General features: G+C 44.0%; 15 protein-coding genes and 1 long non-coding RNA gene across 41 annotated transcripts in view; 7 read left to right on the plus strand and 9 right to left on the minus strand.

The window, feature by feature from the left end:
* Window positions 1-3,047: 3,047 nt before the first annotated feature.
* Window positions 3,048-28,680, minus strand: LOC310679475 (potassium voltage-gated channel subfamily A member 3-like). 5 transcript variants are annotated; one of them, XM_083444680.1, is made up of 4 exons: window positions 26,205-28,680; window positions 24,671-25,733; window positions 21,593-21,676; window positions 21,148-21,213 (listed from the first exon to the last, which is right to left on the minus strand). In XM_083444680.1, exon 1 carries the CDS (start codon window positions 28,195-28,197, stop codon window positions 26,353-26,355), a length of 1,845 nt encoding a protein of 614 aa, XP_083300806.1. In that variant the 5' UTR covers window positions 28,198-28,680; the 3' UTR covers window positions 21,148-21,213; window positions 21,593-21,676; window positions 24,671-25,733; window positions 26,205-26,352. The 5 variants fall into 5 exon arrangements, with proteins under 5 accessions (XP_083300808.1, XP_083300807.1, XP_083300809.1 ...); XM_083444679.1 differs by having other exon boundaries at window positions 21,148-21,218; XM_083444682.1 differs by lacking the exons at window positions 21,148-21,213; window positions 21,593-21,676 and adding an exon at window positions 3,048-5,965.
* Window positions 28,681-54,833: 26,153 nt separating this feature from the next.
* LOC310679880 (uncharacterized protein) lies at window positions 54,834-63,334 on the minus strand. Of its 3 annotated transcripts, XM_083445775.1 has the most exons (10): window positions 63,139-63,334; window positions 62,044-62,124; window positions 61,414-61,527; window positions 60,261-60,398; window positions 59,687-59,899; window positions 59,126-59,226; window positions 58,565-58,739; window positions 57,524-57,694; window positions 56,465-56,543; window positions 54,834-55,369 (listed from the first exon to the last, which is right to left on the minus strand). In XM_083445775.1, the coding sequence occupies exons 1-10, from the start codon at window positions 63,230-63,232 to the stop codon at window positions 54,862-54,864; spliced, it is 1,674 nt and encodes a 557-aa protein (XP_083301901.1). In that variant the 5' UTR covers window positions 63,233-63,334; the 3' UTR covers window positions 54,834-54,861. The 3 variants fall into 3 exon arrangements, with proteins under 3 accessions (XP_083301901.1, XP_083301902.1, XP_083301903.1); XM_083445776.1 differs by lacking the exon at window positions 60,261-60,398; XM_083445777.1 differs by lacking the exon at window positions 56,465-56,543.
* A 79-nt stretch (window positions 63,335-63,413) lies between these two features.
* SNAPC2 (small nuclear RNA activating complex polypeptide 2) lies at window positions 63,414-67,479 on the plus strand. Of its 4 annotated transcripts, none has more exons than XM_083445907.1 (6): window positions 63,414-63,515; window positions 63,669-63,849; window positions 64,215-64,328; window positions 64,424-64,492; window positions 64,735-65,005; window positions 65,883-67,479. In XM_083445907.1, exons 2-6 carry the CDS (start codon window positions 63,673-63,675, stop codon window positions 66,245-66,247), a joined length of 996 nt encoding a protein of 331 aa, XP_083302033.1. In that variant the 5' UTR covers window positions 63,414-63,515; window positions 63,669-63,672; the 3' UTR covers window positions 66,248-67,479. The 4 variants fall into 4 exon arrangements, with proteins under 4 accessions (XP_083302033.1, XP_083302032.1, XP_083302035.1 ...); XM_083445906.1 differs by having other exon boundaries at window positions 63,415-63,565; XM_083445909.1 differs by having other exon boundaries at window positions 63,415-63,565; window positions 64,735-64,918.
* PIF1 (PIF1 5'-to-3' DNA helicase) lies at window positions 66,637-75,623 on the minus strand. The gene is made up of 12 exons (XM_083445752.1): window positions 74,831-75,623; window positions 73,960-74,086; window positions 73,461-73,586; window positions 73,219-73,372; window positions 72,448-72,562; window positions 72,261-72,367; window positions 71,655-71,794; window positions 71,045-71,151; window positions 69,821-69,908; window positions 69,343-69,488; window positions 68,640-68,831; window positions 66,637-67,865 (listed from the first exon to the last, which is right to left on the minus strand). The coding sequence occupies exons 1-12, from the start codon at window positions 75,395-75,397 to the stop codon at window positions 67,812-67,814; spliced, it is 1,923 nt and encodes a 640-aa protein (XP_083301878.1). The 5' UTR covers window positions 75,398-75,623; the 3' UTR covers window positions 66,637-67,811.
* Window positions 75,624-75,705: 82 nt separating this feature from the next.
* On the plus strand, window positions 75,706-80,281 carry CFAP144 (cilia and flagella associated protein 144). The gene is made up of 4 exons (XM_083445982.1): window positions 75,706-75,945; window positions 77,546-77,605; window positions 79,613-79,716; window positions 79,973-80,281. Exons 1-4 carry the CDS (start codon window positions 75,810-75,812, stop codon window positions 80,084-80,086), a joined length of 414 nt encoding a protein of 137 aa, XP_083302108.1. The 5' UTR covers window positions 75,706-75,809; the 3' UTR covers window positions 80,087-80,281.
* A 360-nt stretch (window positions 80,282-80,641) lies between these two features.
* On the minus strand, window positions 80,642-86,959 carry EBNA1BP2 (EBNA1 binding protein 2). Its single transcript, XM_083445914.1, has 9 exons — window positions 86,826-86,959; window positions 85,984-86,067; window positions 85,151-85,317; window positions 84,828-84,951; window positions 83,809-83,898; window positions 83,491-83,566; window positions 82,629-82,722; window positions 81,595-81,757; window positions 80,642-80,953 (listed from the first exon to the last, which is right to left on the minus strand). Exons 1-9 carry the CDS (start codon window positions 86,895-86,897, stop codon window positions 80,903-80,905), a joined length of 921 nt encoding a protein of 306 aa, XP_083302040.1. The 5' UTR covers window positions 86,898-86,959; the 3' UTR covers window positions 80,642-80,902.
* A 765-nt stretch (window positions 86,960-87,724) lies between these two features.
* On the plus strand, window positions 87,725-108,046 carry CFAP57 (cilia and flagella associated protein 57; the record flags this gene model as incomplete). The annotated part of the gene is made up of 22 exons (XM_083445616.1): window positions 87,725-87,881; window positions 89,170-89,486; window positions 90,815-91,101; window positions 92,094-92,301; window positions 93,845-93,997; window positions 94,784-94,923; window positions 95,592-95,757; window positions 96,751-96,864; window positions 98,444-98,656; window positions 99,264-99,437; window positions 100,284-100,445; window positions 101,113-101,268; window positions 101,399-101,492; window positions 102,294-102,484; window positions 104,062-104,235; window positions 104,979-105,137; window positions 105,436-105,579; window positions 105,697-105,813; window positions 106,316-106,450; window positions 106,527-106,670; window positions 107,145-107,277; window positions 107,688-108,046. 22 exons carry the CDS (start codon window positions 87,725-87,727, stop codon window positions 107,894-107,896), a joined length of 3,747 nt encoding a protein of 1,248 aa, XP_083301742.1. The 3' UTR covers window positions 107,897-108,046.
* Window positions 108,047-109,753: 1,707 nt separating this feature from the next.
* On the plus strand, window positions 109,754-122,721 carry TMEM125 (transmembrane protein 125). Of its 8 annotated transcripts, none has more exons than XM_083445931.1 (2): window positions 109,754-109,873; window positions 121,209-122,721. In XM_083445931.1, exon 2 carries the CDS (start codon window positions 121,510-121,512, stop codon window positions 122,179-122,181), a length of 672 nt encoding a protein of 223 aa, XP_083302057.1. In that variant the 5' UTR covers window positions 109,754-109,873; window positions 121,209-121,509; the 3' UTR covers window positions 122,182-122,721. The 8 variants fall into 8 exon arrangements, with proteins under 8 accessions (XP_083302057.1, XP_083302053.1, XP_083302054.1 ...); XM_083445927.1 differs by having other exon boundaries at window positions 109,824-109,972; XM_083445928.1 differs by lacking the exon at window positions 109,754-109,873 and adding an exon at window positions 112,749-112,959.
* Window positions 122,722-124,665: 1,944 nt separating this feature from the next.
* Window positions 124,666-130,220, minus strand: LOC310679862 (E3 ubiquitin-protein ligase TRIM56-like). Its single transcript, XM_083445712.1, has 2 exons — window positions 130,112-130,220; window positions 124,666-128,720 (listed from the first exon to the last, which is right to left on the minus strand). Exons 1-2 carry the CDS (start codon window positions 130,143-130,145, stop codon window positions 126,652-126,654), a joined length of 2,103 nt encoding a protein of 700 aa, XP_083301838.1. The 5' UTR covers window positions 130,146-130,220; the 3' UTR covers window positions 124,666-126,651.
* A 1,623-nt stretch (window positions 130,221-131,843) lies between these two features.
* LOC310679914 (type III endosome membrane protein TEMP) lies at window positions 131,844-139,556 on the minus strand. Its single transcript, XM_083445862.1, has 5 exons — window positions 139,462-139,556; window positions 138,046-138,553; window positions 136,423-136,566; window positions 133,978-134,842; window positions 131,844-133,607 (listed from the first exon to the last, which is right to left on the minus strand). The coding sequence occupies exons 1-4, from the start codon at window positions 139,546-139,548 to the stop codon at window positions 134,454-134,456; spliced, it is 1,128 nt and encodes a 375-aa protein (XP_083301988.1). The 5' UTR covers window positions 139,549-139,556; the 3' UTR covers window positions 131,844-133,607; window positions 133,978-134,453.
* On the plus strand, window positions 139,481-185,281 carry TIE1 (tyrosine kinase with immunoglobulin like and EGF like domains 1). Of its 4 annotated transcripts, XM_083445657.1 has the most exons (25): window positions 139,481-139,630; window positions 149,303-149,478; window positions 149,669-149,772; window positions 158,332-158,616; window positions 161,281-161,391; window positions 161,745-161,900; window positions 162,414-162,545; window positions 163,544-163,684; window positions 171,290-171,418; window positions 171,650-171,795; window positions 172,333-172,477; window positions 172,933-173,091; window positions 174,147-174,284; window positions 175,229-175,519; window positions 176,055-176,345; window positions 176,681-176,874; window positions 177,033-177,243; window positions 178,045-178,155; window positions 179,503-179,693; window positions 180,212-180,325; window positions 180,477-180,547; window positions 181,122-181,162; window positions 181,938-182,034; window positions 182,264-182,363; window positions 182,781-185,281. In XM_083445657.1, the coding sequence occupies exons 4-25, from the start codon at window positions 158,340-158,342 to the stop codon at window positions 182,850-182,852; spliced, it is 3,318 nt and encodes a 1,105-aa protein (XP_083301783.1). In that variant the 5' UTR covers window positions 139,481-139,630; window positions 149,303-149,478; window positions 149,669-149,772; window positions 158,332-158,339; the 3' UTR covers window positions 182,853-185,281. The 4 variants fall into 4 exon arrangements, with proteins under 4 accessions (XP_083301783.1, XP_083301785.1, XP_083301782.1 ...); XM_083445659.1 differs by lacking the exon at window positions 176,055-176,345 and having other exon boundaries at window positions 139,527-139,630; window positions 149,312-149,478; XM_083445656.1 differs by lacking the exons at window positions 139,481-139,630; window positions 149,303-149,478; window positions 149,669-149,772 and adding an exon at window positions 154,251-154,888.
* A 3,438-nt stretch (window positions 185,282-188,719) lies between these two features.
* Window positions 188,720-204,972, plus strand: MPL (MPL proto-oncogene, thrombopoietin receptor). 2 transcript variants are annotated; one of them, XM_083445723.1, is made up of 12 exons: window positions 188,720-189,484; window positions 193,541-193,673; window positions 193,791-193,972; window positions 195,078-195,232; window positions 195,785-195,941; window positions 198,248-198,377; window positions 198,973-199,154; window positions 199,343-199,485; window positions 201,309-201,465; window positions 201,710-201,797; window positions 202,846-202,930; window positions 203,614-204,972. In XM_083445723.1, the coding sequence occupies exons 1-12, from the start codon at window positions 189,283-189,285 to the stop codon at window positions 204,049-204,051; spliced, it is 2,052 nt and encodes a 683-aa protein (XP_083301849.1). In that variant the 5' UTR covers window positions 188,720-189,282; the 3' UTR covers window positions 204,052-204,972. The 2 variants fall into 2 exon arrangements, with proteins under 2 accessions (XP_083301849.1, XP_083301850.1); XM_083445724.1 differs by having other exon boundaries at window positions 188,722-189,484; window positions 202,849-202,930.
* Window positions 193,864-204,175, minus strand: LOC310679983. 3 transcript variants are annotated; one of them, XR_014512584.1, is made up of 6 exons: window positions 204,037-204,175; window positions 200,122-200,328; window positions 198,895-198,981; window positions 196,310-196,427; window positions 194,664-194,832; window positions 193,864-193,982 (listed from the first exon to the last, which is right to left on the minus strand). It is a non-coding gene; the product is annotated as an uncharacterized lncRNA (long non-coding RNA). The 3 variants fall into 3 exon arrangements; XR_014512583.1 differs by lacking the exon at window positions 196,310-196,427 and having other exon boundaries at window positions 194,664-194,855; XR_014512585.1 differs by lacking the exons at window positions 196,310-196,427; window positions 204,037-204,175 and adding an exon at window positions 203,536-203,646 and having other exon boundaries at window positions 194,664-194,855.
* A 1,571-nt stretch (window positions 204,973-206,543) lies between the features above and the next one.
* CDC20 (cell division cycle 20) lies at window positions 206,544-213,630 on the plus strand. The gene is made up of 11 exons (XM_083445778.1): window positions 206,544-206,925; window positions 207,626-207,845; window positions 208,087-208,229; window positions 209,257-209,353; window positions 210,716-210,844; window positions 211,067-211,263; window positions 211,714-211,808; window positions 212,411-212,642; window positions 212,722-212,847; window positions 212,982-213,099; window positions 213,262-213,630. The coding sequence occupies exons 1-11, from the start codon at window positions 206,881-206,883 to the stop codon at window positions 213,432-213,434; spliced, it is 1,575 nt and encodes a 524-aa protein (XP_083301904.1). The 5' UTR covers window positions 206,544-206,880; the 3' UTR covers window positions 213,435-213,630.
* Window positions 213,631-217,679: 4,049 nt separating this feature from the next.
* On the minus strand, window positions 217,680-243,399 carry ELOVL1 (ELOVL fatty acid elongase 1). 4 transcript variants are annotated; one of them, XM_083445918.1, is made up of 9 exons: window positions 243,359-243,399; window positions 242,496-242,602; window positions 222,813-222,879; window positions 222,380-222,570; window positions 220,567-220,647; window positions 220,274-220,330; window positions 219,792-219,897; window positions 219,043-219,179; window positions 217,680-218,765 (listed from the first exon to the last, which is right to left on the minus strand). In XM_083445918.1, exons 3-9 carry the CDS (start codon window positions 222,856-222,858, stop codon window positions 218,520-218,522), a joined length of 864 nt encoding a protein of 287 aa, XP_083302044.1. In that variant the 5' UTR covers window positions 222,859-222,879; window positions 242,496-242,602; window positions 243,359-243,399; the 3' UTR covers window positions 217,680-218,519. The 4 variants fall into 4 exon arrangements, with proteins under 4 accessions (XP_083302044.1, XP_083302043.1, XP_083302046.1 ...); XM_083445917.1 differs by lacking the exons at window positions 242,496-242,602; window positions 243,359-243,399 and adding an exon at window positions 238,206-238,693; XM_083445920.1 differs by lacking the exons at window positions 242,496-242,602; window positions 243,359-243,399 and adding an exon at window positions 238,206-238,352 and having other exon boundaries at window positions 222,813-222,874.
* A 16,580-nt stretch (window positions 243,400-259,979) lies between these two features.
* MED8 (mediator complex subunit 8) overlaps window positions 259,980-283,689 on the minus strand; it is a 23,996-nt gene continuing 286 nt past the window's right edge. The window contains exons 2-7 of the mRNA XM_083446139.1: window positions 277,742-277,860; window positions 267,512-267,656; window positions 266,106-266,246; window positions 264,491-264,572; window positions 264,090-264,338; window positions 259,980-260,443 (exon numbers count right to left, since the gene is read on the minus strand). Of these exons, the coding sequence (XP_083302265.1) occupies window positions 260,379-260,443; window positions 264,090-264,338; window positions 264,491-264,572; window positions 266,106-266,246; window positions 267,512-267,656; window positions 277,742-277,860 (801 nt within the window). The 3' untranslated portion in view covers window positions 259,980-260,378. The remainder of the gene's footprint in view (window positions 260,444-264,089; window positions 264,339-264,490; window positions 264,573-266,105; window positions 266,247-267,511; window positions 267,657-277,741; window positions 277,861-283,689) is intronic.

Here is a 283,689-nt window from a genome sequence, read left to right on the forward strand (position 1 = left end):
TAGGTTAAGGCAGCTTCCTATATTCCTTGGTTCAAAGGGCAGCATGGAAACTTCTATATGTGTACCTTCCAAGCCCAGCACCCCCTTCTTACTGCAGCTTGCTGAAAAGCTGTTCCCAAAAGCTGGGGGGGGGGGCTCAGAAGTGGCCTTGAAAATAAGGAGCCTGCAGTTATACCAGAAAATCCTGGGGTTTGGCTACTAGGCATGCCCTATGTTGCTGTTGCTTTAGTAGTTGGCTGCAGTGTCTTCTTTCTATGGGCATACATGTAAACTGCAACGTATTGGTTGCAATGTATTCCTGCCTTGTATACAAGCATGTATTTCTCTTCCACACCACTTCCTCTCAGCTTTCAGAAACAGGCCTCTGACCCAGCATACAGCTCACACCCACAGATTTTCTCAGCTTCTTGAACGTGCCAGTCCCACCCAAACAAGTCCGCCCACTGACATTGTCACGAGGCCCTGCCTATTTTCAGCTTTGAGGCTCATTCTCTTTAAAAAGCCCCCCAGTCGGTTATGTTCTCTTGGGCAGTCCCTGTCTCCAAATGCCAGCGTTCTCCAAACTACACAGGTGGCATTTGGTCTGTAGAGAACAGGACACTTATTTTGCCAGGGAAAACTTAGCAATTCAGGGAGGAGGAGGAACAGAGATAGTGAGACCTGAGATGCCATTTGGATGAATACATTAAGAAGTCTGAAAAGACTGGCTGTTAAGCAAGTTGTTCAATTGTTATCGGACCCCGCAGTTATATATCTGACTGTTTTTATAAGATTTTTGACAATGGACACAAAGGTGCTTCAACATGCTTAAATAATAGCAACCCCTTGCAATTACAACCCAGAAGATTAAAAAAAAATCATGTATGTAAAGTAGGGGTGTGGTCCTCCAGAAGTTATTGGAATACAACTCCCATCAGTCCCAGTTAGCATGGCTAATGGTCAGGGGTGATGGTAGCTGCAGTTCAACGTCTTCTGAAGGACACAAAGTTGGAGAAGTCCAGATGTTATTATCACCTTCATGTTCATTAATTACATTTACATCCCACCTTTCTTCCAATGAACTAAAGGCAGTGTATATGGCTCTCTCCCTCCCCATTTTATCCTCACAGCATCTTGAGGCAGCTTAGGCTGAGAGACAGTAACAGGCACAAGGTCACCCACTGAGCTGCATGGCTGAGTGTTCCTCCATAGTTTCTGTTCTTTTCATTGAGGCTGCAAAATACAGTACAACGTCCCAATGGACTGTGTCTTTAGGCCACTGCTCGCAAATCCACCAAGACAGAACACTTTGATTTAAGCAGATTTACTGCCATTAACTCAATGGGATTAGCCTGTAGTTGAATTTCTGAATTGCCTTTCGTGATACTCTCAACATCACCCCCCATTCCCAGCTTTGTTTACCATCTAGGTTGATGAAGAGTTCTACAGAAGTTAAAAACCTGCACACTGCCGTGTGGCATTTTGGTTGGCCTCATTAAGATATTGCCCTTATTTTTCTTAAAATATACTGTGTTCTTTGTAGCCTGCTATGCTGTGCTTTGAAATTACCTGATAAAGTGGATGTACAGTCTGTGAAGCCTTAGCTCTAAGCAGAAAAGCTGATTATTTCCTGTTCTCCTGACGTACAATATGTCAAAATAGGGACAAAATAGTTCTTTATTGAAAACAGAATAGCCCCTAACCTGCCCTCCACAAAAACAGTGTGTTGTCTCTACAAAAGAAAAGTTTTCTGCTTGCTGTGCTGCTATAGACACTGCTCAGGTATAACTTTTGCTTCTAGAAGTGGTTGGCAAATGCAATCTACACTGAACCTCTGCAAAAACAGCTGATATGGCAGGAGTAAAAACTGATGTAAAGCTTTTAAAGTAATGCAATGCGCAACTTCAGGAGACTCAGAATCAGATCCCATCTGTATCCAATGCCAGAGAAGACAAGATGCTTCCTAACAGCATTTCAAGGGCACCTTGGGGAGTGCAATAGTATCTTGGTTAACACAAAAAAGGTTGGATTATACAGCACGATCCTATGCATGTTTACTCAAAATAAGATCCCATTGAGTTCAATGGGGACTTACTCCTAGGGAAGTGTTTACCCCATTGCAACATGGTGTAAGAGAAGAAAGACTTAACACATGTTGTGATCATGTAAAGCATGAAGTAGGGGAAATAAGATTCCATATGATGACTCTCCCTTCATGTATCTGCTCAGCATAAGAACCAGTGTTGTGTCATGGTTAGGGCACTCGACTAGGACTAGGCAGACCTGGGTCAGATACCTACTCAGCTATGAAGCTCACTGGATGACGTTGGACTAGTGTCTCCTACCTCCTATTATGATGATCAAATGGAGGTGAGGGAGGTTGAGCATGTAGTTCTTGGAGGAAGGACATGATAAAAAGGAATGCATAAATAATCTGTGCACAGTACACTTCCCCGCTGTGGAAGGATGTGTGGATCCAGAATTGGCCTCCATAGTCACTTATGGACTCACTGTTAAGACCGTGTTCATGGAAGACAATCTTGCTTGGCCATGGGTGAAAGAAGGAGGAGGAGGAGGAGGAGACACATCTAGGCTCTGTAAGCATGATCAACGGATTTGCTCCTGATCACTCATGCTATTTGAATGTGCATAGATATTTTGCTGAACATGCATAGGGAAGATGGCAGAGCCATGAGCTGTGAACTTGTCCTCCTTCTATTCATTTTTATTGTAAATGGCTTTAATATCCACACAGATCAACTATGCACCTGGAATAACCAACTACAAACTTGAGAAAACACAGCTCGGCAGTTTTCTTCATTGCATATTGACTTTGCATAAGGCCTTTAATAAAAAGGGCAGAGCAAATGTTCAGGTCAATGCAAGAAACAGGAAAAGGCATAGAAAATGAACACCCTCAAGTCACCCCCATGACCAAAAGTAGAATTTCATAGTAGCTGGTATTTCAACAAGCACTGGAAATGTTTTTTGCAAGAACTCATCCAATTAACAATTTTCTGATTTTTATCTGCACAGTGAAACACATCAGACAATCTACAGAGTACATATTTCTTGATGCATTGATGTTTATTAACAGTGTTGATTCTCTTATATTTAGCACATGGTTAAAAAGCTTAGTACAGAATCCATCAAGCTCAATGGAAGTTTTGCACTGACTACAAAGATGTCGTCTGTCATTTAACTACCACTTCTTATGCTGCAATTCAAATATTGGTGGTTTAGGAGAACAAATACCAATTTCAAAAGTCAAATACCAATTTCAAATCCTTCAGCTGGCATTGAACTTTGGCAAAGAAATTCAAAGCTACGCATTTTAATTCTGAATATCTAACCTTGGAACTAGCTTTAGCATATTCCAAAAGGAACATTGTTTACCTGAGCCCGTGTACCATTTCATCCTCTTGTTCCCAGGGAACCCTTCCAGAAATTTTGCACAAAGAATACACAATTGGGCTGCCCATCAACTGGAGGAATCTAGATTATTATTTTCAGTGAACACATTTTCCTAGAAAATAACTTTTCCCTGCATTCAGATGGCAGTATTGAGCTGTTGAGAAAATGCAGTGCAGGCACAACCATGTGCTGGAGGAGTGGAAACCCTTGCCAGGTCTAAAAACACATGCAAAAGTGCCCCATTATTGAGTCTTTATTTGGGAAAATGATAGAACTAATGTCTTTTTAGCTCTGGTGCTTATTTAATCACCATATTCATCTTGGTAATTTTGGCACTTCCAAAACCTGCTGTGCTTTAAATTTCTAGCATATCACTAATGGCAAAATGAATTGTGCTGCAGTTTTAGAAGTCATAATCTTCAAAGAGAGAGCATGGGGTTGAGGATCTTTGAGATCTGTCTACTAAATAACAAATTTGTTGTGGCAGGAGGGCTAATTCTGAGACTGTTCACTCCTTTGGGAATCATTTCATTTTCTCTAACTAGGCACTGGTTGTCAACAATTTTTGATAAAGTTCCTCCTTTCTTCTTTCTCTTTCCTCAAATTTGTCATCTTCAGGTCAGGGGGCACTGGGTGGGGGGTCTGTTTGCCTAAGAAATGTTGAACCTATCATTTGCTACTAATGATGCTTCAGTGATTTGTGTCACTCTCCTGTCAAAACATAATAAAATGTTAATATAAAAACATATGGGCTTAGGTGTTGTGTGTTAATGTTGTGAGCACCTGCCAGGTGCCTCCTCTGACGTCCCATTGGAGAGACTTTCCCTCCCACTGCCAAGCACTACTGTGCTCATCTCTCTTAATATGTGCAGATTTTGGCTATCCTTTCCTGCAGCAAGGCAACTCTAACCCTCCCAGTACAAAAGGGCAAGAACAAACCCAAACTGGAACTAGGTGGGGCAACAGCTACAAGATTATCCTTGTGCAAACAAAACATCTTCTGGAAAGGTCCACCGATAGAAGGTTATCACTGGAACAAAGAAATACACTTTGTTTCACTAGTGCTGCATACTAAGGTACCCATTTTGGTCCCTTTAGAGCAGCTTGGGTGTGAAATGCATGCCTGTTGCACTCCCTGTTGCTTCTGTTCATAATTTAACATTGCTGGCTATACATTAGCAACTAGCTGTTAGGGCTGGGCGATATCTACATCAATACATCACCAGCTAAACATAGCCATATACCGATATACTGATATAATGTCTGAAATAAGGATGGAGTTATGTAGAGGTATTGGCTGGCTTCAAGCTTCTTCCCACGTTGTGATTTTTGCATAGCGCATGCACGCACATGATAGTCATGATATGGACTTCAAACCAGTTTTAGGCGATCTATCGATATTATCACCCAGCCCTACTAGCTGTAAAAGACTGGAACCCTATATAAACAATTCTCTATTGCTCCCCTCAGCTGTAATGGCACTACGCCCTACTTGTTTTCAAGCGAGCTTGCACTAGAGCAGAGCTCAGCTGACCATAATGATATGTGCTCATTGACAACACTTGGTAATTACCCATGGAGCTCACTATCATGACCACAACCAGTAAGACTCTGTATGACCCTCAAAGTGGCTCTAGAGACTTGTGCTATGCTTTAACCAGATGCTCTTTATCCTTCCCAACTTGGTGATAAGCCTGTGGTTGTTAAGCAATCTGTCCATATCTCTTTTATTATACCTTTATACATGAATATTAATGAAATACAGGCTGCAGTCCAATACACATTTACTGGAAATCCCACTGAATTCAATGGGACTAACCTCTGAGTAAACATGCAAAGAATTGCACTTAGAATTTAAGAGGAGATATGTATTTCTTTGCTAACAAACACATATGCCTTTCAGTATCCTTACTTAAATAAATGCTTCAAAACAAGGCACAAAATTTAAACTTAACAGTTCAGAAAATCCTTTGAGGATTCGTTTAAATCAGCATCACTTCTCCTCGTACACAAAGGCTAAAATAAGTAGGAAAGCTTTTTGTAACAAAGGTACCACTTTATAAATAACACTGAACGGGGGGGGGGGGGGACTCATTTAAAAAAAACACAGAACGATGATTCATTTCTCATCACGGCCCAAAATAAAACTGTACAAAACAGATGAATATTTTACAATCAACACATTTGGAATGTTTATTAGCAGCTCATTTGAAGTTTGTTCTTAGTCACTGAAGCTTGCATGAGATTTTATAAAGGCAGAAATAACATCCACATAATTGTGCCCCTTTCCCCCAGCTTTGATCTTTCTTTTAATATTGCGTTTGGTTTTATCTTACAACATGAAAGATGTTCATTTCTACATAATGCACTTGTCAGAAAACACAGAGAGATAGAACTTGTTATACAACTACAAGTTAAAATACTGAGACACAAGAGGGCAGACCATCCTTCAGTTCGGTGCACGATGCTATAGTATAATTAGTGACTTCTTCCTGGTGTCTGTGGTTCTTTTTAGTAAGTATTTAAGAGGTTGGTGGCATTCTGTTGCACTTATTGAGACATCTTCTGTTATCTGTTGAGCAGAATAAATGAAAGCATTCAGTGTACATTCAAGCACGGAATGGTGTCACATTTTTAAAGGCAGAATCAAATCCTTCTTGTACAGCGTTTGCATTTCAGAAAATTTGCAATTTCATGCCCTAAAAATAAAAGTAAGAAGCAGGATAGCTAAATTCAGCACTCCACATGACTCCCGGCAAATTCTGAGTGTACCTTTGGTTTGTTATTTGGGGGAGAAGGAGAGGAATTTGTCCAAAGACCTCCTATGCCAGCAGAACTTGAGCTACACTGCCACCTTGAAATGTACACTGTCAGAACACGCCAGATTTTCAAGCAGAACGCTAGCAGCTGGCTGAGCTGTCCACTGGTGAAAATATGCCAGTGCAACAGCCAAAATGGGGTACGGTTGTAGGCAGGACAATCCACAGCTATGCCCCGCACTAACAGCACAGTTGTATACCAGCCCCAGAGCTGGAACTAGGAATTTCCCTCTGACTGGCTTTTCCGGCTCTTTTCAGAGAAACAGATGCACTTCGCACAAAACAGAATGCACAAAGTCGAACTTGAACATACTGAAAGTACTAGTCTGTTTAGAACCCCAACAGGAACCTCATCTTGGGACCCCAGACATGAACACCCAACTCCATTACAAGAAAGCACTCCACACAGGTAAGCTATGGAAGGGGGACACACGCCCTGAAATGGACAACTGTGTTTCCCATGCCTCCTCCTCCCACACCTTTTGCTATATGCGTCATGCCCAACTGTGTTGCTCTAACACTTTCCCCACCCCTAACAGTGGAGAGCAGGGTCTCCCACGCAGAGAGGAGGCATGCGAGTTTTGCAGTACGCTTCTCCAAGTTTCTAGTGCTGTAATATGAAACCACCTGGGTGAGGGGGTTTTCTGGACGAGACCCAAGACAACGCTTGAAGGAAGATAGGCAGGTCATTTGGTGATGCTCACTCTGTCTTTAGGCCAGGAGGAAAGAGGATGGAGAGGAGAGGAGCAAAACAGAGCTGCATGAGAAAGCAGCATGCTTTATAGTTCCCATGGGAGGGACCCTTGGGAACCCAACTGCTGATGGAAACTGATTGTTGCTGTATGGATACTTCAGCTTTCATATTCAGTAAGGGATGGTGCTGCCTAGTCACTCGTAAGATAAAACAATGTATTATATGACAGAGCAGGGTTGCCTATGGAGTACATATTATTGACTTTTGCCTCACTGTTGTCTCAGGTGAGACGGGTTTTCCAAGACTCTAGTACAAAAACTGGCTGAACTTAGATTAGTATGAAATGGGAGACTCAGTCAATTTCAGTTTCTCATTTTCTCCAATCTTAAATTCAATCCTCCATATTTCCACATCAGTTTGCCATTTTTTAAAGTCTTCGTGAAAATTCATAAGCTTCACAGTGGGAATTTCACCAGACACATTTCTATGCAAATTTTCTTAATACTGTATACACATTTTTTTTTCCAAAGCAACTTTCCCTAATACACGTTTGTATGTTATTTTCACTGATACATTCATTTTATGCACATTTTACTGCACTGTATGCATTTTCATGCACATTACCTGTCTGGAAAACTGCACTGCAAAATTCAGGAAAGTGCAAAGCAATGGATAGCTGTGTTTCATTTGCGTCTTATTTCAGAAACTGTGGATTAGGGATGTTCATCTTGAAATGCAAACTGAATCAGATTTTCACCCCATCCCTAGGTTAGTGAACACACAAGTAGTGATTCTTCTTTCAAACGACCTTCAACACTTGGGTAGTTGCCATTCACTGCATTCGGACAGTCACTGTAAGAAGGAAGCTTGGTCCTCTCCTGGCTACTATCCACCCTACTCTAGGGAGGCCCATCTCACACTTTCAGAACCGCTAAAACAATTCATTTAGCACAGCGGTTCTCAACCTGTGGGTCCCCAGATGTTGTTGGACTACAACTCCCATCGTCCCTGAGCTCTGGCCTTGCTAGCTAGGGGTGATGGGAGTTGTAGTTGAACAACATCTGGGGACCCACAGGTTGAGAAAGGCTGATTTAGCCACTTAGGATCAAATATTCATTTCAGGTACTAATAGACTCTCCTTCCATATAACCTGGGGACGCGGTTGGAGCTGTGGGTTAAACCACAGAGCCTAAGACTTGCCGATCAGAAGGTTGGCGGTTCGAATCCCCACGACGGGGTGAGCTCCCATTGCTCAGTCCCTGCTCCTGCCAACCTAGCTGTTTGAAAGCGTGTCAAAGTGCAAGTAGATAAATAGGTACCTTCTGGCAGGGAGGTAAACGGCGTTTCTGTGTGCAGCTCTGGTTCGCCAGAAGCAGCTTAGCCATGCTGGCCACATGACCCGGAAGCTGTACACCAGCTCCCTTGGCCAATAAAGTGAGATGAGCGCCACAACCCCAGAGTCAGTCACGACTGGACCTAATGATCAGGGGTCCCTTTACCTTTACCTTTGCATATAACACTACACCCCCCTCTTTCTGTTGCAACTGTTCTTTTTGAACAAGTTATGCAGTTGGGTGGGGCAGAGCCACAGAACAGTCCTGCCACCACTGGCATCGCTACAGTTTATATGGATGTGGCTGGGACAGGGCGGCAACAAGGCTAGGGCTATGTGGACACACTGGCAGGAATGCCAGATTAGCTCCTCCAGAACATCCGCAAAGTTCCAACCTGACCACCACCCCTGCCCTGCCCCAGCTGCAGCGATGTTGGGGAGAGCAGTTCCACCACTCTGCACCATCACACCAGCCACTATCTTTTTTTTAAAAAAAATGTACAAGTTGTAGTGGCAGGGAACTCTAAATGCACTTCTAGTTCTTTCCTTTCTTCCTTTGCAGCTGCCCAGCTTGAGTTCAAGCCAAACTGCAAAGGAAGATCCATGCTAAAAACAGGGATTGGCTGCAGGAGGAAGTTCCCAATTAGCAATTCCCTCCTGCAGCCAATCCCTTTGGGCTTGCTGTCAGCACCACTCACTAGCCAAATGACACATTATTATTCTTGTTCCTTCTTCCTCCTCTTCTTCTTTTAATGCACTTGGTTAGATTGTTGGGCTACAATCATATAGACTAGGGTTCAAATATCTGCTCAACCCAAGGTAACCTTGGGCCAGTCACAATCTCTCTGCCTAACCTACCTCACAAGTTTGTTGTGAGGATAAAATGAGGAGGAACAGAACCATGTACACTACCTTGAGCTACTTGGAGGAAAGATGAAATAGAAGTGAATGCAATAAATATAAACAAATATAAACAACAACAGGCCCTGATCCAGAATATGTATCTGATCTGAATCAGGAGCATGGGGCCCTGCAGCTGCTTTTTCTCCAAAATAAACATGGTCAGATTAAGTACTTTAAGCACATCTGCTACGCCGGCTGAGACCCTACCTGCCCACAGACCATCTCGCCAGAGTGGTACATGCTCTGGTTGTCTCCTGCTTGGATTACTGCAATGAGCTTTACGTGGGGCTATCTTTGAAGGTGACTCAGAAACTACAACTAATACAAAATGCGGCAGCTAGACTGGTGACTGGGAGTGGCCACCAAGACCATATAACACTGGTCCTAAAGGATCTTCACTGTTTCCCAGTACAGTGGTACCTTGGTTCTCAAACGCCTTGGTACTCAAACAACTTGAAACCCAAAAACTGCAAACCCGGAAGGAAGTGTTCCAGTTTGCGAACTTTTTTGGAAGACAAACATGCTCCGTTTTGAGTGCCACATTTCCGTTTTGAGTGCCATACTTCAATTTTGAGTGTTACGCTGAGGTCTGTCTGTTTTTGCTATTTATTTTGCATTTTTGTTTTTGTGGCTCTTTTTGTTTTTTTTTGTTTTGTTTTTGTGACTGTGTGGAACCAAGTTCAGCTACTGATTGATTTATTGTGTGACTGCAGTATAATTGTTCATTGCTTTCTCGTTAGATAGTAAAATTCATGTTAAATTGCTGTTTTAGCAGTTGTTTTTAAAACTCTGGAACGAATTAATCTATTTTGCATTACTTTCTATGGGAAAGTGTGCCTTGGTTTTGGAACGCTTTGGTTTTGGAACAGACTTCCGGAACGGATTAAGTTTGAGAACCAAGGTACCACTGTACATTTCTGAGCACAATTCAAAGTGTTGGTTCTGACCTTTAAAGCCCTAAATGGCCTCGGCCCAGTATACCTGAAGGAGCATCTCCACCCCTATTATTCAGTATGGACACTGAGGTCCACTTCCGAGGGCCTTCTGGTGGTTCCGTCACTGCGAGAAGTAAAGTTACAGGGAACCAGGCAGAGGGTCTTCTTGGCAGTGGTGCCCTTCCCTGTGGAACGCCCTCCCATCAGATGTCAGTGAGATAAAGAATTACACAAGTTTTAGAAAGCATCTGAAGGCAGCCCTGTTCAGTTTTTAATGTCTGACATTATATATATATTTATATATATATATATTGCTGGAAGCCACCCAGAGTGGCTAGGGAAACCCAGCCAGATGGGCAGGATATGAACAATAAAATTATTATTATTATTATTTACATTTTTTTAAAAAAAAAGTATGACTAACACCATGTGCACATGTAGACAATACTGAACTAGATGGAACACTGGTCTGACTGGATACAAAGCAGCCTTCTATGGCACATATGTCTAAAAACTAAATACTATTTTCTTCGCTAGAACACTGCACTTGCCAGCTCCTCTTCATCTATCAATGTAGGCTATTTAAAACAAAAAAACCTTAACTTTTTTATTTTTTTAAAGAAGTGCCAGACTGACAGTTCTAGGAGGTGAGGAAATGCACATGTGAGTACAAGATAGACAAGTCAGGAAGATGTGATGATATCTCCTTCAACCCTAGTCTGATATTCTGGGATTTTAACATATGATGAGAACTCCAAAGTTAGACTTCAGGTGCACAGAGAAGATGACAGAAAGTGTAACTGATCAGAGTGAGGGGGGGAGCAGAGACTTGTAGCCAACCAAATCATTGCGTAAAGACACACACACCCTGCACGCACAAAACCACACTGCTCCACCCTAAGATCTTGCTCTGGAGGGTAAGGAGAATCTCTAGAGCAGATGTGGGGGTGCAAAGTGCCTGAAAAGGGAGGGGAGGGGAGGTTCCATTGCACAAGAGAAAGTTTTTTCCACTCATGCAGTGACTTAGGCTGTGCACACATTACCAGCTAAGAACGCAGCTAGGTTGTTCTTTTCCACAGTTTGGATTGAAGCTGGTTTGGAGGGAAGCACAGCTAAACACAGTATTTCATAAGAGACAACAGGACAGATACAGGATAAATATGGATTGTGGCTGAGGTTATGCGTAGACTGTTTCCCAAACCAGCACTGGGAGCAAACGGAATGAAGAGTAAACAGCAGTGTGTACCCAGCTGTCATTTTAAAATATTAAGTGGTTTATAAATGCTTTAAATAAATAGTTGGATACAACGCAGAGAGATTCTTTTTGAAATGTGGGGTAGAGAAGCTCTCAAGGGAAGAGCTGTAAGTAAATAGAATCTAAGTAGAAGAGGGGAAACGACGCAGCAAAGCAGGGGAACGTTCAAATGTGTGGCTGTCCATTTCTCCGCTACTACACACCAGTGTTCCTGGAACTACAGATGTCTGTAGGAGCCAAGGACCTGTCCAAGTGAAATACAGCTGGCCTTAATAAACTCTCAAGGCTCTTCAATTTTATTTTAAGAAGGCAGAAGGACATAGGTTCTAAGCTGTAAAGTCAAGATGACAGCATGTTCCACAAGTGCCACACCTGAAGTCTGCTTCCCTTCAAATATCTAAGCGTTCTCCCCCAAAAGCTATTATCATACTATACACTGGGAGATTATGGTTCTGAGCTAAGTAGCATGTAAAAATGGTGTCATTACATATTCATAAGCATATTTTAGAGGGGTTAATTGTAAAGCCAGATGTTTCCATTTTTATTTAGAGATGACAGCAGAGGGCTAATAAAGATCAATTACCCATCTGTCCACAATTCCAAAACAGTCAACCATGTATTATTATTTAAAAAAAAATAAAAAAGAGCTGAAAGCGCCTTCAGGCTCTCCAGTTATCTGAATCAAGTATTTGCTATTAACAGTGAAATCAACAGGTTTTATTAATTCATGTAGAGCAAATTCAAATTTGAGCTTTCAGCCCAGGAATGGAACACTACTATTTTTGACTCTCCATTTTTTAACTTCCTCAGAACCTTACATTAGTTTTTTGGAAAGCAATGCTGGATGGAGAAGCTGGCTTTGCGATTCCTATTAATTTCATCAATCAGACTGAAAGAGAACCTATTCCACCACTACTTTAAGATTGTGAAACTTGCCTATTTCAACAAAGTCTCTTTAACAAAATCCTTCCTCAAAAAAAGATTATGAGATCCAACCAGGCTAGCAACAAACCAAATCTCAGATCAGGCAAGAAATCCTATCCAAAGTAACAGCAGGAATACAGTACAGAGCAACCTGTAACAGAACTCACTGCCACTGTCCCCAACATTCTGGTAGTTTTGGTGCTGAATGCCAAGTTGGTCTTTAATAAAACCATGCTGATTCATGGATGAATGGGCCACCCTGGGGTATATCACTGAGACCACTGTGAGGGAGGTGGGTCAGAACTGATGCAGCTCTACCTACCCAGGTACTCAGTTTGACATCAGCCCAGACTGGGAGCAGCAGGGAGGTGTTGCTGTACACAGGAGTTCACTTCCCCTGAGTGGAGGGGGACGGAAGGATCTGCAGGTTTGGGATACTGTTGGTGTGCCACCCATCCTGCTGCTCAGCAGCCTCCCTGACTGAACTTGTCTTGGGTGCAGTGTGGAACCAAGAATGAACTTGTCTTGGGTGTGGAACCCAGAATGGTGATTTTGGGTGACTTCAACATCCAAGCTGAGGAAACCTCAAGTCCAGTTTTGGTGTTCATGGCCTCCATGGTAACTATGGGCCTGTCTCAGATGAACATCAGTGCAACACACGGAGCAGGATATACCCTTGATTTTGTATTTGAGCCATGTGGAGAGCAGGGCGGTCTGGACATAGATCACATGGATATCACCCCATTGTTATGGTCAGGCCACTTCCTGGTGAAGTTTCTGAGTAGCTGTGGTCAATGTATAGAGATAGACCAGGTGAAGGCTGGAGCGTAAGTGGCGTTAATCTCACTCCGGAGCCAACCAAGCACATGTTCAGACTCATAATCAGGCCTACCACATGACTGTGGAGACAGTGAAGAGATCCTACTTCACTGCCTTCATTGCATCTGTTCTTACCTTCAGGGACATGTTCAGAAAGCAGCACTAATAATAGAAATAAAAATCCAAAATCTTCAGTTCTGCACTTCAATAGATCATTAGCATGATAATCAGAAGTTGAACAGAAAGTAGGAAGTACTTTCTGATTTTGCAATGTCAACTATACATTGGCTCAGCATAATGATGAGAAAGCACAGCATTATGCTTATTATATATTGAGAAACGCAATTTAACTGCAAAATCAGCCATGTGTGATCATTTGGGGGAGGGGAATCAATGCAGTTCTCTGTACCTGATCCTCTACTATGGCTCTACAAATGTTGGACTCCAACTCTCTCATCAGCCCCAGCCAGCATAGCCAATGAATGAAAGGAGCTGTAATCCAACAACTGGAGAGTCACAGCTTCTCCACCCCAATCTACTGTTTCCTGATAGCATCTTCAGAAAACACATTTTCTATTACAGAGATTAGTCATGTCAGTAAAGCAAGTCAGTGTGATGTGCAATGACCTCACAATAAGAAACCACCACAAGCATCAGCTTCCCTATAAATATATAATAGAAGGTGAAAAAGATACTTACAGCAACACATTTTAGGGTACACACTTTTCCTATCCCACCCTGAAGCAGGATAGCCCAAGTCCAAATCCACACAGCATAAATAAAGATCATTAAGGGCTAGCCACCATCTCTCTGTATAACTATTGGGCAGTTATGTGTGATTTCACTTTCAATACAATTGACACCTGCAGAAGTTTTGGGGTGTGACATATTGCTTCATTTCCAATCAGTGCATGTCTCATAACTTCCTGTTGAAATCCTGTAACTGTTTATACCACAAATAGACGGGTGTTCCACTTTTCTTGCAAGAGTGTCCCTCCAGACTGCAATAATGCAACAGCATTGGGGAAGTATCACAGAACAACTATTAAAGTGGAATGATGTCCAGACACTACAGTATAAATGCACCACTAATGCACTATTATTGCGTCAGGTCACTTCCAAACAACTTGTCTAATGAGCATTTGTTCTGATTTGTTTGTGGGGATATTACATGAAGTTCCATCAAGCAGGCATTGTTCTACACTTTCTGTGCATTTTCCCATCACTTTCCTTACTGCAAAAAAAAATCCTATATTTTGTGGAAGCAGGTTTGTTTCACAAGAGCTCCAAATCTACTTTAATAGTGCAGGCTGGGATAGGACTGAATCCCACCCAAAAACATTGATAGTCTGGAAATGGTCCTCCCTAGCTACATGGGACAGACATGTTACTGAATGCACTCACAAGTAATCACAAGTTTACAGATGCACCTAGCACAGAAAATCCACTTTAACAAAGAAACAAACTTTTCAGAGTTAGGAAAGTGATTGGAAATACACTGAAAAATGTGGAATGAATGGTCAACGGGAAGACATATAAACACCCCTTAAACAAATCAGGCTAACACCCCAGAGGACAGGATCACACTTCAAAACGACCTTGACAGATTAGAGAACTGGGCCCAAACAAACAAGATGAATTTTAACAGGGAGAAATGTAAAGTATTGCACTTGGGCAAAAAAAATGAGAGGCACAAATACAAGATGGGTGACACCTGGCTTGAGAGCAGTACATGTGAAAAGGATCTAGGAGTCTTGGTTGACCACAAACTTGACATGAGCCAACAGTGTGACGCGGCAGCTAAAAAAGCCAATGCAATTCTGGGCTGCATCAATAGGAGTATAGCATCTAGAGCAAGGGAAGTAATAGTGCCACTGTATTCTGCTCTGGTCAGATCTCACCTGGAGTACTGTGTCCAGTTCTGGGCAACACAGTTCAAGAAGGACACTGACAAACTGGAACGTGTCCAGAGGAGGGCAACCAAAATGGTCAAAGGCCTGGAAACGATGCCTTCTGAGGAACGGCTAAGGGAGCTGGGCATGTTTAGCCTGGAGAAGAGGAGGTTAGGGGGTGATATGATAGCCATGTTCAAATATATAAAAGGATGTCACATAGAGGAGGGAGAAAGGTTGTTTTCTGCTGCTCCAGAGAAGCGGACACGGAGCAATGGATCCAAACTACAAGAAAGAAGATTCCACCTAAACATTAGGAAGAACTTCCTGGCAGTAAGAGCTGTTTGACAGTGGAATTTGCTGCCAAGGAGTGTGGTAGAGTCTCCATCTTTGGAGGTCTTTAAGCAGAGGCTTGACAACCATATGTCAGGAGTGCTCTGATGGTGTTTCCTGCTTGGCAGGGGGTTGGACTCGATGGCCCTTGTGGTCTCTTCCAACTCTATGATTCTATGATTCTATGAATGCTCATTGTCATATAACTACCATGCAAACAAACAGAATGACCACATAATCTAACCTTCACACAAGCTTTGTGAAAGTAAATCAGGATGAATGCTCAATAAATAGGTAATATGGAGGAACCCTCAGAGAGATATGTCAATACTGAGTGTGTTTTAATTTCAAGATAGTTTAGACATGAGTTTTGCTAGATAGTTAAGAGTCAGGACATGTAAATGTATGTATCTGTATGAAATTCGCATAAACAAATGTATAGTGCAAATTTAGGTCTTTAAGTCAGTTCACACTGGTTGTAACATTGTGTTTTGCTGCATCCTCCACTGCCCTGTAAGCAATGTGGTCCTTAATAAATACAAATTCAAAAAGGAGGTCAAGAGATAGGAGATCTGGAGCACTGTGGGACTCATGGTTAAGTTAGTCTCTGGCCCCTTCAGTGTCTCTATCTCTTGACCTCCTTTTACAGCAGGGTTCAGTCAGGATCCCACCCAGGGCAGGTAGAAACAGGTCAGCAAAGCAGGGGGCAGATCTTGTAGGACTTTATGCATTTTGCTCTTATATCGACTGGCAAGCTGAACACAAAAGCTTTCCACAGTTCAGTCTGTTACAAGACAACTTACATTTACTTGAGCATGTATCTCGATTCATAAAACAAAGATGAAATGAGAAAGACTAGAGGGGTATTTTCATGCATGAATGTTTGGCAGTGTGTTACTACAGGGCTTACTGGAACCCAAAATCCAAGGATTGTGCATAAATATCCATCACAGTAGGACTGGTAAAATTAGTGGCAAAGCAGCATTAAGCTCACAGAAGTCTAACCAAATAGTCACATAAGAAATAAGGGGTGTTTTTTTAAAGAGCCACAATCCATTGCACAGTTTCCCCTTTTGCTATCAGTATAACACTTTGTGCAGACCAAGTCTGTGCACATTTACTCAGAAGTAAGACCCACTGAAGTCTCAGGGGCCAACTCCCAAATATATGTGCACAGGATTACAGACAGAGAAAAGCAACAGTATTAGCCAGCTGGCGGTTTATACTTGAAATGGAAATGTTTTTACTTTTGCCTGAGGCAAAATCATGATGCATATTCATCTCTCAAGACCGCCACTTCATTGCACCATGGAAGAAAAGGTGGAACACCAAATGGAAATGTTTTAGGGTTGCTGGCAGCGCAACGCTTTGGAAGAGGGACTGATTTGCATTCAGTTCTCATCCAATTCTGAAATCTAAACGTATTTTCACCACCGTGTGCAGCCTGCCAAACAGGAGCCATGCTTAAGGTACCTGTTTTAACCTCTTTTTTGCACTTTCAATTTAACAGCACTAGCAACAAGCTGGAGATGTGTGAAGCTGCCAGCAGGATGTATGGCGAAAGGTGAGCAAGATGACTCAAGGGATGAATCTGCACTGACATTGTCCTCATATGATCTCAATGAAAACAAGCAGGTTACAATTTATTTGATTATCTAGTCATACAGACCTTGCAGATCTACCATTTTTTATTAAATATCTGCAGAGAGAAAAATACCAAAGGTCAAAAGAGCAAGAGGAAGAATCTGAAGATGTCTAAAGAGGGCCTCATACTGATCCCCAAAGGAGTCATTAGCAGAAATCTTACAACTAGAGACAGAAACGAGTTATGCTACACTTCATTATCTCTTTTCATATGTAATAACCTAGCCACGTCTGAGTGCACTGGCTCCCAATCTATGAAGCCTTTACTATGAATATATGTAGATTTAACTACAGAGTCTGAACACTGGCAAAGGTGGGGAGTGACCAACTTGATAGCCTTAATGGTATAGGTAGGCATATTCAGGGTAGGTAATTCTGAATGGAATTTACATATTATGTATCCAAAGCTCACCCTAGTCCATTGGATTTTGATTGGTATCAGTTGGCTTCACCCAGAGATGTGCAGGGAATCTAAAAGTACGGTATGTAGGTTACCACCTGTGACCTGGGTATATGCCCTAGTATCCTGCCTAGTAGAAACTGCCTGGGTATATTAATACATCTTTCAGGGAGGGAAGGACGCCAGGTGCCTGTAGTTGTCTGTCTCCTACTCAGTAAACGAAACTGAAATGCAAATTTCCCCAGCCAGTTACTGCCTCATTTTTAACCTTCCCCTTTTGTAGAATAATGTCAAGTGAACAATTAGTTTTCAACTTCATCTTTTTCTGGATACAGTGGTACCTCGGGTTACATACGCTTCAGGTTACATACGCTTCAGGTTACAGACTCCGCTAACCCAGAAACAGTGCTTCAGGTTAAGAACTTTGCTTGAGGTTGAGAACAGAAATCGTGCTCCGGCAGAGCGGCGGCAGCGGGAGACCCCTTTAGCTAAAGTGGTGCTTCAGGTTAAGAACAGTTTCAGGTTATGTACAGACCTCCAGAATGAATTAAGTACTTAACCTGAGGTACCACTGTACTATCAGATTTCTCGATTGTTTAGCTTGGACTAGGGCATTTGCAGCCTTGCTCAGCAAGCAATCTTTATCTATTGTTTGATACAGGTAACAGTAGAACTCTATTCATCCTGTGATATTTTCCTGCTATCTTCATATTATTCAACACAGGATACTGGACAACTACAATATCTGGTGCAGGGGTGGGGAATCTGTGGCCCTCCTGATGTTGTTGGACTCCAACTCCCATCAGCACCAGCCAGCATAGCCAATATCAGGAATGATGGTTGTGGTAGTCTAACAATATGTGGAGGAACACAGACATCCCACACCTGATATAGTGAGACCATCCTTGACTGGTTCTACTTGTTCTTCTCAACAAGGTCCCAGCAGGTGATTATGGGGATTTCCCTTATCACTTCCCTCTGGCGACACAAGATTGATCTTGACCCTTCCTGCTCATACACATATGTAAAGCCACTTGGCACCATCATGTGAAGACTTGGGTTGCTTCCAGATGACCCTAAACATTCATCCTGATTTGTTTGCACAAAGTTTAAATGGCATCATCTATTTACTGATCAATCATTCTGATTTGTTTGTAAGGTTGTTCAGACAGCATTGCATCAATCAAATGCATCAAGCTTTCCAGCAATTTCACCTGGCAAGAAGGTTGTGAACCTTTCTATGAGATGTTGACTTGGCACTCATCAACAATTAGCCATGCTTCTGTAACCTCAAACAAAGGCTCTGTAACGTTATCTATGATGGGCTGCCCCTTATGACTATGAAAAATTCAGCTAGAGCAGGATATACTAAAATGCAACATTGGGTTGTGTCAATGTCTCAGCACCTACAATGGCTTTCTATTGTTTTTCAGGTACCACTCAAATTGCAAGTTTTCTATAAAAAAATTCTAAACAGGCTGGACCAAACACACCCTAAGAACCACCACCCATTCCTTTTCTTCACCAGTTTCCAATATCAATTGCCTCTTGGTAGCACCATATATGCACTACATCAGACACATACACCAAATCTAGAGACTCCATCCATCTGGGGACTATAACACATGAGCATCTTTTGAAAGTTCTGTCAGAACCCTTAATCTGAGCTAATGGAAAGTTGCATAGTTCCTTGCATAGATAGAAAGCATCAGCAAGGACAACAGTGTAGCCTTCCCCAACATGGTACCTTCCACATATCCTTGATACCTAACAACTTCCATCAGTCCCAGCCAGCATGCCTAATGGTCAGGGGTCACAAGGGTTGTGGAGGTACAACATTTGGAGGGAACAAAGAGAGAGAAGCCTAGCTGTCATTATCATCTTCAGAGTCCTTTAAGTGCCTCCTGAAATTAGGCCAGGTTTCGTAAACTGAAGGGCAGCATGTATCTACAATAAATGAATAAATGAGCAAATGACCTCATTATGTCACCTAAGCCAGTATGCACACAGCTTTTGCACTGCTCAGTATCAGCCATAAAAAGCAGACCACAGTGACTCCTCCTGCGTAAGCTGTCATGGCACTCTGCATAGGAGACCTGCATGAAGAAGCCAGAGGAGATCTCAGGAGGAAGGTTTCAGTCTCAATGGAGAGGATCAATGCCTCCATTCAAGACAAAGTGTGTTTGCATTGCTGTGAATGTGAGGAGAGACAGCATTTTTCAGGGGAAAGTGGGGAGAGGCACATGGACAAAGGAAAATGAATGCTACAACAGTAGACCCATGGCAGAAAGTATAGTGAGCTGCTTAGCAGGTCATTGGGAAGGAGCAAAACAGAGGGGGAAACAAAATGAGATCTCAAACAAAAATCCAGAGAGATGTGAATATGATCTTTACCAGGCACAGCCTACATTTTATGTGTCTAGCCAGCAGACAGGGGGAAACAACAAGACCAGAACCCAAAGCTACACTTTGACCACCAAGCACAGAATAACTTATGAAGGGCCCTTTGTAGTCTCCTATGACATGCCACTTACTCCTCTCAAGCACCCCAATGCACACGAAGGCTCCTAGTCATGTGGACCAAAGGAGCACTATGTGCATCCATAACCCAATGGAAAAGCACAGATGCAGCATGCCAAACCTTCAGAGTCACTACTAGCTACAGAATCCCAGGAGAAATGGTTGGGAAGAACCACAGACAAACCAAGACAGAGCAATGAGATATCCAGTTAATGTCATTTGCACAGACCAATCATTTCTCTCTCAGTTTCATTCATACTCCAGAACACTTCTCATTTTGCCAGGCCTATTTCATCCCATTCAGAAATATACTCATTTTGACAACTGCTGCATGTGTCGGTTAGTGTTCCATGCGACCTTGTGATCAGTTTGACCCACAGCCAACCTTGCATTCCCTCTCTCCATGCAGCCCAGTTGGTAGGTTTTTCATCACAGAGAAAGTCAGGTAGAGGAGGCAACCCATTCGTCATTACTAGTACTTCTATTTCAAAGCTATAGGCAAGATGCTGATCCACAGTCCTACTGTGTTGTTGTAGCAAGGAACTCACTGTTCCCTTGCCTAGTTCGTGTGCCTCTCTTGGGAGACAACTGAACAGAGCAAAAATTGGAGGGTGATGGTTCCCTACCTGCCAACCGTCATGAGAAAACAGACAAAGCTGAAACACAGCTTCACAACATCCCAGCTTTTATTAAACCATATCAGTGGCAGGTATAAGTTCTGACAGCAACACAGAAGAATCAAGGCTGTTGTCTTTGCATTCTTGCAGGATTTCTGTATGCTTGAAAACTGCAAGAGAAAGAAGAGTAATAGATGCAGGTTTCCTTATCACGATTCATGCTGGCCACCCCTGTTTACATTATGGGCTATCACACCTGATGGAAAAGCTGTAGGCACCAAGACAGCAGCCCAACAAAGGCATATCTGCCTTCAACTGGTTATTGCTGCTTGCTGCAGGTGCCGTTTGTGGTCTGCATGATACCAGGGATGGGAATCATCCTTGCCTCTCAGAATATGGAATGGCTGCCTTGTTGCCTACAGGGAGACAAGTATGGGATGGTAATGAATAACGGGGATCAGCAGCAACTGAAACATCCAGTGACTAAGTGACATTATGGGTAGGTGAGTGAGCAGAAGCAACAAAGGATGCTATCACTAGGTGCTATTTCACCCTGTATGCCTCACCTCAGCTTCCCACTCTCCCACTGGCAGGCCACTCTCCCACTCTATGTTTGGAAGCTTCTCCTGGAGGGGAAGACAATGCAATCATTGCAAGAACACTCAGCTGTCCATTGTAGGGACTGGAAGGTTTGTCTGCAGTTTGCAGCTTCTTTTGTTCCGTATGCTCTGGCTGTACTGGAGTGGAGAAAATACATCATGAGTGTTTTGCCAGCTGTAGCAATAGACAGAGCTAAGTGCCTAGCGTTCAGTAGCAAAGGTGGCTGTTATTCACTGCACTCATTGGTGCTTTGTGGAAGCTCACCAACATCTGGAATAAACAGAAGTCCCCTTTCTACACTGTGTATATTTATCCTGTGTCCCACAGCTGTCTGCTGTGAAGGGAAGCTTGTAAAGTTAAAAGTTTCCCAGGGATTGACGGGAGACACACTTGAGGCCATGGGTGGCCATCACTTTTATTGGGAGGGTTGGAGAAGAAGTGTAGGCATCATATGATGAGCCATAATGCCCCCCTCCCTGGTGACCCCCAACAACCACCTGACCTTGCCTACCTCTTGTGGGGTGCTTTTTCCTTGCAGCTCTGGTTGCAGGCTTAGAGTTGAAGTTTGCATCTGGAGTCCCAAGGCAGAGGAATTCTGAGAAGACAAGTGTTGCTCATCAGTCCTTCATATCTTCTTTGTTATCCTTGACTTTGGGGTGTGCGTTGTTTGTGAACAGTGCTCATTTCGTGCCATTCATTTCATTCATTAGATCATTTATTTACTGCTTTTTGGCCCCCAAAGGAGCCCCTGGATTGACTTACAACAAAAACTATTAAGACACAGTGATATGTCCCCACCTGTTGGTCCCTAGTTTGCTAGACAGTGATGGAGATCCATGCTATAGTTTTGATACATGAGATCTGTGTTCAGTGGCTGGGGCAAAAGGCCAAACTGTGCATTATGTGGGAGGACCATGATTCGATCTGATTTTTGTTCTTACTGAAATGCAGCCATGTAGAGTGGGGAGCTGCAAATTTCTTTGCAGGAACATAGGGAAGGATGGAATATTAAACTATTTCCCCCATACTCTTTTCCTAATCAAAACTGCCCCCTGGCTCTCTTCCCAGGGAAACAGTAACCTAGGAAAGGAGGTTATGGCTATAAAAATGGGGCACCAGTTTCAGTATCTTTTTGCCTTTGCCACTACTGTGATACCCTCTGTGCTGAGAATGCAGGGTATATATTTAATCGTAAAATCAACATTAAACAAACAGGAAAATAACAGACCAACTGGCTTGAAAATATTGGTCTTTGTAATACAGTACTTTGCAGGTATGCTACTAAAGAGGAAGAAACAGCCACTTAGGTGGCACTATTTTAAAAAGATCCCTCCTTTCATTTGGGAATAGGGCCATCATTGACAGTGATACTCTGTCACCATTGGGCTGACTTTTTGATGTCCACCAGAAACAATAGCTTGGAATTTCTCACCCTGATAATCACGAACAGTTTAAAAAAACCCAACACAAACATGCAAAGGATCTCCTTTTGAAGTAAGAGCCTTCTCTATGCTTACAATATGTATGGCTTCTGTGTAATAGATATTTCCTTTGGAATACATGGATTCATATGTTCTGGGTGCAAGTAAAAAAAAACTGAAGCAATGTCATCTTCTCAAAGTCCTCATTCTCACCTTGTGGGTGAAGTAAAAACCCTGAACATAAAATGAGAATAATGCACATCACTTATTCCTAGAGCTGGGAGTTCCTATTCATCTTAATGGCCTAGATCCAAAGAACAATGCAATTAGTTCTCCCAATCATATCTCCCCATGCTGCGTGGCCTCTTTTGGAACCAAGGAGAAATTTCCAAAGTAGTTTGGGGCGCATGGGACTTGCAACGAAATGTTGCACCATGGAGAGCTCCTGTTCACTGTTCCAGCCCTACCTTCCTCCATGATTTTCCATTTCTCCCTCACCTCATCCCTACTGACCAGGCACAGGCAAACTCGGTTCTCCACATGATTTGGGACCACAATTCCCATTATCCCTGACCACTGATCCTGTTAGCTAGGGATAATGGGAGTTGCAGTCCCAAAACATCTGAAGGGCTGAGTTTGCCTATGCCTACTGACAGTCAACAATCTATGGACACTGCACAGTTTTAGTCCTTGGAAGGTTTTGGATATTCTCACCACCACCTTTGCAGCTTTTTCTCAAAAACAAAATTTGGGTTGTATCCAACATAGGATTTCTGCTCATGCAACAAAACATTCCCCCATCTCCATCCCCAGATGTGTTCTCGAGGTTCCCTCAACCCTGCCCCAGAGATCTGGGAGGGGTGGGAAGCTCTGTTGCACAAGCACAAATCATTGCACTAATGGAATGATTGGACTGGATACCACCCACTGTACTTTTGTAAACCTTTGGGTTCCCCTAAGTGCCATAATAGCTCCTGCGTTTTCATGGATGGTGCCATTTTGGCTACATAAAGCAATGGCACTCACGCCTAAACATCTGAAATAGAGGGAACGATATGGGGTGGGGAGAGAGAGAGAGAGAGACTGCTGCTCAGAGAAAATCTCACAGTCCCATTAGGCATGCCTAAGCCCTAGGATGCACCCAAAGTGACTCTCTGGATCCTGGCCAAAGAGTTCTTGCTTTGTGATAATATTCCACACACATCAAAATTAGGATTTAACCATTTCAACCAATAAGCAACAGAAGAAAGCAATATTCCTATAGTGCTCCCCCTTCCCTCTTATCCTTTCTCTCCAGACAAACTTGCAAGCTGAAATTCACACAGACAACACTATTATGACCGATTCCGCTGGCACAGCTCTACACCCGACGCTAATTAGCCCAGTTCTCAGCTGGTGGAAATTACAAGGCTCAATTGCAGCTCCATATAGTGCCACAAATAACTGTGGGCTTGGCCAATAAATTTATTATAGTGTGCTGAATTTAGTGACTGAAAATAATAGTAGACGGGAATGTTGAATGGGATCAAGTAAGATCGCCACACACAGATCATAGTTTCATACAAAAAGCATAAAATTGTATGCTAGTAGAGCTCTGAATCTCATGAAATGTACACACATACCACAAATAGAAGTATCCCCATTCAATTGCTACTATATTTGCTGAAAACAATTTTTAAAAAATTTAATTGGCTGAATGTCTGGTGTCTGTAGGCATTATCTACCACACATTTTGCTTTACCAAGGTTTAAGGTGGCTTGAAAGTCACTGAATCAGGACCTCACAGCTGGCATGATTAACTAACTTGCAGCTCTATAGATTCATTTTGAGAAGTGGAATCAAGTTACAAAAAAGCAATGCACTAGTGGATAATATTGCAACACATTCTGAATTTCAATAGCTATACAGATATATCCTGATATTTACTCTGGAAGTCACTTGGATTGAAATCAATAGAAATGTTTTGGAGCAGGTAGCTTTACTGCAATTCTAAAAATGCAGGAAACAAAACTCTTTCAGAATTTAAGCATTTTAAAAATAAAATAATAGGAAGTAAAATGAGACTTTATCTTAAAACTAAGGGGTTAGAAATGTCTGATTATTCAAAGATGGTATATTTTATACACCATAAGCAAGAATAACACTTCTTGCAGCAGCAAACAGCTCACCTGTGTCTGTCTGATATTCCACAGCCCCAGTTGTGTGTATACGAGTAAACATTCCCCAGAGGATTTGAATATTTCTCAGCCCAACACTTTTGGGTTCATCTGCATCTATTTCCCCAGATTTTCATCCTTCTGTAATAAATGCTTTTGGTCTTGTTCTTCAGTGCCATACGTGCTTTGAAAGTGGAGCTGCCATTTGTGTCAGGAGGGGTGTTTTGCATAAAACTAGGTCATGCGCCATGATTTAATGTATCATTTCATCAAAAGAAGCAGAGATGGTGTCATCTTTATAAATCTTCTATGCAGCTTTGTAGGTAGCATATATAGACTTAATTTCCATTTTCAATTATCAGGCACCAAATTGTAAGGGAGGGTTTGAAGCTTGCTTTTATATGGAGCAGATGTTATGATTCTTTTAGGCTGTGCAGAACAACAAAAACTATTCCATATCATCCTTTTTCCCCTTCTTCTATAGGTTCCAGAACTTTTAGAATTCTGCACATCTAAAAATGGTGCATATAGAATAATGCCTAGTTTCCACACCTAAATCTCTCTGGGATTAATGGTGTGTGTGTGTGATCAGAGCAGCGGCTTTTCTGCGGAACCACAGAAGTTCGAACCATCTGGAAGGGTTACTATGGAAACAGCAAAGGACTGGGGGAGGGAGGGAATGGATGCCATGACAACCTTTGGGAGTTTCCCAGGAAACCAAAGTTGCTATGGAAACTGCATCACTCAGGTCCAAATTAGTAACTTCCGCTGCAAGGCGTGTTTGCCACTTTAATCTTCTTGTGATAGATGCAACCGCTTATCTTAAATGCATTGGCAATAGATGGAAATGCCCCCTTTGTTTCTAAGGTTTGGGTGGGTTTCAACTGAGGCTACAGTCACTGTGAAAAGCCCATCAGTGACTTACCAGAAGCCTAAAACTTCATGATATGCAGAAAGCCAAACACTCAGGATATGATCCAGTTAGACAATTGTTCAACCTTGTGATGTAGGAAGAAGTATTTTCCACTATACTGTGCAGGTAGAATTTTGAATTCAAGGAAGCAATTCTGTTGTTCTGTGGATCAAAGAAATCCAGACTTACAATGAAGACTTTCCCCTCGCTATATCAAAAACTATTTTACGTATGCCTAGGGCAGATTCGGACTGCACACAGACTTTAACCTGGCATTAACAAAAGCAAAACTGTACCCTCGTATGACACACATTAGATGATGTGCGCATCATTTTGCAGCGTGATGGCAGAGATGCTTTGTGAAATTTCAGTGCCTATATTTTCTACTCACTGCAACACACTTGCATCCGCGTTTCTTTCACTTTGTAACTTTCATTCCAACAAGTGCACACATTCAAAGAAAGGCAAATCAACAAATGAGCTGCGCTTTGCTAGATTTCCCAGAAAAACCCCAAAGCCCTGCAACAAACAGCACAGAACAAAAACCTGTTTTTAGAAGAAACAGCCCAGACTTCTTTGTACCCTCTTATCTATCTGCTTTCTTAACATCTGCTTAGTTGTTTGGTTTTTTACCTTCTAAAAATGCCCATCTTCAGAAAGAAGGATCAGAAAAGTACATGTATTAAACAAGAGCACAAAGAATGACGATGGTGCATGTTCCTCACAATACTGATTACGGAGACCTTCTGTAATATTTTTATATATCCTTGAAAGGTGTCTTTTAAACATCCGTAAAGATCTTTTTAATATTCACACAGTTTGGATTGTTTGTGGCTGTACAGTTGCCTGTTTTGAAGGCAGCCTGTTTGAATGCACTGTTGCTGATGCCTCCCTCTTCTATCACCATGTACTCTGACTTGCTGAGAGTGGAATTGCTCCGAGCTTTCCTCAGCTCCTCAGTGGAGGAGAGATGCTGGCAGCTTCCTACATGCATATACTGGGCTTGTTCTTCACCTTCCGTTTCTCGGTGATAAAAGTAGTTAAAGTTGGAGACTATCACGGGCACAGGCAAGGCAATGGTCAGCACCCCAGCTATGGCACAGAGAGACCCTACTATTTTGCCCCCAATAGTGACTGGGTGCATGTCACCATAACCCACTGTAGTCATGGTCACTACAGCCCACCAAAAGGCATCAGGGATACTGCTGAAGCTGGACGTGGGGTCATCAGCTTCTGCAAAGTAGACAGCACTGGAAAAGAGGATAACTCCAATGAAGAGGAAGAAAATGAGCAAGCCCAGCTCCCTCATGCTGGCCTTGAGGGTCTGCCCCAAGATCTGCAACCCCTTGGAGTGCCGAGAGAGCTTGAATATACGGAAGACTCTGACTAACCGGATGACCCTGAGAATGGCCAGAGACATCGCTTGTTGACCATTGCCCTGCCTCTCGGCCAGCTCAGTGCCCAAGGTGATGAAATAAGGAATAATAGCCACAATGTCAATTATGTTCATAATGTTCTTGGAGAAGGTGGGTTTGCTGGGACAAGCAAAGAAACGGACAAGCAGCTCAAAGGAGAACCAGATAATGCACAGAGTCTCCACCACAAAAAAAGGATCAGTGAAAGAGGACACCATGGAGGTTGCTGGAGAAGAGGAATTTAGGAAGATATCTGCCACAAAAGGTCCACCACTGGTCCCAAATGTCCCTGTAGTGCTGTCATAGTCACGGTCATCTCTGAACTCAGGCAAGGTTTCCAGGCAGAAAATGACAATGGAGATGAGGATAACTAAGACTGAGACAATCGCAATGCCCCGAGCTGGTCCAGAGCTCTCCGGGTACTCAAAGAGGAGCCACACCTGGCGCTGGAACTCCTTCTCGGGCAGAGGTCTCTGCTCTTCACGGATGAAACCTTCATCTTCTCGGAATTTCTCCATGGCCTCCTCGCCCAACTGGTAGAAACGGATTTCTTCCGAGAAGATGTCAATGGGGACGTTGACAGGGCGCCGGATGCGGCCTCCAGACTGGTAGTAGTATAGGATGGCATCGAAGCTGGGTCGGTTGCGGTCAAAGAAATACTCATTGCGGAGGGGGTCAAAGTAGCGCATCCTCTTGCGGGGGTCCCCCAGCAGGGTCTCGGGGAACTGGGCGAGCGTCTTGAGCTGGGTCTCGAAGCGCAGACCAGAGATGTTGATCACCACCCGCTCACAACACTCGTGCTCCCCGGCGTCCCCCCCACTGCCCACCTGGTGATGGCCAGGGGGAGGCAGGGTGTGGGCCATCGAGGGGTGGTCGTAGCGCTCCCCTCCCAGCAGGGCATGGGCGTGCTGGGTCTCCTCGAGCAGAGGGTCCTCTCCCCCCACCACGGTCATGCCCCCCTCCAGCTCCCCGTCGCCCACGTCCTCCCCGACGCCCTCCTCGTCGCCTTCCTGCCCTTCCCCGGGCCCCGAGAGCGCGCCTTCGGGGAAGAACTGCTCACTGTAGCCCAAGTTGTGGTGGCTGCTGCCCACGGCGACGACGCCCGCGACGACGACGCCAGCGCCGCCGCCGCCGCCGCTGCTGCCGCCCCTCGGGTGCCTGCCGGAGGACAGGGCGGCCGGCGAGCGCAGCAGGCTCAGGTGCTCGTCCATGGAGGTGGCGGCAGAGCCGAGGGGAGGCTGCCTCCCCGGCCGACCAAGCGACACCTCAGGCAGAGCGCCAGAGTGACCCTCCTGGCTGCACCCGCCGCCGCCGCTCTGAGGTACCGGCCCGACGCGGCTCAAAAAATCCGCCCCCAGCCCGGACGCCGCCTCTCGCCCTCCTCAGTCACTCGCTCCGCGCCGTCGCCGCCCACGCCGTCGCCCCCCCGCCAGAGCGCCGAGAAGGAGGGCGAGGGGAGCGGACGCTTCTGGAACGAGGGAGGGGTCTCCCCGCTTCCCCCACCTGTGAGAGCCCAGAGCTGCTGCTGCAGCAGCAACAACAACAGCGAGAGCGAGACAGCGCGCACTCGGCTGCTGGACGCTGCCAGCGAGCAACACGTTACGCGCGGGGGGAAGTTTGCAAGAGCGCCTCGTCCTCCCCGCGGCTGCAAAGCCGCTGCATCGCGCGCTTAACCTTGGAGTAAGTCCCCGTCAGCGCTACGAGGCTTACTTTCAAGAGGCAGGTTCCCGCGCATCGGCCTCCTCAGGAGCATATCCCCCAAAAAACACACGCGCACATACGCCTGGGCTCTGAAATAACGTCAAGGTTTAGTGCTGGAACATAGAGAATAATGGCTTTCTCGTAACGTGAGTGGCAGGGGCTCGGGCGTGCGTTTGGCTGTGTTGTTGACGCCAGCCAGTTTGCTGCCCCGGGGTTGGTGTTGCAGCGAGCAACCCTGTGGTGCTCAGGATCCCGCCGGCCACTGTGCAAGCTTGGTGAGAGATGCGGCTCCTCCTGGTGTAGGGCGCGTCTTCTGCAGTGATGCGAGGGGCTCAGTTCCAGGGCCACAAGGAGCCGCGCTCTCTGGACCCCTTGCTCAAAGCACTCTGGGCTCACATCCACACCGCGCATTTAAAGTACATGGCTTCCCCCAAACGAATCTGGGGGTGGCATTCCACCCCTTGCAGAGCTATAATTCCCATCGCCCTTGACAAACTACACTTTGGGCGAAGCCACGTGGTGCAGAGCTGACCTGGTTCTCCTTCTACTGCTTGCCTTCACTTGACAAATGCTTATCCATTCCCTTTGTCATTGTCCCCACAATAAGCAATGTCCGGTGTTGTTTGTGCAGTGAGGCTGGTCCTGTCTGCATGCTGCTATCCCAGATACATTTATTCGTTTACATAAGAAGAGACCCTCTAGTTCAGACCAAAGGCCCACATAGTCCAGCATCCTGTTCTCACAGCAACCAGTCAGATACCTGTTGGAAGCACACAAGCAAGAGCTTACTGCAATAGCACTCTCCACACTTGGTATTTCTAGCAACTGGGATTCAGAGGCATACTGCTTCCAACAGTGGAAATAGAAGGTAACCAAAATGACTAGTGGGAATGAGTGCCATGGTTTAACCAGATGTTGTGTGAAGCACCGTATTTTTCACTCTATAAGACGCACCAGACCGCAAGACGCGGAGAAGGAAAACAAGAAAAAAATATTCTGAATCTCAAAAGCCAGAACAGCAAGAGGGATCGCTGTGCAGTGAAAGCAGCAATCCCTCTTGCTGTTCTGGCTTCTGTGATAACTGCGCAGCCTGCATTCGCTCCATAAGACGCACACACATTTCCCCTTACTTTTTAGGAGGGAAAAAGTGAGTCTTATAGAGCCAAAAATATGATACTTTCTTTTGCCTAGCCTGAATCTTCCAACATTCGGCTTCATTTGATGGTCCCAGGTTCTAGTATGAGAGGGTGAGAAAGATTTCTCCTTTTCCACACGATGCATAACCTTGTACACCTCTATCATATGACCTCTTACATTTTCTTTAAACTAAAAAGCCAGAAATGTAACCTTTCCTCATAGAGGAGTTGCTCCAGTCGCTGGATCATTTTGGTCGTCCTTTTCTGAAACTTTTCCAGAGCTACAATACCCATTTTGAGGTACGGCAACCAGAGCTGTACACAGTATTCAGAGTGTGTTCACACCATAGATTTGTATGATATTGACAGTTCTATTTTAATTCCCTTTCCTAATGATCCCTGCTAACATGGAATCTACTTTTTTCACAGCTTAGGAGAAGGAAAACTCTGATCCTAAACCTCCTCTGCCTTGCGGGACATCTTTGAGAGAAGAAAAGGCTAAGGAGTAAACCCTACACAAATCTGGAGTGGAGGCCCTAAGATGGTTGGATGGTGCCTTGTACATTTCCCTCCAGCAACTCCTTCAGCCAAGCTCGTGCCAAATGTCTCGTTCTGCTTTCCTTTGGGCCAGAGGGAAGTCTTGTTATCTGGGCAGCCCAGGACCTCCACACACACTGCTCCAGGAAGGTCACTTGAGGGCTGCAAACACAGCAGTTTGAGTTCGCGCCCTGAGGCACATGTCATTGTCTTTTGCGATGTCAACAACAACAACAACAACACATGGGTCAGCATCTTCTTTGAGCTATCCACTATGGCCCCACAATCTTATTCCTGAGAATGAGACTTACTAGCATATATGTGAAATTAAGATATTTTGACCGAGCGTGCATCACTTTACACTTGCATACATCAAATTACATTTGCCATTTTAATTCCCATTCAGCCAATTTAGCTGGATCTCCTTGCACTTTTTATTTTGAACAATTTGCTATCATCACCAAATCTGGCTATCTCGCCACTCACCCCTAACAGTAAATCATTTATGACTGCTCTGTATTGTTGTTCTAGGTTTTTTTATTCATATTTCAAAACTGAAATAAAAGGTTTTTTTATTTAAAAAAAATCTAGAGCATTTATAAACTAATTAAAAAGCACAGCCTCCAGTACCAATCCCCCAATACCACTTTCAACATCCCTCCATTGGAAGAATGTCTGATCATTCCTCCTCTCATTCCTGTTCCATAACCAGCTACAGAAACATAAATGGATCTCTCCTCTTATCCTATAGCTGCTAAACTTACTCACTAGACCTTGCTGGAATTCCAAATCTTCAAAGACGTATCAGCCACTGAAATTGGGTTTGAATAATACAATGACGGTTAAATCTGTGACCTCAGAGACCATCTTGGCCACCTCTCTCAAAGTAAGAAATCTGCAGGATAGATGGTCATAAATCTCTACTTTAAAATCTCTAATGAAGGAAAGTTATTAACCAAGTACAGTCACACCTTTCCTCTGTTCGTAGGGATGTAAATGTTGGCACTCCCTATGTAAATGGCCAGTACAGAAATTAAAATTAAGGTTTTAACCACTTCCTGCTGAACATTAGCTGTGCAGTCGAGCTGTCTGTGCTATTTAATATATAGATTCAAAGTGTATGCATTAATTCAGTTGTGTACACTATTATATTTTTGTTCTGAGAACTGCCCTGAGACCACCAGGTATAGGGCAGTATATAAATTCAATAAATAATAATAATAATTGGCTTGGAACGTGTGAGGGAAGGGCAATAGCTCAGTGATAGGCTGCATGCTTTGCGTGCAAAAAGTCCAAGGTTCAATCTCTGGCAGATTACTTTCTGAAACCCTGGAGAGTTGAAGCCAGTGAGGGTAGACTGCACTGAGCAAGTGGACTAATAGTCTGCATTGGTATACTGCAGCTTCTTATATTCCGCCTCATGCATACATGGAGCAGTAAGGTGCAGTTGGTCATGCCTACCTGATGCAATACACATACATGTCATCATGTAACATGCACATTTAGTCATTTCAGTTGTACCAATGTAGTCTTACACAAATAAATTGCTGCTACTACTACTGTTACTGCTACTGTTACTAATACTACTACACCATAGGAACCAGCCCTTAGAACTAAGTGACTTTGGTGTTGTCTCAGCTTCTGCCAACCTAGCAGTTCAAAAGCACACCAGTGCAAGTAGATAAATAGGTACTGCTGCGGCGGGAAGGTAAACGGTGTTTCCGTGCGCTCTGGTTTCTGTCACAGTGTTGCATTGTGCCAGAAGCAGTTTAGTCATGCTGGCCACATGATCTGGAAAGCTGTCTGTGGACAAACGGCCGCTTCCTCAGCCTGAAGTGAGATGAGCGCTGCAACCCCATACAGTGGTACCTCGGGTTACAGATGCTTCGGGTTACAAACTCCGCTAACCAGGAAGTGGCTGCTCCAGGTTAAGAACTTTGCCCCAGGATAAGAACGGAAATTGCGTGCCAGCGGCAGTGAGAGGCCCCATTAGCGAAAGCACGCCTCAGGTTAAGAACAGCTTCAGGTTAAGAATGGACCTCCAGAACAATTAAGTTCTTAACCCAAAGTACCACTGTAGTCAGATTTGACTGGACTTAACTGTCCAGGGCTCCTTTACCTTTACCTTTTTCTTCACTACCTAATGTTATACAGTATAATTCATTTCCCCCATCTTCTGTGTGGTGAATTATTTTCCCAAGCAGTCACTCTACACCTCGTACCTTTTTCTCTCTCAATGTGCTTCACACATTTTTTTTTCTCTGCATACAAAGATGCCAGGGGTGGCCACAGGACGCTCAGTGGGTGATGAGGTAGGGGGGAAAGTTCATTTCTGTAAGTGCAAGTTTTGTCCCATGTATTAGACTTTTAAATGAAAAGGGAAAGAATCTGGTAGGGGCTGGTGGGGGTGTAAGACCAGAACAGCATGTGGATATTTATACATATTTATATAGCCAACAAATTTGTTTTCTGGGTATAGAAAAAATCAAGGGGACTCGAAATTATGAGAACGTGGAATCATGAGGCTTTATCACGGGATTCATTGCTACAAGCAGCAGAATAAGCAAGCGCTTAGCACACAGAGAATGCTTGGGCAAGATTTTTAAATAGAAAGTTGATGAACATGAACAAATGTCTAGCAATGAAGAACCCAGGGTCAAGACAGGTAATAATTTTAGGGAACCAAATTTGCTTAGCTGTCTGGAACAGCAAGGTAAAGAATGGAACGAGGTTATTACCAAGGGGAAGACTAAAATATTTAGGAAACCAGTCAGAAGGAGACACCCCAATTTGAATGGTGACAGAAAAAGGAAATAAAAGACTATGGTTGGGTGGAGACAGACAGGAGGCACTAGAGGAAGAAGGAAATGCATAAGTGCAGGGGTGGGGAGGGGAGAAGACCTGGGATGGAGGAACTAATGAGAGAGAACCTAAGCAGGCACAGGAGAAAGGATAGATGAGAAGGACAAAACTCAGCAAGATGGGATGAGTAAGCTGGCAAAAATGGGCTTTATATGCGTTCATAATTGTGTATTTTTATGTTTCCTTTGTACAGTATTTCTGATTCTTTGGTCTGTTGTAGCTCTAGATTAATGAAACTTTCAACTATTTTGAACTTGTCTGATCTATCACTGCATGGGTCAGATGATCAGAAAACCACAATGGACTCCTGGTTCACAGTGGGATCTCTGCTGGAAAGTGTTGGGGTCACAATGTAAAATATCTCACAAAAAGTCCTACAGGGGGCAGGCAGTTAGTTGCCTGGGGGTTGCTTGTCCCCCCACCTCTTCTGGTGCCACATATGAAGAAACTCCCAGGTGGACATGCCCTCAGTTGATAATCATCCCTTGGAGAGATGGTCCGTCCATCTTGACAACAGTAGAAATCAGGTCCCAGTGAAGTCAGACCGGAACGTAGAAGGCCCCATTCTTCTCGCTCCCCATTAAGATGGAAGGCAATATGTGCTCACACAGTGGTTTCCTGGCTAATGCAAAGACGCAGCTTCATGCACTTAGTCACTGAATAAGAGGCTTAATCTCTTCCTTAATTTGTGTGTCCTAGTTTCTTATACTGAATATGAATATTGCATTATTGCGTTTTTTCAGTCTTGTTTCTGTTTCTCTCTATGCAGGAGTAGTCATTTTCTGGGCTAGTCAAATGGAAACTCTTTAAACTACAATCCTATAAACACTTACTTGGAAGTAAGTCCAATTGAGCAAAGTCAGACATACACTCAAGTGTGAATGTATAGCAGGGATGGCCAACATGTCGATCGTGATCTACTGGTCGATCCCTGCAAGGTTTTGGTAGATTGCGGTTGATTGCTGACCCCCTTCCGGCTCCGACCCCTCTCCCTGTGCCGCTGGTGTTGAGCACACAAAAGCAACTATATACATTATGTAGCAAAGCAGAATGAGCAAAATGTAACTGTCAGTGTATGTTGCTGGAGGCATAAATTACAAAATAAATAATTCCAAAGCACTATGAAAAATAGCTTTTCTGTATGCTCAATAATATAGACAATTTTAAAAACTAGATGTTTCCAACCTTTTATCTAGTCTAAGAGGGAGATCATCCTAAGGCTATAACAGTAACCGTAATACTTTACCCCTGAACAATGAGATTTGTTGACTGAACAATATCAGCTTCTCCCCCCCTCTCAAATTACACAGTGTTATTTAGCTAGATGACTCCATTGACATTGATGGGAGCAGCCTAGCTAAATCCCATTCATCTCTTTAGATATATAGAAAGTTACAACTCAGAGTACAAGGAGATCCATTTTAATATTCTAAAAGTATGATTACAGTATGGGATTATGCTGGGCAAACAATGTTAATTCATATTTCCACATAATGGAGATCATATTAAAGGACTATTACAATAGCAACAAAGGATATGCAGTAAGTCTGCAGAGCTCCTGTTACATGTCATTATTTTATCATAAGATACAAGATCATGTTTGCAAAGCAAAGGGAATCTCTAATCCGCAGCTTTGCACTAGTTGAAAGGTTCGTACAAATGTGGAACACCTCACATAAAGCTGAAATACATTATGCTGAACTTGAAGCAATGGTCACACAAATCTTTTGAAATATTATTACACTGCTGCTTGGACCACAATATCAGTGCACATTCAAAAAGGACATTGTTCAGGAATCATTTTTTATGCCCAAATGAAAAGGTGACAGAATTCTTTTGTAAATGACAGGTAAGATGGGCAACAAATTCAGTAGATAAATTGTGTCATTATTTTCACATTTTTTCTCTGTGTAGTGGGTGTGAATCTACTCAGTTCTGGAGAAAGCTACAGCCACAAAGTAAGGGTCTAATTTTAAACAGACTGTGGGGGATCTCTCACAGGGGCAGGATAATTCTCCAGTGAAGCTTGCTTTAAACACCTTATTGCATGCATAGTCAAGGAAAGTATGAGCGGTACACATATGTAAGAATGGTGTATAAGGGAAAGGGAAAGGGGGGATTTTGCTTGTTCTTCTCATAGACTTTCTTGTTGGGCATTGATTCCAGAGATGGGCTACCAGGAACTCAAGAAATTTGAAACAGCAGCTGCAGGATTGCACATCAAGCTTCCTCTTTTGCTGCGGCTGCTTTGCAAGAGCAGTTGTATGCTTCAGTTTCTTGTATAAAGCACCAACCTGCTATCATCATTAGACAGGCATGCCTAACAGCAGATGATTCAGTGTGCCTTCAACATCTTTCATGTCATTATCAAGGACATTCAGATGGCACATGAGAATAGACTGTGGCTTTGAAATAAAATTATTCTCTTCTTAGTAAAAGGCAAGGAGAATATGGGCTTTGTCTCTTAGAACAATTTTATCCATTATTCAAAAATCTTTGCAACCTTTAATTTATTAGATCAATGAGCATCATAATAGAGATGTGTATCATCCAGTCTTGGTTTGCAGAAGCCTGATGAGAAAGCTCTAGAGAGCAACTGATTAAAAAGAATGTACTGGGGGGTGTTTAAGACATTTTTAGTGATAATAAGAAGCAGAATTGCAGCCAAGAAATAATGCAATTCTGTCCTCAGTTTACACTAATTGAACAAGACAGAATTGTGATTGTCACTAAATCCCCTATGCCAGAGCAACTCCTAAGTTACATGACATAGTAATGACTGAGGATGGATTCAGTTTACATTTATGTTGATGTGCTAAGATTCAAACTAGAAATTGGAGAGATCAATTATGTTCCATGGAAGTGATGTTCTGGAACATCCCTTGAAAACTGAGAGGTTTCAGTCGTATTTAAGATTTCACTATGAACAACTATCTGGTCATAGCAGCCTTTACATATTAGGGTATTATAGGTTTTGGGGATAGCCAGGGAAACCGATTATAGAAATAAATGTGTCCTGGCTCATACATTTAAAAATCTGAGTCTCATGGAATCAACAAGTTTACTTAAAATGTGGACAGAAACCATAAGAAGTGGTTTTTTAAAAATTGCCTCTGCAAAGAGAAACAAAGTCTAATTAGGCACAAGTAACAAAACAAAAAAAGAAAGCCAAAAACTTTAATGCCCAGATGACTCAAAAATAATGAAAACAACGATCAAAATCAAGTCTATATCCATATATTAAAGGTAAAGGGTAAAGGGACCCCTGACCGTTAGGTCCAGCCACGGACGACTCTGGGGTTGGGGCGCTCATCGCGCTTTATTGGCCAAGGGAGCATACATTAAAGAGCAGTAAACCCTAAGCAGGCCAAAGTGGGTTAATTTGTTGGCTAAACCTTTGTCGTTAATGAATCAATTGATCTAGTTGACAGTCTGCCCTAGCTTTTTATAACCTTCAGGGCTGCAAACATTAGTCAATTAATTCGGTGGATCACATTATTATTAGCAGATTTTGAATGTGAATTTTAATTGAATCTTAATCAGTGCTGCTTCATAAACGTGTTCCATGCGGCTGATGTTGTAAACAATGTGGATAGTTTGTTTCAGGCTACACGTTGAAGATGATTTTCCAAATTGTAATAGATTTGCCTGTATTATTTAGCAAAATTAAACTTATCATCTGTAACAAGACAGTATAGAGATTTTAACCCATTAACAAACCAATTGAAAGCATCACAACTAACAGGAAAGGTAATCCTATGGTCCTGCCACAATGGGAGGGGGTAGTATGTGAGGATAAATCGTCAGGCCTCGTATCACATCCATGGCTGAAGATGATATGTGCTGGGGCCCATCACCAAGGATGACACCTCCCAGGGCTGCTGCTCTGCGTCAGGTTCTAAAGTAATTGGACCAGCCTTAGGCATTGTGCATTTTGGCTGGAGTGGGTGGAGCAAGGGAGTCACATTTGCTGCTCCACCTCAGGCTGCAAAGTATATTGGACTGGTCCTGCCTTTCATTACCTCCTCACCTCCACAAAATGTCTAGCCTCTAGGGAGGCTATCCTGAACTTATACAATGGGTTGGGGGGGGGATGTAAACAATATAGGGTGGGGCACTGGGGATGCTGAAACAGAGGATCACTCAAAATCTGGTGGGATTCCACACAAGATTTGACAATTTTCCCTTCCCCATTCAAGCTTCCTGCCTGCCCCCACCCCAGAGTTGCATCCTCAGGGTAGCTGAAGCTAGATCATACTAGGGGGTAGGCAAAGATCTGTTGGTACATCTTAGGCATTCAGTTGACATACCTGCCTTGGTGAGCAGATGGTTTTTCAGTTTCAACAGGGGCTCATGGTTCTCTTCACCATATATCCAGACCATAATTCAACCCATTTTTATTGTGCCATACTGCCAGCTCACTTCTGGAAACTTTGCAGCATGTGAAATACAGATTGCACTGCATTATGCATGTGATCTTCCCTCATGAGAGCCAGTGTGGTGTAGTGGTTAAGAGCGGTAGTCTCGTAATCTGGGGAACCGGGTTCACGTCTCCGCTCCTCCACATGCAGCTGCTGGGTGACCTTGGGCCAGTCACACTTCTTTGAAGTCTCTCAGCCCCACTCACCTCACAGAGTGTTTGTTGTGGGGGAGGAAGGGAAAGGAGAATGTTAGCCGCTTTGAGACTCCTTAAAGGGAGTGAGAGGCGGGATATCAAATCCAAACTCCTCCTCCTCCTCCTCCTCCTCCTCCTCCTCCTCTTCTTCTTCTTCTTCTTCTTCTTCTTCTTCTTCATGCTGGCCCTCAGTGCAGAAACCAAGCTTTCTCCCAGCACAGATAAAGCCATCGGTCAGTTGGGCCAAACAATCACTGATCCAAATTTCAACCCTTTGTACCCTGTACTATTCATTTTCCCATAGTCTTTTCAACAACCTCAGAGGGTATGATGATTGATGTCATTACTAAGAAGTGCCAGAAACATTCCTTCTCATCGCATTATCAGAAACTTATCACTTTCAAAGAAACCATCAGACTGAGGAAAATGTAATGGGGAAGGTCATAAATATTTATTTTGCCAGGATATTATTTTCCTATATTGGCAGGAAAGAATTACACCTAGATTGTCAACCAAAAATGTGGCCTTAATTGTAGAACTTAATTTCCAAGAGTCATGCATGCATTAACCAATTAAGGAAGGAAGAAGCAGGGAAACAGATCAAACTTCAGTAATGAATTTGGAATAATGACACAAACATTTTTATTTAACCATTTTCTCTGGGAATTAAAGCCATATTAGGAGGTCATACACAATCCAGACTATTCTTCCTTCCCCAGATCTTGCATTAGACCTCCTGTGCTGCTTTCCACAATCATTTGTTCAGTGTTTAATGTTTTGAGGCCACTCGTTTCCTTCCTATGCCTGAGTTGTTATCAAAGACAGACATCCCCTATTTTATGTTTCTTCTTCTGGAAATCCTATTAGTCATATATCACCAAACATTGGATTGATTTGACACAGTAGTATATCTGAAAATAATGATGCTGTCTGTTTTAGTCCTCTTGTTCCCATTCTGCTTTCTGAAAACTGCATTGTTTCAAATTTTTACACTCATGATCTAAATATATCCTCTCTTTGTGCAGATGTGATGTGACCCTGTCCCAGTATTGTATGCAGAGGAGAGTGTGAGATGCAGGCTGTGGCCATTCCTAAGCCTAGGAGACAAGCTGAGATGTTGATGTAATTGCATATCCTAATGTCTTTGGTTAAAAGCAGGTACAGTAAGGAGAATTTGGTTTGGTACCATGGTATTGGGGGAAGAAGAGGTAACCCTGCCTGGTCTTTCTCCATACTGTTTTTTATTATTTAGATCATTCCTCTCTCCAAGAGACAGCTATCATACAAGTCCCTGTCTTTCTCCGCCACCATGGTTAATAGCAGCTTTGAGTGTGATTTAAACTGAGGACAAGACACTGGAGGCAGAGTGTTAAAATTTATATCCAAGCACCGCAGGCCCAGTTTAAATTGCCCATCCTCACACAAAAATGTTGGGAGATCTGATCATGGAGCAGAGGATCTCCCATATTAATTGTGTTGCGGTAAAGAATCCTTACTCCCACTTAAGTATCTTCCACCGGAAGAAGACTTCCTGGAGCTTGAGAGAGAGAAAACACATCAAATCCTCCCAGTTGACTTCATTCTTGCCTTCTTCTTGTAACTATTGCCCCCTGGGAATTGGCAGAGAAAAAGAAATTCAGATTTATGTAGCTGGTATGGTGAAATATGTATGCAGATCAAAGACAATAAAGACTGAAATAATACAAAAACAGCACTCACAGCATATGGGAGAGAAAGTTGAGTGAAGAAATGAGCTGTTAGTCCTCTCCCCTCAAGTCTGGTGGCCTGTCCTCCTTTCAAAAAGCTAATAATAACAAAGTTAGTGACTGCCTACAAAATCCTGGTGAGCATGATGCTTTCTCATTCCTTCATGTTGCATTTACCCAGGTTGCAGTTAGGTTTGCATCTGCATGGGAAGAGCATGACTTCTGCACTGCCTGTCTATGGCAGTGTGCCTCTTTAAATGCCACACATTATTAAGACAGACAGATCCAGCCCCTAACACAGGCTCCACTGCCCAGCCAAATGCCAATATGTTGCAACCATACATCAGTTCTAAGTACTATCTCTCTAACGTGGCATCAGCTTGTATGTATGAAAGAGCCTGAGCTGGATGTGTCAATTTTGAATATGGACAAGGTGCTTAATCAGTCGAGGAACCCAAATCCCCTTTGCCACAGCCAGAGGCACTGGGGCTTGGACTGGGCAGAGGTACCCTCCACACAGCCCTGCCAGCCCCCAGCAGGCTTCTGCCAACCACTGCCTGCAGAGGGATGCTGCCATCACTCTGCTGCTGCTGAACTGCTTTGACTGGAAGTGCAGTGTGGGGATTTGCATTGGTGACGGCCAGTAAAAAACAACGGGGGCATGGCATAGCACAAAATGGCTGCCACATCCAAAACAGCTGAAAAGGAAATTACACACACACCACATCAGCCACACCACCAGTTGGGAAAAGGCCTGCTTCAGCCACTGCCATGCTACCTCTTTGCACCTCTCCTCTGTTCAGAATCAATGGGAGAGTGGTTATCCAATGAAACACTGGTCTGAAGGAGAGACTGAGCCAGTGCAAACAGGAACTGAGTGAGGTGAGTAAACAGTCTCTTGTGGGATGTGGATAGAGATGGAGGTAGAATTCAGTTTAGTTTCCCTTTGAGCCTATGCAATTCACACTTTGGAAACAATGCACAAACCAAAACACAGCAGTCCTTCAAAATTCATAGTTCTCAGAATTTTTCAATGCCGTTCCCCTGTCAAATAATCCATACAAAAAAAGGCATATTATATGGTAAAGTGTAAACAGAAATGCATATATCAGTGAACATAACATTCCAAACTGTATTGTGTAGGGCAAAACTGCATGCAAAAATGTGTACATTAGAATAAATTCATAACATTGATTAAAAGAAAACAATTGCAATCAAATATGGAAATGTGGGGAGAGAGTTTAAGACTAGAAAAATGAGGGGGGAAGTTAAGTTTGTTGCTTTGTGTCCTTCTCTCACTGGATTTATTTAGCCTTCTCCCCTGAGCCAACCTTCAAATTTGTCTTATTAATTGCCTTAACCTAACTGAACACATATAGGTCAATTGCATAGACAGGTAGTCACAACCATTCACCTGCAGCTACCACACCTGTCAAGTGTTCAGTTGCTTCAGCGGCTGCAGTTTCCATCTCTTTTGTTCTTGTCTCTTCTTTCAATTCCACCTGATGTTTTCAGCTTCAGAATTGAAAGAGAGGTGGAATGTTTTCTAGTCTATCAATGATGAGACATCATGAATAAACCAAGTATAGAACTGAGTGAAGAACTGTCTAAGAATGAAAGTATCACAAAGGGAAGACCAGTAACTTGCCAACTTTAAATTGAGGATAACACCTCCTTGGAGTATGTGTGTCCTACATATTTCTTAAAACAGCAGGAGAGTCATGTGACAACCTATAAACTTGCTCTTGTTCTGTTTTCTGTATGCCTTGCAGCAACCGAAATGTCAAAGGAGTCACTTACAGATATCTGCTGTTCAAAACAAAGAGGGCCATATCCCAAGATGGTATCTATTTGTGTCACTTCACTGAAATCAGCTGAGCGATGCTGATTCACACCAGCTCAAGAAATCATTCAGAAGACTCTCTGCCATGTTAGGTGACAAAAAAGAGATCCTTACATAGCCACACAGAAGCACTGTGCCAAAAATTACTTACATCCCCTTCTTCATCCATTGTGCCAATCCATGTGCTCCAGTTCTACGGTGAGATAGAGAAGGCATACCAAGCCATAGCTTTCTGTATGAAGTCGTCATACCACTGTACACATTGTTGTGAGTCTCTGGAGTGGTACAGGACATGGTTCATGGGCCAGATCTGGCAGGTCACATCCTTTTGTTAGATTGACTACAATCAATATGTTGCCATGGAAACGAAATGTTTCGCCAGCTACTTCTTGAAGTAGGATCCTTTTAGAAATGTTCTGAGTAGGAAAAACTGAGACGAGAAGGGGGCAGGTCTTCCTCTTTGTCATGCCTGACTCAGGTCTGAGCCAGGACAACTTCTCCTCTAATGAAGACCCCATGACACAAAATCTGAAGAGCCTGTGGAGGCTCCTGACTCTAGCACTACACCAGCCACTTCCAGTATCTCTAGAGAAACAAATCAAGGCAGGGCACTCCTTCCCAGCAAAGGGCACAGTAATCCAGGTGCCTGTCTATACAGGACAGACAGAAATTTGAGTTGGAAATAAGTGAAGGGACAGAGAGCTGAGTTTAATATCTGTATGGATCACAGGTTTCTGGCAGTCTCCACAGAGATCTTGTATAGGACCAGTGGACTTCAAGCCTATCTGTTCTGAATGTTTAAGCTGCATCTCTCCAACTCTGCTCAACTTGTACATTTGTAAACACTGTAAATGTAAATATTTTATCTCTGGTGTCTTCCAAAAGAAAACTAAACCTGGGTTAGCAGCACCCCTAAAACTTCACACTACTCATTAAAGTGGAGTTTTCCCAGGATGAGGCTCATCCGTTGCACTCTGGGTGCACTGACCCCTGCAAGTTCCCCAAATGTGGGAAACTTGACTGAGTAATTTATGATTAGAATAGTTTGCTGGCTTGACATTTCTACTGCACATCTTCAGCATCCCCTTTTCAACTTGTCTAAAAGTTGTTTGGAGCCAATAACGGCCTCCTGTGAGTATTATGTTCTGTGATAGCAGATGCTGACATAAAAGCAAATCAGATTAGAAGAGATTTGTTCCTCAGAACCACACATTTGTAAGATGAATTAAAAATAATTCAGTTTATAGAGGAATCTTCTAGAGAAGGATTCTATCTTAAGCAGAAGTCCCATGATAGAAAGTGCTAGAACAGCTCATAAAAACATTTGATGTTCATGGTATATAGTGAAGGAACTGGGTTCAGAAGTTTGCTCACTGCTGAAGTTTAATGGCACTTTTGCCCACAAGTATTTCACATCATTACAGTTAGTACAGAAACGCCGGCTGATTAGGAATAAGAATAACCTTTCTTCATTATTCCTAATCATCAAAGGACAGAAAGAACAATTAGGTTAATGCCATATTCATATGCAAGATTAAGTGGTTTTATTAAAAATGGATAGGCAGCTTATTCCTGTTTTGCTCCCTCTGAATAGCAGACTGGGGGTCTGTCCAATAATTGTTTGGCTACAGAAATGGTCATAGTAACAAATAATTTCCCATGGAGCCTGGGAAAGTTCCTATGGGCTGGTGCTAAAGCCGGAGCACTTGAACTCAAAATTAGAATAATATGGATTCACATATTACTGTAGTGTAGCAAGTATTAAGAGAGAATGGTTTTTGAAGGAAAATTATAATATATGTGTGTGTTGTGTGATGGGCTTGCTTTTATGTTTGTGTGTATGATCTGAGCAGTTGTTTCATTGTTTGCTATACTAATATAGCAGGTTTGGGGTACTAATAAAAATATTTAAAATACAACTATAAGACATAAAAAAGCAAAAAAAAAAAAACAGCATAAAAATTCCAGCAGCAGAGAGTAAAAGCAGTATAATGTTTTGGGTTCTCTTATTTTTTAGAAGTGGTAATGGTGCCTGAAATCTGCCAACCTAGCAGTTTGAAAGCACACCAAAAAGTGCAAGTAGATAAATAGGTACCGCTCCAGCAGGAAGGTAAACGGCGTTTCCGTGCACTGCTCTGGTTTCGGTGTTCTGTTGTGCCAGAAGCGGTTTAGTCATGCTGGCCACATGACCCGGAAAAACTGTCTGCGGACAAACGCCGGCTCTCTCGGCCAGTAAAGCAAGATGAGCGTGCAAATCCCAGAGTCATCTGCAACTGGACTTAACTCTCAGGGGTCCTTTACCTTTACCTTTTTAAGAATATAAGAATAACTTGTTGGACCAACCCAGTGGTCCGTCCAGTCCAGCATTCTGTTTTCACAGTGGCCAACCAGATGCCAATCAGAAGCCCACAAGCAGGACCTGAGGATCTGAGGTACTCTCTCCTGCTGCAGTTTCCAGCAAGTTGTATTCAGGAGTATACTGCCCGCAACAGTGGAATTAGAACATAGCAAGTGGGTTATCAGCATACTCATCCACTATCAGCAGCCTTGGATCAGAAAAGGTTAAGTTGAGAATGGAAAATGACTCCTCCATCGCTTGAGCATTCATATTGGTGTAAAAGCAGGTTTCTGAGTTCAACTTCCAATCTTGATATATGCCATTTAATTGTCTGATAGCTGGATAGGGACTTAGTGTACTCAGAACCATCCCTGTATTGATGTACCTTCAAACCATCACTAACCTCAGTTTCTTTGCTGATAGGTCTTATCTGTGGGGCTACAGTCAGAATTTCTGTCTCCACTATCCTGACCAGTGTACCAGTTATGCCATTCAAATCCAAAACTTCCTTTTCCAGTGTGTTAATTCTGCTAAAGATTCCCTTTGCTGTTTGTCTAGACAGGAGACATTGGTCGCGTAAAAGTTCCCATAGTGAATAAGTTTCAGTCTGTGTTGTGGCTGAGTGTATCACACCAAGATTGCTATTACACCTAGCTGAGGTTTCATTATATGGAAGAAGATGAGATTGCCTTGGAGCATATCTATCAGTGCCTAACATGTCCAGTTAGCTAAGCTTTCATTGGCCAGTTAGCTAAGCTTTCATTAGAGGAATATGTAGCAAAACCTCTCACTTTGGTTAAGGCTTTTCCAGGCCCATTACTTGCACTCTCACAATGTAAAGGACCAGGCTTGTCCATATTGTTGTTGTTGTTTAGTCGTTTAGTCGTGTCTGACTCTTCGTGACCCCGTGTACCAGAGTACCCCAGGCACTCCTGTCTTCCACTGCCTCCCGCAGTTTGGTCAAACTCATGCTGGTAGCTTTGAGAACACTGTCCAATCATCTCCTCCTCTGTTGTCCCCTTCTCCTCGTGCCCTCCAACATCAGGGTCTTTTCCAGGGAGTCTTCTCTTCTCATGAGGTGGCCAAAGTATTGGAGCCTCAGCTTCAGGATCTGTCCTTTCAGTGAGCACTCAGGGCTGATTTCCTTAAGAATGGATAGGTTTGATCTTCTTGCAGTCCTCTTGAGTCTCCTCCAGCACCATAATTCAAAAGCATCAATTCTTCGGCGATCAGCCTTCTTTAAGGTCCAGCTCTCACTTCCATACATCACTACTGGGAAAACCATGGCTTTAACTATATGGACCTTTGTTGGCAAGGTGATGTCTCTGCTTTTTAAGATGCTGTCTAGGTTTGTCATTGTTTTTACCTCTGCCTCCCTTGCCGAGTCACAATAGCCCAGCATAGATTTTTGGACTAAATTTGGAAATGGAGTTCTGAAGTACTGCAGGTCTGTGCTCTTGTAATAACCATGTTAAGAACTGTTAAATGTGCTGAGTATCCTTTGGTCGATATGGTCTTCTAAGTGTTTCTTTTCAGTTAAAAACACTGAGCCAAAACAGCTGCTCTTCCAGCTCCTGTCCTCCAATGAAAATATATGGCTTTTAAGCCCACATAGAAGTAAAACAGATAAAACAGATACAGTGGTACCTCTGGTTACGAACTTAATTTGTTCCAGAGGTCCGTTCTTAACCTGAAACCATTCTTAACCTGAGCTACCACTTTAGCTAAAGGGGCCTCCCACAGCCACACGATTTCTGTTCTCATCCTGAGGTAAAGTTCTTAACCCGAGATACTACTTCCGGGTCAGCGGAGTCTGTAACCCGAAGTCTTTGTAACCCGAGGTGTTTGTGACCCCAAGTGTATGCACCTTGCCTACATGAAACAATTAGCATTAATTGCTGAGCCAACTGACTTTAAACATTTAAAACTGTTCAAGAGAAAAACAAATTAAACTAGAACAGACCACAACACTCAAGGGCAAGCAGTCTTATTTGTCACCATTTTCACTCAGAAGTCAAAGTGTGAAATCACTTCTTTTGTTCAAAGCACATGAGCTGTCACCTGACCAGAAGGGGCAGGGAACCCAAAACAGACTAGCCTGCTCTGCTTTCTTTAAAAGCATCTTGCTCTGTGGAAATCAACTGAAGAAAGATAAGCTGGCTCTCATTTTCAGTGTGGCTAAGCCAGGATTTCACATTGTGAAAGGCCATGTATTTGACACTTGGTTTTGTGTGTGTGCGTATTTTGTCAAACCCTGTTTACTGTTACCAGTGATCCCCATGACACATCAACCCCTCAACCAGAGGTAGCTTAGACTTGTGTACATATGTGGTGCCTGTCAAAATGAAATAGAATGGAAAGATAGCAGTGTGGCAGCAGAAACCATTATCTAAAGACCCCACCACCTTTCCTGATGGACTTACCTCTGGTGCAAGCAAATTGTAGTGATCTGTAGGCACATTTAGAGATTTGTTGCTACTTCCCAGCCATCTGGGTTAGGCTTTTCTAAATGAGAATGGAATTCCTTTCCCATTGATGCTGTCTGTATTCCTGATGAAATTTATCAGCCATAGACTTAAAAAAAATAGCAACATATTAGAAGGCTCAAACAGAAAAATAGTTGGTATATCCCGACTGAGAGTAGAACACCACCTGGTGGATAGATAATGTCATATCTAAGATCATTGCAATTACCTCCGATCTCATTTAATCCTTCCATTTGCTGTACAGTTTCTCTTTAAGGTAATGTTAATATCATTTGACAATAAACTAGCAGGATAAAAACTCCTGTGCAGGAGTAAGGAATGCTGGCATTTCTTGGCAAGAGCTTATTATCAACTAACTCTGCTCTAGCTCTTCTCTAGAATGTGGTTGCCAACTCTTTCTGGCAGGGCTCCTATGCCATTAATATATGCATAAAAATCAGGAATTCAACAGGTAAAGCTTTTTTTAGCATGCAGGTGCAGTGATAGAGAGAGTGAAAAGTTGCCACATCCTTGCCCAAAGGTTGTGCTCATATTTTATTGTGTGTACTCTGAGGAAGGGGGTGGAAGGCAATAGCACCCCTCTTCTGTACACAGCAGATGGCGCAGTGGTCTAAACCACTGAGCCTCTTGGGTTCACCAATCGGAAGGTTGGCTGTTCGAATCCCTGCGACAGGCTGAGCTCCCATTGCTCTGTCCCAGCTTCTGCCAACCTAGCAGTTCGAAAGCATACTAGTGCAAGTAAATAAATGGGTACCACTGTGACAGGAAGGTAAATGGTGTTTCTGTGCACTCTGGTCACAGTGTCCCCTTGCACCAAAAGTGGTTTAGTCATGCTGGCCACATGACCCGGAAAGCTGTCTGTGGACAAATGCTGGCTCCCTCAGCCTGAAAAGCAAGATGAGCACCGCACCCTATAGTCACCTTTGCCTGGTCTTAATTGTCCATGGGTCCTTGACCTTGACCTTATAAACATAATCTGCACAAACCCTCTGGGTGGTATGCTGCCATTCCATTCATGTAGCAGACATCCATTTGCACAACAGAACAACCCTCTCTTCTTCTCTGCACCCCCTATTCACCCTTCCAAATCTACTCTAGAACACTGAGGGACCCTGCAGAGCAGATTTGAGCCCCACTACAGAAACATAACTCTGCTCACAGTGGCAGATAAAAACTTGTCTGTGTACAAACTGTCCATATATAGGCTTGTCCACATCATGATCTGAAAAGCGCACTCTGCTGAGCTTACTTCTGTATGGGAGCTCTCCAGCTATGAGAAAAGTAAATGGGATGATGGACTGTAGGGAGACAAGACATGGGCGAGGGAGGATGGTGGTCATGTGCTCTACTTCTTTTTTGAAAGACTTTTACTCCTTCAATTCTGTTTTAAAGAGCCACAAGAAGGACTCCTGAGAAGTCCTTGAAATTGCCCATCAACATTAGCACCTGAACAAGTGACTGAGCAGGCACACAGGTCACTTGGTCGCAGTCTTCCCCTCCATGTTGAGATTTCTGTTTCAATTACTGTAACTATCTAAGCTTGCATCTATAGCTATACATAAACCTATGCAAATTTCACAGAAAAATCTGTCCTCTTTTTTTTTTGCATTTCCTCTTTTCCACTGATGCATACATGGCCACTCTATTCTTAATATATATATATATAAGCCTATTTTGCTTTTTAAAACCACATCCTTTGCCACCCTTATTTCTATAATGTGAGGGTCAGGTGGTGGTTCCTGATTAAACACACCACTACAGCCAGACCGGTCCAGACTGTCAGCTGCTGATTGATTGTGAACCTTCATCACTGCAGGTACGTTTCATAAAAAGTCCTGCTGACTGACTTGTTTCGCAGCTGATAAAGACATAGGAATTACCACAGAAAGAGTTGTTGACCCTGCTTGGAGCTGGTTGAGTTTGAATGCCAAAGTTTGACCCACATTTGAGGATGACGCTACATGTTAACACAGGCTAGATCTCCCAAAGTTTTTATTTTCACTTAAAAGTAGTTGCAGGAGGAAAATACTGAGTGGACCAAAGCTCAGTGGCAGAGCACCTGTTTTGTCTTCAAACAGTCTGAGATTTAATCTCTGGCATTTTCAGCCCTGGTAGGACTGGGAGAGATCCCTGTCTGAAACTCTGGAGAGCTTTTGCCCATCAGTATAAATACTACTGATCTAGATGAGCCAATGGTCTGCCATGGTATAGGGCAGCTTCCTATGATGAGAGCAGGAGGGACTTAACCCTTTCCAGCAACACCATTTCCCACTATCTGAACGTCCCCCCTCACTCCTTAGGCTGCTATTTGCCTTGCAGGGAATCTACATAGGTTCAAAAGTGGCAAATAGCAACTGGGGGTGGGATTTAGATCAGGAAAATGGCACTGGGGGGAATGTTCACCTCTCTTCCCCCAATCCACTGCTCTCATGCAGTTCAGACCACCACCACCCCATACCCTGCAGCTGTTTTTTTAGCACTGCAAAACACTGAGAGAGCTTATCTCCTCCTACATAATGTGTGCAGTTTGACCCTAAGCAGGAAATGTGGATTGGACAACTGCTGATAAGTCAGGATTCTTTATCGCATGGGTCATGTTAATAATAATAAATCTGGCCTCTAGCACAGTTTGCACTGATAGATCCTGAAGCTTAAAGACGTGAGATTCTAAAAATAACAAGTCTACTTCCAAGCCTTCCACCCCCTTCTTTCTGAGCCTTCCTTAACCTTGCACACCCTTGGTTAAGACAGAAATCTATTCTTGCCTCACCTCGGGCCTTGTGAAAAATAGCATTACTGTCATATGCATATAAATGGCTTTCTTTGCTGCTGTGTTTCATGCTGTAAAGTATTTGTTTTCACAACTGGCATCGCTTTTAGCAACAAAAATGAGGCTATGAGCTTGCAACCCAACCATTACATCATCCAGCAGCTACATTTTAAAGTCCCGCTGATTTCAGTGGAAGAGATTTGTAATGGAAGATATTTTAAGCACACGCTTACCATTCCTGTTGAACTAAATGAGACTTTAACTGAGCAATCCTATACACCATTTTGGGGGGCAGGGAGATGCTGCTGCTACACCTACACAAACAGTTGTGAAAGCCCACTCTTGCCCAGTTCAGAAGCAAAGTCCTATCATAACCAACACTTCAACATGGTGATATAAGCTGGGTGGTTGGCAGGTTGGAGAGGATTTCATGGTTTTTTGGTGTTTTTCCTGCCTTGCATAAACAGAAGTGTTTTCTATTACCGCAAAACTGCCATTGAATTCAACCTACTATTAGACATGCATGGTCCAGCTCAATCTGATCCAGACTGTATTTTAACATAGTCATTACCAGGGGCCTTGGTTACTTCACATGCATATTTCTCCAGTGAGCTACTGTAACAATCCCAGCAACTCAGGGGGTTTTTTTGCCAGCCTCGGTGCAACATGGGATCTGTCTTGCTGTGCTGAAATCAACAGCAACTTCTCCATGGAGCTGTAAGTACTTCACCACTTTCCTTTGGGGGACATCACGGATGATTCCGCTCAGGCCTTCAATGAGCCGCTCTCCAATACTGAGGGTGCTGATTGGGTTGCCAGCTGGCCAGATAAAACAGCTTTGCTTGCTCGTGTGCTTTTGACAGCCACTTGATCTGCAGAAATCAGCAGGGAAGGCTTTCATTGGGAGAAAGAAATCAATAGTACCTGCTGCTATCTGCACATCAAACTGCTGTCAAAGGAGGGATGGAGAACCTGTGGCCCTCTGGATGTTGTTGGACTCCAACTTCCTTCAGTCCCAGCCATCATAGTTACCAGGAATGCTGAGGTTTGGTGGGAGTTGGGCCAAAGGTGGCCCATCCCTGTGTTAGGGAGACAGCAGCCCATCAAAGAAGTTGGCAAACTTAAAAGCTGAATCTCGGGGATCTGTGATTTCAATTATGAAATTGTCATCTACTGAGCCCTCTGCATCCCTGTTGTTGGCCAATGCCCGGGTCATCATCATATTACCAAAACTTAGAATTTTGTTTAACATTTAAGCACCGGCTGCAATCAGAACAACAAACAGTGGTGCAAAACACTACTGCTGCTTGATTGTCTGCCAGCAATGCACTCAGTTAACCTGCCTCCCTTCTTATCCTTGTTGACAAGATTAATATCGGGCATTTTGTCTGAAATGGAGCCTCAGTTCAGGCCCATTTATCCTCTTTCCCATTAGCAAGACATTCTGTGAGCTCTTTATCAGGAGCTGGCAGATGGGGGCTGTATTTATCATGGCTGCCCAGAAACTCAGTCAGCTTTGGGGGAAATAGCAGAGCCTGTCAGATTCAGCCTAACTACAGGTGTGCTCGGTTTCTTCTCCTAGAAAAGTAAAATGCACACACATGCAAAAAAAGAAAAGAAAACCCCATAGTGGTACTTGAGTCAACCAAGCACCCAAAGTCAAACATTTGGTGAGTAGGCTGAACAAATGATCAGTGGGAGCAAGCAACTGGCACTGAGCCTGACTTGGGGTGGGGTGTTAGGCTCTTCCCAACGCAGCAAGCATAGGGCTGGCAACACCCCTTGCGCAGTGATTCCCAAGCACCCAACATCCCACCCATCAACCATGTGATGCCATTATGACACCATGCAACTGACAGATGAGTTGTTAACCTGTCCTGCTCAAGGCCAAACAGTTCCCCCACCTCTTTGTAAGAGGGTAGGACAGTGGGCCTGAACCCCAGTTCTACATATATATAACTTTGCTTACACTAAAGCACAGTACTCATCATCTTAATTTGCCCAGTAGTGTCTATACATATAAATTAACATGTGAATGTTATTTTTTTAAAAAATGTGTCTTGGGCCTGTGCCCCAAGTCCTTTAAGTAGCTTCTAGCAATGTCCCTGGAGCCAGGGCCCTATCCCTGGAATGAAGAGGAGCCCAAGGCTGTGAGATGGCAGAGTAGACTGTGCAGCATGAATGCAGAATGTCCTCCAATTGCCCCTCTTCTGTCTGGGCAGCTGCCTTTTTCCGATCCCTTCTTTGTTGGAAATCCCATGGCCCTATCATCTCAATTTTTAGGAAGAAACTAACTGCATTCCCTCCCCACTTCTTATTTATTTAGGAATACAGCAGCTGATACCCAACATAGGCATCACATATCAAACACCTACACAAGTTAGATAAATATATATATGCATACACCCCTGCGTTGTTATTATTTTTACACCCAATAACTTAACGATGATGCCAAAAATGATACCTTTCGAGACAAAGAAACTGGCATGAAATGTATTCTTTTAAAGGTACTTGCTGATTTCCCCACCCGCACCCCAAACTTTCCTCCCCTAAGCATGCATCTCTCTGTGTGTACATATAATTTATGGAGCTGAATGTGCAGCTGGCTTTTTTTCTGACTCACCAAAAGAGAGGTGGGGCAGGGAGCTGTATGCTATTCGGAATAGGATACAGCACAGCTCCTGCTTTGTCTCTGCCTGTGTCTACATGTGAAGAGCAGTAAGGAAACTGATAGGAATGAAACATGTTGTTGGAGGGGTAGACTACTCCTGCAAAGGGAGGCTCTGTTGATAAGGTTATGCTGCAAGGAAAGAGATGTGAGCTCCCTCCCTCCCTCTCTCTCTCTCTCTCTCTCTCTCTCTGTGTGTGTGTGTGTGTGTGTTATGCCAGTTATGCACACACACATGCACAGGAAACAGCTGTAAATAAATAAATGAATGGGTAGGAGTCTAGCATGGAGTCCAGAGTCTTCTCATGAAAAGGATTTGAGTCCTGTTGTTGAAGCAATGTCTCCAGGGAGACAAACCTCCATTAATACTGCCTATGTACAACACATATGCACTGCTATCTCTGCAATGTCAATCTGCATTTTGCAGCGGAGAACAGGCACGGTCAGCCCCAATACTGTGGTTGTCCTGCGTATGGAGAGACAACAGAATTAACTTCATCCATTCCGTTCACAAAGGGCAATCTTCCGCAGTGAACTATGTACCAAACCAAGGTCAGACTTGAATGGTCACAGCCACAAGATGTCACTGTTGCCTTACCTGTGTGAATCCACTTGGGCGTGAAGCACAATTACCTGCTTGGTGGGCTTCATCCTATGCCACTCCAGGGCCATTTTGAACTAGAATTTGGAACCAGGTGGGCAGGCCCATTGGGACACCTTTGCACTTAAAAACAGCCGTCTTCCCAAGCTATAGTAAGCCTGAATTGGGCTTTATTCAAGCCACACAAAAGGAAAGAGCAGTTTACATTTGTCATGGATGTAACATTGAAAACAGCCTCTCTGGAGTGATTGCTCCCCAGCCAAGTCAACCATATCTTTCAGATGTACAGCTTATAAGTATTGAGGCTGTCACATTGTGAGTCTCCCCCACTGTCCACTGTGGCCACAAGACAGATCTTTTACATAAGCCTTTAGAAAACAGAACTGACTTGTGTTAGCTTGATATTGATGGCATGGATTATTATTTTTAAACTTACTCCCTAATGGAAAGCACTAATGAGTCCTTGCTTTGAAACATTAATATGTTTTAAATTAATAATCTCTTACCGCAATGGATTGCACAATTGCTTTCATTTCATTTTCAAATGATCTAAGGCAGAGGTGGAAACCTGTGGGCCATTTATTACCCCCCTCCCCCAGTAGTTTTTTTACCTCCAAGATTCCCATCCCCAAATGACTTCCTCCAAAGAATTCTAGAAACTGTAGTTTACGTCTCAAAGAGCTACAATTTGCAGCACCCTTGAACTACTGTTCCCAGGACTCTTTGGGGGAGGAAGGGGAGAGATGTGCTTCAAATTATTGCTGCCATAAAAAATAAAAATATTGTTGCCAACAAAAGGACAAAGGGGCAGGAGACCTCCAAGGTGCCCTGAGGATAATTTCTGTATTAAGACAGTGAGCCCCACAAAAACTCTGGAGCACACTTTTGAGCAATCTGATTAGCGATGATACAAGTGTAAAAGAGTGCTCTTAAAACTCCAGTTCACATGTACATGTCTACCTTCAATGTGACTTTTCTCATTTGTAAGCACCCAATGGGGCTGTGTTGGGTAACGCCTTAACTGCCTGGAGTGTGTGCACCATTAATGCCAAGTACCATTCAGTCGAGTAGCATTTCAGATTGCTTGATGCATTCACCTGAAGATGTGTTCATGTCACTTGATGAGGAGTACAGTATCTCTCCATCTTGAGGCTTGGCATTTTCTCTTGATTTGCTTTGCCGGTGCCTGAAATTGATTACCTCAGCTAAACCCACATATGTCACAGTACATAATGTGCAAGGCTTTGAACTCCTTTGATCTGAGATTATGTTTTACATCAACCAATATAACACGGAACTGCTTTGTTTATGCTGAACAAATACAAAAACATAGGGATGAGCCCAGAGAGCATATCCAGATCATAGTGAAAACTACTAACAGGGGAGCTAGAATGATAACAGGTATTTGCTAAGGAATACAAGTGGGGAGGAGATACCTAGAGTTGGGGTTACAAGGCTCTGGGAAATCAGGGCCCTCACAAAACATTGGAAAAACAGCAGCAATTTTCAGGCTTTGCTTTTGTTTTGTATTTTGCATTGCAACTGATTTCTTCTGCGTGTGACCTACAGAAAATGAATTGACTTGACATCTGCTTAATCAGATTGCATTAAGTAGATGTATTTGACTTTAAGCCAATTTACCCATTCCGTGGGAGCTCTAAATATCTGAAAACTTATGGGCACTCTGAGATGTTCTTATAAAAGGTAGAAACCCCACCACACAGTTGAACAGTTGTAAAAGTTAGAACCAAGAGTCGGTGTTTTGGAGCCTGAGGGATACTGTTAAGGTAGCCCTGGAGCCTGCATGGCTGCTGTCCCTGTAGCCAGGCAATCCCCGATCCTAAATCTGTTATTTAACTACAGGAGGGAATGACAAGGGAAATGCTCTACAATATTTCAAAGAGCACTCTTCCACATAGGAGCTCCCTCACCTATTAAGATGATCAGGAAAGTCCCCCTGCCCCCGGTATATCATATGCTCAACAGGACTCTCCATGGAATGGAGCAGGGCCTTCTTAGTAGTGGCCCTGAGGCTTTTGAATTGTCTCCAAATTCACCTCCATAAATAATAAAGGAGCCGTGTATCTGTTCAGGCCTTTGGTAGCTAGGAGGAGAGGAGTTTGCTGTTTTTGACGTTTTAGTCAAAATGAACTGGCTTGGTTTTTCAACTTCCATTCATAAAGGTCAGCCCACAGTGCTGCCACCACATATTGACATCTTCTCGGTTGGGTAATAGCCAGAAGCACAAAACAATCACTGCAGCATTTGCTGCTTCATTTGTGGTACTGTTAGGTTAGAGCCTTCAGCCGCTTCACTGCAGTTGCTTGCCCAGTCTGAGCATAACCCATGATGCCCTCTAGAAATTAAAGATTAGCTCAGTTTCCTTTCAGGCTGCTCACTTCCAACACTGGTTTTGTTAGGAGACTGGGTTATGGCTAGTGATGAAGAAGTTTTCAGTTTTCCCATGATCTTCTAGATGCAGAACCCAATCAAGAAAATAGGAGGCCTTGTAGGGCCCAGACCTTGAGCAAGGGAACAAGTGGTTAGTATTATCAGCAAGCTTTAAGAACATGTGAAGCAGGTCTGTTTGTTGGACATGAATTTACTGGGAGTCATGTACTTTCAAAATCTGAGATAGGCGAGGATGATGGGAACACAACATTTTCAATAACAGGCTGCTCTTCTAGCTCAAAAAGGGGTGGCAAAACAGCCCCATCTGGCTCTTCCTCTGGATTGGGAGGAGTTGGAAACATAACCCCTTCTTGGTCAGGATTCTCAAAAGTGAGAGAAGGCAACAGGGGAGAATCATCTTTTTCAGCATTCTCCAAAGTAGGATAAGGCAACAGGGGAGAATCATCTTTTTCAGCATTCTCCAAAGTGGGAGAAGGCAACAGGGGAGAGTGGTCTTTTTCAGCATTCTCCAAAGTGGAAGAAGGCAAGAAGGGAGAGTCATCTTTTTCTGCATTCTCCAAAGTGATAGAAGGCAACAGGGGAGAGTCATCTTTTGGGGAGTCCGGAACAGCAAGGACTGTGACTTCTTTTTCCTGCTTGGTCTCAACATCGCCTTTAGGAAAAGAATCCTGTTTCTTCTTCCTTCTACGGCGGAAGTACCAGAAGCAGCTGCACAGAGACAGGGAATCTTTATTACCATAAGGCATGTGGCTCTTAGTAGGCACCCCTCCCATACAGCTCTGGTTGCCCAGAACCCCATGATCAAAATACAGGGAGGGACACATATAAGGAATATGGAAGCCAGATTCATAGCAAAGTGGTAACATCCCCCTTGCCCAAGAACTCTGTTGGGTTAGGGCAGGGGTAGGCAACCTAAGGCCCGTGGGCCAGATGCGGCCCAATCGCCTTCTCATGGACGGTCTGGGAATCAGCGTGTTTTTACACGAGTAGAATGTGTCCTTTTATTTTCAATGCATATCTGGGTTATTAGTGGGGCCTGCCTGGTGTTTTTATATGAGTGGAATGTGTGCTTTTATTTAAAATGCATCTCTGAGTTATTTGTGGGGCATAGGAATTCATTCATTATTATTTTTTTCAAAATATAGTCCGGCCAACCACATGGTCTGAGGGACGGTGATCCGGCCCATGGCTGAAAAAGGTTGCTGACCCCTGGGTTAGGGTATGCTGGTTGGGGTATCTTGGCCAGGATCAGGTGGTGGTTACTGAAAAGTGATAATAATCAAATTGTAGAAGGCATGTGGGGAAACCATGCAAGGGAGCTGTATTCAGAGGAAGGGCAAAGGTGGAATGAAAGCAATACCTGTTTGGTGCACTCTAGTCCCAGAAGCCAGGGAAAAATAATAATAATAATAATAATAATAATAATAATAATAATAATAATGTATTATTTTTACCCCGCCCATCTAGCTGGGTTTCCCCAGCCACTCTGGGCGGCTTCCAACAAAACACTAAAATACAATAACCAATTAAATATTAAAAGCTTCCCTAAACAGGGCTTCAGATGTCTTCTAAAAGTTTGGTAGTTGCACTGCACTGGTGGTGCAGATATATGATCCCGTAGTGGAGGCATTCCCTGGGCACCCCCACCCCCAATTATCTGTGATAACTGGTTGCACAGCCACTGTCATTTCTCAGGATCTCTTGGGACCCTGCCCTCACTTAATGACCAGCCACACATCTCTTTGGCCCACCAAATTTTACAGAAGTGGGCTTAGACAGGAAAGAAGAAAACCCAGAACTCACAGCACAATGATACAGAGGCAAGTAAGCAGCAGGACGAGAAAGATCACCAACAGAGCAGGAAATCCATGTGTTGGAGGGACTGCGTGGAAAGAGACACAGATCACTCAAGAGTGCCAGTTCTCCTCAGCACCCAGAGCCAAGCTGCCTATCCAGCAGTAGCACCTGCCTCTATTAAGTTAAACAGCAGGTGAGCTTAAGTATCACAGTGGAAAGAAAGGCCAAAGGGAAATAGGCAGCCAGTATAAGCAAACACTGTTTGGACCAAATTCACACATGCACAGAACTGTTCCCTCACTAGATGCTCATATATATGGTTGCAGTCAAGGAGCTCTGTTTCTTAGGTACCTAAGAACACAAGAAAAGCCTTGCTAGATCAGGCCAAAGGACCACCTCCTTCAGCATCTTGTTCTCACTGAGGTCTGCAGGAAGCCTGCAAGCAGGACATGAGTGCAACAGTAATAACTTGTAATTCTGAGTAACTTCAGAGGCACACTGCCGCCAATAGTGGAGGTGGAACATAGCCATCTGAAGTTAAATCTGTCTTTGGATTTAACATACAGGTTTGAGGGAGCATTAAGTATACAGAGCATCACCTTAGGGAAGAGGGATAATTAACACGATCACAGGAGGTGAAATTTAACTCTCCTGTTGTGAGTCTTGTGGTAAGAATTTACTTCTACATCACTCTGTCTGTTACCAAGATGAGGGGCCACCTTTTAAATAAAATACAGAACCAAGGAAACTAATTCAAGTCCAGCATCCAGGACTGAAGTAAATCCTCCTCTGGAGCTAGTATTTCTATTGGGAAGAAATTCCCCATTGCAGCAAATCTTCCCAACTTCAGAGGAGGGATTTTTCTCAGGACTGTGGCAAGGAAAGAGTTAAAATCCCCTCCCCCTTCACCCCCTACAATCATGATACTTCTCAGCCCCAGCCACACAGTTGATGCTATGTTGTGTCTAGCTTGACTCTCAGTATGCTAAGTCCAAGAAACAGTGCTGGAAAATCCAGAGAGGTCTCTCAGGAAGCCCTTCCTCATGTCACCCACCTGATACATACCTTCTGGGCTCATGCATTCCGCAGCTGTTCTGGCAGCAGGGTGCAAGGTTGACCCGTTGTGGTAGCACTGAATGCACACAGTTGTCCCATAGCGCAGGCTATATGTTCCGTATGGGCAGGGAACGCAATTTCCAGATGCAGCCACACTATATGTTCCAGGAGGGCACGCAGCTGTCAAGCAAAATGGCAGATAAAGGCATGGAGGGGGGAGCGAAAGGAGCAGAGCCTGAAATACAGACAGCACACAGGTTTCATTCCTCCATCAGCTAAGCTGGAGGGGTGGGGAGGAATTAGGGAGAGAGGGATTTCAAGCTGGCCGCATACCGTGTGAGCCCTACCCAAGGGGCATCCTTTTTCAATCATCCTCCTCAAAGGAGTTGTGGAGAGGGTGTCTCTTCCTGGAATCAAGGGAGTCATGCTTAGCGCAATGTGCTAAACAGGTGGACAAAATAGCTCTGACTGAATGGAATTAAAGATCGGATCCAAGGGCTGTGTACACACCATGCATTTAAAGCATGTGACTTCCCCCCCCCCAAAAAAAATTGGGAACTGTAGTTTATTAAGGGTGCTGAGAAATATAGCTCCACGAGGGGTGAAAACTAAAGTGTACACAGCCCAAGGGCACCTGGCAGAGCTACAGTGAAACTCTAGAACAGTCTTTCCCAACCTTGGGTCTCCAGCTGTTTTCAGACGACAGTTCCCATCATCCCTGACCAGTGGTCTTGCTAGCTAGGGATGATGGGAGTTGTAGTCCAAAAACAGCTGGAGACCCAAGGTTGGGAAACACTGCTCTAGAGGAAGGGAAGGTAGAGAGAAGAGAGCCATTACAAACCCAGTGCTCTCCAGATGTTTTGGGGCTGGTGGGAGTTGTGTTCCAAAACATCTGGAAGGCACTGGGTTTGCAAAGGCTGGGGTGACAGCTAAGAACAAATGTGGCGAGAGGCTTCCCAGTGACGTGAACAAACACTGCAGCCTATGGGACCAGAGGCAGCGTCTGAGGAGGGATGAGGCAGCAGCTCATGGATCACCTGCTCCACTCACTACAGCAGTCGGGACAGCGTGCCTGTAGCTCCGAGGTCTGTCCATAACCTTCCAGGCATGTTCCACCCTCCAGGAAGTTGACAAAGGTGTTGACGAAGGAGGTGCGGGAGGTGGGCACCTCTCCCAAGGGGAAACGTTTGTTGTTCTCCATGAATATGGTTATTGCTTCCTCGGCCTGTAGGGAGATGCATAGGGTGGTTCAAGAGTGGGGGAAGGAAGACTGGGAGGTCTGCTTTTTGTTATTGATCTGTTTTTCTGAAAAAGGAAGGTAAACAGGATTGCAGGGAAAACTGAGAAGGATAAGAATCTGATGACAGGGTCATCACAAGAGTGAGTGAACAAAATGTGGCAATTCCATAGTAAATGCCTAGAATGCAAGCATCCATCCTTTCTTTGAAATATGCATAACCATGGGGTTCTTGCTTTTATTGCCTCAAAGTAAATAGCCCCAGCGATTCCATGTGCAGCAATGCACATTAGCCTTGTTCCAGAACGTATGTAGGTACAAAACCCCAGCAAACTTATTTCCTGGTAGGGGAGAGATGAAGTTTGGTGACGTACCTGCTGCAGATTGCTCAAGACAGCTCCATTATAACAATCAAATTCCAGTGCATCAGCCTTGGGGGAGCAGAACTTATCCCAGCCCTTCCCAAAAGGAGATACTAGAAAACAATGACAAATATGTTACGGTCCCTTTGCCGATAGGCTCGCTCTTCCATCAGTGCACACAGAGTCCAAACCCTCATTCCAGGATATGGCAAAATAGATCCAATATAATGCTTGCCTGAATGCAGTTAAGTAAATTATGTTAATTCAACTTAGCGCAACCCTCCAGATCATGATACATATCCATTGCCACCCTTGCTGCTTAAGAAATGTTCCTCCGGCAATCCAAGGGAATGTACCTTTACCCAAAATCTGTCTGTTCTCAGCAAAGACACACACTGAGGCTACACTTACTTCTGGTGTTTTCAGTAGGCAGTCCTAGCTGGTGAAATCCTGCCTTTCTGCACGAGCCTCTCCTGCTCCAAACTTCACTTCCTCCCCAAACTGTGACTGAACCCAGCCAACCTGAGTTCCTCTGCCATCCTCTAGAAACACCCTGAATTTCTTGGCTCTGACCTTCAAGCTCTACCTGGAAGTTGAACTCATCCAAGGGTTTCTCCATGGTGGGGAAGCAGCTGATGGCGCCAAGCAGAAGTTCACAGTGGAGGTGGTGCACCACCTCGCTCAGGTGCTCTCGCAGGGTCTTCAGGAACCCATGCGTCAATTCCTCATCGCAAGAGTTGCACTGAAAAAGGAGTAGGACGTGCAGCTCTGCACGTATGTGGTAGCCTGGGGAAAGAGGCAGAGGAAGGGGAATCTGGAAGGCAACTTCTCCTACAAAAACAGGAGCTCAAAAGACAGCAAAAGTCACATCTTCCACATCATGTCCACTATGAAGAAGTTCAAGAAGACGGAAAGAAATTGTAAACACCTAAGAAAGACTGTGGATCCTCAGGAGAACAGAGAGAAACTACCTATGTTTGGCCACAGTGTCTGGCCACAGGCCAAAACTTCTCCCACATTTCTCCCAATATATGTCCGTCCATCCCCCACCACTAGCTTCCTCCTGGTTCCAGCCAATCACCCATCTAGTCAAATAGTTCAGTCCCCTTTGTTTCACTATCCTTCAAGACATCTGGAATCCACTCACCCACCACTGTGTGATAGAAAGTTTTAGTATGGAGCTGGCCATCCGTGGTGTAGGAGACTGTGCAGACATACAGTCCACTGTCATCAGTATGAAAATCATGCAGAGTCAGGGAAGCATCACCACTGAGGGGATGGGTTCCTGAAAGTAGAGGGCAGAATCAGCCTAAGAAGAACAATGTTCTGTTACAACCAGCTTAGGCACCAATACTGAGGTCAAGAGAAACCCCCGGTCCTTTAATACTTCTATAGCTTCATGTGGCTCTTGGCTCATTGGTACATGGATGCATCGAGAGAGTCTAATTATTTTCTGCTGCCCTTATGCCATGAATGCCCATACAAAATACCTTTCTTGAATCCCGACATTCTACACCATATTTTCTTATTATAGGAACCATGCACTGGGTAGCTGAGATTGGCAGGTACAGTTAGTCAATATTTTGTGACATGCTGATACTATTTTACAACCAAGTTTTGGGTTTGGAAAAGCAAGTTGTCTCGCAGCTTGCTTCAGTTATAACTTTTAAGTAACAGGAACCTTTAAAAGCTGAGCTCTGAGTCTATTTCACTTCCAGTAGTTCTGATGTTTTTGCCAATATGCCTGTTGTGAAGAATAATCTGTTGAGCTCTCCAGACTTTAATTTGGGCAGGCAATTTCAGGCCAACTTGGTTTCACATCTGGGAAGCTTAACAGATGCATCAATGTGTTTGCGAGTTACCTTTTCATGCATCTTCAGGCCTCACCCCAAGCAGTGATTGAACTGGTATAAGAAGTAAAGATGGGCTCCTTAATGAAATCCACAGGGCCCAATACCCACTCACTCCAATTTTAGCCACATAATGGCCTCTCTGTAGCATTAGGAGGAAGAGTGACATAACATTGGCTCTTGCCCAAGGCACAAGGACACAGAGGGCATAGGCAAGCCTAAACTTATTCTCAACATAAAATGCTTGGGAAATATTATCTTGGGTGCTAAAGTTCAAATCAGTCTGAGGAGCAAAAAAATCTCTGTTGCTGATCATTCTAGAAAAAACATTGGCAGCCCTGGGACACCAACAGGTGCCTTTTCCCAAGTAATCCAAACTCTTCTTTCCCTCACACATCTGTCCCTGACATCTACTGAAAGATCCTAGAGTCCCAAGCAATAAGGCCTAACCTTCATTTTCCAGGCTCCAGTTGTAGGTGGGATTCATACCAATCACAACATCCATCTCTGAAGACTTGCAGGGGATAGTAAATTCCTTGGCACCAATGTGGACAAAGATGGTGTCTGAAAAAATAGGCAGGTATTGTGGTTAGCATGTCTGACTAGAACCAGGAAGACCCGGGTTCAAATCCTCCCTTGGCCATGAAGCTCCCTAGATGACCTTGAGCCAGCCACTACCTCTCAGCCTAATCTAGCTCATAGGGTTGCTGTGAAGATAAATGGAAGGTGGAAGAGCTGTGTACTCTGGCTTGGGCTTTCTGGAGGAAAGACAGGGTTCAAATTTAGTAAAAAATGAATAAATCAGAAGAATCAATTTGGCATTGGTGACAGGGCAATGGGAAAACAAGGTTCTTGGTTGGGCTTTGTGTTAATGGGCACAAATCATCTAATGATCATCTATCGCTTGGCTAGCTCAGGTGGCCAGATTGAAGTGCCAAGGCCATGGATTCAAGGCACAGATCAGATGGCCACTGAAGATGGATGAAACGAGGCTGCAGTGATGATGTCCCCATTTATTGCTTGTTTATTTTACTTAGTGCAGTGTCAGCTAAATGGAACTGATCTTCATTACAGTCTCACCCAGCTCTCCAGCTGTCTTTCTAACACGTGCCAGTCCTGCAGGAGTTCCATTGTCAGACAAGTCAAGGTGAAGTCCACAGCCTGAAAAGGAGCAAAGACCTCCTTCTGTAAAGTATCATACTGTAAAGTATCATTACAGACTTAACTGCTGTATCTGTGTATTCATAAAGCAATGGTTCCCAGCTTCATGGTACATTGTGCAGTCTGAAACTCACCCCGGAGCTCCCATGTTTTGACCAGGGAGAGTCGGAGGTTAAATTGGGATATACTGGCAAATCCCCAGATGACACAGTATTTCCACAGCAGCAAGTAAAACTGATATATATCTGCCATTGCTGACTTTGTAGAAACCACTTATTTCTCAGCCTCAGTGTTCCTCACCTGGAAGGTAGGCAGCAATCTTAACACCATACCCAAAAGGAAGCCCTATTAAATTCAACAGGACTTCCTTCTGAGTACACATGGGATTGCATTATTGGCTGCCACTGGCCAGTTTTAGAGTTCTGTGTTAAAATCCCTAAACTGCAGTAACTCAGATGTTGAATTATTTATTATATATTTATTTTTTTGATGTAGTTATTGTTACAATACATTTTCATTTGTGTATGTAGTTTATTCCAGTGTATGGTTTGTGGGGTGGAACAGGTAATTCTTCCTGCTGAACCCCCCTTTTCCATGGGGTGCCAATCCTGTTCCCACCGCCACCTTTGTACAATGTGGCTCTGTACTGTCCACCCACCCCAGCCAGGATCTTGCTCCTGACACCATCTGGTAGACCTCAGGATGACAGCAATATACAAAGCCGGTTTCAAAAGTCTCAAATTGAACTTCACTCCAACTCTCTCTAGCTCCATGCAAGGAGCCATTTCGGTCCAGAATATTGTGTTTTTGAGCTGCATGCGAGGCGATTCCATCCGTTTTTGTGGACAGATTCGAATGTTAATTGAATTAATAAACTCGTATAACAGGCAGGCGTTTAGGAGACCGTGCCCTTGGCTCTTTCCACAAGCAACTGCAGCTCTGATGTGCTACCACCACATCCTCGAGGAGACACCCGGCTGCAGCCGAGCCCCTCGATAGCACCCTTCTCCGTACCGGGCCCATCGCACAGCAATAGGACTAGGATCCCCAAAGCGACGCCAGCCGACCAGCAAGACATGTAGCCAGACTTAAGGGCGATCTGTCCCATTCTAGAGCCCCCCGTGAGAACGGAGAGGTCTCCGGAATCCCTGCAAGAGCCATGCGGTTGCTACGCAACCTAGAGCTCCTTCGTGACGTCGAGGCGTTCTAGAACCCATCTCCGCCACCGTCCCAGCGGAAGACGCCGCTAAGGTTGCTTACGCCTCTGATTATTTCTGGTCCTCGGCTGCCCCCGTCCGCGCGCTTTTTACGTCATCCGATTGCGACAACCTGGAAGCAACGGTTTTTCGCAAACCAGGCGGCGTTGTGTTCGAGGTGAGGACTACCGGAAGGTAACGAGCAGCGTTGTGTCGCCTTAGAAGCCAGGAACGGGTGACTAGAGGTGAGGGGCTAAAGAGAATAGGTGCTGCGCGGGAGGCAATTGACACCCTTGGGCGTGTTTTCTCCTCCTAGGTTCTTAGCTTTTTATTGTTTTCTCTTTTCAGCGCCATGAAGCCGCCCTCCAGGCAGCGTTCAGCCCCTGCTCGCTACAGGACGGCCCCCACGAGCCAGGCTTGGACGGACCCAGAAAAGCGACGCCTTCTTCGGGCCTTGAGAGCTCACGGCCAGGGTCCGCTGCGGCCCGAGCTGTTGAAGAAGTACCTGCCTTCGAGGGATGAAGAAGAGGTGGGTGGCCACGTGGTGGAGGGCAGGATTCGAACTTGGCCGGGCTGTGAGCTTCCTAACAACCCCACGAGTTGGCGGACTGATGGCCAGCATGCAGGGTTTGGAGACGAGGACTCCATCTCTGGTCAGCCACGAGAGCTAGGTGGCCTTGGCAGATAAATCGTAAGGGACGACTGGGGAGGATGAATTGGGAGAGACTCCTTTTTTAATCCTTCTACACATTCATACTGGCAAATCCTAGTTAAAGGGGAGTAATTGCAAACTTTCTGCCTTGAAGAAATACTCCATTTTTATGTTTTCAGAAAGTAGAATACTGTCTCCCAAAACATTCCATGTATGTCCCCTAAGTTGTGCTGCTCTTGCAGATCATGGCATTTGTGGAGCACCTGAAAGAGCGTGTGGCAAAGGAAGCAGTCAAGGAACAATATCAGTATCGCCAGCGTAAACAGAAGGATGCTCCTATTCCAGCACCTATTGAGGTATGAGAGTTTTAAAAGTGTAGGTAATGTGATATGGCACAACATAAGCTAAGGGCTATTCACACAACTGACACTTCCTTTTTTTGTTTTTTTAGATATGGACAGAGTTAGCTGAGAAATTGACAGGTCCCCTTGAGGATGCTATTGCAACTGCTTTTTCCCAGGTAACCTTTTCCATGATCTTAATAAGATAGGTATTGTTCTTGGTGTAGTAATTTAAGATATCTGTATGTCTCCATCTGACAAAATGTCTCTGAAATACATGGCTCTGTCCTGGTTCTTTTGGTTCTTTTATAACTTTTCAGACAGATTTAATGCTGGGAAATGTATTTGGTTTACTAGAGAATCCCTGACTGCTTGGCATACAAAGTCCATACTTGATTGTGACTTTTTCTCTACTCATTAGGTTTGGACAATTGCATCTACTGAGCCACTCACCTTGCTCCATTCCGTGCCTCCAAAGTCAGTGGTGATAAAGAATTCTCAATGTTCATCCCAAAATCTTCATTGTGAGAGTAGGAAATCCAACGAAGAATCTCATGAACCAACTGTATCATCAGATGTAGAGGAAACAGCCCCTGCAGAAAACAGTAGGTTCCATGTGGACTTTGAAAAGATCTACAAGTACCTTTCTGTGATCTCACGTGGCTGTAAGGCACCTGAACTCCCACCAGGTGGTAAGTCGGTGTTTGTCTTGGACCAAGATGAATTTAAATAACAGGCAGCTACTGGAAGAAATGTTTCTGCACTGGAATGTGACTCCAGGTAACCAAGACATCTACTACAGCATGCCTACTATATTCTTGGTGCCAGGCAAAAACATTTCTCCTTATGGAAGCTGCCTTATTGAGTTTTATTTGCAATCATTCCATCCCTTCCTTTTTATTCTGTTGCTTTTTCTGTATTGTGCCATTTTTTCATCTGCTGTGGAGTTCTATTTCAGCTGAAGGGCTGGACACTAAATCTTAAAAATGCTTCCCATAAATGGAGCATCCCCTAGAACTGGAAACACTATGTGTCCTGTCAAAAACTGTACTCCTTCTGCCAAAACTTCCAACATATTTAGTGCTACTAAAAGCAACAACCACCTTGCTGGGCATAGTTGGGTAACCTTTGAGGTTACTGTTGTGGATGATGGGTGGGATTTGGGGGACTAAGGAAAACATTTCAGAAGGGAATTGTTTGTTTCTCCCCACTCCCCAGTGAAAATATGAGTGGCCCATGAGCGTGGAGACAGGGAGAGTTTTCCTAGGTGAGAGGAAGCAGCAACCTGTCATATAATGTAAAACAGATAAAAGGTTCTCATCAGATTTCCAGTCTTTAAAATAAAATTTCTTATATAGAAAGTTATCCTTAACCTCTAAGACGTAATTTTTAAAAATCTAAAATAGCTTAGCTGTTAATGTGAGAAAATTTACTCCTTCATTTGTTACACATGTTGGAGGCAGGGTGAAGTTTCAGAATCTGTAACTGGAGAGCAGGAGATAAAAAACCTATGTTTCTGCCAAAGTGAGTGTAGCCACTCTCCTCATACATTTTGCTTGCTTTCTGCAGAGTCAGCTGTGGTCCTAGATTTGCTACTGTCACTGCCAGAAGAGCTGGGCTTTCTAGACTTCAAGAAGCTGAAGAGTCACATGCACAAATGTTACACAGAGTTGAACACCCACTACACAGGTGAAAGAAGCAGAATGAAAGAGGGCAACCAGCCTGTAAGCAATAATGGGGAGCTATTTCCACATGTGCAGCCAGCTACTACTGGCTTACCACAACAGGAGGAGAGTAGTAGTTCTCCTACCACCTCCAAAGATGATGCAAGTTCTGCCTCTGCCATGGACTGGAAGACTCTGGGTATCTGCCCTTTGAATCCATTCTTGTTTCCTTTAGCTATCCTTGCACGTAAAGAAGAAAGCTTTGACTGAGGGAACTGGATTCTGTGCTGCCCAGTAATGAACTATGTCCTCTCATAACATGTGAGGGAAGACTAAACAAGCTTGCTGAGCTTTCCTTAGCCATGATCCCCCTCATCGTAGCATGGGGGTTAAGCAGCCTGACCTGCTCTTTTACACCTTGGCTCATGAGTATACTTGTTTTGTATTAATATTATATGTACACTGAAGTCTGGTCTTACTACTCCATGACAGCCGCTAGATCTTATTTGGCCAGTTGCTGTGTAGCAGCTCAGAGATGGCCTTGAGTGTTAATCTTGACCTTGTTCTACAGATCATTGTGGTTAGTATAATAAGTGATGTTGGATATCATTCCTGAGTCACAGAGTAGTCAAATTATTTTGTAATAACCGTTTTTAAAAAAAAAAAAATATGGACCTGAAAAGTATCAGTTGCAAAGCTGTAATAATCTCATATTACTTGCCAAGTGCCTTTTGCCTTCTACCTGTAACATGCTCACCAGGGGTTACCATCAGTACATTTTGAGGAGTTATAGAAGCCATGAAGGCTTTAACTGAAATAAACTAGGCAAAGTTAACTTATAACATGCTTAGGAATGTTACTGTTAAGCAATGCTTGGTGATGCAGTATATCTTCTTGGAAGAAATGCCCCCCATCTACCACTAACACAATACTGAACTGTTATAGTGGTAGGCACTGAAGAATGCAAAGATGAAGTTACTATGTTATGGCATAGAAGCATAAATGCTACAGCAGCCTGTGTCAAAACCTAAACCCTCCATGTAGCATTAGTACTTCTTTTATTAAGGAGATATTAGCATGGATATACTTGGACTCATAACAGCTCATAGCAGTATTTGCCATAAACTGGTGGAACTGGGGAAAGAAACATAACATAACTAGCACCTTAAGTAATTATTACTTCAAACATAGACTCAATGCACTTCTCAAAATCTGAATTTTAACTGAACCATGTTAACTTGGGAAGAAGTTTTTAGCTCCTAAATTGGCAACATGCATATATAGTTTAACAAATTGTTACAATTTAGCATCTTTGCTTTATTTATTTTATTTGAAGAGGCCTCCTGTAGAGAATGTAAGTAACAGGCAGGTCCTAGAAGACTAGTGTGCCATCTTTGTAAACTCAAGACTCTTGGCATGTCATACACCCATTATGTGCTGCACTGAGAGCAACAATTTCGTTCACTTTTATGTCCTTTAAAAATAAAGTGCATTCTTTATTATTCAGTGTGTCAAACTCTTGCCATAGGTACAATACTGTCAATGCAGATGTTTGAATTAAAAGACTTACTAAAGGTATGATAGCAGAACATCTTACTGCCATTCTAATAACAATTTTTGGTAAAAAAATGACATTTAGGTTCATCTCTTGAACTATGATAGTCTATGGAAAATGTTTCCAGGATGTTGTTCTACTGCTAGAAAACCGAGTGATCCTGGAAGTATCAGGAGCTGCAGTGCAGAAAATCCATGAGCTGATTCTCCATGGAAGAAGTTTCCCACTTAGTGGTGTAGATTCAATAAAAGTACAAGGAGCAATAAAAGTATGTCAAGTTCAGGCAGCTTCTTCATTTTCTTTATTAGCTTGAATAGAGGAGTGTAGCAAAGCCTAAAGAACAAAAGTAACAAGTTATACACAGCTACTCACATTTTGTATGATCCCCCAGGGGTGGAGGAAGAAGGGGTGGGCCGCCCCAGGTGTTGCCACTGAGGGGGGTGACAAAATGCAGGGCGGCACTCACCACAGGGCCCGCATCGCGCCTGAGCCACGCGTCTCTCCTGGGAGTAACACAATGGCTTGGGTAGGGCAGGCTCCACACTGCCCCAAACGGTCCACTCGACGCCTCTCCCTCAGCTGTAGGGCGGCTGAGTGGGAGGTGGCAGGCAGACTCCTCGGAGGCCCCACAGAACGTCCTGCCCCGGCTTGGGTGGCCCCCGCCCCTGGGCACAGGGCATGTGTGCCTCCCCAGGTGCCCAATCAGCTTGCTCCGCCACTGTGATCCCGGGGGGCGGGGGACATTTCTGCCATATGGAAGGAAGGGGCAAGGATTCACTATGACCTTCCACTACTTTTTTCTTTAATAAAGTGTGGGCTTGTAACAGTATATTCTTCTTCGGAGAGGGAAATGTAGGGAAGATACATTTTGCAATTAGGGCTGCAGACAGATAATCACTCAAGAGCATTGTGTCTATTTCAGGGTTACAGAGGAATGGTGGCCAGATATCCCTAATTCACAAAGCCCTTAGTCACCTGTGGCCCTTGTTCCAGGCTCCTATATTGCCCTTTCTCCCACCCTCCTCCCTTTGCAGTTTATACAACACAAAATCAGAATATCTACGTTGCAGATGGTTATGGTAGCCTAGTGGCAGATTATCACTTTACCTGGGTTAGAAATTTGTCTCTCTTCAAGTGTCTGTAGAACTGCAACACGTATGGATTGGCTCTCACTACCTTGGGATCAAAATCCAGAACACGAAGACCTGCAAGGCTACGTGCTCGAGAAAGTGCTACATAAGCCTGGCCAAATTCAAAAACACGAGCCAAGGAAATCTCAACGCAGTCCAGAGACATACCCTAGTAAAAGAGAGAAAGTCAGGAAGCAGATACTCCCTAGTTACGGTATTCTGATAAGTATGTGCACCCCCAGTACAGTAAAGTACCTATATTTTTTATGTATGATGTTTGATTGCACAAAATGGGTACCAGGCAAATAGGAAGAATTAACACTGCTGAACGACATTTCCACAGTTCCCTCACCCTTTATAATTTTGTTTGCAGGGTAGTGTGATTTTCGATATTTTCTAGAACAGCCACATGTTGCAAGGAAAACAGCTTGAGTTTGATTGGTGTACAGGATTGGTCTGCCTAGATTCCACTGACTTATAATTAATTGGGGCAAAAGAAGACAAGCAGATTCTTACAGATTCTGCATAGATGTGGGGTCCAACTGGTAACATCCAACATTTGGTGGGAGCTTTAGTACAGATAAACCTAGATAAACACAAGTTCCTTAAAGACGTCCCATTATGGACCATTTTTACTGTCTTGAGTTCTTGTACAGAATATCACACAATGTATCACTAACCTGGCTCTTGTGGATGGAAATGGCCCAGGCAAGTTTCAGCGGCAGCTGCTGGCGACTCAGATAAATTCCTGCTGGTCCCTTAAAAACCCATCGTTCCAACCCAACAACATTAGTGACACCACACAGAAATCTCACTTTCGGTAGCCCTGTAGAAAGAGAGCCAAGTCAGAACTTTGATCTCCTATGCCCAGGAGTCAAGGGGCAGGTAACCTCCCAAATATCTATTGTCTTTAAGGAGATACTGCAAGGCAGCCTAGAACTCATCCACTTGAGTTCTTGCAAATGGGACGCCAATAGAATAGCAGCTCATGTACAAAAAACTGGATGGCAAAGAACAGCAACTATGTCTCAAAAAATCCTCCACCTCTGGCACAGTGCAGAGGCACCCACCAAAGTTTCATTGTGAATCTAGAAGAGTTCAGACACAGTCCGAAGAACACCCAGTCATGGGTGATAAGTGCATCTGTCAGAAACTAACCTTTTCCTTCTGTTTCAAATCCAATCACAACTCCACGAGCCCCATTCACAAGACCTTGGGACACATCAAGATTCTTAGTAAGCATCACCTAGTGAAAGAATGTAAAAATTACTAATGAAGAAAAACATCCTAGCTTTCACCTCTCCAGTCAGTCGACTTTTTTGTACATAGTCAGCATTAACAGTAGAGTCTCAAGAACTGCCACTGAAAACAAGAATGTCCCCACCCTGTTCCTTGGGTAGAGAAAGCCTCATACTTGTTTGGATGTTATTCATTGTATACACTTATCCTGCTTTTCAAGAAGGCAGCACACAAGGTAGATAACCAAACGAACAGTCAAATATTAAATACATACATATGAGACCAGAAAAAACCCAGTAATCCATCTAATAAAGTGAATAATGCGTTGAAAATGGTAACTGGTCTCAGTTAAACTTTAATACTACAATACAATCACAGTTAAACAGCATCACAGATTTGCCACCCATATTTAATAGCTGGGTGCAGCTCTTAAAAGTCAAGGACTCTGTGGCATTTGGCATGGCCTGACTTCCCAGTTTTAAGGTTTAAAAGTTATCGAAAGCAGTGCACAACCAGCTCAAATAAAGCAAATGGCAGCCACTAGGGTCCATAAGAGTATCATTTCACTCAGCTGATACTCTAGGTTCTGTCATGTAAAGATCTGTCCAACCTAGCCATGGCAGTGCAGGTAACAATTCCTGAGAAGCTATAATCAGTGCTAGCCAGCCACGCATTTGTAAGAGAGAAATCAGTATTAATAGAATGCAAGGAGTAATTGAATTGCTCAGCAGGTGAAATACTGAGCACATATAAATAGTTTGCAGATGTGCCCAAGCCTATAGCTCTGACATTCCAAGCTACAGTCAACAATTACCTGTAAGTGCCACCATGACACCCTCAGACAAACTATATAATAGATATTTGTTATAGAAACCATTCATTTTACAATTACTCTGCTTGCCTGCTCCTGTAAGATCCAGCCAGCATTTGCCTGTAACACTTTATGCTGTCATATTCTGCATCAAGAGGACTCCAGTATCCTAGGGTTGGGGACCCCTTTTGTGAGACCCCATGGGAAAGGTAAAGAATACAGGACTGTGGTGCTAGTGTGAGAAGCAGATAACATAAAAACCTTTCCCCCCACAAAAAAAGCAAAATTCCATTGCCTACTAAAGAACCGCCTCTCGCTTGGGCAATGCTCACCTGGGCACCTTGCTTAAGTTCAATGTTGCTGCTTACTGGACACTGTGCATCAAGAGTTTTCACCAGTACAGGGTCACTATCCGCTGCCTTGAAGGACCTTCGTTCTCCTAGAAGACAGACAAGATGTAAAAAACTTGCATCCCTCCTGCCTGATGTGTTTTGAAAGGGTTACTCCCCAATAGCTGAGCTGCATGTAGGGGGCTCTGTTTCATCCTTCCACAGCCCCAGGTGTTGTGAGCTCCAAGTATTAGGCTCTGCACACTATTCTGAAAGCATAATTCTGTAAAATTCCAGAATTCCATACAATACATATCATAACATGTTTCCCACTTCTGCAGATATCAGCAACAGAAGAAAATATTATAAAATAAATAAATGTGTCCTTGTATTCACCTATCAAAAAGCGGTGCAAGAATATCAGGACTGGAAAACTTAACTATTGGTGTCAGTAGGATGTATTGCCTAATTTTATAATGGTCTTGTGTTGTTTTATTCAGAAAGAAGAGGGGAAGGCCAGTTCCCAAGGGTTGGTTCCCAGCTCTTAGCTGAAAGTCTGTCTCTAAAAGGAAAGGGCTACTTGTCACAGTTGGAGTCATTGCAGCATTCTCACCAGGCAACTCATCCAGCCTTCTAGCATTTGTGAGCTCCACATCATCCTTGTGCGTACACAACCGGGTAGCCAAGATTCCATCTTTCTCCACCCGATGGGTAGCTGTTAGAGTTAGCTGTCTGGTAACCTCCTCTGTGCATCTGAATGGGGACAATTAAAATTAAGAAGACATTTGTATCTGATGAGAAACATTGAAGACCAAGAAGAACTATCAGGCTTGCTACTGCGCCCATTCAAATTACTTTCCATGAGAACATGAGGCTGTAACCAGCACCAAAACATGGAGATCAACTCTGCATCGCTAGTATATGAGCAAGGATGCTTGCAGGTGAAGGAATACCCCAGCAAGCACAGTACCTCTAAATTCCCCATTCCTCCAAACCCAGTGTCTCCCAGCATTTCTCCATGGTTCCTCAAAGAGTACTGGACCCAAATTTCAAACAGTGCAATGAGTTTAAATGAAGAATTGGAGCAGGCCAGCCAACTTGACAGAAGCAGCTATATCAGCATTCAAATGTTTGGTGATGTCTCTCTAGACATAGGACTTCCACCCCAAGAGATTAGAATCTCCCCAGCCCATTCTGCTGGGGGACGATGGCATCTCACCTGCCCAGGCGGACAGTATGCAGAAGAGAAATGAAGTCCCTGTCAGTCTGCCTCCGCACCTCTGTCAGCTCCATGTTCAGGTGGATACACCTGCGCCAGCTCTTTGCCTGTGAAGGAAACCCTTTGATCAAACTATAGCTCGGCCTGTGACAAGAGCATGCAGTGACAAAGAGCAACAGCAGCACACCTGGAAACAGAACCTGGGCTGCTCGGAGGATTTGCTGACAGGAGGCAGCTGCAAGAAGTCTCCACATACGATGAGTTGGATTCCTCCAAATGGGTCCTCACATTTCCTGACCGCTCTACCAAAAGAGAATGGAGACACCTTCAGGGAGCTGATTTTATTCTGGTCCAAGAGAAAAGAAATGCAATACCCTAGGCCAAGGATGGGAAGCCTGTGGCCCTCCAGATGTTGTTCTACTGCAGTTCCCATGATGCCTAGCTGTTGGTCATGCTGCTTGGGACTGATGGGAATTGTAATCCAATTGCATCTGGAAGATTCCCTGTTCCTGTTTCCCTTGCAACACTTACACATGCTCTGCATACGCTAAGACAGAGTAACAAATATAATTCAGTTCTGCTTCTCTCTGTGGCTGCAAACCCCCCTTCTAGGACCACATTATACTTAAGGAGTCATTTTAGAACTATTGTGCATGGACAGGAGCATGGGAAACAGACAGGACTGAAGCACAGAGATGGCAATGCTGACTGGTGGCTCTGGGTGGACACTGGCCACAGCGTTCCCAAAACTAGATGTGGGACTGAAGAGAATACACGGGCAAAGCTGTGAGTGTGAGACTGTTTGCTGCAGAATTGCATCAAGTGCCTGCTTAGGCAAAACTTTAGAACAACTATGCAGTGTTTTGTCTTCTGCCCTATTAATACCCTCCCCAAAGCCATGTACACACAGGATTAATGCAAGTGCAGCAATATCCCCCAAAAGGAAGACTCCACCCACCTAGCTACTGCCTCCAGTTTATCAAAGAAATCCCCCTCCACCATAGAGATTTCATCTATGATCAGATGGCGGCTGTTCAGCCATTGCTGCCGAATTCCGGGTCTCTGAGCCAGCTCAATGCACTGATGTAGGGAGGCCTTTCCTGACCCGATACCTATCAAAGGAGCGGGGAAAGAGTATGTCAGCAGTAACCCATCACTAGGCTCTTTTCCGCTTCCCTCCTTTCCCAGGATCCCAGTTACCTGCAAAGGCATGGAGAGTAGTGCCACCGATCTGACATGCTGCCACCCCTGTGCTGGCTGTGGCGTAAGTGCTGTTTGGAGGCAGCGAGGCTATGATCTTTTTCAGCAGGTAGGATTTCCCAGTCCCTACAGAGAGAGCCCTTGTATTTAGAGGCACACAATCTAAATTTCAGTTTTACAATTACTCCAGCACCATTCATACTTCCCTTCAAAGCGGAACCATTTAAATGGCAAGAGGCAGATGCAAAACTTGATCAGTTTTAGAAGTGACACCTAGATTGTAAATCAAAGTCGACTCAATGGTATCTGCCTCTCATAAATCTCCATCTGCCCCATGCCACTACCCCAAAAAGGAGAGACATCAGAATCACCAACTTTACATACCTTAAATCCCAGGTTTATTCAGTGGAAGGAATGCAAGATTCCCACTATAGTAGATGAAGCCACTACAACCTTTAACCTGCAAACGCACAGACCCTCCTTGACCCTCTTCTCTCACCAGCACTGCCTGTGAAGAAAACATTCTTCCCACTCAGCACTGCATTCAACACCATTGACTGTTCCTGGGAGAGTTTTGCTCGGGAGCACATGGACCAAGTCTTCTTCACCTGCTGCTTTTCAGCCACCTGAAAAGAGCACAGAAACCTGCCTTATGCTGAGTCAGACCAGTGGCTCATCTTGTTCAGTACTGTATCCACTGACTGGGAGCAGCTTCAGACAGGGGTGTTTTTAGCCCCACCTGGAGATTATGTGGGTTGAGCCTATGACATTCTGCCTGCATAACAGAACTTAATACATTCCCCAAAAGGCAAACTCCTCTGAATCCAAAGTGCTCATGAGAATTTTCCATCCCATCTCTCTTGATTACAGCAGCCAGAAAGGAGAATGCCTCTCTTACCCAGTGGGATAGTTCTTTGAATTTCAATTGGACCAAAGAAGCCTTACGTTCAAATAAAATAATAATTTGACCTTGCCCATACTACTACGGAAGTTCTGCTCAGGTATCCGCCAGTAAGACCAGCATGCATTGGAGAAAGGGCCTACTCTGTGGTGGTCTCAGTTATGGAACTTGCTAAGTGAGTTTCTGAAGTGCTTAAGGAGTGCATGAATCTGTCACTCTGCATAACCACAACTTCAGCATATGGGATTAGCAGGTGAGTATGTCCACTTTTCAGAAACTAGCCACCACTCTTATGCCAAGGATGGGGAACCTCCGGGTATCCTTGGACTCCAACTCCCAGCAGTCCCAGCCAGCACTGCCAGACCATGGGTGATGGGGGTTGGAGTCCAACAATACCTGGACGGCCAGAGATCCTTTTGTTATGGGCAGCTCCCGGCTAGATCATGCTTTCCGGCAGAAGCTGGCTCACCTGTTTCCCATCGATGGACTCACTTCGGATCCGCTTCCGAGACGCGCAGCGTAAGGGCTGACCTTTCCGCGGGGTGCTTGTCACGTCAGTCAGAGCCTGCCGGGCGCTCGCCTGCTGCAAGTCGCGAGTCTGCACCGGGCTCACCGTGTCGAACGTCCGCGGTAGGCCAGCGAGAAGCCGCGTTCGCTCGGCCACAGGCTTGGTCCCCCTCTGGGCGGCTGCGTGCTTGATGCGCAGCGTGTGGACGAAGCGGCGCAGCCGATCCGGAGGACAATTAGAGAGCAGCAGCTGCACGTGATTGTGGTTTGCACCGAGCTGCACTGAGCTCTTCCCCTCCTTCACGAAGCGTGTGAACAGCCGCACTTCACCCCGCCGCAAGGGGAAATCCTGGGGGCGCCCCGGACCGGCGGCGCTGGCCACTTGCAGAACCAGCTCCTGGAACTCGTCCCGGCCCAGTGTGACCCAAGCATCGCGGAGAAGCACACGATTCGGGGCTGCTGCAGCACCCAGGTACTCGATCGCTACAGTGCAACGAACCCGACCGTCCACTTCGGAGCCTGGTTGCATTCCGTCCGACTGAAAACAAGGAGGCAACGCAGAAGTCTAGACCAGCTAAAATGTCTGTATTGAAAAGACGCCGACTTCTTGCTGCCTTTCCCTTTCGCGTTGATTTCGGCAGCCACTTATTTCTCCCATGTGCCTAAATAACTCTTCCAGCCGTGCCTTCGCTTCTCCCGCAAGCGGATTCAAACCTTTAACGGGGTCGCAGCAGCCAATCAGCGCTGCGGGAGATTTAACTCCTCGGCCAATGAAAAAGAGAAGGGGCGCGGTCAGAATCCCGGCGCAACTTTCGGCTGCGACGTTCCGCTCGGTTGCTAGGATACGAAAAGGTGGGGAAACGCCGCCCGCAACATACACGAAGGGCATTTCGGGGCGCTCCGGGCACGTTCTAAATAGCCTCCCCCGCAGATAGCGGCACATGGCAGGAGTCGCGCGGGTCCCAAAGGAACCGTTGGACCCAGTAAGCCAGAACAAGATCTTCTGTGAGACGGTCCGGAAGGAGCTACGATGCCAGCGCCTGCAGACGGAATACGCGATGAACCCCCTGATGACGGGTACGGGGGTACCGGGAGAGACTTCCCCCCTTCTCATGGGCAGACGGAGCTTCCCAGTTAGGTCTAAGGGGGTCCTCTGGCTCTTGACTCCAGCTGGCTCTAGTTTCCCTCTTTCCACGAATGAACGGTGTTTGGGTGCAAACAAAACTTGCTGCAAACTAAAACAAAGAACCCCAACCACTACCACCACCAGAGGGGTTTGTGGCACTTTAAAGAGTGTGATCCACTGGTCTGTGGTACACACACACCTATGTAAAGGAAGGAAAGTTTTAGGTTGGAAACAAGGAACAAAGGAATGCAAAAGCAGTATTTGTAGTTGAATTAGAGCTTAAAGGTATGCAGACTGACCCTCACACCAATAGCAATTTGTGTTATCACATAAAGTGCACCTTAAATGCCCAAGCTGCAATATGAGTGGTTAGATCTCCATAGGATCAGAGCCGTTTAGAGGTGCAATAACTAAAGGGGAGGAGCTGTAGCTCAGTGCATGTGGAAGATCTCAAGTTCAGCCCTCAGCATCTCTAGGTGAGGCTGGGAGAAAATCCTGCCTGAAATCCTGGAGAGCTGTTGCCAGCTGGTGTGGACAATACTGTGTTACATGGACCAATAGTCTCACTCGGTATAAGCTTCCTATATTCCTAAACCACATTCTCAGTGCCAAACTGAATTCAGGAGGGATTCATAGAATAGAGCCATTTGTTGGAAACAACTATGCAGTTTTCTGTGTACCTGGATTTGCAATCCTAAAACTCAATCAAGAAGACTTACGAAGAGCCATTTCATAAACACATCAAAAAAGCTTGTTACAATATCCTTTTGCCTCCACATACTAAGGATATGTTCACATTACTGCTTTCTCCCCAATCCAGGGCACCCACTACTTTTTGAAGCTGCATTCACACGATGTTAGCCAATCCATACTGATCTTGTACTTTGACAAATACTATTGTTTGATGCATTTCCCAGCCCCCCTCCCAAATTAGCTTTAATCTGGCTGGAAAACTGAATGGGGAGTAAACAGCAATGTGAACATTTGAGACAGCTATCTCACATGCCCAGGTGAGCATACTTATACAGATGACAGCTTCATGAATAGGAGTTGGAAGGTGGGGATTGCAGGGGCAAGGAATCAAAAAGATCTCACATGCGGGAAGACAACCCCGCCCTGTCTCCGATGTGAACACTGCTGTGCAAATGCAGATTGAACCACAGCAGCAGGGGCAATGGCCTTGCTACATTTTAAGCCACTAACGTAAACATACACTAACAGGCCTACCCCTCTGGAAACTAACATATTACACAAATCTCTCTCCAATAGTTTTGATCCCAAGTGCCAGTCTTTTCCTCTAAAATGATGCATTGGCTTTGTAGTGTCTCCCATGCCTATCTGTGGGACCCCCAAAAGTTATGGAACAGTTGTCCCCCAAATATCCTAGTGGTTCTTTGAAAACCTGCATTTAAGAAAAAGGCCTAAATTCCTGCCAAAGACGGGTGGTGTGGGGAAAGAAGAATGATAAATTTCTAAGCTTTGTTAGTTTTCCTCTGCCCTTGCTTAAGGTTATTTAGTGATTAATTTGCCTTATTTTGCTTTTACCTTTAGTTTACACCATAACTCGAAAGCCTACCTCTTGGCATGATAACTTAGAAGAACCTGCAGATGGTAAGCACATGCTTTTAAACAGTTACATTTAAGTTAGTGAAACAGAGAGGAGTCATTTATGAAATGTTTTCCAGCATGAATCAAAGCAGGCAAAGTATGTAGCACCATACTGAAGTCTAAACGTCAAACTTCACTCTTTCTCCCTCTGTAAACCAAAAAGCATTATACTATACAATCTGCAGTGAAATGTGGCAAGAGACAGCTGATAGCTCCAATTTTTGTATTTCTTGGATCTTTTATTGGATCAATTCCTTTCCATGTATGTTGGAGTGCTGAAACTTTCAAGTTAAGAAAAAAGTCACTGCCATTATGTTTTCTTCTTAATGATATATTTTTGCAAATAAATATTTAAAAGCACAAGCTTCAATATTCAAAGCAACAAACCCCAACTTACCTAGCCACACAGTGATACTATCAAATTTGACTTCCAACTTAATATTATTTCACTAGATTAGTTCCCATTTCATCTTTTTAATTCTTTACCTTTCTAAGGGTTCTGAGAGACCTAAATGGTGCTTGTTATGTTGAAATGCCTTTATCCAGGATATTGGTTTCAGGATGGACACTGGTTTGTGGCCTTTTTGTAACTTGAATTCTTGCCAGCAAATACTGTTCTAATATAGTTAAGCCTTTTGGGACAACAATGAAGTTAACCTAAGGCCAGTGACAGCTAACCTTTTTGGAAGGGTAAAATGTAGAGCAGCCAAGAGGACATGTCTTTGGGAACTGAGATTTTCTGAAACTTCTATTAAATTATACAAAATACTGTAGTCATCTCATTTTACCAGAACAATGCAGGCCTCCTGTCTGCCTTAGAGAAGATGTGAACTTCACTGAAAATCTTTTCCAAGCTTCATTCTCCTGTCATGCATCTACAGAGCGAGAGCATGGCAGCATAGGCATCAGCATGCAGTTGCTATACTCTGTGCAGAAGAGCAGTGCCTGGAAATCTAGAATTAGGGCAAGGGTACAAGACGTACTGGAAATACAGTGGTACCTTGGGTTAAGTACTTAATTCGTTCCGGAGGTCTGTTCTTAACCTGAAACTGTTCTTAACCTGAAGTACCACTTTAGCTAATGGGGCCTGCTACTGCTGCCGCGCCGCTGGAGCACGATTTCTGTTCTCATCCTGAAGCAAAGTTATTAACCCGAGGTACTATTTCTGGGTTAGCGGAGTCTGTAACCTGAAGCGTATGTGACATGAAGCGTATGTAACCCGAGGTACCACTGTGTTAGGAAACAAGTTTCGTTACGTAAATTAGGCCCGAGTGAAATTGAAAGAAACAAGACAAAGCCATAACACAAGCTAAGAGTGTGTTCTTCAGAAGGATTTAGTACCTGCTATCCCAGCCTTCACAAAGCTCATGCCCTCTAGCTGTTTTGAATGACAACTCTTCATCAGCTCGAACCAGGACAATTGTACTGGCTGGGGCTGATGGAAGTTGTGGTCCCAAGCATCTAGAGGGCACCAGGTTGCCAAAGGGTGGGATATCCTATTCTATGACCTTGTCATTAAATACAAAGAAAATTCAATTGCATTTTTACTAGGTTTGCCAGTGTTTTTAGATATTTGACACACACAGAACGAAAGATACCAGCTTTTTTGCAATGCTGCTCACAGAACAGGCAAAGCAGCTGTCATTCCTCATTCACAGCAGGAACCAACAGCATGTTAAACTCCTCTAACATTTTTTGAGGGGGTGGGTGGTGGGCATTATTGGTATATGATTAATTTTGTTGTATCGGTTTGTTGTTGTTTGATGCAAGCCAACTTGAGAGAATTGACCATGAAAGGCAGCATATGCATTGTGAAATAAATGAAGTATGTAAAAACTTCAGGTGCAAGCTAATAAGTTATGCAAGCAGAACAAACATTGAAATCGATAGTGTATAAGCATTTAACAGAGCACTGTAGCATCATCACATCTAAAAATTTCAGTGCAATCTAAGTGCCTTGCACCCAGTCTACACTAAGCAAGTCTCACTGCCAATGCTTTAACCCTATAGCTAAGTTCCTGAAACTAATTCATCATGCTGCACTTGAACCAAACAAGAAATACACAGAACCACAAACAGAAAGCCAAGAAATCGGCTGGTTTTCCACACCTTTGGTAAGTGGGTTTTTAAGGAGCTTCTGGGGAAGTGTGTGTAGTTGACTGGCATTTTAAGAATCCAGACTTTACAGGAAAATAATTTTAAGCTGTTATAGCTATGGAGAAAGCTTTGAAAGTTTGTAGGGAGTACCTGGTTGGCTATCAGAATCTAGACATTTTACCAAATGGGGAGATAGTTTGGGGAAAATATTCAAATCCTAGCTCCTCCCTTATGCCAAATGTTCTTATACTATGGTAATATTCTCCTTCACAGATCAGTGTAAACCGGAATGACAACAGGCTATACTTCCCAAGTCGGAGCACTGAAATCACCAGATATATGGCTGCTATGTGGCGCCTGAAGGGGATGACAAAAGATAAGCGATAAAGGAACACAGCATTGCAGGACTTTAAGGGAAGGACTGTAGACATAAATTTAGGCTTCCAGACTTCCATGGTCTCCATCTTTTAATTATTGCAAAGCATAAGACAGAGGCCTGACACAGGGTGCAAGGCAGTGGGTATAGGAAAGTCCTGTGTTATGTGAACATTTAGTATTACAATAAACCTGACCTGAAACTGCCTGCTAGTCTTTCTGCCACCATATTCATTTTGTACAAGTCATCAGTTTTTATAGTGGGTGGATAGGACAATCTGTTTCTCAACCAGAAGTTGTGGTATGAGCAGCAACAGTAGTTCATGTGATTGTTTGCTGGTAAATCACCAGCTTCTGCTGTTGAATGGAAGAGGAGGACCCAATGCCCTTAGCAAAGAAAGTCATAAAGTGGCAGAAATACAAAAGCTGTTGCTTAGTACTCTGCATGCACCACTGCTGGGTGACAAGGAGGAGCACACAGGCTGATGTTATGTACCAAAAAAATTGAAGGATTTAGTGAGACCCAATGCAAACCAGAAAGGATCTCTCCCAAGCTGACATGGATGATCAAGCTATCAAGACTTTTTAATTCACAATCTTGCACAAGGAGGATCAAGAAAGACCAAATCAGTATGAAATATAGGCAACCAGAAGCATCTGCTTGTTATTTATGTACGAGAAGTGCATACACCCAGTGTCAGGCAGTACCACTTGCTGACTCTGAATGGCAATCTGAACGGCTATGTTGTCCAGGTCAGCATCACTTCACGCCAATGTTCCGTAGGGAGTCACACTTCACGAAGAAGGAAAGGTCACCCATTTTACTTGTTATCGGGAACGGTTCTTCATTTTCTGCCTCACCTTCTTGCCAGGCCTCTTCTAAAATGAGATACAAGTTGAATGTTATCATTTTACTACCTTAGCTATACTGTACAAGGGAAAGGGTGATGGCAGGGAGGGCGAGGGGGAGTTGTGTACCACAATGGGCTGGTTCACATGTAATGGCAAGCCAAGCCTTATGGGTTGCTTTTCTGGGTCCAGGCGCAGGGCAGAGTGACTGCTTGTTGCTCATTCACAGAACGCCATGGTTTACTTGTTACTGTGGCTTAATGTGAGGTGTGAACCAGCTCAGCAAATGCTCTACTAGCAGCCAGATTACAGCAAGATTTTCCCAGTTGGCAGCTGTTAGCTAATTTTTATTTATGCCAGTAGAAGACACGCTGATAAATTTTAATCATTTAATTTATGCACTTATAAATTTAATTTATACCCTCCTTACAAAGCTCACTATAAAAGAAGATAGCAATATATAAAGCAATGTAAGTAAAACTCAAACACACGCCCTCAATATAATAAACAGCAGCCATAAATAAATACTAAGAGCCCACTCTAAACCATAAGAAATGTAGCCTGATTAAAATCCCTCCAAATTATATGAATGCATTGGAAATTTATTATAAGCCACTTCTGTTTATTAACACTAAATGTCTAAATAAAAACAATGCATGGTAGGTACTCACATTGGCACCCTTTTTCCCTGCTTTCCCAGGACCCTTGTGGTGGGCCACACTAGCACGGAAGTTGGACGTATCATTGTGACTTTCTCGAGTGTTCCATTTTGACCCTTTCTTCTTGCCACCAAAACCAAACTTCTGATTCTTGTAGCGTCGTTTGGCACTCGGTCTGAAAGAAAAACAACCAGCTAATTACGGCTGGGTACTTAGCCATCTCTCTCCCAATAAACTGGCCGGCTCCACAGCAAACATTTTTATCTTTCTCTCCCTGCCCTCAAAAGGAATTATTCCAACTTCAGTACTTTATTATTTTAAGCAGCACCGCACACCCCATCCTGACACTTCACAACCCGCTTCCCACTTTGCCAGACACCTAATGGCAAAGACTACTCATTCAGCATCAAACAGAAACACTGGAAGCCAGTAGTCAGTTTGCTTTTTCTGTGCACCCAAACAGCAACAGTTCTAAGGCTGTAGGTCTCAGACAGTTCATTCTTACTAGGCTAGTTTAGCTGAAGCGATCAAGCGCTCTGAGGGCATTAGTCTTAGATGTTAGGTATGAAAGAAGTTAAATTTTTATCTTGGGCTCCAATGCTGTTGGTGTGATGGCAGTGAGATCAACTTGGGATCCAACTGGCCAGCTCAACCCCTCCCCACCTCCAAAACACCATTTTGGAGAATTTCAGTGACTGTCACCAACAGGCACCTCACTGACAACACCTGTGCACATGCATTTGCAAATGAAAGGGGCAGTGCCACATCAGTGGAATGACATGCCACTCAGTTGCCATCTGCCATCAGCTAGCAGGAGGCTGCTTTAGCTGAGAGAGCTGGGCAGAGGGACACCTTTGGCCAATCCAACCCCATCGCTGCCGCCTCGCTCCCCCTCCAGTGCTCTGCTAATGGATCGACTTTTGTTTTTGAAGGACTTAGAACTTAAACACGAAACAAAACAAAACTGATCCAATAAAAGACTTATTCATGGTAAAGCAAAAGAAATGCAAGTTTTAGTAGACATCCCGGCACTTCACAGGCCTTACCCTTTATTTTTATGCTGGCCTCCAGCCCCTGCCTTCTTTCCCTGAGTTGCTGGTGCTTTTTCACCTTCCAAGAAGTCCAGCTTGTCTGAAAGACCTGAATAAAAGACAAATGAATAAAATAAAATGAGCTGCATGCCAAGCCAGAAAAGAAACTCCAGGACAAACACTGCAGGAAGGCTTGCTTTATCACCCAAAGGGGTATATCTATGCACAGGAATATTGTGCAGCATTTAGACCATGGGTAGGCAAACTAAGGTCAAGGGGCCGGATCCAGCCCAATCGCCTTCTAAATCTGGCCCGCAGATGGTCTGGGAATCAGCATGTTTTTACAGGAGTAGAATATGTCCTTTTATTTAAAATGCATCTCTGGGTTATTTGTGGGGCATAGGAATTTGTTCATTTCCCCGCCCCCCAAAATATAGTCCGGCCCCCCACAAGTTCTGAGGGACAGTGGACCGGCCCCCTGCCAAAAAAGTTTGCTGGCCCCTGATTTGGGCTCTCAAGTACTAGATTATAATTTCTATATTTTCTATGCAGCAGTGGCTGGAGGTATCAACAAGCTTTCCCACAAATCAAGTTCTTGCAACATGGACTACACATAAGCCTTCCTTTAGGTATTCTACTTGCATGCAAAAGCAACACAGGGACAGCAGGGCTCTGAATCATGCAGGGAGCTTCCACAACCCAGGAAGCTCTCTGCTTCAGAAGTGTGCTCTCCCAATTTGTGGAGGGACTGTGATGGAGCTGAGCATACTTATCCCCATGCAAGTGGAATGCCTAAAGCAGGCTACAATTTTCTACTGCTGTAGTACGGGTTGGGGGTGGGAGTAGTGAAGGATAAAGTGGGAGTGGAGTGCCTCACCTTTCTGGTATTTCTTGATTGCATTCAGCATTGTGGATTTCTCCTTCTGCCTCTTCTGCAGCACCTCAGTTTGGACCTACCAACAAGAAATAAAAAGTGAGCCTTTCCTTCCACAGTACCTCAGTTCTTTCCAAAATGCTCCCCTTTTTTGCACACAGATGTATCCTTCCGACACCCTAGGAGTCCTGTTCATGATGTTTCTAGATACTTCTGCCAAAGGATTCCAATGCTGAGATTGCCAATCAAAACAATGGGCGTGTCTTTCCCGCTTCCTCCATTCCAAGGGGGCTTCTATGTTTTTGACACCATTTTTCTCACCTTTTTGCCGTATTTTCTCAGGGCACGGAGCTGTTTGGCTCTTTCAGACTTTTCCATTGCTTCTTGTTTACTCTTCAGCTTATGCCGAATCTAATTGAGAGAGAGCAACCGATGTGCTTTTTATGCAGATGAAGGCAGGTTCCCTGAATTTGTGATTATGAAAATCTGCTTGTTTGTGGCAATTATGCTCTTTTTTATTTCAGAAATGAAAACCAAAGCAGCTTAGAGTGTGCTGCACTCCTAAACGTGAATTTTGACAATTGCTTCAACTGTTTAGGACTACTCAGACTCTATAACTGTTGGGCAAAAGTTGCAGTCTTTCTCCAGCAAGGTCACACAAGGCAAGAAAAAGCATCATGCCAGAAACTCATAACCCACCATTATTTGTTGGATACATAATGAATGACCAAAGGGAGAGGTGAGAGCAGATGCACAAATTCACTATTAATACCTCAAAATGCATCCATGGCCTTAGATGCATCATTTTGTTAATACAGAAAAAAATGACAGTTCTCTAAAGAGCTTGATAAGGATGTATTGCTGCCAGAGAAGTGCTACAGAATCCAAGGCTAATTCTTTATTCTGAGGCCCAAGACAATATGCAGCAGGGATGGGAACCTCTGACCCCTAGGCCTGGCACAGGTCCCAACTGAGTCCGCAAGACCTGTTTCCCTAAACTACACATTTGCCCCACACCCAACGTTGTATGTGACAGCATTATGTTCCACACAAAATCAATCTTCATTATAGTCCCTCTTTCTTAAGTGTTCAGTACAAACTGAAAATGCCCACAAGCAAGCTTTTTATTAACAAATTTTTAATTAACAATTCATGATCTGTAGCATTATGCACTGAGAAGAACTTTGCTAGAGCTCTTTTTCTCCATTTGCTGATGCATTACGATGAGGCACCATCAAAATACCAGACCCAATGTGCCACCATTTTGTATATGGCCAGCAACTGTTAACACATCCATTATAGCAGCCAGATGAGAAAAGAAGAGGAACCATGCACCTTACCTTCTGCATCTGCTGATCAGATTTTGCCATCTCTGCAAAATAGTCATCAGGCCGCCTAGTAGGGATTTTGAACTTATGCAGCCGAGGCAAAGCTTCTAAAACAGATGCTTGTGCTTGACGATAGCTGGGAACACAGGATAATGTATTAAGATGTTATATGTAAGCAGCCATTGGGCCATTAGTAAATTGTTACTTCTTCCATTGGACAATAAAAAACTTAAACTACTAACATATTGTTCCATTGTGCATATGGCTGAAAAAAGCTAAAAGCTCAACACACCACGCTGATAAGAAGCAGCTCTACTTCCTATACACAGACTTACAAGCTCATCTCTCTCTTGAAATCATCCTCGGGGTCAACATCATCTTTGTCAAGTGTTTGACTAGAAGCTGCATTTGTGGCAATTGTTTCCAAATGAGAGGTAACATCAAGCCTTTCAATCCAGGCCAGGTGTTTCTGGAATTCAGACAAGCACTGCTTCAATCCATCCTAGAAAAGAGCATATTAATTGTGCATTAAATGCAACCCAAAATCTTCTACATGATAACATGCCAACCAATGCAGAACTAGGAATCTCTCCTCCCCAAACAGACCATGTCCTGATACTCCCACCCCAAAAAGATGCATTGTCTTCTGCTCTCTATCAAAACAGATGCCAGAGGTTTTTGAGCCTCAAACTCCTCCTAGTGCTTCAGTCTTAACAATGATAACACAAACAGAGGCCAATACAGAATTTCCCTTATAAACTTGAAGGAAACTGAATAGCTTAAGGGGTATTATCAGCCTGCAGAACATGGTACCACTCTTATTTTGATAGAGTGTAGTTAAATAAGTGTCAACTTTTTTTCTTGCCCCACCTCCAGCATGTCTTGATGGTCCAAATGAGTAAAGCATCAAGTTACCATGTAAGTGGTGGATGATGCCCAATCTAAAAGGTGAGATTCATCAAGCATGCAGATAAATAAGCCCAAGCCATTCCAAAAAATGAAAAGGACTGTAGATGCCAGGAATTCAGTTTAAAGGTTTAGTTCAGCAGACGGACTGAACTGAGTGGCTGAACAATTTTATTCTGGCTAAATGGTATACCCATCCAAAAGAAGCTCAATCTGCCCACACAAATTAATCCCACAAAGGTCATGATCGTACAGCACTCACCACGTTGTTGAAAGCTTTCGGCTGTCCCTCTAGCACAACATTTAGGCCTGGCTTGATTGAACCTTTAGAAAATGCGTCTTGGAGCTATATGGAAGGAAAGTGATAAAATCAGCAGCATCCCAGATTGCTGAAACAGAAGGATGTTAGCTCACCCACCCCAAACCCTTAATAATAGAAACCTTGGAAAAAAGAAACAAAGAACACAGGAGCACAAGTGAGAGGAAACCTAAAATGAAGCGCTCAAATTGCAAGTGATAAGATAAAGCAGCTCTCTATCTGCCCTATGTAAGCATGCTTTGCTTTAGATGCTGAACTGACACTGCACTGTGAACAGGCATTGGTGGCTAGGAGTGTGAGCCGTTAAGATACTAACTCAAATTTCACTCTAGTCATAAACCAACTAGGCAAGCCCCCTCGGCTGCTTACTTACAATATGAACAATAATATAGGGCTATTACTTAAAACACCCAAAAATGTATGTGATGTATGATGAACCCATGAAATGGGTTGTGGAAGCTCCCAGCACAATTCACTATGGAGAGATGTTCAGTGTTGCCTGGAGTTACACCATCACATGAGCAGCTTTAGCTAACATGGATTAGCCCTGCTGTCCCTGTGTTGCTTCTACATGCAAGTAAAGATATTTATATAAGGAAATGCCCTATATAATTTTTGATTTTTAAGGTATAGCTATTATATAAATATAGTCCTGTCTACAACCTTTGTAAGAAATGAAGTGTAGCCCTCCACGGCAGGCTACAGAGAAATGAGCTAAACATCACCAGCCATAACAAATATCCTGCCCACACTCCAGCGCAGCATGATCACAGCACTAAACTTACCTCTCGGTCAGTGACAAGAGACTCTTCCGAATCCGATGACGAGAAGCCTTCCTCCATCTCTACGTGAGGCATTGCACACTGTGCTTTGGAGTGCCTCGAATCCACCGAGCTACACGAAGAACGGGGGTGGGGGGACACAGAAAGTGCGCTCCACCTTCAATTTCTCCACTGGAGAGATTGGTATTGCTTCCCCGCCTCCCCGCGGCCAGGCTGGTAAAAGACGGAGAAACGGCATACACTTAAATTCCGGGAATGCTTCACCTGTTGAACTTCCACCTGCCGCCCCAACACATTCCTAACATTGCATTAAGCCGAACCTGGGGCTTCTTCCCTCCCTAGAAACCGCCTTGCGTTTTATAATCCTGTTCGGAAGGAGCCCCCGCTGTATTCAATAGCGTTTACTCCCACGTAAACCGTACATGCGACTACAGACTTGGTCTTACCACGAGTCCTCTTCTGGCGGCCCCTTCCACGACTCCAGCCAGACGCTGGTTCAGAAACCACGCGGAACGGCACAAAGCTACTTCCGGTTTCCGTGTATTTCCTCTTCCGGTTAGAGTGCCCCACCTCCCCCGCCCGCTCGCCATGCGACCAGGACGCCGTCTCCATAGCAACCAGCCTCGACTTCCTTTTTTCCTTTTTTCTGCTCTTTTTACCTTAAGGCGAGAGAGAGAGAGAGAGAGAGAGAGAGAGAGAGAGAGCGCGCTGGACCCCAGAGGGGAGAGAGGTCTGGGTAGTTAGGGAAGAGCAAGACCCGGGATCAGCAAGCAAAACGACTTGGCGGGTCGGGGCCCCATCCCTGGGCGCCTGTTGGGGAAGGAGCACGACAGCCCCACCTGGGAAATCTTCCTGACGCTTCTTTCTCCTTTTCCAGCAAAGTTTGCTGAATCTCTGGCGCCATGTCGGTGATTGTGGCGCAAGCCCTCCACATCTTTGGCTTCCAGTCCCGGGTAGCAAATAATATTTGCTTCTTCGATGAACAGATCATAGTGTACCCTGCGGGGAATAGCTGTGTGAAATATCACATTGAGCAGAAATGGCAGAAGTTCATCCCAGGTAAATCAGCTTCCTCCTCTTCCTCCCCCCACCCCGTTCTCCCATGTCTCCTCACTGCCAAGGCTGAATTTAGGAAAGGAAGCGGGAAGGTGCAGCTACCCACCTAAAATATCAGTCTTCTAAATAGGCAAGGCCTCGTCTGCATTCCTAGCTGTTGACCCTTCCCTTTCAGATTTTAGACATGATACTTGTGCTATTTCTTACTAATAAAGTAGCCACCTGGGTTTAAATAGTTGCAGTGTTAGAGATTCAGGCTCGGAACCCACATATCACATTAAAGTTGGAAAGCATGGTTGAAGCTGGTAGAAAACTCAGTTTACACTGCCTCATGGTTTCCAAAAAATAATTACAGTATTTGTTTTTATGTGCTTTCACAAGAATGTCGTTTACAGATCTGACACTTGGTTGCAAAGTGGCTTCTGCCAATTGTTATGTTCTGTCTAGATTTAGGTGAAAGATAAACATTTTCGCTTCTTGCTTATGCTGTTTTAAAATGCAGCTTCGCATTAGGTGTATATTTTAGAGATGGTTACATTCAAGCATTGCTGAACAATTCAACTGAGTATCTTTGGAATGTTTTTGTATAAACTGCTTAGATATTTATTCTATTAAGTGGTATTAAAATGTCATAAATAAACACAACAGATGTTCAGGAAACTATGGTTTAGCATCATGTGAATGAACCTGAGTGAGATTGTTAAGCAGAGGTTGAATGGCCACCTGTCATGTGATTCCTGCATTGCAGGCGGTTGGACTAGATGACCCTTGAGGTTCCTTCCAACTCTATGATTCTGTGATTCCATGGGCCTTGCTCTTGCATACTTCTCTCTTCTTTAAGGTGGCTGTGTTGAGGAGATTGGAAGCGCTAGCCTATGTTACCAGTTACCTGACATTTAATTATTGTTTATTGAAACAAGCCAAATTTGTAAACCAATGTTTGAAGCTTGGCTTGTTTTAGTAAAGGAGCAAAGTGACTACAATCCCATCTCTGAGAACCTGCATGGTCACACATTCATGCTAATACATAGATTCAACTATTCTAATACATAGTTTGGCTTAATGTTATGTGTGAACTGAGCCAATGTCTCTACAACAAGGAAATTATTGGGATTTCAGTTTCCTGGATTATCATCTCTATAACTGTTTAATCTCAGTAATATGTAGTTATTTCCTGAAGTCTTTGAAAAAAGTTAAAGCCCACATGGGCAACCTTGATATTGGACTTGGCTCCTGAAAATGTAATGTTCCTACATGAAGCTCACATAAACTTTTTCTCTGTGCTTTATAGGCTCAGAAAAGAGCCAAGGGATGCTAGCCCTGGCAATTAGTCCAAATCGACGCTATCTGGCTATTTCAGAGATACTGCAGGATAAACCTACCATCACAATCTATGAACTGTCATCTGTCCCATGCAAGAAGCGGAAGATCTTGAACAGTTTTGATTTTGCGGTCCAAGAATTTATTAGTGTAGCTTTTTCCCCTGATTCCAAATATCTAGTGGCACAGACAGGACCTCCAGAATCAAACCTTGCCTACTGGATGTGGGAAAAGCAAAGAACAATGGCAATTATCAAGGTTGATGTCCAGAACAATCCTCTTTATCAGGTAACATAGAAGAGAAGCACCACATGCATCAGTCTAGTATTTGGGTACATGAGGTAATTATCACCACTTGTCATTGCCTCAAAGAGAAAGGCTCTGCCTCCACCATTGGAGACCTCAGTGAGAAAAGTTGCCATATGGAGATAAACTCAGTGTGAAATCTCAGATCTTCTGTTCACATTCACACATTTACATATACGTCTGAGACACAGAACTTGCATGATTGAATGGGTATATAAGCATTGCAGCTCCGCAATTATACTTTTGTCTTTTTCTTGACCCTGGTGGTTAGGGTGTATGGAGTGTTAGGGGAGGGGTAGTACTTCTGGTGGGGAACATATTGTGCTCCTTCTGAGGTAGTTTGTCTACCTTTGGTCCCCACCCTGTCACCTCTGGCTCCTAGAAGCTGTCAGCATGTGATAGCAGCCACGCCCTGGGAAATGTCTTCAACTGGCTGGCTAAACCAGGTGATGGGTCTCAAAAGTTTGGTCAGGGAGGAGCTTCCTCTGTATGTGAAGACAGGTTAGAGCAGATGAGACCAATAGTGGGTCCTACAGTCAAGAAGGTGTTTTCTGCACATGCTGTAGAGGGAAATGAGGGGCAGATGGGGTTTGTCAACCTGGGAAAGTAGCCCATCTAGGAGATCTTAAACCTCTGCTGCCTTTTGGGTGGTATCTTTGGGTGAAGAAAAGGCTAAGGAGTGAACCCTACACAAATCCAGGGTGGAGTCTCTAAGATGGTTGTATGGCACTTTGTGCTTCTCATTCTGGCAACTCCTTCAGCCAGGCTGGTGCCAAACGTATTGCTCTGCTTTCCTTTGAACCACATCAGTAAGACCAAGAAGGGGATCTTGTTTGGGCAGCGTAGGACCTCCATACACACTGTCCAGGCTTGTGGCCTGGGGAGGTCACTTCGGTGCTGTTAACACAGCAGTTTGACTTCACCCCTGGAGGCGCACTCCATTTTCTCTTGTCTCAACAAGTGGTTGAGAATTGTACTGCAGTGTAACATCCTTATTTATTTCACAAACTGTGTGTCCTAAACGTGGCTCCTAGCTAGAGTCAAGTTTCTTATTTAGGTTGCTTAGGCAGAACTGTGCAGTTACAAAGAAGGGCGGGACAAATTCCCTACTCTACTCCTTGTTGTATCATGGAGGCCTTTTTTCTGAAGTATTATGTTTAAATATTTATGATTTTTGTTCCTGTTTGTTTCCTTTATTTTTACACATTTTATATTGTAACACTCTGGTGACCTTTGCTCTTAATTTTTTTAATCAATTGTTCATGTTGCTCATCAAGTAATCATTTATTTTATGTTGTTTTCCTTTCCAGGTGAGCTTCAATCCACAGGATAACACCCAAGTCTGTGTTACAGGATATGGCATTTTTAAGCTATTTAGATACACAGAAGGAACCTTAAAACAGACCAACTTCTTGCGAGGGGAACCTCAAAACTACTTGTCTCATGCCTGGCTTTCGGAAGAGAAGGTGGTTGTGGGCACTGACACAGGCAAGATCTACCTATTTGACTCCGGTGATCTTCGCTGGGAGACAAGTATTGAGCGCAAAGAGATAGTCTCTGAAGTAGATAAGGAGGAACCACAACAGGATTCAGAGAGGTGAGACTGCCTTCAAACTATTGACACTGGAGTGGTCAATGTGCTCCAGCAGATAATGTGTTTTACTATGATCTACAAATGGTATCATGGTCATGACTGTATTGCCTCTCTGAGAAAGGTTATTGCCTCTGAGGCAGCCCTCAGGCTTGAAAAGGTTGTCCACCCATTTTATACACACTTTCCAGAATGTGAGTCCCATTGAACGCAGTGGGACTTAACTTCTGCATAGACATGCACAGAATTGTACCGTTTGTCCCACTGTCATATGGGACTAATCATGATCTGCCACACTTGTTGGAGGATGAATAACTGAAATTTATAAGATATTGTTTAAAAGCTTGTGTAAAGTGCTAATTAAATTCAAGAAGCATGCTTAGGATTGGAGTGTTAGGCTTTATATACATTACTGGCTTAAAACGCAGCAAGGTCGTTGCCCCTCTGCTGCATGTTGAATTGCATAGGCATGCCCTTGTACACCTCAGTACTGTTGGATATGTTTCCAAGTCACATGCCGTCTGCCCACATCAGTTGGCAGAGGGGGGCATGGTGCATTCATGGGTGCATTCAATCCAGATTGACACTGGTTCGAGGCAAGAAACATCAAAACACATTATTTCACAAACAACTACAGGACAGATGTGGATTGTGGCTAACATTGCATGGACATGGCTTCAGAAACCAGTAGTGAGAGTGCACTGAATGCAGAGTAAATGTGAGTGTGTGCACAGCTTTAGTATCTTCCCTAAACCCTTCAGTATGCTGACTTCGAAATGTTATACCAAGTTCAATGAGACTTATGCCCTAATATATGTGTACAAAATTTCAAATAGGGGAAACTTTATGTTGATACTAGGACTATGTGGTGTCTCTGAAATGAAAAAAACAAGTTTAAAATGAACAACAATCATTTTTTACGCCTCATGCAACTGACATTTGGAACTTGTTAGACTTCTCTGTTTGCTGCTGATTGATTGATGAATTTCTTTTTAAAGCCTTATTGAGTTTCCTGCTCACAATTCCCCTGAGATTTCCACCGAGGTGGTTTGTGAAACTGAAGCACAGCAGCAAGCATTTCTACCTCGGGTCTCTGCTATTGCTGCATATTCCAAGGGATTTGCTTGTTCAGCTGGTCCCGGGATTGTTCTACTGTTTGAAAAGTCAGATGAGAAGGAAGGTTACAGAGAAAGCCGAGAGATACGGGTAGGTAAGATGTCTGAGACATGGAATGCTTGATTTATCGCATAGCTCACCACCAATATAAATGTTGGAGGCAAAAGGAGGAGATTCAGCAGAACTAGAACCCGCACTGCGCCAGACACCACTCAACCCCAGCCGCAGGTAGGAGACAAACACATGATGAGGCATTTGCTGATCCCCAACCAACAGACCCAGCCATATCAATGAGATCCAAGGTGGCTAAATGACAAACCCTACCCTGTGGTGCATCACAAGTCTTGCATACAGGAGGTCTCAGGTTCAGGCTTTCGATATGATATTGTGAGGACTGCTGGAGAAAGTCCTCACACACCTACAGGTGCCAAAGCCAATCAGGGGAAGCATTCACATTCCAGTTGGCTGCTCTCACACACCCAGGTTGCTGTTTGCATCTTGCAGCCACTATCATCCCACCTTGCTGTACTTGTTCCCTGCTCTGCTTGTTTAATTGATTGCCAGTCCTGCAGGTTATTGCTGCAGCAGACCTTGTTATCTGCCCACCCTATGCCGTCTGAATTATCATTGTAGCAGTAGTGAGCTTGTGAGCTGCATGGAGCATGCCCCTACCCTTCACTGGAGCTCATAGATGGAAGAGAATGTTGCTGAGTCATAGTAGCAAAAATGGAGTACATGGTTCCAGCTAAACAGCCCATTCTCCATCACCAGCTCCAGCCCCCTCCACCCTACAGAGGGTTCTGACGAGCTAAGAAAGAGCCTTGAATAAGAGACTGTGTTGACTGTAATCTTCATTAGCCCTTATGAATCATGGGGTGGGGACATCCTTGCAGCAGCTGCAGTGATGAGATCATCAGGATGACGCTAGGTGGCAGCAGTGAGGTTGGGAGAGCTCCATGGTGGAAATACCCTTGTAGGTGTATACCTATCTGCAGGGCCAATGGCACCAACCCAATGCTTCCCCAACCTCACCACCACCACTTCATCCTGCTGCTGCTGGGAGGACATCACTGGCCCACTATTTCTTCTGCTCCACTGCCCAGGCTGATGGTGAGAGCTGTTCAGCAGTGGAACAGACCCCCACAAGAGGTCTCCTTCCTTGGACGTTTTTAAGCAGGGGTTGGATGGCCATCTGTCATGGATGCTTTAGCAGAGATTCTTGCATTGCAGGGGGTTGGACTAGATGACCCTTTGGTCTCTTCCAACTCTCAGATTCTATGATCCCTCAAAACACAAGGGCTGAAGAGTTTTTGACAATGTAGGGTAGGGGTGGATATTATGTTCAGTTCAAAATTTTCTTTTGTATCCCCTATTTTACCAGCATAACATTGTGAACATAGGGGTCAGAATTGAGGTTAAGGCAATTTAGGTTATGGACTAAACCCTCTCTGCCCTGGAACTGCCCATTTTTGGTCCATGTGCCATTTTGGCTCTGTGCTTTTAAAGGTGAAAATCTTTATAAAGGTAATCTTGCTGCCATTGTTTATGGAATATTATCTATTACTTTGCTGCAAAACTGGACTAGAAAGTATGTATCTAGGAAAGTGGTTAACTAAGCTGCTTTATTTCATAGATTCCACAAGACCAGTGCAGCAATGATCCAAACCAGTCGGACAAACAGGATGTTGTGTGTATTGCCTTCAGTCCTGCAGAGGAAACACTTCTGATCAGCACAACTAAGAATCAGCTCTATCTCCTCTCCATATCAGCAGCTGAGATAAGCAAGGTGAGTTCATTAAGAGCACTGTGTTCTGAGCAACGACTCGGAAATGTGGTGTTCAAAGTAATTTTATATTCTTGTGCTGCAAAGAACAGAATGAAAACAAGAAACTAAGATATTCTGGTAATATGATTGCACCAAATCAATTACTCAGCAACCCTAAAAAAAAGTGTTGAAAGGAGAACCAGCAACATAAAGAATACTCTCAATTGCACAGTTCCTTCACCGGTCATGATATCACCACTGAATAACTCCTATAGCAACTTCACATTGAAAGCACCAATAACCATTCAGCAATATCATGACCACACAACTCACGGCACTTAGGCCTTTCATTGGTATCTCCATCCGGACCATAGCCAGTATCAATTTATGGATATAGAGAGTGGCAGCCTTTCCTGTTGCAACCTCCTTTGCCCTGGTGCATAGACATGTTGGTGTAATTGTCATCAAAACAATTCAAAATGTCATGTTCTCCTGCGAGACAGCAAGGACACATTTCAGCTATCTGAAATACCTCTTGCGGAAAATCTCCCCAAGATTTGAAAGGTCTGTTCTCCAGTCAAATTTCCAGTAGTGGCTGTTTCTGTTTGGACCTCTTCAGAGTACTTTTCTATAGTCACTGGTGTACTTCTCTACAAATGCCCTATTTGTCACTAGACTTTCCAGTGCTTTGATAAATTTAGTTCATATCAAATGCCTCCTTTTTGCTATGGAGAGAAGTTCAGTGTTGCCTGGTGTTACATCATCACATGAGCAGCTCTAGCTAACATGTTTGTGATATTTCACTAGGGGGAGACAGCTCACTTTGAATACCTGAACCACCCAATACATTCTGCTTCCATTACTGGCTTGGATACCTGCATTCGCAAGCCCCTCGTTGCTACCTGTTCACTGGACAAATCTGTCCGCATCTGGAATTATGAAAACAAGTAAGGGGACATGATTTGTTGCACAGCCTTTTGATTTGTACTCGGACTATGAATTGTACTCAGACCATGAGTGAGTGGCAATTCACTACAGAGCCCCAGGCAATCATCAGGGCAAGTGTCAGTCCTATTCTGATAAAAATAAACTGCTTATATTTACTCAGAGAAAAAAATAATATTAAGAGATGGTGGTTGCTCTAGAAATCAGTTGATAGGCAAGGTTCAGATACATAATTGTACTTCTTCATGGGACTCCTGTGTATGTAACAGAAACATAACCCTAGTTCTAAATCCAGAAAAATCCATTAAAAATCTGGAGCTATCAAAATTAGAAAGCCTATTTCTTTTATCAACTTTAGGTTTAAAAAAATGGCAATTTTTTTGTTAGTTCTGGTTATACAAATTGATTCTCATGTGATGCTGAATTAATTTGGTTGCCTGACAGTATGAACTGCCTGTCATGTGAAAAATTATTTTTGCTGCCCTGATGTATGCATTGAAAGGGACTGGTATATGTATGACGCTGTCAAGTTGTCTTTGTTCCCCTTTGTTCACTGTTCCCCAGCATTTGACCTTCTTGGGGGAACTGTGACAAAAAATAGCACTAGGTACAACTTAGTTGCACAGAAGCGTGGTCTGTGCTTTGATTGCCATGGTTGCTCTTGCTGCAGCACACTGGACCTGTACAAGGAATACCAAGAAGAGGCATATGCACTTTCCCTTCACCCTAGTGGGCTGTATGTGTTGGTTGGTTTTGCTGACAAACTCCGACTTATGAATCTGCTTATTGATGACATCCGAACTTTCAAGGACTTCACTGTACGAGGGTGCAGAGAGGTGAGCAGTGCAGGGAAGGAACTGGTGGAGGAGCTTGAATGGGGAACACCAGATTGGGAGGTGGCACAGGCATTTTATGACTAGTAAGTTGTGTTACCACGTTTACTTGGAACAGGTCTCTCCCTACACATCGACAGACTATTTTTCTGTGTTCAGGAAATAACCCATACCAGAACACAATTTCTGGGGGAGATTTTGCTCAAATATGCTAGATGAATTTCCCCACATTCTGCTGGAATACAGAGTAGGGTGTGATTCCAGAAGGGTGATTTCCAGGTACATACAAAAAGACTATTGCCTTCTTCCAATGGAATAAGGAGAGTCTTCGAGTTAGGTAGAGTTTAGGATACTTCTTATACAGACACCTGAAGTCTCAGGGTTCTCTGTTGCGAATCAATTAGGCTAGGATTTGAAGGAAGATTCAACATTTAAGCATTTCAGAAGGTCTTATGCCAGTATAGAGTGGTACCTCCAGTTACGAATGGGATCCATTCCGGAGGCCCGGCTGTATCCTGAAATCTTTGTAGCCGGAGGCTACCTTCTGCACACGTGGCGCGATTGAGCGCTTCTGCACACACACGGTGTGCAGAGCACTTCTGCGCATGCACGCGCAGCGAAACCTGGAAGTATACATTTCCGGGTTTGCCATGTTCGCAACCCTAAAGTTACGTTACCCAAAGGCATACGTCCACTGTATAGTGTGCGGACACTCCCTTTTCCATTTCAATAGAGTTCAGTGGGACCCTCAAGTAACTTTGTCCTAGTTTGGTAAGTCCTTAATAGCTCACTTTCCCAGACAAAATCTGGAGCCAAAGGAGGAGCACAAAATAGCAGAATACCACTCTCTGACAACAGATGCATCTGGTTGTGATGAAGGATGATTAGAGGCTGTTTTCTGCATGGCCTCCAAATTATGGATATCTGGTACCTTCACAAAGAGGTTACCTATGTGAAGTCTCATTGCTTCATGCTGTCTCCTGCTTCTGTCTACAGTGTGCCTTCAGTACAGGAGGTCATCTGTTTGCAGCAGTAAATGGAAATGTGATTCACATTTATTCTGCCATAAGTTTTGAAAACATCATTAACTTGAAAGGACACAATGGGAAGGTCAGTAAGTGATGCCTACAATACAAGTAAAATAGTACATTAAGCTGAATATATTTGAAATGCCAAAAGAACAGGATTTCTCAAGAAGCTGGTTTTGAGGCTCTGCTTATGATTGAATTATTTTTTTTATTACAAAGGCACTAGAAACTAAAAATAGGAGTGAAGGATTAAAAATACTCCAAGGTGCTCCTGAGTATAGTTCTCTGGCAGTGCAGATATAATTTGGATCACTTTTTACAAACAGTGGAATCAGCTTTCTCCTCTGTTATGTGCAATAGCTTAGGTTAAAAGAAAGCCAGCATTTTTACAGTACTTTGTAATCCTATACACACATAGCTGGGAGTAAGTCCAACTGAACTCAGTGGGACTTAACTACTGATTTTAATAGGAATGTGCTTAAATTTCTCTTGCTGAAACAGTAGGGCTTAAAAGTACTTTTGTTTGTCTGGGCTCGGCTTATCAAGAAAACAGATATATTATTTAATGTTTGTTTACTGAATTGCCAACAACCTGTTAGATGACTGTGGAGACGACATTCCCTCCTACCTCCCTTGCTGTAATTGGCCTCCCAAATATCAGTGCAAAAAAGACTTGAAATACCCTGAATTTAAGAACTTTGACCCAATGAATTTTAAGGAGCAAGTGGATTCCTCAGCCCTGCTTTGATGCCCTAGTGATCACAAATAGGTAAATTCCAAGCTTATGAAATGTCTTGAGATAGCTCCATAAGTTCCACCCATGATTACCTACAGCAGTTCAGTGCCCTCTTATCTCACCATTTTGTGCTTGTGAGTCCAATTTATAGTGAAAGAAGCTGAAGCTTTGCTAAGGAAAGCAAGGGAACTATCTGGGATGGAATGAGATAAGACTTATTAGCGATAAGGGAAAAGGTTAAACAGAATTAAGCAAGTTTGTAAACAGCCACTCTTATGTGATGAGAATTGCCTCCAGGCAACTAGGCAGATAATTTATTATAATTTGGGAGAGTTTCATAAATAATTTTATAATTGACTCCAGTATTTATAAACATTTTTAAGTTACTACAATATACACGAGAGCAAGGTGAATGTGAAAATGAAGCGAATACCTGTTTAACTGAGTTATTAGAAATATGTATGGGTTCAAAAACTACAGAGGATGTTTTTTGTTATTCACTTTTTATTGATTTGTCAAAAAAGGCATAGAACTTTGAGCAGGGGAGGACAAAACCTGAGGAGCTACAAGGACAGATGGTAATCTGCAGGCCTTTCCTTGCCACTGGCTATTAGCTATGATGTGTTTGGAGACCAAATGTGTGAGCTGTTATAACTCTGGATTCAGTTCATGAACATAATTCCTAACCCTCTTAGCCTGACCTGCTGGATTATAATGGGAATCTTTATCTTAACTGCTTACAGGTAAACTGTGAGCACAAAGGACACAGGGTAAAAAGGGGCTGTGTACTGTGAGTCTCTTATGTAAAAGGTTTGATGCAATGACACCAGGTAAACAGGCAGAGTACCAAGCAGCAACCTGTCTCTTGTGCCTAAGTAAGGATTCCCTGAGCATTCTATATATATATTCTCACTCGTCCCTCCAGGTACGCGCAGTGGCGTGGAGCATGGATGACTATAAACTGGTCTCCTGTGGCACAGATGGGGCAGTATATGAATGGAACCTCCAGAATGGCAAGAGAGAATCCGAGTGTGTGCTCAAGTCCTGCAGCTACAATGGAGTGGCAATATCACCCGATGCAAAAGTCATATTTGCTGTCGGATCTGATCATAGCATCAAGGAGATCTGTGATTCTGCGGTGAGCCCATGTGCAGACACTTATGGAGCTGATCAAAGTGAAGCAAACAATGCAGAAGAAAGTGAAGCTCAGTGAACCCAGTGCTGTAGCCAGTGGCAGAGCTTCATACTCCGGCAACAGGGGGCGGAGAGCAGGCGGGGGCAGGGCACACCGCCTGCAGGGGCGGGGTGCCCAGCTGGGGCAGGGGGGGCAGCCGCAATGGCACCCTACTGGGATTGCACTGCCGGGGGCGGTGCACTCCCCCCGCACTCCTCTTCCTCCGCCAGTAGCTGTGGCTTGCAGTCCCATCCCCCCCTCCAGCTTTTAACACCAGTGGTTGCCTATGCCATGTAGTGACAGTTGTGTTCATAGTTTCCTTCTTCTTCTCTATAAGAGTATAGCCATCTATGGCATCTATACCTTGCCTTGGTTGCCAAAAATTGTGGGTTTCTTCCCAGTTATGAAGTTGAGAGGGAAATCCATGACTCTTGAGGCGTTGAGAGGATAACAGGACATTCACAGTGGAGAGAACGAATGATGGATTTGTGTACCCTCTGCCACTTTCCAGTGCAAATTTAATCCTTGCTGAGTGACTTGCTAAAAGCATGGTGGGTGTCCTTTCTTTCAGATACTGCGAGAAGTACCCACTTTTGAAGTTGCCTACACTTTCATAGTGGTATCTCATTCTGGACGCATGGTGTTCGCCGGAACCTCTGCAGGGACCATTCGGTCCATGAAATACCCACTACCTGTGCACAAGGAATACAATGAATACCAAGCCCATGCTGGTCCAGTCACCAAGGTAAAGGCCAAGTCAGTCTCCAGGTCAACTTAATTGCCATAGCCTTTATTTATCCCTTCTTTTTCTGAGTCTGCAGCAACAAATAATGAAAGGAGGCACACCTTATATCATGCAATGAGCCACAAATGGGCATATCTAAATATGATATATTTATTGTGTATCAAAGTAGCTTAATAAGAATGACAATAGACAACAGAGTCTCTAATCACAGTAATGGGGAAAATAATGAGAATGAGTTCTATCTAAACAGTACACCCATCAGCCTCATTCTCTTCCAAGCTGAGTGTATGTAGCTGGGAGAGTGTAGGGGAAATCTCTCTGGGATGCTAACTTCTCAGACACTGGAGTGCAACATTTACAACATTGTTGCTGTACAGTACTATTTTTTAAATGTTATTTCATCCAGAAGGCTTGTTTATCACTTATACTTTCACCATAGGTTCCAGTAATGTTGAGAGCAAGGGTGTGAGGGTGACTGTGCTTCTTGGTGTCATGTTTAAAATCAGTCTACTACTGTGCCTCATTAAAAAGATAAGACTGAGATTGATAATGAGAGCGAATGGAAAAGCCACTGAAAACAAGGACAAGTTGTTAATTAAATGGATTCTGAGGAATGGACACCAGCCTGACAAATGGCAAGGGGAATGCTTGGAGCATAATGGGGAAAGTGGAGAAGAAGAGAAGAGATATCACTAGAGGCAAAGAGATGGATATATTTTAAAAATAATTGATCCTTATTAATCCAACCGGAGCATCTTCTTCTGATTCTGCCAACTGCCCTTTCTTTTCTCTGACTCTCCAATTGTGTTTTACTGGAGTTCAGTATGCCTTTTTCTCTCTCCACAGATGTCCATAACAGCTGATGATCAGTTCCTACTAACATCTGCAGAGGATGGCTGTATATTTATCTGGAAAGTTTATGACAAAGAAGGGCGGGGGTTGAAAAGGGAGAGAGATGTGCCATACTCTGATGAAGTATTGATCACTAGAACAGACATGGAAGAGAAGGTCAGTATGGATGAGTTTTGAAGTGGGAAGAGAACACATCAGAAGTCTTTGTATCAACTAACCCAAATGTGCTTTATTTGTACCTACCCAGTACATATAATGGCCCTAGTAGAGAGGTGACAGCAGGTTTGAATTAGCCTTATAATACAAGAATCAAACATTGTACACTTAAAATGTAGCTCATGAGCTACATTGCTCCCTGTCCTGAAACCTACTTCACATGTTATAGGAAATGCATATATATATGGCCAGATATAATATATGCTGTCTTTATATATTATAGTTTTTCAGACAAACGTGAAAGGCAGGATTCACCTGGCACCCATCAGTGGAAGCCCTGTGCAAGGACTTTTGCTTGCGCAGTAGGGCTTCTTCCCCCACCTGCTTGAAATGGGCTTGGTGGGGGTTGGGAGAATAGCATTCAGGGGGAAGAGAGGGGGAATTGTTCTGCCTGGCATGCTAGAATGCTTGCACTAATGGGACGATTGAAGGCCACCATTTTGAATTCCACCTGAAATGCCTTCTGTGTATCCATGACAAATTTAACATATGAAACAGCCCTAAAATATAGATCTGGCAAGATACTGTGTACAGTAGATTTTTATTTAATTTGCATATCTGAATGTTTTGCCACCAACTTCTTTTCTTATGATTCCTTACCCTGCAGACTCAGATAATGTTAGAACTAAAAACACGTGTAGAGGAACTGAAGATGGAAAATGAGTACCAGCTGCGCCTCAAGGACATGAATTATAATGAAAAGATTAAAGAACTAACTGAGAAATTCATCCAGGAAATGGAATCACTGAAAACCAAAAACCAGGTGAGGGTCAAACAATAACTACAACTCTCAGCATTATTGTGTCTTCTTTTTCCCATCATGCAGTCACCTGAGGGATTTGAAGGTTGGTATGCCTAGTTTCAGGTGTAATTCTCATCTCTATGTATTTCAGGTTTTGAAAGCAGATAAAGAAAAGCAGGAAGCACAACACCAAGAACAAGTTGCAGAACTAACAGAGAAGCAAGCAAGAGAGGTGCAAGACCTAGGTTAGGAGGACTTTAAGTCACACTTTCCTGCAGACTGTGAGAAAGGGCTTCAAGCCTATAGTGAAAGATGAAGAAAGAAAACCTTTCCCGTGCTGAGTGTTTGTCGGTCATGGCAAAGGGGCAACTTAGAGGACTGAGAACATAGGCATATTGACAATAATTTGCTTGAATGTAACTGGAATTAACTCATCTTTTTATTTATAATTATATCTCCCTGCCAATAAAGGCAGGAAAAAATGAGCAAACCTAATAAAGAAGAACATAAAGGGCAATAGATAAGCAGGGCATAGTAAGGTAGGTAACTTTCTGAAAACTGGGGATACCTTTTTAAAGCATCTTATCTCTGCAAGCCACCAAGAAACAAGGTTTTACTGCACATTTCTTCCATGGCCATCGGTATATTACTGTCATTGCAAAGCCACCACAAGTGGAGTAGTCTGTATCATCTTAGCATCTGCACAGCATTATGCACGTCACATCATTCCCACTTTTGAGGGGATGGCGTACAGAAGTTAATCCCCCAGTATTTTCTTTTCTGCCTAAAGAGCCAGAACTACTGAGTATGGAGTTCTGATGTAGATGCACCTGTAAAGAGTGTGCAAATGGGGCTTCAAAGCTAGTGATTGAGGAATAGTATGAGCTAGAGGAGAGAGATGTGAGCAGGCACCAAGATGTGGGTCTAAAACTGCTCCCTAAGACTAAGGATAACTGGGAGAGGACAAGACATACCTTACTCTGTAATACATCCCCCCCACCCCACCCCCACACATTAATTTGTTTTTTACTCTCTCTTTGGGTCAGAATCTGGCAATAACCAGAAGCTTCTGCTGGAGTTTGAGAAGTACCAGGAGCTTCAGATGAAATCCCAACGCATGCAGGAGGACTATGAGAAGCAGCTTCATGAAATGGAAGAGCACAAAAACCAGGCGCTGGAGGAGCTGACAGAATATTATGAGGCAAAGCTGCTTGAGAAAACCACTCAGCTGGAAGAGGTATGAGCTGTGATGGTTTCATTTTTATTTATTTTTAAGGATGGGCACTGTTCTACTATGCTTGAAGTTACTACTGATTCAGCCCTTCATTGCTCTTCTGACTTCCACTAGCTGTGCTCTGAAGTTGAGCTCTGATCTGTGTAGACTCTTGTCCTTGCCCCTCCTGATTAGGCAACCATCTCCCATCCCAAACAGGGATCTTTCCAGTTGTCTTCTTCCCCGAGTGCCACATGTTAGTGCGTTTAACTTACAGTTCTCTCAGATAAAACCCCTAGGCAGGCTGACTGTTTCTGGCTTAGATAGGATTGCCATATTTCAAAAAGTAAAAGTAAACCACGCCAGCAAAAAGTCTCTGTATGACAACATTCATACCGTATTTTTCGCTCTATAAGACACACTTTTCTCCTCCTAAAAAGTAAGGGGAAATGTGTGTGCATCTTATAGAGGGAATGCAGGCGGGAGGCTCTCCTCAGTGCTCCCTTTAAAGAGCCGCATGGAGTGCGTGTGCTGCTCTTGGGGGCTTTTCCCCGAGGAGGGAGAAGGGTTGCCCTTCTCCCTCCTTGGGGAAAAGCCCCCAAGAGCCGCACACACACTCCACGCGCTCTTTAAAGGGAGTGCTGCTCTTGGGGAAGCCTTAGCCGCGTGCAGCCTCTCCCGGGCAGGGGATGAAGGCCAGGAGAGGCTACGCACAGCTATCCCATAAGCCAGGACAGCAAGCGGGATCGCTGCACAGCAATCCCGCTTGCTGTCCTGGCTTCTGGGATTCAGAATATTTTTTTTCTTGTTTTCTTATTCCAAAAACTAGGTGCGTCTTATAGAGCGAAAAATACGGAACTTAAAACAAAAGGAACACTATTCTTTAATCATTGTCCAGAAGCTTGTATATTGGAGCTTGTATGTGTCAGGTTGTTTATTGGATTTATATACCACTCTATACCCGGAGGTCTCAGGCTGGTTCACAGAAAAGATCAACATAAAAACCACAAAATATATAATCAAAATAAAAACAACATTCCAATAACACCCCCCCCCCAAAAAAAAAAGAGCCACTCTACTGGATCCTACTAAGCAAGTTTCACAACTACAGAGATTCTAATTTAAAGTACTCTTCTAGTAGATTATGCTAAACCCTACTCACCTGTCCTTTCTGGCTGAAGTCAATGACAGCTCCAAACTCTCATTTTTCCATCCTTACTGTACTCAGAGTGACATAAGTAGCTGGATGTTTCTATCATTCACCTTTCCATACATATACTTTTTTATATCCAGACTCGCCCACCTGTCAGAGTTCACCTGCAAGATTGGTGGAGGTAAAAATCTGGTGCACTGGTCAGATCCACTTACCCACCACTAATTTATGAACTCGGTCATTCAGTGCTTTTGTAACATGTAATTAAGCCTCCAGCACTGTAACAACATGTTGCTGCATTGTCATCCCCGGAGAGCTTGTGTCAATCTGCCTCATCTCCAAACTAGCCCAGGGTCTTGGCTCTCCCACGCAATCATTTCAGTCTGGTCCCTTAACAGTGTGGCTCCTTTAACTCCTCCTTTTTACTTTTCTCCTTTCTAACTTTCAGGCTCAAGATGAATCAAGAACTCAGCTCCGAGAATTTGAGGAAACCAAGAAACAAATTGAAGAAGATGAAGATCGAGAAATCCAGGACATAAAAATTAAGTATGAGAGGCGACTTCGTGAGGAAAGAGAATCAAATTTGCGGCTAAAAGGGGAGACAGGAATCATGAGGAAGAAGGTATGCTCGCCTGTTTCAGGCTATCAGATTTCTGGTTTGTGATCATTTATTTCAAGATGTATATACCACTTTCTCTATCAACAAAATGACAATAAAATAGGTAATAAGAGTAGATTAAAATTATAAAAAGCAACACAAATTTTAATACCCAACTGTCTTTTGAAACAGTGTCACAGAAATGTCAACAAAAATCTGTTTTACATCTAATGTAAAATTATTTCCTAAAATGCAAGGTTTTATCTAAAGGCTGGAATGCTAGCAAAGGGCCAAATTAAATGTTATGTTATTTGTACAAATGCCCCTTGCATGCTTGTTTTACTTTAATTGTCAGATGATAGACAGGTGGGTCATCCCACCCACCTGTCCAACTCCCTTATGCAGCGCTTCCCAATATCCAGCTGCCTATTAGGTGTTTGGGAAGTTCTGTGTAAAGTGCTTGGCATGCTCAGCATTTTCCAAGCACCCAGTATAGGGTTGGCAAAGCTCCTTTCTGCAAGAATCAGCTGTTTGACCGAGTTTCCCATTAGAGATTTGGTTGCACAGCCAAGCCTGCAGGTTTGAACTCACTGTCCATCAGTTGATGGGCCATGATCAACTCTGCTTCCTGAAGGCATCAGCTGCACAGGGATATGGAGATGCCCACCATGTAGCTTTCACTGATTCTTGTCAGCAGTTCTCATGGAACTGTTGCTGGGTGAGACACTGGCTTCAGACTGAAAGATACCTTATGCTTTTTTCTCTAGTTCAACAGTCTGCAGAAAGAGATTGAAGAGCGCTGCAGTGACATTGAGGCAATGAAGGTGGAGCAGCAAAAGTTGCAAGGAATCATTAAAGCCTTAGAGAAGGACATCCAGGGGCTGAAGAGAGAGATTCAAGAAAGAGATGAGACTATTCAAGACAAGGTGAGGTGCTTGGATCTATGCTCCTTTCCCACCGCTCTACCCACAGCTGGGTTTTGCTGTCCAAATCTACAAAGGCTCTGACCCACTAAGCAGTGCCTCTCTGTGTCTGCCTCCCAGTCTGAAGGATGGAGCTTAGAATTCATTATCCCTTCTCTGATATTTCTGACACTTTTCCTTTTTCCTCCTCATATGCCACTGTCCCACACATTGACTCCATTGATGTAGGGCTGAAGTTGTAAGAGATCCCTCTTTCTCTTTAGACACTGCTCACCTCATGTCTCTATTTTATTTGTCCCAGGAGAAGCGAATTTACGATCTAAAGAAAAAAAACCAGGAACTGGAGAAGTTCAAATTTGTACTAGATTATAAAATAAAGGAGTTGAAGAAGCAAATAGAGCCGCGTGAGAATGATATCAAAGCTATGAAGGAGCAGATCCAGGAGGTGAGAAGCAGATTAGGCAGCCCACTCCCAGCCCTGAAGCTGGGAAGACCAGCTTGAAGACCATAGCAGGCCACAGGCCTCCTTTAAAACTTCTCCTCTTCTCATGCATCTGTGCAGATGGAAGGAGAGCTGGAACGTTTCCACAAGCAGAACACACAACTGGAACTGAACATATCAGAGCTACGGCTAAAACTGAAAGCCACAGACCGGGAGATGCACAAAGAGATGCAAAAGGTGTGTCAAATGGCAGCTGAAAAAAGTGGTACACCAAATTACAACTGGTCCTTCTTTAGGGTGTCATATACAGACTAAGATAACCTCTAAAGTTTCCTTCCATCTTTATGATTCTGTAATGGTAATTGAAATTTTCTTCCACTGAATCTAGTGTTTAAATTTCACATTAAAGCAAGGTAATGACAAATGTGTTGGGGCTGCTCTAATATAATAATTTAATAGGTGACTCCGGACATGCCTGTCCATGACTTGATGACTTGCATATGTAAACAACAATTTCATTTCAGGATTTCATGTTATTTTGTATCTCTTTTTCCTGAAGACAACTTATACATTCAGCTGTCAGTTAGCAAACTATATAGAGCTGGAAATTCAAGTGATGAAGAAGTACTGTGGGATTTGAAATGTTTAACGGGTTCCATCCTACCACTGTCCTGATAGGTTGGGTACCCTCTGGCAATGTATTCTGCTGCATCAAGCTTTGATGTTCCTCTGACTGCAGGAACGAGACATGGAAGCACTTGTCAAGCGATTTAAAACAGATCTTCACAACTGTGTAGGCCTCATCCAGGAACCCAAGAAACTGAAGGAGAGCATCCGGGATATCTATGAAAAGTATGTGCAGAAGGCAGATATGGTAAGTGAAAGTTCTTCTCTCTCAGCAGCAGATACCCACCATACTTCCTTTGAGCTCACTTCATTTGCTTTATCAGGTGGAAATTGTTGGCGTTGACACAGACTTGCATCAAGAGTACACACGGCAGCGAGAGCATCTTGAGCGCAACCTGGCAACACTGAAAAAGAAGGTGATAAAAGAAGGCGAGGTACATCGTGCAGACTATGTGCGCATCATGCAGGTACTAGCACTATGAGGGGAACTGAGCAGGTCCACTCTTCTAAACCGCTATAAGAAAAAGGTTCTATTTGCTCCATTCCCAGGTCCAGAAGGTCCAGAAATTTCAGTTTAAATAATGAATTTCAAGTGTGGATTTGAAAAGTACTGTGGGTGGGATTCACCTAACGAGTCCCATCAGCAGAAGCCCTACACAAGAACTTCTACTGGCACAACTGGGCTTTCCCATGTGCCCCCCTAAATTGGCTCTCCAGAGCTCAGAAGAACCCCTGTTTTGTTTTAATAGATAGGCAATGCATACCTGGCAAATATGGAGAACACAAGAGGCATCCCCCATTCCTTTATACCCCAAAGCATCTGCTTTGTTTAGCTCTTGGTCTTGTTCTGCATATCAGTATACTTTTCCACAATGTCAGCAATCTCTTTTGGGTGTATAGACAGTATATCACCTTAGCTTTGCTACATCTTGTTTCTGTAGGAAAATGTGAGCCTCATCAAGGAAATAAATGAGCTGCGGAGAGAACTGAAGGTCACCCGTACTCAAGTTCTTGACCTCCAGTCAACCTTGGGGCTCCTTATGAAACGCAAGAAGCAACCAGCACAATCCCTAGGTAACCAAGTTGTTATTCAGCTCACTTTCCCCTTCTGCTCTTTCCTAGAATATGTTTCCATTTCTTTCCTTTTGACCCCTTTTCCCTAGAACTGGGGTGGGCAACTGTTTTGTTCCCAAGGGCGACATGCAGCTGTTGGTGGTGCTGTATTGCTAGCGTGAGGGGTTGATCAAAAGTTGGCTGGTATGTGTAATTTTCTCATGTTCTACACTCATTTGGTATTTTGTATTATCTAAAAGATTATGTTCTGCTGCTATTGTAGATGCTGATCCAATTTTAAAAGTCACCTTACGTACTTTATAGTCATATTGCTCTGGGATTAACACAGTAACAGTTGTCTTTGCAAAACATCTCTTTGGGGTATTTTCTACAGTTACAACCAAACAATGTGATTTTTCCATTTCCTCCAGCTCCCTCCCCTGAACGGCACACTCCAACCATCCTACGGTTGAATCCAGAGGAGGAAACGGAGAGGATCATTGAAATGCAGCGGTTGGAAATCAAGTACCTCCAAGATCAAATGCAAGGGCAGGAAAAAGCTCTTGCGGTTCGGCCTACATCAGGTTCGAAACTTCCCATGCTAGAACTGGACAGAAGCAGCCGTGAACAATCACATTGACACGTGCAGAAGGCATCCAAACTTAACTAATCTTCTCTGCATCTCTAGAGCAAGGACCCACTCCTACCCTGACCCTTTGGGTTCTTTGTTTTTGTTTTAGCACCTCTGATTCTGGATAGGGAAAGGAAACAATAAACAAGTCAGACCAGATTTGTCTGCCTCTTGTTAATACATTGCAAGTCTCCAAATAGGAGAAACAAGTGAAAAAAAATGCAGAGCACCAAGGAAGAAGCTGGCTGCTCATATGTGAGGTCATATCTGTACCGCACAGCAGAGCTCTGTTTCAACTCAAAGCAAAAATCCTGTTGGAGACAGGACCCTTGTGCCTAGCACTGATGCAAGAAAGTCTCAACTCTACACATTCTCTGTCCCCTGAGCTAGTCTGGGAAATAAACAATTGCCTGCATCTTTTCCCATTGGCAGCAAAATTTTGATTGATGAACCTGAGACCCTGTTGGTACACTCTGTGGCAGATCCATCGCTCTGTTCTGAGTTGCTTTTCCAGCTATTTGCAGAACAGTAAGTCTGTGCATGGCTGACTGCAGGTGTGAACCTATTTACTTGAGCAATATCTCTCTCACTCACACACCCAACCTAGGAGTCCTCAATCCTTCCCCCTCACCCCTATATCTCTCTTCTCAAATATATCTTGCTAACTATTAACACGAATGTGACAAACCTTTCGACAGTGTGTGAATAATGCTAAATGGGAGATACTAAGGAAAAGAAGGGACCCACTATCCCCATGAGTGTTAGATAGTAATGATAAATATATTTATTTAAATCATTTGTACAAAGAGAGTTGTGTGTTAAAAAAAATAGATACACCAGTTACACAAAATCTGCAAAGCACAAAATAAACATATCTAATTAAACAAACCAACAAACCTGTCGGCTGAACTGGGGGCTAAACAGAAATATATTTGCATATGTAGGCACATGTACATGCACACACCAGATGCCAATAGAGAGGGAGAATAATGGACCTTGGGGAATTCCACCTTGGGGCAACTGATGCTTGCCATGATATGCTTGTGTTGGTAGGTAAGGTGACTTGATAGGTAAGCATCAGGGCCTTGAATGGAAGTTGGAAGCATACTGACAGCCAGCGAAAATGCAATAAAACTGGCTGACTGTGTTTGCAACAATAATATGCCTTCTGCTTTTCGGATACCAACACTGACTGTTCTGTAATCTAATCTCCTTAGTAACGTATCCTTTTCACAACACAACCATTTGTTTTCTGTCCTCCATGAGGCAACAAAGCAAAAGCACTTCAGCAATTTATGGTGCACTGGTGATAAGCTATACCCTTGAAGTTATTCCTCCCTGACTTATCAGAAGAAGACTCTGCAGCACCCTGGGTCAAGTAGTTTCACTATTCTCTTAATTATTTGCATTTACAAATCAAAAGCCTTCTGAAATTCACCAAACCTATGTTATGGGTAGTTGCTATAACTGCTTTAGAAACTTTTTTAGAAGTTCAGCAGAGTCCTTAACAAGGCAGATGCTCTTCAGAGTAAGCTACATGTAATGCTTTCTATGAACTAATTAATAATACGCATGCCTACAATTCCTAAATCATTCATATCCCATGTTCTTCCCTATGTCCATCACTAATTCTTCCGGCAATGGCAGCGGATGTGAATCAATCTTTTTCTTGATAATTATTAGGTAGCTAGGAGTGATCTTCCTCTGACAGGTGCTTAAAACACTCCTTAATAGTTTAGTCTTTGCTCCACAATGGTGCAATGCTGCCCTCAGGTGAGAGGTTTTTCCCATGGTGCACACACACTCAGGCACTTCAGAAGATGTAATTAGAGAACATGCCATAAGGATGTTGTCCTGATCAGAGAAGATTGCTGAACAACCCACTGCTGACAAACCATCTCACCAAGGGACTTTTGGAGTCTAGCACTTGGTGGAAGATTACTCCTAGACCAGAGGAAGTTCGTGGAACAGAGGCAGAATGGCAATGTAGGTTTTATTGGATGTTTTAGCTATGTTTACAGTCGTGTCTTGGATTCTGAGGCAGCATAACAATCCTTTGTGCTCATGTCATGCCTGCATCACAAGGTAAGGTTTTTCTTTTCTTTTTTTACAAGAAGGTATGTTAGCATTCTTCTTTGTGTCAACATAGCTATGAAAACCATGCTTTGCATTCTAGCGCACACTTAGCCTTCATATTTCACCCAGTGTTTTCCAAATAAAACTTGCATGTTTTTAACAGGAATCAATTCACACACGGTATCAGTGCAGCATTGTCTCCTGCTAAAACATACCTGTTTAAATCAGACAGTATCTCTAGAGTAGGGGAGAGGGTAAGTATTATACTGTATAAAGGTAAAGGTAAAGGGGACCCCTGACCATTAGGTCCAGTCGTGGCCGACTCTGGGGTTGCGGCACTCATCTCGCTTTATTGGCCGAGGGAGCCGGCGTACATATTCCGGGTCATGTGGCCAGCATGACTAAGCTGCTTCTGGCAAAGCAGAGCAGCACACTGAAACGCCGTTTACCTTCCTGATGGAGCGGTACCTATTTATCTACTTGCACTTTGATGTGCTTTCGAACTGCTAGGTTGGCAGGAGCTGGGACCGAGCAATGGGAGCTCACCCCATCGCGGGGATTCGAACCGCCAACCTTCTGATCGGCAAGTCCTAGGCTCTGTGGTTTAACCCACAGCGCCACCCGCGTCCCTATTATACTGTATCAGTTGTGCAAACTGGTAGTCAACCAGAAGAAAGGTGTTGAAGACAGGGTTAGGGTAGGAAGTAGTACCACAGATTTACAGAAGGAAATGCGAATTGTCATACACATAATCAGGCATTACACCAGACAGTTTATGTTGCAAGAAGCCTACCAGAAGTTCAAAAAATCCTTCAAACTGAAGATATGACCATTGTCATTTATAGGAAAGGAATATGTGCTACTGTATTACACTCGGGTAAGGGAAGACAATAAATGAAGAGAGGGAAGAGTAACAGAATCCAATAACTCAGCATGATTTAGAAATCGCATAACCTGGAATTGTGACTTTTTGTAAGGAACAAGGTAGGTAGGAAATGTGAAGCCAATGGAAGACAGGCCTTGTGGTATGTGATGGCAATGCCAGACAAGGTAGGGAGAAAGAGGAAGAAAAGCAATCCGAGACTGCTGTCACCATCAACCACAAATCTTTTAGCATTCAAAACCCTGGTGGCACTTGGCTTGACCGTGTGTTGGGTATGCTGACAAAACAGACAAATAGTGTGACCTGGTGAGAAGATGGTTGCAGTTGGCTATTGTAGAGTTCATTTTCAAGTCTGAACTCTGACGTGAGCTTGCTGGATGACCATATACATGGTTCTCTTTCTATCACATTTCTCTATCAAATGGATATAACAATACCACATATCATAAGCTTTCTCCGCCCCCACAATAATGAAGTACAGGCAGTATTGGAGTACTGAGATAAAAATATGTATTCAGTCAAGCCTTCAATCCCATGAAATGGAAGGCATTTACAAGTCTTAGAAAATATCATAAGCAATCTTCTCCCCCCAAAAAACTGAATGTTGTGTTGCACCAACTATCTTGAGTGTCCCATAGCAATGGTACTTGGCTACCCACTCAGTATTGCTTAAACATACCTCTGTATGCTGAAAGGATTTGGGAACCTTAAGTTAATAGATAGAAGGGGGGTGGAGAGAGATGGTTCCTAGTCTCTCTATTTTGTTAATCCAAAAACCAAATACAGTGGTACCTCGGGTTACATACACTTCAGGTTACATACGCTTCAGGTTACAGACTCCGCTAACCCAGAAATAGTACCTCGGGTTAAGAACTTTGCTTCAGGATGAGAACAGAAATCTTGCTACGGCGGTGCGGCAGCAGCAGGAGGCCCCATTAGCTAAAGTGGTGCTTCAAGTTAAGAGCAGTTTCAGATTAAGAACGGACTTCTGGAACAAATTAAGTACTTAACCCGAGGTACCACTGTATCTTGTTTATTCACTTACTTTATTTTGAGGAAACCATCATGGGAGGAAAGGCTTCGAGGGTATAAGGGGTTTACTGCCCATCAGTCAAAGTCTGATCCATTCATTAGCCAAAATTCCCACAAGTCCCTACTCTTTTAGAAATATACTATCCTAGTCATACTGCTACTACTTAGACACCAAGGCAGGCATAGGCAAACTCAGCCCTCCAAATGTTTTGGGATTTCAACTCCCATCATCCATAGAAACAGGACTAGTGGTCAGGAATGATGGGGGTGTGGTCCCAAAACACCTGGAGGGTCAAGTTTGCCTATGCCTGCACCAAGGCCTTGAGAAGATCCTGCCCAGTCAGAACATTTTCTCCCAAAGGCCAATAAAATGCTTTGCTTTAGGCTAAAAGAAAAGCTCTCTCTTCAAGAAGTCTGATGACGATTCCTATCTTCCTGATGGGTGCACAAAAATGCAGAATGGCTGTGTTTCTTTCCTGGCGCCACCCTGCATCCTAAATGGCCCCATGCCTCTCTGCTGCCCCTTAGCAAAAGTCAGAATGTGACTGCGCTGCTCCTTAGGGGGTGGAAATGTGAACCTGTCTGGCAAGGAGCTTGTCTGGTGAGGGTTAACGTAGAACTCTTTCAACCTGTATTTGCTTACCTCTGCCTGTATTGTATATCCTCCTGTTTCCCTTGCTCCATCAGCCTTCTTATTTCCGCTTCCCTCAAGCACACAGTCACCAGGCTGGAATGCTTCCAAGGACAACAGCAGGTTGTCTCTCTATCCCCACCCTTCTGGAGAATGTACCTGCCTGGGCAAAGGTCAGCGTATGCTACGAGCCTATCAGACGCAGCACCTGGGCTAGGACAGGCGGAGGAAGGAGGTGGGACTTGCACCTGTTGCTTGACAGGTAGACGCAGGCAGGCAAGGAGGGAAGAAGATTGGCTTTAATTTTATCCTCAGGCCACAACCTGAAAATTGTCCCATCCGTCAAGTATAATAGCAGGAAAAAACGATACTAGCATCCTGGCAAGTCCGAGAGCTTAGGCAAAAGAAACAAGACTTGCTACAGCATCTTCTGTGAAGAATCAGCTTTAGGTGAGTGAAGCTGATGTCCCTTCCAGCAATTACCTGGTTGTCTCCACTACATACTGTCATCTTCCCTTTCTGTCAAGGCTTGGCGTGGGATTGAAAACTCCTCAAATTCCACACATACACACTGCTCTTCCTTTGTTAGCCTACAACTATGTTTAGAGGCATTCCTGAGGGATTGGTGTGCTGCCTTGTGCTCAGATACCTTCAGGATACGAGGATGTGTAGAAAGGAGACAGGGTCTTTCCTCAAAGCTGCTCTTCTTCTGATCACCAACACCACCATTATTTTAACTTCATTTAATAATGGCTTCCTAGGAAACATCTGTTGCGACTGTGAAACTGCTAGCAGATTTGCAGAGCTAAGCTGAGTCTGGTATGGTTTCATATTGGATGGGGGACTGTGTGTTGAGATTCCTGCATTGCAGAGGGTTGGACTAGATGATCCTCAGGGTCCCTTCAAACTCTACCATTCTAATATCACATGATCTCAAAGTGCCTGGAAGCATTCCGCTATGTCTGCCCTTGTTCAGTAGCCCCATAGACTTAGCTGTGATTCTTGCATAGCAGAGGGCTGGACTAGATGACTGTGGGGGGGTCCCTTCCAACTCAACAATTCTACAGTTCTGAAAGCAGGAAGGGATGAGAAGGAGTGCGAGAGGTCCTTTCCCATATGGGTTAATGCTGAATAGCTGACAATCCAAGCTGGCTGTAATCCCTTCCTGGCCGCAGGCAATCCAGCAAAACACAGCAAGCAGTGTGTTAGAAGCCATCGTGTGCCAACAGCAGCACAGATCCCAGGCAAGTACCGCTTAGAGCACGCAGCTGCTCTTTTGCCTGCTTGGCATATAAGTGACGTGGATGGAGCATGGACTTGGATGCCTCTGCCCATGAACCCACAGGGTACAATCGGTTGTTCCTCCAGGAGTTCAAACTTCACACACAGGTAGAATGGAAAGGCTTGTGTGTTGCACGGAGAGGGTGGGGGAATTTATTCAACTCCTCCTGGCCTTCCTACAAGTCACTGAGCTTTGATTTCTGCATCAATGCAGCCTCAGCTGGCAACGTGCCCTGAAGAAGCCTGTTCTCCTTATGGTTTTAACAGTGATCTCATGCTCTGTCAGGCTTGGCCTGACACGGTCAGGCTGTGTCTGGATCAGGCCCCTCCCCTCTCTGACCACCTGGTTCTGCCAAGGCAAGGCTCAAGCAGCCACTGATCTAGATGTTAAGCAATTGGCCAGAATAAAGGGGATCTGTTACAAGAGGAGCAGGGATTTTTAGCTATCCCCTTAGTTCCCTGTAAAGTAGTAGTACTTTTACTGAACATCTTCCAGATCTCTTAACTGACGCAGCAACAAGAGTTTAAACTGGCTTTTAAAGATAGCCTGGACCCATGCATGTTTAAAAGTTTACTCACGAGGCAACTCCTACTGATTTCTAAGTAAGTGTGCATATGATTGCAGCCTTAGATAGTGGTGTATTTTAACAGTAAGATGCTCGTATGATTAGACCTCACTTCGCTTTGACCCATGAGCCACATTTCCTGCTTATGCTCAGTCCTGATACCTGACTGATATCTCCAAAGTGCAGTTATCTTTAGTGCTGAGCTGAAACAGGGTAGTGGTGCATTTTGTGGAGATCTCTGGCTTCTCTGATACGATGCCTTGCCTTTTCATCCATTTTTTACATTCCTCGGCAAAAGGGGATGAATAAACTGTAAGAAGGTGGATGCTAGAGGAAGAGTGTGCATGCCTCTGTTGCCAAAGCAACAGGGCAAACGTTCCCTCAGGCTGGGATGCACACGCCAAGTGCCTCCCATTGAAAGGAATGCAATGCAGAGACAAGATATGCAGGTGTCATTTCTCTGGACTGCATTGCTTCCAATGGGATGCGCCTCTCAAGGCAAGGGAGTTTCTCCCCCTTACACCAGTGGCAGTACAGGGAAACCATATTTGTGAAAAGGCTCTTTAAAAAAGGATAAAAGAGGATGAAGGTAAGAGATTTTATTTATTCTGAAAACTTTCAAGTGACAGCTTTTACAGTGAAAAATCATAATGAAAATGCATCATAGCACTGTGTTGCTCTACTTTTAAGCATATCCTCCTACCAGTGTTTGGCATTTCCCCACCGCGGATGTGTAATGGTAAGAGAGTGAGATGGTGCTTTATCGTGCAAGAAGCTTTAAACTCTGCCAGCTTAGACAGCGGGATGCAAAGCTCCCTCTCCACAAGGCCTGTCTTCAGTCATTCACATTGCTGTATACAGTCATACCTTGGGTGACAGATGCTTCAGTTTGCATGTTTTTGGGTTACGGACATGCCGAAATCCGGAAGTACCAGAACAGGTTACTTCCAGGTTTGGGTGCTCGTGCATGCACAGAAGTGCTAAATCGTGCTTTGCGCATGCGCAGAAGCACCAAATTGCAACCCGCACATGTGCAGACATGGCGCTGCGGGTTGCAGATGCTGCGGGTTGAGAACGTGCCTCCCGCACGGATCACATTCGCAACCCGAGCGTCCACTGTACTCTATAGCAGGAGAGGGGAACCTCAGGCCCAGGCACCAAATGCAGCCTTGGGACTCTCCCTAAGCTACACCCCACATGGGTCTTACCTCACACCTTCCTTTTGTGCTTTTGCTTGGCTGGACTGTGCCCTAGGCCTGTCTTGATTGATTTTGTTTGTCTGGATGGGAGATAGAGAGATGTGTGTACATGTGGAATGAGGCCTACTCATATGTGGAATGAGGCCTACTTATTTGTTGTTCTGTCCACTATTTAAAAAAATTCCATTTACAGTCATACCTCGGGTTACAGACGCTTCGGGTTGCACGATTTCGGGCTGCACACTGCGCCGAACCCAGAAGTACCGGAACGGGTTACTTCCGGGTTTCAGTGCTTGCACATGCGCAGAAGAGCAAAATCATGCTTTGTACATGCGCAGAAGAGCCTAATTGCAACCTGTGCTTGTGCAGACGTGGCGCTGCGGATTGCGGACGCTGCGGGTTGCGAACGTGCTTCCCACACAGATCACGTTTGCAACCCGAGCGTGCACTGCATAGACTGCTTTACTATCCAAAGCACCTTGAAGAAGTTTACATACAGAGTAAGTACTGTTGAACCATATCGAATGATTCACATTAAAAAATACATAAAAATATACATATCCTAAAAAAGTAATACGCCTCTGGCCCCACCTACTTTTGCTTCTGAACTTGCCCACCTCTGGCTTGTGGTCCTCAGGCTGCAAAAGGTTCCTTATCCTGCTCTGTAACAGGAATCGGGAGCCTGTGGATCTCGCCATTTCCACCAGTCTTGTGGGATGTCGCGAGTTGTAGCGCAACATCCTGAGAGCCACCGGCTCCCCACTCCTGCTATAAAGTCACAAATGGTACTATACTATACAGTACGTAAAATACAGGTCAGTCCTAGGCAAAAGGTAGACAGCAAGAAGCTGAGTGGCTTTGAGAAGATTAAGGGGCAGCATGCAGATTTAGCAAGCACTGCATTTACTCATGAAAATGACTGTTTTCCATTCTGTTCCTGCCATTTTCAATATCCTTCTAAACAAAGTTTGTAGCTGTAGAGGCTGCAAAGACAAGGTCGCCTTGGCAGGGATGCGCTTGCTTGGGACAGTAGCATTTCTGTCTGTTAAGTATGGGAATACTTAACAGCCATTTCCTGGAGCTTCGCTGGAGGGAGACGTCAGGAGCACTGGCAAGCGAAGGTGGGGGCATGGGGAGTAGTCCGCCCCAGGTGCGTGCCGAGGGGGGTGACATTGCGGCCCCCCCGCCCCCCGGGACACTTGGCGCTCACTGCACACCCCCGGGACGTGCGCTGCCTGCACGCACCCCGCGGGCGGCTCTCTACGCCCCCTGGGACGCGTGCCAGCCACGCCCCCAAATGTACACCGCTCCTGGTGCCACAGCAGGTAGCTCCACCACTGGTCAGGAGAGCAAGTTGTTTACGTGTGGTTGCATGTAGAGACAACTTACAAATGGTTTACATCTGAGCAGTGGGGGAGCTTACTACACAGAAGGTCCTAGCACCCCATCCAGGTCTCTGTTCTTCCTAGACAAAGACTTGCGTCTCAAGGGTTAAGGCAGCCTTGACGCAAGGATCTATTGTTCAACAAGCCGGAGAGCCAGTTGGTGACAAGAGGCAGATGCTGATGAGGAACCATGTGAGGCTGGTGCTGTGAATGGGGCTTTATTACTGTGTGGGATCCCTGCCCTCTGCCACTATCCTTGCTGCCAGCACTGGAGGCGAGCACAGCTCAGCTGAGGGATGTTGTGGTGATCTGATGGAGGAGCCCTAATGCAGCTAAGCTTTGACGGACAAGGCAGGTACTGGTACAAGACAGGTGCACCATAGCACCAGGGGCAAGCTTGCTGAGGGGAGATCCCAGACTGCAGCACCAGTGAGTGGAATCTATTAGAATTCCTGGAGGGGGGGGCTGCATATGAGGGCCCATTGACCCATCCCCATTAGGGCTGCCATATGTCCAGATTTCCCCAGACATTACCGGGATTTCAAAGGCAGATTTGACATCTGGGGGGAATTTCCAAAAGGCGGAGCTTTGTCCTGGATCTTAGGCAAGTCAATTTGGGGGTCTTCAGCGTGTCCTGGTTTTTACTTTTTGAAATATGGCAACCCTAAGGCTCATTGGAAGTGGGATGTCATTGCGAAGGCCCCCATGTGGAAGATCACTTCAAAGAAGGATCTTTTATCAGCCCTGTGGAAGATGGAGTCTCATTTTAGGTATCCACTGGGAAGAAGCTTTATTGCAGGGATAGCTTTAATGAGGTCCATCAATTTAGCCCTTGTGGTCAGATGTTGAAAACGTGTAGCAACTGGGGCTGCTAATACTTTTCTGAAGATTGCTAGCTTCTACTATTTATTCGTTATGCTGAATACCCTGAGCATCTAAGGAACCAGCTATTTTTGCACATATTGCATGTATTTTGCAAGAAGATATGCCTTTTTAAAAAAAAATTGTGCCTTTATTTCACAGAATGATCAGCAACTCTAGTATTATACAAAATACCACCTTTCTCCTTTTTTGTTTTCCAAACTATTCTTGATTTTTATTGATAAGAAGTTCTAACTACTTACAACTTTCCAGCTGCATACTCTGCATAGTGTAGTCCTACATTCATAAGCTGTCATGTGAAAGGTATTGCATATTTCTGCTTACTTTGGTTGCTTTTTTCTGCGCAAAAACCAGGCCTGTTATCTTCCACTAAGATTCATGAGGTAGGCAGAATTTGTATAGGAGCAAGGCTGGTATTTGGGGACTACTTTGATTTGTCTTGCTTAATAATCTCTAGCAACTGATTTGCTTTTCTAGGTGTTAAGCGTGCAGAAGCAATATTTATCTTTCTTGAATGGTAGCAGGGTAGGATACATGACAAAGGTATTCTTCCCCATGCCATTCCCACAACTTTGCTCCTAAGCAACCTTGTGGTTGCAGCCTTGTAACTACTTACCTGGGAGGAAGCGCAGATGAACTAAATATGCATAGAATTTTACTGCACATATTAGCTGCTACTGACCTCTTAACTCTCTTCTTGCAATCATTTGCAGTTGTGTTGGCACACTACAAAAATCTAACTTCGCATTGTGGGTTTGCCCCTGGGTTTTATTTTGGCTGACTCTTTTGAAGCTTTTGACTTTGTGCTGTTGTTTTATCTGCTTTTTTATGTTGTGATTTGCCTGCAGTTTTAAATTCCCGTGGATATTGAAAAAACCACAATGGCTGAAGATTGTTTTGAAAATCAGTTTATTAAGAATCATCTTGAACCATTTGCATCATCTATAAATGTTGCTACTTTGCTTCACATTCTCTCCAGAGTGCTAATGAACTAAAAACCCACAGACGAAGTAGGATATGATGATTTAAAAATCATATATGAAACCCAGCTCTCTCTTTTCCTCTTCAAGCCCAACTCTCCTTAGCCATCAGTGCTACTTCTGCATATAGGCTTTACTTTCTTGAACCCCTGGTGGTCATGACTTCTTTGGATTAAATTAGGCATGCTATTGTACTAACGAACCTTCCTGCACTGCTGTGAAAAGCTATAAGGATGTTACTGGTTGGAAAGCGAACACCTCTAAATCCTTTAATCTATTTCTAGACTGCAAAGTGAATCAACAATATACAGTAGTATCTCGGGTTAAGATCTTACCAATTCGTTCCGGAGGTCCGTTCTTAACCTGAAACTGTTCTTAACCTGAAGCACCACTTTAGCTAATGCGGCCTCCCACTGCCACTGTGCCGCCAAAGCACGATTTCTGTTCTCATCCTGAATCAAAGTTCTTACCCCGAGGTACTATTTCTGGGTTAGTGGAGTTTGTAACCTGAAGCGTCTGTAACCCGAGGTACCCCAGTGGTGCTTCCCATTAGCTAAAGTGGTGCTTCAGGTTAAGAACAGTTTCAGGTTAAGAACGGACCTCCAGAACGAATTAAGTTCTTAACCCGAGGTACCACTGTACAACTTTTTAAAGATTTCAGTACAATCTTGTGCTGCTCTGCTATAATAGACCCGATAAGAAAGACCCCCCTGTATGAGAACTTTTTCTGCCCTTTGAGGATCAAATGTGTTGAGGTTGTGTGTATGTGTGGAAGCATATGTATGCAGGCTTGCATGGGTTGGGATTTTTTGCCAAGTCTTTGACGTGGGTGAAAGAAAGCCTAGTTTCTCCCCTGTTTCCAGCTACCTCCTGCCTTTGGAAACCTGCTGGAGAGGGACTGTGAGCAACATCTTGGGAGAGGTGAATGGAGGAGCAAGGCAAAACTGTCAAGATCCCTTGTTATTTTTGGTATTGCTAGGAGGTATAATGTTGCTAATGTAATCTTGCTATATTATAGTACTGAAATGTGTTTTGTATGTTCTTAGATTTGCAGTTATGCTGTTGTTTATTATGCTATTATGGAATTATTCTTACGACGGTTGCTTTTCAGATGTGGTTCATTTTTATTTCTTGTAAAATGGTTCTTTTGTGGAATGGCAACATACAAATAAGATGATTATTATTGTGATTTTAGCAGTTCTGGATTTAATGCAAGGCCATCTTTGGCCCCGATCCAGAGAGCTGTTCATAACCAGGTGTTGCATGCAACTATCAAAATGACGTCATAACCAAATGCACTGGACCAAGAAAGCAGATATGTACCCATGTTCAGTAGCATCCAGTGTTGATCAATACACATGTAAAGTGGATTTCTCCATTTGCTATTTCTCTCCACAGACAATAGGACCCTGTGCAAGTTTTTGTACATGCGAAACAGTAAGAACAGCCCTAAAACAGATTAAGTGTAGCTACACATGAGAGAGCTGAATATTTGTCTAGACTATCTTTGTTCAAATATGGAGGGGCCTGGAAGCAATCTTCTGACAGTTATTTAACATTGACTGGAAAGTTCTGAACAGTCTTGGATAAGGTGTTTTGTTTTTTCATTGCTTCTGTGACAGTAATATGACCGGAGGATGTCTCCAATGATAAAAGCATATGATACCATGTATATTTTAAATATGGAAAAATAAACTAAATGAAGAAATCACAAAACTTGGATTTCTGTTTGGCTACTCACCCGTTACCATTATCTAATGAAAGAACTGCCCAATTCTATTTATTTTTCCATCTCTCTTCTTCATGCCATAAGCAAAGCTGGGTGCAATACCCAAATGCCTCACTCCAGCACAGATGTTAACACAGAGAATAGAACTCAGAATCCTGAGGAATAACAGCATTCATCGTTTTCAAAATGATTCTAAGCACTGTGAAGATAACATTGTCCTCAAGATGGGTATGCAGCACATGGTAAAATCAATAAAGGCTGAGGCAGAGATGAGAAACGCATTTCCTGTATAGTTTTGGAGCTTCTCTATGACAGAATGATTTGGATTCTGCAAAACGAGAAAAATCTGTCCAAATGGTTGGTTTGTTTTCATATGGATAATTCAAGTGCAAATTACAATTTACTTATGAAAGCAGAATTCTGCTTTTCTTGGCATGCGGAGCTAGGGTTGGCAAAGTGCAGAATTTTGATTTATTTTCCTAAGGCACGGACAGGGCTGTTGCCCTGCCCATAAAAAGCAGGTTTTACTTGCATGGACATTAGCTGACCCCAGAGGGAGTGGCATTTTCCTTATGACTCTTTTTTCTTTGGAACTCCGGGAGTGGAGGAGGTGGATCCCTCCTCCCTCTAGAGGCAATCTTCATTTCGTAACCTTTTGTCGTCATTTCATTTTTCAGATATGTGCCAGGATCCCCGTGAGCTTGGAAGCAAATGAGCTACAAGGCTGAAGCAGCTTTTCACTTTGGGCTTCAAGAGAGAGGAGTCCTACATTCCTCCTGTGCTGCACTTCTGACAGCATACAGTAATACGCCGGCTGCAGGCTTCTGGCTCTGGCACTGCTCCCTCACATAGGAAGAAAAAGTGAAAGGTGCTGCCCTCTCCTGCTGGGAAATGTCATACCCATCCAGGCTTGCCAGCTGAAGCGGCAGCTCCATCTGCACGACCCACCTTTATGTAGGAGCCAATCCAGTGTCCAGCATGCCTGAATTAGAGCCGCTGGGTGTGCCCAGACCCCCAGCCAACGCCAGCCGGATCCAGAGGAATATCCTGGAGGAACATGTGGAGCTATGGTGGTTCCAGGAACCCAGAAAGTCATTTGTCTGCTATGGGGTAGCTGTGGCTCTGATCCTTGCCTGTGGGGTAGGTGGCATTGCACTGCTCTATAGTACAAGCAGCCGCTCTGGGGAATGGAGGCTGGCAGTGGGCACAACACTCTGCCTACTGGCGCTCTTGGTCTTACTGAAGCAGCTGCTGAGCTCGGCCATCCAGGACATGAATTGCATTCGCAGCCGAGAGCAAGTTGCGCTACTGAAGAGCGGCGGTGCCTCGGACTGTGCGGTGTTGCTCGTGACATCCCTGGTGCTGCTGGTGTGTGGCACAGTCCTCACTGTGCTTTCCACCACCAGCGTTGGCAGCAACCCAACTGCCCAACGCCCCCTTGCCAGCATGTTTGTCAGTGGCATTGTGCTCACAGCCTCTGGAGCGATCATCCTGCTCAGCCTGCTGCTCTATTTGATGTGGACTTCTTGTTGCTCAGCTGTGCCTCCCAACCGGGACGCTGGGGACAACAGCACCCTCTTCACCATCTCGGGACGCATCTCAGCTGACCGGCGGCTCGCCCCTACCTCTAGCACAGCAAATCTCATTTAACCCTCAAGTAAACGCCTAGTGGCTGCCGCCGCCTTTGACCGCAGGGTTGAACTCTCAATATTGGACTGGCATTTGCACTTTACGACATCCAGCCTGGCCCAGATGTGTCTTCCTGTGCTGCACTCAGCAATGTGCCGGAATTTCTGCTGCAGAGCTGTGCTGCCAAGATAGCGGCCTGGGCTTGTTGGCCAGAGACCACAACACATAAAGATGTTTTCGCTACTGAGTGCTGGGAGATAAAGGTGTGGAAATAGTCGACGTTCCAAAGAAGGGCTTTTCTAGCACAACAGTGAAAATGGTACTAGAGGCTGTTCAATTTGGATAGAGTGTTTCTCTCACACACAAATGTTCGTTTCACTAATTAGTTTCCCCAACATTTCTGAAGTGGCACCAGGCATTACCCAAAACTTTTTCTTTTTTAAAAAATAATTTATATTGATTTTCCCAACCTCTTAATGTTTATCTTTGCAGCCCCAAGGTCTACTTACTTTTACAAAAATGAATGATGCAATTATACGGAAATGGGATTTGGTGCCCAAACCTTGTTTTTGTGTGATGTGATTGTCATTATCATGGAATGCATACAGTTCTGTTTTGAATGGATAGTTACATGGAGGCTGAGGGATAACTAAGCTGCATGGAGCATATATCCTAACAGTTTTATTGTCCTCGCCAGAACAGTGAAGACAGTGGCAGGCACACACCCACCCACCCACCCTTACTACCCAGCACTGGCCCCTGATAGCAGGATACATGGATGGGAGTGACATTTCCTTGCTTGAATGCTCCTGCATACTCAGGATTAGAAACAAGACCATGGAAACTGATACCAGGAATGTGTGCATGTATACAAGATGAGCATCAATGTATGAGTGGCGAATGCAGCTGGCACTGGGGGACTTAGTTCATAGAGTATGAGGAATTAATAACTACTTTGCTTACTCAGGAGACCTCTCTGTAAGGGAAATCATCAAAGCTAACAGCCAAGTAGGCTTGCTCTGTCAGTCAGTTTCTATCTAGAGCACCTTCCCAAAAGGTCTTGAAGTAGACTCACATGTGGGTACAAAAAATCAGTGGGTACAATTTATTTTGTGACCACAATTGTGCCCAGCTGAGTTTCCCCACACTAGTGTAACCATATCTCTTTAGCTTGAATCAATTCTTAACTTGAGGTGAGCCCCAAGCCCTGATTTATAAAGGAGCCCAGAAACCACAGCCTCTGCCCTGAATGAGTTGATGCTCAACAGGCAGAGCAAGGGCAGTATTTGCAACAGCTGATATAATTTTTTTAAAGGGCCAGGATCACTGAAAGGCTTACAATAGAAGCAGAAGCATGGCAATGTCTCCCATGATATACTACAGCAACGCAGAAGGCTACACCTTCACAATTTGCCCTTATACCAAACACAAACCACACACCTGTATGCCATCAGTATGCAAATTGGTGAATCTATGTATTCTGTACAAAGCAACTCCAGATTGTGCACTCAACAGTAAATAATACAAATTAGGAACAAGTTAATGTTTCCTTTTCCAATCCAAATACAAAATCTCAAGCTTCTTTTACAGGAGATGTAAGGAAATGAGATATGTGAAATGTTATGGTGGTAGTGGGGTCACCTACAGAGGAAATGAGCTGCAAGAGATTTAACTCATACAAGTCTCAAGCAGTCCTTTATTATTATTCTACTGCAGCAGGATACATTTGTCTCATCTATTAATGCCTCTGTCAGCTCCCCCAGTGCTGTATCTAGGGAATAAGGATGATGCTTGGGTCAGTCTCCCTCCTCCTTTTAAATCTCATTTGATCACGTGTGCACTGAAAACCAATGTGAAATAAAGTGTAGAAATTGTAGTGGGTTTGTTGCTAGGAGTGTGGGCTACATGCAGTTATTCACCAAACTGGCTCAAGGCCCAAACTTAAAAGTGCACCTATTATTCAGGTCCAGGTGCTATCATAGCAGATTTAGGATACCTTAGTGCATAATATGTTGGCATCCCAAGCAGACCATGTTCCCATGACCCCTGCCCTACCAGCCCCCACACTATAAGTGCCATCTATGTTGTGTTCACATGTTCTCAAAGAAACCATCTGTGATTAAACCTTAAGGTAAAAGCCCACAAGTCCAAGGCTTCAAAGTCATATTCCCGTTCTTTATATCGCACAAAGTAAGGTGAAAGCCAAGGACACAACACTTTTTCATGCTCCAAGGATTAGGCATGGCTTTGATATAAGGCTGTGGATCTACTGCAAAAACTCAGTAAAATATATGCCACAGTATATCCTTCAAGATTTTTCCAACATGGCAAAAACCTCTATGCTTACTTAGAAGCAATCTCACTGGGACTTACTTCTGAGTAATATGCAAAAAGATGCACACAGTGTCTCTCTTTGTGAAAAGTTAGTAGGCAACTTGAGACTTGCACTTTTCTACTGTCTACAAACCAGCTCCAAGTCACATGGCTTGAGATTGTACAACAAAATGGCTATTTAATCAATTTTATTAATATCAAAAGCATATACTGAAGAAATGTTAACAGCTCCTTAAGAACAAAGAAATGCACAATGGGGTACCCTTGACCCTGGCTACTCATGAGGCATGATGACATTCAGCAGAGAGGTACCTGCACTCCTCTTCATACCTTCAACAGTTACCCATTTCTTAGAACATGGATGGGGAACCTGTGGCTCTCCAGATGCTGTTGGATGGATACGCCAAACATCCCTGACCATTGGCCATGCTAACTGGGGCTGATGGGAGTTGCGGAGTCCAAACAACCTCTGCAGGACCACAGGTTCCCCAACTTTGCTCCAGGAAAGGGGAGGGCACAGAAAAAGAGAGGAAGGAAGTCAAGCTACAACAACTCCAAAAGACAAAGGCAAGAAGCCCAGTTGGTGACTTCAACAGCTTTGAAGCACTCTGGACCACTGCTCTTTGAACAATGCCATAGTATCTGTAAAACTAATGGAGCGCAGGGAGGCTCAGGGGCCTAGCATAGGTGCAGGATGTTGAGGCTGATAAAATTCCTTCCTGTTTAATCAGAGGATAACTAGATGTAACAGGAACTAGATTTGCAGGCAGCATATGATCCCTTTACTCTTTAGGTTTTGGTCTTCTTTCCCCAGAAAATACATGTCTAGTCAACTTTCCCAAGCACAGAGCTATCAAAGGAAATCTACAGCATAGCTTGGTCAAAAAGGGAATGATCTGTAGGAACAATCTTGGCCTTGTGTTAAAAGACAGCAGAAAGGCCACCTTCCAATATGTGTGCCTGCAGAAGGTGATATTGGGCTCTACATCTTCAAGTGCATCTTCAAGACTAGTCATTTGTGCATCCTTGGGCATGAATGTGGAAAGTCAGGGAACTGGATGACTACTTTACTACCAAAATGAACAGCAGGAAGATTAGACAGTAGCTCACCAACTACGGATCTTGGTGCCAACTAAATGTGCATATAGCCATTCATAGGTGACATCTGCATGGATCTTAAGACATCGGCCTTGAGCTGTGTGCCTATAAAAAGCTTGGAATACAATATTCCTGGTCTCAGCACCTCCACGTTTGCTTATGGAGCCAGTGACAGTTGTCAAGCCCTAGCAAAGACAGCATATTTAGTAGGCATTGAGTAAGGAACAATGCAAGGAGAATTATTGAATTTCTACAAATCCATGGGTACTCAGGGATTATGCAAGCGCATTAAATGCTTGTGAGAAGATGTATGTGAAAACACATCCACATTTCCACAAATCACACACTGAATGCATGTTACTGTTAAAATTACTCTAGAAGCTACGTTGCTTGTTCGCATTGCCCCTTCTCAAAAAAATTCAATCTGATGGCAAGGCACAATAGTTCCTGGTCCACACAGCAGCAGGTGAAGGAAGTGGAATGTTATAAGCCTAGTCTTTGTAAATATAATGGTAGGACCGAGACCTCCTCAGCACTAACCCTGATGCCTGAATTTGAATTATCAGATTAAAAAAGGAATAGCTGGTCTATTGCTCATTGAATGAAGGACCAAGCCTGCTGATGTATCTACAAAATTTGCCATGACCACAATGTCAGAGAAAGTAGGAATGTCGGTTCCAAATAAAAGTCTGGCCACCTGTTCTCATGGGTCCTTCGACAGAGATCTGCATTGAAGCAGCAGACTCCAGAGGTCTGAACAAAGACAAAATCATAGTAATTGTGTGAATGCAATGCATGGTTTAAAGGTGCATGTAAGATCTTGATCTACTGCTGTTATTCTCAAGTCAGGCTCTAACAATAGCAATAAGACTTCAGCAATGCATACTCATCTGAGTGTAACAGTATTTCTTACCCAGGGTCTGATCTCGGGTCTAGTAAAGGCTGAAGCCCATCTCAATATCTAGTTAACACAATAGTGCCAGTCTCCAGAAAGATGCTCAGTTTCCAGAAAGATGCTCAGAATTTCAGAATTAGGCACTTGATTCATACTCTAATGAGCTATAGCAAACTACCGTATAGGTAAAAGACATGAGTGTTTCCATCTTCCCTCACTAAAATGAGGTTATTAGTATCAATGGCCAGGACTCTGGGTCTTCCCATGTGACCCTGGCCACTGAACACAACCTTCCCAGTATTATCATATGGCGAGAACTGTATCACTCTGAACTGATCAATCACAAAAATGTTCCTGTCTTCATCAACACAGATGCTGAATGGCTTGGACAGCAGTGAAGTTGAGGGGTTAAGCACATTCAGAACAACCCCAGACTTCTCCATGACCACAATTTGTTTCTTAATGAAGTCTGAGACGACAAACTCCTCCCAGCTATTTACAGCAATGAACAGGAATTTCCCCCCATGATAGTTGTCTGGCTGGACTCTACCAACACATGCCCCAGATGGGCTATACAATGAGATGGAACAGAGAGTTCCTTCACTAACAGCCACATAAGAGTCTCCATATGAGGCAAGGGGATAGGACGATTCAGAGCCCCTCAGCTGCAGTTTACGCAGGAATAATCCATCAAGTTTCAGGAAAAAAAGATGAGTCTCTGAGGAACAGGCCAGGATCTTTCCACACACAGAGATGCCACAGAAGACAGAATTAGATGCAGGCAAAGGAATCACCCCCTCAAAGTGGCCACAGGCGCTATATTGCTTTATCTCAGCATTTGCCTGATCCAAAAGGACGACCTGACCACTGTGAGGCACAACAGCAATCCCAGTGATATTAGGCTTTTGTTTGGTGAGGGATGGATCTAGCTGAAAGCTGAAAGAATACCCTGCTCTTCTGCTCCAGCCAGTGGAGGAAAAAGAGCTTTTAAAGTGGGAGTCAGATTCACTTGTGAGGGAGTCTTCATCTGAATCAGAAGGAGTGCCCGTAACCTCCCCACTCTCCTCGCCCAGAGACGTCAATGACTCACTGCCCAGCTCCAACTGCTGCGCATTTCTTGTGGGTTGCTCCCCAGGAAAGACAAGACTGAAAATTGATGCTTCAGAGAGTTGCTGGGGTTCATCCCAGGCAATGGTTAATTCTGGAATCTGACTTTGGAGTTGTGGCAGTCTGTGTGCCTGAAGCTCCTCAACTCTAGTCCTGATCATTCCTTCCAGGTGAAGGATCTCAGAGTCCTTCCCAACACATAGAATACGCTGAGAAAACTCTTGAGTGTTCATTGCTTTGTCCTTCTGACTCTGCAGCTCCTTCCGTGCTAAACAAAAACGCTCCAGCTGCTCTGTTAGGAAGGCATTCAGTTTTGCCAAAGCACAGTCCTTCTGGGCAAAGATGTAAGTAGTGATATCTTCCACATACTTGCAGATCTTCTCCTTGACACGTTCGCTCTCTACTTTTAGTTTGTCCATTGCCTCCTCCACAGCTTTCTCTTGTTCAGAGATGCAGGTAATTGTTCCCTGCAAGCTCTTGATCAACTGCTCTACAGAAGGTCGTTTCCGCTGGACTGCACTGGACATGGAAACCACTTTGTGCTGGAAATGGTCCAGCATGCGACAATCCCTGCAGATGGACATGCTGCAGGTATCACAGAAGAAACGGAGCGCCTCCTGTGGGTGATCTTGGCACCACAGTTCCTGTAAAAATCTTACCTCAGTGTCATAATGCCCTGCAAGGAACTCTTCCAGGTTTACCACCTTATGGTGCAGAGTGAGGCGGGAGCAGCAGTGGCCCTGGGAACATATTTGGCACAAGAAATCCTTGCAATCCAGGCAACGGGCAGTGGCAGCCACAACTTTCTGAGCACTAGAGCAGACTGTGCACTCTAGGTCCTTGTTGCGCTTCATCTGGAACAGTTCCAAGAGGCCATTAATGAAGAAATTGGTCTTCAGCCCCACAGAACCTCCAGGAGCTTCCGACTGCAGACGGCACTCAGGACAATGTATGGTCCCATTTTCTACCAAGGGCTCTAGGCATTTTTGGCAGTAGGTATGCAGACATGGCAAGATTTTGGGCACCACATACAGGTCATAGCAGATTTTGCAAGTCAAAAAATCTTCCCGAATCAAATCCTGCAGTGACATGGAACTCTGAGTTGCCATGATCTTGTCTGGTCGGTCTACAAACAGAACAAGAGACAATCAGCATGGCCCTACTGGGTCTTGCACCAGCTATGAGGCGGAGGTGGGTGGGTTTAGAAGTTGTGTCAATAAACCTAGCAAGCTCTTTGCCTACTAATTCCAAGAGAGCCACACCAGACCTGTTGAAAGGGAGGTGGAAATGTAACTCAAGACTACAACCCTATGCACTCAGCTAGAAAATAAGTCCTGCTGGATGGAGCTTACTTCTGAACAGATATAGATAGGACTGCAGCCGGTAATATAAATAAGGATTTGTGATTAGGGAGCCAGGAACTGCCCCCAAAGGAACTGGAAATAAAATTACCGCCTTCAGTGCTGTAGCACAAGGGAACTGGAGAAGGGATTAGAGAGTAACACCTGGTCAAATATTAGCAAGCAGAGATGGGCTACTAGTATATTACACATTTTGTGCACCAGTGTAGAACTTCAGTCTAGGAAAAAGCATGAAAGTCATGCATAGATTACAACAATGGAACCAGAAAAAAATATGGGTTGGGGGTGCAGGGAGAGAACTTTGCCCCATGTTAGAACTCTGAAAGGGAAATAATGGGGAAGAGCCCTAGTTCAGTGGCTGGGCAGCTGCTGTCATGGACTTCAAAGACGCTGGAACTCAGAATGAAAGGGAGAAACGAGCTAAGAGGAAGACACATTTTGCAAACCCTCACCATGCTCAATTCCCACCCAGAAACCTATGTCCCCACTGTGGATGTGTGAATCCAGGATTGGCCTCCACAGTCACTTACGGACTCACTGTTAAGACCATGCTCATGGAAGACAATCTTACTCGGCTATGAGTGATCACCGAATAATAAGAGGAGCTCTGTATACAGAATACCCTGTCCTATCCAGGTAGGGCTGGAGTGGGGAGGGGATTGCTACCAGTCAGTGCAGAAGATCTTGTGATAGATGGAACAATGGTCTGACATTAATGCTCCGAACCTAAGGAACATTCTCTGAAATATATGATATGGATTTTGATGGGAGTTAAATTTCAAGCAATCATACTTAGGATTACAGGCTTAATTTCAAGCTTGTATTTTCGGTCTAATTTCCAAGTGCTGGCAGAAGTGTGTGTGGAGTTCTTTTAGTAGAGAATAACGAAAAACCTATTTAACTTGCCCTACAGAAATGTGCCAGGGAATTGGCTCAGCAAGCGAGCCGGTCGAGATCGGGGAAATTGCAAAGCACCAGCGCGAGGAGGAGACGCTTCGCCAAGCTCGAGAGCTTGAGGACGGAGCACCGGGCAGTTAACGGGAAACCACCTGCTTGTGGCCCGATCCTTTTCCTTCTATCCCTTTCGGGTTCTTTTGCGGGCGCCTTTCTCCCATTCCCCAGCCTCTCCCCCCCCCCCCCCCGGGCAGTCACTCACTTTCAGGCGCTTCACGCGCAAACGCCCAGAACATTGTCAAGCACCTTCCTCTAAGCGGGCAGTCCCTCGACCGGGCGCGAGCGATTTCCGCCTCGCGGCGTCATTTCCGGAAGGCGCTCTACCTCGCTCATCTTAGTAGCAGAGCCGCCTCCTCTCTGGTTTCCTGTTTGAGTTAAGAGGCTCCATTTTGCACTGTTGAATCAGCGCGACTGGCTGCGAGCAGTCACGCCTCCCGGGCGCGTGGAGGGGGAGTTCGCTCTGCTAGTGTCCCGGCATTTTAAAGACTAGCAAATTTATTTCGGCAAAGTTCGGTAACAAGTAGAAACATAGGAAGCTGCCGTGTACAAAACCAGACCTTTGGTCCACCTAATTCAGTGCCTATTTTGGGTTTTTTTCATTGGCGGCTCGTGGTTCTTCAAAGTTTTAGGAGCAGTTTCACCCAGCCCTATTCGGGATTCAGCTGATAGCTATTATCAGAAAAATGGAGTGGGCGTATGCTGACCATACATCTGGCTTTACAGTCTTTTAAAAGAGGCCCGTGTGTTTCAGTCCAAGCCTTTTAAATATAAAGAATATAAGAAGGGAGAACAGGGAACTTGGCAGTTGCCCATAAGTAGTAAATACAAGCTTGGCAAGCTTGATCACGCGATCAGACTTTACACCACAGTGGTGAGATATATTTTATTTTCATTTATAGTAGCAATTTCTTCATGTGTGCCTCTTAGTATACATTAGTATATACAAATCTGTGTCCCTTTTTTCAGAGCCTACTATCATTAGGTTGAGTGAGGGTGCTACACCATTCAGCAGTTTCCAGGGAGTAGTGGCACCAAGCTGTTAAGAGAATAGCTGTGTGTGTCATGTGGCCATCTGATGACCTGTGCCCTCTAAGCTAGCCTGCTGCCCTCAGGTGTGGTGGAGGATGCTGTCCCATCACCAGTGGTGGAGTAAGGATGTCTATTTATTGAGCATTCATCCTGGTTTGTTTGCAAGGAGGTAAGATGATGTTATTTCAAAGCATTACTCCAAACCTTCCAATGCATTTTCCCATCACTTTCCTTACCACAAAAAGTCCACTCTTTGGAGGAAGTATGATTGTTGTGCAAGAGCTTCTAATCAACTATAATTGTGCAACCTGAATTTCTCATTAGGTGATTTAATCCCACCTGAAAATAACAACGGGGAACCACTGTCTTGTCTTTTGCTTCAGGCAACAAAATGTCTTGATTGGTCCTACCTCTTTTGACTTTCTTTTGATAATGCATTTGCTCCAGTCAAACTAGATGGAATTGGGTTACTTTGACTCAAGTTTTTTTAAAAAAGCTTCACATGTATTTTTATAGATATCCTGCAGCAAAAGGAAGCCTCTAACCCAGCCCACTTTATTTAGATGTTTAAATTAAGTCTTGCATGGTTCTACTGCGCTTGTCTGCACATGGACAATTTCTTGCTGGAGAATCATGATGTCCGTCACTTAGATTTCTGCTTCCTTGATGGAAGTAGACATTTACAGGGAATGGAAGTAGCTGCAGCTCATGACTTCTTTGGGTGAAGCCTGTGTATTTTGCTATAGATGTCTTCTGCAGGCCTTGTTTTGTTTATATCCCAGTTTTTGTATTGAACACAAGCTGGTTGCTTCCAGCACCTCTTCATCTTCTGATGTGATGCTGCAAAACTGAACCATAACTCTACAGTGAGGGACAGAAGTCTGAGCAAACAGGGAGAAAACAGCTAAAAATGAGGAGTGTCATTTATTGCTATGAATAATTCTGGCAATACTGCATGACTAGCTGAAATATCCGATTAAGGCATAATGTGGAGTCTTGGTATTTGCACAGAATCCGCTTGCTGTAGAGAAGTAAAGAGAAGGTGCAGCTCAGTGTTTTGTTTGGCTAAAGGGAAAACACTGTACAATCTTATAAACCTTGAGAATAAACACCCAAATGATCCCATTTTCAGGGTTAAATTCACAATATTATCATTTGCTTAAAAACACTGGAGTGTATTTAATTATGAAACAGCCACACCACTGCACAGATTCTGGTGGAGATAATTTCCATTCAAGTCTCCCCTGTATTTCATCCTAGAAATACTTTCATATCACTTAAATGAGCAATTTCTTATTGATACAGTTACTGTAATAAAGGTGATGTTTGCATACTGGGAAACATATCGCCTTCTCTGATCCCAAAGCCTTATTCAGTTCACCCAAAACAACACTGGGTTGACATTGCCATATCGGAAGGAATTGAAACAGCAAATGGGGCAAGATTTTTTGTATTGTACTAACATAGGATTTGGAGTTAATGAGGCTATACCTGATTCTACAACATGTGCCATTGTTTCCTTTGCTTGATCCTGCTACAAAGCCCTCTCATAGGAGGAGGGAGAAACTCTTGGCTGCAATGGAAGCAACCTTGCTGTCATCCCCAGAAAAGGATAGCAGAAATGAGAAACAGGAGACTCTCCAGTAGTGAAACCATTGTGGTTTCAGTACTGGCCAAAAGCTGCACAGCTTCAGGGAAGAGGTGTACATGCCCACATAATCTGAAGGGCCTATGATGTACTGTCATCTGAACATCTTGCATCAAACAGGAGAGGTTCTAAAGCTGAACACTTGATGAAACTACCAGTGGTCAACTGGTAGTTGAAGAAAACTACAATCAGAAGGAAGAATAATGAGAAATTAGTAAGAGGAAGGATTGCTGCTACATTTCTAAAGCCACTGCAATGGGCAGTTCTCAATTCAATTATACCAAGCACAGAGTGGACGGCTTACCTGGAAGCATAAATATCATTTGATACACACATAAAAGAGATTGTATAAGGGAATTATATACACTGGTTGTACAATGTGCAGCCCAGGGTATGGAACAAAACCTAGATAGCAAAACACACCTCTGCCTCAGTCCAAGCAGTGTTGCTGGTGTGAGTGATGCCAGTGGCAGCAGAAAGTGAGATGCTGCAATGCTCCTTGTAAATCTGCTTCTGTTTTGAACTAATTCCTACAAAGTTTGCAAGAGCTGCATCCTAGAGCCGCTTGCCTGCAGCACTTTACGTGCACTTTTCACTTATCACAGGCAACACTCAAAAAATGTTGGCCACAAACGAGATGTGAATGAACCAAGTGTCCCTCCTAGCACATTCCTGTATTATTCTTAGAATAACTTCTTTGTTTAGGCACATCTCTCTTCCACATGTTGGCAACATATCTTCCAAAAATCTCACAGCAAGGCTCTTCTCACAATTTCCACTCCATCTTGAAATATGTTGGAACCACTACAAAATTAAGAAACTTGACACTGGTTTTAGAGAGAGGCCATGCATAAACATTGTAATGATGGGTGCTAGTCTGGACTTTTTACTTTTTAGTCTGGCTTCTTTCTGTGGATCAGTGCAGCTCTTCCTCTTCACTAGCTTGGGTACAATAGGAGTTGTCCAACAATATCTAGAGGGCATCAGTTTGGGAAAAGCTGCTCTTCACCATTCTCCCCACCTCTACTAAGGTAAAGGTAAAGGTACCCCTGCCCGTACGGGCCAGTCTTGACAGACTCTAGGGTTGTGCGCCCATCTCACTTAAGAGGCCGGGGGCCAGCGCTGTCCGGAGACACTTCCGGGTCACGTGGCCAGCGTGACATCGCTGCTCTGGCGAGCCAGAGCCGCACACGGGAATGCCGTTTACCTTCCCGCTAGTAAGCGGTCCCTATTTATCTACTTGCACCTGGGAGTGCTTTCGAACTGCTAGGTTGGCAGGCGCTGGGACAACGGGAGCGCACCCCGCTGCGGGGATTCGAACCGCCGACCTTTCGATCGGCAAGCCCTAGGCGCTGAGGCTTTTACCCACAGCGCCACCCACGTCCCCCCACCTCTACTACATGCAGCTTTTCCTCATGTACCTTGAATATTTATCTGATCAAGTCTATGCTAGAACTTTAAAGAACAACACCACATAATTTGGGGTTTTTTACACTTAAAAACTGCTTCCGCAGTGGGCCGGGTTCATTAAAATTCTGCCTGTCTTTCAATAGCCTAAACCTGCAGTCTAGTACACAATAATGTGGGAGGTAATCCATGGATAACCTCAAATTACACAAATGAAATGTATTGAGAAGCTACTGCAGTTCAGTGTACAGAAAACGGGGGGAAATATAGTTGTTGGCAAGAAGCTAAGGGTTGTAGATCAGATATTGGTCTGAAGCCAAAGAGCAGGTAGGAGAATCTGTAACAAGTAAGAGAAGCTTGTTACAGATAGTAACAAGTAAGAGAGCTGGAAGCTCCTAGAAAATGGGGTGATAAGGTATTGGAGAATATGAAAAATTGGTGCTTGGTTCCTGATATCCTCTCAAAGTTTGAAATGGGGTTCCAATTCATTCTCTTTCTCCTCTGCCACCTCCTCCTCCTCCTCCTCTTCTTCCTGCAAGCCTTGATTGGGTTCAATGTAGTTATCTTCAATGAAACCATCATCATCCTCTGCAGGACACCCAGCTACTCTAGGGATCCCTTGGTTCCTCCCATAGGCCACATCCATGTCAGCTTCCTCAGCATGGCTGCTTCCAATGGAGCGGGAATCAGGCAGCCGTTGATGGTTGTAGCTGGCACGGTTCCTCTGCAACAATTTGCATTTAGCAACCAACGCAATCACAATGGAGATGGCGATAGCCGAAAGCACAAATGCAGCGAAGTATGGCCAGCTATGAGCAACTTTTCCAGGGGGAAGTGTGGTAGTAGAGGCTGCAAAGGAAGGGAAAGCTGGTGTATAATTAAAATACTCACTACCCATGTTCTCATTCATGAAATATATTTGACTACAAACCTATGTAAAAACTTACTCAGGAATAAATCCTGTGAGTAAGCATGCATTGAATTGCATGGCACACCTCTGTCTTTTTTCTTAATAGGTATGAACAGGGGGAAACCATAGTTCTATGTCCTTTCTTTGATGAAAAGAGTACAGTGACAGAGGTCATTGGAGATATGAGCCACTCTCCCTGGCAAATGGCACCCATTCCTGGGCTAAGCATATCAAGCTGAAAATGGAAGTTATTGATGTCAACACAGAGTAGTATAGCAAGCATTTCATTCACTGAGTCAGGGACTACAGTGGAGCCTGTCACTGACCTTCCGTGCCTGATCCTTCCCTTCTACAAGGTTATCTAATATTGGCTTAATACAATAGTGGCATAAAACACAGCACAATGTGACTGGAAGAAAGTTTGCTTAGAGTAATCTGCAGATCCAGCCCCAGCTAACTAATCTAGAGCAAAACAAAGCCTAAAATTCTACCTTGTTCATTTGTGGATCAAGGCATTCATAGAGATTTGGCTCTTTTAGGGTTGGGTTGATTTGAAGTTTTTTGCCTGCCTTGGGATCATCATTGCAAGCTTCTCATAACTGTGTGGAAGCTGGTAGCTTGAATCAGCTAATTATCTCATTTGTAAATGACTGTTGCAAGCACCACCACCATCAGGAAGGATTTCCTGCTTTCCTATAGCACTGTTGTGAGCAACAATGCTGGTAAGCAGGAAACACAGAAAGAAGCATGTCATTAAAAACATTTTTCATTACCAGGGTTTAGAGTTACCCTTTATGGCTTTAATAAGAATGGGATATCTCTCAGCCCTGCCAAATCATCTCAGTATGCCTGGATCAGCAAAAAACGAGCAGGAATTGGCCTCCCTAACACATGCTGTTTGCACTGGTGACTGCGACTCTAATTCATTCTCACAGAAGGCTCTCCTAGGGGAACACCAGCGAGTGATAGTTCTGGGATTCGGTGGAGAAAAAATATCAAATGCAAAAATTATAAAATGGGTGTTATAGCTCATCAGAAGGACCCCCAGTTTATTGAGCATTTGTCGTGATTTGTTTGCCCCAAGGTTGCTGAGAGGTTAGATGACATTGGCTATTTCTTGAACACTCATAGAGTTTTGTTTGCAAGGAGGTTATATGTTGTTAGGTCAAGGAAGTGTTATGCCAGGCTTCCTCAACCTCGGCCCTCCAGGTGTTTTGAGACAACAATTCCCATCATCCCTGACCACTGGTCCTGCTAGCCAGGGAGTTGTAGGCCCAAAACATCTGGAGGGCCGAGGTTGAGGAAGCCTGTGTTATGCCATGCTTTCCTGTGCATTTTCCCATCACTTTCCTAACCACAAAAGTCCAGTATTTGGGGGAAGCACATTTGTTGTTCAAGATCTCCCAACCTAAGATTCCAGGGTGGGTTACATCAATTAAAACCTGAATCTGCTGGTATGTTATTCAGTCCCACCTGAAAATGGTGACACTCTGGAGGTGGCCTGTCTTGCTTCACTTACTGTAATTTTTAGATGTCAGGTTACCGGTAGTTGAATGTTCATCCGGAGGGGCCCTCACTTTTCTTCTGTGTCCCTGGTCCTGATAGTCCAGAGTTCTAATCTCTTTAGTCTGGAGCTCTAGGCGTGAATCATGGATCAGCTCAGCTAGAGGACACAAAAGCTGTTAGTGTCCATTCACACTGAGAGATTACAGTTTATTTTCCATCCTAGGTTCATTCCATTGAGATAATACAAATCTTAGGTGGTTTTATGAGAGGCAAAACCTTTTGCCCACCTCCCGGTTTGAGACTGCCTAAATCGACTTGGTTTCCTGGGATTATTCCTCAGTCTTCATTCTGTCAGATACGAAGCCTCTATTCCCTCAATATAAGCAGAAATACTGCAGTTGTGCACAGAGCTTGTCATGAACACATCTTATTGGGTGTAGTCAGTGACACACTGAAAACCTGCCCTCCATTGGTTCTTTTTTGTATCCTCTTTTTTTTACAGGAGTATTTAATCTTATTATTGAGGTTGAATCCTGACAAGACAGAAGTACTGTTTTTGGGGGACGGGGCGGGCAGGTGTGGGGGATTCCCTGGTCCTGAATGGGGTAACTGTGCCCCTGGGGGACCAGGTGCGCAGCCTGGGAGTCATTTTGGACTCACAGCTGTCCATGGAGATGCAGGTTAATTCTGTGTCCAGGGCGGCTGTCTACCAGCTCCACCTGGTATGCAGGCTAAGACCCTACCTGCCCGCAGACTGTCTCGCCAGAGTGGTGCATGCTCTAGTTATCTCCTGCTTGGACTACAGCAATGCGTTCTACGTGGGGCTACCTTTGAAGATGACCCGGAAACTCCAATTACTCCAGAATGCGGCAGCTAGACTGGTGACTGGGAGCACATAACACCTGTCCTAAGAGATCTGCACAATTCAAAGTGTTGGTGCTGACCTTTAAAGCCCTAAATGACCTCGGTCCTGTATACCTGAAGGAGCTTCTCCTCCCCCATCATTCAGCCCGGACACTGAGATCCAGTGCTGAGGGCCTTCTGGCGGTTCCGTCATTGCGAGAAGTGAGGTTACAGGGAGCCAGACAGAGGGCCTTCTCGATAGTGGTGCCCACCCTGTGGAACACCCTCCCTTCAGATGTGAAGGAAATAAGCAGCTATCCTATCTTTAAAAGACATCTGAAGGCAGGCCTGGTTAGGGAAGTTTTTAATATTTAATGCTGTATTGTTTTTAACACTTGATTGGGAGCCGCCCAGAGTAGCTGGGGAAACTCAACCAGATGGGCGGGGTATAAATAATAAATTATTATTATTTAGAAACCAATTATCAGAGACTGTGCATGTTTTCCCATTATACGCCTCAAGCAGGGGCATACAGTATAGAATTGCATATGGGCAAGCGAGTGGCCTGGTTGAAGAGGACAGGCCACTGCTCTGCCAGTTTCCTTAGTAGAAGGGTTGCTTTTCTTTTAACTAGCCCTTTTATAAACTTCTATCATACCCAGAGAACCACAGTGCTTTCTAGTTGGATTCAACCTGCTGATTTTTTTTGTTTTGGTTTGAACATTGAGTAACGGGAGCTCCGTGTTTCTGAGTACTGTCCCCTCGACAACCCACTTCCCATTGCTTGACTCACCTTCTGTTTGTTGTAGTCCCTGTTGGGAAGGGGTGATGGAGGCACTGTACACCCAGGGATTCCCCTGAAGCTCAACATGGTGGATTCTTTGCACAAGTAACCGAGCAAGTTCAGCTGAATATAACAGCTCGTTGTCCTGCAGGTCCAGATGGACGAGGTTTCCAGAGACCGGAAACACAGAGGGTTCCAGATACTGAAGTTTATTGTTTTTCAGGAGCAGTATGTGAAGGTTTTTCAAGCCCAGGAAGCTCTTTGAGTGCATGTTGGAAATGCTGCAACTGCTTAAATCCAAGAGGTGGAGAGCACCCAGGTTACCAAAGAGGCCAGGATAGAGAGTAGGAATGGTATTGCTGGAGAGGTTTAGGGAATGCAGAGAAGGGAAGCTTCTCAGAAATGTTCCATGTCTGGGCATTATCAACGAGTTAAAAGACAGGTCCAGGTTGGTGATATGTCTGGGAAGAGATTTTGGAGCATGGAGAAGGCTCTTTCCACTGCAGGCTGCCCATCCCTGTGAAAAATAATATGACTGCATAAAACCTCAAGACATTCAAGCATCATCATTCAAATCAATTATTTAGTTTGGGTTGAGATCTTTCCCTAGCAGAATCATTTAGCCACTGGGCGACAGAAAAGCTTCTGTAGCTTGCCTTCACCTCAATTAAAAGTGGTTGGGACTGACTGCCAAGTATATAGATGCTCAAATTTAAGGCTGCTTTTGCATGCTACTGTTAGCAAATAACCATGTTTTGCAAGTTGCAACATCTCATGTAAGTTTTTTTTTTTTAAGTGTTAAATTTGAACTAGAGTGCTGTAAAGCTGAAGCAAGCTGACATTTCCCGCACATATGTTAGTGACATACTTGAAATGCATAAAGGAGTACTGGCAAAATCAATTACGCAGAGATTATGCATACCAACCCTTCGCTTAGGCTGCACTCCTGTTGACCTTGTTAATCTCCCCAATCTGCCCTTTAGAGTAGCAGGGATCAGTATGGGGATTTGTGTTGATAAAGCTGAATAGCTAAATCACATATTGATCCAGTTTAGTTAAATCCAGGCTATGTCTGGAGTAGTTATTTCACTAGGATTGCAATCCTGTGCAAACATACTTGGAAGTAAGTTCACTTTCACTGACTTCTGAGCCTTGGATCAGGCTACAGGACACAGTTCATGACAGTGTTCATTCTCGTATATAAATAACAACCATTGGAAGAATTAGCCTCTGTACAATAGTGTATGCTTTAATTGTGAATGTAATTAGAATGCATAACTATTTTTAAAAAGTGGTAAGTGGAACTGAAAAATCTGGAGATTATGCCATACAGCCAACCTTTAATCAGATAAACTGATCAAGATCTTCCAGGATGCAGAATTTTCAGATTATTCTTCACTATATACAGATGTATATCTTGCTTACCTGCTTGTCAATATTGCAGGGATGTCCTGATGCCACAGGCCATGCCCAGAGCATGCTGGAGACCCAGAAATACCAGGCATCTTTCATTTTGCTGCAGGAAGCTGTAAAAGAAAGGGAGGAATGCCATGGCACAGTTGGTGACACAAGAATCCTGGAGACCGGCTCCATGGTAAGAAGCGGGTGATGTGGGTACGATGGGTATGGCACAGCAATTTTCAGGGTGCTTCCCTATGATTAAGAAATGCTGGTGCCTTTCAACTCCATGGCTGTGAATGCAGATTCCTTTGTATTGCAGTTAACGTGGGGAAATGCACACACATGAACCGTATGGGTGGACTTTGCAATATCTGGCCTTCAGAAACTAATTTGGTATCAGGAGTCCATTCTAGCGGATTAGAATCTTAGTTAAAGCCAAGACATCAGCTTGGAGAGGAAAACTGAAGGAAGAAGTACAAAATGAATAAAAGATCTAAAAACCATGAGCTTTGAGTTCCTCCAGATAAAGTGTTTGTTCAAGATTCACTCTGATTTGCTTGCACAAAGCTTACACGGTAGTCTAGTCTTTGTTGAGCATTCATTCTGACTTGTTATTGAGTGGTTATATGACAATGAGCATTCATCTTGATTTGCTTGTGAGATGTTCGCACATCTTGTTAATCAATTGTTTATCCCACTCTTTTCTAATCATGTCCTCATCACTTTTCAAATTTCAAGAGGTCTGTTGTTTTTTAAAGTGGATTTGTTGCACAAGGGCAACAGAGCACTTTAATCCACTTTAATTGCACAAACAGCTTGTGCATGCTGGAGCTTACTGTGTGTTTGCAGCCTTTTGCATTCCCATTTAATTTGTGTATGACCTTACAACACACAACTTGACGCAGCCCCACCACCCCCAGTAGTAAATCCAGGTTTACTCAATATAGGGAGAATTCACTTGGGGTCACATAAAGTATTTTTCCGTGTTTGGGGAGTGAGTGAGTCAGTTGTCACTTCCTGTTGCTCGTCTGTCCATGCCTACTACTTCCTCAGTACGTACATTTCTTTCCCAGCTGTCCTCATAACTATTTCCAGTGCACTCCTGAATGGATTATTTTCGCCCCTTTTGGTCCCCCAGATTTGCACAAACCACAAAACTGCACAAACAGACTACATTTAAAAATTCTACACCAGATGTATTTGGCAGCAATCTGAAAAGTGCACTGAGAATTTAAAATTTTTTTCATTTCTTTCCCAGCAAGCTAATAAGAGCGCCTCAGGAGCATAGCCACAGCTCAGGGACATGTCAATTGCCTGACTGTGTGTCTCTGCACACTACTTGGGCAGGGAAATTTTTCAAAACCACAAATTGCACAGAAAATTATCTGTGTGCGTGCCCTGTTAATACTTAATCGGCATATAATGGAATCAACAAATTAGAAGGCAGGGACGCACACAAAAGGGTATGAAAGGGAAAGGCTGAAATTACTCCTGATACACAAATTCAAATATGTGCAGGTGTGAACCACTCCAGTCTAATTCCAACTGGGCAGGGCTGTAAGCAAGCGAACAGCTAAATAATACTCAAATGTGCACAAGACCCTAAAGTCTGAGAATGCACTTCAATACCTCCTGCAAAATACTAACAGCCTGGAGGCACCCTCTGCCCTTAAAAAGAATAGTAGAACATTGAAAGATCACATTGAGGTTGGAACGGAGAATGGCCAAGTGCCAGAGACCTGAACAGGAAACGGGGAAATCAAGTAGTGTACAGAAACAGAACAGATGGCAAGCATCTGAGCTCAAAGACTAGCAAAGGAATCATAATGAATGAAGAGAAGAGCCTAGACAGATACAGCAGTTGTGCCGATTGTAATAGGTGCCCTTTGTAAGACAGCCAAACTTTCAGGACTAGATTCCTGCACTCATTCTGCAGGCTGCATTTACACACGGCAAGAACAGCAGTTGTTCACACTGTTGCATCCAAGGCATACAAAATCTCAGAAGCATATTATTGCTTAGCTTGTGCTAAAAAAGGAGGAAGACTGGCTTTTGAATTCTGAACCACGCCCAAGGCGACTTCACCCCTGCCTCCACACAGACAATTTGGCACTGCCGGAGTCAGGCAAAAACCCCCACACCAAAACAGCACAGGGAGTCTGCCATGAGGGAGAGTTACTGCAATTTAAAATGTTTACTCCCTTTGCCAGGTTCTCACTCTTCCCCAAATACTCCCTGCAGGCAGAAAAATAATTTACCTCAGGAATCGTGCCAGTTTGCGTGTGTGCTCTCTCTCTCTTCCTGGGTCTGTGTACTGTGGGAGTGGCAGGTGCTGAAGAAAATGGAGGCTGAATGTGAAAAAGGTAAAAGGTAAAGGAAGCCAGTTACATATTAACTGGAATCGGCACCTCTTGTCTTTGGGACATGGTAGGATCCAAAATAAGGCTCTGGTCCTAGGACAGGAGGAACGGAGGTGCCCAGTAGGCACTGTTTGCCCACAGATCAAGAAACAAAGTCATAAAGGTCATGTGCAAACTTGTACGACTGTTTACATGGATGTCTGCATTAATTCTGAATGACACATTAATCCTGAAGGATATACAAAGGGTATTTCTGTGTGGAAGAGGCCAGTATTCCTGGAAGGGCTATAGCTCAGTGGTGGATTGTATGTTTTGCATGCAGAATGCCTCAGATGCAATCCCAAGCATGTAGGGCTGGCAAAGACGCATTGCCTGAAACCCTGGAAAGCTACTGCCAATCAGTAGAGGCAATACTGAGACAGATGGATCAATATTCTGGACTCTGTATTTGGAAGCTTCCTATGTCTTTTAAGGTGTTGTACTTGTGTGATTCAGATTGCACATCTTGTGGAGGGTCTCCTAGGTTGTTCCTGCTTATAATAAAATATCAAATAGGTGCCCTGTCCATTGAACACCATGGAGGTTTTCCGGCAGGCAGGGTTAACACTACAAACAAATGTTGCTATTTCACAGTGATCTGCAAGCAGAATTCCACCCTGAAGGTATTGTGCTTTTTCTTTGTGTACATCCAACTGTGTTCCATCTATACTAGTTTGTGTTAACACAGCCATATGGGTGGGAAAGTACAGTTCACCCAAGCATTTGACTTTTTTGTTGAACCTTTCCTCTCCCCACCCCATAGCCCGCTCCTGCTTTCTGCTTTGGTGCTACCATTTTAGACCAGCTGTAGAGGAAGCTGCTGCCGTCTGGCAGAGAACAGGAAACTGTGTGCAAAGGAGAGCCAACTTTTGTGGAAGAAGGGAAGCATAAAACACACTCCACCCTGTCTTATATGCTGTGGGGATTTGAGGGAAAAATGAGCCGCCCAGGCTGGTTGCAAGAAGCACATTCCCTTAATTCCTCTCACACCTTTTGCCCAATTGGAATTGGACTGGAGTGGTTCCCAAGGGTGAAGTGTGCTCTGTAAGGGTTCACAGAGCACTCACAAAATAGCTAACCACAGAGTGTCATTAGGAATGGGTGGGGAATTACATTGTGGCTGGATCCCCTGGTCTAGGGATGTGGTGGCTTCTCCAGCTGTCTGAGAGGAAACGGGTTCCCTTAATTAACAATAGTACAATTTACTGTGAGTGTTCTCTGGTTCTGTTAAAACTACCCTGTTGTCCCTTATTGTATAACTGCTTTCCATGTTTTTATCTTTAGTATTTTGCCAGGCCAGTGGCAGAAGCAGCCTGTTCTATAGTTCCCGGAAAAGAACCTCCAGTACAAAATGGAGGGTTGTTTCTTTCTTCTTCTTTTTTTTACATTTTTAATGTATTTTATTTTTAAAAAAGAAAAAAGCCCCACAAAATCATGACATTCAAGTTGGTTATTGAATTTTTCTGTCACTGTGTTTCTGGGAATTAACAGAAATTGTTTATTATTAATTTAAACCACACACCAGAAATGAGACTAAAAATCAGGCTGGAGAGTGACAAAGAATAATCTGCAGGGGACTTCATCAAAACAAAGTATGAGCAGCCCTGGTTGTTTCTAAGTACAGTCCTAGCTTGGAAGTCGAACAGAATCCATTCCGAAAGTCCGTTTGACTTCCAAAACATTCGGAAACCAAAGCACGGCTTCTGATTGATTGAAGTTCCTGCAGCCAATCGGAAGCCCCTTCGGATGTTCAGCTTCGAAAAAATAGTTCACAAACTGGAACACTCACTTCCGGGTTTGGGGCGTTCAGGAGCCAAAACGTTAAGAACTAAACTGTTCGAAAACGAAGGTATTAAGACACGCCACATGATTTGGGTATGTTTGGTGTTTTTGAAATCACTTCATTGTGGACACCCCACTTCAGGGCTGGCCCAAGATATTTTACTGCCTGAGGTGAAGGATGAGGTATCACCCCCCCCCCAAACGACACACAAGACACATACTGAAACCAACTAGAATACAGTGGTACCTCTACTTACAAACGCAATCATAAATAGTAAAAGTCTGTAAATAGAGAGCCTCTACTGCGCGTGTGAGAAGCGCGATAGAGCGCTTCTGCACACTGTGCGAAGTGGACAGATCACTTCTGTGCGTGTGCGCGCAGTGTATACTTCCGGGTTTGCCGCGTTCACAACCCGAAAGTCCGCGACATGAAGCGAACGCAACCAGAGGTATGACTGGTAGGCTTTCTTTCTTTCTTTCTTTCTTTCTTTCTTTCTTTCTTTCTTTCTTACATTTCTATCCTGCCCTTCCTCCCAAAGGAGCCCAGGACAGCAAGCTCGAAATGTGATGGAGAACAAGGAATATAATCAGTTTGCCAGGAATTAGAATTGGTGGGAATGACTGGCCGCTGCTTTGGAAAGGATACAGGAAAAATATTAGGTTTCTCCTGCCCTTAGCAGAAGCAGGAAGAAGTGAAGAGGGCAATGGCACCTGTCAGCGCCCTTTATGTTCTTGCAGCCACCTGGCAGCCAAGCTCCTAACTTCCTCTTAGCAATAATGTAGAACTATTAGGGTTGTGATTCACCTGACTCTTTCTTAGAAAAGGGAAATATGGTGAAAATTCTCCCCGCCCCAATCTTTCTGCTTCCTCCCAAATGCAAACCAGCCTTCCCTTTGCCAGGATCTGTTCCTGTTCTCTGTTTGTATAAACACACCCCCTACAGTCTTTCAGCAAAGATTATTTGATGCAGCCTTTTAGCTTGGGGTCCTGCCAACCTAGCAGTTCGAAAGCACATCAAGTGCAAGTAGATAAATAGGTACCGCTCTGGCGGGAAGGTAAACGGCGTTTCCGTGCACTGCTCTGCTTTGCCAGAAGTGGCTTAGTCATGCTGGCCACATGACCTGGAAGCTGTACGCCGGATCCCTTGGCCAATAAAGCAAGATGAGCGCCGCAACCCCAGAGTCGGTCACGACTGGACCTAATGGTCAGGGGTCCCTTTACCTTTACCTTTTAGCTTGGGGTTGTCAGTTGTGCTGCTGGCAGGGCTCCAATGCTTTTAGCTGTTGCATAGGTGGCAGAAATTCAACAGATGAAGCATTTCCTGCATTATTTATTTTTCACATTACTTAACTGATGACCACTTTGATGTCCTTTAGGCACTAGGTAAAAATAATCTGTTCATTATTGAGCATTCATCCTGATTTGCTTGCACAAAAGCTGATGTAGAGGTTATAGGATTCTGCTCTTAATTGAGTGTTTGTTCTGATTTGTTTGTGGGGAGGTCATTCACCCAGGACATTTAACAATATTAATAATTTTCTAGATTGATTTGGGGCTGTAGTTATGTTTTGTGTGTGCATATTTCATGGATGTGTTTTGCTGGATTTAATACTGGCCTTTAATTTACGATGATATGATAATTGTTTCAAATAATTTTTGTAAGCCATCTTGAAAACTACAATCAAAAGGCAGGACAGAAGTATTTTCAATTCATAAAAATTCATGCCCTACCTCTTGGGTGACGAGGGAAGGCTAAGATCAGACTGAGGTTGTTGGGGCCATGCCGCATTTGCCCTGGTGGACTAAGCTGCCACCTCTTCACATCATTCTCTGGGACTTTGAACCACAGAGCACAGCGGCAATATAAATGACCCACTCAGTAGAAATTCCCTCACCTTCCAAACATTTGGTTGAATAGGTTGAACATTTGGTTGAGTAGGAACATGCTCACTTGTTGCTTTATCAGGAGGAATTCAATCACTTATCAGGTTGCACAATTAAAGTTGATCTTGCACAACAAATCTGCTTATCCAAAAAATCAGACTTTTTGTGATAAAGTGACATAAGGAAGCCCACTGGAGAACTCATGCTTTTACACAATATCTTCTAACCTCCCCTCAAACAAAGCAGCATGCATGCTCATTAAATAACCAGTGTTATTTAATCTGCCTGGAAACAAATCAACCTTAATTCTCAATAAACAGGTTGTCTGGAAGCACCCACATCCCAACATTCAAGTGGGGGAAATGAATTTGGGTTTTTTAATAGAAAAAATGCCAATACACATATCATAATATCATACCTGTTTACTAGTGTTATAAACTAGGGAGTTGTAGTGTGAGGGGTGGTGCATAGAAAGCTGATTTATCTAACATTGTCGTCTCATAGAATCAGTTTACAGGGTTCCCTGGAGAGAAGTAACTATGGTGAAATCTGTAGCATAAATGTTGATATGCACACACAAGACCAGAAATGTAAACACTATATACATTCAGCATTTTTAGTTTCTACCACTGGAGGGATCCATAACCACACTGGACTACTTGATCTGCCTTGGACGGTATCCAACACTCTATTAAAGAGTGCAGCTGTGATAGTTTGGGCCTATAAGGGTTCTTCTAGAATCATAGAATTGCATAGTTGGAAGGAACCCCAGGGGTCATCTATTCCAACTCCCTGCATATTATATTGTAAACGTATCATTCATTTCTTTTATGTGAACATTTGGCATGTTGGCTTCCACCCATTCCCATTTTTCAGTCATGGATGTGGGTTGCTATTCTACCACTTGCCATCCACACGAGTGGGTGAAGGCTGATGGAATGTGTCCAGGGGTTTTCCCTGCCCTCCATTGCCGCCTTCTGTTCTAGGCACACGCAAAGGTATTCCTGTACCTTTAGACACACACCCTTAAATAATTCCCAGGAAGTATGAAGAGCGCAAGAGAAAGTTATACCAAACTTTGTTATCATGTTTCACAATGGGCAGAATGGAGGCAGGGTGTTGTTGTTTTTTATTAATACCTGTACCATAGTGGTATTTGCCTGACTTAAGCTTGCACATGAATAAGAAAATGTTTTGTGCAATATTTCTGTATTAATTTGTTTTAAAAGAAAAGACCAGTGTATATACTGCACTTATAATCTATGATATAATCACTCACATGTACTGCATGGGGATAACTCCTACAAACAAGGTTTATATTTCAGGAGTACTTTCAGCATGCAGCAGTTGCTGGAAATGCTCATTTTGTCTGGGCCACCAGAAACGAAATGGCTAGTGTGTGCTCAGGAGCAAACTGAAGTAGGAATGTGGTTGGGGGTGCTGGTAGGGTGCCCTGGACTTCAGCAGTGGCCTTCTCGCAGCAGCATCACTGCCACTTACCAGGGCTGGAAAGATGTTGTAGGGTGGAGCTGAGTTCAGAGCAGCATGGGCACACTATAGGAACACTCCCCCACTCTCACAACCACCACCTACCGCCCCTGTCTAGTGTATGGTAGTGGCATTGCTGCAGGGAGGCCAGCTCCACACTGCCACCCAGATCTAGCTGGCGCTGCGTGTGGGGATAGAGACTACCCATCAAAATGTCACTGCACATGTGACAAGCCACACATCAAAAAAGTGTGCTGGTGGTATTCAGCGGCGGCGGCAGTGAGTGCAGATTTTAATGGGATATTTTTATTTATTGGGTTTTCCATGGCAAACAGAAATCTGGATCAAAGGTTTTAAAAGTACAAGCTAGCATTTTGAGGATGGTATGTGGCTCTGGGAGGGGTGTGTGTGTGTGAAAACATGAGCAACGCCAATTTCAGCACCAATCTCGCAATAAACTCCTATCTGGAAGCACCCATCAATCTGGCTTTGTGGGGAATGGCTAAAAATTTTACAACCCGGAGAGATGCAAAAACTGCCTGCTTCAACAAGCCTCCCTCCTCCCTTCCCACTGCACCGTTTGTAGTTCCTCTCCATTATGTGGCTTTTGTGACTATACACAGTTCATAATAACCAGCCAAGCAAGATATTTCAGTTTCTGCTTTGTTATTATAGCAGCAGCCTTCTTGATGATGAGAAGCAATTCCTGTTCATCTATTCCTTGGAGTTTAGCCTTCAAATACGTAGGCAAATGTGTGTACTCTGCCAGAGAGACCCTGAGATTCCTTCTGTGTCTTAATCTAGACTTAGGTCAAGGAGAGGTCAGTTCCTGCCTTTGCCGCTATTGTTGTCAGACTGCAAGCAGGTTTTTCAAAACTATATTTTCAAGGCAGCTGCCCCTATGTTTACACAGAAGTGTTCTCCAAAGGGAAAGAGATGAGTGGTGCTTATTAAGGGATTAACCCAGCAGATGCCTGTTCTGCTGACTGTTTTGAGCATTTTTGCACATGACATTAAAAAAATGACCCTGAGCCTCTCCTGTACTGTTGGTTACGCATAAGTGTAAATGCAAAACACACATTAGAGTTCAAGGGCACATTGCAGGGAAGCGAAACACTCAAGGAGGGCATGAAGCAGAGCAGATGAGAGGTGTGGTCTGGGGAGGGCAAGACAGGCCCCAAGCCTGAGGGTGGTGTAAGTATCACTTCTGATACCCATTTCTATTTCAGGGAAACTTAGGGCTGAACTCCACATGATGTTAATTGTGTCAAAGCAATTACTGTGCACAGTTTTTCATGCTTAAATACCTGCTGAGGTCCCGTACCCCTGAACAGTATTAGAAAGTAGGGAAGGGTGCTTTCCCCGTCCTGACAAAAATAATTCCCACCCCGAAGCCCATATTAACCCAGGAGGGAAGCTCCAATCAGATTATTCACATATTGTAGATAAGATATTACTCAGAAAATAAAATAACTTCTCAGTTAGTGAACATTCGTATTAAGTCCCATTTACAAAAAAAAGCCCCAACACCCCTGAAGGCAGGAAATAAATGAGGCAAACTAAAACTGTCACTATATAAGCTAAATGGGTGGTTAATTTGAAGGCACCTTACCTAGAGAAACAATTAAATTCAGTATCAGAGATAAGGTGTCAAGGAGAGAGAGGGGAAGAATAGCTTTGCCTGCCTGCTAGGGAAGTGGCCATTCAGAACATCTCCAGACTGGCAGTACTCTGCAGGATGAAATCAAATGTGCATACATGAAAATTTAGGTTTAATATGCTCTGTTGCCCTAGCACAACAAATCAGCTTTTAAAAAGAAATTATTTTTATGGCTAGGACAGTGATGTGAAGATGCATTGAAAAGTTGTGTAAACACCCCACAATCAATTCAGGGTAAATGCTTAAGAAACAGATTGCCTGCAGGAGCTCTTAGAAGGATTTTCAATTGTCTTCATTTTTCTCATATTTATGATTTTCTTAATTCATCCGCTATGATTTGTTCTTCTAGATATTTAATGATCTAACAGTGCTTTATTCCAGTTTACCTAAAACAAATGTTGGGCTAAGAGGCTTAATATTTTCTGTCCTTCCCCCTCTTCCCTTTTTAAAACATTGGTGGTAGTTTGACCACCTTCCTCTTCTCTTATAGGAATGTCTATTTTAGTGGCATGCCCCATCTTTTTGTTGGAAGATGAATTTCACATTTGAGTTATTTAATAATTTGGATATATAATGTTTGAATTTGTTAATCTTCAACTGATTTGTCAATTACCCTGGACTTGAACAAAATCTCCTGTTGCTTGTATTTAGCATCTCCAGATGCCCTCACAGAAAAAGCTTCAGATGGAATCTGTCCACCAACTTCTGCAGTGTACAGTAATGCAATGAACTCATTTAAATGTATTTGCAGCTCTGGCCCCAAGTTTTGGGGTTCCCTTAGGCAAGATGCCTTCAGTGCACCGCCTCCCTGAGTGGGCCTGTGAAAGGTAATCTGAAATTGAGAGTTACCTTAATCTAAGATTTGTTAGTTAATATGTTTGTTAATATGTTATTTCCCCTTTCAGTGAAAACCAGGTAGAACTTTGGGGACTCGGGGGGGTAGTAGAGAAGGTGTTCTAAGACTTTTGAATAGTTTTGTAAGAAAGTAAACATTTGATTTTTTTCACATCTTCCTAGACTGGAATGTAACAGGACCACCTCTTACTTAATGCTGTTGGCACCATCCATTTACTTGCTCTCTCCCATTGGACCCAATCCACACAGACACACATAGGAAGAAGGTAAGTGAAGGCAGATTGAACAGGCAGCAGCAATAGGAAGGAGGAAGGGGAGTAGAGCTAGGGGTCTCCATGGGATGGCAGTGGGTTCCCTGTTGGGGTGTAGACCTTCTCAGGTGCCCAACAATGCCAACCCATGACACATGGTGCGTGTGCCTTTCTCTCCAGTTTGGAGGTATTTAAAGCTGCTGCTTTTTTTAAAAAAAAAACAACATGGTTCTTTTATCATCCACCAAATACTATCAGATTTGACATGAACCTGCACCTCATCTGGTGTGCTTTCTGTATTGATCTCCAGTTCTGCGAACATAATAATCTTGCTTACTCATTAAGATTAATTACTTATCTTTAGCATCTCATCTACTTGGAAGGGCAAAAAAATCCATTGCAATCCAGTTTCTTTGTATTTCCTGATGTTTTTTCCTGTGTGCTGTTGACATTTTCTGTTTCAGGGAAGGAGTGCTTATTCTGATCACATCAGCAAGTTTAGACAAATTAGTTATCGTAGTTCCTGTTTATACTGTCTTTTTTGTTCTAAAAAACCTCATCTTGAATTGTTAAGAGGTTGAAGGTGCTTCCAGACAGGGACTTCTTGGGGGATCAGTGCTCCTCATGTATGCAAGTTTTCTGCAGTGTCATCTTGGGATGAAGAATGTCAAATTTGTTTCTCTCAGTTGCTATTTTTCCAGTCTTAAATTCACTACTCCACATTTCCACTGCAATTTTCAATGAAAAAAAGTTATAAAAGTTTTCCAGCACTTTTAAACAAATTTATTCTAATAAACACATTTGTGGATGAAGTTTAGACTAATATATACAATTTCCGAAGCAATCCTAAGAATCCACATACTGTTTGCCTCAAAATGCCAGCCTGGATTTCTTTCCCCAATTCATGTGGATTTACCCCTTCTAGACAAATTCTAATGAGTCAAAACAAAAAACAAAACAGTTGCCAGAAACCTGTTTGGAATATCTCACTGACACTTCCCATCTGAAAACACCCTCAATCCCAGTCCTCCTGCTTTGAACCTAAGGGGTTCTGTTTTAACTAAATACCTTCTAACTTTCAAATGCTACTTAGGCTACATGTTTATGCCCACTGCCACAACCCTATGGTATTTATTCCCCAGGTAATCATGCACTGGGGTGCAGTGGCGTAGCTAGCCACTTGGGTGCCCGGTGTGGCGCGTGCATCCTGCAGCCAGGGGTGGGACAAGCTGCCCATGGGGGCGGGGCGAGCCAAGGCAGGGCGCGCTGCTTGGAGCCTCTCTGCAGCCTCCTCCTCAGCCGTAGGGTGCAGTGGGCAGCCACAAGCCCTGTGCTACTCGAAAAAGCAGCGCAGCGCTTGCAGGCAGTCTGCCCACTGCTTCCCCTTCAGGAGAGATGTGTGACTCACGCACGCTGCAGGCCCCACGGTGTGGCACCCAGTGCCCTCTGCCTCGCCTAGCTACCAGTGGCGTAGGAAGAGCTGGGTGGTGAGTGGAAGAGGTGGGTGGTAGGTGTGGGAGTTATTTTTTCCAAAAAAAAAAAGGTTGTGAGCCCAATTTTTAAAGTTCTATTTTAAAAACACACATTTTTGCCATTTTGTCACCCCCCTCAGTGATTACACCTGGGGCGGACCGCACCCAGCGCACCCCCCTTCTTATGCCACTGCTGGAGTGTGCCTCATGTTAGGTACTGTCTCTCTCGCTGTTTTAGTTGCTTATTTCTCTTGGTCATGTGGCCCATTCTTTAAAGAGTGTGGTGCCATGCCCCACGCAGGGAGTGCAGCTGAGTTGTTTTGGCACTCCTCCCCAGGCAGCTGGCAACACTGGCTCTGGTGAGAGGGAGTCCAGGCCTGCTGTAATTCACCCACCCAGTGCTCTGCAGGGGCACCCGCTTTCCTGAGCTCCACGTCAATAGTCGGAAACAGTGAATGGCTTTCCTCTTCCTGGCCCGGCTTGCTTTAGATTATCAGCAGGATAAAGAGTGCTCTCAGACTTTCTGTCAGGCCTCCTAGCCCCTTCTCCCTTTCTTCCAAGTGGCCTTAAATTTTGCGTGGGAATTGTTCTGAACTATGGTCACACTTCTCAGCCTAGACTCAAGAGCTAGGTTTCACAGCCAACTCTAAGAAAGCGTCTGGGACGTCAGCCCTGAGGCACTGTGCACATGATGCAGTGCAATTTAGGAGCACTTAACATGTTTCACAGTTCCTCAGCATATAAACCCTTCCATGTGAGTTCACCACACATGACGTGATGGGATTTGTGCGATTTCTGATTTTACTGTAGGAACATGTGAATTGCTACTTGCTTCCAGAACTTTTGAAAACTGAAGTCAGTAGGTTATACTTGCATATTTGCAATTCTGCATCCATGTACATTAACATTGTGTAACCCAGAGTGGGACACATCTTCTGGGCAACTCTTGAAATAAGCTGTGTCCCTGACTGTGTTGCTGATACATGGGCATTTTAAGTGTGGAGGTGGAAGGTGGGTAGAAATTGGCTAAGGAAAGGTGGTTTGGCAGCAACATTGGACTTCCTCCCAAGCATATTTATTTACCCAAACAGGCGACTGCTATTGTTCTCTGTCTAGCTCCTCCCACCCTCCTGGCCCAAGCTTAATCCTGTGTAGACTAACAAAAAAAAGGGGTCCCACAGAGCAACATTATGCACTAGGAGGGTAAACATAAGGAAGTAACCCTTCCTCAACCCTGTAAATGCAAGCAACCGTGTTTAGGCTCCATGTAGCGTTTTACCAGCCCCAGGACACACGTGCAAACAAAGCTGCATCTCATTTTTCATGAACACATACATGAATCCAGCTTCACTCATGCAGCATTTCACGTGTTGTGATCTGTGTGTATGCGCAGCTTTGAGAACAGTCTGAAGCAGTCATGTCATACGTGTAAGGGTTAAACAGGTCACAAAAGGGGAAAGTTAAGCTCAATATTATTTCACAAGATTACAGGTCTAGTAAGTCTGCCCACAAAGCTTCAGCCGTAAATGGGGATATTTACCAAATAATGGGCTCATCCACACTGGAGTTTATTATGGATTTGAAGCTGCTTGTGTCTTTATATTTTGTATGTGTGTTGCATCCACACAATAGCATCCTCACCCAAGTAGTAACCCTCACTTCCCTCCCCCTGTGAAATCCAGATTTTACTGATCTGTGTCTAATCCAATAAGGGAATAAAATTCAATATAGAATCACATGTTAGCATATATATGTGTGTGTGTGTGTGTGTGAGAGAGAGAGAGATGATGTTTCACTGGGTGCCATTCATTGCCCTACCCTTCCATTTTGTTTCCATCAGCCCAAAGAAAAGGATGCAGTCTGCCTTTTCCCACCAGTGTGTTGCTGAACTCACAGTATGGAACATAGGTGGTCATATTAATTTCAGTTACTGCTTTACGTGAACCTAAGGTCATCTGGAGCAGTGTTTCCAGACTGTGGTAATATATGTTTTAAATATTTTAGAGATTTGTTTTATTTTATAATTTGCTATTGCTACTTTGGACCTCCTTCAGGAGGAAGGATGGGATGATGATGATTTATTATCTGCCCTTCACTAGCAGGTCCCAGAATGGGTTACAATAACTTAAAATTTAGTATTTTTAAAAGTTAAAAAAAATTAGTCACAGAAACATCACAGGTTTCAAAGGTGTGCCTTCAGCATTTGCAGAAAGCTGTGTAGTGAAGTTACCAGACACATCTCTGTGAGGAGGGAATTCCACAAAATCATCACCACCGTTATCATCATCCTATAAAACCTTCAGCAGGTACTGACCTCTGTTTAGATCATATTGACACCATAGTTATTTGGTCATGTGAATTGACCCACAGAGTGTTGGGAAACTACCTCTTTAACAGGTTTGTTTGACTTGGCACAGAAGAGGGTCATGCATCCCCCTCTCCCCGTTGATAACTCTGTGGTACATGAGTGAACCTGGCTGATCCACAAATGATGGTTGTGCACAACAAGACAGGCTAGAACTTAAGGCAGTACTGCCCATCCGTTGTGATCTGCATGTCTCTGGTTTCCTGTAGTGTGTCAAAAAAGTTGCATAGCACTGCTGTAATCACAGCCATGCACAACTTCCAGAGGCAGACAGTTTTCCCGGGCTGTAGATTAATCATCTTCAGGACTCCATGATACCTTCTTTCCTCAGCAACTGTAAACTGTTGTTCCTGACTAGAATCTAAAGAGGCAGAAAGAAAACCACTTCTCTCCCAGACTGGGAGCAGCTTGTTCCTTAGCCTTGGATTTGGAAAACATGACTAAAGGGAGTTTCTTGAACCCTGAACACCAGTGGGGTGTCTCTTCATTTCAAGCCTCTCTCCATTGGGAGCTCAGTCCAGCAACCTCCCAGTGCATTGCTTCCTCCTGCAGGAGCAAGAGAGAGGCAAGGAACAATGGGTGGAGAGCAGGAAATGGTGCATGGGAAACAGGATTTCATGTCATTGCTGTGCTGTCTGTGAGGGCCTCTAAGCATCCCTCCCCCAACAGACTCCATTCCTGCTCTGGCTGAATCCCAGCCAAGAAAGCTCTTCCCACTGACTCGCAGCTCTTGCTCTGCCCAAACCATTCTCACTCTTAATCAGTTCCTGAACTGCCCAGAGGTTGCTTTTGCGTGCATGTTTGCGTACCCCAGGCTGAAGCACCCCAGGAAGGCTTCCCAAGCAAGCATGGAAGAAACAGGCAGGTCATAATCTCTTCTGCAACAACACGTGGCAGGGAACAAAGCGCTGGAACGGGTGGAGGGCCTCGGAGGGGACAATCTGAACTCCCAAGCAGGTGGACGGAAACTCAGCCAGAGTTTCTTTTCCTGAGGCTCGTAACATACACTTCAGAAAGCAGGAGCGGGATTTTCTAAACCAGAGAACCAGAATCTGTCTTCCTCATGGGGTGTGTGTGAACTTCCTTCGAGCTACTCTGACCTATTCAAAGCAATGGAAGACACAGGAGCATCAGGCATAGAGGACGCACTCTGCAAATGAAAAACAACGCAAATGCCCCCATCATCATTTCCTTTTCTGGATCCGTGATGTCTGAGCTCTCCTGACACTGTGTATACTCAGGAAAATGAGACTGGGCAGTCTTTGTGTTTTAACTCTCTTCTTGCATCTGGCAGGTAAAGTCCTTTTTCCCCCTTAACAGGTTGGTGGGAGGTGGGTTGCTATTGGTTTTGGTGGCAGAAAGAATGGCACATGGAGAAGGTTGCAGAGCTAGCAGTTACAGCTCTGTGCCAAGGTAGAACTTACCGCTATTGGAGTCAAACAGTCCGGGACATAGTGTCAGGAGAATGGTGCCACATAATACTTGTTCTTCATTTGTAAGAAATCAGTCTTTTAGTGTGGCAGCACCCAATCTTTGGAACTCCCCGCTTATCAATATCAGCCATGCCCCTTCGCTGTACTCTTTTTTGGTGTCTGTTAAATACGTCGTTTAGACTAGCCTGTCCAGACAGGTAGAAGGTTGATGTATTTTAATCTGCTTTTAGGTCATCATTGGTTTTAATTACTTTTTAAATGTTTTATTATCTTTTAAAAAATCGTTTTTACTGATAATTTTATTGTTTTATTCTTTTTGTAAACCACTTCAATGTTGTTGGTTTTTTGGTTGTTGTTTTTTTCCGTTTTCATAAATATTATGAAATTAAATAAATAAATAAAAAGGGGTGGCCATCCCATCTGGTGATTTCTGGACAGGAAGCCAAAAGCTACTCCTATCTGGAATTATACTGGTATTCATTACCGTATATCCAATTAAGGATAGGTAGTCTGCAATTTGTGTACTCAGCAAATTGGGGGACCACTATGAAAATACCCAACAATTACAGGTAGTACTGGGAGAATCCTTGAATGGCAACAAAAGGGGAAATCTTGTTTAGAGCTCTGTGAACACCCACCTTTGTTGTGCTGCGTTGCTTCATATGTAGATGCTGCATTAGCTACCAACAGGACCAGTATTTGAATCAGGTTGACCACCCTCAGCAGTAGTCAGCCCTGTTTAATTGGGTGAGGAACCCCTGGTGCCACCAGAATGGTGGGTCTGGGATTTAAATGTTTTCAGAGATGCTGTTATGTGCAGCCCCATGTGCTGTTTCTGCAACATCCTCTTTGTCTCTCCCAGCTAAGAGTGGAAAATCTTAGCCAAATGGTGAGCGATGGACAAATCATTCAATTTCTGATGTGTGTCATTTTTTTGCATGAGTTCACTCATAAGTCCTTTCTATCCCATTTTCACATTAATCTCTCATATATGTGTGTGGTGTCGTTTTAGTTTTAAAAAACTACATGGAGTTCCACATCTAGATACATATTTGAGGGCTCCTCCAATACCAGTGTTCTACCATGAGGGACTTCTGCAACATGTTCTGGACACAAAAATAGTGTGTCGGTAGTGGATTTATTTTTTTTCTATTTCCTAGTTTGTTCTTTGTGATGCTTCCCCAATGCTACCACATTATTGTTGTCCGGGAAGGTTATAGCGCAGGAAAAGCAGGACAAAAATGAACTAGAACATTTGTGGTATAAATAGTTACACGATGTCAACAGGCAGTGGCAGGATATGCACTGATTGGAAATGAAGCTGGGTGACCACCCCAAAACTTCTGCAGGCCAAAACAGTATTGAAAGCAGGATTATGTGTGACAGCCCCAACAGCATCACGATCACCAATAATCATGAATATGAAATAAAAAGGACATCTGCAGGGGTCCTTATACATATTTTCTTTTAAAATTCACACCTTTAAACATACTTTAATACTGTTGCTGAGCTAAGGTCTGTGATGGAGCATTTGAGGAACGTGAAGAGCTGATGGGTAACTAAGTTCTGATCTGCAGATTGGTCTGATCAGGTTAATCTGTATTCACAAAGACTGAATTCCATGGCCATCTCCAACCTTTCCCATCCAGGCATGGAACACAGTGAATAGAGAATGGAAGCAAAGCAGTTTGGGTAATGCCAGTCAGTGATATTCCATGGGCAATGGGTGTTTCGATATCATTCTGATCGCCATTTGTGCTACAAACACATGCTTGGGTGATAGAAAGAACCATCATATGGCTGAACGCAGTTGTTACAGGAAAATTGGGTGATACAGACATTGTTGGCTTGGGTTTACATGTACATTTCTTTTGTGTCTGTTCAGATAAATCTTGCAGAGTTTCGAACCACTGCAATGCCCCATGAATCCCTCTCAAAAGAGAGATTGCAGTGAGTGGACACATCATGTCTGTCTCATACCATCATAGCCTGGAAAAAGCTATTGTGTGTATCCAGTCCCAAAAGGCCACAAATGGATTATTTATAGCCCTGCTCTCTAGCTAAGTTTGTGCATTGAAGCTATACTCAAGCCTGTGTGCTCACATGTTTCTTACTAACAGGAAATAGCTTCTGAGGTGGGTAGGGTGGATTTTCACTGGGAAAATAGCACAGGTAAAAGGGTTAACCCATACTGTGAAATGAAACGAAATGAAACAGCAGAAGGGCAACGTCTTCTGTGTTTCATCAGAATATAATTAGCCGTTTTCTGAAAAGTGACATCAGAATGTCATATCTAAGAAAGGTTAATAAGAGTTGCAAGCCTTCAGGGTCACACAAGCATAATGAGAGAGACAATCTGATCAATTCAAATATAAGGGTGGCATTCCAGAATATATAATGTGTAGTAGAAGTATTCTGATAATAGCATCATTGTTATTACTGAAAAGATTTCTGGATTTCTATGCTGGGAATAATGTGTGACAAACACATTAATTGTCACATGGTGTGTTTACATTTGTGTGTTGTGATGTATGTACATGTAGACAGAAGTAGGCATGCTTAACATGTAGGGATTTTGTCATATTTGACAAAATAATAGCCCAAAGACTATTAATGTGCTATCTCATCATACAAGCGATCTCTATGTTCCTTTCCAAATTCAAACAAACACACGGATAAATATTTTAAGTGGTGGTATAATGATTTGTTTTCAAACCTGTACTGTATGTGTCCCGAGACAGAATAATAATATTGTTTTTAACATATTAGATAAGAACTTCCTGCTGTGTTGTTGAAATTGCAACAGAGGTTGAGCACCAGCCACTGTACCTTTGTATTAAAAGAATTTGTGTATGTGTGTGCGCACACACACACACACACACAAATACAAAACAGTTCTACACACAGAATCTGTTATTAGATGTAAGCAATGAGGTATACATATACATATTCAACTTATCAACAAAGATTCTACGTTCAGTGGCTCTTCCCAGAAAGAGATGGTGATTTACTAGGGATTTACTAGAGACAATGTCCCTGTTAAATAGGAACAACTGGAGTTTATATCTGTCGAAAGAAAGCACATAGCTTCAGATGTTACTTTCATGAAGATGAAACACAAGTATGTCACAGATAAGCAGTCCCTGGCTACTTTCACCTGAGTGAAGCTGGCCCTCACAGTGGGAGAGTTCCCTGCTCCTCTTCTAGAGCCTACGCAAGGCCTGGCTTCGATTGTGTGAATTATGCTGAGATCGTTTGCTCTCCCTGTCCTAAAATAACACCTTCTCTTGTCCTCCCAATGCAGGAGCAATTATGGATATCACCCTGATGGCCAACGTCTTGAGTCCCTCACACACCAACTTCTACCTCTCGTGTGTGACTGGTGAGCGAAATGCCAGCCTCCAGATTGACAGAGACAATAAAATTGTCATGACCCACCCCAGGTCCAGATTCCAGATGTACAAGAACAGCAGCCATGCAGTGCAAATGAGCGGCTTCTCCCGGGCAGACCTGGTGGGCATCACGTACTGCTTGGGGCAGACTGAGTCAGAACAAACCAGGGTGGTTTATGTGCACAACAATGTGGATGGTAAGCTTGAGAGAGATTCAACATAACACTGGAAAAGATAATATGCAGATATGTGGTTTCTGAGAACTGGGAGCGAAATGTACTTTGAAGTTATTCTTTCTCAAAGTTAGGTCCTTACATCATTGTGATAAGACCAAGGCTATGGTAATGGAGTCTTGTCTCTATACCCTCCTCAGACCCAGACCCTGGGGTCATTCTTGCAATTTGTTTGCATACCAGGACAAGGAAAAAGCAAAAATGAGTATTACTCAATCTAGGGAATTCATTTCGTTTTAGGCTCAGCCAGATAAATGTGTGTTGGGGTGTGTGTGTGAAATTGATTGCAGCAACAGTGCAATGTATTATTATTATTTTATTTTTATTTTTATTTTTATTTATACATACATACGTACGTACATACATACATATATACCCTGCCCCTCTGGCTGGGTTTTAAAAAGAGGAATAGATGAAAGAAGCTAGAGGGAAAAACAGCAGGTCTCAGCAGTGAGTGGAAAAAGATGTTGTCTGTATGCCAGTCTACCCATAGATGAAAAGGAGGTCCACAGCAAAGAGGAAGACCTGGAAATTTCTCTGAAGATGGGTCTGCCTAGGCCTTGTCACCACTCGGTCACCAGCAGAGGCAGAGCCACAGCAATAGCCTCATGGAAAGAGCATCATTGCCACTTACTGGGAAGATGGCTGTGAAGGCATGGCTGCATAGATGCACAAGAATGACTTCACTGCTGATATCACTGCCAAGAGTCTATTGTTGTAGCTCCACCCCAATGGGTGAGCCATCCCTAGTCACTGGACTTACCAGAAATGGCAGACCTGTTCTCTAATACTAGGTTTGTTTATTTGTTTGTTTGTAGTATTTACTTTGCCCCCTTGCTGTAAAAAAAATTCCTGCCGACATCTGTGGAAGGGATTCTGGCATATTTTATTTATACAGTGGTACCTTAGTTCTCAAACTTAATCCGTTCAGGAAGTCCATTTCAAAACCAAAGCGTTCCAAAACCAAGGCACACTTTCCCATAGAAAGTAATGCAAAATGGATTAATCCGTTCCAGACTTTTAAAAACAACCCCTAAAACAGCAATTTAGCATGAATTTTACTATCTGACAAGACCATTGATCCATAAAAGCAATAAACAATGTACTGCAGTCACACAATAAATCAATCAGTAGCTGAACTAGGTTCCACACAGTCACAAAAACAAAATAAAAAAGAGCCGCAAAAACAGACCTCAGCAAAACACTCAAAATGGAAGTGTGGCACTCAAAACGGAGCACTTTTGGCTTCTGAAAATGTTCACAAACTGGAACACTTCTGGGTTTGCAGTGTTTGGGTTCCAAGTTGTTTGAGTACCAAGGTGTTTGAGAACCAAGGTACCACTGTATATGATTTTCATAACTGTTGCCTACTAGTACTCATAGAATGACATACACAGATCTAACCATGCAGCAAATAGGGTCTCTGTCTTGGATGCTTTAGTTGAGATTCCTACATTTCTATAATTCTATGAACTTAAGGGCACACATTTCCCCTGGTATCCTACTACAAAAGAATTTCTGGATGCTATGGTGCTAGTCAGTCATTAGTCATATGAGTGATTCTTATTGCCGGGAAAAGACACATCAGTCAGATAATTTAAACAAAGAACCCAGGAAGAATATCTGAAAATTGACTAGATTTTCTTATCTTAGAAGGCCTTTGAAGTATGATAAACATTGATTTGGGTGAGGCGGAACAAAGACACCACTGGAAATCCAGGCTTTGTTACAGATACAATTTAAAGCATGACTTTGGGAGATATGCTCATAAGGGAGGGTTTGGAAAGAAGAATAAGGATGATGTTAACGATAAGATGCAGAACAATCCGAACCCTAACATTACCTAAAATGGGCACATCAACTTTCACCTCACTTGTTGTATTTTAATATTTTGTTGGAAGCCGCCCAGAGTGGCTGGGGAAACCCAGCCAGATGGGCGGGGTATAAATATTATTATTGTTGTTGTTGTTGTTGTTGTTGTTATTTTGTTCTGGACACTGTGAGTTAGTACCTGCACCAAGCCTACATGATCACCTTTCTCCTTGCTATATGTGTAGAAAATGCCACACACAGTTTGTTCCACCCTTGTAAGGATTAGATCTTTTAGCCTGGCGGCCTTTGCACTCTGGAACTCCCTGCCCATTGACATTAGGCAGGCATCTTAGCTGTGTTGTTTTCTGTAGCCATTAAGAACTTTTTTGTTTAGACAAGCCTTCCCAGATTAGTGAAACTGACATGTATTTTATATATGACATGTATGTAATATTTTAACTATATTTTATAATGTGTAGTTTTAACTGCTCCTTTATTATTATTTTTAAGGTTAAATTGGCTTCAAATCTGACTTCTATCAATAATTTTAATGTATTTTTTATTTTAAGTAAACCGTTTGGAGTCCCACCCCACCCCTAATTAAGTGGTATACAGATTCCATTAAATAAATAGAGTAAAATAGGAAAATATACATGTTGAGCAGGATGACGTGTTTAGGTAAGGTCTGGAAATCCCAGACAAAGATGGAATGACAGATCTGGGCAGTCCAGAGCATGACCCTCTGATGATCAGGGAAGAGAAAATATTGCAGGTCCTGCTTCCTAACCCAGTCTCTGTTTCTGTCTGACCCTGCAGCCAACCTCGTCCCAGAGAAAGTGACACAGACATTCAGCCTCTCCCAGCCAGCTGTACTTGTTGCCAAGATAAAGCACGGGAAGAACGCAGACATTTTGTGGAAAAGGAATGGCAAGTGCCCCCCTCTCCCAGCTGCACGGCTTTGGGGAGATCTGCCCCTGCTCCAGTGCTTCCCCACCCCACCCCATTCCTGGAACAAGGCCCGCCCTCAGTCATCCTTGTCAATTGAAGCTGGCAGTCTAGGCCGAGACCTGCCAGTGGGCTTGCAGCTGGATGCCTTTGTGCTTCCTCAGTTCTTCTCCTACCCAAACTTCTCTGTCAGTGATGTCCTTAGAGGTTGCAGGAGCCTCTAAGCCCTATCCAGGCCAGTCACAGGCTGGAGTGGATTAGCCTTAGTAGGGCTTATTCAGAGTTCAGTTGTCAGCTCTCATGCTTTTCTTCCTCCCGGCCACTTTCATTTGCAGGGACCTACTATGACACCAAGGACCAGGGGGAGGTGAAGGAGAGCCAGTCCACTCTGACCCTGTCGCCTGTCAGCGTGAGTGACGGTGGGATTTACAGTGCTACATTCATTGGGGACAGTCCTTTGTCAAGTGCCTTCTTCCGGCTGATTGTGCGAGGTAAGATAGTGCAGAACCGAAGAGATGCAGGTCAAAAGGAACCACGGACGTCCCTACTAATGTCTGTTTACATCCTTTGTTATGGGGTGGGTGTGATTCAGTGTCTCATCATTTAAAGACTCCCAGCTGAACATGTACAGCTTCTATTAAAAACTATTGTCTGAGATCATAAGAAGACTTTCTCTGTGGTGCCTCTTTACCCATATGCCAGTCGTCACTTTAAGTTGCTGCCAGAGGGTAATGTACACATAGTTGTGAACTTACCCTGAGCATAGTGGCTGTTGGAGACGGTTAGTGACAGCACTGTGGTTAATGCTGCCTTGTGCTGTCCAGAGATCAGGCTTCCTTCCAAATCTTCTTTAAATTTTATTTTCTTATTTTATGTTTCTATCCTGCCTTTCTTCCGTCATGGCACTCAAGGCAGTGACCAGACCATACCTGCCTAGTTTCATCAAAGCAGTGGCCTCCTGCGCATTCAGGCAATAATCTGTCTGTCTCTTCCCAACTTCCCAGGATGTGCAGCCAAGAAATGGGGCTCTTCTTGTGACAAGGACTGTCCCGACTGCCTGAATGGAGGCATCTGCCACCATATTGAGGGAGAATGCATCTGTCCACCAGGCTTCATGGGCACCCGCTGTGAAAAAGGTTAGAAGCAATGTGTACATGGTCTTGGTAGGAAGAGATGCCTCTGCTCCATGAACTGCACTTCTAAATCTTCACAAAGAGTATAGATGGTTGAATCCCTGAGAAAAGCTCCTCAGACTTAGGCATGACTCCTTAGGCCAGTGGTTTTCAACCAATGTGCCATGGCACCCTGGGGTGCCTTGAATGACAGTCAGGGGTGCCTCTGTCCCTCTTTTCTTCCCTCCCTCCTCTGATGCCGTCTTGCATCTCTGCCTCCCAAAGGCTTGCACAGCTGTTTGTTGCAGCAGCCCTGGCTACAGATGCTGCCTCTGGGGCTGGTCAGGGGACAAGGAGTAAGCAAGCAAGCAAGCAAGCAGGTGAGGCAGTCCACTAGCCCTTGCTGTTGGGAATGGACAGACAAGTCCCAGGCCGCTGTGGGGCAGTGTGAGGAGGCACTTCTCTTTGGGGCTGGGGGAGCTCAGAGACCAGGGGCAGCAACAGTGGCTGCCCAGGGGACTCCCAAGGAGAGGGGAGAGGAGGCTGAGGGAACACTCCACAAGGGAGGGTGTTCAAGAAAGGGGGAGAGGCTGCCAGCTCTACAGGCACATGGTGACATAACTGGGCTCCTGAGGCCCACAGAGGTGCTACAGAAAGAATGTAGTTGGTCAAGGGAGCCGTGGACTCAAAAAATTTGAAAGCCTCTGCCTTAGGCAATGAAGCGTGGGTAGAAGGACATGGAGTCCCAAATAGCCTTCACACCTCACATGTCCCAAGTCCCTTATCTCTGCAGAGGGATCAACTGGTGTTGTGTGAGAAAAGGTACAGAGATCACAGTGGAGAAACTTGGCATCACAACAAAGAGGAATTATGGATTCATTGTAAGAGTTGTTCTGATTATGTGCAGATAGGGACACAGGAAGGAACAATGCATGGGCAATGTAGTGCAGGGTTGGTGAACATGTGTGGCTTTGTCAGTACAGTGGCAGCAAATCCCTGACAATAATCTTCTTGCCTTGCAGCTTGTAAGGAAGGCATGTTTGGGCGAAACTGCCAGGAGAAATGTCATAACAAGCAAGGCTGCAAGGGGCTGGCCTTCTGTCTGCCTGATCCTTATGGCTGTTCCTGTGCTACTGGATGGAGTGGTCTTCAGTGTGGCTCAGGTATGTCCCCCGCAGTTTCTTTCTCCCAGCTCTATGACACTTTTGGACACCAGGATGATAAATGAGATGGGGAGGTGGGGGAAGCTGACCTACTCAGAAAGGCACAAGATGCAAGTGTATGGTGTCTGTTCCACAGAACCAAAGAAACTCTGTGCTGCCTTTCCCCTTGCTTTCCATGTTACATTTGGCAGCATAAAAACAAACCTCGTGTAATGCTTGGGGTGCAAACTTGTAGGCCACCTTTCGTTGGGGCAGTTTCCAGCAATACATAAAAACACACCGAGGAAAGAAAATTAAATGTTAAAATAATACAATTAATAAAACAGTAACAGAGCAACCGAATGAGGCAAACTGGTGGCTACAAGTTAACATAAAAAACCAGGAGAATAAAATTGTTTTTACCTGTCAGCAGAAGCCAAATTTAGGGCACTCCCAGATTGTCACTATTTTCGGGTGGGATTCAATTCCATACCAGCAAATTTAGGTTGCGTAATTATAGTTTACCAGAAGGCCTCACCGTATTAGACTTTTCGCATTAAGGAAAGTGATGGAGAATGCACTGGGATTGCTTGATTCAAAGTTGTATAACCTCCCTGCAAACAAATCAGAACAAACGCTCAATAAATATTGGGCGTCACCTAATCTCCCCACAAACTTTGTGCAAACAAATCAGGTTGAATGCTCAACAAGCAGGTGGTCTGAAAGCAACCAGAGTCTCTGCCGCCTGGGCTTCCAGGAAAAACAAACTCCAGAGTTGGGGAGGAAACGATAGAGAAGACTCTCTCATGCACCACCATCAAATTTTCATGTAGTACTTTTAAATAGTAAAAATGACTTAAGTTCGGTCAATTAATTACAATAGGTCTATTCAGAGTAAAACATAGCTGAATAACACCCATGTCTTTCTTTAGAAGGGTGTGGTAGATCTCCACCCACATGGCCATCATGTGATTGATTTCTTGATAAGCTGAAGCTTCTGACTTCTTGTATGAGTTCAGAGCAGCAATAGGGGTGCGTGGGGGTGGGGTGTGTGTGTTTGTGTGTGTGTGTGTATGTGTGTGTGTATATATATATATATATATATATATGCTTTCGTAGATTTTCACGGGTACAGGAATGCAGGTTTTGGTGTCCTCGGGTGTCTTCCCGTGTAAAAGTTGGGGTGTCTAGGCGACGTTTCGACGAGGTCTCACTCGTCATCTTCAGGCTGGTGCTTTCGGCTTCTTGTTACTGGAACAGAGCAGGATCTCAGTGTTTGAGTTCCTATAAATACTGTTGAGGAGGTGTGGTGTATAGTGTGCATATATATATATGCAGGTTTTGGTGTCCTCGGGTGTCTTCCCGTGTAAAAGTTGGGGTGTCTAGGCGACGTTTCGACGAGGTCTCACTCGTCATCTTCAGGCTGGTGCTTTCGGCTTCTTGTTACTGGAACAGAGCAGGATCTCAGTGTTTGAGTTCCTATAAATACTGTTGAGGAGGTGTGGTGTATAGCCTCCAATGTTCTGGGCAGAGAGGAGGTTCCCAGGCTAGTGTGCCTTTTCTTCTTTTGTTCCTTAATTACTTGAGGGATATCTTGAGTGATTTCTTGAGTGATTTCCTGAATCCCACTTAGGTGGGTCATTAGGTGTGGATTAGTTGCTAAAGCCTTCGTGTCTTGAACTCTTGAACTTTGTGAAGAGTTTTTCTGAGAAGATGGCTGTACTGCACTTGGTTGTGCTCTGGCTTGGCTTCGTGTATAGGGGCGAGCTGTGGTTTTGTGGCCTGTGCCAGCCAGATCTGTGTAGGGATTGCAGGGGGGTGCAGCATCCGGAGGTGCCACCCTGGTTTGGCTACTGGATGGTGTCTGTAATTTATCTGTGGAGAGGGTCTGGGTTTGGGTCTGGTGTGGTTGATTGGTGATGGCGTTCTGTGTGCCTCTGGATCTGGTGTCAGATTTTGTGGGGAGGGCTAATTTCCAGATGTCTGGCAAGCGGGATGTGTCGTCACGCTTGTTCATGTTGTGAGGGTGTTTCTCTATCTCGATGGCTTCCATGATTATTCTCTTGTGGTGATGTTCCATGTTAAAGAGCAATTTGGAATCTGCAAAATTAATTTCGTGTCCTGTTTCTTTCATGTGTTGGAAAAGAGAGGAAGTTTTTTCTTCTTTTTTGACGGCATTCTTGTGTTCTGCGATCCGTGCATTTATTCGTCTGTTTGTTTGTCCAATGTACGTGGCTGGGCAGACTTTGCAGGGTATTTCATAGACCCCTTGGTTTTCCAACTGAATTTTATCCTTGGGGTTTCTGAGGATATTGGCTATTTTTTGGTTGGTGCAAAAGGCTGTTTTGATATTGTGTTTATGGAGGATTTTGCTAATTTTATCTGTAGTGCCCTTGATATAAGGAAGGAGGGCTATGCCATTGTTTTCTTCTGTGTCTTGGTTTTTGGGGGGTGTTTCTTTTTGGATTAGCTTCGTAACCCTGTTTTGCTGGTATCCATTGGCAATTAACACATTTGAGAGATTCTGTAACTCAGTTGTCAAGTGGTCTTCGTCAGCCAGGCGTTTGGTTCTGGAGATGAGAGTCTTGGCTACGGAGTTTATTTGTGCAGGGTGGTGGTGTGATTGTGCATGTAAGTAGCGGTTGGTGTGTGTTTTTTTCCGGTAGATAGTGTGTCCTAGGGAGCCATCAGGTTTTTTGTAGATTAGGACGTCAAGGAAGGGAAGTTGGTTGTTGGCTTCTATTTCCATAGTGAATTGTATTTTGGGGTGTAGGCTGTTGAGATGTGTGAGGAAGCTATCCAGTTTTTCCTTCCCGTGTGGCCAAATTACAAAGGTGTCGTCAACATATCTGAGCCAAAGTTTGGGTTTGTGTTCAAGATATCCCTCAAGTAATTAAGGAACAAAAGAAGAAAAGGCACACTAGCCTGGGAACCTCCTCTCTGCCCAGAACATTGGAGGCTATACACCACACCTCCTCAACAGTATTTATAGGAACTCAAACACTGAGATCCTGCTCTGTTCCAGTAACAAGAAGCCGAAAGCACCAGCCTGAAGATGACGAGTGAGACCTCGTCGAAACGTCGCCTAGACACCCCAACTTTTACACGGGAAGACACCCGAGGACACCAAAACCTGCATTCCTGTACCCGTGAAAATCTACGAAAGCAAATATCTCACCTCTACGGGGAGGAAACCTTCCAGCTGACAAGAACCTACGAGAAACTAGAAATCCGAAGAGCCACCATCTTATGTGATCTCTTGTTCCTACGCAACTGCCGAGACAACAACTTAATTCCCACATGCTTCCAACTTAAATTCCACTCTAAAACCCCAGCTACCGAAAGGATCCTGAAACGAACTGAACTATCTCTAATCAGAAACGAACTACACAAGAAAAGATACCTACTAAACCAAACCAACAAAGATCTACTCACTCTTCACCTCAAACTCTGTAACAAAATCCACCCTGCACTCTGGGACAAATGCAAACAACTAGCCGTCTGGAGAGCTGAAACGGAGACCTCACACAAGACAGACACACACACCAACAAACTCCACAAACTAGAGAAACGCCAGAAGCCCAGCCACCCTCCACAACAACCCATGAAACAAACAGTACATAACATATCAGACAGGATCCTCACCTCAACTGAAACCAAAGTACTCTCCAAAGGTTTCAACTTTGCAGTCGCCCCGAGACGCATCCCCACGGAAAACATCATATGCGGAGTCGAAGCTAGCCTAACCAAAATCAATCCAGATGAAGCCAATAAAATCAGACTTGAAGTCACCAACATCCTCTGCTCCAGCAAACCACCCAGAAGCAATTTACACAAAGAAGAACAGAAAGCACTCACCAACCTGAAGAAAGACAACAACATAATCATTCTCCCAGCAGACAAAGGTAATGCCACTGTTGTGATGAACACATCGGACTACCAAGCAAAACTATCAAATCTACTCCAAGACCCTACCTACCAACCTATAAAAACAGATCCCACCACCTATCTGGAAAAAACCACCAAATCCAAAATAAAAGCCTCTCCTATCAGTGAAGAAATCCAGCTAAGAATCATCCCCAGAGAAAAATCATCCAGATGCCCCAAACTCTACGGCCTCCCCAAGATACACAAAGAAGGAACACCACTCAGACCAATAGTCAGCTCCATAGGCTCACCTCTACAAAATCTCGCTAAATTTCTCGCCAAGCAACTTCAGCCCTATGCAGAATCCATCTCTTCACACGTTCCAAACTCCTTCCAGTTCATAGAAACAATAAAGAAGCAAAACCTACAACCCAATGACCTACTTGTGAGCTTCGATGTTGTATCTCTCTTCACACAAGTGCCCATTAATGAAGCCTTGACAGCCATTCAAAACAAATACAATCCCCCCGAATACATCTTGGACCTGACCAACCACTGCCTAACCAACACGTACTTCATCCACAATGGACAAAGATACAAACAGATAGAAGGAGCACCTATGGGATCACCCCTCTCACCGGTCATCGCTAACCTGTACATGGAACACTTTGAAACCAATGCTTTAGACAAGTCAGAACACAAACCCAAACTTTGGCTCAGATATGTTGACGACACCTTTGTAATTTGGCCACACGGGAAGGAAAAACTGGATAGCTTCCTCACACATCTCAACAGCCTACACCCCAAAATACAATTCACTATGGAAATAGAAGCCAACAACCAACTTCCCTTCCTTGACGTCCTAATCTACAAAAAACCTGATGGCTCCCTAGGACACACTATCTACCGGAAAAAAACACACACCAACCGCTACTTACATGCACAATCACACCACCACCCTGCACAAATAAACTCCGTAGCCAAGACTCTCATCTCCAGAACCAAACGCCTGGCTGACGAAGACCACTTGACAACTGAGTTACAGAATCTCTCAAATGTGTTAATTGCCAATGGATACCAGCAAAACAGGGTTACGAAGCTAATCCAAAAAGAAACACCCCCCAAAAACCAAGACACAGAAGAAAACAATGGCATAGCCCTCCTTCCTTATATCAAGGGCACTACAGATAAAATTAGCAAAATCCTCCATAAACACAATATCAAAACAGCCTTTTGCACCAACCAAAAAATAGCCAATATCCTCAGAAACCCCAAGGATAAAATTCAGTTGGAAAACCAAGGGGTCTATGAAATACCCTGCAAAGTCTGCCCAGCCACGTACATTGGACAAACAAACAGACGAATAAATGCACGGATCGCAGAACACAAGAATGCCGTCAAAAAAGAAGAAAAAACTTCCTCTCTTTTCCAACACATGAAAGAAACAGGACACGAAATTAATTTTGCAGATTCCAAATTGCTCTTTAACATGGAACATCACCACAAGAGAATAATCATGGAAGCCATCGAGATAGAGAAACACCCTCACAACATGAACAAGCGTGACGACACATCCCGCTTGCCAGACATCTGGAAATTAGCCCTCCCCACAAAATCTGACACCAGATCCAGAGGCACACAGAACGCCATCACCAATCAACCACACCAGACCCAAACCCAGACCCTCTCCACAGATAAATTACAGACACCATCCAGTAGCCAAACCAGGGTGGCACCTCCGGATGCTGCACCCCCCTGCAATCCCTACACAGATCTGGCTGGCACAGGCCACAAAACCACAGCTCGCCCCTATACACGAAGCCAAGCCAGAGCACAACCAAGTGCAGTACAGCCATCTTCTCAGAAAAACTCTTCACAAAGTTCAAGAGTTCAAGACACGAAGGCTTTAGCAACTAATCCACACCTAATGACCCACCTAAGTGGGATTCAGGAAATCACTCAAGAAATCACTCAAGATATCCCTCAAGTAATTAAGGAACAAAAGAAGAAAAGGCACACTAGCCTGGGAACCTCCTCTCTGCCCAGAACATTGGAGGCTATACACCACACCTCCTCAACAGTATTTATAGGAACTCAAACACTGAGATCCTGCTCTGTTCCAGTAACAAGAAGCCGAAAGCACCAGCCTGAAGATGACGAGTGAGACCTCGTCGAAACGTCGCCTAGACACCCCAACTTTTACACGGGAAGACACCCGAGGACACCAAAACCTGCATTCCTGTACCCGTGAAAATCTACGAAAGCATATATATATATATATATAGTGGGACATCAGATCTGATTAACGTTACTTTTGGATAGGGTAATGTTAACATGAGTTGGTGTTTTTACCCTTGTATGTTTCACATCATAAAAATTACTTGTGAAAAGGCATTACCTTGAGAAAACTAATGTTTACCAGGTCTCATTCAAATCCTAGAATTTTTCTTGATACAATAAGTGCCAGTTCTCAGCACACAAAGGAGGGTTCAGGGTGGGGAAACAGGCCTTACGAGAAATCAACACTGTAATCATTGTGAAAAAGGTAATACTGTATGAGCATTGGGGTCATATGATCTCTCAGAAAGTGAGACGTAATGAAGCCATGGGAAAGAAGAGCTCCTACAGGTGTGGCAAGGAGGAACCATGGATATTGGAACAGTACTGAGGAAGGCAAATTTCATTAAATCGTGTAACCAGAGTGTTTCATTGTTGTTACTACCAACAAACAGCATAGTCACATTGTTTCCTGAACATCTTTACATGGAAAAGATGTTCAAGAACCCTCCCTTCATCTCAGACTCACAGTATTCCTTAGTGTTTTTATTCGGTTTTGGCTACTTTCTCTGCTGGGACTCTGTTTGGCTCGTATCCAGGAGAGAGCCGCTTCCTCCCTTTGTTTCTTTAGAATCATTTCCCTCCTGCTTGGCTCCAACAAACCAAAAGAAAAAGGGGGTTCTCGTGAGCAGGAAGTTCCATAGCAAAGAGAAAAGGCTCCTCCAGACTGAGCTGTTCGTTTAGCATTCTTCCTGGTTGCCTCCACAAAGTACAATAAAGAATGGGCATCATATAACCAGTACAAAGTTCGTATGATGCCTACCCATTATTGAGCATTCATTCTGACATGTTTGTAGGGAGGATATATGACAGTGGGAATTTATCCTGATTTGTTTGTGTGAAGGTTAGACGTCTTCCCATCCATCTACTGTTATGCACATTTTTCAGTGCATTCCAACCCCACCCCACCCCGGTCATTTTCCAAATTGCAAAAAGTCTCCTTTCATGTTATTTGTAAAAGTGGGTTTGTTGCAACAGAGCACTTTAATCTACTTCATTTCTGCAAACCTACATTTCTGGCATGCAGTTGAATCTCCCCAGTAAAATTAATAACACTCTGGAGGTGACCAATCCATTTTTTAAAAAGGAAGCCAGCACATTTAAAACTGCTTTTCAGTCTTACGTGCCTGCAAACTTACAATGAGAGACGGGTTAAAAGCAGCATACATGAAATCTGCCAGACATCCTTGACCCAGGCACACACACTATGCCTTTAAAGGCCATTCAAAGCCTGTCCCTCCCCAAAGAATCTTAGGAATTAAAGTTTGCCCTTAACAGAGTTACTATTCCCAGCACCCTTATTCAACTATAATTCCGAGTGTGTGTTTTGACTGTGCCTTAAACGCATTGCTTGTATGCAGCCCCAGTCTCTGGGATATGGTCAGAGGAGATTGACCCGCGATCCCTGTGCTCTTTCCCCAGCTTGCTCGTCTGGGAGGTACGGCGCTGACTGTGCCCTGGAGTGTCATTGCCAGAATGGAGGCACCTGTAACCGGTTCAGTGGCTGCATTTGCCCATCTGGTTGGCATGGACAGCACTGTGAAAAGTCAGGTAAAAGCACTCTGGAATGGGTATCATGGGAATGGCAGGAACCAGGCCCAGTGCCAGAGAACCGCCAAACAAGTACTTGAATGGGAGAGGGTGCTGCATAGTGGTTAGCCGTTGTCTGCCACCTAGAGATAAAGGGAGGCAGGGAATAAGTATCATATTGCCCTTTTAAAAAATGCTATTTTATTATGATTGTAATGATGTTTTATCCTTATTCTGGTGTTCTGTGCTAAGATCGGATCCCCCAGATCAAGAACTTGGTCTCTCACTTGGAGTTTAACTTAGGCTCCCAGCCTGTAATTACTTGCATGGCAACAGGCAATCCAATCCCTGTGCGTGAAAACATTGAACTGCGCAAGGCTGATGGAACAGTGATCATGGTAAGCTACCATCATGTCCTGGATCAGGCCCTGTACCATCCCAGAGACCTGGGCTTGCTCTTCCCTCTGCCTCCCTAGCCCCAACCTGCTCTCACCCTACTCATACCCTTTGGTTTTTTACTCTCTGTAATCTCCCTTTCACCCAGATCAATCTATGAGCACAGGGTGTTAAATTGGGTTTCACCCAGATATAGATAAGCACACGGTGTTAAATTGGGTTTCTTTGTGTGGGTTTGCAACCCTACCTCTGTTCACACGCGAGGAGGATAAATCAAGATCAAACTAGAGGTCATGTTAATTATGTAAGTATTTGGGTGCTTAAGCACGAGTGCTTTAGCATAGCAGTCCAATTGTCCTGACACCACTTTTCCTTCTGTTTACATAATTGCATGTGACCTATTCCCTTCCGTGTTGGTACTAGTAAGGATGGGGCTAGGTCAGTTGTCAACCCTATCTGCATCCCATGGGACTGTGGTTCCCCACAAATACTCAGAAGACATGAGATAGGATATGACTCTACTCTTCTCACCTCTCCAGTCTCTGAAAGCCATCATGGAAAAAGACTTGACAACCTGTGAATTTCAAGTGCCGCCGCTGGTCCTCTCTGACACTAGCCTCTGGGAATGCCGTGTCTCCACTACGGGTGGGCAGGACAGTGGCAAGTTCAAGGTCACTGTGAAAGGTGAGCAGGACAGTGCAGGTGGTGAGATTTCAGGGTTAGAGATATTCATGCTCAGCTTCTGGGAATTACAAAATCATCACAGGAGGCATCTTTGGTTGTACAGAACTCGGTTACTGAAATGTTGCCACACAGTTTTTATTTTAGTACCCCTCCTAAGATATTCTGCAGTTCTTGTCTAGGCAAAATGAGGGTCTGATGTCTCTTTAAATGTGGTGTCACTTTAAATGTGGTGCTAGTTTTCAAGCAAAGAAACCTAGAAGGAGAGCATTAATCAGAGACAGGGACTAGGATTGTGCCAGGTACTAATCAGGAAAATATCGCATGAGAAACATCTGGTACAAATCTGTCCTAATAGTTGCAGTCATCTTTCTCTCAAGGGCAGAGGTAAAATGTGCAATCCCTTGGCCTACTTTCGTGTTTGCCTGGCTTGTGATTGACGCTGTTCCCTTCCTTAGTGCCTCCCATGCCGCTAAGCCCTCCCAGGCTTCTAGCCAAGCAGAGTCGGCAGCTTGTGATATCGCCTGTGGGGCGCGTCTCAGGTGATGGACCCATCATCTCCATCAAGGTTCTGTACAAGCCCCAAACTGGCACTTCTCAGTGGTCATCCATTGTAGGTAAGAGATTTGCTGTAATCCAGATGGAGCTGTCGCTCTAATTTGTGTGCTCTCTTAAATCTGCAGGGCTCTCTCAAACCTGTGCCTGATCTGGCTTCAGTTCTTTTCAACTATACAGAAAGCGATCCAGACAGGAGTGTTGTGAGCAGGTGATCTACGAGGCTGAGCTCTGGGTCTTTTGTGCTGGACCCCAGATCTCCTGCCCTTCCCCCTTCATTTCCTTTTTATAAAAAGTTTTATATTTATAGAACAGCTGGGCACACCATGAAGTGCAGTGCCCGTGAGAACCCATTGCACTAGCCATCTAACATCTTAGTTCAGCTAGGGACATGGTGCATTTATGCACATTTGAGTCATTTAAGTAATGCTAGCAATGCTTCTTGGCCCAGGGGATTCTGCTCAACAGGGAAGCAAAATATTTTCAGCTCAGCCAATCATGAAGAAACAAGGATTCTCTCAGGCATATGCTACAACAGGAACAGGAGATCAGGCTCTAAAGTTAGGCACAACTCTTGATCCTGGGAATTGCAGACCACCACCACCCCAGCTACAATTCTCATCTGCCTTAATAAACTGTAGTTTCCAGGATTCTTGGGGGGAATTTTGATTAATTAATTGTACCCCACACATATAACTGGGTTGCCCCAGTCATTCTAAGTGGCATACAGCAGAATATAACAAAACACAGCAATGAACCAGACATTAAAAACTTCCCAATATAGGGCTGCCTTCAGATGTCTACGGAAAGTTGTATAGTTGTTTATCTCTTTGACATCTGATAGGAGGGCGTTCCAGAGGGCAGGCTCCACCACCAAGAAGGTAATGTATTCTGAATGTGCCTTAAACGTATTCTATGGATATGAGGCAGTCCCTGTCCCTTATCTGTTCAGCAGATGATAGAAAATGGAGGGGACGTTAGTCTGAAAGGAAAGGTCACAGAGCTGCAGATCCCAGTCAAAAGGCCCTGCGCAGTGGGCTCTCTGCAGTAAACAAAAATATGGAGCATAACCTTCAGCATGAGACTCTACAGTAACAGACCCATATTTGATCAACAGTTGACCATGCTCAGAACATCACCCTAATGAACCTGCGACCTGTCACGGCCTACCTTGTTAAGGTTCAGCTAACACGCCCTGGAGATGGAGGGGAAGGTGACCCAGGCCCTCACGCTGTCATGGTAACAGAGTGCCAAGGTGAGTATCTGAAGTTCAGTGAGCCAAATCTGGGAAGTGGGGAGATGAAGAATGCCCAAATCAAAAGAAGTAGATTCTGTAGTAGGCATATGAGTAGTGCTAAGGATGCCTACAGTTTCTAATATCTTGGTTCCCGTATGGGTCTTCTTCAGCTATCCTTCCAGTCAGTAGAGATTAACCAGTAGTTAATCTCACAAATACCTACTCTGGTATTCTAAGTGCCCTGTTTCTGCCACTACCTCCTCTGGTTGGAGAACAAAATTCCAGTGCCCTATAGATGAGTAGCCCAACCTCTTCCCACCTCAGGGATCCAACTTCCTTCTGTCACAGTATATTACTGTGGAAAGTTTACTTTGAGGTGGGTGAGTGTGTGTTAAGACCCTTAACATGTGGATAAACCAGGTTAGCAAAACAACAAAGTTTAGCTATAACAAAATGAATGGGTATAAGGCTCATCTTCTTAGCAAGAGCATGTTAACTTGTGTATAAACTTATTTCCACAGTGGGATGCATAGGATCGTACTGCCTAAACTATTCCCTATTCTAAAATGTACAGTACATCCTATCTCCGCCCTAACCTGGACCCAGCAGAAAAAAATGTGTGTTCCCCCCCAAAAAAAACTGATCAGCTACACTTTTGTAGCATTCCATTCTCTAACACACCTCTCTGCTTCCTCTTACTTTAATATACTATCCTCCTAGATATTCTCCCTCACACCTATTCACACAGTGTTCATTTCAATTCATTCCTATCCTGTCTGTCTACTGTTGATTGCAAAGCCTCTAGGTAAAGATTGTGTCTCCTTAAGCATGTGACACTAATTCCACCTTGTGTTGATCGTACAGCCCAGGCTGAAGAGAAATTGTCTCAGGATTTCTTTTTCCTTCGGTGCTGTTGGCAAGAGAATCAGGCTGATGGCTTCTTGTTTCTCTATTCCACACAGAGCCAACAGCCAAGCCTGTGATTGAACGCTCATTTGTTGAAGGGAGCAACACGTTACATGTGAACTGGAACCTGCCCGGTGGTGACACTGTGGGCTCTGGGTTCCTCGTCCAGCTCTATGATGCAGCCAAGGAGCTCGTCCATCAGGAAAACATCACTTCCATGACTGTGCAGTCTGCCTACATTCAAAACCTTAAATTCAACAAGGAGTACAGTCTGGTGGTGCTGGTCTATCACTGCACCAGCCTCGGACCTCCATCTGACCTCTACAAGGTCAAGATTGACAGCAAAGGTGGGCAACGGGATGTACCATCTGGGAGAAATCTGCCACTCTCAGAAGAGAGCAGGGCTGGGGATCAATGACTCTGGGGTGGGTGGCCTCTGCAAGGTTTCACTCCCAGGTGATCCCTTACAGAACAAGTACTATGTCAGAGATGTCCCAACCGGCTTGATGCTCTTGCCTTCTTGGTAGACAGGTCTAAAATCTAATTAACTTCCCATGGCATGGTGTTATGTGTTGCGGGGCTCTAAGGTGCCTCCTATTTTGCAGGGATTTCTATTTTCTTCCAAGAGGCTTTGAACCTGTGTAAACTCCTCAGGAAGCATTAGCACATGTGTTGCCCTAGAAAACTGAGGGGTGCCTCAGGGACAAACCTACAGTTTGCTCATTATTTCTTGGCATCGTAGTAGCTGCTGACCAATGTCCTCTCATGCCTATGCCTAATAGGTCCACAACTGCACTGTCCGCCAAGCCACAGACTGCATTCCTAGCAGTTGTGGAACAGGTCGCAATTGCAGAGCCAACAGCTGTACCACTTGCCTCCCAGGTCCCTCATCCCCACGGTCTCTCTCAGCGGAGCCCCTTGCTGACAGCACTGTCAAGCTCACCTGGCTGCCCCCTGAGTACCCCAATGGTGGCATCAACAAGTACATTGTGGAGGTGCAACAGCTGGGGGGTACCAGTGAGCCACAGTGGATGGACACGGACAACGGCTGGGATACCACAAAGATCATTGCAGGGCTGAACACCAGCGCGTTCTACCAGTTCCGGGTGCGAGCCAGCTCTTTTGTACCAGGCGAGTGGAGCAAGCCTGTGAGAGTTGAGATCGTGGGTGATGGTGAGTGGACCAGGGGCAAGTTTGGTTGGCTGTCCCAGGGGGTGGGGTCTGAGTGGGACAGGAGGCAAGTAATGTGCGTGAAGATGCCTCTGTGATTCCTACAGTCAAAATGCAGGCCAGCCAGGATGCAGGTGCAGGATGCAACTGGCTCCTGGCAAACCGCAGCAGCCGCCACCTTGGCCTGGAGCGCTGATCTACCCTGGGAGGCAGAACAGTCATAGAGTCCACTCATGGCAGTGGTTCTGCATCTCTATCATGTTGTGCAGTTGCCTTCTCCTCCTTCATCACAGAGCCAGGCCCTGTTACAAAACGCACTGCTTCCCTCTTTCCCGCAGGAGCCCTGAGCCAAGTGCCCACCTTGGGGAGCCAGAACTTACCTCCATCCAACCTGGACCAGCAGTTGCTGTTGGCCATTGTGGGCTCTGTCTCCGTCACCTGTGTGACCATACTCTTTGCCCTGCTGGCCCTTTTCCTCATCAAGAAGAACTTCTTTCACCGGCGCCGTACATTCACCTACCAGTCAGGCTCTGTGAGTGATATTGCCCTGCCCCACCCGCCTCTTCCCACTGATCTTGGCTCCCCACCCTCATAATTATTATGCTCCACCAGGCTTGTGACAGCAGACTGTTGACCCACTTGGTTTGCAGTGCTGCTGCCAACCTCCCCGCTTAACTCATCCTCTCACAGGGGGAAGAGACCATTTTGCAGTTCAACTCAGGCACGCTGACCCTGACTCGCCGGCCCAAACCCCAGCCTGAGCCCCTCAGCTACCCTATCCTGGAGTGGGAAGACATCAAGTTTGAGGACATGATAGGGGAAGGGAACTTTGGGCAAGTCATCCGGGCCATGATCAAGAAAGATGGCCTGAGAATGAATGCAGCCATCAAGATGCTGAAAGGTGAGATGCCATACGAAGTCAGACTCCCATTCTTGACACAGGAAGACCATTACCTGTCCCTCGCTAGCCCTGCTTAGGGTGTAAATGATTGGCAAACCTGTTCTGATACTTGCCTCCTTCTTGGTGCTGGGGACTGCATTGACCATCAGACACATATGCATCTACTTTTTTTTGGTTCTCAAGCACCAAAGTATTCAGAGAATGAAGACAGCAGCCACTCCTCGCATATCCCTGTTCAGAAGGCAGGACAATGGGCTTCCTCATGGCACATAATCATAGAGAATATCTCCTCCACATACTTAAAATGGTTGCATAGGAATTCCCAATCCCAGGTAGCTAGCACCATAGTGTGCAGGGAAACAGAGATACTTAGCAATTTTCAGCTCTAAAACTACAATTCACAGGATTCCAGGCCACAAGCTATAACCAAGGCCTGCCCTGTGGTTTGGAGCTTGTGATTTGCCCGGGTGCAGCTAAACTACAAGCCCAGATCCAGATAACACGCTAAGCCAAACCACAGTGTCACACAACACATCAGCAGAATAGCCAGGCAGGAGCAAAGTGTCCATTATCTCCTCTCTGGGAGCCTACACAGTATTTGTTTGTTCACACTGACTGATAGTTTGGCTTAGCATTACATGTGAACAAGGGCCTTATGTATGCTTGTAAAACTGTGATGTGTGCATGCAGGAATGTGCATTTCCAGTCACATTCAGGAAACAGATATATTTGTAACATGCATGTAGCACACCAAAAAGCTGGGCTTGGCCCCATGTACAACAAATGTTCTTGCCACCACAGAATTTGCCTCTGAGAATGACCACCGGGACTTTGCTGGAGAGCTGGAAGTTCTTTGCAAGCTGGGCCACCATCCCAATATCATCAACTTGCTGGGAGCCTGCGAGAACAAGGGTGAGACACCTTGCCAATAGGGCACCCTCCAGTGCTAACTACTTCTTCCCCTGCTCCTCCATCTTTGGGCTCGTCTGCACCACCTTTTCCTTTATTCACTGAGGAGGGCTCGTTGTGAGCCCCGCCCTGCTTCCAAACAACACACACTCTAGCACGCAAAGCCCAAAGCCCCATCCTCTCTTCCCACTCCTTCAACTTGCAAAATATTTCCTTATTTCATTTTCCCTTAATCTCTCCCTGTGGTTAGTGTGGGGCAGCAACTGAAATCAGAGCCAACACTTGAGCTGCTTATTCTTGAGTGCCAAGTTTAGTGTTTGCTTGCTGTTGTGAGGGAGTGACAGTCAGATACATACCCTTAAAACATATTGCGCCATCTGTGAGCAGGTGCCACAATCTGGCAAAAGATTTACCACCAGAAAGCAAAGAATGGTAGATCCGCTGATGCCTGCTTCTGTAACTGCAAAGCAGCATAAACACCAAACCCAGAAGTGTTGTTATCTTCCTCCTCCTTTAGAGGAGGAAATTATGCAGTCGAGTTTCTCACATTTGGGGAAATCACAGGGGTCAACGCACCCAGAATGCCAGGCATTAACCTCACCCTGGGAAAATCACCTTCAAGATCACGATATCTTCCCTACCAGGAGCTTCTGCCTTCTTTACAGCAGCAATGTACTAAGAGCAAACAACTTGCATGACTGATAGAGCTGATAGCAGGGTGAGATAATGATGGTGATCACTGAAACACATTGTTAACCAGGCTTGGAAAATAAGTTTAGTTAGAGCATAGTAGCAATCTAACAATACCCTTTAAGCGCATGGAGGTGAGGGGAAGGAAGCAGAGCACATGGGTTTTCCTTATTTCTGCTGGAAATAGTGATAGAAGGGAGTGTCAGAGGGTTTTATGGGCTGCTTTTGAAGGGTCCATGGGCAGGGTTTTAAAATGAGCAAGAAGACTTCAGATCTGAAATACAAATAGGCAGAGCATGTGGCCCTGGTACAATAGAATGTGAGAGCAGCAAACAACCCACGTAGAACCACCAGAGGGCCACAGTGCACAAAACAGATTTGGAAAGGGGGTTTTCAGGAGCAGTATGGATGAACCCTGTCAAAGCACTGGCACCACCTAGTGGTTGCAGTGACGCTATCTGGTCGTCTATCTTTCATGACCATGCATATTTCTACATACACTCTCCATATTACTTCATACAGAGGAGGATCTTGTGCCTTATTGCAGGTTCATCTCTGATAATTTTTATGGTCTTTTCTTTCTCAACCCTGCTGCTTCTAACGGAGCAAGTTTCCTGACATCTTTGTCTGGGCATGACAGCCTCTTCCCTAATTTTCCAGGTTACTTGTACATTGCCATTGAATATGCACCTTACGGAAACTTGCTAGATTTTCTGCGCAAGAGCCGAGTCCTGGAGACAGATCCTGCCTTTGCCAGGGAGCACGGGACAGCCTCGACCCTCACATCCCAACAGCTCTTGCAGTTTGCATCTGATGTGGCCAAAGGCATGCAGTATCTGAGTGAAAAACAGGTCTGTGTGTCCTCACCACCTAGCCATCTTTTCCCACTAGTTGGGCTCAGGTTGGTCGATGGAACCGCTGGGCTGAGCTGGCTCCACTAGTTGGGCTCTTGAACCATTTCTCTTTTTTGGGGGTGTTTGTGCTTTCCATTTGTAATGTGTTTCACGTACACAGAATGGCAGGTCCATCATCTGAGTGTCTGACTTCAAGCTTGCAATAGTAGACGTGTATTGGAATCATATGCCAATTATATCCTGTATTGCTTCAGCATTCTCTGGTCCTAACTAAGAGCTGTACTGACATGGATAGAACTGGGATAACTTCATGTCAGTACAGCTCTGAGTTAGGACCAGAGAATGCTGAAGCAATACAGGAGGTGAAATGTAAGGCAAGATTTTGAGATGCCAACGGCTTTGGTTTCACAAGGTAGCTCATGAGATGCTGTTGTGTGCAGCTGTGGACTAGGATGAATGCCTGAATTCTCTACCACTGCCTATGTCACTCACTGCTGTTTCCTGCCCTCCCCTAGTTCATCCACAGAGACCTGGCTGCCAGAAACATCCTGGTAGGGGAAAACCTGACTTCCAAGATTGCCGACTTTGGTTTGTCCCGGGGGGAGGAAGTCTATGTAAAGAAGACTATGGTAAGTCTGGATAGAGACGATCATGTGGACCCCTTCCTCATTCCTCAGGCTTCTCTTCTGCTCTGAGTGGAGCCCAGCTCCATCTCTTCTCTTTGTTCGCCGGTCTACTCAAAGTGGGCTTCTGTAACCCCAGTGATGCTTGTTTTCACAGGGCCGTTTGCCAGTTCGCTGGATGGCTATTGAGTCCCTGAATTACAGTGTGTACACAACCAAGAGTGATGTGTGAGTGATTTATGGGTGGGTGGGCAGGGTGGCAGGTGGTACTTTCTTCAGTTCTTCTCACCAAAGTAGTGATGGCCGCCAACCTGGAAGGCTTTGAGAGGATTAGACAAATCTATGGAGGATAAATATTATGTTGTGCTCTGGTTCCGCCTGTGGTCTTCCCATGGGCATTTGATCAGCCATTGTGAGAACAGAGTGCTGGGCTAGATGGGCCTTTACTTGGCCCCTTTGTTCCAAGTAGAAGTAGAAAATGCAATGAAGAGGAATGTCATGAGGAGGAGAATGTATGAATGATCCTCTGTCTTTTACTTCTTTAATCAATCCACTAAGTTGCAATACATTTGAATGCTATACTACAAAAAAAGCCTATTGGTGTTTTTTGAGATATTGAAGGAAATGTACAATAACTTACAATTAACAAAGGGAAACTACTGGCTTCAGTATTTTCTTTTTTCTCTCTGTATTAGTAGCAGGCCAGAACAAAAATGATCTTAGAAAAGCAGCACGTTTGCTAAAGGAGAGTGGAAAACCTGGACGACCTCAGCCTACATCCTAACTTGTCTTTCTCTTGCAGGTGGTCGTTTGGAGTTCTCTTATGGGAAATAGTTAGCCTGGGTAAGTTTCTGTCTCTGTTGCCCTCACTGTCCTTTATTCTATGCATCCCATTTTGGCCCCACACTCTTCAATACAACTTCTTCATTTCATTTCTCCAACCTCCTCTCTGTGAGTGACATCAGAGTGCCTTACCCTTACTTTGGTTGAGGAACATGGAAACAACCTTGAACCAATCTTCCTAACAGGACAGCCAGGATAAAAACCTTCACTTTGGGGAGAAACACAAAATGCGAGCATGCCTAGTCTTAGCAGATCTTTCCCCAAATGGGCTGGCTAACTATAACAACATCATGGGAGAAAAACTCTTACCAACCTACATAATCTATTCACCTCACCATATAGTTGCTACTGTACATCTTCCAGTCTAGCTGCACTTTGCATTATGTATGGGTGAGGACAGGACATACAGAGATGGGTGGTTTAGGAGAACTTTGTCCCAGTAGCACCCAGAAGGCTGTGTTAAGTGTGCATTGCACCAAGCAGGGGTGGCTAGTGATGTTGCACAGGTGGAGCTACATTGCTTGTCTGGTTTTGCAACACTGTGTGTCGCTGGCAGTTACCAAGTGGGGCAGGGGAGGGGCAAGGCAGTGGGATGCTCAGCACAGCAGCCAAGCTAATTCAGCACTCCCAGCACCGCACCCCTCCCACATCAATGGGAGCAGCAACGTGCAGTGTTAGGAAGTTGGGAGAGCAAATTAGCCCCACCCATAGAGCCCCACCGGCCACTAGTGGCCCCAAGATGCTGGTGAATATGGTGCCTCATCTGATTTCCTAGGAGGGACGCCATACTGTGGCATGACATGTGCTGAACTCTATGAAAAGCTGCCCCAAGGGTACCGCATGGAGAAGCCTCTCAACTGTGATGACGAAGTGTAAGTGGAAACCCTTCCCCCTGCCCAACACACACATCCTATTTACTCAGTTATCTCCTGCCAGTGGTCACTGGCATGCTAGGCCTCAGTATCTACATCTCCTCACTGTCGCATGCTGATGGAGGAGCTGGAGATAGAGATGCCCAGTAGACCAAGCGTCCAGTGAACTTGGCAGTTCCCCTTCCCTTGTGTATTTAGCTTCATTCTGATTCTTCACCTTCTCCTGCAGCTATGAGCTAATGCGGCAGTGCTGGCGGGACCGGCCATATGAACGTCCACCCTTTGCTCAGATATCGGTGCAGCTCATCCGCATGCTGGAAGCTCGGAAGGTATCACTATCTAGGGATATTCTTGCTGTGCTCTGAATAAAAACCTCCTGAGCTTTCAGCCTGTGTGCTGTAAAGATGTGGGTGAGCAGAGTTTACAGTCAGATGACAGAACCCAGTGTCACCATTGGGGGGCCCAGCACCCTTACCATACCCTTCAACTAAGAATATCCTGTTGTTGTGGGGTCTCAGCTTCTTTCATCAAGGCAGGATGCAGGTGGTCCTTAGAACTGGGCCCTATATCAGGCAATTGTCCCAAGATGTTGGGCTGGGGCTTGCTCTGAGCATGGTTGCAGTGTAAGGTTAAAATATGAGTTATTGTATTGTCTTTTCTAGTCAGAACCTGGAGGAAAATGTACTCACAAAAGAAGGGGTAAAAGGGAGTAGCCCCCCAACTTGACTCTGTTTCTCCTTTGACAGGCCTACGTGAACATGGCTTTGTTTGAGAATTTTACTTATGCAGGGATCGATGTGACGGCTGAGGAAGCATGAGAGACTTGAGCACTGACCCCACCAATCTGTGGACCCAAACAGGGCAATAGAAGCCTCCTGTACATATGTCTCATGGTCATGCCACCATCTTTTTACATAGAACACAGAACATAGCTGAACTTGGCTGGTCCAGAGGATCCTTCATGAACCCATCCCTCATGCCGTCTTCTTCCCTGACCAGAAGGGCATGGACAGCACACAGCACAATCCAAGACTCTGCCAAACTTAAAGGAAATATATGGAGTTCAGAGAAGTGACACACAGCTATAAATTGTGCTAGGGGAGCATCTATGCTCAGTAGCCCTATATATCACTAACGCCATGTGCCGATTCCAGCCTGCCTCCAAGATGGACAGTATGGGACCCATGCATGAATGGAGGACATGGTTTGCATGTGGAGCAGCCTTCGACTTGAAACAGAGTGCCTCTTGGTCTTGGAATTTGTCATGGGGAGGAGAGGAGAGGAGAAAAAAGCAAAGCATTACGAAAGCAAGAGAATCTGCATCATCTATATTCATGCATACATACACCACAACCATTATCTCATGCCTCGCCGGAAGGCGGGGGGCAGATCCTAGCCAAAGATTACCTGCTACCTGCATGGAAACACACTTCTTTACACTCCCTCCTCCAGGCTTTATTTCTGCAGAACAAGGCAGGAATGTGGAGATAGTAGCAATTTTCAAAGCCAGCCACTAGGAAGGAGTTTAAATGCTTTCACACTGACCCTTTTCATGTCATCTGCTGCTGCTGCTAAAAGCATTGGCCTGTGCCGTTTGCAGTTCATCTCATATCCTTTCCAAAATAGCCCACTTTTCCTGGGTTCTTTATCACAGCCTGCTGCTTTTTTTTTTTGAACAGGTGCAAGTACTGCACAAACTTGTTAAGCAAGTCCTCCATAATGTTCTGAATTGTAACACCTTTGAACACCTGTCCCAGGAGCGAGTCCTCCTCCAATTCCCCTCTTTTTCTCCCGTTTTGGCAACTTCCTCCTGCTCCTTGTCTAGCAGGCCCGTGCGTGTGCTGATTCCAATTAAGCCTGCTTCTAAAACTAAGAGAGTGTGTTTGCGCAAAAGAAGCATTGCACAGGACTGGATATACCCTTGGTTTAATCTACCAAGGCCCTCCTTGTGTACAGCATTCAAGCGACACATTTTACGACAGGAGGGACCAAAGCTCAGAGCAGTCACATGCATACTAGAAAGTTCTAGGTTCAATACCTAGGCATTTCAGTTAGAAGGATCAGATAGCAGGCAATGGGAAATACATCTTCCTGAGACCCCTGCTGTAATTTGAAAGAGAAAATACTGATCTAGATGAACAAACAATCAAATCTGGGTTGTGTGCACATTATTGGCTTAAACACAGCTAGGTGGTTCTTTTTCTCAATTCAGATCAAAGCTGGTTTGGGGGAAAACTCATCAAAACACAGTATTAAAAAAAACACAGCAGGATAGATCTGGATTGTGGCTAATGTTGTGTATATACCACTTCCCAAATAAGCAGTGGGAGCTCAGCGGGTGCAGAGTGAATGGGAGTGTGTACACAGCCTTAGTATAAGGCAGCTTCCGATGCATATAATGTCACCTGGATGCTTCTCCAAACATTTGCTTTTCAACAAATATCATGAGGAGTTTTTTCCACCGGGCATAACAGTGTGGACAGGGATTGTTCATGGAAGCAGACACAACTGTCCCCTCAATGATCTGGCGTAATCCACATGTTGTGAGACCAGTTGCTGGCTGAGAACTGCAAGTCTCTTGTCGTTATAGGATGCCACTAAATAAGGTCTCCAAATCTTTTTATTGAGCCTTCATCCTGATTTGTTTACACAAAGTTTTCAGGGAGGTTTTATGATGTTGGCTGTTTATAGAGCATTCGTTCTGATTTGTTTGCAGGGAGATTATATGATATTAGGTCAAGCAATTGTTGTTACACATTTTCTAGTGCATTTTCATGCCACTTTCCTTACTGAAAAAAGCGAATGTGTTTTTGTGCAGGGGTATGTGGTTTTGTCGTTTATTTTTTTGAAGAGAGTTTCTTGTGCAAGAGTGACGAATCCACTTTAATTCTTGAATCTTAACTTTGCCGATATGCAGTTAACTCTCACTCACAAAATAGTGATAGTCTGGAAATGCCCATGTATGAATGTCTTATGAAACAAAGGAAATTGGTAGGGGAAAAGGAGCTGAACTTCAAAGGGTTGCTTTGAAACTCTCCTAGAATCCCTTGGAAGCAATTCTAGCATTGCATGGAAATGGGAATGTCAACGAGGAGAGCAATCAGTTTTGCTGTGTGGTGGATCTAACCCATGGACCATATGCTTTCAGACAGGTGCAAAATTAGCAGTACATGACTGTATAGGCCTCTAGCAGTTCTATGCTGCCTCTGTGTTAGATTTGTACATAATAAAGGATGCATAAAAAGGATGAAGTTGTGAAATGGGGTATGGCAACCTTCCTTGTGTTTCTGTTAAAAATCAAGAGCTACTCTCTAGCCTCCATCCTCTTACAAATGAATATAAACTGTTTATTTTTGTATGTGCCTCTCAGTAACTTTGGCAGCCATTTTAACAGCCATAAAGGGCTGCTTCTCCCACTCTGCTGTAGGAGACAGTTCCCCCCCCCCTTCAAATACTAGCGGTCAGTACTGTTTGCATATTCTTTACCAGAGAATTCAGTGTAGGCCTTTGCCCTGCAGGGAATGCTGGCTCCACTCCAGACACTGCTGACAAACTGTTTTGGTAAGAACAGGGAAGGGAGTGAAAAAATCAACTGAGTCAAGAAATAACTCATTGGCGTGAGAAGGTAATCAAGTACCACTATAACTATTCTTAACTTGGATTTAACCCAGTTTGCCAGGATTCACAAGTTCACAGAAATATGCCCAAAGGGTTCTGCGTCTGTAAGTGTTGCCAAGGCAACAAGCGAGTTATGGATCCCTGATCCCTTCTCCTTCAGGAAAAAATGTCACCATTCCAGGTGGTGTGTTTCCATTTCCTGAGAGTAAAACCACAAGGGCCCTTGTGAGGTCATGCCACCATTTCATTCAAGTCTCTTTGTATATTTCTTTATGAGACATCTTAGTTTATCTACCATGTGTGTGACAGATATTTCCGCTTACAAATAAATAAGATGGTGATTTCCTGAGTAGGCCATCTTCGGACTGTCAAATTCACAGCCATATTTGGCACATTCAGCTCCATGGGATTAGTATTTCGTATACTGATGCTATCTACAAAATAGTGCTTTCTGCTCATGGGCAACCAGTTATAGGATATGGAAGGGAATGTACAGAATTTATGAGAACTGAAACTTGAAACAGCAGATTCGCTATTCCACACACATGCAGCGAACAAAAATCATGCAGAATGTTGCAGGGAAGGAAGATTCTCTTCAGCAATAAATTCATTTTTCTGTAGTTAAAAACTGTTATGGAGCACTAAATAAATAGTGTTCCAACCAGGTTTTCGTACAAACTACATCAGCATTTCCCAGCAGTATCAAGAGTGAGGCACTGCTACAAACATTTGCTTGGTTGCTTGAGGGCACAGTTTTGTGTTTATCCATGTTTTGAACTCTGTGGAGAAAAGCCACAGGGAGGGAAGTTGAAGTAGAGAAATGGTCGCTGAGGGAAGGGTTGGGGCATCTTCCTCTTTCTCTGTTAAAAAATTCCCCAAAGTTTTATGTTCTAAAAAAAAGATGGTAGGGCTTCATAACATGTGTTTGCACTAAGGATGGCTGTGTTCTGGTTTGCATAGGTAAGCTCTCCTTTAGATGTGAACTAAATCAAATTCTCTGCTATTCCTAGTTTGCATATAACATATAATCATAATAATATAGTTAAGACCTTCATGGTATCGTTTTAAGAATCACTTTTAAATTGTGGAGTGTTTTTCTCTTGCATCATGTGCAGATTTTGAATGTTGTTATTTCATTTATGATTGTCCCAAAGTCATTATAATACAATGAAAACATGCACAGAACAGCTGCATATATAAAAATTATATATGCACATAATAATAATAATAATAATAATAATAATAATAATAAAAATAATAATAATATCCTACCCATCAGGCTGGGTTGCCCCAACCACTCTTAAAACAACAAGGTATATATAAAATCAATTCAGTTCTGATACTGATACTAAATGACACCAAAGATTTACACTTGGAAGGCTTGTTATAAAAGAATCATCTTTGACAGGCACTAAGAGGGCAATGCAAAAGGTGCCTGCTTGTCAGTTTCTCCTTAGGTGCTCAGTAATGTATGATTTTTTTAGCCTTTACAGTTTCTTCACTGCTTGAATTGTTATCTGTTGCACACTTCCTCATGCCTGAGAAATAAAATGAAAAGCGCCTCTCTCACACCCTCTCCACCACATTTGCACTCTCCCACATTTGACCTCTAGTTTGTTATCTTTGAGCCTTTGGTTAGCTGTAATCAACAATCTCTTCTGTGGTGTCCACTTTAGCGATGGTTGTCCCAGCAGCCATATCTATGGTAACAGGTGGACTTTACTCGGATCAAATGCATTGAGACATGAGTGTATTCTGCTATTCATTTAGCCAGGAAGAGCAAACACTGTCTTTAACTTGGTACTTTGCCAAAGGAGTATCTTAAGTAGCTTTTATGGGTTGCTCCAAACCACCTGTTTATTCAGCATTCATCCTGATTTGCTTGCAAAAGCTTATGTGGTGGTTAGGCCACACTATGCGTTTATAGCACATGGCTTCCCCGCAAAGAATCCTGGAAACTAGTTTGTTAAGGGTGCTGGGATTTGTAGCTCTGTGAGGACTAAACTACCAGATGCTGGCTTTATAGAGGATTAATTCTTATTTGTTTATTAGGCAGTTATATTATAATGAGCAGGCATCCAGCAAGCATGCTGATTTGCTTGCGGGGTGTTTAGTCATCTTCCTGACTATTGTTTGTTCATCCCATACATTTCAATATCCTGTCATCACTTTCCTAAATCCAAAGAGTCCTTTGTTTTTAAAGTGTTACGGCAACAGTTTTTAAATCCACTTTAATTGCACAAACCTTTTGTTCCGGTGCGTGCTTGAATCCGTCCCACAAAATAGTGACAGCCTGGAGGCACTTTTAGTGATCTGGTCCTTGAGTTACATGTTGTGGTGAAGCAAATAAGGGGTGGTCTCAGTACCCATCTGCTGCTTGAAGATTTGCTTGGGCCTCATTCCCAGATGCTCCTCACAACTTGTGGATGTAAGTGCCTGTTGACTGTTTTCTCCCACTGGTTCCAACAAGAGTTGTTCTCTTAATGTTAACTGTCACACATGGAAGAGGGATATCACAGGAATTGTGGCTGGGAGGGCTACGGTCTTGATAACAGTTGCCACCCACCTCTCTCTGCACCTAGTGGTATTTGTATTTGTATTTGTGTGTGTGTGTGTCTGTCTCACATAAACTTGCTAATCACATTATTGGCATCCCCTTGCTGGGTCTGAGGAAAAAAGGCTCATCAAGTGTAGCATTCTGCTCTCAGTGTCGCAACAGGATGTCTATGGTAAGCCCGCAAAGGACCCCTGGATGGTTAAGTCCAGACAAAGGTGACTATATGGTTATGGCACATATCTCACTTTCAGGCCGAGGGAGCCGGCATTTGTCCACAGACAGCTTTCCGGCTCATGTGGCCAGCATGGCTAAACCCTTCTGGCACGATGGGACACCATGATGGAAACCAGAGTGCACGGAAACACCTTTTACCTTCCCGCCACAGTGGTAGCGATTTATCTACTTGCACTGGTATGCTTTTGAACTGCTAGGTTGGCAGAAGCTGGGACAGAAGAACAGGAGCTCACCCCATTGTGTGGATTCGAACCACCAACCTTCATCAGCAAGCCGAAGAGACATTGTGGTTTAGACCACAGCGTTACCCGCTCCCTTGGAAAGCCCACAAGCACCATGAGGGTGCAATACCATTCTCCCATTTAGCAAGTGCAACCACAGAGCCATTTCTCCCTTACCCCACACTCGAATTCCCAGACCAGAGCCACCCTCATTTGCTTGGAGCACCCACCCCACAATTCACAACATTCACAGACTATTCTTCTGAGAGCACTGCCAGCTCCTGCCAGTCCTCTACGATATCCAGTGCTTCCTGCCCAAAGGCCCTGTCCTTAAGAACCACCACCACAAGGGCAAGACATACTGCCTATCTGATCATAGCAGCCTCCAGCCAATGCTGCCACTCTTGCAGGCCATGGCGCAGTGGTTTTGGGCTGGGGAAGTGGTGGGGCCCAGGACTGGAGGAGGCCTTTACCCAGGCTTCCTGAGCAGCTGGCCTGGCACTTCCCAGATAAGCTTCCCTTGCACAGGTCCAGCAACAAAGGTTCAGAGCTTACGTTCACTGGAACAAAAAGCCAAGCAGTCCCTGTCTGCTACCTCAGCAGGAGTGCAGGCCACTGATGTATCCATGTGTCCAATGTTCTGCCAGAGCATATACTGTCGACACCAGCAGTGCGGAGGGACAATATTTTGACTTGGGTCCGATCCTGGATGTACCTTCCAGTAGGATGGCAGTTCCTCTGTGCTTGGTGAGGCCACTGCTTGCCATACTCCTGCTCATCTCTTTGCCTGTGCTGAACTGTGTCTACGTCACAGATGAAGGTAAGATTACAAACTGCTACTACTGTCCATGGTTTAGGGCAGAGCTTTCCAAACTTTTCATGGTGGTAACATACTTTTTAGACATTCTTCATTTCACAAAACAGTCATTCGGTTTTACTAGCAAACCAGAGATTAAACTAGCCCCTTTCCTGCCCTGGGAGGAGCTTGGGGTACATTAGCAGAACACACCTACATGCTGCAGCCGACACACTAATGTGTCGCGACACAATTTGGAAAGCTCTGGTTTAGGGGAAAAGGTGAGGATGAAGCATGGCTTTTGTTACTTTTTTTGTGGCCCTATAACCTCATTAGGAAAGCCAGGCAGGTGAACATTCTTGTGGACGAAAGGCATCTGGGCAGGGGGGATGGGATGGGGCTTTCTGGAAGCACCACAACAACCAGCTTCCCTGGATTAGGGTTTCCAATTTCTGATCAAAAATGCCCTCCAGGCTTTTGATCACTGTGGCATGCAGATGTCATCAGGCAAGGCTTCTCACAATGCAGTGATGAAAGAAGACACTCTTTTCAAACTATTCTCTACCGTGCCCTTATTAAAACATAACTCTGGACTGTACCATGTGGGATCAGGAAACTTTGGAATAAATGAAGCTCTTCCATACTTGTGGATCAAGGTCCACCTTGGCTGCTGCAGAAGGAGGGTTAGGAGAAAATCCTTTCATGTCCTATGCCAGGACGAGGCCCAGCACAGAAAACTATAGATCCCAGAACTATAAGTGCTGAAAATTGTAGCTCTGTTGAGATAAACTACAGTTCCCGGGATTCTTTGGGGAAAGTCCTGTGCTTAATATGTATGGTATATTCACAGCCTCAGAGATCTACCTGCACACCTCCACCAAAGCGTTTCCTCTGTACATTATTCAGGGACACCAGTCAACAGAAGAGCAAGGAACATTGGTATGTGGAAAGATGGAATAGGTTACGAAGGCTCAAAGTGAATGCGGGTACCGAAAGCGCCAAATTGTTTCCTGTCCAGATCAATGCAGTTCTTTACTAGGATCAGCTATTAAGTGCAGTCTTTCCAGATGATGAGAATTTTCCTCACCACAGTTCTCAATTAGGGAGAAACAAGATCTGACTAGAATTCAGGTTTGTTTTTCCAACACCCGTTATTCTTCAATGTCCTTTGTATAGAGTGGTTGTGTTTCCTCCCTTCTTCTGTGGGGGCACCGGGGTGGGGGGACAGGGACATAAAAAAGACACTGACCAAGAGTGCTGTCTATGTTCAAAACTTGAATAGCTCATCAGCAGATACACATAACCGCTTGATCAGTGAGCTTTTCAGCTTTTGCTGATGGATATGATACTGTTAGAAATACTACAAGGACAGAAATTCTTCTTTGACTTAGCATGAATCATAAACCTCAAATTGTTTAAGGGTAAGATGTAAAATTATTGACTAAATATATACAGCGGTACCTCGGGTTACATACGCTTCAGGTTACATACGCTTCAGGTTAAAGACTCCGCTAACCCAGAAATAGTACCTCGGGTTAAGAACCTTGCTTCAGGATGAGAACAGAAATCGTGCTCCGGCGGCACGGCAACAGCAGGAGACCCTATTAGCTAAAGTGGTGCTTCAGGTTAAGAACAGTTTCAGGTTAAGAACGGACCTCTGGAACGAATTAAGTACTTAACCCAAGGTACAACTGTATAGTATTCCAGATTTCACAGATATCCTATGTCCTGCAGTGTTACTTCCCGAACCCTTAATTCTGATGGTATAATTCATTTTACCTTCTTGCATTGTTTGTTCCTACAGAATTATTGATCCCCTTGATTTCTTTGTTTCCCTCTCAAATCTTTTAAAATTAGGGCTCCCTCCAGATGTCCTTTTTATTGTGTATTTGTCATTACCCATGATTCTGCCTGCAAAAGCGTCACGGTGAACCTATACTGCTTTGTTTCCAGTCAATGCCTGTCCCATAGTCTCCTGCTTTCCTTTCTCACTGGGATTCTAGATACAATATTTACCCTTATAAGACACTCCTGAAACACTGTGGGAGGGAAAAGCAGCTAGTGAATTATTTTCGTGGGGATGGGTTAATGAACCCTGTTACTTCTCCACTCAAAATCTTAGCGTCTTGAGACTACTTTTTTTAAAGTCATTGTTTTCATTGCATTTGCGTATAATGTGTAGTTTGCTCCCTTATCTTGCTTCCTCCCACTCTCACTGGGAGTTCTATCTCCCTGGGACAGGAAGCTGCTCCCCCCGCCCCAAGTTTGCCACAAAACCACATGGCTATTTTGGGATGTTTGTGAACACTTCCTGGCAGCAAATACTTTGGGGTGGTGGTAATCATTAGCTCCCCCTTTCCCTAATCCTTTCCCAACCCACTCAAACAACTGTGTTGCCAATATGGATGTTCACATAAAAAAACAGAAACAGAATGACAACATTTAGGGTCAGTACCGTTTGCATTTGTGGGTTATGAAAATCAGTACTGTTAGATGGATGTGTGGTGTACAAAAATGAAAATACATTATAGAAGGGATGAGGAACCTATGGCCCTCCAGAGGTTGCTGGCCTACAACTCCCATCAGCCCTAAACATTGGCCATGCTGGCTGAACTAATGGGAGGTGGAGTACAACAGGTCCTCATTCTTGCATTATAGAGAAAATTAATACTGTTGGGGGGAGCATTTTAATGAGCCACTAAGCTTCATGGCAGAAGAGGGTCATAACAGGGCCAGTGACTGCAGGCTGCACCACCCACCCACCCCAAGATGCAGGGCGGGGTCTTTGCATGTTACCTGGTACGTCCTTATTCAGAGAATTACACCCAAACATTCAGGTTGGTGCCAAAGAATGAGAGCGTGGAGGTGCACTTTGAATAACCACAGCCAGCCCCCCACCTTTATTGAGCAACTTCTTGCACCTCACCCCACACCCACGTAATTTAAAATTAACCAACATTATTTGATCCCTTCACGTGGCTAACTTTTATCTAGATCATCAGCCGTTCTCCTCAGCAGAAACTAGTTTGTCAGCTTCTAAGACTGTATGAACCCCCCACCCCTCACCCCATTTGCTCTGCAGTCATCATTATACTCCCACTGCTTGTTTGGGAAGTGGCAAAGCCCACATTATTCACAACCCGTATCTCTCTTGTGGTTTGTTATGAAATAAATACTGTGTTTTGGTGCATTTTCCCACACACCTGCTTTGAACCAAATTGAGAAAAAGAACCACCTAGTTGCATTTCAAGCCAGTGATGTGTACACAGCCTAACACGCATTTCTCTCCACTGCAGTGTGTCTTCTGGAAATTCTATCATGCATTTGATAAGGATATTTGATTTTATATCCCTTCCCTCCCCATTATCATAGCTACCTCACCCCTGTGTTGGCAAACAGGATCTCTGCCCCGACCCCCTCCCAAGGCTAACTGTAGCATGGAGTGGGGGAAATTTTGTTGTAATCACTAAGGGGAGAAGGGTTAAATTTCACCACCACCACCCCAACATGCTGTGTTCCCAATGAACATTGCTGCTTGGCACTTGCAATTTTTTAAAAAAACAATGTTAGAGAAACCATTAGCATCATGTGTAGTTACAGGTAGGTAGTTCTGTTGGTCTGCCGTAGTCAAAACAATTTTTCCTGATTTTCCTAGCACACTGAAGAAAGGCCCTACAGGAGTGGTGCCTTCTCCCCTTCTGAAACTTCCCCACCCCCAAAGACTTGAGCATGGCTATAAAACTCTTATTCCAAGCTGACTGGAGCCCTGGAGAGAAGCACAACCCGTGACAGGCTGTGGTGACTTACTGGCCATTTCTTACAGCTTGTGCTTGTACAAACACTTGTATTAATCTCTATGACCACAGTTCTATTTGCCATGCACTTGCTTCCTCTCATCTCACAGTCCAGATGACTTTGGGTATTTGTGGTTACAATTGTTGCCCTAGTCAGCTTGAAGACTTATGCAAGCTTCTTTATCTTTCTTTCTTTCTTTCTTTCTTTCTTTCTTTCTTTCTCTCTTTCTCTCTTTCTCTCTTTCTCTCTTTCTCTCTTTCTCTCTTTCTCTCTCTCCCCACACAGAGGCTGATCTATTGGCTGAAACAGCTCAGGACATCTTCTGCTTTTCTCGCACCTTTGAGGATCTCACTTGCTTTTGGGATGAACCAGCACATGTGGATGGGGCATATCGGCGCTTCTTCTATACATACAAAGGGTGAGAGGTTTTTATACATGGCTATGATCCATAGTCCAGGCTGCCTGGAAGGTGCCCAGTAGAAGAATACTGCAGCTCCTTGAGGTTTCCCACTGCCCACTCTCTTCATCTCCACAGAGACAGAAGCCGAGAATGCACTCTGCGGTCAGCAAAGCACAGTGATGGAGGCTGGCGCCATGTCTGCATCTTCCCCAGGAACCATCAGGATATTCTGCTCTTTGCAGAACTCCACGTCGAGGTGTTAGACACCATTAGTAATCACACCACTCGCTCTCAGGATCTCTCAGTGGCGTCTGTTGGTAAGCCTTCCTTCGGATTTGAGAAGCAAGGAAATGTGGCGTGACATTAAAAACAATTTTTAAACACTTAACAATCACAAAACATGTGATGGCTCCTGAAAATATGTATCTCAGGTGTCATCCTTAGGACATGGTCCTAAATCCCACCCACCACTGGCAGGGCTTGTTGAGTGGTACAGCCATCACTGCATCAGGATTCCACCACTCACAGATATAGCATTAGCAAGCTTCCTGTCTGCACACACATTTGGAGGGCAAAAGGGGGACAGCCGAGTGAAGGGACACCTCTGCCTAATCCAGACCCCAGCCTGGCAAACAACAACCAACAGTACTGAGGATGAGGCCATATGTATCTCCCTGGGAAGGAAGTTCAAAGGGGTGGGGCACTGGCACCTGCCAGCCCAACAACTCTTGCTGGTGGATCAGGGAGCAGAGCCTGCCCTAAGGATCTCACAGTAAAATCTGAGCATGAGGAGGAAAGCCAGAGGCAAAGGGAAGGGTGGACAAAGTGGAGGTCACATAAATAAGAAATGAAGTTACACCTACTTAAGCTTCACACTTGAGGATGTGACGCCATCAAATTCTTGCAAACTTTCATTTCTACATTTGGCTCTGTCCATATGGCTGCCCTTTTCCTAGAGGCTAAGAAGTAGTGCATCCGGCCAGAATGTGGATGCCTAGATTGACATACTTGTCCCATACCACCAGAGCTTGCCCTTGCTAGCTGGAGAACTGCAGCCCACCTTTCTGCTGCTTTGTTGCTGCGTGCTGCAGTCCCAAGAAAGCAACCTTGCAGCAGACGCAGCCAAGTCCCCAGCATTCTTGCTTGCCTCTGCAGATTCCTGCACTCCCAGTTGTGACTACCACACAGAGAAGCATTCCACTGTAAATATACTGCATATACAGGAGAAATGTAACAAATCCACATATTATGTATTTATTAGAACACTACTTGGGGATTTACTGTTGCTTCAGAGATTGAAACAATGGTAATATTTACTGCACCACTTAAGTGTTGAAATTATATCTTCATCTGTCTTTGTTTGTAAATCCCATAGTTTTCTATCTACGTTTGTAAATCCCACAATTGTCTATCTATGCTTAGGTCTGATTGCTCCACCAATGAATGTAACAGTGGTGTGGCCTGGAGTGGCACGACAGTTGCACGTAGCCTGGACCCCCCCACCTTTCCACTATGCAGACTTCTTGGCCTATGAGGTTCTTTACAGTGCTGAAGGCTCCACAGAGCCACCATCCAGGGTATGGCTTATATGGGGCAGGGGAGGTTGTGGTGTATGACACCTGCAGGGCAGCTGGCTGTGTCTAAAACTCTAAGCAGGACACCAAGCTCTGTGGCTATCAAGTAGGGGTGAAGGAGCAGTTCAATGCGGTTTGCATTTATAGGTGAGCCTACTTATTTGCACATTCTGCAACACTACACGAACCTTTGAACCCTACAATTCTATGATCCTATGAAAACACAGACATCCTTCCAAATTCAGAATTCTCTGAATTTTGCAGTGCAGTTTCCAGCCAAATAGTGTGTACAAAAACACAAATACTAGGGTAAAATGTGCCTACAAATGCACATATTACTGAAAATAGCATACAAAAATGCATTAGATAAGGGAAAACACCTTTGCCAAAATGTGTGTATTATGCAAATGAAGCAGCGTAAAAGGGGAGAAATTTGCAGTAAAGTGTTGCTAAATTTTCATGAGCACTTGTCGTTAAACAATTTGCAAACAGATGAGCTATCGGGGGAAACTACTTCCACTAATCCTTACATGTGCCTGATTCCATCCCTCATAGATGGAAGTGAAGAACAGCCATACATGCCGCCTCAGAGACCTGCTCCCTGGGCACTGCTACCACATCCAAGTGCGCACCAAGCCTGATGGCCTCTCTCTTGATGGGCTCTGGGGACCATGGTCTCCAGTAGTATTAGCAGAGACACCCCATCTCCCTGGTAAGGGTCCTGTTGTTTGGTAAACAGTTGTCATGGGGATCTTAGTTGCATTACTTTCGAACAATGCACTATGACTGCATACATATTGTTGCACGCCACCCCAATCTCCAAGCAGTGTGAGTTTCAAGTTGTTTCAGGTGCTTACCCAGGGTTTGGTTTCCTCAGAATGAGGGACATTGGAGACTGTAGTGTCTTTAGGATACATGGTTTAGTTATTCTTTCTATATAGCTCTGTTTCTCCATAATAACTTATTTGGACTAGTGCCTAGATGTAGAGGTGAAACGGATACAGGGCGAGGGGGAGTTGAGGTTGAATCCTGGCAAGATGAAAGCACTGTGGGTGAGTGGTTCTCATGTTAATTGCCTACCCTGGATGGGGTTGCATTCCCCCTGGAGGAGAAAGTTCACAGTCCGTGGGTTCTTCTCAATCTAGCTTTGTCACTGGGAGTCCAGGTAGCCCCAATGGCTACAAGTGCCTTTTATCAGCTGCAATTGGAATGGCAGGTGTGTCCATTCCTTGACTGGGAAAGCTTGGTCACAGTAGTTAATGTACTGGTTACTTCAAGACTGGAATTCCATATTGCACTCTATGTGGGGCCTCCCTTGTGCTTAATTCAGAAGCTACAGTTAGTACAGAGTGCTGTGGTACAATTGCTGGCAGGAAACTCTCCTCAGAGAGATCTGCACTGGTAGCCAATTTGCTGCCAGGCCAAGTCCAAAGTGTTACTGTTAGTCTATCAAGGGGAGAGGCCTCTTTGGCCCAGGTCCTGCTTGTGGGTTCCCCACAGGCACCTGGTTGGCCACTATGGGAACAGGTTGCTGTGTTAGATGGACTACTGGGCTGATCCTGCAGATACTACCAGTTTTTATGTGGTAACACTAGGTAATATGAAATGCTTCCAAGAAGCACTTGTTAAATCTTCAAAGCTTTATTGCTTTACAATAAAGAGCAAACACCAGAATATGCCAATCACAAAAAAGAAATGCTTATTAAACTATGAAAGGTAATATATGAAATGCTTCCAGGAGATGCTTGTTGAATTATGAAAGGTAATAAGCACCTGGACTAATTAAAACAGCATACATCTCCCTTGCAAAATAAGAGATGAAGAGCAATAGGAGTATCCAACTGAATCTTCACTGACTTCCTCAGAGGAAGGTAAATCTCACTGCTGTTGTAATCTGTATTTTGACCCAATAAAGTTTTTCATTAGATTTCTATCCCACTCTTCCTCCCCAAGGAGATCTGGGCAGCTCCTTTTAAGAAATAGAACCCCATAAAAAGAAGTGTCCAGGCACCAGAATTCCTAGAGGCATATATCTGAGCACCTGTTGCCATCAGGGTGGAACCTATGCCTTCCCCACCGTATTTTTGCCATCTCTTTGTATTGTAAATAGTTGTTTCACCAATGCTGACATAAATTGATATGTGCAAAAAGCAACAACCATTTATTTCCGTCAGGGAGGTGGTAGTGGCAGTGATGCTGATCTCTAGTAAGGCAAGGGGAGCTGAGGTGGCCTTGGTAGGAACAGGGGCCTGAGGAAAGAGGAGCAGAAAGAGGGAGGAAAAGGCCATCCATCTTGGGTGTGCCACAGTGGCCAGGTGAAGGCCAGGATCTGTCTTTAATGTGAGGGTGCAGAGGATGTCCATGTGTTGTCTATGAAGGCAGGGTGGTGAGGAGGCAGAGGACTGGTTTGGGAAGAAATGGGTAGAGGCAGGAACCAGTAGCAAGCAAGCAAGCAAGATCTTCACTGTTGCAACAGAGTCCCCCCCCCCCCTGTCCCGCTGCAGGAAGGTAAGGACCTAGAACCAAAGTGTATAACAGCTTTTAAAGGCTTTAGAAATTGCACAACCCCTTAGCCAAAGACCACCCAAAAGCATCATACAACCGTCACAGAAACAGGCGGTCTACAACATAAATTTGAGAGTTTGGCTTGTCTCCTGTTTCTCAAGATACCTGATAATGCTTGCTGACTTGCATTACCTTTGCCAGTTGGGGCCATCTTTTGAAATAGTATGTACCCTAGTTTCTGAAACCATTGTCACAGACCTCTCCCCTATTCATAAACAAAGTGTGCTCTTTTGAGTGAATTTGAAGGATTTGTAAGTGAAAAGAACCATTGGGGAAGGTTTTTCCACGGTATTTCCTTCTGCAGAGAAATATTTGGGGTCTAAAATATCTCAGGCATGTGGTTTATGTACTTAAGTTTTATTTATGACACCTTAGAATTCTTATGACAATTCCACATTGTATTTAAAAGATGCTGTCTTACTCCTGATTCCTCTCACTCTCTGTTCTGCCAAGAGGAAATTGGCCTGCAGTGCTTCACTCCTGACCTACGCCAATTGCGCTGCTGGTGGAAGTGGGAGGCCACAGAACCTGGCCCCTCTCAAAGCATATTGTACTGGGCAGAAGAGAACAGCAGAAATTCAAGGTGACACAACAACACCCCGCCCCCAAATCCTGGGCTGTCCTGCTGCCATAGTTATGATTGCTGGTGTCCACCGTTCATCCTCCAAAACACCCCTGCCTCCCCCTCAACTCTCACATGTCCACAATAGGCAAAGCTCTGAATCAGCATTGCCTCTGAATTCACCCAAGGCTGCCCCCAAATATTCATATCATCTAGTCCAACCCCATACCAACCAGGGAAATGAGGTGGGTCACTTTTGCCTATGTGGTCTTGCACATGTCCAGGGACCTTCTTTTTTAAAGATGTGTACGCAAAGTACCTGTGTAAGAAGTAAAAAGGTAGTGGAGGCAGAGGAGGAAGAATGATTGAGAGAAGGGACAAAAAAGAAATCCTGGGTATTTTTCATCAGGCTCTGCCCATTAATGCATACGGCAAGCACCAAAATAGCAATGAATCTATTGACTGGGAGGAAACTGGAGTGTGCGGGCATTTGTGAGCCAACCATACATGCAAAAAGAAAAAATGAGCTTCAAATGACCTGTTTGCAAGATAATGCCTCTGTGTGGACATAGCTTCTGTTGATATAGCTGACTCCATCCTCACTCTTGGTTTCCAGAATGCAAACCTGGCAGAAGTGTGAGGGGAAAGAAGAGGAGATTAAGCCCCACTATGACCGCCATAACCAGACATGCACCTTCCAGCCTAGCAACACAAGTTATATCTCTGTCCTGGTGATTCTCAGCCAGGGACAGCAAGAAGTCAACTACTTGAAAGAGCCATTCCAACTGCACCATGTTGGTAAGAATCTCCAACATGTCTGGGCCACGGCACCATGGCTGCTGTCAGTCTGCATTTGGAGGGTAGCAAACTGTCCTGAAGAGCAGGAGCATCAGGCGGTGTATAGTGCTGTTTGCACTGCATTGGGCCTCTGCTGCTTCTGCAAACTGAGCTGACTTGACCAGCCATCTCTCTGCCTCTGATTACAGTACTCACTGCTCCACCAAGCATCCTGCAAGTCACTGTAGACAGAGGTGTGCTAAAGCTGGAGTGGGCACCACCACTGGAAGAATTAGCTGAACATATGGTGTATCAGATACAGTATGCAGAACAAGACATCTCAAAATGGAAGGTAATATAAAAATGTATGAGGAATGCATGAGAGAGTATTAGGACCACACATCTTTTGCATTAGATACCCTTTTTTCCCCTTTCAGTACTAGAGCACAACTGGAAACATAAGGGAAGTGCCTTTGATAAAAACACATAGCTTTTCCCAGGAAACACTCCTTGGCAACAGCTGAAAAAAAGGAAAGGAAAGAAAGGCTAATCCAGTTGCAGGCTGCATTAATAGAGCCATAGTTTCCAAAATGAGAAGCAATAGCTCCATTTTATTTTGCACCAGGACCTCATCTGGATTACTGTGTGCAGTGCTGGGCTCCTCACTTTTAAGCTATAGACAATATGTAATGAGTTCAGTGGAAGGCAATGAATCAGTGTCAATAGCATGAATTATGCTCCACCCCCAGCCATCACCATTGTTCTAGGAGACAAGCACAAGCTGAAGGGATGTGTGTCATTGTTGGAATGTTCAGTCACCAAAGTGATCTCTGTTTATACATGTCCTGAGGCATGTGAGACCACAGAAAAGAGCTAAGGCTATAAAACAGCTTTTATAGAACATGTTATTTTTGCAGCTCAGATACAGTGGCTATGGGGTTCTGACCCAGTTCTTCTGAAGTAGCCAATTATATATCAAGGAGCTCACCTGATCCTGCCTCACCCAACAGGGCCCAAACTTCCATCTTCCAGTCTATGGTGCCCCTGGTCTTTCACTCAGTTCCTCCAGACTGTTCAGCGTTGTGGGGTGAGATGCAATCACATACTGGCAAAATTAAGTTGCACAGTTCAAGTGAATTTGGTGTGCTGGAAAGGGTGGGCTAACAGTTGTTTGATACAGTGTCATCTGACCTCTCTGCAAACAAATTGGAATGAATATTCAATAAATAGCTAATATCATCTAACCTCCATGTAAATCACTGATCTTCAACTGGTAGGTCAGGACCCTGCGGTTCAGCCTCTCTCAATGTTCTCAAAGATGTTGAACTACAATTCCTATGATTCCTAGCCAGTGTGGCCAATGGTCAGGGATGAGGGGAGTTGTAGTTCAAGAACATCTGGAGACTCAAGGTTGAGAAAGGCTGCTTTAGTTGACAATGGACTGATCTAAGGTGGGTCACAACAAGAGCACTCCCACCATGCAAATATATGGCAAAAGATTAAGAAATGGGTTCTCAAATGCATATTGGGGTTAAAAGTGGATCCTGAGTCTGATAAGGTTGAAGATACTTGCTGTAAACAATTCAGAGAGAATGCTAAATGCCTGGAAGCAACCCAGGTCAATTATCTTTTATAATTACACTGCTCCATTTTGTCATTAAAAAGCCTTTGATCAACATGCCAGGGTTTTCCAAAGAGGTTTGTGAACTTTCTGATACAATTGCCCTCAACCCTTGTAGAGCTGTCTTCTGGCAGCAGGATTTCTGGCAAGTTCATGATAAAACCAAGAGATGCTGCTTTCTTTCTTTTTTTTTTTTGCACTAGTTGCAATTTGCAGACCATCTTCAAGGGCAGTGTCACATGCCATACTGCCATATCTGGCTTATGAATTCAAGGCAATCAGCCAGATGGGAAAAGTTTAAACAAAGGGACTTAAAGATGCTACATCCTCCAGTTTTTCAACACAAACAAAGCCTTTCACAAAGTGGGGGAGTGAGTGTGAGAAAGAGACCCATGTTAGAAGTTTGTACTGGGATCAGATGAGTGATGCTTGAGGACCAGCAAATACAGAGCAAAAGCAGTCTCACAGCTCTGACCCAGATAGCACAACTGCTCTAGGTTCTGGATGTGAATCTAACCAGCTAAGCACACCTCATGGGGCTATTCTCTGGACAGACTCTGCAGGTGCAGTACTCAAACAGCAGTGAAATTCATCTGGCAGCCGGGGGCCACTGCTGCCTTCAGCTTCGTGCTCAGCCAGATGGACAGAAGTTCCAAGGGAACTGGAGTGTATGGTCAGAACATGTGTGCACTGATGTCCCACCTGATTCAGGTAAGAGACCACAAGTAGAAATGTAGGGTTGGATACAGGCAGTGTTTTTTTCTAAAAAGAAATGTTTAGGGGTACTCTCATTTTCCTACTCATATTGAAATACTGCCCCTCAAAGAGGCCAAACTTAAATTCACAAAACGTTTAGGGTTATGCGTACCTCTGCATCCCCTGAGGCCCAAATGGGCATTCAGAAAAGAGCTGACATAGTTTGGTAACACAGCTTCACCCTTTGTATCTTCCCTAGGTTCAACCATCTTAAATGTGACACCTGCTCTGTTGCTCTGTGCAGGGCTTGTATTGGGGCTGGGCTGCATCTTCCTGTCCATTCACAGGTAAATTTACATCATCTAGCATTCACCTTCAATACTTAGTTTTATTTTGGGAGCTAGTTGCAAATTGGAGAAACTGTTATGGACACCATGCACAGACAATAATCACAACCGTGCACATGAATGTATAGTAAACACACACACTCCCACCTTCACCAGCAATTAGGCTTGGAAAAAACCATTTTTGCTCCCCTGCCTCCCACATCAGAGATATCTTCCTAGAGTGCAGCTGGAAAGGAAGTTTGTACACATGCATCCAGGAAGTTCACTCACATACACATATCCTGCAACAATTAGGTTTGAGCAAAGTCTCCTATTGGAGCCAAGAGAGGACTTTTTCCATTCCTATTTGCAAAATGTCCCTCCCCTAATGCAATTAGGCATGAAAAAAGCCCTCTATTAGCTCTAGTCTAGTAGTAGACTTTGTTCAAACCTAATTGCAGAGGAGGAGGTTTAAAGCTGGGGAGAATTAACTCCCCTCCCCAGCTATCACCCTCAACATTGAAAGCTCACCTCACCCCACTGGTGGTGCCATGATTAGGCTACTATTAGCTACAATAGTAGGGTTCTTTCAAATTGCTCAGGGTTGGGGTGGGCTGGGGTTGACGTAAGACCAGGGGTAGGAAACCTAAGGCCTGGGGGCCGGATGTGGCCCAATCACCTTCTCAATCCGGCCCACGGATGGTCTGGGAATCAACGTGCTTTTATGAGTAGAATGTGTGCTTTTATTTAAAATGCATCTCTGGGTTATATTTGGGACCTGCCTGGTGTTTTTACATGAGTAGAATGTGTGCTTTTATTTAAAATGCGTCTCTGGGTTATTTGTGGGGCATAGGAATTCGTTCATTACCCCCCCCCTCCAATATAATCCGGCCCACCACATGGTCTGAGGGACAGTGGACCAGCCCACGGCTGAAAAAGGTTGCTGACCCCTGTGTAAGACCAAAACAAAAAAACACACTTTGGGATGGGGCTGTGATAGAGGCAGATTTGCTTCTATTGAGATCAGCTGGTTTCCCTAAATTTCACATGCTCATTGTTCCTTGTTAAGCAGTCTGAAACAAAAGCTCTGGCCGCCCATCCCAGACCTTCACCACGTCCTGGATGGATTCCTTGAGGACAATGGAAAGCACCAGGTGAGGCCTTCCTCTTCCATACAGGCACCAACACTAATGTTGTTGGTGGATAGGACAGGAGACCAGAGTAATCATTTTTAAAGGTGGTGAACAGTATGGCTGCCTTACTGTCTTCCAGTTCTGTTTTGATGGGAGCCTGCTTCAAGTTTGCAAGGCTTCATGACTGACATGAAAACATCAGGCATAAGTTTCATAACTCTAATTAGTCTTTTCCTTGATGCAGATTTATAAATCCTGAATTGTGATTTGTAAATGTTGTCATAGTGGAAGTTTAAGAGACAGCATACTTTGTCTGAAGCAGCATTAAGAGTCATTTTAACGTGGCGAGTCAGAATACACCAAAATAGGGTATCTAACAGTGACAAAGAGGGCTATAAATACAGAACCATGAAACTGACATTTCTCTCTGCCTTATTTCTTATAGTTTCCAGCAGAATTGCATTAATTCCCATAACAAAATCTCATGCTGATGTTGCTTCTGTCAGCTATCCTCTCCCCAGGGAGATTTTCTGTCTGAAGTTGGGATGGCAAATATGTGCCCCCAGGTATTTTGTAATAGGAGTGTTAACATGTACACAGAGATAAGTATGCATGTACACATTTACCTCCACACTGTAGATTGGAGAGGGTGAAGCCCAGGGACATTTTTGTGTTTCTGATGCTGCTTCCTTCCCATCTTCCAGGTGAATGCTTTCTTCTGCAACAAAACTTTAGAGGACACACCTTTGACTTGCCTGCTGGAAGTCCTGTCTGAGATACCCCTGGAAACACATAGCAGTAGCCCTCTCCTAGATAGTACTCATCTGCACCAGACAGAAAGGGACACCCAGGCTTCTTCACACTTGTACTACATGGTGCCAAGTCCTAACAATCCCCAAGGGAATAATAATGAAAATGAGTATTTTGGTGCCACTGATGATGGACATGACACGCTCTCACTGCCCTTGGAACATGATCTACACATAACTTCGGAACTGAAGGTCCAGCTAAGTATCTTCACCTTGTTCAGCACACCACTTTTGGCTCCTGACACAAAAGAGGAAAGAAGATGGGAAACTTCTGGGGACGAGTCTGTGTCTGCCACACACATATCAAACCAGTCTTACCTGCTCGTGGGCTGACTGTACATGCTCATTAGAGGGTGGCAACAAGAAATTATGTGGTTCTGTAGATTTTTGCAGAAGATATTCTCAGCTGCTGCAAGGAAGGCATTTTGCCAATTCCTGCACATTGAATCTGTTTCCTGTCCTTAGCAGCTGATTGCATTAGGCTGAGGGATAAAAGTAAAACCTGATTGGGAGATATACCCACATGGTAACTGGTACTCAAGGGCCATCATATATATTTCCAAATGCAGTGCAATTCCTAAGAAACTACACCCTACTGATTTACCCATTTGATTTTTATAGCACGAGAGCCAGAGATAGCTGCAAAAAGCCATTTAGGACTTTCCACAACATGGAGAAGTAAACTGGCCGTTGCATGGGATGTTATGCCGATTATGAGAGCCAATCACAGCAATACGTGCTGAGCATAGAAATGCATATAATCTGTGGCTACTTAGTCTTAATGCGGTAACTCACAACATGTTGATAGGCCACACTGTAAAAATCAACTTAATCTATTCTGCCTTTGACTTCATTTTACATCACGAGCCACAACTCTCCTACAGCAGGGGAGTCACTATAATTACTGGCACTTGGATTGTGACCAGGTATTAGTGCATAGAATAATGTTTAGTAGTGCAACTTTTGTAAAAGCACACTCACTGTGGCCCCCTCAGTGCAAAGCCACGGAAATATGTAGGAGGTGGAGTTTTTGCAAGAGTATTCAGGATGGGATGGTTTTGAAACATAACACACAGGGCTTTCCAAAGGGACTCATTGCTCAAACGCCTCTTAAAATGTAAGGGTGTGGCTGAGCTTAGCATTTCGTCTTCAGACACATGTATATACTACCTTGTTCTTCCCTGTATATTGCTTTGTACAGTCTGTGTTGGTGATTATACTATAGATAAAGAATAAAATCCCATTGGCTCTGAAGAGGTTTTACTTCATGAGATTACAAATTGCTTACACTGAAAATAACCAGTCTTGCACCGCACAACACCTTAAAAAGCATTGGTCTGTTTGTGTCAAGCCTAACATTCTGGGAGCAATCTATCCTGGCCAATATTATCCCACTTCCAACCGTAGAGGCTAATTTAGTGCAAAGCAGAAGAGCTTACATTTATTCCCAGCAATTAACCATATCACTTATGCTCAAACTGACTTTCTTGCACTTCAGGTCTGTCTACTGTTAAAATCAAAAGGCCTGTTAGTTTAAATGCAAACAGCTGGATTTAAGCAATTTGTGGATCACAGCATGCATTGCACAACTGGTTATTCAGATCTTCCTCAACAAGGCAGCCTGCAATCTTCCCCAGTCTACTCAAGGTTTGAGACAAGACTCTAGTTTTTTTGAGGTGTGATGCCAGAGTTGGGTTCCCAGGCCAAAGTTGAAAGCGCAGCAGTCTTTGTTGTTTTTATTCCACAGGCATGGAACCCTCTAGTTACTAGTCTAGTAGTTACTTGATGGCATTTGAAGGTCAGAAGTCAAGCACATCTTGTACTAGAGATCAAATGCAGCATTTAACCCTCACTGCTACAGGGGCGGTAAGGGGCAGACAGATTTGTAAGTGCCAGGGCTTGACAATCTTGGCTAAGCTCTGTTACTATCCTTGCAGCTTTGTCTTAATAGGTGTTGCAACTCAGAACTTTGAGGGGTGGGATTCCCTGTTGAAAAGTCGGAGCCTGTCCTGAGGATCTCTTTAGTGAGCTCTCAGCACAGGAACCAACTCCTAGGGGCTGAGGTCCCTTTGCACTCCTCCCAAGTTGATGGGCATTGCCATTCAAATGGTGGGCGTGTGCTGCATCATGTGATTGATTAGGTGGGGCGGGGCTTACCTAAGCCCCCCAAAATATTTTAGTCAAGTTGCCACCCCTGGCTCTCAGGAAGCGTTCCTGTGGTAGAGCACATGCGATGCATGCAAGAGGTCCCTGGTTCAATTGTTGCGAATTCACGTTGGGCTGGGAAAACACTTTGTCCTCGAACTCTGAGGAGCCGTAGTGTAGACCAGTACAGTGGTACCTCGGGTTACATACACTTCAGGTTACAGACTCCGCTAACCCAGAAATATTACCTCGGGTTAAGAACTTTGCTTCAGGATGAGAACAGAAATTAGGCAGCAGCGGCAGCAGGAGGCCCCATTAACCAAACTGGTGCTTCAGGTTAAGAACAGTTTCAGGTTAAGAATGGACCTCCAGAACGAATTAAGATCTTAACCCGAGGTACCACTGTACTGCGCAAGGTGGCCCAGCGGCCTGAGTCAATACAAGGCAGCTGTTGCAGAGACGACCAAAGGCAATCACTTTCCCGAATGGCCCTGTATAAATTGGAGAGTTGGGCAGGATCCGCCCTACGAATTCCACCACGTGGCTCAGAGTCCTCAGTCGCAGACGGCTCATTAGGGAAGCAGCGACTTCGGAGAGCTCTGACCGCACCACCTGCACCCGCCCGGGATGCCTCGGCGGGCGATGCGCACGCGCGAAACATTCCGCGGCCCTCTCGCGACTGAGCCGTAGCGGACGTGCGGTTCCAAACCTCGGTTGGAATTTTGGAACGTTATTGCGGAGTCCGGCGCCATGGCAACCCCGCTGCCCTCTCCCTCCTCCCCACCGCCGCCACCGCCGCTAGGCATCATGGGAAGCGCCCGCACTCAGGAAAACGCCCCTGCTTTATCCGTGGAGCCGCACGGCTCCCTCCCAGAGACCTGCCCTAGCAGAGCCCCGCCTCCTCGCCGTCGGAGAGCCAATGAGAGAGACGAAGGCTGCCCGTTGGCCTCGGCTTCCCGGCGGCCGGCGCGTTCGAAACGGCCAATCGCTGCTCGGAGAGGCGAATTTAAATCGTGAATGGCGGAAGGGCTCGGCAGAGTTTCCTCCAGATCGAGAAAAAAGGTGAGTCCGGTTTGTTTGCCTCCAGGCGGCCCGCTGCGTCGCTCTTGGAGCCTCTCCGCACCCGCCTGGCTTCCCTCGATCTCCTCGCCGCCTGTAGGGCTTTTTCCTGCCCCCCATCTCCGCCGCGTGGCCCGGGGTGGGGCTGCCCACCCTGCACGGGAGCTTCCCGGGGCTGGGTGGTGCAGTAGACCACGCCGAGATAGAAAGAAGGTACCCCTGCCACTCTTTTTAGTGCCGCTGTTGAAAACGGCTGGGGTCGCAAGGCATCTTATAAAAGCAGTGCACCCTTTCAGGAAACCTCCGGGGGTCGTAAAGTACGAAGAAACTTCCTTATTGCTACGTCGTTTCCACTTAGATGCAGAACCTGTGTCTTCAGGTGGAGGCTCCCATGGGTCGATGCTGTTGCATGGGGTGCAGAGTCGGGGAGTTCCTTTGCATTTAGAAAAGTAAATTTTGATGGGAAGGGGGTGCAATATGGCCTTTCTTGAAAAACGCAGCTTTCTATATAGAGGAGCATTCAAATGTGTGAGCCTCCATCTGATCCGAATTTAGACTTGCTAGCTTAGGGCTAGGCCAAACTGACTGGGAATGGGGAATAACACGCGTGCTCACCCAACCCTACTGCAGATGTGTATTGCCTGGTCTCTGTTGGCCTTTTGTTTGCAGCTGCTATTTATTTTATCTGGCTTTATCCTCACAGCGCCCTATTCACATGGCACAGTTCCTGTTTGAGAGTGACTTGCACGGGCTGTTGAAGCTAGATGCCCCTATTCCCAATGTCCCTCCTGCCCGATGGCAGCGCAAAGCCAAGGAGGCTGCTGCCGCCAGCTCTGGACATACCCCAGATGCTACAGCTCCTTCACCTATGAAGCCAGCTAACAGACCTCACAGCACAAGCAAGACCCCCTCCAAGACACCAGGTAAGACTCCTGTTGTATCTTATGAGGGTGAGGACACATCTTAATGTTTGAGGCTATGGGTTGACCTAGCATATGTCATTAGCTTGTCTTGTGGTTTTCCCCCAACTAGATGTTGGGAGTGGCCTATCCACTACATCCCTTGATGGCACTGTGGAATAGTCACAGAAGTACTCCTTTCTATGAATCAAAACTTATCTATCAATAGATGCAATAGATTTTTTGCTGTTTCTCCATCTTGTAGGCAAGTCTGGTTCTAAAGCACAAAACACTCCAAACAAAACTGGAGGGGACAGATACATTCCTAATCGCAGCGCTATGCAAATGGATGTGGCCAGCTTCCTCTTGACAAAAGAGGAGTCCGCTGATGATACTCCCACCAAGAAGGTGAGTTTGTGATATTAAAGAACTGTTCCTCGTGCAAGCCATATAGAAATGGTGCAGGGAGATATTGGCACCCAATAATTGGCAAAGCAGGCTTCCTGACAGTAGGTTAGCAGCTGTAAAGAGACAGGTGATAATACATGCTAGATTTCTGAAACCCAGCTATTATACAGGCCATTTTGCTCATATTAGCTACAAAATCAAGAATGACCAGTACACAATCCTAGGCTGTGATTTATGGGTAGCTAAGTAAATAACTCAAGCTATGTGATACAGGGCAGGAGAGCCTATTTCAGCCAAAGATTGGATTTGAACTTGTCCACATTTCCAGGGGTTGCTTTCTAGCAGTAGGAAGGGCAAACCAAACAAATTCCACAAGAGAGAAAATGCATGTGCCTCTTCTCTCCCTTGTCACAAGCAGGTAGCACACATGTATGCTTGCACCTCTGCTAGCTCTTTAGAGAGGATCTCTTAAGTTCATGCAGAGAGATTGTATATCCAATCTTAGTGTTAAGCATCTCATCCAAGATCAGAGTTTTTAGGTAAAAGGTAGCATTTCTCTTCATCCCCCCCTCCAGTGCCAGTGAGGGTGGATGGAAATGCTGCTCTTTACTCTTATCTCCAATCTTAGGATGGTGGTGTTTAGCGGATAAAATTACAGAAGATTGACCAATCTTCACCTGCTTCCTGCTTTACAGTATATTGGCTTGTGTGGGTGACGGTGAGGTAAGATGTTATGCCATACAAACCTTCCAGCTCTGATTTGGCTCTTGTTGCTCATGTCAGCCTGCAGGCATATAATTGCTTAGCTGTCTATACTGTAAGAGCAAGGGAGCTGGGAACCTTTTGCCTTCCAGATGTTATGGGACTCAAAACTCCCATAAGTCCCTGCCAGCATGGCATGTGGCTAGGGCTGATGGGAATTCGAGGTCAGCAACATCTGGAGGGATAATAGGTTTTCCATTCTTGTTGTATGACAAACTACTAATTAATTTTAATTTTTTTAATGGGCCTGCTTTTCCAACCCAAGGAGCATCAGAAAGCCTGGGCAATGAACCTGAATGGCTTTGATGTAGAAGAGGCAAAAATCCTGCGACTGAGTGGAAAGCCTCAGAATGCCCCTGAAGGTAGGACCAGATGCTTTCCTTGTGGGTGAAAGACACTGAAGGTATTTTTGTTGTTTAGTCGTGTCCGACTCTTCGTGACCCCATGAACCAGAGCACGACGGGCACTCCTGTCTTCCACTGCCTCCTGCAGTTTGGTCAGACTCATTTTAGTAGCTTCGAGAACACTGTCCAACCATCTTGTCCTCTGTCGTCCCCTTCTCCTTGTGCCCTCCATATTTCCCAACATCAGGGTCTTTTTAGATGGTAGAAATAGCAAGGATTCTAAAGGGATGCCCTAAATGGCTTTGGCCCAGTATACCTAAAGGAGCGTCTCCACTGCCATCGTTCTACCCGGACACTGAGGTCCAGCTCCCAGGGCCTTTTGGCAATTCCCTCCATGCAAGAAGTGAGGTTACAGGGAACCAGGCAGAGGGCCTTCTTGGTGGTGGCGCCCATCCTGTGGAAAGCCCTCCCACCAGATGTCAAGGAAATAAACAACCATCTGACTTTTAGAAGACATCTGAAGGCAACCCTGTTTAGGGAAGTTTTTAATGTTTGATGTTTTATTGTGTTTTTAATGTTCTGTTGGGAACCGCCCAGAGTAGCTGAGGAAACCCAGCCAGATGGGTGGGATATAAATAAAAAATTATTATTATTATCATTTTATTATGCTATGGTGGTGCTTCCTGATAATCTAGTTCATGCGGATGGCACCCTCGCCCTGCTATGCTGTGACTTCAGAGTGAGAATTGTTCAAGGCAATTATGCCTTCCTGAGTGGTAGGAAAGTAGTATTGCCAGTCTGCAGCCTAGCAGTGACTCCGGTTTATAGGCTACCGCTTGTGTAATTCTGTATTATGCTAGTAAAACAAGGTGGTTTGCTTGCATTTTGTTCAAGCTATTAGGATTGTGCTGGTTCGGGTCACCAACCAGAACCCATAGTCTTTCACATGAAACAGCAGCAGGGAAGTCCTTTTTTTTTTTAAAAAAAAAAAAAATAGAATTAACCTCCTTGATGCAGTGCGCTCTTGTACATGTTTATTTGGAGGTTCCATTTTCCTCAGTGGAGCTCTCTCCTACATATGTATGCAAAGGGTTGCACCCTTAGCTTGAAAGAGCAGCATACCTCAAGTGCAGTGCCTGTGAGGAGGAAGCTTCTCTTGCAGATGGTTTGATCTGTTCATGGTGTGGTGGTGGCCTACCGCAGTTGCTTTGCATTTTGACAGAATTAGCTGAAAACCCAGATGTGTTAGAAGACTTATTAGGCCTTTCAGCAGCTGGGGTAAATGAGTTGAAACTAGATCTATGTCAACTACAGTGGAAGCAAATACATGGTTGACTTTGGTTTGGGCTGCGTAATCATGGTCACTCTTCCCCACCCCAGGATACCAGAACAATCTCAAAGTGCTCTACAGCCAGAAGAACACACCAGGCTCCTCTCGGAAGAATGGTAGATACATAGCCTCCATGTCAGACCGTATTCTGGATGCCCCAGACATCCGCAACGACTACTGTAAGTAGCTACAGTGCTTGTATTTTATAGGATCCCTGTCAGTTCTGCAATGATGTAACGTGTTGCAGAAGACTTATGCCTCCATGTGGTATTTGCCTTGGCTACTGTGGGTGGAGAGGGAGGGGTTGTTAGAGGAATCGGAGCCATGTCAGGCCTTACAATGGGGGGTGGGGAGGTGTGCAGAGGAGGAAGGGGCTAGTGGCGATTCATCTATTGTTTTAGATCTGAACCTCATCGACTGGAGCGCCCTCAACTTCCTGGCTGTGGCTCTGGATAAAACAGTGTATCTGTGGAACTATGAGTCCCGAGAAATAATCCAGCTCATGCAGATGGAACACCCAGATGACTACATCTCCTCTGTGTCTTGGATCAAAGAGGGAAACTACCTTGCAATTGGCACAAGTAACGCAGAGGTTCAGGTAGGGGTTATGCCTCTTTAATTACTTGATTAAGCATTGTTGACTTGACTACTTGCCAAGGGGCATGGTTTACAGAGATACTCATGATCTCTACCAGAAGTTCATAGAATCTTAAGAGTTGCGAGGGACCCAAGGGTCATCTAGTCCAACCCCTTGCAATGCAGAAATCTGTGTTATGTGGTTACTCTTTGGGGCCACGAGCTACGAGCAGGTACCCGGCAGGTTGTGGGAACTACTGAAGTGTGGGTATGTTCGTGGTTGAGGCATGACTGAGCCTCCTTGAGGCATGACTTTGAGGGCCATGGCTTGGTTGCATTTCTCCAATTGATTTTAAATGGTTTCGGCAAAGTGGGCTTGTCTTGGTATATACTCTTCTCCATTTCCAACCCCCCTGGCAATACTCGAGTTTAGCCAGATGGTTGTACTAATTATTGTCTGTGGTGATTCTAGTTATGGGACATCCAGCAGAAGAAGCGTCTACGAAACATGGTCAGTCACTCATCCCGTGTGAGCTCCCTGAGCTGGAACAGCCACATTCTATCCAGGTATGGCCCAAATCCCAGACAAAAGGGATTCATGAGAGCATTACTTGCTTAGGCTCAGCCTATCTGCAGGACTGTATTCTTCTATACAAACCTGGCTATGCTCTGAGATCTTTGAGGGAGGCCCTTCTGTCACGCCACCCTCACAAGCATGTTTGGTGGTGATGCGGGTGGGGCTTCTTGATGGCTGCTTGCAGACTTTGGAGCCCCCTTCCTAGAGAGGCCAGACCTGGCTCCCTCCTTGTCCTTCTGCTGGCAGGTGAAGACTTTTACTCCAGTAGGCTTCTGAGAACTGACTGTTTTTTAGGAAAGGGCTTTTAATAGTATTGTTGTTTCTACTAGTTTTTTAAAAATATTTTTATGTAGTTTAATATTATTGTTTAATTTCCATTTATTATCTTTTATGTGTGTGTCACTTTATTGTCTTTATTCATGCTTGAGGCCTGGTTCTGGGGGAAAAGGCAGGATATAAATATAACAGCAGGAGTACAGCAAAACTGCCTTCTCTGGAACTTTTTTTTCTTTCCTAAGTGAAGAGGTGATATTGGTTGTCCTTAACACTTGAATTTGGGTTTATATACTAAATCTTATGCCTCTCTTAACAGCGGGTCACGGACCGGTCACATTCATCATCATGATGTTCGTGTGGCAGAGCACCATGTGGCAACACTTGCTGGCCATACGCAAGAAGTGTGTGGGCTCAAGTGGTCACCTGATGGTCGCTATCTGGCCAGTGGAGGAAATGATAACCTGGTAAATGTCTGGCCAAGCATCCAAGGGGATAGTGGATCATTTCAGCCTGTGCAGACTTTCACGCAGCATCAAGGAGCTGTTAAGGTAAGTAGTTCTTTATGTAGGAGGCACTTGACATGTTGCTGGCAATAGGGAAGATTAACCTAAGACACCTTTCTTCTAGGCTGTAGCTTGGAGTCCATGGCAGTCTAATGTGCTGGCAACAGGAGGTGGAACAAGTGACCGGCATATAAGGATCTGGAGTGTGTGCTCGGGTACCTGCCTCAATACAGTAGATGCACAGTCTCAGGTAGGTTCACCTAGTATTCTCAATGGAAAATAAAGAGCAGTTCAGCATTGGATACTAAGCTGATGCTCAGTCTCTTCAATTTATATATGAGCATGTATTTGGGCTCTTGGTACTCACTGTTTTATGTCTGACAGGTGTGTGCAGTACTTTGGTCTGCAAACTACAAAGAACTTGTGTCTGGTCATGGCTTTGCCCAGAACCAGCTCGTGGTATGGAAATACCCATCCATGTCCAAGGTCACAGAGTTAAAAGGTGAGTTGAGATAGATGTTATGGAAATGGCTGAAGTACCAGATTTAGCCAACTTCTAATTTGTGGGTATTGCTGCCTTCATATAATGGAAACAGCCACACATGCATTGTTCCTTCCACTTGTCTGCTGGAAATGGCACACCTTTGTTTTTAATATTCCCCAGGTCACACAGCTAGAGTGCTAAGCCTGACTATGAGTCCAGACGGGTCCACAGTGGCATCAGCAGCAGCAGATGAAACACTGAGGCTCTGGCGGTGTTTCGAGCTGGACCCAGCCCGTAAGAAGGAGAAAGACAGCAGCACCAAGAGTAGCATTATCCATCAAGGCATCCGCTGAGCCCACTCTCTAACCTATTGCTTTGTGTACAGAATTTTAAACAATTTAATAAATATTTCACTCTCACTTAAGAAATGGGGTTGGTGCATGGGGTTGATATCTAGGATAGGATAAAAGCAACAGACTGATATATCAAAGTGGATTTAATTGTTGCTGGCTATCTGGCCTGTATCATTTGTAATAAACCAAATAAACTGATGGAAGACCAGAGTGCTTATCTTAAATCTAGTGTTTCTGATGTTTCCCAAGAGAATATGCAGCCCTAGCCTATACAGACAACAGATACACAAAGTATGAGATGTGTTGAAAATGAGGTTTTTAATGTTTTGAAGTAAACAAATGATAAGGTATCTAGTACTGTGCATCAAGGTGTATGGAAATAGTCATGAGCAATTATCATCTTGGGTGTAGCTAAGGTGCCCATCAGTAGCTGGGCTACTGACAGTGATACAACATGCACTTTCTACCAAGGGCTGTTTAATTCCTTATAGGGCTAAGAAGTGGCTACAAAAGCACTTATGGGGGCTGTAAGACCTTATTGTGGCGGAATAGTTGGATCAAGCTACTCTGATAATCTGGTTTCTAGATTGTATTCTTGTTCAAATGCTTGCAGTATATATTCTTTCTCCCATACAAATACTGTTCTTATCAATTAAAAAAGGATCCTTGCTGCTGTGTACTAAAACTTTGTAAGATTTGAGGATAAACAGTGTATGGTGAAACGTATACATAGCGCTATATAATACTTGGTGATTGAATCCTATTGGATCTCTTTAGATTCCCCACCCACACCCAAAAGCTTAAAACTATTTAATAGAGTAGCAGGAAGTAGAAACTGTTTGATATGTGCACATAGCTGAAGATAGGAAACATGGGCCACTTAGCTAGAATCAATATCAGAAAGTAGGGAGGGCAACGGGCTACCTTTGTTGTGCACTTTATAGGATTGGATATTGGAAGGAGGTTGTGCTTCTGGGCCTGGGATGATAGTAACTAAGAATGCCTGTATTTTACTGCGGAAAAGCTGGAGCTGAATTAGTGAAGGCAGTTTACTACCAGGAACTGAGCTGTGCAGGCAGGCCCTGACAGTGAGGAATGTTTCTGTCTGCCTCATTCCCTTTACAATTTCCCCCCATCCCCAACTATAGACCAAGGAAGTAGATGCATCCATGAAGTTTTAAAGTCCTTGTGCATCTCTCTTTACAGCATATTTTAATACATGTAACCTGTCACTTCCAGCATATAAACAGATGAGATGATTAAATTCAGAGGATGGGTTGCAGCTCCATGGTAGAGAATCTTTTGCATGCATTGGTGCTGGGTTCAACTGCTGCCATCTCTAGCTAGGGCCTGTCTGAAACCACAGAGAGCCACTGCTGGTCAGTGTATATCGGTGGTTCACAATTGGTGGCCTGTGGATGATGGAGGGTCCGCAGCTCCATTCGTGTAACAAAAACTACCAGACATATCAAAATTTTCAATGGTAGGGGGTCCATGACTTGGCTTTTGAAAAACAAGGGATCTGCAGTACTTGGCTAATTGGATATCACTGGTGTAGATAATGGTTGATTAAAATCGTCACAACTGGGTAGCTTCTTATACTTTAAAAGCTAATTTAGGTGCCCCCTCACAGTGTGATCCTATACACATCAGCTACACACAGCTCTTTTTAAATGGGACTTGCTGCCATAGCCTACCTACAAGCAGGAACACTTGCAGGATATCTGCAACTAAACTTCCTGTTGTATTTTAGGAGGTATATAGTATTTGAAATCTGTAGATTATCTCAAAAGGTTCCTTCTGCCAATGATTCCATGAAATACAGAATGGCTGTCACAACTTCAGATGGTAAGAGAAGCTAACATCAGTAAAGGGAATTTGCTTCTGCGGCCTTATCTAAATTGGGATGGACAGCAGTCTCTTGGTCTGTGTCTGAGATATGAAAACTAGGGCTTGTGCATATTATTGACTAATTAAAATAGGTAACCACATTGACCCCTACACAGATGCTCTTTGTCATGGAGAATTCGTTACCTGTAATGAAGGAATAGTACAGGAGTAGCGACTGTTGCTGTTATGCCCTGGAATGGGCAGACTTAAGTCAGAACTTGTGTTCCAAGTTCTGGCTTGGTAGAAAGTCTGAGCCACACAGGCTGCTGTGGTTAGTAGAACTTAAATGTTTTAGATAAAAGGCAACATCAAATAATTGTTGGTTCAGCTGTACTACTGCCTTCCAGTTAAACTCATCTGGCCAAATTGGGGCTGCAGTTAAAACTGAGGATGTTTTCTTAAACTTCACTAAGAGGAAGACTTTTTGCAAATGAAACAGTTGTTATAATATATAAAACTAGTGCTTTGTTCCTGATCCTAAACAAAACTTGAAGCAGCTACTCAAGTTTGTAGTGGCTGTTCTAAAACAACAAGAGAAGCATGGCGCTTCCATAAGGACTATTAACAAGAAGACATACTATCCAAAATGTTTACACTTGTCAAATTTGAATAAGCTGCTGTGAGCACTTGTGTCAAGATAGGATACATATGTTGAGCAGTAAATGCTGTTGCCTGTTCAGTAGGGAGCACATGAGAACAGCCTATAGTTTTTAATCATAAGATCACGGAGCTCATTATCCCATATTTGCGAATAGACTGGGCAAGGCCAAACAGTTCCAATAGAAAGCCATACAGGTAAAGTCTCATTTGGAATACACTGTCCCATCTTCATTTCATTAAAGTAAAGGGAGCCCTGACCATTAGGTGTAGTTGTGGACAACTCTGGGGTTGAGGCTCTCATCTCGCTTTGCTGGCCGAGGGAGCCGGCGTACAGCTTCCAGGTCATGTGGCCAGCATGACTAAGCTGCTTCTGGCGAACCAGAGCAGCACACAGAAACAGTGTTTACCTTCCCGCTGGAGCGGTACCTATTTATCTACTTGCACTGCATGCTTTCGAACTGCTAGGCTGGCAGGAGCAGGGACCAAGCAACGGGAGCTCACCCCATCGCGGGGATTCGAACCGCCGACCTTCTGCTCAGCAACCCGTAGGCTCTGTGGTTTAACCCACAGCGCCACCCGTGTCCCTCCTTCATTTCATTATTAGTAACCAGGTGTTAAACCATAGCAAAAGAACAGCAAGAACAGGCATGCATAGTAGAATAAGCATCTTTTACTATTGCTGAGTAGTATATCCCTAAATTCCCTTGCATCATAATAAAATACTAATTCAGAACAGTGGTGTAAATGTAGAATGCTGTCATAAGCATTAGTTGAAAGCTTCTCACACATGCACTGAAGGAAGGAGGCAGGACACAGCAAGGGATCAGCAGTGGAGAGATTTAAGTGTTACAAAACCTTGTAATTCAATCTAACAATAAACTTTGCTTAAAAGTTTTTAAAACAGGACCATCCTATCTGAAAACTGGCTAAAATAGTTGGTGGTAAAAGCTGTAGTAGTACATCTAGCATTGCTTATGGCACATAATCCAGGTTATGTATTAGTCTAGCCCTAGCACTGAGGTAGAGAGAGACACTTACGTAACCAAGTCACTCTGCAAGATTTATTCCAACAAAATATGCATTCTGCCATGCCTTGGATTATTCTATCCAGCAACACTTGTAGCCACATTTAGCACTATCTATAGGATACTGCACAGATCAAAGATCTGCCATTGTTGGCCAATTCTAACACAGGCCTATTTTGGGTGTGACACACAGTAGCAACAGCAGCGCCACTTTTCAGGCTACAGACAAATAGCACCAAGGAATAGGGCTTCATCAGGCACAGGATATTTCACAGCAGCTGGAGCTTGGGCAAGAACATAAATCAGTAAAAAACAGAAAGGCAGCTGGCCTAAAACTTTCCATGTAAGGAAAGGAGAATATGCATTCAGCCTGGCAGGGAGAAAAGAAAGGAGCCTAGGAAACAAATGCACAAAACCTTTGAGCAAAGTTAGCTTTGCTCAAGTCGTGGTCCTCTAGCAGAAGTCACCTGAGGCACGACACTACACTGGGCAAGCCAGAACGTGGCCACTACAATACTTCATAGGTTTTTGATCTGAATTTTTCAGTTATCCCCACTCCTTAAACTAACCCCAACTAAGGCACAAGGTGACTGAAGGGGAGCACCTCATTGGAACTGAATGTCAACATCTGTTTTATAGTCAATATGGCCCATGGAAATGTTTGTTCTTCTCACCCAAGCCTGACCAGTCATGGGTCCAAAGCCTTGAAATCAAGAACAAGAATCACTACTCTCTTTCTGTCCATTTATTTCTGTGAATACAAGTGAGAAACTCAGGTAGAAGGGAGGCACCTCTCCTGAGTCCTCCCCAAGGCTTAGAATACAGGGAGCGTCTGCTCCTTGGAGCAGATCCAGTAATAATAATAATAATAATAAAAAGGCACACAGAGCAACAGCATGCAAGCTGGAAAAAGGTCCTTCTCCCTGGGCTTCAGTGCAGCAAAAGTATCTGTGGTCATCAACCCATGGGGAGCAAGAGCCCAGAGTTATTGCTAAGGTTGTGGGATCAGCGCAACCAAAAACTGGGGAGTTATGTGGAGGGATGAACACTGAGGCCAGCCAAGGCAGCAAGAATGAAGCCCTTGGCCTATAGCACCCCACCTGCATACAGAGCAGGAATAGATCTCTCTGGGGGAGTCAGACCCACAGCAACAAGGGACCACTCACATTCAAGTATGAATGGCAGGGCTCCAATGGGGTAAAGAGAATGAACAGCGGGCAACACAAACTTAGGGAAAGCAGAGGAACAAAATTCCCACCTGGATCACATGGAGTACATAGAACTAAATGGAAAGGTGTGTCCCATCTGGCAGAGTTCTGCTTTGGTCCAGCTCTGGAGGGAGCCCAGCCCAGGGCAGACACAGGCACTTTGAAGACCTTAGGCTAAAACCAGCACCAACAGCCCAAGCAGCCTCTCTCCCCTGGGACAGCTGAAGGCCAGGTGTGAGGGATATAGAGCAGTTGGGAAGGTGGCTTGGAACTGCAAGACAACAGTCTTTAGGCACTTGGTCTTGCTAATGGGCCCAGACATGGGTTCGGTTGGTCCGAGACACCTTGATCCCACCCACCTCCTAGTTGGCTTTGGCTTTGCCGTTAGAAATGGCACCATTCTCATGAAAGCCATTCTGTTGAGGTTGTGTCATGACCTTGGGCAGACGCTTGCCTCTGGTGTACGAATGGTACCAGAAGTTGGAGAAGAGGAGGAAGAAGATAACGCCGTAAATCCAGATGAGGTGGATGAAGATTGGGTACTGGTAGTCACAGCTGGGCATGAAGTAGTACTGGGAGATGTGGATGGAGACGAGCACAAACTGCAACTGTGAGTGGAGGCAAGAGAAAGTTATGGAGTAAAGAAGGCAGCTATATCCCGTTCCCCTACCCACGGGAGGAAATAGACAGCCCTAGGGACAGGGAGTTCAAGCTGGGAGAGGGAGAACACAGAAAGTCTAGCACAGGAAACAATTGCTAAATAAGTTCCTGTAGCTCTTGCCAAGAGAAAGGAAATAAGTCAGACCAATGTCCCAGGCTGGTTGTACCATCCAAAGTTGGGAGTTGTTGGCATGAGTGGCCTGGTCCTTTCCCTTTCCTACTCACCAGTTGAATGGCAGTGATGTGCTTCTTCCACCACAGGTACTTTTGATAGGCAGGCCCTGCAGCTGACAGCGCATAGTAAAAGTACATCACCACATGTACTATCGAGTTCACTAAAGCATGAAATGAGCCCATTCCTCCTGCAGGCCAACAAATAAGAGAAAGATTAAATTCAAATGGTAAAGGAAGAGCTGAGATATGACCAAGTCCTACATACATATAGCAAGACCAGAAAGGAATTCTTCTGGAACATCAGGGACCATGAATATGGTGGTTATGGTGGTAATAGAGTAAAAGAAGTCAGAAATGTTTGTTATTGTTGTCTTTGTGGGGCTTTGATTTGGGGGGGGGGTTCCTAATCATCTCCAGTTAGTATTCTGTGAAATGCTATTTTGAAGTGCCCACGACAAATTTAGATTTCCAAATGAGCCCCCAGGCCCCAAAAAGTTGAGAACCTTTGATATAAAAATTATACAATATTAACTTTTACCATTCTAAAAGCTCTGTACTTTATTCCAAAAGTTAACAATTCATCACCATCATCTTTCACCATGCAGAGACTCAAGGTGGCTTACAGATAAAATAGAAACAGCTAAAAGCATAGATAGGCCCATTAAAAATCAATTAAATGTTAACATAATTTACACACACACACACACAGAGAGAGAGAGAGAGAGAGAGAGAGAGAGAGAGAGAGAGAGAGAGAGAGAGAGAGAAAGAAAGAGAGAATACATGCCTTCCCTAAATCTCACCTGGGCCAAATTTGGCACCCCACCACCAGCTCCAGGGAAGCACTGAATGGTGGAACACATGCAGGAAGGTCACCTGTTCATTCTTCTTTCTTAGGATGAAGATCACCTGGAAGCAAGAGATTAGAGTGAGATGGGCTTTTCATTTTGGCCAGTGGGCCACTACTCCAGAATGTATAAAACAGAGGAAGCACCATTGCAGACTCCAAATAGTAACAATCCAATCATCTTCAGTGAGCTAATAAATATCAACTGTACATACTGTAAGAAAATGAACAAAAACCACCCTATCCCAATGAAATACCTACTAGTGTTAGTAGAATATAAATGTTAGTCACCATTAATTTGCACAAATGATCCATGTCAGAATAAGTAGGGCTGTCTGACCACATCTGGTAAGTGTTGTTAAGGCCAATACAAATGTGTAGCCATACCCATTTCTGCTCCAAACAAGATACTGTAGGCCTAAAAAAACAAGCACTTACTGTGTCAAGCAGTTCAATGTACTTGGAGAAGATGAAGACCCAGGCTACATGGACCATCTACCAAGAAAGAGCAATGTCAGAAATCCTAGTCATCAAAACATAAAGTCCACCCTACTTATCTACCCTCATTTTTTCTTCCTTCTTCCTTCTGAATCCCCATTTCTCCTCCTCCTCCCACCACAGAATTGCAACATTAGCCAAGCTTGTGCCTACATTAAAAAAACAACAAGAACACTCTCACACATGGGGGAATGTGAGACAAGATATGGGGTTGAAAGAATGAAAGAACTTACCCGAAGGGCCATGGGATTCTGGGATTGGTCCACAGGGTCACACCTCCAAGTGTAACCAGTCAACCAGCCTGACATAAGGAACTGCAACAAGGAGCCACCATTCAGATACTTCTCAATGATACTACATTCATCAGCTCAGCTTTGTAAACATACCCACAAAAATTACAAGCCTAAAATTTGTGTTACTAGTTTTATAAGAGGCTAATCAGCTACGTTTCCATGCTCACTGAAGAGAAAGAGAAGCTTCTTCTCTATGGTCAACATTAAAATGCAGGCAACTATCCTATTAGCAGGAAAATTAAAATAAAATAAATAAAAGTAGCTTGCTATCGAACAGGCTGGAGGAGGACAGACAAAGCTGAGGGACAAGCTTTCCTTCCTTAACAGCCACCAGCAGTCCATTCATTCATCTGCATTGAACTCTTAGGTCACCAATGGCTACCAAGCTAGTGCCGAAATGGAAGGTTGTACAAGGTACATGTCATACAGCTTCCCTGCCATGCAAATCTCTCTTCTAGGCACTTCTATGAGCAACCATTGGAACAAAACCCTGTGGAATTTTTCAGCTGTCACAGCAATCCAAATCCCTTTTGCGCTGTGTTGTGTGTGCGTGCGTGCGTGCGTGCACGCACACACATACATACTGGAGAGGTGTCCCTTCATCCAGGGCTGCCAGCCTCCATAAGCCACCACCTGCAGAGTAACACCAGTGTCACTGCTGACATAGCGTTCCTCTTTCTGCCCATTGAATGGGCAGGCAGAAGGGCTGCTGGCAGCAGTCTACAGAAAGCCCCCAAACAAGGCTTTGCAGGGATGGTGCTGGGACAGCCCTGCCCCTATCATGTGCTAATAGCACTGGGCCCAATCCGGGTTTGATTGCTGCACCAGCTCCATGCTGCCACAATACCCCACCCCAACTTCTGTTGCAGCCACCATGCTCAACAATTAGGTGGATGGGGTGCTAGCTCTGCTTCTTCAATAATCCCCACCTGGTTAGGTGGTGTTGTAAATAACTAACTCTGATGTAATTCTGCATACTGACTTATATATACACACACTTTATCTCCCCATATTTATAGTTTTAAAGATCAGCTTATGTATGTAGTTTTGTCCAGCAATGCCCTTGTACATCCAGCTGCTACAATGCAAGTCCAATAGACTTAATTTGTAACTTAACACTTTTAAAGAAGAGACGCTTCTTAAGATAATTCTCCTGACTATTGACCTGAGCAGGTAATGCTACCCCTGCCAGCTTTAAGAAAATGGAATACCAGTAAGCATGATGCAATCCATCACATAAACACTGACAGAGAAAACTTATTTACTGGGAAGGGGTTGTGCAATTTCCAAGTCACATGTATGTACCATTCTGTATAAAAGGCTACAATGGAGACACTAGACAACTGTTGCACGATTATGGCCAGCTGATATATTTAAGTAAATTACAGCTAGTAGAAACTTGTACATTGTCTGTTAAGCATAGCCTTGCTACACTTCTAGGTCATCATGTGAACAATTCCTGATAGGAAGAGTGAAAGAGTTTATTCATGGAAATTAGCATCCTCATAAAAAAACCACACCCTGCATGGACATTAACACCTTAATGTAACCAGACCAAAGGCCCATTGCACAAATGGTTTCCGTTGTCAGGATCCATTAGGTGCACCCCACCCCAAAACCTCTTAACCCCATAAAGCTTTACATATGCCAGGGTAGGAAGGAGTTTGAAACAGACACTGGGGTTGCACCACAAGCAGTAACGGCAACATCCCACCAATGGAAGCTATAGCTAATCTATCTAGGAGATGCTTACCTCATAGACTATGTAGAGCGACAGAGCTACCATGGAGGAGTTATAGACAATCATGAACTTCCTGAGGTTCAGAGGTTTCCGGTTGGCCATGATGCGTGGCCCCAATGACAGTACAAAGTAGATATAACCCAGCAAGATGCCCGTCATAGGAAAAGGTGAGCCCATAAGTGGATACGAAGAAATCCGTGGGTCTGAAGGGAAAAGTGAACTGTTCAGAGGTATGCACTGTGCCCAACAACACTCCCTCTGTTATTTTATCAGCAGCCCTATGCATCTAGGGCAGGATAAGTTAAGTGTTTGAGTCACACCGGGACCCTCAAGCTTTTGTTACACCTGGGGCAGGGGAGGTAGCATCTGTAAGGCAGCCAGAAAGTTGACTACTACTCTTCTTGAGGCCCCAGTGGGTCACTTTGGCTGAGTAAGCCAAACTCACCTGCTTTCTTTAAGAAGTCTTGATACATGTTCACCAGTGAGTCCATGGCAACAGTAGTTCAGCTGTTCTGCACAAGAAAGAAAGAGTGAGTGAGTCACACCAATAGTACTTGAATTATCTGCAGGTCCAGTCATACAATGCTTCTACAGCACTGCTCCCCATCCTGCACAGAACTGTCAACTATTTTAATGAAGTAAGCAATCCAATCACTTCCTCTCAGAATCTTCCAACTGCCAACTTGGCCCTCCTCATATGACCAGCTACAGAGCTGAAAAATGAGAGATCACATGATCCTAAACACTTCTTGCTATTAGGCAGTATGATTTTGGGAATTCTGTGCCTCTTGCCCATCTGAACTCTGCACAAAAAGCATTTGCAGCAAAATGCATGCCTATACAGATTTAGGAATAAACTGTTTAATCAGGCACAAGCATCTCTCTATAACAGCCACTCTTCCCCATCCTACAATTGTAGTTTAGAATCACTCCAAGCACATGCTGTACAAGTCACAAGCACATCCCCAATAATGCTCTGCATGAACTGCAGCACAATGCACCTTCCCCCACTCGGTGCAAAATGACAGCAAGCCCTGGATTACCCAAGAAAAAGGAAACGCCTTTTTCAAAGTGTTCTTTCATCAGCAGGTACAGAACAAACCTCCTCTGAAGTCGTAGATTAGGAAAGCAACACACATGCCAACTAGATTCAAATGGTGAAGGCCAGTTCTGTCATAGAAGCCCTACTTGCCCAGCTTTTAAAAGATTTTAAGGAATTGGCTTGTTGTGCCGATTCGCAGAACATCCACTTGCTTCTGGCCCCATGAAAAAGATGCTTGATTCCTGCACCCCAAGATGGCTACAGGATATTTGCATGGCCAACAGCGCAGCCTCAGCAAAACCCATGTATCAGGTTGCAGAAGATCACATCTGTTATTTCAATTCAGGTCCACTAACACATATGCACACACAAAGCTTGTTGCCCCTAAAGTCTTGAGTAGGTTCAAAGACAGCAAGGAAAGTTTAATGGTCCAACTACAGAAGCTCTAAAAAGTTGAAAGTAGTACAACTGATTGTATGAAAAAAGGAAGGTGATTGCCAAGAACAACTGTCCATGGCATAAGGTCAGTTGCCTGCATCATACAAGGGACTGCAAATTGGAGAGTTCAAAGAACGATTTAAAATAAAAGTGAATAAAGAATAAACGAAACAAATGTAGGATTATCAAACAGCAATAGCACCTAGAGATTTTTAAAGGTTTTCATTAGAACTTCAGGCTCACTCTTCGCTTTGATGTACCCCCACCAAAGAGGAAAAGAAAGGTTGAATGTTTGCCTCTTGAAATTCCATTAGACCCTCTGATCTGCTTATTAGACCCCTATAAGCATACAAAATCCAGATTCTACATATCATAATCACTGCAGGATTATTACTGTCAAAGCTTGGAAAAATACCCATAAACCAAGTGAACAATCTATTGTTAGAAAGATATATGAATAGTTAAGACTGATTAAAATAACAATAATTGTAAAGACTTCCTTCTCTATTGCAAAGGAGGTCTGCAGACAGAGGGGGAGGTTCCTCACCAGTGTAGTGTGGCACAGCTCCACTACCATTCCAGCAGTAGGAAGGTCAGAAATTAGGGGGCGGGGGGGGAGTTGGGGAGAGACTTCAGACACCGAATCCCAGGCCTTCTCATTTCCCTGATGTAAAGCCAGAGTTACCTCAGCTTCTCCCATTGAAGTCAATAGGGAGAGAAAAGAAATCAAGAGCTCCTCCCACCCCACTTTCCACAGTGTTCGTAGTAAGCTGTCAGGGAATTAAAGGCAATAGTTTTTCCACCATGGACTCCCCACCCTGCCTAACAGAATCAGTATATGAAGAAGTCAAGCTTATAAGCAGAATAAATGGAAAAGTTAACCCAGGAAGGGCAGTAGCCAACCAGGAACACTCATGTTTACAAGGGGATCATAATAATTTATTTGTTTGTTTAGTCAAATATAAAATGATTGAATGACGCTAGATTTGATTAATCATCTCTAGCCATATTTTCCTATAGTTTCCAAGTTACACCCACAGATGTTCAAGCAGCTAGGGTTCGGTATCTTTTGCTTCTTCAATCCTATACAAATAGTCCAACCAAAGACTCAGGGGGCAAGAACCAAGTGCTGCAGGAAGTCCAAAAGATACTGACAAGCCTCATAAGCGGGGTCAATAAACTCTAATCAGTTCCTGAAAAATATGTCTCTCTCCCACTTTGCCAACTGACCCAAGTTTGAAAGGTGCTACGAAGGCCTAACACATGCCTGGTAAAACCTAGCTAATCCCCATAATCTTACTAGGTTTACCAAGAGTAAGCCCCAGACACTGGCTGCTAGTGCAGGAAGAGGGAAATAGTACTAAAGTGCACAAAAACCCATCATACAACAGGCATAGCAAGGGAATTAGGGATAACAACATTCTGAGGTAGCTGACCCATTGTTCCTTGCAGAAGCTGAGAGCTAGTGAGCAGGAAAAGCCCAGAGGTAAGAGAAACACATCCCAAGAAGCCACAGATTCTACTCTTCACTCCCCTTAAATTGGGAAATCTACCAGGAAGATGAAAGAAAAGCCCTTAATTGCAGCACAGGTAGAAGAATTGTGGTAAGCAAACCATGCCTGATATTGGTAGTTGTTCTTTCCAATCTCCAACATGATAGTTGAGAAGATACTCTAATAGCTGGAAAACGTAGCCAGAGAGGATGGACAAGGAGTTGCAGAGGTGCTTAAGGGGCATTTCTGAATATATTACCCTTACACATCATCTACATGGTTACAATTCAGCACAACCACCTTTATGAGAACCAGGAAGTTCACAGAGCAAAAAGGTCCTGGCTATTGTAGAATATGACTCTTGCCTAGGCAATCTAAGCATTCCTCTCAGCACCTGAAGCACACCTCTCAGTACAGTGGTACCTCGGGTTAAGAACTTAATTCGTTCTGGAGGTCCGTTCTTAACCTGAAACTGTTCTTAACCTGAGGTACCACTTTAGCTAATGGGGCCTCCCGCTGCTGCTGCGCCACCCCTGCACGATTTCTGTTCTCATCCTGAAGCAAAATTCTTAACCTGAGGTACTATTTCTGGGTTAGCGGAGTCTGTAACCTGAAGCGTCTGTAACTCAAGGTACCACTGTATTGTATTTCCCAGAGACAGGATGTCACAACTACCCAGGCACAGTATATGGGCATTCCAAACTATAATCATTTAAAGCATTCCTCTCTCCACAGAGGCTTGCATATGATTGTGATAAGGCAGACTCTGCCCCCAGGCATACAATCCAAAAGAAGTTATGACACTAAAGGCTCACCCAGGGCAGGATGATTTGAACATATTACGCCAATCCTGGCATGACTGCACAGGCTGCCAGTGAGTTTCCAGGCCGTTTCCAGTGAGTTTGAAAGTGCTGGTTTTGACCTACAGTATAAAGTCTTAAACGGTTCAGGACATCAATCCCTCTACGACTGCCTCTCTCTATATGAACTTACCCAGACCCTGAGATCATAATTCAGGGCCCTTCTTTGTGTGCCTACTCCATGAGAGGTCCGGAGGGAGGCAACATAGACCTTTTCTGCAGTGACTCTCCCATCCGTGGAATATTCTCCCAAGGGAAAGCATTCCTCTTCTCCCAGTTCTTTGACTAATTAAATTATACAGTCATACCTCAGGTTACAGACGCTTCAGGTTGCGCTTTTTCGGGTTATGGACCGCCGAAACCCAGAAGTACCGGAACGGGTTACTTCCAGGTTTCAGCAGTCGCACATGCGCAGAAGTGCTAAATCGTGCTTTGCAGATGTGCAGAAGCAACAAATTGCAACCTGTGCATGCACAGACGTGCCACTGTGGGTTGCGGACGCTGCTGGTTGCGAACGTGCAACCCGCTCGGATCACTGTATAAGGCCTTTTAAACAAACAAAAACTATTGTTTTTGTTTGTTACTATGTTACGTATTTTTCTGTTTTTATATTGTAAACTGCCCTGTGATTCTCTGAAGAAGGGTGGTATAGAAATTTAATAAATAAATAAAGGAAAAGAGACTAGAAGAGACGAAAAATTCAAGCACCACTTCTTAGTTTTTTTAATTACCAGTCAGAATGGAAAGCTTTCAAAAGGAGGAACCAAACACTGCTTATATCTCAGCAGTGAAGGAAGAGACCCTGAAGTACCTTTTAACTTTCTCTCCTTGATGAAATGGGCACTGCTCATTAATATGTTAAAATAGCTAGGTTCTCCTATGCCTTGATGATCGTATGATTGAAGGTTAAGTCCCAAGTCTGGCAGGTCCTAAGCATAGCACCAAGGCTACTGGCTTGCCAAATCACCAACGCACAAAGATGATGCAGGAATTGCTGTTCTTCCTCTATCCTATATTGGCCCAACCTGCTCAGCCTGTTTGGGAGAAGGAGTGAATTCAGCTCGGCACCCGCTCACACAGCAGCAGCCCAGCCCCACTGTAGCCTTAAGAGCAGCTGTTTTGTATAGTCAGACAGAAAATACAGCACAGTCTTCCTTATCCCTTGAGTAAATGGGGAAATGCAGGGGAGACTACAAAAATCTCAGAAGCCCGCTACCATACAAAATATGGCCATATTGTACTGTCCAAGTACCATCCACCTCAGTCCACTACATAACCAAGTTATCAGGTCAGACTGGAAGGACAGCCAAGGTAGGAATCTGCCCAAACTGCATTCTGGCAGGTTGCTGTGAGGGGTCTTAAAACAGAATCCCAACCAGGGCCTGGGGGAGAGAAGTGCTTCAGTTGAGATAATCCTCCTACTCAGTAAAAAATGAGGTTCTCAAAAAAACAAAGCAAGTGAGATGATCAAAGAGCAAGGGTCAGGACACCATCAAGGAGGATGGGAATCATCCCTCTGAGCTGTGACTACAAATGCAAGGGATCATGGCTATAATTCAACAGGAATTATATCCACCATGTGCTTCCCAGTGGGAATCCACAGAGATTAACTAGACACACACATTGGGATTAAGTTCATTTGTGTCTCTACTTGTACTGCTGCAAATTTTCATATGTGGATTCCAGCTCCACCCACCTCTGCAAACAGGGGCCTGGCAACTCTCTGATACATCCTGTCAGGCCCAAAGCTTTGTTGCATCTCCAACCCACAGACGTTCCATAGCCAACAACACAAAGCCCTGCACCCACATTAGTGTCTTGTATAGAAGTGTTGTGCCTGGTACTGCCACCCACATGGGAGCAGGGAGGAATCTCTCAATAGCATATTGATGCAGAGATGGGGGAGGGAACTGGAATGCTCCTATGATTGGCCTGCCAAGGGGCTGCACAAATATCCAGAGCAATAGGGAAAAGGCAGCCCTGGAAAAGCAACACTGACACAGAGAGTTGTCAAAAGCCCACATATTACTCCTATAAATCCTAATGATCAATCTGGTCACTAAACACACGTCTGCCATTCAACAAGCCCAATCATATATCCCAAAGGCTGATACCTCTGTTTAATAGCAAGGCATTTCTTAGAATAAGCCCTTAAGTGACTTCCCTTAGTTCTCTAGCGTGTTGCAGGCTGTGTTAAAAATCCAAACAGGCTATAGAAAGGGGCCACAGCAGGTCCAGACAGCCATAGTAAACTACAAAAATATTTTAAGGTCAAAAGATAACTGCAGTGGCCATTTGGGAGGCCTGAAGGTTGCAAGGCAGGAGTATGTGTGGCTCAGTTGTCTATTCAAGCCCCATGCCCCTTTGAGATTTAACATGCCACTACAGTGGACCCTCTGGATATGAATTTAATTTGTTCCGGGGGTCCGTGCGCACCCCGAAAAATCCATATCCAAAGGCGCCGCTTCTGTGCACACGCGCAGCGCGACAGAGCACTTCTGCACATGCGTGAGCGGCGAAACCCGGAAAAATACTTCCAGATTTGCCGCTTTCGCAACCCGAAGTTTATGTTGCTCAGGAGTAACATAACCCAAGGGTCTACTGTACTTATTAGCAAGACATGGCTCCCCACTATGTACACCAAAGGGGGCAGACAAACCTTATGACATTGGAAATATACACCTCCTTAAGCAGCTATCTGGCTCATATTAGTGGTTCCCAGATAGACACACTCAGGAACCAAGCCTACAAAAATTTATTTACGAAGGAGACAGAAATGCATTCCAGACCCCAATTTCTCATACAACTCTCCCAATCTTCTTATTACTCTGAAAAACCCCCAACAGATTTACATCCCAAGGCTCAGGAGGTCAGCCTAACCTCAAAATGTAACATATCCTATGGGAATCTTGAACTAAAATTAAAATTGATATATTTACTAAATAAATCAAAATTACTTCCAATGGAGGCCACCATTCAGCACTCCTGGGTCACACCATGCATTTCTCCTTCACCATTTTCAGGCATGACTTTCCCTCTCCAGCCTGGTCATTATAATTCTGGCTAGTATTCACAGCCTTTTAGGAATAGGATACTATTATTTTGTATTCTCCAACTCAGTGAAAAGTTGCAAGGTCACACCTAAAGGAAAGTTATTGTTCTCATCAATTATCAGGGGGAATTCCCAAGCACAAACAGGAATAAGTAGCATTGGCTCTACCAGCAGAAGCCAATCAAGGTTGCTTTCACCTCAAGAGTCCTAGATAGCTACGGTACCTCCACTAGTTCTCCACCTTGATATGGCAGCCACTTGTAACTATACTCTCTCTCCTCCTCCCAGCTAGAACTCATGGACAATGTCAATAATTAAAGTCACATGCGTTTCCTGGGTGATAATCCAGGCTTGGTTTAGACAGAGATCTTGCCTGCCCTAAGGCAAAATTATTCAGAGAAACTAACTGCTGCTGAGCAGTTCAAACTCTTATAGCCTTGAGAGCCAAGCTCTCTACGTAAATAAGCCTCTCTACTTAATAATGTTTCAGATAAGGAGCGAGAACAGGCAAATGCCACAAAACATGCCTCTTTCCCTCCATACACAAATATCCATTATGGAAGGGATGGGGAATCTGAGGTCCTCCAGTGCTGCAGTAGGAATCAGACTAGCTAGAATACTGTAGGCAGATGAAAGTTAACACACATCCAAAGTCAAACTCATTATAGACCTCCAGGTGAAATAAAGTAGGCCCATGACTCAGGGATAGCCTCTGATGGGATGATCTTGTAACATGAATCATCCATGAGTCTGCTTGATGAGAATGCATGATCATGGTAACCAGGCCCCAAAGCCACATATTAAGATTGCCATATGTCCTCTTTTTCCAGGACACATACTCTTTTATGGGTATGTAAAAGGAGAGCCATCATAGCGATCAATAGTTAAAAGTAGAAGTCAGTAATGTGTCCCCTTTTTTGATCTTCAAAATATGGCAAGCCTAATAGCAGATTGGAGAGAGAAAAATCCCAGCCATCAATAAATTTTACACTAGCACAGAGAAAATATATTTTCGAGTCCTGCTTCCTAGTGTCCCCAGTCATGTTATGTTTCTTCTAGATAGCAATGCAGACATGGGCAATAGCAAGACTGGCCCTAGACCAAATGGCACTACAGGAGCAACTCTGGCTCCTTTCCTCCTTATTCATTCATACCTTTCTATTGCATATGTAGCTCATTTCATGACTTTATAGTATACTTTACATGCATAAATTAGTCTCTAAAAAGATGCTAGAATCTGTAAATCATATTCATGTTATATGAACCATTTACTATTTGTTTCAGCCAGTGTTAAGAACTAAAGATATATAAGCTAGGTGCCAAATAGCTCCTTAAACCAAGCTTGCAACTGCCAAAATGGAATGTCTAGTTGCCATTTTGGGACAAGAAGGCTCTAAAGTCTTATTTTTCAAACAATGGACTGACTGTGATTGGTTCTTAAAGAAAAGTCGCTTGATCCAGGGACAGTCCACATATATTGGCCTATTCCAAGTTCTTTTTCTTAATGGTGACTGCTTCTGCTCAGGCTGCACAGAAAAAGCATTTGGTTCCAGAAACTCATTCCAATTGTGCAGATAAAATGTAACTGATAGAATTCTAAAGGGGGGGGTATCAGTGTGTGAAATAGTGTGTGAAGTCCAGATCCAATGATTCCCCAGGCATGCACCTCCAGATGGTGATGTCAGGTGCCACACAAAAGGGTGGGAAAGCTTCAGCAGCCCACTACTTTCTCTCCAAGTCCATTGCCACAGTGGGAGGGGGGAGGTATTTCAAAATCAAAGGCGCACCTAAGTCAGGCATAGGCAAACTTGGCCCTCCAGATGTTTTGGGACTACAACTCCCATCATCCCTGATCTAACTGCACCACCACTATATACAGGTGAAACTCGGAAAATTAGAATATTGTGGAAAAGTTCATTTATTTCAGTAATTCAACTTAAAAGGTGAAATTAGTATATGAGATAGACTCATGACATGCAAAGCGAGATATGTCAAGCCTTTATTTTTTATACTTGTGATGTTTATGGCGTACATCTGATGAAAACCCCAAATTAACAATCCCAGAAAATTAGAATATTAAATGAAATCAGCAAAGCAAGGACTGCAAATAGAGCAATATTGGACCTCTGAGAAGTAGAAGCATGCACATGTACTCAGTACTTGGTTTGGGCCCCTTTTGCATCAATTACTGCCTCAATGCGGCGTGGCATGGATGCTATCAACCTGTGGCACTGCTGAGGTGTTATGGAAGACCAGGAAGCTTCAATAGCAGCCTTCAGCTCTTCTGCATTGCTCGGTCTCATGTCTCTCATCTTTCTCTTGGCAATGCCCCATAGATTCTCTATGAGGTTCAGGTCAGGCGAGATTGCTGGCCAATCAAGCACAGTAATCCCATTGGCATTGAACCAGGTTTTGGTGCTTTTGGCAGTGTGGGCGAGTGACAAAGTCCTGCTAGAAAATGAAATCAGCATCCCCATAAAGCCCATCTGCAGAAGGAAGCATGGAGTGCTCCAAAATCTCCTGGTAGATGGCTACGTTAAGCCTGGACTTAATGAAGCACAGTGGACCAACACCCATGTTGATTACAATCCCATGGGATTACTGTGCTTGATTGGCCAGCAAACTCGCCTGACCTGAACCCCATAGAGAATCTATGGGGCATTGCCAAGAGAAAGATGAGAGACATGAGACCGAGCAATGCAGAAGAGCTGAAGGCTGCTATTGAAGCTTCCTGGTCTTCCATAACACCTCAGCAGTGCCACAGGCTGATAGCATCCATGCCACGCCGCATTAAGGCAGTAATTGATGTATGCCATAAACATCAAGTATAACAAATAAAGGCTTGACATATCTCACTTTGCATGTCATGAGTCTATCTCATATATTAGTTTCACCTTTTAAGTTTTCCACAAGTACATTCCATGCACTCACCTAGAACACTGAAGACAGGCAAGGCAGAAAGCCAATAAGGAAAGAATCGCCACGTCTGGAAGGAAGCTGCTACAGACATGTAGAGATAAAACCTATACCATACATGCAACACCAAACCAGCCTAGCTATGTAGCTAGCTGTGTTCTATTGTGAATCAGGGTGAGTGGCAGAGTGTCTAGTAACCCAAAAGAGATAGCATATTCAGTGTGACATTTATAAGTATACAGCAAGTCATAATAAAGTCAATGGTAGGGTTTATATTACTGCACTTTGGATTTAGACATATTGTCTCTAATTGGCCTGGTGCAGTTACTGATATAATCACATTTTCATTTTTCTTGACAAATTAGGAAGAGGTGCTCCTTTAAGTCTTTAAATTCTGGCAGGTCATTACAAGAATTCTGTAACTAAGAAACACTGCCCAATTTTTAAATTTTTGCTGCTCCCTCCTAGTTTTTTTTAGACTGTAAGTCTGAGGGCAGAGACTGTTTTGTCACTTCTAAACTACTATCCAGGGAGTCTTTTTTTTATTACTAAAATGCAATATAAGAATGCTTTACATAAATAATTACTATCTACATAGTACAGTGGACCCTCAGGTTATATTACCTTTGGGTAACGTAACTTTCGGGTTGTGAACGCAGCAAACCCAGAAGTGCATACTTCTGGGTAGCCTCGCATGTATGCGCAGAAGCACTCCGCGTGCCTTGCACACAAGCACACAATTGCGCTGTGCGTGTATTCGGGGTGTGAACGGACCTCCAGAACGAATTAAGTTTGTATCCGGAGGATCCACTGTAGTTCTAACTTTACATAATTTCTATTCTAAATATGCAAGATCTGACCAAGCCTTTGGAGCTGATGTGGCATTTATCTCTGGTCTCACCCATAGGTTTCCTGGAAGTTGCCAATGCCATGGCTGCATTTTAACCCTACACAGCCAGAAACAAACCTAGAATCATATAACTGAAGAGTTGGAAGGTACACCAAGCGTCATCTAGTCCAGGCATAGGCAAACTTGGCCCTCCAGATGCTTTGGGACTACAACTCCCATTATCCCTAGCTAACAGGACCAGTGGTCAGGGATGATGGGAGTTGTAGTCCCAAAGCATCTGGAGGGCCGAGTTTGCCTATGCCTGTTCTGGTCCAACCCCTTGTGTTGCAGGAACAGAGTTTGGGCTCACAGGTAGGGTTTGAAGTAAGCTCTTCTCCCACCAACAGCCTCCCAGAGGTGTTGGGAAAGGCTGTAGGTCAGTGGTATTGAGTAACTGCTTTGCATGCCAACTCCACCCGAGTGGTTCAAATCTCTACTCACTTCACTGGGTACCATTGGGCGAGTCACCATCTCTTAGCCTAACCAACCCTGCAGGGTTTTGTGAGAGTTAAAATGAGGACTATGCATACCACCTTGAGCTCCTCAGAGGAAAAGGTGGGCTATAAATCAATAAAATTAGTAAGTGCTGATGCTGCACCCACCTGTCTCATTCATACAGCACATTGTTCAAATGTGCCCATGAAACAATCTAGGGTGCCCACCTAAATCAGTGTCTTGAGTAAAGGTGTCCTGGGTGGCAAGCAAGTGGATGCCTCAGAATTGCTGCAGGCCACTAAGTTTACCAGCCAGTGTGTATGCATTTTATGAAATAATTAAAGGGGGGGGGGGGACTGCTAGGAGGTTTTGGAGGATTAGAAGGAAAAAATACATAGATGCTCCCTCCTGAGTCAGACTACTGGTCCATCTAGCTCAGTACTGTCTACACTGACTGGCAGCAGCTCCTCAAGGTTTCAGATAGGGGCCTACCTGGAGATGCTGCCAGAGGTTGAATCTGGGACCTTCTGCATGCAAAGCAGATGCTCTCCCACTGAGCTATGGCCCCTCCCTTAAAAATAATGCAAGATTCTGGTTCTCATGGTTTCAAATTAAAGGCTGGTTTAAATAGGGACACAGAAAGCTGCCTAATGCCTTATATATAGGATGAGCTCTACTGAGTCAGACACATTGATCCATCTAGCTCAGGAGTGTCAACACTGACAGGCAGCAATGGCTCTCCAGTTTCAGGAAAGGAGGGTGACACCTCTAGCCCTAACTGGACTGAACTTGGAACCATCTGGAAGCAGCTACTCTGCCAGGGAGCTACTTCCCTTCCCAAAAAATCAAAGCTCCACCAGACAGGGAGAGAACAGACATCCTAGCAGGGCTCAGGAGCTCTCCTGGATGGGAGCAAGACATGGTGAAGAGGGTGGCCTAATGATGACACCTTTCTCTTCCAATGAGTATACAGGGTCTCCAACACCAGGCAGGGGTTATACCGTATTTACTTGGATCTAATGCACCATCGAATCTAATACGCGCCTCATTTTTCAGAACCTTGAAATCATAAAAAGTACTTGCTGGCAAATGTAAATGAGTCATCTAATCTAATACACACCTTAATTTTCGCAACATACCGTATTTTTTGCTCGATAACACGTACCTGACCATAACACGAACATAGTTTTTAGAGGAGGAAAACAAGGGGAAAAAATTCTGAATGAAACAGCGGATGTATCATTTTTGTGCTTCATGCTGTGGCCACAGACATGTGATTTGACGGTGGGTTTGGGGTAGCCCAATGCAAAAATCCTGAGAATCCATGTGGATCTGTGCTTTGTAACCACGTTTTAAGTGGGGAGGGAAGGAAAAACACAGAAGGGACAAGGAGCACGAGAGGGGTGTGCAGAGAAGCAGCTGGCTCACAATGCAGGAGAGGGGTTTAACGGGAGGGAGGAAAGGAAGGCAAAAGTGCCCCCCCCAAACCAGCCCCCCCCCACCTGCATGTTTTCCGGCTGCCTGCGAGTCCCTAAAATGCTGGACGCAGCAGCACCGGAGCACGGAGAGGAGGAGGTGGTGGCTGTCGGCTGCACTCCTAGCCGACGGAACCTGAGCCGGGTGGGCTGGAACCTGCGCACAGTGTGACTAGGAAGGAATTAGAAGGAAGGACACAATCCTTTCCTTTCCCCTCTGCTTGCCAAGAGGGCAGGGGATTTCCCTGCTCTTTGTTGCCTTTGAGCAAACACAGCAACCGAAAACAGAAGAGGGTGGGCAGTAAGACCCTGAGGCAGAATGCAGGAAAGCAGCAACCTCCTCTCTTTAGCCTTCCCTCCTTCGCGGGATCTGATTTTTGCCCCTGTACTCGGGCCAGTTGGCTCCAGGGACCACACATTCACTCAATAACACGCACAGACATTTCCCCTTATTTTTAGGAGAAAAAATATGAGTGTTATAGAGAGAAAAATACGGTAATTTGGCCAACGAAGCTGAGCATTAGATTCAAGTAAATACTGTATTTTTACAGTGTATGCTAGGATAAAATATTTTAAGATATGCAATCGCAAAGCTTGCTTTTGAAATTCAACTCCAATCTAACAAGAGTTTCACATGTAGGCAGATCAGGGAGCTTGCATGCATTCTTCTAAACTAGATGCAACATGTTGTCTCACACATCTTTCTCAAAAAAAAATTATTATCAAAAAGCACCTGTCTGGTGCTTTTAAATGCCTCCAGCTGCTTGGTAGCCACTGAAGAAGCCATCAGCCTTCCCCTGCAGATGTAAGAGGAAAGGGCTTGCTCAGCAGAGCATACATTTTGCATGCAAAATGTCTCAGGTCCAATTCCTGAAATCTCCAAGTAGGATTGAAGCCCTGAAAAGCCATTGTCAGTCAGTGTAGTGAACTAGATGGACCTATGTTCCTATTAACGTGGGCTTTCCTTGCTAGAAGATCTAAGGCCTATACCCTGTGACACTCTGGAAGGGTTTAACAGGGGACGACCATTTATTTAACTGTGCATTTAAGTGGAATGGAGATCTTTAGCATGTGTGCGCGCGCACACACACATACATACAAAACCACTGCTGTCTTCTCTCATCTTCAGTCTTTTGTTGGGCAACAAAAGAGGTTTAAAGACCTCAATGCAAATCTTTCAAAATGTAGCATAAGCACTAATAACTGGGAAACACTGGTCTGCGAGTTCTCCAGTTGAAGAACAGCCTTTAACCAAAGGTGTCACGAACTTTGAAGAAGCACAAACTCAGGGCAAAACCGAGAAACAAGCTAAGAGGAAGGCAAATCTGGCAAACCCTCACCATGATTGCCTCCCACCTGGAAACCTCTGTCCCCATTGTGGAAGGACATGTGGATCCAGAATTTTCCTCCAGTCACTTACAGACTCACTGTAAGACTGTGTTCATGGAAAGCAATCTTACTCAGCTACAAGTGGTCACCAAAGAAGAAGACATCTTCAGTATTCCTATTTTGCAAGTATAGGGCCTGTTTTGGAGCAGATACTACTTGGCATGCACTAACTGAGCAGGAAAAGAGCTACCAGAGCCAGGGTTAAGCAGTCCACTCTCTACTTACTACAAGGCATCCACTAACTGCTTTTCATTGTGTTTTAAATAATAGTTACAGGGAATGATGTAAGACAGTAAGACACAAGATCTCAGGTGTTGCAGGACACAGCAGGAACATTTTTAAGCTACAAGGCAGGAAGAACTGTTATGCCTAAAAATAAGTTTGATTCTTTTTTTAAAAAAAAAGTCATGATTTTGAATACCATAGAATACATGTTAAAAAGATTCTTAGAAGGTTGATGCTGGCACCTAATCTTTGAAGCACCAATTTCATCAGATGATCACCTCCCCAAGATGGCATCCAAGGCACCAAGCTACTGAGTGACATCACACTGTGCGCCTGTGGCGTGACTTGTCAGATCTACGAAAAGTAACTAAAAGCAGTTAGTAATCTCCTGGGTTTGAAAGATCTTCAGAATGCAATTTTTTGCTGTATAAACACAAATACTGTAAATGCTTATTTAATCCTGTTACGCTTACTTCTTTGGAACAAGGTTTGGGTGGAGGCTGTATAGGGTAACTAGAAAACTACTCCATTGGAAGTAAGGGGAAGGGAAGGGTACGCTCACAAGTTATACCCATCACTTATCTTCCTCTCCTAAGTGAATGAGGGCTGTAAACTGCTCTACCTACACCTTATTCTTATTTCCATCCCCAATTTATGTAATTAGCTACATAGTACATTTTGTGCAACAGGATCACAAGAGGGGATGGGTTTGTGGCGCAACTGGTTTCTCTTACAGAATCAGCTTAATTTCATTCTTGCAGGTACACCTAGTTCCATCATCTCTGGAACCAAATTTGACAGCAAAGCATGAATGCTAAAAGGATAGGCAAATGTTTGAGAGAGAAGAAGCAGAAGTGACAGAGATTAGCAAAACTCAGCTACAGAAACCCCAAACAGAAGTCTCGATTCCCACATTACGGTAACTTGCCTTGCCACTTTCACCCTGTACTACAGTTCCTGTGCTTTTTAGGTAAGCTAAAACCTCACCCTTCAGAGGCATCCGAAGTCTCGCTCAAACCTCGAGGCGACCTAAAGGCCTCCTTTTGGCCTCTACCACAGCAACCGACCCCAAGGTTTAGCCTTCCGCAAGAACGAGCGCGGAGCCCCTCGAAACTACCCTGCAGCGCTTACATCCCTCTCGCCGCTGAGGCTTGGCGGCCGCTCCTGGGAAAAATTATTTCCCCTCCTCGTTCCACCCCGAAGGCAGGCGCTGCTGTCTCTGGGGAAAGGCGGGAGGGAAGCTTCCTTGGCCCACGGCCGGGGGAGCTAAGCAAGCGGCGCTCCTGCCTCTCTTGAGGCCCAGGAGTTACTCCTGTCAAAAGTTGCCGAGACGCCGTGCGCGGCCTCTGTCAGGCGCCGCTAACCAAAAGGAAGGAAGCCACTTTCCCCGTCGGCTCTGCGAAACCGCAAAGAAAAGGGCTGCCGGGCGCGCCTCTCTGCCGTCCCGACGCCTGGCAGGCGAAGCGCCGGGGCCCGAGCAAACAGGGCGTGGCTGGCTGGCAGGCAACGGAGGAAGGCAGAAGCGCGTGAAGCCGGACATCGGTCCCCGGCGCCTTCGGGACTCGGGAGATGCCCCCTCAGCGCCCTCCCTCAGCCTCCGTCGGAGAGCGGCCCGACGACTCACCCGCCTGAGGACGAGGAGAGAACCGGCGCGTCCCTGAGAGCTGCTTGCACGGCTACTATTTCCTCCTCTGAAGACCCGCTTCGGAGTCACCCCAGAGTTAAAGGGGGCCGCCCCGAGCGCTCCGCTGCCGGTGATTGGCAGAGCGGCGCTGACTACAAGCTACCTCACTGAGGAGGAGCCAGTCGTCTTGCTCGCCGCGTAGGAAGGCGCGCTCGCCGGGTGGAGAGGCCGCCAAGCTGGAGGGCGGTGGTGGTTGGTTGGGGGGAGGGAGGGAGGGAGAGGGCTATGAGGCCTCCCTCTCGCCCTCGGATTTGGCTGCAGGCGCTCCCCGAGGGTCAGAGCGTGCTTAGTGCACTTGTTGCAGAACTATTGAGCGCTGCTGGCACGGCTGCTCCTTCTGCACCCGCCGCACCCGCTTCAAGGTCCTGGCGTCCGGTCTTGAAGACCTCTGCCGCTCCGTCATGTTTATTCGCTTCCTTGGGGCGAGAGCTACGCTAGGTGTGACGCACGCTACTAACTCAAGTGACTCGGGTTTTTTTTTTATAAAAAATGTCAGGAAGGAAACGGAGGACTCTTAGAGCAGGGCGGCAAAAGAGGAGCGATTACCCCCGACCCGCCCGGCCACCAGGCCGTGGTCTCCTCCCAGTTGCTTCTCCCGGTAGAGAAGCTTTCTTTGGCAACATTTACTCCCACTAAAATGAGAGGCTCCAGCTATTTCCAGCTTCTGGGGCTCCTAAGCTTTCATAAAAAAACACAAAAAAACACGAGTAAAACAAAAGAAGGCACCCCCCCCCCAAGAAGCGACACGATTTTATTTATTTATTTATTTATTATTATTATTATTATTATTATTAATCAGTAACACTTTTCTAGCTGAGGAGATGTTTTGTGGCACATCATACCAAAACGTGATACAAGTTATGAAACTTTTTAAAATGCCTAAAAATCATCAAGGGTCTAAATCTGAGGAGCCCTGTTGAGCTCAACGTCCTTAGGACCCCCTCTGATCTGATCAGCCATGATCTGGATGGAGCTTGCTAACAAGTCCTGGGAATATTTTTTTTTTTTAAGGAACATTTTCATCATTATTTTAACTATTAAAGTTTTTTACCCCACCTTTCCATCTCTAAAGAATGTCCAGGGCAGTCAACATTCATACTTTAAGAATAAGTTTGATGAATCAACCAAGTGAAAAATAGTAGCACTGCCCCAAATATTTGTTGTTTAGTCGTGTCCGACTCTTTGTGACCCCATGGACTAGAGCACGCCAGGCACTCCTGTCTTTGCCCCAAATATACCTAGGCACAAACCATTTATTGGCAAAGTGAAAAACCTGCAAGAACAAAAACATCTTCAAAGAATAATATCAAGGAGAAGGGCCAGTCAGATCTCATTGGGCAGAGAGTTATACCAGCTGGGTATTTGCAATGGAAAAGACCCTTTCACACATATCAACTGTCAATCTACACAGGAAATGTCCAGTAGATTCCACAAAACTTACTTCAATAATTTGGCCAGTTAGAGGCACAGGAAAAAGAATCAAACAGCCTGTGTCTAACATTTACAGATGCAAGTTCCAGCTCCCACATGAAGTATATGTTGACAGGTAATGTTCAGTTTGGGTCACAGATGGCGCTGTGGGTTAAACAACAGAGCTTAGGACTTGCCGATCAGAAGGTCAGCGGTTCGAATCCCTGCGACGGGGTGAGCTCCTGTTGCTGGGTCCCTGTTCCTGCCAACCTAGCAGTTCAAAAGCACAACAAAGCGCAAGTAGATAAATAGGTACCGCTCCGGCGGGAAGGTGAACGCCGTTTCTGTGCGTTGGTCTGGTTCGCCAGAAGCGGCTTAGTCATGCTGGCCACATGACCCGGAAGCTGTACACCGGCTCCCTCGGCCAATAAAGTGAGATGAGCGCCACAACCCCAGAGTCGGTCACGACTGGACCTAATGGTCAGGGGTCCCTTTACCTTTTTAATGTTCAGTTTAAAAACATAGTTGACTCTGCAGTTGCTGAAAATACACAACTTGATTGCAAATTCCCTTTTTTTGCACTCATCTCTTTACGGGCCCAATGATGTTTGAATCCTCCGTTCAATATTGTTAATAGGAACACCATAGAAATAGAATCTTGCAGAGCCTCCTTATAATTAAAACATGATAGCACAACAATAGAACTAATATTACAACAAAATAAGATCACATATTGGAGTATAAAAGGAAAAGGTAAAACCATTATCCAGCTAAAATAAACAAAAAAGAGTAGACAATCTTTTTGGCCTTGAGGGCTACATGCAGTTGTATAATGGGAACCATTCATTCACATCTACGTGAAAGAACAATTTTGCCTGCATTGGGAACTCTGGGGAGTGGAGGCTTTAACTGTACTCCCAGTGCCGAAAAAACGTTGCCTCTGCACTGCTTGATAGACCGCACAGAAAGCAGCCAGGGCTGCATAGGGCCTGCAGGTTGGCCAAATGTGAGCTAAAGACCAAAAACAATCATGCAGCAGAGTGAAAAATAATCAGCTGATTAGGTCAAAGTCCTGCCAGAAGAACAATGTATACTAGTGAAAAGCCATTAGAGGGGTTTAAATGGGCCTCCAGGAAGACAACCCTTATCACATTCCTAAGAAATTTACCTAAGATGGTGGGATGCAGAGAATATCATCTCCAGAAAAACTTAATATATGGGCAGGTTTATATTGGAGAAGATGGTTCTCCAAGTAACCTGGCCCTAAGCCACTTAGGACTTTAAAGGTAATTAGTACTTTGAACTGTTCCGAAAACAAATATTTTGTATTTTTATGTGGTGAACCGCTCTGTGATCTTCAAAGGAAGGACGGTTTCCAAATTTAATCAAATGAATGAATAAATAAATAAATAAAAGAGATCCCACGCATGGGTTCCCTTTTGAATGTTAAAGTTGAAACATCATTTATGCACCACGTTGTCAGCATTTGCTTTTTTTAAAAAAATAATATTTATTAAAAGTTTAGTAGTTACAGAAAAAAGAAAAAAGAAGCAATAAAAAATTTAACAGACGATACATCAAAAATAAAAAACAAGAAAAAGAAAAAAAGAAAACATTACAACCAAACAACAAGAAAAACAAAAACATTTAAAAACAGATCCAATATTTCCATATCTTTACCTTTCATTTACTAGTTCCATCAACCTCCTCACACCTCCCTTTTTTGTATTCTAGTTCAATTAGCTATTTCAGCAAATCCTTTCCATCTTTCTCAATTTTTGTTCTAAAATCTATCTTAACACAATCTAACTTTAAATTTTCCACTTTAACCCCTTAACAATCAATTTTTACTTAATTCTTTATAACATTTCTGCTAAAACCACATAACTTCATTCCAGCATTCTTCTAGCATTCATTAATTTTGCAATATTTCTGTAAATATACTTTGAATTTTTTCCAATCTTCTTCCACCGACTCTTCTCCCTGGTCTCGGATTCTGCCAGTCATTTCCGCCAATTCCATGTAGTCCATCAGCTTCATCTGCCATTCTTCCCGGGTGGGTAAATCTTGTGTCTCACGTTGTCAGCATTTGCTGCACCAAAAGCCACACTAAGTGGGGGACTTACCCTGTAAGGTAAACAATGCATAGTTATAAATTTTGAAGATTGAACTCATGTTCCTACTTATATGATGAAAATATTGACTATCCTCCACTACCACCCCATATTAACCACAAGCAAGTAGGCATAAAGCAGATCTAACAATAAAGATACATTGTCCTGCTAAATGGTGAAGATAACCGTACCATACTTCTGAAACTGATAAGATATCGAACAAGTGATTGATAAAACTCACTACTTGGCAGGGCAGTACAAACAACCAGTGATAACGTCCACACTGGTACTACTTGGTAAATGATTATTTATATTCACTCACTATTTATTCTGAAGGCAATCTCAACGAAACACCATGTGAGTATACAAAGTTGTACGTGGGACAGGTGGAGGAGAGGGGGAGAGGGGTTAAATATGCTCTCTGTTCCTGTTTTTGAAAATGCAAATAATAATAAACACATTTTAAAAAGTAAATAAACACCATATGAGTAAACTGCCGGTCTCTGTCATAAATCCAGGGAACAACATAATTGACTCCTACCCTCGGACACAGTCCCAGGGTCTGGGCTGCACAAGAGCAGGATTAAACTAACCAGCTTTCACACAGACACAATTCAGGATGCTATCTCCTCTGTCACGTATATTCTGACATTATGGACAAGAACTGAAAACTAAAAACATATTCTCATTTATCACTGTCACCAACCTTTTTTGGATCTGGGGGCACACATGGAATTTGAAAAAGATGCCAACAATGCCAGTCACAAAATGGCTGCTGCCAGGGGGTGTTGCCTAACACAAAATGGCTGCCACCTCCAAAAGAATAGAAAAAGAAAAGCTTCAGGAACATAAAATGGTTCAAATAAAGAAAAATCTATTCAATTGTGTTGTCGCTTACAATAAAAGTTAGAAAAAAGTATTGGTTATTATGTTGTCTATTGTTGGTGTGCTGCTATAGATTACAACTAAAAATAAAAGATAACTGAATCTAGAAATAATTTTGAATTACTATAGCTAGCCCATAGTCACTAATAAACAGACATTATTTCTGATGGCTGGAAAGTTTCTTGGTTTGGTTTTTGTTTTTGTTTTTTTGCTCTTTTTATGGAATAGAAAAGAACATAACTACAAGAAAAAACACACAAAAATATTTTTAAAAACTCACCAGAGGAGTAATTCATCAATATTAGTCCAGACTAGTGTGATGTCTCTGCCTTTGCACTGTGGTCTCCCTGCCCCAAACAAATTGGGAGCAATCTCTGCTGTGGTCCAGGCAGGAGGAATAGGTGATAATAACAAGGACATCTCTGAAATGGAACCTCCCCAATAAACAACTTGGACCAGCAAAGAAAAAGGTGATAATAATGATAATGGGTTGCATTTAGCTAACTTTCACCCTGAGTGGACTCACTTTAGTTAATGGCCATGGCTGAGCTAGACTTCCATGCTTCTTCCCCTACACACTCCCCCCCCCCAAAAAAAACCGTCTTAAGTAGCTGTTTAAAAGAGTATCTGCACATTTTGCTTCTTAATGCACCCTCCCTGGATCCAGAAAATCTAAGTAATTACCAGCCAGCTGCCATGTTCCCGTTCTTGGGCAAGGTCATGTGTGGGTGGTCACAGACCAGATCCAGGTGCTCTTGGAAGAAACTGATGCTCTTGACCCATTTCAACTGAGGGTTTAGGCCTGGTTTTGGCACAGAAACTGCTTTGGTCGCACAGTATGATTACCTCTGTTGGGAGATAGGGAAAATGTGTCCCTGTTAATTCTCAATGACCTCTCTCCTCAATGCAAAAATTAGGAACATTGCCAAACATTTCTTCAAGATCTTTGCCTAGGGCAGGCAGAATTTTCACTCCTACACCACAGTTCCACAAGAAGCAGGAATAATCTATAGGGTTACCTATTTAAGTTGATGGTCACTCAAAATGGTTTGATCAAAATTGCTTCTACACATTGTGAAGCAAAATAACTATTTTATCAGCTTTCTCTAAAATTAAAAAGTGGAGCAAGCTCACATTATCTTGACTTGGTCATATTGCCAGAGTTAAAGTGATGCTACTGCTATGCCTTCTTGAAATTATCATAAAAATGACTCAAGCAATAGCCAACAATGATACTTATTCATTTATTCATCTAAATAGGAAGCCTCAGCTACCTTGCCACCCATTGTACAGGCCCACAGCACAGGGAGGTGTGGCAGTAACCATTTTGAAATGATATTGTGATGTGACCAATCTATACCACGCACATACCCCCCCCCCCCCTGTTGAATTATTTAAAAAGTGTTCTGGATAACAATGGAACATTAAATGGGCAGGGAATAGCTGAGGCTAACCATTCCAAAAATTATCTATACTATCTCTAGATAATTTCTCAAATCCCTTTCGGAGCTCAAGTTCTGGAAAGAATGGGCAAACAAATTCACTCCTTTAATGTCACCCATGGCATTCTTGATCTTTCACCATGGAATTACTATGAGCTAACACTCCTGGAGCATTAGTACAAAACCAAATAGCTCTTGACAAGCTCCAACTTGAAATTCATCATAAAGAACTCCTGAGGTCTCCTTGGCAACCTTATGACATGCAATGAAGGCCTATATCAGAAGTAATAAAGGCTTTTGACAGCTAAACAGGTGCTCCTAGGGTGAATGTGGACTTCCCTCTGGGTCTGCTGCCACCTTCACTCTTGAGGCCTGGGGGACAAAGGAGAAGAACTGGAGGTCAAAGCAGGGCTCAGGATGTGTCTGGAGGGGTCACTGGGGGGCTTCACTTTGCATTTGCCACCAGTGATGCACACACTTACAAGAAGATCCAACAGGAATAAGTTGGGTTAGAGCTCTAGTTCATGGGCACACTTGCCGTGACAGTGAACAATTCAATATCATCCATCTCTCTGAGGCAGGTGTGGTTTCTGTAGTGTTCCAGCGTAGAAAGAGACTTGAAGCATTTCTCAAATTTTACAAGGCATGGACTATCATATGTTACAAGATTCTTTACTGCTGACTTGTGACAGGGGTGGACTTTGGTAATATGGTGCCCTGAGCAAGGAAACCCGCCCTGCCCCACCAAATATTTCTTACGGTAATTTCACAGTAACTGTACAATGGTACAGTTGCTTTTTTATGGATCTTCTCGGTATTACTATTTTGCTCTCCCTTAGCTTGGCGCCCTGTGCGTAGAAACTGCCTGCACCACCCTAAATCTGGTGCTGTTTGTGATACTGTCTTTGAGAAAAGTAAAAGTAGGAAGGTCTGAGCACTGCCTTCTGGGGCAAATCATGAAGAGAAAGGGGTTTGTATTTTTGCTGCTCTTAGACCTGGAACTGAGAAGGCTCCTGATTTGGAGGGTAGCTTGGAAGCACAGAAGGAGCATTGTCCTAGCACTGATTTTTCTGGTTACACAATACACTGGCTGTTTCTTTGTGAAATCAAGCTTTGCCCTCATTTTCTGCTCTCACACAGAGTTGCCTGTAGCTCTGTCAGTGGCTGGGGGTGCTTAGGAAGTGACTGCTATTGTTTATTGCTATGGCATTATTGTGAAGTATGGCATCACCACTCTGATGGACACAAATCCAAAAAGCAAAAAGACAACAAGATAGTTAGTGCTTGGCCTGTGGGAACTGTGATAGCAATAGCAGAGCCAGCTGCCAAATATGTAGTCGTACCTTGGTTTTTGAATGCCTTGTGCTTCGAACGTTTTGGCTCCCAAATGCCGTGTTCCAGTTTGCGAACTTTTTTTGGAAGCCAAACATCCAACGCGGCTTACACAGCTTCTGATTGAGTGTAGGAAGCCAATTGGAAGCCACGCCTTGGTTTTTGGAAGTCGAACAGAGCTCCAGAATGGATTCCGTTCGAGAACCAAGGTACAACTGTATTAGCATTTATATACCTACCAATTATCTAATAGCACAAGGATGGAAGACTGAAGAAACCCCAACTAAAGAATCATGGCAAGAAAAATTGATGGACTATGCAGAACTGGCAAAACTGACATATAAGCTAAAGGACAAGGATAACTGACTTTAAAGATGAATGGGAACCCTTTACAAAGTATTTGAAGACTCAGCAAAGTGAACTGGACTCCTTGGCTGGCTTTGAATAAACATTCACAAACTTTTTATTGATAGACTGGAACTGAGGGAAGCCAGGGGTGGGGAGGTGGGTTTTGTGTGGGAGGGTGGGGGGGAGGGAGGAAAAATGGGGGGGGGGAATAAGGATGATATGTTTCTGAATAATATGTTTTGTTTTAATTTTGAATTTTATATATATATATATATATATATATATATATATATATATATATCCCTACCAATTAAGTATTCAATGTGCTTCATATAGGGTATCCTGGTGATTTTTGTAGCAATCATGTAATAAGGTTAGTACTCCTGTCCTCTTATTGCAACAATCCTGAAATATACACCAGTACTGCTGTTCTCATAATTCAACTGGGAGTCTGAGAGAAAATGATTTAGTTAGTTTGGGGCTGTGTTGAGATTTATGAGCCGCATACCTCCTAAAGGAGGGGTGGGGAACCTGTGGTCCTCCAGATGTTGTGGACTAAAACACCCATCATCCCTGACCACTGGCTATGCAGGTGAGAAAGTTGAGTTACAGTCTAATAACATCTTGAGAGTGGCAGGTTCCCCATTTCTCCCCTGAAAGATCACGCCTGCGTCTTGGGGGTATTCTTCGACCGGACTGTGCACAGATGCACAGGTGATATCTGGCCAGAAATGCTTTCCTCAGACTTGCCCTTCTATGCAAGCTGCAACCTCTGGAAACAAGAACCTGGAGTCTGTGACCCAAGTACTGGTGAACTCAATGTTGGCCTACCATGATGTGTCCCACATAGGGCTTTATTTGAAGAGTATTCAGAAACTGCAATTAGTCTAGAGTGCATCGCTGAGACTGCTGGCTGGCACTTGGCTACGAGACGATATAACATTTGTTCTCTAGGAACTATGCTGGTTACTAGTTAGTCGCTATGATCAATTCAAAGTGTTCTTTAATTTGTGATTTGACTGAATTCTTCTATAGATTGATGTTAATTGTGTGGGTGATTTTTGGAATAGGCTATAAATGAGAAGAAAATAAAAATGAAAGGAAAGCTGGAAATATCCCACCCTATAGCCCCCATTCAACCATTACATTATACCAGTTATTTCATGCAGCTTTAGAAACATGCAGATCGAGCCAAGGTAAGAAATTTATTCTGTGTAAAAACAATGAGGGGGAAAAGGTACCACCCAAAACATGTTTGTTAAAGTAACTATGTCACATGCCGTAGAACCAGTTGTGAAACCACAAAAAAAGTATGTGATGTCTTGCTCAATACAAGAGGGCAATGCTTCAAATTACGGAGGCAGCATTATGCAGGATTACTTCCTTTGTAGTAATTTTGAAATAAAGATGTGGCAAAACATTGACCTGGAACTAGCAGCTAAGGCGTACCTAAATCCTAAAGCTCCAGAAAGGATGATGCTCAGGTCAAGGCACCAAGAGAACAGAAGCTGGGCCTTGCTGTTTCCTTTCAACAATATCATTCAGTGAAAGCTGCAATGCCTGTAATAATGGAAGAACTAAGAAAGTATGGTAAAGTGGCCAGATTCAAAACCAATGAATCCAAATCAGAAATAATGTATATGGGTATTTCTCACTCTGATCAATCAATCAATCACTCAAAACAGACCAGTTGTAAAATCTGCCACAAGGCAGATAGAGTGCCCATAACTAAAAATCTGTCAGCAAAGGAAGTAAACTTCACACATTTACCATGTTCAGGTCACATAGCTGCTGTAAAGATTGCTATCTATCCTTCCAAAATTGTTGTTTATATTTCAAGTGCTGCCAATTATCATTACAACCAAATAATTCAAAATTTGGCAGTGCTTAATAATTAAGCTCATACACAAAGGGAGGGGAGTATGACTAGGCTACAGAATTATATCTAGAAGTGTTCCAACTGGTGGGAAACTTATTACAATGCCTTTCAACTAAAGGATTTGATGTCATTGATCCACAGATAATATGGTAAACAATGGGTGGATATAGAAATTTTGGATCCAGTATGTAAAGCATGTCCTGTTTTGACACCTAGCACATTGGCAATGGAATGGCCACTGCAAATCCTTTCCTATGCACTGCACTGAATATTTGGAAAACAAAGTTTTAAAAAATGGCTGCTCTGATATCTCTTTGCTACTATCCATCTTTTAATGAAGCGAGGAAATGCTTAGATTGGAATGGCTGGAAACAGACAGGCTTTTATAGACTTTTATGCAAATGGTATTCCTCTACGAAAAGAACAATTCATAGGGGACATACCAAATCTTAAATGGTCGTGGTACCATTTCAATCAGGCAGAGGGCCTTCTCAGTGGTGGCGCCCGCCCTGTGGAATGCCCTCCCATGAGATGTCAAGGAAATAAACAACTACCGTACCTGTCTTTTAGAAGACATCTGAAGGCAGCCCTGTTTAGGGAAGTTTTTAATGTTTGAATCTATTTTTAATATTCTGTTGGAAGCCACCCAGAGTGGCTGGGGAAACCCAGACAGATGGGCAGGATATAAATAATAAATGATGATGATGATGTTAAGTTTCTTGTTAAACCCAGATACTTCCACTCAGGCAAGCACACGTTTTGCTAACCTCTTTCCATTCTCTAAGGGCATACCTTGATTTTTAAAGCTTTAATAAACCTAGAATATGGCAATCCTTTGTACCCCAAAATGCCAAGGGAGATGGACCTAGAAGTGCATATACCAAATGAAATACGGACGGCTTTGTGGTCCAAGAGACCATTGAGATAGGTTTCTGCAAAAATCAGGGAATCCTCATTAAAACTTCTGCATAGGTGGCACTTTACACTGGTGAGGTTATCCTGAATATCTACTAGATTTGTAATCTCTTTAACTGTGCACAGGACCTGCCACCCGCCCAATGTCAATTCACCAGTTTCTCCTTCCTGCCCACCTGCTGTTGCTTCTCCCTCCCTCTTTGCCCCTCAGTCACTACTGACAAATCTAGTTCCTCTTCCAGAGCAACGTAGGGAGCTAGTGCCCAGGCCACTGCTGCTTTGTAAGCAGGGCGATGTGGGTGGCTGGCTAGGAGGGAGAAAGGGAGAAACATGGTCCCAGTGCTTATCACAGCAGGCAGGTGGTAGGAAGTGGCAATGAGAAAGAAGGCAGAAAGCAACAGTAAGGAGGCGGAAACATGGCCGGGCCAGTTTCTGGTTACAAAATGTTTTGTGCTGGCCCTGGCAATAGATTAGGCGTCTGATTAGATTATTATAGTGTATGCTTTGTGAGGTTGCCAGCCATGGCAATTGGACATTTAAGCTGGTTTAAAAGGTTTTAACTGGTGCCTATAGTTCTGATTTTAAAACCACAGCATTACATTGCCTATTTGGCTGCCAAATTCGTTTCTGGCCTAAATTCAAAGTAATGGTCCTTGTTATGTATTGAGGTTCTCACCCTGGCCACTAGGGGTATTGTGTATATAGTTTTCATTCAGGTCCATGTCAGTTACTTTAGGAGGGAAACCCTGGGTTGATGTTGCTACAATGTTGATAGCCGGCTGCCTATAAAAGCAGGCTGGTTGAGCTGTTTGCTGTTCAGTTCTGTTCCAGCTTACAAATAAAGAGCTGCTTTGGAAGAATCGCTGTGTCGTCTGATATGTTCACCCACAACTTAACACCTTTAAAGCCCTTGTCTGTGGTAAGAAGACCTTAACCACTTTCTCCCCAATTTGAGCCTTAAGTTCAATATTACAGGCCCTGCTCTGTGTCCACTGGCATTAGATTTAAGAATGGGCACAAGGGATACCTGTCTCTTTTCTTTAATGGTTCCTTGATTACAGAACAGCCCTCTCAGCGAAGATCTAATTGGCTTCAGCTTCGCTTGGCTCATTTATTCCTGCAGGGTTTTGTTTATCATATATTAATTCTGATCTGCAGTTGTTGCCATTTGGTTTCTATTCTTATGCTGACAATTCTCTTTAATGCAATTTATTTTTGTATGTTTTAAATAATTCTTCTATGCAGTTTATTTATTGGTTCTGTTTAACACACAGGTCAGTGGCTGTCTGATTCCTGGGAGTCACTTTAAACCTGCACATTTGGTAGGAGCAAGCTGGTAGACAATTTATGGGACTTCAGCTGGAGTAGGAGTAAAGAGGCATAACACTTTTGGAAGTATAACAATCACACTTGAAATCTCTCCTAGGATTCCAGTAGAATACAGCGGTATTGTTATTTTTTAATGTACTTCCCTCGCTGTGCAATGATCTATTTAGCTAAAAGGGGGGAGGGGAAATATCAGTGGATCAAAACAACACAAAGATGTCAATAAAATAATTATTGCCTGGACACTGCTCCTTAGTTCAAGTTTTTCCAACGCATTTGCTCTAATTGAGCTAAAATTGCTTGCAGTTAATAGTAGTACAATCCTTTCCTCCGTTATGTAAACAGGAGGAGATTTTCTATCTATTTGTGGCAACAGAACTTGAAGATATACTGGCATTAGGGATCCATGGAGGTATAGCATCAAACTTATGCTAGCATAACATTACTCTGCTATAACCAGACTTAACTCCACCAGTACTTAGGCACTAAAAGGCAATAATTTGTACAAACACCCAAGGAGAATAACGAATATTGGTATATTGCTAATATTCATCTTCTCAGAATCCGTACCAATAGCCTTCCTCAGGATTCCAGATGCGAATCCCTCATAGGAATTTAGGTTCTACTCCAACATCTGGGGATGCAAGGATAAGGCACCTCCTTCAGATAAGCAAGAAGGAACCCATGCTTTAAAGTATGGCTGCTGCAAATGTCTTCTGTTTTATTCCTCTCCTTTTATTCCTCGCAACATGGAGACACCGTATTGGAAAAACAATCCTTCCCCTTCAACAACTAGTTGCAGTGTCAGGCTTAAGTGTGCAGAAAACAAGGGAGGTGTTGGCCTCAGACTCCAAAATGAAGATAAACTCCTACCATGCACAGATGAAGGTGACAGGGAAAAGCCACTTTTACAAAGAGCAGCAGGTATTCCACCCAGTTACTGCTGGTCAAACATTAAAGGCAAAAAGTGATAGCAAAGTTCATTTGGTTGGGTAGGAAGGCAAGCGTGAATAAAATAGGAAGAGAAATTTGTAAGAAAAGAGAACTGGAAATTGCTTGCTTGGAAATATATTATGAAACATGGGTGATGAAAGTATTTTAGAGCAATGGAAATCAGACAGTGCAAACAAATATAAGTAGACATGAGTGCCTAAATAGAACAGGGAAAATGGTGCAATGGAGAAAATTACATTGTTAATGTGGGCTTAAATATATGGGACAAGCATTGAAAAGTTTTGACACCTAGCACATTGGCAATAGCACCCATACTAAGAGGGTGAAATATGGACATTTAGAAGATTTCGAAGATTTCAAGATATGGCAATAAAGATATATGAGTAAATGTGAAGAGTGGGAGAAAATAAAATGGGAAGATTTGTACGAGACAAGTGCCAATACTGCCTATTTTCCATTTTATTCAAATAAAAACCTTTTTAAATACGTTGAGACAAAAGGTTTATGCAATGTTAGTTCTACTCAGAGTAGACTAATGGAAATTAGTGTACATGACTCTATTGACACCATTAATTTCAACAGGCCTATTCTTTGATTGGGTAGAATATTGCCTGCACATTTTCCTTCCCAGTAAGCCAATTACTCCTTGTCTTCATACCTTAAAAACAAAAACAAGCACACCAGGAGATCTTAAAAAAATCTTCCTCTTTGTCACTGGCTCACTGTGTGGTATTGGGAACACTGCTCTGGTATCTTTTCAATCAGAGGGGTAGCCATCTAGCCAGGATCATGAATTGCACTCTGCCTAAACCTAGGCAAGCTTGCCCCAGCAGGCAGTCAAAGACCTACATGCCAAGTCCATGTGTGTCATATTCTTCTTTTTAGTTTAGGCTTTTTTTTCATGATCCCAGATCTGGGCACCACATTGAAAATCAGGGGTGGGCAGGCTGGAGAGAGCCCTTTTCATTTCCTCGCTCCTAAAACCATCCCCTACCAGTCTCCTTTTTCTGGCTAGTTGGTTCCCTGAAGAGGGGCCCTCCTTTTATAGAGTCGGGATTAACTGCAATATTTTGTTGCCGGTCTCACACTTGTTAGTATCCTAACCCCTTGCCCAGGCTGTTCCATTGCACCCCTGCAGGCTATTTTAGTAAAGTCCTGTCCTTAATTATATTTCCACAGAGCCCAGTACAGTGATGTCCTGCACCTGTTCATCAAAAACAACAGGGAATGACATCACTGCTTCCACTACAGCAAGACACACACAGAGATTCAGACAGACACATCAGTAATACACCAGAAAGAGGACTTATAGGCAGAAGGAAATGACAAAGATCAATTGTGGAGTCGCATGGTCCATGCAAGCCGTAGAGAGTGTTTAGAAATGCTACAACAAAGGTGCAGATTAAATGTGGTCTTCAGCTAAACAGAAGGAAATAGCAAACTAACGTAGAATCCACAATTGCTCAGTACCATTGCTGCAATTTAGTACTACTAAGATATTTTAAACTCTAGGTTAATTTTACTCACCATGGGGAAAAGCAACTGGCGAGTGAGGATTAAAGTGAAAGCAGCAAATGGGAAAATGATTTTTAAAAACCCTCATGCCCACTTATGTGCTGCACATAGTGCTTCCCCTTGCAACCTGCAACCCAGATTTCCCACTCCAGGTTTGCTACTGGACATTTAGCTTGGCACTCCTTCACTTCCACAACAGTTGTCTATTATTTTTCAGCTGTTCAACAGAGATAACTCAGAACAGATTGCAAAACCACCTTCCAACTCTGCCACATTGGTGTAAGTCCCTCTTACGCCAGTTACATATGTGGATTGGGTCATAGGAACTTCAGAGACAAGGAGAAAAAAGATTTTCCTAAAGCAATAACAGTTTTGAAGAGATTATAGGGAAAATATAGAAATAAAGTAAATGTTCACAAATTGAAATAGTGTGGTATCTTACGGTTTTATGTTGAAATCAGTGCTGCTTTCTCCACCCCCACCACATTTAAATAAAACTTTAAGCAGCTAGACAAGCAAAGATATCTGTATTCTTAGTGTAGTAATTAATGATTCACAGGAAGAAATTCATAACAAAGAAATCTGAAGCTGGTATATAATCATTTAACTCACTGAAGCAAAAGGTTTTAATAACAGTGAAAGGATCTCAGTGTTGCTAAATGCTGACATGTGTGAAGTAGTTCATCATGAGAATAAATAGTAATTGTAGATGTAAGGCTGACTTCTAACTGAACTAGGACCACTCAGAATAGATGTCTTATACTGTAGTCAGCTATTTGCTTCAAAATTATATATTTGCATTAAAAAGTAAACAAATGAAGACCAGTATTATGGCCTTTTAGATCATAGAGACTCCAAAATTAGAACAGAGTGGTCTTTACTTCAAAATGCAGCAAACAGGATCACCTCTGCATAAAATTATCTATAAAAGAAGTTTCTTTTTCATCTGTCTTCAGGCGTTTGTTCCTTTTAACTAATCCTAATCCACTCATGTGGGTAAAACCTCAGTGCCTAGGGCTTGCCGATCGCATGGTCGGCGGTTCGAATCCCCGCGGCGGGGTGAGCTCCCGTCTTTCGGTCCCAGCTCCTGCCCACCTAGCAGTTCGAAAGCACCCCTAAGTGCAAGTAGATAAATAGGTACCGCTTTATAGCGGGAAGGTAAACGGCGTTTCCTTGTGCTGCGCTGGTGCTGGCTCTCCAGAGCAGCTTCGTCACGCTGGCCACGTGACCCGGAAGTGTCTCTGGACAGCGCTGGCCCCCGGCCTCTTAAGTAAGATGGGCACACAACCCTAGAGTCGGACACGACTGGCCCGTACAGGCAGGGGTACCTTTACCTTTTTAAATCCACTCATATTTCTTAGGTTTTTCTCATTATTCCACCCCTGTCTGAAATATGCAGCTCCGCTGTATGTTTTGTTATTTAAGAGGCTTGGCAAATGACAACAGGATTTATGGTGATTGTTTCTTCTAATTAGGAGCTTTGGATGAGGGCGTTATGAAAGCCAAGTACATGAAGTTTACTTAATTGATCCTATGGACATTGGCATTCAAATGTTTCAAAACATTCTGCAAGGCTGGTAAAGCCAGAATACCTACAACTAATCTGGGAGATCTGTGACATGTAAACAAAGCAGACCTATACTTAACACAACCCTGTCATCTTAGGCTCTAATTCCCAATAAAGCTACATTGGCTTCTCTCTGATCTTTGCACTCCCTGGACCACCGTAACTTTACACTCAGTTTGTGCACTGGGAAGCATTCATATTGCTGCATTGTGAAAGCACTGAAATAGCAGCATGTCTTGATGGCGGCACACATGGAGTGGAGGAACAGTGTCCAGTCTCAGACAAAAAGTCTGCACAAAATAAGAAAAAGTTAGTACGTCTCATATCAAGACCAAGTAATTCTTAGTGCAGGAAAATGGTGTATTATAAACCTGAAATTCTCCAAAATACTAACACTAGCTCTAGTATTGTCATAATAGCCTTTAGAATGGAAGACACTGACTAGCTAAGGAGGTAGGCAAAAGTCCAATGGCCATTGAAGAGCCATCTGTGATTTGCAGTACCTCTGGTGATAGTTTCAGAATAACGTAAGGTGCAAACTTTTCTGAGAGATTTATGGGCAATGGTTAAGAGGCACAATACAAGGAGACAATAAGCATTAAAAAGAATTGTTGCAGAATGGTTGGTATAGGTTGCAAGACTTTTATGCAAACGGTAAAGGTAAAGGTACCCCTGCCCGTACGGGCCAGTCGTGTCCGACTCTAGGGTTGTGCGCCCATCTCACTTAAGAAGCCGGGGGCCAGCGCTGTCCAGAGACACTTCCGGGTCACGTGGCCAGCATGATGAAGCTGCTCTGGCGAGCCAGCACTAGCGCAGCACACGGAAACGGCGTTTACCTTCCCGCTATAAAGCGGTACCTATTTATCTACTTGCACTTAGGGGTGCTTTTGAACTGCTAGGTGGGCAGGAGCTGGGACCGAAGACGGAAGCTCACCCCGCCCAGGGGATTCGAACCGCCAACCTTACGATCAGCAAGTCCTAGGCACTGAGGTTTTACCCACAGCGCCACCCGCGTCCCTATGCAAACAGTATTCCTCTACAAAAAAAATTCACAGGTGACATAGCACACCTTAAATGGTTTGTGGTACCATTTCAATCAGCTGTTAAGATTCATGTTAAACCCAGATATTTCCACTCCAGCAAGCAGGAACCTAATAGCGGTAGAGCACATCTTTGTCAACCTCTCTCCATTCTCTAAAGGCATAGTTTCTTCAGTTTATAAAGCTATAATAAACCTAGAATATGGCAATCTTTTGTACACAAAAATGCTGTGGGAGATGGACCTAGAGGTGCCAATACCAAGTGAAATATGGGTGGCTTTGTTGTCCAACAGTCCATTGAAATTAGTTTCTGCTAAAATCAGGGAATCTTCATTAAAACGTCTGCATAGATGGCACTATACACCAGGGAGGCTACCCCAAATATCTACAGAAGTCAATCCTAATTGTTGGAGAGTGTGTGCTTTCAAAGATACATATTTCCATATGTGGTGGTTTTGTGACATTATCAAAGCTTTCTGAAGTGCTGTTCTCAAAGAATGAAGCTTGATAGATAACAAAACAATTGAAATGTCTCCTGCATTAGCACTACTTTTAGAAGACATCTGAAGGCAGCCCTGTTTAGGGAAGCTTTTAATGTTTGATGCATTACTATATTTTAATATTTTGTTGGAAGCTGCCCAGAGTGGCTGCGGAAGCCCAGCCAGATGGGCGGGGTATAAATAATAAATTATTATTATTATTACTTGGCCTTAAGATGCCACCTGCTCAAGATTACCCTAATGATGATCTGTTAGGCTTTCTACAGATAGCTGCCCATATGGAGATGACTGCATATTGGAAAGCTGATGTTGGGTTGAACATTTGATTCTTGGTGTACAAGTGTATGGTCCAATAGCATTGGCTGAGAAACTATCATGTCAAGTCAGAGCAGCAAAGGGCAAACACAGTCTCTATTCCTTTTAATCACATATGGCAAGTCTTTGTAGCTACCAATTAGTTTCTGGGCCCAATTCAAAATGCTGGTTTTGACCTACAAAGCCTTAAACAGCTCAGGACCACAATACCTCAAGGACCGCTTCTTTCCATATGAATCTACCCGGACCCTGAGATCATCCTCTGAGGCCCTCCTTCATGTGCCTCATCCTCGAGGTCTGGAGGGTGGCAACATGAGAATGGGCCTTCTCTGCAGTCTGTGGAATGAACTAGGGAAGTTCACCTGGCGCCTTCATTATACACCTTTAGGCGCCAGGCAAAAACATTCCTTTTTAACCAGGCCTTTGGTTGATTTGATTGACATCCTATGCCATTTTAAAATGTGGTGTTTTTTGGAGGGCGGTTATTGTTTTTATTTTGATGATATATTTTGACGTTTTATATTTTGATTTTGTTCTGTGAACTGCCCAGAGACCTCCAGGTATAAGGTGGATGATGATGATAATAATAATAATAATAATAATTTTTTTTGTATCCCGCCCTCCCTGGCAGAGAGTGGCTAACATCATAAAATAATAATAATTTGTTGATTACATAAATTGCTCAGACTGTGGCAGGAATCCACCCAACATGGGTAGGAAAATGTGGCATTATCTTTTAGGGTAATCAAATTACACCTAATTACATAACTTGTCTTGATAAAATTTCAGGCTTGCCATGCTATCTGTTGTTTAGTGTTGCAACAATTATTTTTTCAAAATAAATGAAAACATTATTCAATCCCCCCCCCCCCCAAGATTGCAAAATACTCTCTACTGTAGGGATGGGTAACCTCAGGCCAGTGACCAAATGTGGCCTTCCATGCCCCTGTGTCTGGTCCTAAGGACTCTTCCCAGCCTACACCTGCTCCTCGGCCCTAGCCCCTCCCTCAGTGGACCTGCTTAGCACCTTCCTTGAGTATTGTTGCATGGCTACAATGTGTCCTTGGATTCTGATTTATGTTTCTTGCTTGCCTGAATGGAGGATGGATGTGGGTGTGGGCGAGTGCATGCATGTAGAAACTAGCCTATTGTACAAGGGAAAAATTCACACTTTGTTCTGCCAATTGCCTAAAAGCAAATGAGGGCTGACAAAAGTTGCACACCCCTGCTCTACAGGGATGGGATCGTCACTCAAGCAGTGTGCATCTTTATGCACCATGAGTGGTAGAATAGATCATTGGGGTGTTTCTTCTATGAAAGTACCAAGCCTCTTGGGAGACGACAGATGTAGAAAACTGTGCTGAAGTCAGCAAGCAAGGACCAACAGCTAAGAAATGTTTATAGAAAACTCTTTGAAATATTGCATCTGTTCTGCAGCACCTCTCTTCCCTGAAAGCAGTGGCCAATGTTCTTTTGGATAGACTTTGGATAGACCTACTTCTGGAACTTTTACCTGAGAGCTTCACTGGATAGCACCATGTTATAATGGAAACATGTATCACAGCAAGGTGTCAGAAAAAAACAGGTAATCCACAGTTTGCAGCCATTTGCCCTTGCAGCCACCCAAAAAGTTGCGGTACCACACATTAAAGAGTTGTGCACAGGGGCTCTCAAAACCCACAACCACAAAACCAAAGTTCAGTAACTGGAATGAAATAAGCAAGTTGGATTATCTACACCTGGTGTTCCCAAACTGTGTGATCTGAAAGCATTCTGGTAGTCTGCTTTGTGTTTGTGAATTTGTGACTGAAGATCGGGGTGGACACATCCAGTGCAATAAATATTCATATTAATTGTGATTTGTATTTTTATTGCTTTTAAGTTCAAATAATTCAAATTGCAATACAATAAAAATGTATAATGGGGGAAATCCCCATTTATAAGAGGGTTCCATTCTATGACACGCACAAGTGGGGATTCCCCCACCCCCTTCCGCTGCCGTTTGCAGTGCATGTGTCAATGGGAATGTGCGTGCTAATGACGCTCAAGTGGGAAAACGCCTCTATATAAGAAACGAAAGAAGCAATACAAATATAATGAAAAATATAGCATCTTATACAATTGTTACAATAGGCAGAAAAATCATTAAGTGGTCCAGCAAGACCTCAGCAATTTTCAAGTGGTCTGGCGTGGGGGGAGTTTGGGAATCATTTTTGTACACAGCTATGTATATTATTGGGACGTGGGTGGCGCTGTGGGTTAAACCACAGAGCCTAGGGCTTGCCGATCAGAAGGTAGGCAGTTTGAATCCCTGCGACGGGGTGAGCTCCCGTTGCTCGGTCCCTGTTCCTGCCAACCTAGCAGTTCGAAAGCATGTCAAAGTGCAAGTAGGCGGGAAGGTAAATGGTGTTTCCGTGTGCTGCTCTGGTTCGCCAGAAGTGGCTTAGTCATGCTGGCCACATGACCCGGAAGCTGTAGGCCGGCTCCCTCAGCCAATAAAGCGAGATGAGCGCCGCAACCCCAGAGTCGGCCACGACTGGACCTAATGGTCAGGGTCCCTTTACCTTTTATGTATATTATGGACCCAAATAATTTCTATCAGACGGCTGATACTTTGGAAAAGTTAGCCACTAGTGAAAGGAATGCAGGAGACTGCATCTGGTACATTGGTGGGAATTGAATGGAAGTAAACCATGGGCAGACTGCACTGTACCAATGTACTGCAAAGAATTCATGAAGGCCAAAGAAGCATTTTTCCACACATCAAATTAGATGCACCTGGGATATTTTAAACTTCCCTTGCAGTGAAGAATAGTACAGTTCCTTTGAGTCAGATGGGTTGCTCTCTGCATTACAGTGATTTCTAACGCCAAGTTTCTTGCATCCTCCCTGTGGAAGACACTGAATATTTGGCTTTATCTTATCAATGGCCAAGGATCAATACATCTGCAGACATCAAACTAGATAATAGCTTGATCCAGTGTTACTGGACTTAGGCGATCTACAGAAAATACAAAGACAAATCCACAGTGTTTACCATGACCAGACCTAGGAACAAATGCAGGATTACCATCCATTCCATCTGGCTGCAGCAGAGAGAAGGAAAGCAAAGCTATTCAGTCTGCTCTACTGAAAAACCAGCTGCCTTTGGTTCTTCTGCCACCTAGTCTGCCACCTAGCAGTAGCATTTCTCTCAAACTACTTGAATTATTTCCATCCCAGCTGGCTATTATAACTGTAGCTTTTAAAAAATGATTCCTGAGTTTGCTTTCTCCCTACATACCGTATTTGTCACCCTATAGGGTGTACCAGCCCATAGGGCACATTTTTTGGGGGGGGGGGAATAAAGAAAAAAAATTATTTCCCCCCCCAAGCCCCAAAGAGCAAAGAAGCCATGACAGCAAGCGAGATGTATCCCGCTTGCTGTCTTGGCTTCGTTTTTAGCCTCGGGGCTGGGGGTCCGGGAGCGAAGGCGAGGTTGCACTCAACCTCGCCATCGCTCCCGGAGCTTGCCGGGCTGGGGGTGGGGGAAGCCCGAGCTTCCCCTGACCCCAGCCCCCAGAACGGGTCCGAGAGCGATGGCGAGGTTGCGCTCAACCTCGCCATCGTTCCCGGAGCTTGCTGCTATCCGAAGCCCGTGGAGCGCAGCGCTGTAGCCCGCTGCGCACCCCGGACTTAGGGCAGCTATCCGCTAGCCTGCGGCGCCCGACGGGAACTCCCGTCAGGCTCTGCAGGCTTGCGGATAGCTGCCCTAAGCCCGGGATGCACAGTGCCGCGCTCCCCGGGCTTCGGGCTGCAGGCGGCTATCCGCAAGCCTTCAGAGCCCGCGGGAGTTCCCGCCGGGCTCCGCAGGCTTGCGGATAGCTTCCTGAAGCCTGGAGAGCTAGAGGGGTCGGTGTGCACGACCCCTCTCGCTCTCCAGGCTTCAGCGAAAGCCTGCATTCACCCCATTGGACGCACACACATTTCCCCTTCATTTTCGGAGGGGGGAAAGTGCATCCTATAGGGCGAAAAATACGGTACCTTTTTCCTTTTGTGTCATGTTGTCAGATTGTAAGCTTGAGGGCAAAAAATATCTTTTTTTTTAAAGAAAAAAAATCTGTAAACTGGTCTAGGAGCACTTTCAGCTCAAGAGCAAGAGGTAATAGTTTAAATAAATATGTAAATGAATGCACAAAGCAGAACATCTGATCTTTATTAAACAAAAAACCATAAAGAGTACATCTTGCATGTCTACTCCTCCTCCACCATCCAATTCTAATCACAAAAGCACACTCCAAGACAATCAGGCTTCATATTTATATGTGTAGAAAAGAGTCAAGATCTGCTCCTCATCCAGGTCTGGCTCATCAACAGATGTGTTCTTCCCAAAGGAATGCCTATGCCATTCTGTATGAACACACTGAACACTTCTGAGTCCCAAGTGATAAATGCAGCCATGTAAATAAATTATCTCAATGAGAAGGTAATTATCTCAGGAGACAGAACTTTAGTCAGTAATCTTGCTGTTGAGAGTGAGCTGAAGTCTGAAAGGATGTCCAGAAGCAGCAACATGCCAGAATATTTCCTACTCACCTTTGGTAGGGATGCATTGAAGCTGATTTGATATTGGTTTTTATGCCGCTGGGCATTTTACCTGGAGAGAGGAAAGCAGCTGGGCTTAGCAATGTGTTAGAACAGTCTACATTTTAGGAGTGATGAACATATAAGTGGGAACATTTCCCCCACTTCTTCCCTGGGCTTCATGTCAGAATCTTCTTTGCACACACTTTCTAGGTGAGGTATAGCATCTCTCACTGTTTAATTTTTTCCACTTCTGCATTCCCTCCCCATATTCACCGTGTGAAAATCTTGTTTTGATTGATAAAAACATAAGAAGAGCCTTGCTGGATCAGACCAAAGGCTGATCTAGTCCAGCATCCTGTTTCCCAAAGTGGCCAAACATCTATTTCTTGAGAAGCCCAAAGGAGAAAATAAGCTCAACAGTCTTCTCCTGCTGCTGTTCCCTAGCAACTGGAATGCAGTGGGAACTGGCATAGTAACCAATTGCCTTGCACAATGCAAAATTCCTCTGCAACAGCATGCTCCATTTAAGAGCTCAATTCTTTGAAAATAATCATATGTATATAGGTTATCATACCTGCCCCTTCATCCCCACCCCCAGAGTGTGTGTAATGTAATCCTTCTGGACATCCTCATTAAAAAGCTGGCTGACATGAACCTTTCTCCTACCATCTGTGACTGGATTAAAGACTTTTTGATAGATCGGACACAAACAGTGAGGATTGGACATGTAGCATCTAATTCCTTAAAAATCAGCACTGGCACACCACAGGGATGTGTGCTAAGTGCCTACCTGTATTCATTGTATACATACGATTGTGTATCATCTGACCCATCTATTGCAATTATTAAGTTTGCTGATGACACCACCATAATGGGTTTAATAACAGCTGGAGATGAATCAGCGTATAGAGGGGAGGTCCAAAAAATATCTACATGGTGCCTAGGGAACAACTTGCACCTTAATATCAGCAAAACAAAGGAGATGGTGTTGGAATTTCAGAGGAAGAGAGGAGAACTAGCCCTGCTGTACATCGGGGAAGGCTGTGTGGAGAGAGTCTCTTCCTTTAAATTCCTAGGAGTTTATCTCAGTGAAGACCTTACTTGGAAAACAAATACAACTCAGGTGGTTAAGAAAGCCCAACAGAGACTCCATCTCCTCAGAGTAATGTGAAAGAACGATGTCAATCAACATTTGATGATCTCCTTCTACCGGTCAACAATAGAAAGTGTCCATTCACACTGCATCACGGTGTGGTACGCTGGTTTGACATCAACTGATAGGAAGTGTCTACAGAGAGTGGTGAATACAGCACAAGATATTATGGGCTGTCCCAGTTGTATTATGAGGTGGTTTGCCTCTGTTGGTTAAAGGAATGGATGTTGCTAAAAAATACAGATTTGTTGGATTTAGAAGGTTATGATAATAGATTTGGTTGGCACACATATTTATGGTATAACAAAACAAAAATCCATAAAGGATTTGGTAATCATATATTTCGAAGATCTTTATATGAAGTATGGGATAGGTACAAAAAATTATTAGAACGTAAAACACCGTGGTGGTTATCTCCATTGGAAGCAATGAGTGTGAAAAAGATAAATATGAGTAAAAACTAGGTTACCTCTGGGAAATTGTTGGGGGAATATGGAAATTATATTAAAAAAGAAGATATTATGGGCTGCCCCGTGAATCCGCTGGATGAAATAGTGGAAGAATGTTCCTCAGGAGAGTGAGGAAAATTCTCAGGGATGATTCACAGCCTGGCCGGCACTTTCTTGATCTCCTGCCCTCAGACAGAGGATATAGAAGCATGATTAGTTGCACCAACAGGGTAAAGAACAGCTTCTATTTGTGGGCTGTTAGGCTGCTGAATGAAAAGATAACAACAGGGCAACTGACTTTCGGGTTTGATAGGTGTGTGTCAGTAAACAAGGGGAATTAAGACTAAGAGAGCTGAGTGTGGGGTGCTTGTGTAATCTCACTATATTCAAGTTGTACAAGTGACAATAAAATATTTCAATGTAAGGGAGCAATACCTATCTTGTCCAGGCCTCCCAAATGGCTGTACTTCTCTGCAGCCTATATGTTTATGCAAATACAGTGGTACCTCAGGTTACATACGCTTCAGGTTACATACTCCGCTAACCCAGAAATAGTCCTTCAGGTTAAGAACTTTGCTTCAGGATGAGAACAGAAATCGTGCTCCGGCGGCGCGGCGGCAGCAGGAGGCCCCATTAGCTAAAGTGGTGCTTCAGATTAAGAACAGTTTCAGGTTAAGAATGGGGGGCCGCTAGGGAGAGGGGCCGCTAGGGGCGCATTGGAAGATGGCCGACAATACCATCTCTCCAGCTCACATGAGGTAATTAAGAGGCTGATATGGGAGTAAATCAGCCTCCCGAAATTCTTCCCGGGGAAGGGAAGATGCAGCCACGTCCGCGGTTGCCCATAAATCCCCCCGAGTTCAAAAGAAGGAGGGGGTGAGGGCACTGGACAGAAAGCCCTCGAGTGACCTCCCGGACGCTGCTTCTGAGAGCGAAGCTAGTTGCATGACTTAAGATAAAATCTTTGATATAAAAGTAATTGCACATGCTTCGAGCGAAGAAAAGGGTTTATCAGCTGCTAATGAAGCCTGCCACTGAGAAGTTAAGAGTGATGGAATGGACGGCACAGAAGATAACATCAAAGAATAACAGCTATGTCGGTATGTTGAAACGGAATGGAAAGGGGGGGGGGGTAAGCTTCTTCTTTTCATTATGATATTACCTAACAACCCCTCCCCTAGAAGAACTGTCACACGATTGATAGCAAGTGAGATTAGAAAATAAACTGTGTGGAAATAAAAATAATAACTAAAGGTTATTACTAAGCTTTGTTTTTCGGAAGATCTGGAAAGAAAAATGAAAGGCTCTCCTGTGACACAGTTCTTAATCGGGATCTGCCATTATGAGACAGACTATGTTGTGACATTAACAGTCAAAGGGGGAGGCGAGCCACTGCTTTGATGTTTGGATTGTAAGTTTGATTTGGCAAAATCTCCCCTGGAAAGACTGATTTATGGTGCAACTGGTCTGGGAAAATTAATGAGCAGACGCTTAGAATTTATTTCATCGGAACTGACAAAAGTGGCACCTACCGCCCGAGCAGGACTTTTGGATCAGCGTGTGATGATTTACTGCAAATAAGACTTACCAGCTTTAAAAAGAAAAGAAAGGGAGAGCCTTACGAAGTTCACACAGAAACATAATAATGCTTGCTTCAACTCGCTTGTGGAAACAACTCAGAGGTGATTAAAAAGAAAAACAATAACAACAAGAAGATCGGAAGATGGGACTTGTGAACACCAAAAGCAGGAGAAATATGAGATGACTGGACCCTTACTGAACTCGAAGCATGGGAACCCCCAACAAAAATTTAAAATTTGGCAAAATATTTGGACTTAATGATATGTATTGGTATAATTTGGAATAATTAATGTGATATGATTGGATTGTTAAATGGAAAATTTAATAAAAATTATTATAAATATAAAAAAAAGAACGGACCTCTGGAATGAATTAAGTACTTAACCTGAAGTACCACTGTATATGCATTTAAATTCCTCTAGGCACCGATTCCTCTTGTTTCAGCATAGCTCTCCACTCGCTACACCTGTACATTCCACTTCCTCTCCTTTTGCATTTGAGACACTCCAATATGACTGAATGCTTTTATTTACCTGGCTGTCCTGCTTGTGTCATCTGCACTCCTCCAAGCATGGACTGTGGCTGGCTTGATGCTCCAGACATTTGTACCTGCTGCATAGCAGAAGCACCTGCTATGATGGGGTTGGCACCTGGCTGACCGGACTGTACAGGCCCTGATACACCGGGTGGGCGTCTGTTTGACAGACCCTTTCCAAAGGCCACAGCTGCAACAAGTGCATTGGTATCAGCAGGGTTGAATGTCTGCTTGTTCTGCCGTAAACCTGCACAACGAAGGAAAATTTATAGGGCACAGTCTTAATACCATTATGCTAATCTTGGCTGCTGTTATTCTACTATTTCTGTTTCTAGGGCTACTGGACTGTAAACCCCCTCTAACACCTCTGCTGTCCCTCCTGCTTCTCCAGTGCCATACCTCCACTCTCAGACTCCCGGTCTTCTTTGTTGATTTTCTCCAATAAGTTCGAGCACATTTTGTTTAAGCTTTGGATCTGTTTCTGTAATGATAAGATTTGCACAGTAAAACATGTCAAGGAATTTGTGTTGCCTTAAAAAAAAAAATCAACCTTTAATAGACTGCTCAATAAAAAAAACTATTTGAGTATTTTACATAAAATGGTATAAAAGATTTATTTAAAATAGTAATAAAACCAACTTTTAAAGGTGCACTTAATAAAATTATCAAAAATATAGATAAAATCTGCAGAATTTTGACTTTCAACAAAACCTCCCGTTATATTCTGGTGGAGAAGCTGGTAAAACGTGGCTTAGATGATGTTATTGCTAGGTGGATTTGTAGCTGGTTGATTGACCAAACCCAAAGCGTGCTCACTAATTGTTCTTCATTTTCCGGGGGGGACGGGGACTGACCAGTGAGGTGCTGCAGAATTCTGTCCTGAGCCCAGTGTTGTCAACATCTTTATAAGTGACTTGGATGAAGGAATTGAGGGTCTGCTAATCAAATTTGCAGAAGACATCAAACTGGGAAGGGTAGCTAATACTTCAAAAGACAGAATCTGGATTTAAGAAGACCTTAATGGATTGGAGAACTGAGCCCAAACAACTCCTACTGTTACTGCTGCTGCTGCTGCTGCTATTCCTATACCATCCTTCCTCCAAGAATTACAGGGCCATTTACAATAGAAAACTAACCAAATTAATTTCAGTAGGGACAAATGTAAGGCTCTGCACTTAGGCAGGAATAATCAGACACACAAATATAGGATGGGGGACAACAGACTTGACAGCAGCACATGTGAAAAGGATCTAGGGGTCTTAGTAGACTACAAGCTGAACATGAGTTAACAGCTTGATGCAGTAGCAAACAAAAAACCAAAAACCCCAACCAATGCAATTCTAGGCTGCACCAACAAAAGTATAGTGTTCAGATCAAGAGAAGTAATAATATCACTCTGCTCTGCCCTGCTGAGACCCCACCTGAAATACTACATCCAGTTCTAGGCACCATAGTTTAAGAAGTATATTGACAAGCTGGAGATGCGTAGACAGGGGTGAGCCTTATGAGGAACAGGAGGGAGTTGGGTATGTTTAGCAATGAGAAAGAGCAAACTGAGAGGTGATGTGATAGCTATCTTTAAATATCTGAAAGGCTGTCCCATGGAAGATGGAACAAACTTGTTTCCTGCTGCTTCAGAGTGTAGAACCCAAGCCAATAGATTCAAGTTACAAGAAAGGAGATTCTGACAAAAAATTAGGAAGAACTTTCTGATAGAGCTTTTAAGCCGTGGAAAAGACTACCTCAGAAAGTGGTGGTCTCTCCTTCATTATAACAGAGGTTGGATTGCCATCTGTCAGGGCTTCTTTAAGCTGTGAGTCCTGCACTGTAGGGGGTTCCAGTAAGTGAACTTTTGGGGTCACTTGCGACTCTGATGCAGAATATTAAATGTGAGAACATGGTGGTAGAGAGAGATGCAAAAGACCACAGGATTCCTACATATAAATATTCAGCAAGAGATATTTAACAACAAAAACCTAGGAGTTGAGTATACTTAAGCAGCTGAAACCCTTACCAGTGCTGCATCGGTACCAATGCGAGCCGCGTCTGTGCTCAGCTGCTTCTCTTGCTCCTCAACTTCAGGATCAGGCTTGGTTCTCAGGTGATCAGGCACGACCTCATGGCTGAACACTGGCACTCGGCCTTCTGTCTGCCGCTGGAACATCCAGACCATCAGTGATCAAAGTCATACTTTGCCCCAAAGCTACTGAATATGAAGTTGGCCCTACAGACCTGATGTAGGTTACAGAGACCCAGTTGTTCCTGGGAATTTAGGCCCAGGATACCCACCAGCATGATTCTAGCAATTAAATTACCAATGCATAAAAAGTTTAAGCAATGAAGGTGAGCAGAAACAGGTACTTCTCTGTGTTGGCATCTTTACCATCAGCTAGCAGCTGAGTACCTTTGTAGCTCCTTCTGACTATCTATGAAGCAAGAGTCTAAAATTGGGACTGTATCACTAGCCAACAGGAGCCAGAACAGACTGCCATGTATACCCTTTATATTTTATCACTCTGTGGATTTGAGCTGTAAGCTGCTTTAGTGGCAATATTTTCCGAAAAGCAGGGTAAAAATAAAATGAATGTGTATCCTGCGAGAAACTTCAAACTCTGGTCTTCATGTTTATCTGAAGACACGTGCTGCATAACACTAGTTTGTGGAGAATTGATTGAGCAACATTGTTTTAGACATGACCTAGGAATGTCAAACTCAAGCCTCTGGAATCCAGAGCTTGTAATCAATGTAGAGCTAAGGATAATGCTCTGTCAGCACAAGTGTTTCTCCTTGCGTAACAGAAGGTCCTCCCTTTTTCCTCCCACCCTCACTGGTTCTGCGGGCAGCATGGGTGAGGAGAAGAGCAAATGTCCCATTGTGGCAATTTAGTTGCCCATAAGCTAAGGTGTGACATACTTCCTTTCTAGGCTGCAGAGGCACGACACCCTCGTGTTTGGTGTACGGTATACACAAAGTCCTAGCTAAAAGATTCTTCCAGTAGCAAGGTTGGCAAGGTATGAGGCTGTGACAGAAATCAGCAAAGGGAGGAGATAGAGGCCAACATAGAATAGAGCATGAAGGAACTGAGGCTCAATTTGTTACATCCTTGCTTTCCTAAAGATCCTTTTTTCTCATTGGTTTCTGGCTTAATCAACATTTGCAGCAAAGTGAAGTGATGTAATGAAGGGTACCACTTCAGCCTACAGGTAGGAGATGCCATTTTTAAAACTCCCCCAAACAAAAAACTGGAACGTGAGCAATCTAATCCAATCCATTATGTGCTCTGCCATTTATAATACTTAAGTATTGAAGGTGCTACTATTCTCATTTAACCAACCTGTCACTCAACTTTTTCACAAGCACTGGAGCCAAGAAATGACTTGTAGCTATAAAATAGATTGTAATAATCAGCCAAATCCTTACCATGATCTCCTCATCACGATCTGGAGACAGCACTAGTGGAATTATGACCTGATTGCGCAGCAGTGGAGTCTTCTCATGTTTTAGCACTTTATTCAGGGTATTCAGCTGACCTGAGAGCAGAGCGAAGCTGTCTAACACTGAGGGCCTGAGGCAGAGATGGAAAAATGAAAAGGACATGAGGCACACATATAGAGCATCCCTACCTCTGGCTGTGGGAAGTTCAAATCTTCACTGTTGAATTATTTTATTACATTTATATCCTGCCTTTTTTCCAAGGAGCCCGAAGTGGCATTCATGGTTCCCACCCCCTGCCCCATTTTGTCTTCACAATAAATCTGCAAGGTAGTTTAGTGAGCTTCATGGCTGATTTGGAACTAGAACCCCAGTCTCCCAGGTCTTAGTCCAACACTCTTACCACTATGTCATACTGGTTGTACAGTGGTACCTCGGGTTACAGACGCTTCAGGTTACAGACTCCACTAACCCAGAAATAGTACCTCGGGTTAAGAAGTGCGCTTCACAATGAGAACAAAAATCGCACGGTGGCAGCGGGAGGCCCCATTAGCTAAAGTGGTACCTCAGGTTAAGAATGGTTTCAGGTTAAGAACGGACCTCCAGAACAAATTAAGTTCTTAACCCGAGGTACTACTGTATTGTAGTCATGATGCCATAACAAGGCAGGCAAGTAGCTCCAGCAGCATTATCACAACCCCCTGCTAATTTTAACAGATAACACAACACACTGTGCCAAGAGTGGAATATCTAGATACCCCCCCCCCCCTTGGAATATCTCTGAGATTTGTGGGTATCTGGGTAGAGAAGAACTGTCTAGAGCAGGCATGGCCAAACTTGGCCCTCCAGCTGTTTTGGGACTACAACTCCCATCATCCCTAGCTAACAGGACCAGTGGTCAGGGATAATGGGAATTGTAGTCCCAAAACAGCTGGAGGGCCAAGTTTGGCCATGCCTGGTCTAGAGGGATTCTGCCCCATTACAAGATGGGAGACTTGAAATGCCTTCTTGCTCGGACTTCCGCTTGAGGCGCCATGGAAGATGACTGAAAATTCCATCGCTCCGGCTCTCATGGGGTAATTAGAGGCTGAGATAGGAGTAATCAGCCTCCCAAAATATTCCCAGGGGTACGGGAAGACACAGTCTCATCCGTGGATGTCCAACAAACTAGCCCCAAATTCGGAAGGAAGGAGGGGCTGGGGGCACTGGATGGAAAGCCCCCAAGAGAGTCTGGCTCTCCTGGATGAAAATTTGGATTTAAGTTTTGGACATGCTTTGAGTGAGAAGGGAGGAATTACTCTGCTAATTAACCCAGTCACTGAGGTGCCAAAAAAGACTTGAGTGGAAGAAGGACTAACATTTAAGTTGGTATGTTGGAATGGAACAAAAAGGGGGGGAGCCTCTCTTATTATTGTGTTTTGCTTTATTATATTATTTGGCAAAAATACGCCAGAAGAACCATTTACATTAACTATAACAAGCAAGAGTGGGAAGTTTTGTATTTATTGATATAATATGGCTCTAAAAATATGGAAAAGGGGGGAAACCACCAAAGAGGAATTCAAACAAATAGCCAGCACATGTAGACACACAGTCAGAAAAGCTAAAGCACAGAATGAACTCAGGCTTGCTAGAGAGGTTAAAAGCAACAAAAAATGCTTTTATGGGTATGTCTGTAGCAAAAGGGAAGAACAAAGAAACAGTGGGGTCACTCAAAGGAGAAGATGGTGAAATGCAAACAGGGGACACAGAAAGGGCTGAACTCCTCAATGCCTTCTTTGCCTCAGTCTTCTCCGATAAAGAAAACAATGCCCGACCTGAAGAATTTGGAGCAAATGATTCAGCAGAGGAAACACAGCCCAGAATAACTAAGGAGATAGTACAAGAATACTTGGCTAGTTTAGATGTATTCAAGTCTCCAGGGCCAGATGAACTGCATCCAAGAGTATTAAAAGAACTGGCAGATGTGATCTCAGAACCACTGGCAGTCATCTTTGAAAATTCCTGGAGAACAGGCGAAGTCCCGGCAGACTGGAGGAGGGCAAATGTTGTCCCTATTTTCAAAAAGGGGAAAAGAGAGGACCCAAATAATTATCGCCCAGTCAGTCTGACATCAATACCAGGGAAGATTCTGGAGCAGATCATTAAGCAAACAATCTGTGAGCACCTAGAAAGGAATGCTGTGATCACCAATAGTCAGCATGGATTTCTGAAAAATAAGTCATGTCAGACTAACCTGATCTCGTTTTTTGACAGAATTACAAGCCTGGTAGATGAAGGGAACGCAGTGGATGTAGCCTACCTTGATTTCACCAAGGCATTCAACAAGGTGCCCTATGACATACTTGTAAAGAAGCTGGTAAAATGCGGTCTTGACTATGCTACCACTCAGTGGATTTGTAACTGGCTGATGACCGAACCCAACGGGTGCTCATCAATGGTTCCTCTTCATCCTGGAGAAGAGTGACTAGTGGGGTGCCACAGGGTTCTGTCTTGGGCCCAGTCTTATTCAACATCTTTATCAACGACTTGGATGATGGACTCAAGGGCATCCTGATCAAATTTGTAGATGACACCAAACTGGGAGGGGTGGCTAACACCCCAGAGGACAGGATCACACTTCAAAACAACCTTGACAGATTAGAGAACTGGGCCAAAACAAACAAGATGAACTTTAACAGGGAGAAATGTAAAGTATTGCACTTGGGCAAAAAAAATGAGAGGCACAAATACAAGATGGGTGACACCTGGCTTGAGAGCAGTACATGTGAAAAGGATCTAGGAGTCTTGGTTGACCACAAACTTGACATGAGCCAACAGTGTGACGCGGCAGCTAAAAAAGCCATTGCAATTCTGGGCTGCATCAATAGGAGTATAGCATCTAGATCAAGGGAAGTAATAATGCCACTGTATTCTGCTCTGGTCAGACCTCACCTGGAGTACTGTGTCCAGTTCTGGGCACCACAGTTCAAGAAGGACACTGACAAACTGGAACGTGTCCAGAGGAGGGCAACCAAAATGGTCAAAGGCCTGGAAACAAGGCCTTATGAGGAACGGCTAGGTGAGCTGGGCATGTTTAGCCTGGAGAAGAGGAGGTTAAGGGGTGATATGATAGCCATGTTCAAATATATAAAAGGATGTCATATAGAGGAGGGAGAAAGGTTGTTTTCTGCTGCTCCAGAGAAGCTGACACGGAGCAATGGATCCAAACTACAAGAAAGAAGATTCCACCTAAACATTAGGAAGAACTTCCTGACAGTAAGAGCTGTTCGACAGTGGAATTTGCTGCCAAGGAGCGTGGTGGAGTCTCCTTCTTTGGAGGTCTTTAAGCAGAGGCTTGACAACCATATGTCAGGAGTGCTCTGATGGTGTTTCCTGCTTGGCAGGGGGTTGGACTCGATGGCCCTTGTGGTCTATTCCAACTCTATGATTCTATGATTCTATAAACTGTGTGGAAATAATAATACTATATAATTAAGGCTTTCAATCTTTGACTTGCTTGGAAGAGGATAAAAGATTCTCCAATGTGTGGACATCAATCTCATTAGCCGCTGGAGAGATGTCTAAAAAACTTGGACCGTTTCCTGGAATCTATGTGGGAGTTGTGTTGCACTTGAAATCCGCCGTGATTGGAAGTCAAGACTGGGCTGCAGAATTACAAATAGTCAAAGGGGGAGGTGAGCCTTTAATATGTCATTATACTTGTGTCTCCAGTTTGATTTGGTAAATCTCCCCTGGAAAGGCTAATGTTTGATGCAACCGGTCTGGGAAAAGCACACGCTTAGATTTGATTTTATTGGAACTGAGTGAAGATGGTGGCTGCCAGCACCGAAAAGACTTTCGGATTGATTCGGCAGAAACACCAGTGTGCGAGGAAATGCTGCAAACTTATAGAGGGGAATTATAGACATAAAATCCACACAGAAACATATCATTGTTTGTTTTAACTTGCTTGTGGGAACAATTCAGAGGCTGTGAAAGAATGAAGGTCAACAACAGAAAGAATTAGAGGAACCATTGGAAATGACTATGAAAAGCAGTAGAAGTATGAGATGATCAGAACCCTCCGAACTTGAAACATGGGAAGTCCTATTAAAAATATATAATTTGGCAGAATATTCAGACTATTTGATATGTATATGTATAATTTGGAATATTTAATGTGATTTGATTGGATTGTTCAAGTGGAAAAATTAATAAAAATGAATTTTTAAAAAGGGGAAAAATGCATTATTGTCCCAGGATATTAGCCAAATCCTAATGAATTCTGAACAAAAGCACAGTATTTTTTGCTCCATAAGACGCACCTGGCCATAAGACGCACCTAGTTTTTAGAGGAGGAAAACAAGAAAAAAATATCCTGAACGAAACAGCAGATGTATGATTTTTGTGGTTCATGCTGTGGCCACAGACATGTGATTTGACGGTGAGTTTGGGGTAGCCCAATGCAAAAATCCTGAGGATCCATGTGGATCTGTGCTTTGTAACCACGTTTTCGTGCCATTGCGGCCCCACTCAATAGTGGGTGCGTGGTTTTTTTTGGTGCAGGCTGTAGCCATGGACGTGCTATGTGATCTGATGGTGAATTTGGGGTGACCCAATGCAAAAATCCTGAGGATCCATGGGCTTTTACCTCCCCCCTCCCAGGCAGCCTCCTTTACCAGCAGCCTTATCTCCCTCCCGATCGCTTGCCGATCAGCGGCTTTGTTTCAACACCCACTTCCCTCTTTCACACACAAAAAAGCATGATCTGCTTTTCGCCCCGGGGCAATTTGGCTCCAGGGACCACACATTCGCTCCATAAGACACACAGACATTTCCCTGTACTTTTTAGAAAGAAAAAAGTCGTCTTATGGAGCGAAAAATACGGTAATTGCTCTCATCCTACATTTATGGAAAATATCACATCAAACAGAAGTATAGGGATTTCACACAGTCTTCAACAGGGTACCACAAGCAAAGCTGGATGAAAGAAAACTGATTCATACCTGTTTAACAGTCTGGATATACACATAATTACTCAGAAACAAGCACTATTGGGTTCAATTAGATTTCTCCCAGGTAAGCATGCACAGGGTTACCACATTTGACAAGGGATGCTCCAACGAACTGACAAAGCTAACAGAGATGCTGCAATGACTGTGGGATCATAATCCGATTGTAATGGAATGAAAGAGAAGAGATGAATCATAGCTTACATGGAGAAGGAATGAACGATTACTAGATGATCAGAAGATTATGCAAAGGGCACAAGAGACTTTACCAAGAGTATTTTGAATAGAATTTGAATAAAGAGACAGAATAGATATGGTATGGAATGCAAGCAAAGTAGTAATGAGAGGTTTCTTCATACAACAAAATAGCCTTCAGAAAAGAGTAAGAGAAAAGGACATATTAAAGCATATAATTGAAAATGAAAAGCAATTAATCAAGAAACCAAGAAGTACACAAATAAAACAAAATATTAAGATGCTGCAAACCCAATTTTCAATATTAATTAATCAAGAAGTCGAATGGAAAATAAAAATGCTAAGGCAGAGGAATTCTGAATTTGCCAATAAACCTGGAATATTATTAGCTTGGCAACTGAAAAGGAAACAAGGACAAAATACTATTAATAAGCTAAAAATAGAAGATAAAATAATAGAAAACCCGAAAGAGATCAGGAAAAATCTCCTAAGATTTTATAAAGAATTATAAAGGTAAAGGTAAAGGTACCCCTGCCCGTACGGGCCAGTCTTGACAGACTCTAGGGTTGTGCGCCCATCTCACTCAAGAGGCCGGGGGCCAGCGCTGTCCGCAGACACTTCCGGGTCACGTGGCCAGCGTGACATCGCTGCTCTGGCGAGCCAGAGCCGCACACGGAAACGCCGTTTACCTTCCCGCTAGTAAGCGGTCCCTATTTATCTACTTGCCCCCGGGAGTGCTTTCGAACTGCTAGGTTGGCAGGCGCTGGGACCGAACAACGGGAGCGCACCCCGCCGTGGGGATTCGAACCGCCGACCTTTCGATCGGCAAGCCCTAGGCGCTGAGGCTTTTACCCACAGCGCCACCCGCGTCCCTTATAAAGAATTATATAAAGCTGGAAAAGAAAATATAGAAAAAAAATAGAAAACTATTTGAAACAGAACAAATTACCGAAGATTCTGAAAAATAAAAAAGACCAATTGAATACACCAATAGCAATAATGGAAGTACAATCAGCAATAAAACAATTAAAAATAGGTAAAGTGCCAGGACTGGATGGACTCACTGCAAAATACAACAAAAAACTGTGAACAACTGATGTCCCCCTTAAAGGATGTTATGAATAATATTTTGTTCAGGGTGGGGCACTTCAAAGAATGGCAAAATGTATTATCAAACTTTATCTGGCAGGGGAAACAACCAAGAATTAAATACAAAATCCTAACAGATACAAAAGAAAGAGGTGGTTTCTCCCTGCCAGACTTGAGAATATATTGTTAAGTGTCCTGTCTATGTTGGTTGAGGAATTGGATTTTGTTAGAGAACACAGATCTTTTAGATTTGGAGGGCTATGACAACAGATATGGATGACACGCATATTTATGGTATGACAAAGTAAAAGTGCATAAAGGATTTCTGAACCACACAATAAGAAAATCAATTTATGAGGTGTGGAATAGATATAAAAATTTATTGGAATGTAAAACCACTTGGTGGCTCTCTCCAATAGAAGGAATAATGGTAAAAAAGTTAAATAGGAAAGGAGAGTGGGCCACGCATAGAGATTTATTGACAGAGATAGCAAGTCAGTTAAAATTAAAAAACATTAAAATTAAAAAGAAATAAAAGTTATTGATGGATTGGTTGCAATATCATCAGGTAAATGATGTGTTTAAGGAGGATAAAAAGAAAAACGGTTTCAGTACACTAAGATCTAGGCTGGAGATAGACTTATTGGGTGATAAGAGGAAAATATTATCGAAAATGTATAAACTATTATTGGAATCGCATACTAAAGATGAAGAGGTTAAAGGGGTGATGATACAATGGGCTAAAGATTTTGGATAAAATATTCAGTTAGAATCTTGGGAAAGGTTGTGGAAGGAAGGTGTTAACTTTACTGCATGCAGTGCACTTAAAGAAAATGTTATGAAAATGATGTATAGATGGTATTTACCATCACTGGGGCCTGGTAGGGACCCCAAGATCTCCTGCAATGCTTTTGCAAAGTTTTTAACAGATAAAGTCGCTCAGATTAGGAAGGAGGTAGACTCCACTGTGGGAGCAGGGTCGGGGCGGGAGAGTGCTAGGGTCCTGTATAGTCATGTTACATGGGATCAATTCCAACCTGTTACCTCCGAGGAAGTGGACAGGCTGCTTGGACGAGAGAAACTGACCACCTGTCTCCTTGATCCTTGCCCATCCTGGCTAATAAAAGCGAGCTGGGAAGGGCTGGGCAAAGGGCTCTGTGGGGTGATGAAAACTTCCCTCTGCAAGGGAGCCTTCCCAGACCCACTGAAAGAGGCGATCATTAAACCGCTTCTTAAAAAAAATATTTGAACCCAGCCAATATGGCCAACTATCGGCCAGTCTCAAATCTACCATTCTTGGCCAAGCTGATTGAGCGAGTGGTTACTGAACAACTCCAAGCACGCCTGGAGGATGCAGACCATTTGGATCCCTTCCAAGGCCTCACCATGGGACTGAAACTGCCTTGGTTGCACTGGTCGATTATCTCCAGTGGGCTAGGGACAAAGGTGAAAGCTGTTTCCTAGTTCTGCTGGATCTCTCAGCGGACTTTGACATCACTGACCATAATATCCTTCTGGACTGTCTGGAGGGGCTGGGAGCTGGAAGCACTATTATAGAGTGGTTCCGCTCCTTCCTCCTGGGCCGTGTCCAAAAAGTGATTTGGGGGGGATGAGTGTTCAGACCCCTGTACTCTCACTTGTGGGGTGCCTCAGGGTTCTGTCCTCTCCCCCATGCTTTTCAGCATCTACATGCAGCCGTTGGGAGAGATCATCAGGGGGTTGGGTGTTCATCAGTATGCGGATAATACCCAGCTCTACCTCTCTTTTAAATCAGAACCAGTGAAGGCGGTGAATGTCCTGTGTGAGTACCTGGAGGCGGTTGGAGGATAGATGGCAGCTAACAGATTGAGGTTGAACCCTGATAAGACAGAATAACTGTTTTTGGGGGACAGGGGGCAGGCGGGTGGGGGAACTCCCTGGTCCTGAATGGGGTAACTGTGCCCCTGAAGGACCAGGTGCGCAGCCTGGGAGTCATTTTGGACTCACAGCTTTGGACTCACAGGTTAATTCTGTGTCCAGAGCGGCTGCCTACCAGCTCCATATGGTAAGCAGGCTGAGACCCTACCTGCCCGTGGACTGTCTTGCCAGAGTGGTGCATGCTCTAGTTAACTCCCGCTTGGACTACTGCAATGCGCTCTACATGGGGCTACCTTTGAAGGTGTGATGGCCTAGGACTCGGGCTCGGGCTCGGAACCGGAGGAGTCTCGGTCCGCACCAGATCCTCTGCCTCAGGCGGCATCTGAACCAAGTCTGGGGCCTGATTCTGAAGAGCCTCAGCCTGCACAGGTTCCCTTGCAACAAGCACCAGCTAAGCCGAGTCAGGGGCCTGAGCCTGCCCTGGCTCCAGATTCAGGGATTACTTCGTTGCCCTATGGGTCTAGTAACCCACCGACATCTCCCGAGCTGCAGAGACTCAGGTCTGAGAGAAGGAGAGACCTGAGTACTTGCAGCAGGAGTGATCGCCTTCGGGCGAAACAGGGAGAAGAGTCACTGGGGGATCAGGACCGGCCCCATCAGAGATAAAAGGCTGCCGGACCCCGCCCCAGGACACCGGCCCTGTTGGACTGACTCCTCATGGAATCCTTTGGATTCGGGACCGGATCTGGACCGCGTTGCTTGGGTTAACCCCCGGGCCCAGCACAGAAGGTGACTGGGAAACTGCAATTAATCCAGAATGTGGAAGCTAGACTGGTGACTGGGAGAGGCCGCCAGGACCACATAACACCAGTCCTGAGAGATTTGCATTGGCTTCCAGTACATTTCCGAGCACAATTCAAAGTGTTGGTGCTGACCTTTAAAGCCCTAAACGGCCTCGGTCCTGTATACCTGAAGGAGTGTCTCCACCTCCACTGTTCAGCCCGGACACGGAGATCCAGCACCGAGGGCCTTCTGGCGGTTCCCTCATTGCGAGAAGTGAGGTTACAGGGAACCAGACAGAGGACCTTTTCGGTAGTGGCGCCCACCCTGTGGAACACCCTCCCATCAGATGTCAAAAAAATAAGCAGCTATCCTATTTTTAAAAGACATCTGAAGGCAGCCCTGGTTAGGTAAGTTTTTAATATTTAATGCTGTATTGTTTTTAACACTCGATTGGGAACCACCCAGAGTGGCTGGGGAAACTCAGCCAGATGGGCGGGGTATAAATAATAATAATAATTTAATACCATCAAAACTTGCTAAAATGTATAGGACAAGAACTAATGAGTGCTGGAAATGCAAAGAAAAGGAAGGTATCTTTTACAATATGTGGTGGACTTGTAAAGAGGTAAAGGCTTTCTAGGAAATGATATATGAGTTAAATAAAATGTTTAAAAATACTTCTGTTAAAAAACCAGAAGCCTTTTTATTGGGTATTGTGGGTGAAGATATACCAATAGAAGATAAAAGGCTGTTTATGTATGCAACAACAGCGGCAAGAATTATTTTAGCCCCAAAATGGAAACAACAAGAAGTACCAAGGAAAGAAGTGTAGCAGATGAAAATGATAGACTTTGCGGAACTGGCGAAGCTGACGAGGAAAATCCAAAACCAGCATGATCAAGTATTCCAAAAGGACTGGAGTAAATTTATACGATACGTGAAAGATCATTGTAAGCAATTAACATCACTAGTAGGGCTGTCTGAAGATTTGTAATGAGAATTTTTACCCCTTTTTATATTTATTTAAATTTTGAGATATTTTGTAATGGGTGTATTGTAATTAGAATTGAAAAAACGTATAAAATGCTATGATATAAAGGTTAATTTTGAAAGCCATGAGGTGGGAAGGAAGGAAGTCAATAGGGTCTAGAGAGCCAGAGAGGTAAAGTAGATAATAATGTAATTATAAGTGTGTGTGTGTGTGTGTGTGTTTCCAATATCAAAAAAGAAATAGATGCTGCAATGACTGCTCCCACCAATAACCAAGAGTAGCCACACAACTTTCTTCCCAGCCTCTTACCAGGTAAGTCGGTCATATTCATTTTCCAGCTTGTAAATGAAACCGACTAAGGAATTCTTCAGGTCAGCCACTTGACTGATGAGAGCCTCAAGAGATAGTTCAAGCTGCTTCTCCTCTCTCTGGAAAGGATAGAGTAATAACCAATTTTCTAATTAATGAGTGTTCAGTTTACAGGGCCACTTTTGGCTTTCATATACAGTGGTACCTCAGGTTACATACGCTTCAGGTTACATACGCTTCAGGTTACAGACTCTAAACCAGAAATAGTGCTTCAGGTTAAGAAATTTGCTTCAGGATGAGAACAGAAATTGTGCTCCGGTGGCGCGGCAGCAGCAGGAGGCCCCATTAGCTAAAGTGGTGCTTCAGGTTAGGAACAGTTTCAGGTTAAGAACGGACCTCTGGAACAAATTAAGTACTTAACCCGAGGTACCACTGTAGTGAACATAGTAATTATTATAATTATTTTTAGTATTGAAAGATTATTGTCTCTGACAAAGCATTTGACAAATGTGTGGCAAGAGTAAAGAGTGTTAAAAGAAAACTTGCTAGACTGAAGTCGTGCTAGATAGCAATGATGATATTCTGATTCAGCTGAGTCCAGAGGTTTAAGACATGGTGCCTGATGCATGACCTTCCTTGTATTTCACTTGTGTTTGCTCCTTCTTTTTGGGTGCCTCTGTTTTAACTCTATGGGCTTAAAGATATGTGCACAAACATAATAGACTTGCATGGGGCAAGGAGCTGATGAATTTCTGGATCTCTGCCATGATGTTGTATTCACTCTTAAGAGAAGCAACTCTTAAATATTGGCCACAGATATTTCCCCAACATTTCCTCTTTTCAGGGTTCCCTTTGGGTGCTGTTCAAACACTGCCTTTGCATTGTTCCTTGCTGGTGGATGCAAACACTGGGTATCCCTCTTGCTACATCATACTTGGTGCAAGTATGTCAATAGCATTCCCAATAAGCTTGTTTGCACTGATGAAATCTTTGAAAGATTATCTGGGGAGGTACTCTTGTACTGATTACTTTTATTTGTAACCTATGTTGCTCTGATATATGATCATTAATAGCTGTATCAGATGGTTGAAAGGAGGACAGTTGCACAAATCAAAGTTTGTTGGGTAGGTCAGTGTTATGGTTCTAGGGGTTGTTCGTGCGTAAGCTGGTGCTTATCTCCCCGGCTGGGTGCAAACACCTGGCTGGGTTGCCTAAGTGAACCCTTTCTGTCCGGACAGCCACTCACCCGTGGCTGACTCAATCGCTGCCAGAATCCGTCAGTGGGCGTTTCTTAAACTTATTCCAGCAAAGAAGCTCTTTTACGAGACTACCGCTCTTAACCACTACACCACACTGGCAGCACCTTCAGGTCATGTGGGTATCCCTTGCTGATTCTAGTATCTGTCCGGTCAGGACCAGACCCAGAGGCAGGGATAGTCCTCAAACAACAACTAAACCTGCCTCCTCGGTAATGACATGGTCTGGTCTTAGCGTAACTCCTCCTCCTACCCGTGATCACTGAGATCGGTTGTCCCAGTGCATCCCCCCCTGTGGAACCTGCCCCAGCCATTTTGTAAGATGATGTTGATCAGAAGGTGACATGGGTGGTATCCAAATTTGCCTGTGACATGGCAAGTATTCAGGATTGAGGGAACCAAAGCAAGCTATGAAGTAATCATCATTTTACTGTTATGGTTTACAAAAAGACACCCTTTCTAGAATATCAGCTCAGAAGAATGGCTTATTAAAACCAGTAGATGAAACCAGATTTATTACTAGCTCAGAAGAATTATGATTACAAAAGACAGATGTGTACAATAAGCCCTCACAAGTCTTCTGAGCTAGTATTATAGTAATGGTGCCTTTTTGTAAACCATTAACAGTTAATGATGATCTTTAATCCAGAGAAGGAACACTTTCCAATGTGAACTGAACATTAACTATGCAATTACATCTGTTTGGATATATAGAACTAAAACTGTTGTTCTGCAGTGGGGACAGCTCTTTACGGTCCTTGGTGTTAGTTATGAACTGTATGATTTTTTAACTGCACATTTTTACCTTGAGCAGCCCACTAACATGCTTTTGTCTTTATTCACATTTGCAGATTATTATTGAATGTAGCAGAGGGCAGCTAATTAGTTGGGTCCAGAGTGTGGTTAATGGGGGTGATCCCTGCCACATTGAACGAGGCAGTGGTGCAACTTGTTCTAAAGAAACCGGCTCTGGGCCCTTTGGATTAGAACAACCAGTATTGACCAGTTGCAAATACAGAACCTCCTTTTTTAAGAGAAGCTGGTGAAGAGGGCCATGGTGGGGCAGCTGAAAGCATTCTTGGGAGGGCAGATTATTTAGATCCATTCCAACATGGATTCAGGCCTGGCCACAGAACTGAGTTGGCCTTGGTCACCTTGATCTCTGCAGAATGGGATGGGGGAGTGAAACTTTGCTCCTGCTTCTTGATCCTTATCTCCAGTGCTATTTAATATTTACATGAAGCCGTTGGAAGCCATCCCTATGAGTTTCTGGGATAGTGCTATCAGTTTGCTGATGACACGAAGCTCTTATTCTTCCCACCAGCTGCGAGGAGCAGCAACAGTGTTGACATCATGTGATGTCTCTGAGCGTGAGACAGGAAGTCTTAGCCAGTTCTCAGTGTAACCGGGTAGAGTTACTGAGTGTTGTTTTTCTTTCGCTTCTGTATAGAAGTAGAGTCGAGTCGGAGACTCTTGAGTTCTGCTGCTCAGAGAGCAGTCATGATTGTACAGTCTTAATAAAGTAGCTGTTAGACTACGGACTGTCTCTTTCTTCTGTTATGAGATGCCAGGAGGAAGTGTGTGTGCTCCTCTCATGAGGGAGGGGTCGCTTATTACCGGTCTCTCTGGACTGAGAGAGAATTCCAGCCAGAGAGTGACCACCGGAGAGAAGCCCCAGCCTCTTGGGAAGCTTGGCACCTTTCCCCGGGGGCGTTTTCTCAGTGGTTAGAAGTGCCTTGTACCAACAGCCATTGGTTCAACAGCTACAGCTGTTCCTGGAAAGCCTGGCTAGAGTAGTTCATGCCTTCAAGAATGGATTATTGAAATAAGCTCTTTGTGGGGCTTCTATTGTATTCTATTGCTTCTATTGATCAGGAGGCTGCAGTTAGTGCAGAATGCTGCAGCAAAATTGCTGCCAGGAGTACGGCCTTGTCAGTATAGAACACCTGTGCTCAGAGATATGTATTGGTTCCCTATTTGCTACTGGGCCAACCAAGTTCAAAGTATTAGTATATAAAGCCCTTAACAATTTGGGACTAGTTCACATATGAGATTGCCTTATCCCACATGTGCTCAGTCAACAGCTTCAGTTCGTGGAACTGACAGTACTACAGGTGCCACATAATACCTATTCCACATTTGTAAGAAAATGATCATTTAGTGTGGCAGCACTCACAATTTGATAACCATAGGCAGGGATTTCCAAGCAGGTGCCTTCACTGTATTATTTTTGGCTCCTGCCTGCTAAGAAAATCTTGGTTAGACAAGCCTACCCAGGTGCTTAAAAAGTTAATGTGACTTTTAATCTGTTTTAGTATTTTAGTATTCTTGTATGTTTTAAACTACTGTAAATTTTATTGTTTTATCTTTTATGTAAACCACTTGGAGGCTTTTAATTTTTTTTTACTACCACTCATATACATTTTATGACATAAACATCAGAAATAAGCCTGTAGTTCTATATACCGTATTTTTCTGTATATAAGACTAGGGTTTTTTTTTACCAAAAAAATTAGGTTTAAAATTGGGGCTCATCTTATACACAGGTAGTGCTGAAGGGTGTTTTCTTAATTTGGAGTCCCCAAAAATAGGGTTGTCTTATACATGGAAAAATACAGCAATCTATGCAAATTTGGAAACTGTAGAAAAGCTGGAAATAAATTATGTCTTCACTTGAATAAAACAACTTTATTGCCAACTGTGTGTGGTGTTCCTTCTCTAAAGAGTACTGCTTGTGCATGGCTCAAGGCAGAATCCAGTTCGATATAATCATGTAATTCTTTTAGCACATGGAAAGGACACGTGAAGATTCCAGAAGAAGAACTAAATGATTACAGAGAATGACAACATATTTCATATGGCTCATAAGTAATGGAAGATTAACTATGGATGACTGGAGGGAGGGAGGACTTTTGATCTTTTCTATTATTTGTGAAAATGTAAAAACAGAGTTATATCCAATGTTGTGGAACAAATGTTTCACTGATGCAATGCAATTTCCATTCCCTCTCCTCTCCCATACACCCCCAAAATCTGCTCCAGATGGTTTTGAGGATGCACGGGGGTGGAAGGGGCAGGAGTGGGGAAGGAAGCTCTGTTGTGCTTGTGAAAGTATATTGTGCCAGGAGAACTGTGGTGTTGGATACTGCCCATATTTTTTCCTGGCCTTTCAATTCTGGTTTCAAATTCTAAGATGCGCTAAGCCTTAAGGATAGAGCCAGAGGACAGAAAGAACACCCCATGGTTACTCTTGTTTTGGTGGAAAACGCATTCTGAATCGGACCAGACATGGGTTAGAGCTCAACGTTGAGCCTACCAAGTGGAGATAGCAACGGCGAAGAGGACCTTCTTTACCGCCTCTATTGCATCTGCAGAAAACAGCAGGAGGAGACTCTTTCAAGTGGTTTGCAATCTAACAGAACCACCTCCACCACTGGGGCCTAGTGAGGACGCCAAGATCTCCTGCATTAGATGTCAAGGAAATAAACAACTATCTGACTTTTAGAAGGCAACCCTGTATCAGGAATTTTTTTAATGTGTAATGTTTTACCATTTTTAATGTGCTGTAAGCCACCCAGAGTGGCTGGGGAAACACAGCCAGCTGGACGGGGTATAAATAATAAAACTACTATTATTACTAATACTTTGACTAATAGGCTCTGGGACCCAAGGAACACGTAACATTTATTTATCTCCTTACCATGATTAAGAGATCTCCATTCCCTTTGAGTTCATATTCTCCTCTGTCTCTCTCCCCATATCCTATGAGTTCCCCCTTTTCCTTTTTACTGCTAGACACTATTGGTCTTCTATCTATACCAGGGTTAACACTAACCATGGTTATATCAGGGAAGTTGGGATATAAATGAAAGACATGAATAATTTTAAGATGAATTAATGAGTTAGGGCATGCAGCTAATTATGAGGAAAATCTCAGCTCCTACAGGAGGCAAAGATACACCAACATATTTTACATTATGGCTGAACTGTAATTAGCTTTTAAAAATGCCATTTAAATCCACCCAAGAGTCCTATTGCAACTGCGAATACCACTCCACCAGTTTAGCACCCCAATCCTTAGCACATTTTAATGGAACTTTCATGTTAAAGTGTTGCTATCTGAATCTTAAGTTGGCAGATAGTCTGTTAGCTAAAGACGAATCAGTTGTAAAAGATAGCAAGGCTCCAACACTTTTTAATAACTTGCACAGGAGAGAATTTCAACTTTTCCCAACCTTTCACGAAAGGGTTGCATGCAACTTACTGAGATACCTTGCACACCTATTAAGTTATAAAAATGCAAGAACCCTATTCACCTTTGCAGCTGCTTTCCCCAGAGGAGGGGTGGGAAACTTCAGGCACCGCGACCATGTGTAGCCTTCCAACCTACCCTTGGGCCACACCCCCTCAGCAACCCTGCCCCCATGCCCTCCTGGCCGCAACGAGTCAATGAACTCCCAATACTGGTTCTTGCTTGCCTGGATGGAGGACACACGAGTACTTTCGTCCGGCTAGCACGCAGCTTCTAGTACGCACACGCTTAAGAATCACATCCATTTCCTCACCCGCCATTAGCACGCCCCCCCTCGGGAGGCCTGCAAAAGGGAACCGGGCCCTTGGGCTGAAAACAAGCCAGTCCCTACCCGCAGGCTTACAAAATGGGGGGGGGGGGGACTAAGGGAAAGGGGGCAG

This window comes from Podarcis tiliguerta, assembly GCF_965153285.1.
Source record: "Podarcis tiliguerta genome assembly, chromosome: 6".
In the NCBI taxonomy this organism is placed as follows: domain Eukaryota; kingdom Metazoa; phylum Chordata; class Lepidosauria; order Squamata; family Lacertidae; genus Podarcis; species Podarcis tiliguerta.

Excerpts from the sequence above, each read along its gene's own strand:
- LOC310679475 (XM_083444682.1), bottom strand. The coding sequence starts at position 28,197 with ATGGACGAGCACCTGAGCCTGCTGCGCTCGCCGGCCGCCCTGTCCTCC.
- LOC310679880 (XM_083445775.1), bottom strand. The coding sequence starts at position 63,232 with ATGGGACAGATCGCCCTTAAGTCTGGCTACATGTCTTGCTGGTCGGCT. Across the intron at positions 61,528-62,043 it reads AAAGACAGCTGGAGAGCTGG|ACACCATCTTTGTCCACATT; the intron begins GTGAGACTGTAA and ends CTATTTTTTCAG. Across the intron at positions 59,227-59,686 it reads CTTCCAGGTAGAGCTTGAAG|TATCTCCTTTTGGGAAGGGC; the intron begins GTCAGAGCCAAG and ends ATTGTTTTCTAG.
- SNAPC2 (XM_083445907.1), top strand. The coding sequence starts at position 63,673 with ATGAAGCCGCCCTCCAGGCAGCGTTCAGCCCCTGCTCGCTACAGGACG. Across the intron at positions 64,329-64,423 it reads CTATTCCAGCACCTATTGAG|ATATGGACAGAGTTAGCTGA; the intron begins GTATGAGAGTTT and ends TTGTTTTTTTAG. Across the intron at positions 65,006-65,882 it reads ACCTGAACTCCCACCAGGTG|AGTCAGCTGTGGTCCTAGAT; the intron begins GTAAGTCGGTGT and ends TGCTTTCTGCAG.
- PIF1 (XM_083445752.1), bottom strand. The coding sequence starts at position 75,397 with ATGCAACCAGGCTCCGAAGTGGACGGTCGGGTTCGTTGCACTGTAGCG. Across the intron at positions 72,368-72,447 it reads AGCCCAGGTTCTGTTTCCAG|GCAAAGAGCTGGCGCAGGTG; the intron begins GTGTGCTGCTGT and ends TTTCCTTCACAG. Across the intron at positions 68,832-69,342 it reads TTTCCATCCACAAGAGCCAG|GGTATGTCTCTGGACTGCGT; the intron begins GTTAGTGATACA and ends CTCTTTTACTAG.
- CFAP144 (XM_083445982.1), top strand. The coding sequence starts at position 75,810 with ATGGCAGGAGTCGCGCGGGTCCCAAAGGAACCGTTGGACCCAGTAAGC. Across the intron at positions 75,946-77,545 it reads GATGAACCCCCTGATGACGG|TTTACACCATAACTCGAAAG; the intron begins GTACGGGGGTAC and ends TTTTACCTTTAG. Across the intron at positions 77,606-79,612 it reads CTTAGAAGAACCTGCAGATG|CTAAGTTCCTGAAACTAATT; the intron begins GTAAGCACATGC and ends TTAACCCTATAG.
- EBNA1BP2 (XM_083445914.1), bottom strand. The coding sequence starts at position 86,897 with ATGCCTCACGTAGAGATGGAGGAAGGCTTCTCGTCATCGGATTCGGAA. Across the intron at positions 86,068-86,825 it reads CTCTTGTCACTGACCGAGAG|CTCCAAGACGCATTTTCTAA; the intron begins GTAAGTTTAGTG and ends CCTTCCATATAG. Across the intron at positions 85,318-85,983 it reads CGAAAGCTTTCAACAACGTG|GATGGATTGAAGCAGTGCTT; the intron begins GTGAGTGCTGTA and ends GCTCTTTTCTAG.
- TMEM125 (XM_083445931.1), top strand. The coding sequence starts at position 121,510 with ATGCCTGAATTAGAGCCGCTGGGTGTGCCCAGACCCCCAGCCAACGCC.
- LOC310679862 (XM_083445712.1), bottom strand. The coding sequence starts at position 130,145 with ATGTTCTGGGCGTTTGCGCGTGAAGCGCCTGAAA. Across the intron at positions 128,721-130,111 it reads TGCGCGTGAAGCGCCTGAAA|ACCGACCAGACAAGATCATG; the intron begins GTGAGTGACTGC and ends TTCTGTTTGTAG.
- LOC310679914 (XM_083445862.1), bottom strand. The coding sequence starts at position 139,548 with ATGAAAGATGCCTGGTATTTCTGGGTCTCCAGCATGCTCTGGGCATGG. Across the intron at positions 138,554-139,461 it reads CCTGCAATATTGACAAGCAG|GGATGGGCAGCCTGCAGTGG; the intron begins GTAAGCAAGATA and ends TATTTTTCACAG. Across the intron at positions 136,567-138,045 it reads GGGACTACAACAAACAGAAG|CTGAGCTGATCCATGATTCA; the intron begins GTGAGTCAAGCA and ends TGTGTCCTCTAG.
- TIE1 (XM_083445656.1), top strand. The coding sequence starts at position 154,840 with ATGAGACTGGGCAGTCTTTGTGTTTTAACTCTCTTCTTGCATCTGGCA. Across the intron at positions 176,346-176,680 it reads AGTTGAGATCGTGGGTGATG|GAGCCCTGAGCCAAGTGCCC; the intron begins GTGAGTGGACCA and ends TCTTTCCCGCAG. Across the intron at positions 181,163-181,937 it reads ATGGGAAATAGTTAGCCTGG|GAGGGACGCCATACTGTGGC; the intron begins GTAAGTTTCTGT and ends CTGATTTCCTAG.
- MPL (XM_083445723.1), top strand. The coding sequence starts at position 189,283 with ATGTATCCATGTGTCCAATGTTCTGCCAGAGCATATACTGTCGACACC. Across the intron at positions 193,674-193,790 it reads TTCTTCTATACATACAAAGG|AGACAGAAGCCGAGAATGCA; the intron begins GTGAGAGGTTTT and ends TCATCTCCACAG. Across the intron at positions 199,155-199,342 it reads ATTCCAACTGCACCATGTTG|TACTCACTGCTCCACCAAGC; the intron begins GTAAGAATCTCC and ends CTCTGATTACAG.
- CDC20 (XM_083445778.1), top strand. The coding sequence starts at position 206,881 with ATGGCGGAAGGGCTCGGCAGAGTTTCCTCCAGATCGAGAAAAAAG. Across the intron at positions 212,643-212,721 it reads AGCATCAAGGAGCTGTTAAG|GCTGTAGCTTGGAGTCCATG; the intron begins GTAAGTAGTTCT and ends CCTTTCTTCTAG. Across the intron at positions 213,100-213,261 it reads CAAGGTCACAGAGTTAAAAG|GTCACACAGCTAGAGTGCTA; the intron begins GTGAGTTGAGAT and ends AATATTCCCCAG.
- ELOVL1 (XM_083445918.1), bottom strand. The coding sequence starts at position 222,858 with ATGGACTCACTGGTGAACATGTATCAAGACTTCTTAAAGAAAGCAG. Across the intron at positions 220,331-220,566 it reads AGAATCCCATGGCCCTTCGG|ATGGTCCATGTAGCCTGGGT; the intron begins GTAAGTTCTTTC and ends CTTTCTTGGTAG. Across the intron at positions 219,898-220,273 it reads ACATTGAACTGCTTGACACA|GTGATCTTCATCCTAAGAAA; the intron begins GTAAGTGCTTGT and ends TCTTGCTTCCAG.